We start from the raw sequence: 264,326 nt of genomic DNA on the forward strand, positions 1-264,326 counted from the left end.
AGACAAACAGAGACACACCTTGCTGAAAGCAGGAGTGCACTAAAAGAACAACTACTGACCAGGAAGAGCTTTATGTGATTGACCATCTTGGAGTGTTGAGCTCAATAACTTCTCCCAAATCTGCCCTCCCTTAACCTTTCCATAGGAAAACATCACCCAAGAGTTCAAGGGTTTATCACCCCTCTCTAACAAAGATACCACATACCCATAAGCAATCACGTTTTCACCCAGGCCACCTCTATGGGGTCTGCCACAATAGCCTCTGTGGGAGGACACATGGCTCACTACTGGTCAAGTGCCTACCAGGCACACATTCACCCTGAGTAAGGGTTCCCTCTAGCGGCCAGGAATGAAGCTAAAGTGGTCTTCAGCATTTTGCTCTTCCTGCCTCGCGTGCTTATCTACTACTTTTAAAAAGCTGACCTTGGCCAGAAACAGCCAAAGGTTCAAGAACATTTGCTCTTTTTGCCCTAAAAACATTATTTCCCCTCCTACTAAGAAACTCAGGCAAGGAAGGCTGGAATTGAATTCATGTTATTTGTACATTTGCATTGTTATAAATACATTACATACAGTTTCTACAGTGCATTAGAACAATACATGGGGGCAGCAGCAATCACAGTAACCAGGACTCCATTTCTTTCCTCAGTGCTGGGGGGAAGCCCCTTGCCAGCAAAAAAGAGTGAGTTTGCTCCATGCTGTTCAGAAGTCTCCTGCTTTATCTCTGGTTCCTTCCAGTCTATTCAGGGCAACCTGAATCCAGCCTCCAAGACATAATCATTAGGGGCTGGGAAGAGACCCTACATTCATATCACTGCTAAGGGACAGGAACTAACTCCTTCCCCAGGCTCACTTTCCTTCTGATCCTCTGCTAATCTTAAACAGGAGAAACAATGTAAGGATTTAACCGTCCCCATCTGAAAACTTCAAAGGCTCTCCCCATCCTTGGGGAGGAGTGGGGGGAAGAGCAGGTGTGGGTGGGGAGGGAACTTTACATATACATGTGTATCTATAAACATATACACACCATAAGCAAAGCTCACTTTCCTCCAAAAGGCCTTTGTACTTACAGGGAGTTTGGAGCTTGGTTCTAGTTTCCACAGAATTGGGCAAGTCAGTAATAGAGACCTCTAGTCTCTATGGGAATCACCTGCCTCTGCAGCGTAGGTCACTTATTTTCAAATGCATGTCATCCAGCCTGAGAATCAGGACAGGATCGCCGATTGGGATTGTCAGTGCTAGAGAGCTAGGTTGTCCTTGTCCTTGGGGTCATGCAGAGTGGACTTACATACTCTTCCTAACAGAGAGCAAACATCCTATGGCAGATTGGTTCTTCCTAGAACACAGAAGCCAAGGAGAAGAGAGGTGAGCTCCACCACTGCCTTGCCTCTGAGGAAGAAGAAACTGGACAGGCTGAGAGCACTCTCTTCTTTGGTTACTGGTTAAACCATCGAGATAGTTTCTTTGCCAGGCTAATTCAGCCATTCGTCACAGGGAGGGTACCGAAGCCTCATGGTTCTAGTAGTATGGTGTGCCATCCTCGGAAAAAAAAAAGTAAACTGGTGCACGGCTATCTCTACTCCACTCTGCTCCACCATCAAAGAGCCTTTGCCCGGAAGGGAATCTAGGCCTGGGCAGGGACTGCAGTTGGGGAAATAGCAGGATAGGGGAATTGGGGTAGACAGTAAAGGACTCCTTCCTTTGGGGCCTGCTTCCTTAAAAAGCATGGGGAGAACTGCTTCATAGAGGGAAAGAAATGGAAGGCAAGAATGTTACCAACACTGACTTCCCATCTTCCCACCCTGAAAAGCACGTCACATAATGAAAACAATGAAGATTTAAAATAAAATTCATATTTTGTTTCTTGTACCTCCATACCTTCTCCCTCAGGAAGGGACAACAGAAGCAGGCAGTAGGGTGGGCCAAGCACTAGCAGTCTATAAAAACAGGAGCCTAAGCATGTATGCTGCTAACAGCCAAGGCCAAGCATGAAACGTAGGTGAGGTGGGATAAATGGCGGAATATAAATCTTTCTCAAGGATTCCTCTGAGAAAAGAGCTGGGAAAGAACTTAAAAGTCTAAGAACAAATCTGGACTGAAACTGAAGCTGAGGGAAGGAAAGCCTAATTGCTAGGGCCAAGCACTTGGGAAAATGGGGATGAGACAGAAGTATGGAGAAGGTGACAGACCAGTCAAAGCAAGGTCCAGGGTTTAAGCAGACCACACAGGCAAGTTCAACTACAGCTCCCAGAAAGCACATGAGTCCATGTGGAAAGCCGTATGCTGGGAATATGCCTCCCGATTCAAAGGGCAAGTCTAACCACAGCTGCACAGCATGCCTGAGCAGGAGCTGAGTGCTAGCAGGGCCTACACGAGCTTAGACAAAGCCACTGAAGGGACTAGAGTTAAAATAGACTTTGTAAAAGTAAAAGTACAAATTTGTCAGATTTGGAAGCAGATTTTATCCCACTGGTGAGATGGAAAGGGAGCAGAGGGGACTTTCTAGTGGGGTCTGGTGGAAAAGAGAAGACCAAGTAAAAATTAAAATGAAAGGTAAAAATTTTCAGCTCAAGGTCTCAGAAGTATTATCCACTTTGACGCACTGGCATACAATCTCTCACCCCCATGGACATGGGGACAGAGCGTCTAGGCTCATGAATTCATACAAGATCATTTCTGAACTGGTATCATGTTGTGATGTTTTTCAAGGATAATGTTCAGGCCAGGATTTTGCTGCTAAGAGTTTGTGGATTTCTTTGTTTCCTGATGCAAAATAAAACAAGTGATAGGGTACTGCAATAGTAGGGTGTCTGCAATGGTACATTTCAAAACCTGCAGCTGAACAAAAAATTAAATGAGGTGCTCCTTCCCTAGCGCCTCTCCCATTCTCCTGTAGAATTCTGACCTTACCCAGAATATAAAAGGCAATACCAGGGCCTAAGACTGCCCCAGTATGTCTGGTGGTGGTTCTCCCCATATTTTGCAAAGCTCTTTGGCTCTACGAGAGGGGAAGGGCTCTCAAGTATATGACTCCACCTGCTTTGCTGGCTTATCTCAAAAGCTGCTCCCCAGGCTCCCTCCCAGTCCCCAAGTCTGAGACAGCACCCAAGTGCCTGCAGGGCTACCACCAGGAGAAGAAGGGTTTCCGGCTCTGAAAGCTCTGTGTGTAAGACTCGCTGGCACACCGCTGGTGGGACCGGGCTGTCTCCACAATCACAGGTGGCATCTGGACTAGGTGGAGGGGGCTCTTATTGTCTTTCAGGGCCTGAGTTAGATTCAAGATCTGTAACAGAAGAAAAGAAATAGGTAAGAGAAAAGCCTAGAGCTTCTCTTAGCCTTCATCAAAAGGGAAACATCCAGATCAATGGGTCCATCCACTCATAGAGAAACCAACATAAAGGGGGAAAAAAAATCTTATATTCCATTGGGTGGCAATGTTCTCCTAATAAGGAAATAGAAGGATATTTCTTTCTCTATTGGACCCTTCCTTCATGAATGCATGAAAATGTATTTTCCAAGCCCTTGCAGAGCACTAAGCATTGTGACCACACAGAGAAAAGTACCAAAGCCCATGTTCTCTCATCACACCTTTTCCCCTTCTACTGCCGCTATCTATCTAGATTCCTAGAAGTGCAGATCTAGGCCAGGTATGCTAGCAAGCATATCTCCAAGGAACAAGGCAAAGAGCTAACACACAAATCTACTATTATTTCTCTTCTCTGATTGGGATTATTAGAAGGCAAAAAAAGTTCCAGCCATTTCCGAGTGCAAATCTGGCCTCAGATAATGCCTAGCTGTGTGACCCTGAGCAAGTCACTTAACTCCCATTGCCTCTCATCTGCTTTGGAACTAATATACATTATTGATTCTAAGATAGAAAGTAAGAGTTAAAACAAACAAACAAACAAAAAAACAGCTAGGGGCCAAGATTTCCACAGAGAACATCTGTCCTCTTAAGCCAAAGGACTGAGAAGCCTCGGAGTGAGGTATCTTAAATGCTCTTCTTTGGAACATTTCTGCTTCAATCGGAGAAGTCAAAGGGCAAAGGAAAGGTCATATGTTACTTCCAACCCTGAGGTAGATACTACAGAGTTAACTTTTCTTCTGAAGCAATATGAGCTTTTACTAGGAATTAATTCACTTGCCTAATTTACTTGGTTTTTATGGTTTGGAAAAATTCTAAGAACTTTATGTAATCTTAACTAACCTCAATCACAAAGTATTGTACAGTCCTTTTAATCTCTACCTTACTCTCAAGGAAAAGTAGACACCAGTAAAACCAAGGTTTTATTTTACCTGAAACACCTACTGCTTTGAAGTCAGAAACAGATGTATGGAGAGTTATTAGAGTGGTTGGAAAATCTGTTATGCTCCAAAAGTCTGAATATATGACCATTCTCTACATAGAGGACACCAAAGAATCTTTATACCATTGCTTCTCAAAACATAAACACTTGTTTGTTAGTCACATATTTAACTATGCTCTGCTGAGTTTAAAACACTCCTTGGTATATGATAATGTCTCCTGTATTTCTTCAGTTACCTTTGCTCATTTATGATCAATATATAGAAGGTGAAGGAAGCTATAGCCATAGCTGAAAGAGAGGGGGAATAATTGGTGTGTGAGAGACATTGGGATTAAGGTGTACACATGGACAGATGGCTGGACTCTGTGGGTCACAAGTTCTTCTCCTCCTACATTATCTGGCATATTAATAGGCCAGTCATGACCTGAAAAACATTGGGAAATACTTGCTAAATTCATTTGCTCAGTGACAGTAGCTAATCATACCAAAGAGATCATAAGGTGGACCTCAGAAGGTGTCTTTGGCCTACCTGTCCCCGCATGACAGCAATTTGCTTGTGAAACTGACCCCTGTCAAAGCCAGGATCTTTCTGCAAGAGAAATAGGAAGAGATGAAGCCTACAAGTACTATATTCATCACTCCTTTCCTAATTAGAAAACTCTTACTAATGAAAACTCATAAATAGCTTTATACGTTTTGGTTACGCCAAATGAAAATCCAGGAATAGGGCACTCTTTGAAGCATAAATGGGAAAACTGAAACATAGAAGAGGAGATGACTTACTGAGGTCACTCAGTTAGTAAACACAGACGGCAGGGTCCCTGGTACTTTCACTCACAGTGAATATGCTGTTCAAGTGAAGTGTAAGCCTCCAATGTTATCCATTATAACTATTGTTTTGATTGAAAAAAGTAGCATCGAGGCCCATGCCCTCCCAATCCTCCCACTCTCTATAGTTCTGCTCCTCTTGGGTTTTAAGTCTAGGGATGGAAATAATTGAAGGATAGAATCTTAATCAATTTACTCAACTAAAAAAGTCACACTCAGCAGATGTCATCTCCAGTCTCTACACTTACACTGAAGCCAAATGGGCCAATTTGTTCCCTTTCCACTATTTAAATAAGGTTGAAATTCCCAAGGCTGACCTTGAAGAGCTCATACAGGTCCTCTTCCAGGTCCTTGATGAAGTTAGGGTCAGATATCTTTGGAAGGATCAGGTCTTTGATTTCCTGGGAAAATGGAATTTTGGCTTGGGGCAACCAAGCCCAATAAAAAGGATCTGAAAGAAGGAAAGAACAAAAGTAAAAATTCACCATTAGGAAAATTCTAGCTTACCTGTGTTCTCTGCCTACAAAAACACTACAAGAAAGTATTGCCTAAATCTCCATTATATAACACTTATAGCATAAAGGTAAAATATACAAGGTTTGCTAAACTCTAAAGTAGAGAATTCCAACTAAAAGTATGTTACTTGACCATCAAACATGGATATGAGTTTTCTAAAAAGACATGTAGGGGTCAACTTAATAATTCCGTCCCCCTCTCAGAGAATTATTGATTATGGTTGGACAGTTATCACCTTCTAAAAACTCAAGTGGGGGAAGAAAACATAGCATTTCACAAATATTCCAGAGAATCATAGGCCCTTCAGGAAATTAAAATTTTGGATTGATGAGAGATTACAATAATGAAGAGCTTGCATAACTAGTTAAGTATAGCTTCTACAATGAGAAGTTTGCTGGTTTAAAGAGAGAACATGACTCAAATTTATGATTTCTAAGAAGAGCCTGAACCATCATGATCTTAGGACTTACATGCCCTCCAGGAGTCAGGATGCTTCAGAGGGAAAGCCAGCCCATTGTCTATGGCAGCCAGTTTGATAATAGGCTCCTTCACCACTACCCAGTCTGTGTCCTGGAGGGGAAGGGAAGGCTTATTACACAGGAATGCCCATTACCAAAATCTGCCAGTCTCATCCCCTTTACACTGTAAAAGTGGTTTTCTCACCTTATTAAGTTCATCCATCCTAGACATCATTCTTTCTTTTCAATTTATTTCTCCTTATTTATTCTTTTGTAATGGTTCCAAATTCTTACAACATTTTCTCTCTGACTATGAAGGTTCTAAGGTATTTTCATTCTTGAAAAACATAAGCAATAAAAGCTACTCTTCCTCACAAGAGGGGGACTAATGATCTAAACCCAATAGAACAGACCTAGAAGACTTCAGAAATCATATAATCCAGTTCATTTGTTTTAGAGGTAGGGAAACTAAGGTCCACAAAAGGCAAGTGTGAAAGAGATTTACACTCTCTTTGTTTATTTTATGTTAAGTAATCAAGAACTTTCACACTTACTTAGTCATTAACACTAATAAGAACCTTTTACTAGAAAAGGAAATTCATACCCTAAAAGACCACAAGCATTATCCCCCTTCTCCTCCTCCTCCAGTGCTAGGCAAATTGGGATTTGATTGATTCCTGAGATGTGACAAGGAGAGCTGATGAGTGGAGAAAACTGTGTATAACAGATTAGGGATCCTCAGTCTCTCTTTTGCAACTCAGCTTTGAGGAGCTCAGAGGCTTCTGGCAGCTCATTCTTGTGGCTACTCAAGTCTTTTGTGGTCTTTTGCCTCATGGGCGTGAGCTCTGGTCAGCATTTTGTGGCTTCGGATTTCGGCTTCCTGATTCGGACTTTGGATTCTAGTGAAGATTTGGCTTTCTGTGTTGGAGACTTGGGCTAAAGAGGAACACTTACTCCGGTGAGACTCTTACCTCCTTGCCTTTTGTGGATCAGTCTTTTCAGTGTCAGTCTCTGGTTATTGAAATGCCTGGCTGAAGACATTCTCATGAGCTGCTGAAATTTGCATTCAGATTCAAATTCAAGGTCTTGGAGGCACTCAGACGCGACTTAGGGTATTTGTAGTTAGGCAATATTTTCTACCTCCTTCCTACATTTCCCTCTCTTACCATAACTATTTTGCTATAGTCTCTGACTTAAAAGTTAATTCTTATAAGCGGCGACTATAACAAGTTTTTTAATTCTTATATTTGTCAAACCTATTTTAATTATTACACAAGTAATGGTAGCATTGGATTAAGCACCCAGGTCTCTTAGTCCACCAGGGATAAAGAAAATATGATGGATGTTTCTGTAATGAAAACTGCCAAAGTGAAGGAAATGAGAATCCTGAAAATGTAGAGAAGAGAAAGAAAACCTGGTCTACTTTCCCCAGTCCCTACTGTGCAAGACTGGCTCCAGAGGCAATGCTGATTTCCAGTTTGGGGAACAGAATCACTGAGCAGAACCAGCTGCTCTTTTTTTTTTTTAGGAGATGCTCCTCCATGAGCTTGCTGATACACAGAGCTAAAGCACTCACAGAAGTGCACCTGCCTTCAGGATGGAATAGCTGATTGTCAACATGGTGCTCTAAACCATCTGGTGGGAGCAGAGGCCAGACCCTAACCCCTAAGCCTCACCTCAACAGAGGCATGTTGCCACTGGGAGAATAATAGTAGAACAATAAAGTAACAACAAAATTCTATGTTCACCCTGGGCAAACAATCTAAGGTATGTGTCACTGACTAATACTGGCAAGAATGTATACAGGCAGCCAGTATGGGAATTCAGGATGGGGAAGAAGAATGATTAGGTAAACAAGACACTAGTCATTTTCCCATCAAAGTTTTAAAGAATGCATTAGAGTAGTTACCTTATCCTGCTCTCTTCTGTCCAGTCTGACCCAGATCCCTATCCATCTAATCTCCACTTGTGTATTTAATGATCTTATTAGCAACTTACTATGGGAACAGTATATTTACAAGGTCATATATCATCCTGAGAATCCCCTTCAATGATCTTTTTCTCTACCTGTGCTTCTCACTTACCCGGTAGCTGGAATTATCCATCGGACAATCATATTTGATCAGCCAATTGTCATTGCCTCTATCTGTGGATTAGAAACACCAGAGATCAGCAGGGAAAACTGCATGCTGACAAGCTCTAGTTCAGTAGGAATGGGCAGGGGTTGAAGTCACTGCTTAGAATTCATCAGAATGACATCAATAAGCTGGAGCAAGGGAAAAGGAAACAAGACTCTTCTGTTTGACGATGGAAATAAATACTAATTATGGCCCTTCCAACCTCTGGTAGCGGATACCACATTATGATATGGTATAGAAAATCTCTGCTGAAAATGTAGTTAACTTATGAGCTCTGAAGAGGTCAGGGAGAAAGTATAATTCAGCAATAAAGCATAAGTCTATGTCATTTACCCGACAGGCTACTACCCATATTCAGAAGAGGCAGAAATTCTCTTTTGTAACCCTCTCAAGTAATGATCTATACACCCAGCTGCCCTTCTCATAAATCACAACACTAGTAGATGAGTATTCATTCAGTTACAGGGTCTCTCTGACCTTAGAAAATAACCTAAAAGGGTAATTAGGTGGCACAGTGGATACAGTGTCATGCCTACAGTCAGGAGGACCTGAATTCAAGTGCGGCCTCAGACACTTCCTAGCTGTGTGACCAATGGCAAACCATTTAGCCTTGTTTGTCCAGCCCTTACCCTTCTGTCTTTAGAATTGTTACTAGGACAAAAGGTAGTGTTTTACAAAAAAGAAAAAGAGAAAAGAACCTAAAAACGTCGCACTGGAAATTCCTCAACTCATTCTGGTGAAGAATTTGATTCAAGAAAAAGATCTTCCATTTAGACACTCAGCATCATATGAATAGGTTAATCAGATAATTGAGTTTTCAATCCGTATAAATTTCTATGTGTCTGCATAATACAGAATGCTGTGGCAGAGGACTCCCCATAGTAACTTACCAGTGTTTCGGATGATGTAATCTAGGACCACCAACCGCTCAAACTGCAATAGTAGCTGCCGATTAGTGTTCTCAGGCAGCGAATCTGCTTCAAACCGTCGTAGCCAATAGTCAGCATCCTTGTAGCCCTCAACAAAGAGTTGGAATGAACCAACCTGGGATCAGTGAAGAAAGAAGTCAGATTAGTGTTTCTCTGAATTTCAATTCCAGAATCTCCAGGTAGGTCTAATGTCCACTAACATCCTGAAAAATCTTCATGCCAGAAGTTGCCAACCTTTCCAAAGTAGTATTGTTTTCTTCACTATTTCATTTCTTTAATAATGTAGGAAAGGGGAGTTATGGGAGTGGTTAACTAAGAAAACATGCAAAGCCTACCTAGATGGCTCAGCTGAACCTGTTGGCAACAGCATACTTAAGACACCCCAAGATAAACATTCTCCCAAGTTTCAAGCTGTCCAGAGCTAAAATGTGAACAGAACAGCAGGACAAGCTACTTATGCCCCCCCCCCCCCCTGCTCCAACACCCACATGCCCACCTGAACACACCTCTGCAGAAAGTCAGCAGCTGGGCCACCGTAAAGCATCGCACCTACAGACTGTTTCTGACACACATGACAAAAGTTGCTAAATTTGCCTTCTACCTTGGGTGGCAGTCCGATGCGGTTAAATCGCTGCCCGACTTTTGGCACTTTCTCTAAGGCGAGTCGCTTCCCCCTAGACTTCACTCGGTCAATGGCACTGTAGTTGAAGGTCTCGCTGGCCAGATATACTACCTAAAGCAGAAAGACAAAAGACCCACTAAGAGGACAATCTGATCCCAGAGACTCCTTGGATAATAATAACAGCTCAAAACCATCCCATAAAATTATATATCAGAGAAGAACATCATGGTTGTAGATAAGGATGTAGCATTTATTTATAATAAAATATTGCAGGGCATTCTAACTCTTCCAATATCAAATATGGTAGCTCCTCTAAGACAAAAAAAAAAACCACAATGAATGAATTTATCCATATAAATTGTCTGAGGCCAAGTTAATGACAAAAAAAAAATCCCCCTAAGTTCCTTTAAAGTACACTGTTGGGGACAGCTGGGTAGCTCAGTGGATTGAGAGTCAGGCCTAGAGACGGGAGGTCCTGGGTTCAAATCTGGCCTCAGACACTTCCCAGCTGTGTGACCCTGGGCAAGTCACTTGACCCCCATTGCCTAGCCTTTACCACTCTTCTGCCTTGGAACCAATACACAGTATTGATTCTAAGACGGAAGGTAAAGGTTATTTAAAAAAATAAAGTACACTGTCTCTGACAAAGACCCTATTTCTCAAATATATAGAGAACTGAGCCATATTTATAAGAATACAAAGCTTTCCCCAAATGATAAATGGTCAAAGGATAAGAACTGATAGTTCTCAGATGAAGAAATTAAAACTACCTATAGTCATATGAGGAAATGCTCCAAAAACCACTACTGATTAGAGAAATGCAAATTAAAACAACCCTGAGATACCATTTTACACCTATCAGAGTGGCTAATGTGACCAAAAAGGAAAATATAAATGTTGGAGATGTGGGGAAATTGAGAAACTAATGGCCTGCTGGTGGAAATGTGAAATGATGCAACTTTCTGGAGAGTAATATGGAACCATGCCTAAAGGGCCATAAAACTATGCATACCCTTTGACCTAGCAATACCACTACTGCAACTGTATTCCAAAGAAATCAGAGATAGGAGTAAAGGACCTACTTGTACAAACATATTTTTAGCAGTTCTTTTTGTAATGGCAAAAAAAAAATGGGAAACTCAAATGTTTATCAAATGAGGAATGGCTGGACAAGCTATGGTAAATGGTTGTAATGAAAAACTATTGCACCATAAGAAATGATGAACAGGATGAGTCCAGAAAAACCTGGAACGGTTTATATGAAATGATGCAAAGTGAAGTGGGCAGAGCCAGGAGAACAGTGTATTCAGTAACAGAAACATTATAGAATGATCAACTATGAAGGACCAAACTATTATCAGCAAAACAAGGTTCCAAGATCACTCCAAAGAACTCAAGTTTTTAAAAAATCAACAAAAAACCCCACCATCCTTAGCCAAAGAAGGAACTATTGGAATCTGATTGCAGATTAAAGCATGTCATCCTTCTCTTCATTTCTTTCATTAGTTTTTTATTTTATATGTCATATGTCTTCAGTCATGACATGGAGAATATAAAAATATGTATTTCATGAAAGCACTCATATAACCTATATCAGATTATTTAGTGCCTCACAAAAGAGGGGAGAAAGAAACTGAATCGCAAAATGTAAGCAATTGTCAAAAATTGTTTCTATTTATGATTGAAAAAAATTTTAATAAAAAATTTAAAATAGATAAAAGTACATGGTAGGGGCAAGTAGGTATTACCAACACTTCCTAGTTGGATGACCCTGAGTAAGTCATGTAATCTCAACTGCCTTGCCCTTACCATTCTTCTGTCTTTGAATTGATACTAAGCCAGAAGGTAAGGATAAAAAAAAAAAGCCACACAGCCAGTCTAAGATGGTCCAATCCTTAACTTTCAATGTATGTCTGATTCTCTCCCCCATGTGGTTTTATTTTTGGTCTCTCTATAACAAACCATTCCCCTCCCTGACCCTGAGAAGCAGTGGGATATAGTACAAAGAAGACTGGAGTTTCAATTAAGTTCAAGAGCTAGCTCTGCCATGTACACCATGGACAAGTCACTTACCTCTAGTTTTGTTTCCTTACCTTGAAAATGAGGAGGTAGGCCTAAATGATCTCTAATTTCCCTTCCAGCTCTAAACCCATGGTCCTATGAAACCTAATTAGAATTCAGGCTGCTAAGTTTCAGATAAAAATATAAAGGTTGTTATTTAAGGATTCAACAGGTCACGTCCAGGCTCTACACTGACATGTTCTGATCAACAGACTCCTGTCAAAGGCTCTGGTGACTGAGGGCTCTTCCAATATCAAGGCTCTCAGCAGCTAGAGCAAAGTTGTTTGTTTTAGCTAGAACACAAATTATGAGAAATAAGATTGGAAAGGTGAGTTAAGCTTGATTAGGGAAGGACTCAAATGAATGCCTGGGTCAAGGAGCCAAAGAAGGTTTTTTAATAGAAGAGTGATATGATCAGAGTGGTTCATTAGGAAAATTATTTGAGGCAATCACGAGAAGGAAGGATTGGAAGATCAGCTAGGGGCTGCAGGAGTAGCTGTAAACATATGTGTTTTCAGGGGGGAAAAAATAGAAAAATCAATCAGAATTGCTGCAATGAACACTAAAAGATGAAAATAGGTGAGTATAATACTATGGAATAATCAAATCTAATCAAAGGTTAAGAGTTTAAGTATTTGGGAGATGATGATGTTATCAACAGAAATCAAGATCAAATTAGAAAGGGTAAGTTAGAGGTCCAAGGGGAAGTAACAAGCTCAGTTTCAAGCAGGTTGAGTTTGAAATACTAGTGGACCATCAAGTAAAGATATCCAGCAGAAAAACAGAACATATCATCTTTCCCCTAAAAACCTACTACTTTCTTTAACTTTTCCTATTTCTGTTGAAAACATTTGCATATTTTAATTGTAAAACCACAATCATCTTTGCCTCTACCCTTTTTCTTTGGCCTTACATATTTCATCATTTGACGAGTCTACTTTTACAATATTTCTCACACTCAACCTTCCATTTCAACTTCCATTGTACCAACTCTAACTCAGACCTCATTTCTTCTGAAAAGAAGTTGAGGGACAGAGATATACATTTGGGAGTCATTTCCATCAAGCTAATAACTGAAACCATAGGGAGTATATGATTACCCAGGTAATGGGGGGGCACCTGCATGGCACAGTGGATTAAGAGCCAAGCCTAGAGATGGGAGGTCCTAGATTCAAATTTAGTCACAGACACTGCCTACCTGTGTGACCCTGGGCAAGTCACTTAACCCCTATTGTCTAACACTTACCACTCTTCAGTCTTGGAACCAATACTCAGTTTAAAAAAAAAAAGATTACCCAGGTAGAGTAGAAAGAGAAAAAAGGAAATCAAAGACAGAACCAAAAGGCACACCTTCATTTATGTAGCTGTAGAAAGATGAAGACTCAGAAAAAGAAATAAAGTTCAGTCATGAAAGTAGAACCATAAGAGTGTCATGTCAGAGACACCATGGGCCAAGATAATATTTAGAGTGCAGTGGTCAACTAGTGTCCAATGCTACAGAGAGAATAAGAATTGAAAAGAAGACTATGGATTTTGGAGAAAGGAAGTCATTATTGACAATGGAAAAAGATGTTTCAGTACAGAGATAGGGATAAAAGCCAGATAGAAAGTATTCAAGAATGGGTAGCTAGTGAGAGTATGAGAGGTAGTGAGAGAAGACTACTCACTAGAATTTTGGTAAGAAGCAGGGACGGAGAGAAGATTGCAGATTAGAGGAGTTAGTTGAAGAGGTTTTGTTTTGTTTTTATAATCAAGAAGAGATCTGAGCATGTTTGTAGGTGGAGAGGAAGACTAAAGATGTTTTAAAACAATAGGATGATTATTAGAGCAAAGGATAAGAGAGTCTGAGGATAAAACCAAAGGTATAGGTAGAAATACTATCCTTAGCAAGAAGGAGGACTAATTATTCTTATGAAAAAAGACGTTAGAAAAATATAGTATTAACATTATAAGAAACACTACTAAGGAGGATATACAAGAATTTGTAAATCAAATGAAAGAATGCAAGCTCTTTGAGGGCAGACTCTTGTTTTTGTCTAAATTCCCAAGGGCTACCCTGTCTTAAACATAGCAGGGGCTTAATGGCTGTTGAAATGAATATGAAAGTATTCTGTAAACTGCAAAACATCAAACAAATGTAAGATATTTTTATAATCATTTCATTTGGTATTAGTATTAGGATGAGATCTAGAAGTGTTACTTAGACACACATTAAACATGACCATCATGAAAATGTTTTCTTTCAAGAAATCTCCATAAATATCCCACATAACCTTCCAAAAAAAATATAAGCTCCCTGAGGGCAGGACATTATATTTTTGATTCTGTATCCTTGGTATAGCACAGAACCTGGCACATTAGCATAACTTAAGTTATAAGTGCTTAAAGAATTAATAAATGAATCTTAGATGCCTGTGAAATAAAGTTTAAAGACCACTTCAGTAGACTACACCACATCCTCCCATCTGAAGGGACTCTACACTATGGTAAGCAGTTAATATTTTGTCACTCTCTGCTTTATAAGATTTTAAAGAAAAAACTTACAATAAGTGTCCTTGCCTGGCACTCCAAAGATCAAATAAGACATCTGTGTGGTAAGTCCCATAATTCATGGGAGGGTCCAGAGATAGTCATTTATTTCTCACCAACCTTAAGGCTATTGAACTTTCCTAATGACCATCCCTTCCAAGTCCAGTTCTCACATCCCCAGAGAATCTTTGACTCATCTCTTTATCAAGGATCCCAATTAATTCAGAAGGAATTTTCAGGGGATATCATATAAACTAGTGATGGCAAACCTATGGCACAGGTGTCAAAGATGGCATGCAGAGTACTCTCTCTGCCAGAGTACTCAGCCAGCCACCCTCCCTCCCTACCTACCAAGTTCATTACTAGAAAGGTGGAGGGACTCGTGTGAAGCTGCTCCCCTCCTCTTCTCCACCATGACTGATGACATTTTTTTATATCACCTGTCCCTCTACCCAGAAGGCCAAAGGGAGTGCTCAGGAGGGTAAGGTCAGCAGTTTACCAGCAGCAGAGATGGAGGGGAGAGGAGAGCTTGGACCACTCCCCTCCCCCTCTCTACACTCACTGAGGTCATTTCTCACTTCACCCACCCCTCCATCCAGTAGTCTAATGGGAGTGCTTTCTCCCTCCACTATGTGGGGTAAGGTGGGTGCTCCATTTCTAAAAGGTTCACCATCACTGATATAAACTAAATCTTGCTCTTAACCCCTTTGTCCTAAAAGTCCTCTGGACCACAGCATAACCCAGACATCTCAATTAACTAGAACACTCTGGTCTATATCTAAATTTCTGAAATGGTCATAGGAGCTATTAACAAGTTCTATTCTCTTGGAATCTCCTGGGATTTAGAATAATGAGTCACAGGAACTTCTGGGGGTCAGATAACTTAAGAAATGGATGGCCCTAATGATCATCCTGCAAAATCTCAAAAAATTGGGATTTATAACACATGAACAAACAAAGGACTTTTAGATATTCCCAGGCCTAACTTACCTTGGTACGAGGTACAATATTGAGTTCCAGCTTTTGGTCCACCAAACTGGCTCCTGCCTCTGAGAGATAACCCTGATTGAGGACAAGACAATCACGGCCAAAGCAGCAGGGACAGCACAACTTCTGTAACCACTTGGTCCACTTGGGGTTAAGGTGTCCATATGGCTCTTCATTCTTGGGTTTGAAGACACCAATGATTTTCTACATGGAAAAGAGAGGAGGAGGATGGAAGATAAGAAATAAAAATGGACAGGAAAATAAAGGAATAATCCCAATTCCATAGAAATAGCAACTTTTGAGAATTGATCCAACCATTCTGGAAGGCAATTTGGAACTATGTCCAAAGGACTTTAAAAAACTGCCTACCCTTTGCACCCTTTGATCCAGCCATACCACTGTTGGGTGTGTACCCCAAAGAGATAATAGGAAAAAATATGTGTACAAAAATATTTATAGCCACATTCTTTGTGGTGACAAAAAATTGGAAAATGAAGGGATATACTTTGATTGAGGAAAGGCTGAACAAATTGTGGTATCTGTTGGTGATGGAATACTATTGTGCTCAAAGGAATAATGAACTGGAGGAATTCCATGTGAACTGGAACGACCTACAGGAATTAATGCAGAGTGAAAGGAGCAGAACCAGGAGAACATTATACACAGAGACAGATACATTGTGGCACAATCGAATGTAATGGACTTCTCTACTAGCTGCAATGCAATGGTCCAGGACAATTCTCGGGAACTTATGAGAAAGAACACTATCCACATTCAGAGGAAGAACTGTGGGAGTAGAAACACAGAAGAAAAACAATTGCTTCATCACATGGTTTGTTGGGGATATGACTGGGGATGTACACTCTAAACGATCACTCTATTGCTAATATTAATAATATATAAATAAGTCTTGATTGATGATTCATGTAAAACCCAATGGAATTGTTTGTTGGCTACAAGAAGGTGGTGGGAGGAGGGGAAGAAAAGAACATGAATCATGTAATCATGGGAAAATATTCTAAATTAATTAATTAATTGAACTTAATTTTTTAAAAATAATTTTAAAAAGGAAATAACTTTGTCTTTAAAACAGAAGGAGCTTCGACCAACTTTATGCATATAACTAGAATTCTGAAAAGAATGTTCTTATTTTCTACATCCTGGTCACAAATCATTTTAACTATTTCTAACCCATTCATTACCTTTACCTTTAAGCTGTTCCAAATCACAAGGCAAAGTTATTTACCTCCATAAAAGGCAAGATCTAGAAAGTACGGTAGTCCAGGAGTTACTCTCTTTTGATAATCCAATACAGGTCCTTCACAGCAAAGGTAAGTAACCAAAATATTAGCAAGTCTTGAGTTCCAAATCTTATAGCAGTTATTATTAATTAAATATGGATTCAGCATATATTAAACCAAATTAACCAAGGTATCTCTTAATGAAATTAATAAAAATTCCTCTCTTAGTTTGCTAACTTCCCTTAACAGTTTGATTACTCCCTCCTAAGGGCATTCATTTCCCTGGGGGAGAAGGTACAGGACACATTTTAAAGTGACAATGCTCCAGGGCTCTTGGAAGCTAAGAAGTGCTTCTTGCTATACATCTACCACTTGGTAAGCTACTTGTTTTTCAAGCCATTATGCTTCACTCACTGTGGATGACCCTATGGGTTCTTCAACACTGTGAAGTTGTTTTTGCATTTGCTTCAATCCTTCTTCATCAAGGTCTCAGTTCAAAAGAGGAAAAAAGTAAATATGCTGACTTAGCCTTCTAACACAATGATTCACTGTCAAATCATATGATTCCTTTTCATTCCCTCACCCTCCCAACCTAGTCTAAGTCAGGAGATTTTTTCAAGTCTGTCATTTCCTGGGGAAGAGATGATAGCAGAAAACATACAGATAATGAAATAGATAACCCTTGTAACAGATAACCAGTCACACTAAAGTTGGTAAGGTATCTAACTCCATCAAAAGCTATCAGGTCACAGAATCAATTCCTGCAGAAAACAAAGTTGAACCAGAATTTGGGAAGGTAGGAGAGGCATAAAGCTTTTCTACCCTCCAAAAAATTCATCTGTCCCAAAAAATTGAAAGGAACACATAACTTTTTATCAAATTCTGCTGTCATTTAATGCCTTTCCTTATCGATCTCCAACCTACCTTTCCAAATTGACTTACCATTATTCCTTTTCATATACTCACTATTCTGGCCAAACTGGTCTGCTTGTTGTTCCCTACACATGACATTTCTCCTGTTTCCATGCCTTTGCACAATCTTTCCCCCAAGCCTGGAATATTCTCCCTCCTCATCTCTACCTCCTGGATTCCCTTGCTCCATTCAAGGTTCAACTCAAATTCAACTTATTATTGAAGACCTTTCCTGATTCTGTAGCTGTTAGCATTTCCTTTCTCCCTATCCCAAAAATTTTGTATTTACTTTATAAGTATTTTATATTTCATCAGTGAACTTACTGCTCCCCTTAAGGAGAATATAAGCTGCTTGAAGGCTGGGAATATTTCATTTTTGTCTGTGTTTTTCTAGTACCAAGCATACATAGTACCTGGTACACTGCTGGTATCTGCATTAAACTGAATTCTGAGTGTAGCTCCTCAGAATTAACTGTGTATTCTGAGAAGGTCACAAAGTTAGGTATAAGGAACAAAGACTCGTTAGTACTCCCTTGCTATACATCTGTCAAAGGAAAATTCCCTTCTTCATGTTGCCTATTTCACATCCACTCACCCTAGTACTCTAGGTTAGAAGCTGGTTGAGTTTTAACAGTAATACACTGGTGTGACTCTAAGTATCTCTGGACCCATCTTGAGCTACATTTGATATCATCAAAGGACCCCCGGTAAACTCAAAGTTTAGAACCTACCAGCTCAGGGAAGGGATGGCTTAATGACTTTTCTGCAATTTGCCTAGGATACAATAAATCATTAAGTCAGGCCTCTGTAAAATGGAGACCAAGTTATTCATACCAATTGGGACTTGAAGAAAACAGAAGCTACTAAGAGCTACTAATTTCTACTTCATGGTTTCAAAGAATTATTGTTACTAAGTTGTAACTCTCTGTCTCTCTGTCTCTGTCTCTGTCTGTCTCTCATATACACACACAATATGCACAAGTAAAAGCAAATCAAAGGATCATAGTTATTACTGGAAAGGATCTTGGAGAGCAACTTGCCCAATCCTTTCATTTTACGGAAGTCTAGAGACATTTAGTGACTTACCAAATGTCACATGGCTATTAAGCAGGAGAGGTAGGATTCAAAACCAGGTCCTTTGACTCTAAATCCAGTAGTCTCTCCACTGCACCATATCTCCTCAGATCTGTAGACCTTTAAGACTCACCAATAAGCAAATGACAAGTTGCTTTTTTATTATTTTAGTGGATGCCACATTACTCTATGAAGAATGGTATGATAGCATTCATGTGTTTATTAGACATATACACATACACATGTATGTCTACTTTGGCATTCTCTTCAAAAAGAGTACAAGAATGTTCCTAGTTTCTCTAGGTCAGTAATGGTGAACTTATGGTACAGGTGCCATCTGGCATGCAGAGCACTCTCTGTGGGCATTCAGCCACCCTCCCTCCCCACACCTCACCCTCAAGTTCATTACTAGAAAGACAGAGAGACTCAGGTGGAGCTGCTCCCCTCCTCCTCTCTACCATGCCTGATGACATTTTTTCACATCACCCACCCCTCTGCCCAGCAGCCCAATGGGAGTGCTCAAAAGGTCAGCAGCTTACCAGCAGCAGAGTTGGAGAGGAGAGCTTAGAAAACTCTTCTCCCCCTCTCTAAACTCACTGAGGACATTTCTCATTTCATTCACCTTTCCATCCAGCAGCCTAATTGGAGTGCTTTCTCCCTCCCCTGTGTGGGGTAAAGTGGGGTGGGACATACCCAGCATGTTGGGAGTAAGAGCATGGCACTCAGTCTGGGGGGTGAAGTGGGGGTGGGGCCCTGCACTCTGTCTTTAAAAGGTTTGCCATCACTACTCTAGGCCATTATGAAACCTTCCCAGGCAAGGTCTCTTGACCCTGTAGCTCAGGTACAAAGGTAACAGTCCATTTATCTACTAGGCCAAATAAATAGATCACATTTCTTCCACCTCCTCTGTCAGAGCACCAGATCATTTTCTCAGCTGACCTGGCTCATTTCCATTAGAATTATAATAATGTTAAAAAATAAACAAAATCTTTCTCCTGCTTCCTCTGCCACCCAGCAGTATTCTCAGGTTACCTCTCACAAACAACAAAAAAGAATAACAAAATCTTTAAAAAATAATTTGTTAGCTCTTAGATCTCAATTTTTTTTCCTAAATGATAAAGACATGAGGAGTAAGAGAAAAGTAGTGTGGTACAGTGACCAGAGAATTAGTATTAAAAAAAGGAAGACACATGGCTCATGTTCTCTTTCTGATACATGCTTTATGCAAGTCATTTAACTTCTCTGGGTCTCAGATTTCTCATCAGAAAAACAAGAGTTAAACTAGATGTACATGGCATCTGAAGTCCTATCCAGCTCTAAATCTATGATCCTAGGATTCTAAGTTATTTAACTTCTCAAGAGTTCCAAACAACTATGGCTTCCACATAGGGAATTCCCAAAAGAGAAGAAATCACTGGGGGGGAGGGGAGGGAAAGAGAAGAAATCACACCAAATTTTTTAAAAACTGGAATGATACTATCTTACTGCCAACTAGATTCCTGAATATCTCCCTTAGAGTATAAGCTCCTTATGAATAGGGTCAGACTATTTTATACTTTGAATTTGTACTCTGTTATTATGGAGGCAGCTAGATGGCTCAGGGGATAAAGCACTGAGTCTGGAATCAGAAAGACTCCAGTTCAAATCTGGCCTCAAATCTTTACTAGCTGAGTACTTTGAGCAATTCACTTAACCTCGTCTTGTCTCAATTTTCCTCAACTGTAAAATGGGAATAAGAGCATCTACTTGTTGTTGTGAGGATCAAATGAGGGAACATTTGTAAACCATTTAGCATTTAGCACAGTGCCTGGAATATAGTAGGGACTATATAAAAGACTGTCACCTTTACCTTTATGCCCAGCACAGGGCCAGGCACATAATATGTTGTTGATTATTTTTCAAAGCAGTAAACTATTCCTTTTGAAGAGGTCAATCACTTTGATTTGCTTGCTACTTTCAAATGTAAAAGTACAAATTTATGAATGTTACTCAGAAATGACCACCTATCTAATGTTATGCTATTAATTCTGCTACCTCAAACAGATAATGTTCTTGGTAATCACTCACTTCCATAAATTACAAATACTCAGATTGCTTGGGCAGAGCCCCTACAAATCTCTAGGTGAATAAGTGTGTCAGATAAATGACCAGAGTAACTAGGCCACCCAACACGGCAATCATATATATTTACGTCAGAGCCTAACCTAGTCATCTAAGTCTGAACAAAAATAGCTCGGAACTTTTCAAATGAGGAAAGTACCATTGTAGTACCAGAGTTTGAAATGTGCCAGCCCCAATTTTATTAATAACAGAGAAGAAATTTCTTTTTCATAAGTCATTTTGAATTAATTCTTGTGAGGGTTTTTTTTCCATCTTAGAATAGATCATGTGTATTGGTTTCAGGGCAGAAGAGTGGTATGAGCTAGGCAATAGGGGTTAAGTGATTTGCCCAGGGTCACACTGCTAGGAAGTATCTGAGGTCAGATTTTCTTGAGAGGCTTTTAAGGAAAGAGCTGAACACACTGTTTTTACCAATGATAACTCTGATATAATTTGAATCCAATGGCCTAAATTACTGTTTATTTTCCAAAAGTAAGCAAAAGTTGTGGACAGATATTCTCCTCCTACACACAGTCTGCAGGCTTAAATAAAATCTAGAACTTGCCTAATAGGACAAAAATTATAAACTCTCTGTTTGGAAGAGAGAAGAGGAAAGCACCTGACAGCCCCATGCTTTTTCCATATTTTGAAATGAAGGACTGTAAGAAAAAGTTGCATCAATTTCCAGGAGAATTGAGCAAAAAGCAGGACAACCACTTCTACTGCCAAGGCCACCCACGCAGTGGTTGGCGCCTGCAAACATGCTCCAGAGGCGACTTGGGTCCCTGGGCTTTCAGGTATCACCGTTGGCATGGATCAGCCCGAGAGTCTGAAACGGACATTCAGGGCCTCAGAATGCTCACCTGACTTCAATGAACTCCTCAGGCTCTGGACGCAAAGGAAAAGATCGGGCCGAAATCTCTGCCTGGGGATTAGTCACCGAGATGCTTCCAGTGGGCTGGAAGCTGATGGATCGCATAGCAGCATCTCTTGGCAAGTGATTCTCCCCAAATCATGAGCCTGGCCAGCCGCCTCCCTACACCTCAGCTTCCTCTTTCGTTTCCTTCCTGTCCTAATTGGGTTCTGATTTGGTTTTAAGTTCCCCAGCGGTCGGCCCACGACGAGTTTCCTTTGGTTCCCGGGCAGCGGGGTCCCTCCCCCCACCAGCCTCCCGCACCGCCCCCGGCCCCGCGCTCACCCCCTGGGGGTCCTTGACGAAGTAGCTGCCGCTGGAGCCCTGGTAGATGCGCTCGGGGTAGATGCCGCGCTCGCTCGCCAGCTCGGCCAGCCGCACTACTTCGGCGAACTCGGGGTCGTCTGGGAACTCGTTCCGCTCCCGCTGGGCCTGCGCCGCCTGCGCCGCCGCGTGGGCCTGGGCCGCCAGGGCCTGAGCTTGGGCCGCCACAGCCTGGGCCTGCGCCTGGACCGCCGCGGCCCGCGCCCCGCCCGGGCACCGCTCCAGCAGAGGCTGCCGCTCCCGGTCCCGGCCAGGGGAGCCCGGTGGCGACGGCCCCAGGCCGGACGGCGGCACCACCCGCACCACGGCTCCAGGCACCTGAGGGAAGTGAGCGCCTGGGCCCGGGCCCGACGGGAACGTGTAGTCCGGGGGGTGAGCCCGCTCGGGAGACACCAGGGGGCTCGTTTCGTCCATCCCTGAGGCGGCCGGCTCCCGGACGCGCTCGGCTCAGCGAAGCCTTGGGTCCGGACCAATCGGCGTCACTCCCCAGCCAGCCCGGCCCCGCCCCCGGAAGCCCCGCCCCCTCCGGGCCCTGTTTACATGGTGACGAGAAGGGACGGCCCCTCACGCGAACTCTGACCAATCAAAATCCGCTCCGACGCAACTACTCCCTTTCTCTCGTTCAGCATCCCGCCTCTTGAGTAAGATTGCGCATGTGCCGTGGTGTAGGGCCTTTCATCTTTCCACTCTTGCAGAAGACTCTGCTGAGTACCGGCTTAGTTTTCCCACTAGTACGCCACCTTAATCTATCAACAGATATTTGAACTGTTCACATTTTACTTTTTATTATTATTTATCACAGTGTACTGTGAGTTCCTTGAGGGCAGAGACAGTCTTTTTAATTCATAAATGTGTGTTTTAGGTATATAGACATACATGTCTATACATCTATATTTTTGTATTTTGTAATAAATGTTGATCGATTATCTATTTGGTATGGAACATTGTACCCAAAAATCATAGAAGTATTTTAGGCCAAACTGCAAACAGGAAATTCTTTTGCTCCCTTATGGTCTTTTGACTCCTGTTAAGAGCCTGAGAGGAATATTCACCTTGCTTTGTCCTTTAGATTTGAGCTGGACAGAGATATACTTTCAGGCTATTCCTTGATACCATCAGATTGTATCTCAGACATCCATCTGTCTCCTAAACTATGAGGGTCACCTCCTATATCTTGAGGCACACCTCCCCCCCACACCCCTGTTCAGGGCATACCCCTCTATAAGAGTCAAGTCTTCACTGTCTTAAAGGGTATAAAGACTCCAGAGGTGATGTTCTCTAGGAGGCAGTCTTCCTATGCTGTCCTGGCCAGATTCAACATCACCTTCTAAATTAGTAAATTTCTCTTTTTATTTTTTAGCTAACTTTTGGAGTCTTGCACTCTTGCAAGGATACCATTCCCAATCCCAGGGGGTTCACCTCAAGCCCCCCACAACATTTTGATTACATACTCTTTGGTGTTGGGATCATTTTCATCACTCTCCAATCTATCCATCCAGTTGGACAACTACTCTCTTTCTCATAGCACAGGTTTCCCTATGACACTGCAACTTAATCAATAAGCAAGCCCTCTTATGTGTCTAAGATCAACAACAAACTTCTTTCTCTTGCATTTAAAGCTCTTCACAACCTAACTCCAGCCTATTTTTTCAGACTTATTACAAACTTTTCCCCTTGGACTCTATGATCTAGCTAAATTTGTCTACCTGCTGTATCTCACACACAGAATTCCATTTCAGTTATCATGCCTTTGTAAAAGCTGTCTTCTCCCATGTCTAAAATACACTTTCTAATGGACTGTGCTTCTTAAATCCCTAGCTGCCTTCAAAACTCAAATGCTATCTCCACTCATCCACCCACCCCCAAGGCTCCCTCCAAAATTACTTTGTATTTATTTTGACTATATTTTGTATTTATTTACATGTGTACATGTTGTTCTCCTGCATAAAATATAAGCTCCTTGAGAGCAGAGACTATTTTTGAATCATCAGTATTTAACACAGTATCAGATAAATGCTGGGTTTTTGTTTTTTTATTTGAGTCAGATTCTTCATACTGTCCATAGGACTTTCTTGGCAAGGATACTGAAGTGGTTTGTCATTTTCTTCTCATAGTGGCTTAAGGAAAACAGAGGTTAAATGACTTGCCCATAGTCATACAGCTAGTAAGTGTCTGAGACCACATTTGAACCCAGTCTTCTTGATTCCAGACCTGGCAGTTTATTCACTGAGCCATGTAGCTGCCAAATGAGGCATATAATGGGCATAAAATGCTGTAAGAGCTTATAGCTTAATTATTAAATACTATATCCAACCCTTCCCCAAAGTTCCTAGCTTGTAGGCCAGCATGATCTACTCAAATAAATAGTTGTTGAATTGACTTGTTTTTTGACCCTCTACAATTCACTATAGTGATCTTATCAGTTCCCATGGATTCAATTATCATCTCTAAACAAATAATTCTCCATCCCTACCTTCTCTTGATCTTTCAGTTTCACATCTCAGACAGAGCTTTTGGAACATCTCAACTAAATGTGCTGTAGACATCTTAAATTCAATGTTTCCAAAATTGTGCATTATCTTCGCCTCCAAACCCACCCCTCTTAACTTCCCCATTACTGACAAGGATACCACCATCCTCCCAGCCACTCAGACTAAAATCTTGGTGTCTTCGTCAACTCCTCCCTCTCTTTTGCCCCTCAAATCCAATTAGTTGCCAAGTCCTATACATTCTACCTTCACATCTCTTGGATTTGTACCCTTCTCTCTTTTGCTAAGCCTAGTCCAGGCTATCATTGACTCATGTCTAGACTATTGCAAGAGCCTCCGTGCTGGTCTGCCTGCAATAAGCACTTCCATACTCCAATCCTTCTTCTACTCTGCTATTAAAGTGATCTTAAAATATAGATTGATGTCACAAGAACTATTCAATAAACTGTGGTTCCCTATTACTACTAGCATCAAATTATAAAATTCTCTCAGCCCTTCTGTCTGAAGCCACATGCAAACTCAGATTTTCTTGACTCCAGGTCCAAAAGTCCTTGTACCATTATGGGGCAGAAAGATGTCTTGCAGTTCTTTGAACTGAGATTCCTTTTCTCCCTTCATGGAATCCTATGTTGTAGTTCTCTGCTGGCCTCTGAGGATTAACGTCTTTCTAGAATCCATAGGCAGCCTCATTTTATCTGTCATGAAGGATCACACTTTCTGAAGCTGTAGCAATCTTTATTTTTTTTTTAAACTCTTAACTTCAGTCTTAGAATCAAAGTATTGGTTCTAAGCCAGAAGATTGGTAAGGGCTAAGCAATTGAGGGTGACTTCCCCAAAGTCACATAGCTAGGAAGTGGTGCAACTATCTAAATGACTGTGTTTCCACATCCATCTGCAGCCACTAGAACATCTATAATCACTACTACTGCCACCATTCATGTTTAGCTTTCCTATATTCATTATGTTGTTGTTCCTTCTTTTTTTGTTTTACATTTTTTTCCAGATTAGATGTTGATACAATTTTGAATAATTGTTTTCAGACATTTTGCAATCCATGTTCTCTCCTTCCCTCCTACTCCTCCCCTCTCCCCCAAGATGGCAAATAATATGATATAGGATGTACATGCATTATTATATAATGCACATTTCCATGTACATGTGTCATTATGCAATAAACATTTCTATGTTCATCAGGTTGTGAAAGAAGATATTGCTTACACCAGCGAAAAATTCATGGAGGAAATAAAGTGATGAATGATATGCTTCAATCTACATTTAGTTCCTTCTATAGCAGTGGATAGCCTTTTTCATTATAAATCCCTCGAGGCTGTCCTAGATCTGTGATGGCAAATCTATGACACATGTGTCAGCACTGACACACATAGCCATTTTCAATGACATGTGGCCACATGCAGCTGCATGCTGAGAAGGACGTTTTTTCTCCAAGTGACACACCATCAGAGTTATGCTCAGTTTTTTTTATGAATTTTGACACACAAAGCTCAAAAGGTTGCCCATCATTGAGATCCTTGCATTACTGATAATAGTTAATTCTTTCACAGTTAATAATCCTACTTTATTGCTATTATTATGTGCAATGTTCTCCTGGTTCTGGTCACTTCACTTTGCATCAGTTCATATAAGTCTTTCCAGGTTTTTTAGGGATTCATCTTTTTGTCATTTCTTAAGGCATAATAGCATTCCATTACAAGCATATTCCACAACTTGTTCAGCCATTTCCTAATTGATGAACATCCCTTCAGTTTCCAGTTCTTTGCTACCACAAAAAGAGCTGCTACGAACATTTTCATACAAATAGGTTCTTTTCCCCTATCTTGGATTTCTTTGGGATTCAGATCTATTAGTGGTATTGGTGGGTCAAAGGGTATATGCAGTTTTATGGTTTGAAATAGTTCTCCAGAATGGTTGTTTATAGCTTCACTAACTCAGCATATTAGTGTCTCAATTTTTCTATATCCCATCTAACATTTATGATTGTCTTTTTTATTATATTAGCTTGTCTGATAGGTGTGAAGTAGTATCTCAATTGTTTAATGTGCATTTCTCTAATTAGCATGATTTGGAGCATTTTTTCATGTGACTAAAGATAGTTTTAACTTCCTGTTCATATCCTTTGACCCCTTGTCAATTGGGGAATGCTTTGTGGTCTTATAAATCTGATTCTGTTTTCTATATATTTGAGAAATAAGGCCTTTGTCAGAGACACTTACTATAAAATGCTTTCCCCAGTTTATTGTTTTCTTTTTAATCTTGGTTGCATTGGTTTTGTTTATGTAAACCCTTTAAATTTAATGTAGTCAAAGTTATCTATTTTACATCTCATAATGTTCTCTATGCCTTTTTTGCACATAAATTCTTCCCTTATCTATAGAGCTGACATGTAAACTGTTCTATACCCCTCTAATTTGTTCATGGTTTTACCCTTTCCTCCTAAATCATATATACATTTTGACTTTATTTTTGTATATGACATGAATATTGGTCTGTGCCTAGTTTCTACCATATTGTTTTCTAGTTTTCCCAGCAGTTTTTGTGGAATAGGGAGTTCTTCAAAAGTTTAGGACTTTGGATCCAACGTTAGTTTACTATGGTCATTTACTACTTTGTATTGAATGCCAAATCTATTCCATCTATCCACCACTATTTTTTAGTCAGTACTAAATTGTTCTAATAGCTACTTTATAATATAGTTTGAGATCTGGCACAGATAAGCAACTATACTTCATATTTTTTCATTAATTCTATTGGTATTCTTGGTTATTATTGGTTCTTCCAGATGGATTTTATTATTACTTTTCTAGCTGTAAGAAATAATTTAAAAAATTATTTTATTTTATTTTATTTTTTTGGTTACAATACTCACTTTATTTCCCTCCTTCCCCATCACCCACCCTTCCTGCAGCTGATAAGCAATTTCATTGGGTATTATTTGTGTCCTTGATTAGAACCTATTTCAATGATGTTGTTTGCACTAGGATGATCATTTAGAGTCTACATCCCCAACCATATCCTTTGACCCATGTATTCAAGCAGTTGTTTTTCTTCTGTGTTTTTACTCCCAGTTTTTCCTCTGAATGTAGATCCATCCAAGTTGTTCAGGATCACTGCATTGCCACTAATGGAGAAGTCCATTACATTTGGTTGTACCACAGTGTATCAGTCTCTGTGTATAATGTTCTCCTGGTTCTGCTCCTTTTGCTCTGCATCACTTCCTGGACGTTGTTCCAGTCTATGAAAAATTTTTGATTGTTATGACAGCTCTCCTGCACTCATAAAGTCACTCACTACCTGGACATATCTATCTCATCACTCATTCACATAATAACAAAAAAGAAGAAAATATCAAAACTCATTTATAGCTACTATATTAACTAGTGTTTATACAGTGCTTTAAGGTAAGCAAATTCCTTTATAGATGTCAATTCATTTGATCCTCATAACAACCCTGTGAGGTAGATGCAATTACTTATCCCCATTTAAGAGATAAGAAAGCTGAGACAGAGAGAGCTTAAGTGACTTTCCCAGGGACACACAGCCAGTGAGTATCTGAGACAGTTGAACTCAGCTCCCTTATTCCAAGTCCTGCATTCTATCCACTAAACCACCTAGCTGCCCAATGGCCAACTTTCAAAAACAGTTTAAGTAGTCTTGCCTCCTGAAAGCTGCAAAGGAAAGAAAAAATAGATGAAGGGGTATACCCATTTGGGAGAAACACAACCAAATCTGTAGTAGGGTCTCACCCCAAGAATGGGAGACTCAAACTCTGTTCAATCCAGAAGTAAGAAAAAAATTTTATTTGAAGAAGTATAAGGTGGTATAATAGCCTAATAGTTAGTGGGATAGCCTGGGGACTAAGCCCTAGGACTACTGGATTAGTTTCTGAGCTGGTGGAATAGCAGCTCTTGGAGATGATGAGTAGCCCTTGGGGCTGATGGATTAGTAGCAGCCCCAGCTGTGAAAGAGCAACGCCATAAGTGGCATTGCAACCTGAGTTATGTATCAGGGTTTGCATATTTATTAGGGTCTGGGAGTTTTTCATCTCCCATTCCAGAGAAATCTTCTCCTCTCCAGAAAACCTTGGAAAATGGGCATGGTCAAATTCAAGTGGAGGTGTGTTTTTGAGTTTGATATGTACATCATAGGGAATAAGGAGCATGCACAGGTTTGAGGGATATTTCTGGAATTCCAGAGTCCCCCGTTCCCATGTTCCCACATTGTCCACCTTGTCATCATTTGGCATTGTGGGAGAGGTCTCTCTGCCCTTCTAGAATGGGAACATGGGGAGGGAATGCAGTGTGATTCTAACAATTAAGAACAAAGGTAAATAAAGAACAATATGAGTAATTAATAAAAACAAATTAGGCACAAAGAAGATGCCTAGTGTAGTATATTACTGAACCAGTATTGATGAATGCTTGCAATTTATGCTTCACTAATGCTGCAGTTTATGTTGAACTAGTGCTGACTGATGAAAAATGCAAGATTGCAGAGTATGAGACCCCTTCCTGTTACTACCCCTCCCTGCTCCCAGCTCCCATCCCTTTTATATGTCTACACAGTTTCTGTACCCCTGAGCCAATTAGAAAACTTTTCATCATTATAGAAACAGGCTCTTGGAAAATCCCACATGTTGCTTGAACTAAAACCAGAGAGGGAATATCTATGCATACTCCAAGGTGGTCCCCAAATGCCAATCCACCCCATTACATATAGAAGACTATTTCCTGAAAGATGTACCTGTAAAAATTTTCTGATTTTTGTCACTAGTTAATAAAAATCTAGTCTTAAAGTTTCGTTTACCGCCTTTCTGCTAAGGCCAGGGAAGCCAAGAGACAGAGATGAAGAGGGAAAATATTCTAGGCATGCCGGACAGCCAGAAAAAAGTGTCTACAGTAGGAAGATGGAGTGTCTTTTTCGAAAAACAAGGATACTAACCGAAGGAACAGGGTTAGTGACTCTTAGCACATTCAAGCCACTTGAGCAGCCAAACCTTGAGGATGGGAGGAGGGAGAGGATGCAACACAACAATCAAGTGTGACAATATAAGCAGTATTCCATACGCACGGCCCCCACCTCTTCAAAGAAAGGAGGGAAGACAACGCATTTTAAAATATGCTAGCATTATGAAAGGTGTAATGTCATATATGGAAAAACCAAGGGCAGTGATACTTTTACTATTATGATGCTGGAAAACGGTGCCAAGAGGCTGATATAAAGTTGGGATCGTAATGGCTACTGGCGTGGAAGTGCTTCTTGCTTAAGAATCTTGCACAAGCTATCCTCGTGGGGATGACCCATGGGTTACTAGTACTCGCAGAGGGTGGGAGATAGCCAGGTACAACCTGACTCGGAACTCCCGTACTCCAGTCCACTTTCTTTAACGACGCATCCCTTCGTTACACTCATCGCCCCGCACAAAGATGGCGCAGGTGACGCGAAAACAACCAATGGGAGGTGGCGTTACTACCGGTTGCCCGGGTAACAACCAATGGGCGGCGGGGACTCTGCGTTGTGCCGGTTCCCCAGGGGGTGGGGCAGGTAATGGGTTCGCGGGAGGTGGTGGAGCGGCCGGCGGCAGCGGCGACAGTGGTGGCTACAGCGGCTACAGCAGCGGCAGCTCGTTAGACAAGAGTCGAGTCCGCGGCAGCGAGGACTCGGGGTCACGGAGTCCTGGAGGGAGCCCAGGTCAGTGAGGGAAAGTTGTGGGGAGGGCCCAAAGGGTGGAATGGTGGTGGGTGTGGCCGTGGCTATGGCTAGGGAAGGTTAGCGAGCGCGAGGATGCTGAGTGTCTCCCCTGAGAGCCAGGCCTGGCCTCCGGGACATGGATAGGAGCTGTTGGACGGATTCGCCTTGCCCTAGCGAGCTGAGTGACGGTAACAAAGATAACAAATAAGATTTCCTGCAATGTTTGTTCGTATGGCGTCCCAAGGAGTGCAGAGCGCCCTCCATGCATCCTCACGGCATTCCTAGGCAGGTAAAATCTCCCCATTTTGCAGATTTGGAAGCCGGGGTTCAGAGAGGTTTAAGGGCCTCACTCAAATAACGTGCAATATTTTCTCTGGCTTCTTTGCTGCTAGCCAACCATCAGTCTTAACACACAAAAAAATTCAACAACAACTTTCTAAACCCAGGAGTTTTTTTGTGTTCTCCTTTATTCCGACCTGCCCCACAAGCTTTCTAACTGAGACCCTTGGATGTAATGAGAATGTAATTTCCATTTTGTTCTGTTGTTTTCCTACATAAACATTTAGAATAAATTTCTTGATCATGTTAAATTTATTCTCTGAGCTCTTGACACACACACAAACACCTCTGGATTAGGAGTGAGGGTATTCAGATTCAAATCCTATCCAGTTCTGTTATTTGACTACCTATATCCATTCTGGTAAACCTGTGGCAGACATGACATCTTGGCACACAGAGACCTCTCTGGGTACACAAACTGTAGCCTGCCAGAGTTAGTTACTAGAAAGGCAGAGGTATTCCCTTGGACCTGCTCCCTTATCCTTCTCTACTACTTTTCTGCCCAGCAGCCCAATGGAAGCACTTACTCCTTCTCCTAAGGGGATCACCAGGACCACTCTCCTCCCTTTCTCCCTCCCCTGTCTGGGGTAAAGGGGGGGGGGGCAGCACTCATCTCTAAAAGGTTTGTCATCACTGACCTGTATGAACTTAGATAGAATATGAAGTCCTTCAATCTCTTCAGGCCTCAGTTTCCTCTTGTGCAAAATGAGGGGACTGAGCTAGGTGACTCTTCAGGACCCTTCCAACTCTAAATCAATGCTCATATGAACTTTTCCTTTATGACAATTTCCATTCTGACAATAATGATTAGTATGTCTCTCATGAATTCACATATATCTTTTCTGTGGTCTAGTTGGAATTGGAAGGATGGTGAAGATGGAGATTTGAAATAGTCAAAAAATGGTTAGCTAGGTGGCCCAGTGGATTGAGAGCCAGATCCAGAGACAGGTTAAAATCTGGCCTCAGACACTTCCTAGCTGTATGATGCTGGGCAAGTCACTTAACCCCCATTGTCTAGCCCTTACCACTCTTCTTTCTTAGAACCAATACACAGTACTGATTCTAAGATGGAAGATAAGGGTGTAAAAAAAAGAAAGAAAGAAATAGACAGAAAGTGTATGATCCAATCTAAGTATTTGGTCCTTAGACATTCTTCTTCTGGTCATGTAATTGAAGATACAGAGTCAATATTTTTATTAAAAAGTAAAACCAAAAAACTTTTTTTTTTTACCATCAATAACAGTGGTAGAATCCTAAATATTTGGCCTCTGGCATCACAATGCCCAATATGCTGAATGAGGAGGCACCAAAAAAGCAAAGATGAGAAGAGTGTCCAAAACAGACCAAGTATACATAGAGAAGATCCCTTTAGAGGTAACAATTTGAGGTATTTATTCTCAAGGTATCTAAATGAGAAGAGGATACTAAAGGCATGTCAAAAAGTGTTCGATTCTAATATTAACACACACAGTGGGAAGACTATTAGTAGATATTGGCCTATTGACCTCTCAACCATATATTTGGTAGCAGAAGGGAACAGGTGATTTCCACATTCTTTATCGTCATACAATTAGCTCTAAGGTATAGAGGATACACAACCTCACTGTACTTATTGTTTGGTTTTGTTTTTTAATATAAAAAGGCATTTGATTCAATAAGGTAAGATACTGTCTTCAAAGCTCTTCTCTAAGACTGTGTCTCCCAGCATATATCTAAGTCATACAAGATCCCTTGGGTAATACACAAAAGATGAAATAACTAAGAAAACGTAGGTTTGATCTTCTGAGCATATCAATTTATCAAGCAGTTTATGCCAATTGCCTAAGAAATCAGGACCAAGCCCCTTCCTCAGCTTAGGGCTCAGCCCTGAATATGGGAGAGACAGACTTTTATACGTTAAAAACAATTAATCAAATAAGACCAATTAATTAAAAGGAAGCAATACAACATTAAGTAATCCAATTTCCAATCAGAGGAAAGTTTGGGAACTTTTCAGTTGGGAAGGGAAGAGAGAACACTTGTAGTTACCTGAATTCAAGAAGAATTGGCCTATTTCTCCCTAAGTATCTGTAAACAATCAAAGGAATGTAGAAATAACAATTGATTCATCAGTAGAGGGGCAATTTTCTTTTTTTAATTTTTAAATTTAATTAATTAATTTAGAATATTTTTCCATGGTTACATGATTCGTGTTCTTTCCCTCCCCTCCTTCCAACCCCCTCCCAGAGCCAATGAGCAATTCCACTGGGTTTTACATGTATCATTGTTCAAAACCTATTTCTATACTATTAATATTTGCAGTAGAGTGATCATTTAAAGTCACCATCTCTAATCATATCCCCATTGAACCATGTGATCAAGCAAGTCGTTTTTCTTCTGTGTTTCTACTCCCACAGTTATTTTTCTGGATGTGGATAGCATTTCTCATAAATCCCTCAGAATTGTCCTGGATCATTGCATTGCTGCTAGTAGAGACGTCCATTACATTCAGTTGTACTACAGTGTATCAGTCTCCTGATACAGTGTATCAGTGTACAATGTTCTCCTGGTTCTGCTCCTTTCACTCTGCATCAATTCCTGGAGGTCGTTCCAGTTCACATGGAATTCCTCCAGTTCATTATTACTTTGAGCACAATAGTATTCCATCACCATAAGATATCACAATTTGTTCAGCCATTCCCCAATCAATGGACACCCCCTTGTTTTCCAGTTTTTTTTTTGTCACCACAAAGAATGTGGCTATAAATATTTTTGTACAAGTCTTTTTCCTTATATCTCTTTGAGGTACAAACCCAGCAGTGGTATGTCTGGATCAAAGTGTAGGCAATCTTTTAAAGTCCTTTGGACATAATTCCAAATTGCCCTCCAGAATGGTTGAATCAATTCACAACTCCACCAGTAGTGTATTAGTGTCCCAATTTTGCCACATCCTCTCCAACATTTATCACTTTCCTTTGCTGCCATATTGGCCAGGCTGATAGGTATAATGTGGTACCTCAGAGTTGTTTTGATGTGCATTTCTCTAATTATGAGAGATTTAGAACATTTTTTCATGTATTTATTGATAGTTTTGATTTCTTTATCTGAAAACTACCTATTCATGTCCCCTTACAGGGGCAATTTTCAATTAAGATATGGGTTCCTTGAGATATACAATTATGAGGATCTTACTGCATTTCTTAAATCATTATAACCTAGGTCCTTGATAAATGGTCTCTAAACAACAGGTGTAGGCAGTACTGTTTCCCAACCATTTAGGGCTAAGTTCAGATTTATGATATGGGTTTCTTACAGTGTCTACAATTGAATAAACTTTTCTCACAAGACAGAATTTGGACTTTACCCATAATTGAATAAAAAGAGAACTAAGCTACCTCCAGAATTAAGCCACAAGATGTAGTTCATTCAGTTCCCATAATTAATCACTTCATGTCCTAATTCCTTCAATTTCCTTACTTGAAAGATGTAACACAGAGATAACTCTAATGAGTTATCTGCTTTTTAATAGCAAATGAGTCATAAAACAGGATGACATGCTTACCAGTAATGCCATTATCATGGATGATTATCTTATGTTCAGAATATAGCACAGGTGGGGGCAGCTGGGTGGCTCAGTGGATTGAGAGCCAGGCCCAGAGATGGGAGGTCGTGGGTTCAAATTTGACCTCAGACACTTCTTAGCTGTGTGACCCTGGGCAAGTCACTTGATCCCCATTGCCTAGCCCTTACTACTCTTCTGCCTTAGAACCAATACACAATATTGATTCTAAGACGGAAGGTAAGGATTTAAAAAAAATAAAAAGAATAGAACACAAGTGGAAGAAGGATTTTTTTGTAGATATTAAGGGCCTCTAGATGCATTTGTTTATGGAATACATTATGTTAATTACATGAAGCCCCAAAATATTGCAGAGCCTCCTAAGTGAGATCTATAATCACTCAAAAGTTTTTGTCCCAATTGTCCACAGGGGAAAAGTCTAGTGAAAGAAAAATTTCTATTATTCAGACTATAATATGCAATAGAATGAATAGTTAACAAAGTTTGTCCATCAGTACCCATCCCAACATTGCAAATAATAAGCTGGACCCATGAAGTGAATAGGAGGAGAGCAGGCAGGATTACCTTTGGAAGATTGTGCCTTGCTTTTAGTGATCCTAAGCTTCTCCCTAAAATTATTTTCCAGCTTTCTAATAGCATTTTTCTGATAATGTATGACTGAGTTGTGGAATACCAGAGTCCTCAAAGGGTCACCCAGAGAAGGTATATAGTAGGTGCAAGCTAACCCTAGTACATTACCAGTGAAGAATTACCCAGGAGAAATCTTGTAAACTAGAATATCATCAAAGAGATTTATGAATGGAAAAAAGATTAGGTGATACATAGCAAGAGCTAAGGAGAACTGATAATGATTAGTTCACAGCCTCTGTGGTGTGGCTACCCATACACTGTTAAGATCTAGAGACATCCTCCCCCTTTCCCCTTTCTCCTTCCCTCTCCCCAATTTGTTGACTTGATTCTCCTATGGAGGATTTATTTATGGGGGTAATCTGGACCAGATTTGTACAAGATAGGATAGGAAGGTATGGATGGGCTTATTTCTGTAATACTGGAGAAAGTACCCACATCAGTGGAATCAAAGATCCATCAAAGTATCCAAGTTGAATTTCAAAGCCTAGCCCTTATCCTTATATCCTGCTCTTTAGAATTCTTAAAAACTAAATATCCTTTTTCATAAAAGAGAGAGCTTTGTTGAAATTTAAGTTGTGATATTATCTAAGAATGTTATATGTTGGAAATATTATATAAAATACATAAGTAGGTAAAGTGGACACTTAATAAAACATTCTTTAAGCTTAGAAGAATCTGGCTTCATATAAAACAGCCTTCTTTATTTAGGAACAGGTTACCCTGTACCCATAAAATGATTCATTCCATTGTGAGGGTTGAATAGCATATTAATACATCTGTTCTTTGAGACAGCAAGAGTAATTTCCTTTTGGGCAAAGGTTTGGCTTATGCTTTGTAACTTTAGAGCTCATTCATTTATCCAGAGTACAAAAAAGGTAGGTGTCTGTTTAGAATCATGAATTAGCTTGCCTTTGTGGCTGGATTCCACTTATAAATAGGGAATCTAAACCTTGAATCCCTGCACCTTTTTTTTAAATGGTTGTTTTAATAACTGGTACAAATATTGATTTGAGTTCATTGTTAACTAAAGTAATCTGTCATCTTTTGTTATACACTAATTAAAACCATGACTTTGTTAGCAGAGATTACGTCTTTTTAAACTAGTAAATTTGTCTCAGTGACACCAGAGTCAGTGATAAAACTCCATTTCTGGGCTATTGGCAGTTCAACTGTCTATTAATCAGTTTGAATAATTATGGAAGCCCAAAACAGTAAATCTCTTTATTGCCCCAAACAGCAGCAATATAATGTAGACATTTGTAGCAGCTGCTAGCTCAACTAAAGTACAACCATTGGCTGAGATTCATTCATCTCAATTTTTTTTCCCATAGCACTCCTACTTGTACTCTTGGGAGTGTATGTGGGTCAAATTTTATACTAGATACAGCTGCCGGGAAGATTGGACACATTTTCCCAAGTCCAAAAAAATAAATAAATAAAACCACCACAGGGATTTGTAACTTAGACTTTAAGACCAAATAAAAGAGGGTGGCAAGGCAGAACCTCCTGAATCGAGGGTTAGTAACAAGAAAATAACCCATAGCATTTCATTGACTTTCTTAATATATTTGGGATTTATTCCCAAAAGACCAACAAACAACACAACAAAGATGTGCATGGTTTCCTAGCTAGGGAGCAGTGTAGTACCTTCTTAATTAATAAAGCTAATGTCTTATTTCCTCTCTTCCAGTATCTAACAGGTTCCTCAGAAACAGAGGTTCAGTTCCTCCAACCAACCGGTAACTCCGACTACGACTTCTGTGTAGCACTGAGGAGAGGGAAATGAATCAATGGAGGTGCTAATCTCATGCTTCCACAAGACATCCTGGAATTAACCCTTGCACTACACAGCAATGTTAGTTTCAATCCTTATGAAGGAATTGCAAATATAACCTTTCCCAGTAAAATAATACCTTCAAATTTGCATTTGAAATGACATTTTTCAGTAATAGAATATGCAGGATTGTATCTTTCCATAAATACTGATTCAGTTTGAATGAGTGGAGCAATGGTCATAGATAACACTACTTTTAATGCTTTGGCTTGGTTATATCTGGGAAGAGCCATCCTTAGCCCTTATTTATCAAAATGACTATCTGAACTGGAAAGAGTTATTCCCTAGAGTTCTGATGGAAAACCATCCCCCTCCTTCTCATTAATGTTGTATTTGCAATGGAGTCATGTTGACCAGTACCCAGATGTAGTCTGACGCTAAGTTGCTAAGATAAGGGCATTGTGAGTCTGAAACCAGACCTAAGGGCCCGGAATGCTGATGGATGAGAATTCATGCTAGGCATCAGGCTCTGCATTTGTTTGGAGAAAAATAGGTCATCAGGATAGTAGAGGCAGGTAGGGAATGGAGAAATTAGCCTGTGTTAGAGGGTACTTAGAATACCCTAATATAAAGTGACCATCGTGAACCAGCGGGAGTTCATCATGAACAAGTTAGGCCAGGCTATCTTTTTGACTGAATTATTAGAACAATGGAAACTCGCCTACATAGCATCCTCAGGTTTCAGCAAGGCCTTTGGCAGAGTGTCTCATGATATCACTGTGGTCAGGATGGAGAAGTTGGAATTGGATGGTCAGTATTAAAGAATGATGATTAATGGAACCTTGTCATACTTGAGGGGAGGTCTCTGGTAGAATCCACTTAGCCTGATTCTATTCATTTTAATCAGTTCTTTGGATGAAGGCTGGCTAAATAGATAAAATGACAAATTTCAACTAGACTAGAATGAAGAGCCAGAACTATTTAGATGAAACCTGAAAGGGTAAGTATGAAGTTCTTTTACTGAGGGAGAGATGAACCACAAAAGCTTAGGATGGGTAAGATATGGCCGAATAATTCGTATGAAAAAGGCCCAAGTGAGATTTGGGAGACCACAATTCCAAATGAGTCAGTGGTGTGATATGTTGTTACAGAAGCAGTATGGCAGTCTGGAAAGGGTATTGTATATCATATCAGAAATGCCTTGTGTTCAAATTCTACTTCTGATACAAACCATGTGAGCATGGGCAAGAACAGTCATGAGACAGAGGGATTAGACTTGTTCTCTTTGCTCTTAGAAGGTAGAACTAGGCATCATGGTGGAAGCACATTTGAACTCATTATAAGGAAAATTTTTGAATGGTGAAAGCTTTCTAACAGTGGAATGAGGGGCAGCTAGGTGTTTTTTGTTTGTCTGTTTGTTTTTTAAATAGAATTTATTTACAAGTGTTTCAGCCACTTTCTTCCTTCCCCAAATCATAGAAGGCATCCTCTAGTATCAAGAGCCAGACCTGGAGAAGGGAGGTCCTGAGTTCAAACGTGACCTCAGACACTTCCCAGCTATATGATCCTGGGAAAGTCACTTAACCTCCATTGCCTAGCCCTTACTGCTCTGCTGCCTTTGAACTGACTGTATCAATTCTAAGAAAATAAAGATTTAAGAAAAAATACAAGAGTAGAATGGGCTTCCTCCAGAGGTAATTAATATCCTAATACTGAAGGTCTTTGAGAGGAAGCTGAGTCACCACCTGTCAAGGATGTTCTAGAAAGGATTTCTGTTAAGGTTTCATTTCGATTAGGTAACACCTGAGATCCCTTCCAGCTTTTTGATTCTAATGACTTCTTGGACTTACCATTCTTTCTTTCTCATGTTTGTGCATGTGCACACATAAAAGCATCTGTATGCCAAGCACCAGCTCTGTCAGGGGTCAGAATTCCTACCTCAGTAGTTTCCTAGACAGCTTCCCTCTCTCTAGGTTCCCCTTTGTGTTTGGTGCCTAATGTAGTATTTTACACGTTGTGGGCAAAATCATTGAATTTTGTTGAATTGTCTCCTAATTTTAAGATGTCAAAAATCTCAAGAATGAGCTGTCATAGAAGACTTAGGTCATTTAGTGTTTCAATTCTCTGTGATAGTAAATCTTCTCCATCCCTATCCTGGCTTTCAAGAAGTTTTCACACTCATTCCAGCCTTCATTATTCTCTCTTTCTTTAGAACATTTTCAGTGCTTATGGTTGGACCACACAATTTCAGATTTTGTTGTATCTTACATTATTCATTATTGTTTTATTTTGCATTAGTCTTAAATCAGCTAATAAATTGTAAGCTTTTTGAGGGCAGGGCTTTTATGCTTAGTAAGCACAGAGTAGACCTTCATTTTATTGATTTGGAATCTTGAAAATCAGAATGTGGCTCAAATTTTTAAAATAAGGTGAAGAAGAAGGTATTTGGCTAGTGAGTGAGAGTAAGGGGGATAGTCATGGTTGGGGAAAAGGACATTTTTCCAGAATCCATTTGAATTCATGAGTACTTGGGTGGGCTGATAAGCTTTTTCAAACATGTTTGCAAAGCTGTTTTCTTTTTCTCTAGCTGTCCTATGACAATAGCTAGCATCTACCTGTTTCCTGTTGTTGCTAGCCTGCTCCTCTGAGGGCCGTCACCATGACCCTGACAAAAGGCTCCTTCACCTATTCCAGCGGGGAGGAATATCGTGGCGAATGGAAGGAGGGTGAGAAGGGTACTGGAGATCTCAAGATCTCTCTTTCTGGTTGAAGGGAAAATATTTTAGAATATTTTAATCAACTTTGTGGTATCAATATCCATTCTCCCTAGCATATTTCCCTTGCACTTTATCTGTATGATTAAAAGAGGAAACATGTAATGTTAGTCTCCCCTCATTAACCCAGACCTACCCTCTTCCCAGAATTTGGGTTAGTTTAACATCTTTCAATGATATTGCTTAAGTAATTTAAGAAATTAATGTTAATGTTTATCTTTGTATCTGTATGAGTAAAACAAAACTAAGTACTTATAAAGCACAAGAATTAGGGTTACCCTGGATTCAACCTTAATTGTCCTGGTAGCATACAACTAGAAGAATAGATTATGTTTTCATCCTTATTTGGCTTCATTCCTTTTGTGGCAGGCTAGGATAGATTCATGTTACTTCAATTGATACCTTCCATTATGGAAGTTTGATTATGTATGTGACCTGGAGGAGTGATGTCACCTTTACTCATCTCATTCTAAGCCTTTATCCTTCTTTCCTAACTTCCTCCTGCCCCTCTTCATGCCCTCCAAGAACTGACATGTTAACTCCTGGGTAGATCCAGGAAATGACAGTTTCTCAGTCCCTAAAATAAACTCCATTCTGCATTGTTTCAAGAGCATTATTGCTCAGCCAGCATTTTGCTTTGTTTCCTGGCCAATTCAGTGGGCAAATCTAGCACTTTTGAAGTTATAAAATCTCAGCCAGTGCTGTAAGAGTCCATCTTTTTTTGTCCTGCATATTTCTTACTGCTGAGGGGAAGTGTTTTCAGTGGGATGCCTTTTCTAGATTTTTCTTGTCACTTTCACATTTGAAAAGAAACAAAACCAGTTGGTTGTAAATTAAAGAGGAGAAGTCCCATTGCTAAGATTTTTCGGCATCAGAATGCTAAGTCTCACTAATGTCACTAACTTCTTTATTTATTTTTTAGGATAACTCTTTCCTCTTTGAGTCAGTGGTCTATAAGGGAAGGGATGATAGGTAATTGAGAAAGTACCCAGGAGCTGCCCCATTCCAACCTGACACCTGTCCTTTTCTTTACTTAGGCCGCAGGCACGGCATTGGTCAACTGATGTTTGCAGATGGTGGCACCTACCTGGGTCATTTTGAGAATGGGCTCTTTAATGGCTTCGGGGTACTGACTTTCTCAGATGGCTCAAGGTGGGTACTTGGTCTTCTTCCCTCTCAGCATTGGATTGGGGAGGCTCTACAAATGGGATAATGATAAACAGTTTGCTAATTCTGAGCCAGTCCCAGCTCCTCTGCAGAACCTGCCAGCAAACAGTATGTGCAGCTCTCATTTGTGCAGCAATATTTCAAGATATTGAAGCTTTTCTGAAATGGCCAGGAGGGAAGTGACCTTTTCACTCTTGCTCTCCATCACCCTTCATCCTGCATCTTCCTCTTCTGTTCCCTTCTTTCCCTTCCTGAGCTATGTCATAGTCACTAACTCTGATTGAGTATAGGTAGAATTTGAAGTCTTTCCCTAAATGGCTGATATTTTGGTGCCTCTCCCTGCAGATATGAGGGGGAGTTTGCCCAAGGAAAGTTCAATGGTGTTGGAGTTTTCATTCGCCATGACAACATGACCTTTGAGGGAGAATTCAAGAGCGGCAGAGTAGATGGCTTTGGTAAGTCCCCACAACTGGGGAATTGTTCTTTCATTTCCTCTAGACAGGACTGGTCTCTTCCTTTGGTTCCAAGCATGAACGTGTGAGAGGCTATCTGTTGAGTGTGACCTCTCCCTTTTTACTTATTGATGCCTAAGAGCCCCCTCTGTTCCCTCCATGCTCCTCCTCAGGATGAAGAGAGTAATCTCTTAGAGGCCTGTAAAGTATTTTTCAACTTCTCTGATTTGGATTTGAACTGAGACCTTTGAGTAGTTTCCTATAATGATACCTAATTATTTTTCCTCTTTTATCCCAACCGACAGGCTTGCTGACTTTTCCTGATGGTTCTCATGGAGTACCTCGAAATGAAGGTCTGTTTGAGAATAACAAGTTGCTAAGACGAGAAAAGTGCCCTGCAGTGATCCAGCGGGCACAGAGGGCCTCGGAGTCTGCCCGGAACCTCCCAGCTTGACAGGGTACCGTGGCTCTGCCAAGAGGAGTGATTGGCCACATCTGTTCATTCATTGCAGGTGAAGGAATGAACCAGACCCAAGATTCTTTGAGTTATGAACACCAAACAGTTGCCTTCTGACACATCCCTTTGCCTGTCAATCAAGAGTTAGATTGTGGAGTGGAACCATTTACTGGCCTTCCTACAGCTCTGACTTGTTGACCAGGGAGCAGCTGATTTCAGATTTTGCCTTGGCCTTGCCCCTTGTCTGCTGCTGCTCAAACGAGCTGCCTTTTTCCAGCCCTGAGACTCTCCATCCCTAAATCCCTGCACCATCCCCAGCCTTGCTGCCTTCTGCTCCATCCTGGGTCCGTGGTCCCCTGGACTGTACCTGGTGCCCCACCTCCATTTGGGGGGGGTGATTAAATAGCCACCCCTCAGCCGAGGCCCGTGCCTTGGACTTCCTGGGGGAGGGAAGAGGATGAACCGTTCAGGGAGCCAGAAAGAAAGAAGGCATGCAGCAGGCATTTGAAAGCCCAGGTTGGAGACTTTCTTATGTTACCTTGTTTCATTCTTGTTTGGAATTGGGGCTCCAGGTCTGTCACATGAACTGGCCAGGCTGATGTTGAACTCCTCTTTCTCAGTCGTTGGGTGCTGCACTGGGTCTAGATAGGACTCCTTCATTTGTCCTTGACTTAATGTAAAAACAAAAGGACTCTGTTTTTGTATCTCATCTTTATGTACCTTTGTTGCTGTTCCGATCTAGGTAAGAAGTGGTACCAAACTGTAATCGTAAAACTTACATGTAGAGCAGAGGACTGGGGCTTCCGGGGGCCCTACTAACAATGTGAGAAGGCCAGGATCGACCTAGGCCTCCCCGAGGTAGCAGAGGAACTAGCTAGTCCTTAGGGACCACCTGGCCAAACCACGACCAGCTCCCTGCAATTTAGACAAAGGGAGGTCGGTCATAAATGCATTGAACTAAAACCTTCTGGGTGGCCTGCATCCAGGTCATCATAACTCCCCACCAGCCTGGAGGCAATAACTTCTCATCAGCATCCCACCTCGGCCCTGGCCCCACCACTCCCCATTATTCTCACGCCGAATGTTTCCTCTGCAGCAGATTTTGGTGGAAATACTAGCTGTGTGCCTCTCTTGTCTCTGGACTGTACTGTTGAAATAAAGTGTTTATAAGGAATCCACACCTCTCCAGAGCTTCTAGGGCTTGGTTCTCTTGCAGTTTTCCTTATTCTTTGTAGCTAGGACTGGATCAGTATGATCCCCTTTGCTGTTTCCAAGGGCCCCTGAGTGAGCCTCTCAGCCTAGTTGCCTCCAGCTTACTTTGTGCTTCCCGCTGACCCTCTCACCTAGCCTTGGGAGTATTTGTGCTGTCCTCCTTCATGCCATCATTGGGGCCTCTTTTAGGTGCAGAGACAGCAGATCTCCAAAACTGGCATGGGGGCTGAGCTGGGGAAGGGCCTCGGGACCCAGGAAGGACGCGGGTAGGGATGGAGACCTGATTAGTGTGGGCTTAACCACCTCTGTGGTTTATCAGTCTTTGTACAATGTGCCTTGGGGTTGTGGGTGGGGGGCAGTAGTGAGGTTCTAAAGCAGCACCAGACACAACCCTGAAGTCTGGCCACATCTTGGTCCAGGATTCCCCTCTCCTACCGTGCATCCACCAGGGGGTGCTGAACGCTTGCCATTGACAGGCGAACAGGGTCCAGGCTCTCAGCTCCCTGAGATCACCCCCTCATCCTGCCTGCCCAGTGCAGGACGTGGGTAGAATAGATGGACACCTGCTTCTGGGGGGAGGGAAGAGGCACTAAGTGCCTGCTATGTGCTGGGCCCATGCTGAAAGCTTCGGCCCTGCCCTGGTCACATTTCTTTTGGCCTGTTCATGCTAAGTTTTCTTCCTGTGCATTTAGAAGCCTCCCTTGCCTCTGCCCCTGGCCCCAGCCTGGAGCTCAGGTTTATCCCCCCAAGTCTGAGCAGCCCCTATTTCATCCCCTCAGACATCCTCATTACGATGAGAATATGATTTGAGGCACTCCTCCCCTCCTGCTCCAGTGACTCCCTCCCTTCTGGACCCTGGGCTGGGGCAGAGGCCAAGGCACCTTTCCTAACTGGGGAGGGAAGTGGTCCTGGGGATGCCGGGCCAGTGCTGTCTGGTGGAGGAGGAAGGGCCTGGAGAAATAATGACAGCCCACGTTTATGTGGTGTTTTAAGGTTGGTGAAGCTGCTTTATATACATTATCTCTTCTGATCCTCACAACAACCCTGTGAGGTAGGTGTTTTTGTCCCCATTTCACAGATGGGAAAAACAGGTTGTGACAAGTTGAGTCATATCCCGAGGGCCTGGAGAACGGGAGTGGGTAAAGGGTAAAGGCATCCTATCTCCCCCTCGCCTCCACTGGGTGTAGGAGGTAGAGGCCTGGCTGGGGACAGCCTTGCCCTCCTCCCAGCCTTTCACAGCCAGCCATTGTTAGTAAAGTCCAGGCGAAGCATCTCCTCTTCAGCTGGGCTTAGCTCACTCAGTGGGGCACGACAAGGACCTCCGTAGTAGCCAAACCAGTCCATGGCTTTCTTCAGCCCCGGAATCCCAAAGCGCCGGGTTACCTGAGAGGAAACAGCAGAGATGCTTTCCAGTTTATCCTGGGCCCACACACAGACTCCTCAAATGGGGGGTTCCCACTTCTCCTAAGAGAAGAATAAAAACTGGGCCTCTCAGGCCACAGGGAATTCTGGGCCCCAAACTTCAGGCACTGAGCAACACTGGTCACTTGAAAGGAGGAAGACTGGGGTAAAGGGCTGTAAGGTCTGGCAAACAGGGAAGGCTAGAGAGTTTTTTCACATTTCTAAATCTAGAAGAGACAGAAATCCTTTAAGCCAACCCCTTTCCATTTCGGGGAGCAATCAAGCCCAAGGAAATCAAGCGGCTTGGCTGAGGTCTCGGGAATGAATCTGCTGGGCTCCCCTCATTCTGAGCAGATTTCTGCTCCCTACCGGCTGCTTCTCAATGTCTTATTCTAGGATGAACCAAAATCCAGCGAAGAGAAGAAGGGGGACAAGCAAGCAGAGCATCTCCCCTTCGGAAAAGTGACTGAATTCTTAGATTGGCCTGGGAGGTCCCAGTGTCGGAGTCTCCCTTCTCTGCTGGGGCCTCCAGGGAGTGGAGTGGATGCAAGAGAGGAGAGGGCCTTCTGAGCCAGAGCCAAGGTGGTAACTCATCGGCTCCATGTTTCCCCCTTTGACAATCCCCAAACCCAGCTTCCCTTTTTCCTCCTCACCGTCCCCTCCTGCTTGTCCCCACCAGCACCTACAATCCAAACCCTAGTGTTGCTCACTGCCCGAAGGAAACGGTCTCCCTAAACCTTTTGTGTTATGAGGAAGCTTCCACCAGAGGACAGCCTTCCTTCACCACCTGGGAGGCGGCACTCCCACCCCAAGTCCAAGGTTCTCAAGGCCGAGGTCTGCCCTTTTACCCCCTTTCTGGGGCAGGATGAGAGATTTAGGAGGGGCGGAGGAGGGAGGGAGGCCAAGGGTAGAAAGCCTGTCACTGGAGAACCCTTGACTGCCTCTTGCAGAGCCCTTGGGGGACTTGGGAAGAGCACAGGTTAGATGCCTGGGGAGTGAAGGCCATGGAAACTCCTAAATATAGCCATGGGGCACAAGTCCGCTGGGCTGGGAAGGAGGGGAGGACATTGTGTACATGGGGCAGGGCAAAGTGCTGAGATCAAGCTGCAGTTAGGGTAGCTGAGACCACAGCCCAGGCTTCAGGCAGGTGGCCCTGGAATGCCTGTGCCTATGTCCAGGGCTGACATAGCAGAGAAGGGAATCTCCTGGCGGGCAGGAGCCTGGGGTTGGCAGTGCCAGCCAGCACGCCCAGAATCAGGATGGCTCTTCCCTTCCGAATAATGGTCCTTGAAGACACAACGTGACTCCTCTTCCTGGTCGGCCCCCAAAAGCATGGCCCCACTTTAGGCCTGACCAAGAGCAGCTTCTGGGGTCGGTGGTGTCTATTTGCCCATCTCTACTACTCCTAGCGTGACCTTTCTTCTTCCGCCAAGAAGCAATACAAAGATCCAGGATACTTCTAAGGGATTCATAACAAAGAATGCTTTCCATCTCCAGAAAGAGAACTGTGGGAATCGGAATGCAGATGAAAACATGATTTATGGCTTCCACAGAAGGGATGTTTGGGGGATGGGAGGGGGCAGGCTATAGGAGCAGGTAGCCCAGCCTCACAGAGGAATGTCTAACACGCAGGAGCAGCATGTACCCTTATGGGGCTCAGCTGGAGGGGCTTCATCTTACAAACTCTTAGATCCTATTTATAGCCCCCAGGAAGTTCTGTGTCCTGGGAGTCCCGCACTAATCTCCACAGCTGTTACTTTCTTGAATCTGGGTTCTTGTCCTTCTTTGTGTCCCACTGAAAGGGAAACCAGGCCCAGCCATTCTGCAGATCCATAAGCAATCCAAAGGAAGGGGCGGACAGAGGGAAATCACTCAGGGGAGCTTGTGTAGAACATCTTAATGCTATTTCTTTTCTTTTTTTTTTTGACCCTTACTTTCTGTCTTAGAATCAACACTATATATTGGTTCCAAGGCAGAAGGGTGGTAAGGACTAGACAATGGGCTTGCCTAGGGTCCCCCAGCTGGGAAGTGTCTGAGGCCAGATCTGAACCTCCTTTCTCGAGGTCTGGCTCTCAATCCACTGAGGCCCCTAGTTGCTCCCTTAATGCTATTTCTAATCATATCCCAGCTCTGTATTTTGAATCTGGTCCTCCAAAAGATTACCCCAAAGCACCACAGTTTATTCAATATCTGGACTAAACATCTATATCTAAGCTTATTATAGGACTGTATAATAAAGGAGTGCATGATGGGAGAGAGGCATGACAATGGAGGTTGCTTCTCTGAGTGCCATTATTAGGAAGGGAAGAACTCCTTCCCTGCCATCCTAATTCTGGGTATTCTGGCACTGCCAACACCCAGAGATTCTCTTCTCTGCTATGTCAGCCCTGGACATAGGCACAGGCATTCCAGGGCCACCTGTCTGAAGCCTGGGCTGTGGTCTTAGCTCCCCTCAATACAATCTGATCTCAGAGTTGGGATGCCATCCTAGGGGGACTCTACCTGAAAAAATAAAAGCATCAAGTGGGAAACTATTTAGTTCCTGCCTTCTTTTACATCCAGAGGCCTGGAACAGCTATGGACAGGCAGAAAGGAGAGGGACCCCTTTACAAGGAGCTCACCGCAGTATTGGGTTCGATGAGGCGATGCTGCAAAGCCTGGGCATCTTCCCACTGCCCGGTGAGGCAGAGGCGTTCTAGCTGGCATACCTGTGCTCCCAGGACATTGGCCAAGGCACAAACACCCCCAACAGCTCCTGCCACCAGACCCAGAGACAAAACTTAAAGTACAATCACAGTCGGCACGCTCCCCTACCCTTCACCACACATACACACAGCCTAGAGAATCCCTGGATCCTGAAAGGGGACCTTTCTTTCTCCTAGGACACTTGGGATCCCAGCACTTTGGATCTGGAAGGGACCTTAGAAATCATCCTCTAATACAATCTCATTTTACAGAAGAGAAAACTGAGTCCTGAAAAGCACACAGAGATAGTGGATAACAGAGCGAAGACTAGAACTCCAATCTCCAAACTCCCAGTGATCTTGTCCCTAAGCCACGTGGCAGCCAAACAGTCTGTAGGGGCTCAAGGGACCGTGTCTTGGGACACAAGTCAGCCACGTACCCGACGCAAATATTCACCGTAAGGAGCAGAGTCATCCTGGCATGGATCATTGAGCACATGAAACGTTGGAAGTCTGTGACCACAGAATATAGATTACCAAGAAGAAAAGTTGTCCTGGATGAGGGAAACAGATTCCAAAGTGCCAAGTGCTGTTTGGAGGAGTTTTGTGGGGGGCAAGAAATTGGAGCTGTGATGCTGACTGGTCAGAAGTCCCTTTCCTTCTCTGGACCCAGTGAGGGTTGGGAGGGAGGGTTCAGATGGATCAAGGTCTTACCTGCTAGCTAAGATTCCTTTTCTATCACCCCTACCCCAGAAGTCCCAAATCTGTAGCCAGGAAGGAGCTTGGCTCCTTTATCACTTTAGTCCCTACAGGAATCTATTCTGGTTTAGAGAAGTAACCGAGGCATGGGCAGAAACAGAATCTAGACCTAGGAGAAATGGACTTAGAAGTGAAGTATCTGGGGATAAGGCCCTGAGCTACTCTTTGAGAATCAGAGTGGGCTTAGAGATCATTTAGTCCAACCTCCCTCTGCATTCCCCTTTTCTTTAGGGACTGGGAAGAGAATTGCCCAATCATGATCCAGGCCACAGAGATTTAGGGTCCCTTAAGGGTTAGTAACCAGATCATTCTTTCTGTGAGTCCTTGGAATCTAAAGCCCTGGGCCATTGTGGTTGGGGAGGGACACATCATCCTCCACTTGTGCCTCTGTCACTCACCCAGGGTCACCCTGGTATGGATAGTCTTCTCATCTCTAAGTGCCACTCTGTTATCCACTACACTCCAGTGTATAGACCATGGGATCCATCCATCCATCCATACTCTAATACTTGTGAACTTACACAAATCGGTATTAGAGGCAGGAGTATTTGAATGGAGATCTTCATTCCAAATCCAGTCAACAACTTATTTGTCTGACTATTTGGGGGGCTCTGGCCTCCAGCAAGACAACACAGAGCAAGAAACCAAAAATTCCTTTGCATTCAAGATGGAGGTCAATCCAACTGGCTCTGTATTCTACTGGCTATGTCATTCTACACTCAGAGATAGGGAGAAGAAGGTGACCTGGAGGGGAGAGACCCAGGGCTACGGTCCAATGTGAATGATTTACAAAGTGAGATTAGAGAAGCTAAATCTGTATCAAAACAGGGATCCTGGGACATTTGAACAGGCCCCAGGTGTCGCCATTACACACAAGAGATTCTTTGCCCCAGAGTGCAAGCAGCCAAACAAAATTAACTGCCAAATGTTCACAAAGGCCAACCTCCGGGCAGCATTTCTGAGGCTTCAGAATGACTAGGTTGGCTACTCCATCTCCATCCTCTCTGCTCCTTTTTCAGACCTGCCCCCCCCACCTTGATCACCTTCAATGATCTCCAGTTGCCTCTTTAATGACCCTTTCCCCCTAAAAGTAGCTAGGTGGCATAGGAAGTGCTGGAACACAGAGAGAGGAAGAACTGAGTTCAAATCTAGCCTCAGACACTAGGTTGGGTGACACCGAACAAAATCATTTTACCGGTCTGCCTCAATTTCCTCAACTGGTAAATGTTATTATGAATGTAAAATTTAAAAAATAGTTATTAATCATTTAGCACAGTGCCTGGCATACAGTCAGTGCTTAATAAATACTTGTTTCCTTCTTGCATTCTTTGTGTAGACTCCAAGTATGTTCTGAAGTATCAAAATGGAAACTTCATAGTCTGCAAGAGCTGACCCACCTATGGCATAACTGGCCAAAAGGAAGCCAGCAGATCCTGCCAACACCTGAAAATCCTGCTTCTTGGTTTTGTGAATGATCAAGCCCATTCGGGTCACCTGCAATATTAGATACAACATCAGATCAGAGGTTAGAAAAGCTCCAGACTCAGACAGGGCTAGGGCTAAGGCAAGGGCTAGGCAGACATCATCTCCTAAAGACTAAAGAAAAACACAAGAGCTTAGAAAAGGGGAGAGAGAGGGAGGGAGGGAGAGAAAGAGCGAGAGAGAGACAGAGAGAGAGAGACAGAGACAGAGTCAGAGAAACACCCAGAATGGGGACTGGGAGGAAAAGGGGCTGGAACACAGCCTCTGGGAATCATATGATCATAGATTTAGAACTGGAAGGAATTTAGGAATTTTTGAGATCATTTGATCCAGACTTCCCCTAATTTTGCAAATGAGGAAACAGATCCAGAAAAGTTCAGTGACTTGCCAAAGATCACAAAGATAGCAAATAATATGGGTCTCCTGACTCCTGAAAGGGTGACCTTTCTATAATAAAATATTGCCTTACTTCTTAGTCCAGTTCTTAGTGAAATTGCCTGTGCCAGTAGTGCATAAATGGATGTGATGCTTGAGGAATCAATTCAATTTGGCACATTTATTACATGTCAACTGAATAGAAATCACAATGCTAGATGCTAAGGTAGAAAGATTAGTTCTAGAATTTAAGGTCTATTGTCTATATACAGATAAATATATATCTATATATAGAGATAAATATGTATAAATATATCTGTATGTAGATAAATAACTACTGTATAAAAGGAGGTATAATAAGTTCAAGAAACGTTGACAAAGTATAATTTGAGATATATATATACATGGAGAGAAAGGCCATAACTATCCTTGGAGGGATGAGAGCAGTGGGGAGCAGAGATAGGATGTGAGATGTACTTTAGGTTGAGTTATTGGGTTTTTTTAACCCTTACCTTCCATCTTAGAATTACTGTTGTATATTGATGCTGAGGCAGAAGGTTGGTAAGGGCTGGGCAATGGGAGTTAAGTGACTTGCCCAGGGTCACACCACAAGGAAGCATCTGAGTTCAGATTTGAACCCAGAACCTCCCATCTCTAGGTCTGGCTCTCAATCCATTGAGCAATCCAGCTTGCCCCCATGAGATGTACTTTAAGAGGATTCAACAGTCAAAGAGAGGAGTGGTTGTCCAAGGGGCCCTGGACACTGACTGTGACTCACATCTCCTCCGCTCTCTTTAATGCCCAAGATGTTGGGGTGCTGAGATAAGGTGACCACAGCATCCACAGGCAGGTCTAGTCCTGTGTTGGCTGGGACAGTATACAGCACCACTGGGATTGGGGACAGATCAGCCACCTGAAAGGCACAAAGAAAAGGAGTAAGCAAGGACCTGCCCCAGGCCTGCGAAATCCTCCTCCCTTCTGCCTTAGTTTTCACCAGTCACCTGGATCTTAACTACAAGTAGGCATCTACTCATTCTAATCAGAAGCACCCCTAGAGCATAGAGAGTTCTTCTCTCTCCAGAAACACATTTAATAGACCATCAGTCTTAGAATTGATACTAAGCATCCATTCCAAGGCAGAAAAGCAGAAAGGACTAGGCAATGGAGATTAAGCGACTTCCCAGGGTCACCCACCTAGGAAGCTACCTGAGACCAGTTTTGGACGAAGACCTCCCATTTCCAGGTCTGGATAGCTATCCACTGAGCCACCTAGCTCTCCCCTAATACAAAGTTTATTTCCCCCCTTTTTTCTCCTTCCCAATTCAGCTTCCCCTCCATCTATTTATCATCTTTGACCATCATGCCCTGAGACTTGAAACACCTTAGTGTAGTGGTGAATCAGGGCTGCACTGGACATCCTGCCTCGATAGTAGCATGGTGTCACCACTAGGGCAGCATCTGCTCCAACCTGGGCCATGTTCACAGTCATCTGCACGGTAGCTTGAGTGGCTATAGGATAAGAAAGGCAATTTGGGGGGTAACATAAGGAAGACATGGTAGGATTATAGATTTATACCTGCTCAGCTGTTCATTTGTCCTTTGTTTCCAAGAGGACCTCTGACATTATGGGGCGATGTCTTGACTCTCCAGTGAATTGGATTTAAGTAAGGCAGAGCTGCACAAAGTCATCAGCCCCACTCTCTCTTTCAGAGTCATTAAAGTCCAGCAGCAGGACAGAAGTCAGGACAACGTGATAGCCTAGCATACAGTGGCTGACCGTGGCTTCTTTGATGTCTGACCAAGCTCTAAACACTCCACAGTGCTGGCTTTAGCCACCTTCATGGTCATTGGAACAAAACTATTTTTATCTACCTAGTCCATTGGGGGAAATCTTCACCTCCCCAAAACTCTCTGATAGTCTTGAGGACTGTTGGTTACCCTCATCCTGGTTTATTCCATCTACTGAGATGGTTTGGGGTAGCTGCTGCCCATGCAACAGCTTCTTGGAGCCATAGGGGAGAGTTGGGTGAAGATGGACCCCAAAGGTGGATGAACAACCCTGACAAAGAGCTTACTAAGCCTTCACACCAGAGGTGCTAGTCCTTCCCGAACACTCCATACACCTGACATGGTAAGCCCTTATACCTTAAAAGATCACCTAGTCAACCTCAGCATTCTACAGATGAAGAAACCGAGGCTCAGAGGCATTAAGGGACTTGCCCAAGGTTGTGCAGCTAGTGAACAGATGATGTAGGATTCAGTATTCTCTCCACTTTCCAAGCAAGACTTTGGAGCAAGGATAATTTTGAGACAAAGAACTTGGGTATTTCAGAGGTACCAAAGAAAGTAATCTAAATCTTATACCCTAAAGACTAAAGAATTTGTGTCCCATCAACCCACCCTCTGCCCCCACCCAAAGATCACCCAAACCAAAAACATGGTTTCTTACACTCGCAGCCGGAGCCAGCTATTAAGAGTTTGTCTTTAGGCATCACCTGTCGAATTCGGCTCACCACCTCCAGCCGCTCACTGCTCGTCAGATAGGGGAACTCACCATTGGAGCCCTGTACCACAAAACCTGCAACAAAGGACTCATTACTACCTGAGGGAGTCAAACATGGTGAAAGAGAAAGATCGGTGGCCTTGGAGCCAGCAGACCTGGGTTCAAGTTCTAGCCTGGACACTTACTAGTTATATGATCCCCATTTTGCCTCTCTGAGACCCATTTTCTCTTTGAAATAAGGATTCAAGGACAAAAGACCTAGAGTTGGAAGGGACCTCAGAGATTGTCTGATCCAACTTCTTCCTTTCACAGATGAGAAAACTGAGGCTCAGAGACATGAGGAGACAAGTCCAAGGTCCCATAGGGAATAAATGGTAGAATCTGCCCATGAACTCCAAACTGAGCACACTTTCCATTGTATTATGGAGACGCTTTCATTACCTGTCTCACTGAGTCATGAGAAGTGTGCTCTGTAATCCTTAATGGATGATACAACTGTTACTTATTATAAAATCTGACCAGGATTTGCAAGAGGTAAAGTTCTTGGAGTTTCTTCTCAATTTAATTCAATTCAGTTTAACAAATATTCATGAAGCACCTAATCTGTGTAAGGTAACATAGTAGGCACAGATACAAATGGAATGATTCTTGCCCTCAAGAAGCTGATACTCTGTTGTTGATCAGTTTTTCAATTGTGTTCTACTCTTCGTGCCTCCTTTTAGTGTTTTTCTTGGCAAAGATACTGGAGTGGTCAACCATTTCTTTTTCCAGCTCATTTTACAGATGGGGAAACTGAGGCAGAGTGAAGGGACTTTTCTAGGAGTTGCATGGCTAGGAAGTGTCTGAGGATGGACTTGAACTCAGAAAGAGGAGTCTTCCTGACTCCAAGCCTGGCATTCTATCTACTTTGCCATCTAGCTGCCTGGACACTCTCCTTACATTATATCCCAAGTAATCTAAATAGTCATTGTTATGAGCATGGCCATTCCCCTGAGTCTGTTGATTCTGGCCACTGAGTTGAAGAGCCGTTAGGCTGCTCAAATGGGTAGATCCAGCTCCAAATGGATTGGGTGGCAACATGGCAGATATTCACTGGCAGGGAGTGGGCCATAATCCTCTTTCAAGAACCATCAATCTCACAATGGCATGGGTTCATCTAAACATTGTAGCTAGAAGGGCACTAGGGGGAAGTGGGAGCCAACATAAGAGAAGTGTGTACGTATGCACGTGTGTGTTTATGTGAATGTTGGCAATGATAGGACACAGAAACCATCATGATGGTTTACCACACACCAAGCATGTAGAAGGGGCTAGAAATTGGGTAAGTCAGAAACCTTGGATTCGCAACCTCTCTTCCATAAATACAGAAATATAGGAAGGTGGCCAAAATGGGCCAAGCTACCCTGTGGCCAGAATTAGCCTTAGGCAAAATTGTGAAGCAGACATAAATTATCTTCATTGTTTTTCAATCTTTCCCCATTCTTCATTGTTCCTAGAAACCCAGATTTCTATGGCTTGTCCATCCTTAGACAGTCCCCTACTTGCCCAGGGTCTGTCCTCAAAATGTCCCATGATATCTCTGGGGTCATTCACTGCTTATCGATACCATATTCTTAAAATATTCTCCTGTATTAATAGAAATTTCAAATATTAGAATGACACATACATTCTTGGACAGGGACAATGAATGTGTCTACCAAGAGCTATTAAGATTTGCTGACTACAGCAATATAGCCAAAAAATGATTCACTGTGGCCAAGTTAGATTTACACCAGGGATGCAAAGATGGATAAATGTTAGGGAAACAATTAATACACCCAGTCATATTAAAAAGAAACCACATGATCATGTCAATAGATACAAAGACCTTTGACAGAGTACAATATTTATTTATACTAAAGACCCTGTGAAGCATGGGGACAGAAAGACTTATTTTTAATATGATAAAAAGCATATTGATGAAAACTAAAAGGTCACATTATTTTTAATGTGAAAATGCTAGAAAATTTTCCAGGAAATATAGTAGTAAAACAAACGTACCACCTTTCCTCACTGTTGCTAGCCATAGTTTCAGATATTAGCATAGGATAAAAGAAATCAAAGGCATATAAATATAGGCAAATTGACAAAACTATCTCTATTTGTTAACAACATGATAATTTATTTAGAAAACCCAGAGAATCATTCAAGAAGAAAATTCAGAAAAACAACTTCAATAAAGTAGCAAGAGGCAAAACAGGTTTTAAAAAATATTAGCAATTCTAGATAGCAATGACAAAATACACAAGGAAATAATAGAAAAGGAAATTTCATTCAAAATAACTACAAATAACATTAAATATCTGGAAATCAATCTGCCAAGAAATATCAAAGACACATAAACTACTTAAAGAATAAAGAATGACAAATAATTGGATGGATTTCATTGCTCATGGTTGGGACATACCAATGTAATAAAAAGTACAATATTGCCTAATTTAATTTACAAATTTGTTGCCATATTAAACTACTGCTTTATTAAACAATATCTTATAGATTTAAATGAAATGCTAACTAAAATATTTCAAGGGAAAAAAGGATAAGAATCTCCTGGAAAATAATGAAAAAAGTAAAAATAAAACAGAAATAACATTTCCAGATCTCAAAATATGTCACAAAGCTATAATCATCAATAAGTATCTTATACTGTGGGGCAGCTGGGTGACTCAGTGGATTGAGAGCCAGGCCTAGAGATGGGAGGTCCTAGGTTCAAATCTGGCCTCAGACACTTCCCAGCTGTGTGACCCTGGGCAAGTCACTTGACCCCCTTACCTAGCCCTTACCACTCTTCTGCCTTGGAGCCAATACACAGTATTGACTCCAAGATGGAAGGTAAGGGTTTAAAAAAAAAGAAAAAAAAAAGAAAGAAATAGAAAAACAGACTGATACAGAAAGAAATCAAACTCAAGTGTTTAATAATCCTAAAAACATAAACTACTTAGGAAAAGAACTTCTGAAAAGGAACTTTTGGGAAAATTGGAAAATAAATGAGCAGAAATTAGTTTTAGACCAATATCTTACACCAACAATTTCAAAATGAATATTTTATGAACTGAATTTTAGAGGTCACACCACTGAAAAAATTACAAAAGGACTAGAGTAAGTACTTTCAAAGCTATGTTTAGGATAATTCTCAACTAAAAGGATAAAGGTGGCCACAAAATATGAATTAATGTTGATGACAGGAAATTGAAAAACTTTTGCATGGACAAAATCAATGCAACCAAGACAAGAAACTGCCTACAGGGAGGATAAATCTTGCATAAAATATTCAGATTATGGTCTGATAATCCTAGATACGTAGAGAATTAGTACGAATAGATATTTAACAATGGGCATGTAGTAAAAGGGTATGAAGTTTTCAACAAAAAAAAATGCAAAGTATTAATGACTATATAAGAAACTGCTCCAAATAAGAAAAATGAAAATCAAAATAACTTTGAGATTTTACTTCATGTCCTGGAAAATGGTAAAGATGATAAAGTTGGAAATAGACAATAACGGAGATAGTTCAGAAAACAGGTACACTAATTCACTTTTGGTTATGTTGATGAAGCACTAGTTTGTTCTAACAATTCTTTTTTTTTTTAAACCCTCGCCTTCTGTCTTAGAATCAATACTGTGTATTGGTTCCAAGGCAGAAGAATGGTAAGGGCTAGGCAATGGGAGTTAAGGGATTTGCCCAGAGTCACACAGCTAGTGTCTAAAGCCAGATTTGAACCTAGGACCTCTTGTCTCTAGGCCTGGCTCTCAGTTCACCAAGCCAACCAGCTGCTTCCTGTTCTAACAATTCTAGGAAACAATTTGGAATTAAAAGTGACTAAAATGTCCATACCTTTTGACATAGTGATATTATTACTAGGTCTGTTCTCCAAGGAAGTCAAAGACAAATTTTTAAAAATATATATATTATTTTATTTTTCCCAATTACATGTAAAAATATTTTTTCATATTTTTATTTTGAGTTCCAAATCTTTTCTTCCTCCCTCCCTTTTACCCTTCTACCCTCTCTGAGGAAGAATACAATTGGATATAGATGTAACATGTGCAATCATATAAAACATTTTTCCATATTAGTAATTTTGTGGAAGAGATCTCAAATTTTAAAAAAAGGAAGAAAAAATGAAAAATAGCATTCAGAGTCCATCAGTTCTTTCTCTTCAGGCAGACGTCATTTTTTATCACAAAGTCTGAGACTACCTTGAATCACCAGATTCCTGAGAATAATTAGGTCATTCACAGTTGTTCATCAAAAATGAACAATAACAAAAAAAATGTCGCTGCTGTGTAAATGTTCTTCTGAATTCATTTTGCATCAGTTCATGTTAATCTTTCCAGATTTTCCAAAATCATCCTTCTCATCATTTCTTATGGCATAATAGTATACCATCACAAGCATATACCACAACTTGTTCAGCCAGTCCCCAGTTGATGAACATCTCTTCAATTTCCAATTGTCTGCTGCCACAAAAAGATCTACAATAAATAAATGTTATACATACAGGTCTTTTCCCTTGTTGTTTTTCTTATCTCTTTTAAATATAGACTTAGTAGTGTCATTGCTAGATCAAAGAGTCTGCACAATTTTAGAGTCCTTTGGGCATAATTCCAAATTGCTCTCCAGAATTGTTAGATCAAATTACAACTGCACTAACAGTGCATTATTGTCCCAGTTTTCCTGAATCTCTTCCAATATTTATCATTTTCCTTTTCTGTCATATTGACCAATCTGATAGGTTTGAAGTGGTACCTCAGAGTTGTTTTCATTTGCATTTTTCTAGTCAAGTTATTTAGGGCATTTTTTTCATATGACTATAGATATCTTCAATTTCTTCATCTGAAAAATGCCTGTTCAGACCTTTTGATCATTTATCAACTGGACTTATATTTTTATAAATTTGACTTAGTTCTCTATATATTGGAGAAATGAGACCTTTATCAGAGATACTTGCTATAAAAAAATTTCCCCCTAGCTTTCTGTTTTCCTTCTAATCTTGGGTGCTTTGGTTTCATTTATACAAAACTGTAAAATTTAATGTAATTAAAATAATCCATTTTACATCCTATAAAACTCTCTAACTCTTGTTTGGTTATAAATTCTTTTATCCAAAGATCTTAAGAGATTAATTATTCCGTAAGCAAATGAAGGTAGCATAGAAAATAGTTTACCTAGCAGATCTATAGATAGGGGAAGGCAAAATTAAGATTTCATCTACAACAAATATTTATAGCAGTACTTTTTATGGTAGTAGATAATTGGAAACAAAGTAGAGACTCATCCATTAAGGAATGACTAAACAAATTGTTACATGTATACAATAGAATATTACTGTACCATAAAGAACAATGTACAGATTTCAGAGAAGGACAGGCAGATTTCTATGAACTAAATGAATTAAAAAGTTAATTCTAGGGGGGCAGTTAGATGGTTCAGTGGATTGAGAGCCAGGCCTAGAGATGGGAGGTCCTAGGTTCAAATCTGGCCTCAGACACTTCCCAGCTGTGTGACCCTGGGCAAGTCACTTGACCCCTATTGCCTAGCCCTTACCACTCTTCTGCCTTGGAGCCAATATACAGTATTGACTCCAAGATGAAAGGTAAGGATTAAAAAAAAAAAGTTAATTCTAAGTGAGATCACTAAAGTATGGTATAGAGCATGGGGCCTAGGAAGACCTGAATTCAAATTTGTCCTTAGACTTAACTTTTGTTTGCTTCTGTTTCCTCATTTATAAAATGAGGGGAACAACAGCATGTACTTGGAAGGATTGTTATGAGGATCAAATGAGATAATAAATTGTAAAGCACTTAGCACAGTGCCTAGCACATACCAAGTGATATATAAATGTTAGTTATTATTATTAAATTATACAGCTCCAGGACAATATTACATAATGACAATATTTTCAATGCAAATAAATAAATAATAAACATATTGTCAATGTGTTGATTTTTCTCTCTTTTTATTTGTAACAAGAGAGTTTTCTGGATAGAAAGGGATATATTAAGAAATTTATATAAAATGACAAAATTAATACAAATAAAATTGATGTAGTATTCAAAAGTTGATATACTGCAGGAACTGATGTAGAGAGAAATAAGCAGAACTGGGAGAACATTGTATACAATAACAGCAATACTGAATGATGATTAACTGTGAAAACTTGGCAACTCTCAGCAATGCAATGATCTGGGACAATCCTGAAAGACTTTTTAAAAAAAATTAATTTTTTTAATTTGGTCAATTTCAAACATTATTCCTTGGTTAAAAAAATCATATTCTTTCCCTCCTCCCCTCCCCCTGCCCTTCCCGTAGCTGACACACAATTCCACTGGGTATTACTTGTGTCCTTGATCAGAACCTATTTCCATGTTGTTTGCACTAGGATGTTCATTTAGAGTCTACAACCCCAACCATATCCCTTCGACCCATGTAATCAAGCAGTTGTTTTTCTTCTGTGTTTCTCCTCCCACAGTTCTTCCTCTGAATATGGATAGTGTTCTTTCTCGTAGATCCCTCCCGTTTGTTCAGGATCACAGCATTGCCATTAATGGAGAAGTCCATTACATTTGATTGTACCACAGTGTATCAGTCTCCGTGTATAATGTTCTCCTGGTTCTGCTCCTCTCACTCTGCATCAATTCCTGGAAGTTGTTCCAGTTCCTGAAAGACTTTTGATGGAGAATGCTATTCACTTCCAGAGAAAAAACTGTTGAGATGTCTTTCACATCAATGTATTTAGGGTTTTATTTGAGGGTTTTGGTTATGATGGACTTTGCTCTTACAACAATGACCCATATGGAAGTGTGCTCAGCATGACAATTAAAAATTTTTTAAAAACAAAAGTTGATATTAAAAAATTAAAAAAATTAAAGATTATATTTTTCTGAAGTCTTGAAAAGGGATTTAAAATTAAAAAGGACAGGGAACAAACTGCCTTTCAATGTTCATGAAGCTAGAGATCAAAGAGCAGGAGTTCTTTACCTTTTTTGTATAATGTTGAAACTTATTCTTTCTCAGAATGATGCTTTTAAGTGCACAAAATGTTATTTGTCCTTTGTTTTTCCAAAGACCAGTGATGTCACTGGGTGATATTTCAATTTTCAAGTGAATTGGATTTAAGTGAGGCAGAGTTGAACCAAGTCATCAATTTCACTTTCTCTTCCAGTTATCCAAGTCCAGTGGCAAGACAAAAAGCAGGATGATTGGTGACGTCCTGGGATTTGGTGGATGATCTTGGCATCTTTAGTGTCTGACCAAGCTCTGTGCCTTCCACAGCACCTGCTTCAGTCACCTTCATAGTCACTGGTAGAAACTATTCTCATCCACCCATTCCACCAGGGAAAACTTTCACATGCATGGGGTAAACATCTGCCTAGCTCAAGGATGGTATTAAAGCCTGTTGGTTACCCTCTTCCTGGTTTAACCCATCTGCCAAGATGTTTTGCCAGGGTGTCACTGTTGCTCATGCTACAGTTTCTTGGAGTCACAGGTGAGAGTTGAGGGACAGGTGAGCACCAAAGGTGGATGATCATCTCTGAAAAGAGTTTGTCAAGCCTTCATGCCAGAGACACTAGTCCTCCCTGAGCATCTCACACACCTCAAAGGCATAAAAGAAAGTACATGGTAATTACATAGGAAATTAATTACGTGGAAATACAGTTATCCATTTGTACAACCCAGTGGAATTGCTTGTCAGCTCTGGGAGCAGGGAGGGAAGAGGGGAAGGAAGGAAAATGAATCCTGTAAATATGGTAAATTAAAAAAAAGAAATAGTTATATATGTATATATATATATATAACTAAATTAAAATGTATATATTCAACTCTTATCTTCTCTCTTAGAATCAATGCTGTGTATTGGTTCCAAGGCAGAAGAGTGGTAAGGGCTAGGCAAGAGGGTTAAGTGACTTGCCCAGGGTCACACAGCTAGGTAGGGTCTAAGACCAAATCTGAATCTAGGATCTCCCACCTCTAGACCTGACTCAATACACTGAGTCACCCAGCTGCCCCCATCAAAATATTTATTATTTTTTTAAATTTGGTCAATTTCAAACATTATCCCTTGGTTACAAAAATTATATTCTATTCCTCCCTCCCCTCCCCCTGCCCTTCCCATAGCCACGATTCCACTGAGTATTACATGTGTCCTTGATCAGAACCTATTTCCATGCTGTCGATGTTTGCACTGAGATGTTCATTTAGGGTCTATATCCCCAATCATATCCCCCTCGACCCATGTGATCAAGCAGTTGTTTTTCCTCTATGTTTCTCTTCCCACAGTTTTTCCTCTGAATGTGGATAGTGTTCTTTCTCATAGTTCCCTCTGAGTTGTTCAAGATCATTGCATTGCAGCTAATGGAGAAGTCCATTACATTCGATTGTGCCACAGTGTATCAGTCTCTGTGTACATTGTTCTCCTGGTTCTGTTCCTTTCTCTCTGCATCACTTCCTGGAGGTTGTTCCAGTTCCCATGGAATTGCTCCACTTTATTATTCCTTTGAGCACAATAGTATTCCACCACCAACATATACCACAATTTATTCAGCCGTTCCCCAATTGAAGGGCATCCCCTCATTTTCCAATTTTTTTTGCCACCACAAAGAGCACAGCTATGAATATTCTTGTACGTGTATTTTTCCTTATTATCTCTTTGGAGTACAAACCCAGCAGTGCTATGGCTGGATCAAAGGGCAGACAGTCTTTTAGCATCCTTTAGCGTCCTTTGTGCATAGTTCCAAATTGCCCACCAGAATGGTTGGATCAATTCACAACTCCACCAGCAATGAATTAGTGTCCCCACTTTGCCACATCCCCTCCAGCATTCATCACTTTCCATAGCTGTCATGTTAGCCAATCTGCTAGGTGTGAGATGATACCTCAGAGTTGTTTTGATTTGTATCTCTCTGATTATAAGAGATTTAGAACACTTTTTCCTGTACTTATTAATAATTTTGATATCTTTAATTGAAAATTGCCTATTCATGTCCCTTGCCCATTTTTCAATTGGAGAATGACTTGATTTTTTGCATAATTGATTTAACTCTGTAAATTTGAGTAATTAGACCTTTGTCAGAAGTTTTTGTTATGAAGATTGTTTCTCAATTTGTTACTTCCCTTCTAATTTTGGTTACATTGGTTTTGTTTGTACAAAACCTTTTTAATTTGATGCAATCAAAATTATTTATTTTACATTTTGTGACTTTTTCTAAGTCTTGCTTGGCTTTAAAATCTTTCCTTTCCCAAAGGTCTGACATGTATACTATTCTGTGTTCACCCAATTTACTTATAGTTTCCTTTTTTATGTTCAAGTCATTCATGCATTCTGAGTTTATCTTGGCATAGGGTGTGAGATGTTGATCCAAACCTAATCTCTCCCATACTATCTTCCAATTTTCCCAGCAGTTTTTATCTAACAGTGTATTTTTGTCCCCAAAGTTGGGATCTTGGGGCTTGTCATAGACTGTCTTGCTGAGGTCATTTACTTCAAGTCTATTCCAGTGATCCTCCTTTCTGTCTCTTAGCCAGTACCAAATTGTTTTGATGACCATTGCTTTATAGTATAGTTTGAGATCTGGTACTGCAAGGCCACCATCCTTTGCATTTTTAAAAACTATTTCCCTGGATATCCTTGATCTTTTGTTCTTCCAAATGAACTTTGTTATGTTTTTTTCTAATTCAGTAAAAAAGTTTTTTGGTAGTTCGATGAGTATGGCACTAAATAAGTAAATAAGTTTGGGTAGGATTGTCATTTTTATTATATTAGCTCATCCTACCCATGACCAGTTAATGTTTTCCCAATTGTTTAGATCTAGTTTTAATTGTGTGGAAAGTGTTTTGTAGTTGTGTTCATATAGTTTATCCTGTGTTTGTCTCAGCAGACAGATTCCTAAGTATTTTATATTGTCTAGGGTGATTTTAAATTTAATTTCTCTTTCTAATTCTTACTGCTGAGGTGTGTTGGAGATATATAGAAATGCTGATGACTTATGTGGGTTTATTTTGTATCCTGCAACTTTGCTAAAGTTGTTGATTATTTCCACTAGCTTTTTAGTTGATTCTCTAGAATTCTTTAAGTAGACCATCATACTATGTGAGGGATGGTCAGTGAGCATTTAGAAAAGGAAGCAGTGATTACAAAAAGGCAGCCTGGCTTCCCCAAGAAGTCATGTTGATATAGTGGACTCAGGACAATTCTGAAAGACTTGTGGCAAAGAATGTTATCTACTTCCAGAGAAAGAACTGGAGTTGGAATGCTATTTTCACTTGTATTTTTATTTTGGAGGTTTTGGCTTTATATATGTATTCCCTTACAACAATGACCAATATTAGAGGTATGTTTTAAAGAATAATATATGTATAATCCAGATAAAATTGCTTACCATCCCTGGTAAGGAGGAAGGAGAAAAGGGAGAGAGGGAGACAATTTGGCTTTCATAAGTTTGGAAAATGTATGTTGAAAATTGTTATTACATGTAATTGGGAAAATAAAATATTACAGTTAAAAAAAGAAGAGGTCATGATGGACTAACCTTGTTTCCTTTTTCTTTTTTCTAAACGATCTTATGTCAGGTGAAAGTTGTAGCTATAATTCTTCTAGATTAAAAAAATATATATTTGAATACATTTTTTGTTATTGTTCAATTGAGCTACCCAGCTGCCCCTGTAGAGGATATTCTTGCATGATGTATGAGTTGGGATTGATGAGCTCTGAGATCCATTCCAGTCCCAAGATTCTATGATTCCATTGTATCACCTTCAGGGCTAAACTATCTTATAAAGTAATTTGAGTAACAAACTAACAGAAGTAATCTTCCTCCTATAGCTTTAAGTACACAACAATAAATAATAACTAGCATCTACATAGTATTTCAAGATTTGCAAAGCTTTTTATAAACATCTGATTTTATCCTCACAACCACTCTGGGAAGTAGATGCTATTATTATCCACATTTTACAGACAAAGAAACTGAGGCAAGAAGCATTTAAGTGACTGGTCAAAGGTCACACATTGAGTTAAATGTCTGAAACTAGATTTGAATTCAGTTCTTCCCAACTCCAGGTTGATCTCCTGCCCTGCCTACCTGCCTCTAGAGTCAAACAAGGACCTCCAGGAGCTCCTGCTATTCCTTCTTCTTTTTTTTTGCCTTTAGAGGAATTCAGCCCCCACCTGCATTTGAGGACAAAGTCAGAAAATACTGCCCTCTGAAAATGGAGCTGAGTCTCAAACAAACGAGGTGAGCTGGCTACAGAAATGGGGGGAAAGTAGGGAAGAGAATATGGGACTCCAGCCCTTACTATGTGCCAGGCATAGTGCTAAGTATGTGCTTTACAAATATTTTCTCATTTAATCCTCACAACAACTTTGCAGGCATTGTAATTAGCCCCATTTTGGCAGTCGAGGAAACTGAGGTAAAATGACTTACCTGGGGTTACACAGTTAGTGACACACATCTGATGCTCGGTTCGAACAGAGGTCTTTCTGACTCCAGACCCAGCTGTTCTATGCACTGTACCACCTACCTGCCATGTCACCCCAAAAGATGAGACTAAATTAGATGGCTCCCCAGTTATAAAAAGTCTGAAGGGAACCAGATCAAAGAAAACTACAGCTTTAGAAACTGGTAAATAGCAGACAGATCAAGGAAGCAGATATGTGCTAGTCCAGGGGGAAAAAAGACCTCATAGTGATTAACTCATCAATCATACAGCTATAGGGGGCAGCTGGGTGGCTCAGTGGATTGAGAGCCAGGCCTAGAGATGGGAGGTTCTGGGTTCAAATGTGACCTCAGATAATGTGACCCAGGGTCACACAGCTAGGAAGTGGGAATTTGTTATCTTTTCTCCAAATCTGCCCTTTCCCAAACTCCTCTATTCCTGTGAAAGGCATCACTATTCTTAGAGTCTTCTAAGTTCATAACCCTGGCCACTCCTCATTACCTTTCTATATCCCCATATTGGCCATCTCAAATGGAAATAGATCATTCCTCAAACGTCAGTTGGTTCTATTCTCCTAAAATATTATTTTTTAAACCCTTACCTTCCATCTTAGAATCAGTACTGTGTATTGGTTCCAAGGCAGAAGGGCAGGAAGGACTAAACAGTTGGGGCTAAGTGACATACCCAGGGTCACACAGCTAGGAAGTATCTGAAGCCACATTTGAACCCAGGACCTCCTGTCTCCAGGCCTGGCTCTCATTCCACTGAGCTACCCAGCTGCCCCCCATTTACATCATTAACCATCAATTCAAGAAACAGCAGCAATATAGTCTCTCCATTATTGACTCTACTGGATGGAATTTCCCATATAGGACTTTTTGATGGTGTTTAACTTAGATCATCTACATCTGGCTAGATGCAGGACCAGTAATGCAGAGGATACATGAAAATGGAGTCCCAACAGAGCAATAACTAAATCAGGGTGATTTGAGCTTGTTCTTCAGGGGACACCAAGTTTAGAGGGAAGCTACGTGACACAGTGATAGAGCATTGGGCCCAGAGTCACTTACTAGCTGTGTGACCCTAGGCAAGTCATTCATCTTGTTTGCCTCAGTTTCCTCATCTATAAAATAAGCTGGAGAAGGAAATGACAAATCACTCTAGTATCTGTTCCAAGAAAATCCCACGTGGAGCCACAGAGAGTCAGACAGGTCTGAAAAACTGAACCACAAACGATGCTTACAATTCTTAACTTAGCATTTAGTCACGCAGGATAATTAGTTAAAATAGGAAGTCAAGTAAAGATAAAAATATAAAAAATAAAACAAAATAGGAAGCCATCAGATGATGGACAGGGCTTGCTGAGCATAGTTTGTGGTTCTTTTCATGGCTGTAAAAATGTCTAGTCAGACCTCTGATTTAGCACTTAGCCCAGTGCCTGACACATAGTAGGCATCTAATAAATACCAAATGACTGGGTCCGGGGGTGATGCCTACTGTCATGCCCTCTTGGTAGCCTCGGGATTAGGAAGTATAAGGACAATTCACCTGTGCAGAGAAAAGGCATTGAGGCAGATGACGACTGACAAAACAGAAACAGGGCAAGCATTTTGTACAGAGATGGAAGACTTTGGGTGAGAAAAGTCATCAAATCCAAATTTTTGGAAAAGACTGTCAATCAATTACTTGAACTTCAATCAGCATCCCTGGAACTTCCCTGTCCAAAACTCTCCTGTCTGGCCACCATTCCCCTCTATATGCTGTCTCTATTAGAATAGAAGTTCCGGGGGCAGCTAGTGGTACAGTGAATTGAGAGCATGGTTCAGAGATAGGAGGTCCTGGGTTCAAGTCTGGTGTCAGACACTTTTTAGCTGTGTGACCCTGGGTATATCACTTAACCCCAATTGCCTAACCCGTACCACCCTTCTGTCTTGGAACCAATGCATAGTATTGATTCCAAGATGGATGGTAAGGGTTTAAAAAAAGAAAAAAAGCTCGGTGAGGTCAGGAATTATCCTTCTTGCTTATATATGTATCCCCAGTACCCAGCACAGGTATTTGGCACTTTTAAGTGCTTCTAAGAAAAAGGCTTTCATTCATTCAGTGAAAAAGGATTAAAAGGCATCCAAGTGGGATGGCTGGGTTCCACTGTGATAGGATGTGACAGGATAGGAAGAGAAAAACTATCTGTTCATTTGCTCACAATCTTCTGGGAGTTTCTGCTAGCTCTGCTGCAATGTTAACACCCAGCAACTTCCCCTTCCTTGGTACCTCAAAAGCGAGGGAGGCTGCTGAAATGTCCCAGGAGCCAGTGCCCTGGAAAAGTAAAAAAAAAAAGAAAAATAGCACTATTGCTCCTGTGATCTCGACACAGAGCTTCTGGAAAAGGAACGATATATTCCCCACCCAGATTACAACTGATGGAGGAATCCCCTACAACATGAACCACATTCTCTGGCTAAATCCCAGCTTCCACAGAAGTCTTCAGACACCGTGCCACAGTATTGCAAGGTTTTATTGGCTCATTCACAGGCATTTTTCTTCAGGTAAATCCCATGCTTCTGGGGGGGGGGGGTGCAGGTCCTGGGGCATTGAGCATGTCCCTCTGTTATGCTACAGGACGCTCCTGGTACCTTCCCAGAGGAGCCAACAGACTGACTGACTAACTTTCTGTGGATTTCTTCTGTGGCCCTCTAGGAGAGGCAGTCTGTTCTGAAGGCACAGCTTTCCCCATTCTTCTTTGTTGGGTCACTATGGTTTCCTGTGCTAGATTTTTTCACTTCTGGCATCCTGTAGACATTGTAAAATGTCCAGATGTTTCCCTGAGGTTAATGGGGTCTGAGGCACATTGGTAGAAATCCTTCTGACTGGCATTAAACTTACTTCTCCTTGGACCAGAGTCAGGATGGGGGAGGTGGTGGTGGGACAGTCTATGAGTGGTGCAACTGCATTGACCTAGTCAGGAGAATAAGATGATGCCAGTCTTGTTAGCTAATTTCAAAAAGAGAAACCATGGTGGCCATGAGATGATTGGCTGTGATTGCCATGGCCATGGTAGCAACTGTTGGAGCGTGTTATGTTGTTTTCCCGGTGGGGCAGGAAATTCTCCTTGACTTTCATCTCTACTTCCTCCAGGATCTTGAATTCCTCTTTATTAATGTCCTTGGTTTCCAAATGACCAGAGTTTGGGTTGACTGGGGCCCTCTGAAGCATGGAATCTGCTAAGTACCGACCTGAGACATCAATTTCCCGCACCTTTGCTGCCATCGATGCCCAAGTTGCTTCTTCCCCTGAAGTTGATTTGGAATTCTCTTTGTAGGTCTCCTTGCACACTTTGCTTCCTGATGTCCTCTGCCGGCTGATAAAGGATTCCTTTTGGACATCAATATTTTTCCCTTCTTTAAGCTTCGAGGTGGAGGTTAAGGTGTCTACATGGAAGGTAGTATTAGTAGCACTGGCCTCCCCACTGCCATTTTGATGCAGGCTGGGTATCTTTTCTTCAGAAAGGCGGCTGAAGTGGGATTTGATCCAGGGAGCATTCTTACTCTCTGAGGTAGCCGAAGTGCTCAGTTTGTCCCATATTAATTCTTTCTCAGCATCCTTCCTTCTCTTGGCGGACTTCTTCTTCCAATGGAGCCAGAGGTAGAGGCCTCCAGCACCCAGAAGCAGGCTGGCCGCCAGCACCACCTTGAATGATGGTTGCTGGGAAATCCCTTCTAGGCTCTCCAGGACCCTGAGCCAGTCAGGCTGAGATAAGAGGGCAGTGGGAATGGGGAGCCTAGGCTCCCCTTACATGGCTCATGCTCAAAGACACCACAGCGGCTAACTGCAGGGCAGATCCCTGCTCCTCCACTCCCTGGGGGAGACCCTCCCCGCCTCAGCAATGAACCCCATTGTGAGGGAGATAGGTGGGAGGGATGGGCAGATGGCCCCAGCAGTCTTTGGGAGCAGTCTGTCAATGCGTGAGCTACCAACACTAGAAGAAACGAATTATTCTTAGAGACTAACTTTGTAAGTTGTGGCTGCCATCAGCTCCATTTACCTTGGATCTCCTGCTTTTGTTGTTGTTCAGTTGTTTTCAGTTATTTTTGACTCTTTGTGACCCCTTTGGGGGTATTCTTGGCAAAGATACTTGCCTCCCTTCTTTCTACAGTTCATTTTACAAATGAGAAAACTGAGGCAAATAGGGTTGAGTGCCCTACCTAGGGTCACACAGCTAATTGGAACTCAGATCTTCCTGACTCCGAGCCTGGCACTCTATCCACTATGCCAGCCTAGCTTCCTGACTCCTGCGACCAGCTCACTAAGCATTGTTTCCATCCTGTCCCACCCCAGCCATCCTGAGAACAAGAAGGGAGGGGGGGGGGGGAGAAAATGAGTGCATTCTGGAATGGTGTTAGGTCACAATCTGGGGAAGTACAAGTGATTGGCTCAGCACAGGGGAAGCACTGGAAAGCTCCCTAAATCATCATGATTCCAAGGGGACCCAAGCATTCCCCTTCTTGACAGAGAAGTGATGGTATCCACACAGAATGAGACATACATCTTTGCACATGGACAATGCAGAAGTTTTTTTCTTGACTAAACATATTTGTTAGGAGGTTTTTTCCTTCTTTTTTTTTTTTTCAAGTGGAGGGTGGAGAAAAGAAAAGAAAAAGTGGGGTTAGTGTTAGGGTTCCCTTTCCACTCAAAATCAGAAGAAAGAAGGCCAGAAGGAAACAAGCCAGGCAACTTTGAAAGCTACATGTTGAATGTATTATATCCTTAAAAAGAAGAGTAAAGTCTATGCCATAGAGATTTTCAATTTCACACACAATTCTTTTCTGCTGTTCCACAATGTATATGGAAATGCTCATCGTATTTGATGTTCAGAATTTACAAAATAAAATGGGAGAGAAAAGGAATCTATCTGGCTTTGGACCTGTGGAGGTGTGTGTGTGTGTGTGTGTGTGTGTGTGTGTGTGTGTGTGTGTGTAAAGGCTATCAGTTGTGTCACCTGCTATTATTTTATAAGCTTGAATATAGACAATAGTTCTTTTGATGCTGGTTATTTCCTTCCAAACACTGGGAATTCCCACCAGGTAAACAATGGCACTTTGGGTAATATCTCAGAAGGAGCTATTATCTTATTTCCCCAAATTCTTACTTTTGAAACCTTGCTTCATGGGTTACGAAGGATGACATACACTCAAGGAGAGATATTAGAAGACAGAAAATGAGGTCAGATACTTATCATATAATATGGTAACAAAAAGACAACCTGAGTGGTGGTGGCATTTTTACCTACAGTATATTAAGACCCAAAGCTGGGCAGCTAGGTGGAACAGTAGGTAGAGTTCTCCTAGAGACAGGAGGTCCTGGTTCATCCATTCCTTGCCATATGACTCTGGGCAAGTCACTTAACCCCAATTGCCTAGCCCTTATGGCTCTTCTGTCTTAGAATTGATACTAATGGGGAATGGATAAGGGATGGAAAGAGAAAATCTGAATCCTAAAGTGTCAGAAAACTGTCAAAAATTGTTGCCACACTATGCCCAAAGGGCTATAAAATTGTGCATTTTGATCCTTTGACTCATATCCCAAAAGAGATCATAAAAAAGAGGAAGGATCTGCTTGTACAAAAATGTTTATAGCAGCTCTTTGTGGTGGCAAAGAATTAGAAACTGAGGGGATGTCCATCAATTGGGGAATGGATAGACAAATTGTGGTATGTGCTGGTGATGGAATACTAGTGTGTTATAAGGAGTGATGAACAGGATGACTTCAGAAAGAGCTGCAAAGACCTACATAACTGATGCAGAGTGAAATCAGCAGAACCAGAACATCATACACAGTAACAGCAATATTGTACAATGATCAGTTATGAAAGTCTTAGCTGCTTTGAACAATGCAGTGATCTGGGACATTTCTGAAGGATTTATGACAATCCTATCCATTCCCAGAGAAAGAACTGTTGGAATAGGATGGATGTGGTCAAAGTATATACCTTTTCCCATTAGTTTATTTGGGTATTTCTTTTGGAGTTTTGGTTTTCTGTGAATATTCTCTTACAATGATGACCAATATGGAAGTATGTTTTGCATGATACTACATGTATAATCCAGATCAAATTGCTTTCCATCTTTGAGTGGGGGGAGGAAAGGGAGGGAAGGAGACAATTTGGATCTTGTAATTTTGGAAAATGCATGTTGAAAACTTTTATTATATGTAACTGGGAAAATAAATTATTTTTGAACAAAAAACATAGTTTCTACATTTAACTGAAAAGATGAATAAATATCACCACTACTACCCTACCAAAAAAGACCAAAGGGAGGTCTCTAGCATGTTTAGATATGTACTTTATGAAGAATTTACAGAAAGAAATAGATAAGGAATCAAATAGAATAAGAAAACATGGATGAGGCTGGTGGGACTATTGAAATAAAAACATTAATTTTTCTCTAATAAATATCAACAGAGCGGGGGAGGGAAAGGTAATAAGTATTTTTTATAGGGCAGCTGGTGGTTAAAATACTGGGCCTGGAATCAGGAAGACTCTTCTTCCTGGGTTCAAATCTGGCCTCAGACACTTACTAGATGTGTGACCCTGGGCAAGTCCCTTAACTCTGCTTCAGTTTCTTCATCTGTAAAATGAATTGGAGAAGGAAATGGCAAACCACTGCATTATCTTTGCCAAGAAAATGTCAAATGGGGTTGCAAAGAATGGACATGACTGAACAGCATTTTTATAGCATATACTATGTGCCAGACACTGTACTAAGTGCTTTTTTACAAATTTTTATTAGATCCTTAAAACAACCCTTGAAGTAGGTAGGTGCTATTATTATCCCCATTTCACAGATGAGGAAACTGAGGCAGTCAAGAGGTTGTGACTGTATCAACTAATAAGTGCCTGAGGCTTGAATTTGAACTCAACTTCCTGATTCCAGGTCCAGTGCTCCAGCCATTTCTCTATAATGACAGTTAGCATTTACATAGGACTTCCTAAGGTTTGAAAAGCACTTCACAAATATCTTGTTTTATCCTCATAACAACACTGGGAGGAAAGAACTATTAAATATCTCCATTGTACAGATAAGGAAACTGAGGCACTGATGAAATGACATGCCCAGGGTCACACAGCTAGTAAAGTATCTGCAATAGGTTTTGAACATCAGATGACTAGAGCAAGGTTTAAAGAAATGCAAACATTTGGGTACAAATTATGTACCTTCCTAAATTCAACTTTTTTTTTTAAACCCTGACTTTCTGTCTTAGAATCAATACTGTGTATTGGTTCCAAGGCAGAAGAGTGGTAAGGGCTAGGCAATGGGGGTTGAGTGACTTTCCCAGGGTCACACAGCTAGAAAGTATCTGAGTTCAAATTTGAACCCAGGACCTCCTATTTCCAGCCCTGGCTCTCCATCCACTGAGCTACCTAGCTGCACCCAACCTACTCTTATTGTTGTTGTTTTTTAACCCTTATCTTCTATCTTAGAATTGATCTTAAGTATTGGTTCCAAAGCAAAAGAGCAATAAAGGCAAGGCAATTGGGGTTAAGTGACTTACCCAGGGTCACACAGCTGAGAAGTATCTGAGACTAGATTTGAACCCAGGACCTCCTAAACCTCTGGAACCCTGACTCCAGGTCTGGCACTCCATCCACTGAGCCACTCAGTTGCCCCCTTATTCAGTTTCAAGGAGACTCTCCAGCTTCTGCTCACCTACAGTGTTTTGTTTTGTTTTTTACTTGCCCAAGAGTGCTAGGCTTTATGTCCAATTCCTAACTTCTAAAATCCACCAAGTGACTTTTCACATTCTGCCAGCTCTCAATGAGTCCTTGGATGGCCCAGCATCCTTGTATGCCAGCCAATACTCTGCCTTCTCTACCTGTCCTCTCTTAGAGAGAACAGCTTTCTTGAACTTTGACTTTCCAGCATCAAAATCATGGGGCTTCATTTTGTCCTGTTTCACAGAGACAAATGATCTGTTTCCATCAACAGACTCCTGGGAAACCATCTCACTCACAGCACTAACTCTTCTAGCCCTGAGAAGAGCCTGGAGTCTAAAAAGCTTGCTGGATTGGGAGTCAGAGGACCTGGATTCAAATCCCATTTTCTGACTTTACCTATATGAACTTAATAAATTACCTCATTATCTATAAAATGAGAGGGTTGGACCAGATTTGGATCTATGATACCATCCAAGTTTTGCCCCCCCAAAATTGGTATCTTTTACTCCTCAGTGCCATAGGATTCTAGATTTAGAAGCAGAAGGGACCCCACAAGCCAACTAGTGAAGTCCATTCTTCCTCTCCCCCCATTTAATGGATGAAGAAACTGAGGCTCTAAAAGGCTCTAGAATACTGTCTGAGGTCACTCCATATCCAACTATGGGCTTTTTTACTGGTTTTCTTCCTCCTCTCCTCCTCCTGGCTTCCCTGGATTCCAATCCCAGCTAAAATCTTTAAGAAACCTTTCCTGAATTGCTCATCAACTCCGGGAGGGGGACAACATGAATCATGTAACTATGGAAGACTTGTGTGTACATTTGATATTGGAAGAAAATAAAATTTAAAAAGGAAACCTTTCCTGATCCCCCTTAATGCTAGCACCCCACCTCTGGGGATCATCTCCATCTTGCATATGGCTTATTTGTAAAGAATAGTTGGCATGTTGTCATCCTTATTAGACTAGGAGCTCCTTGAGAGCAGGTCCTGTCTTTAGCTTTTCTTTACATAAGCCCCAGTGCTTAGAGCATAGCACCTGGCACATTAGTAAATGCCCAGTAAATGTTTACTGACTGACTAAGGGGAAGGGGCAGGACATGAACCCAGGACCTGAGACTAAAACCAGCTCATTTTCCACTGGAGCATATTGCAATTTGCATAATACCAATAACTATTGCCTTTAAAGGACAAGCTCTGATTTTCCTCTGAACATTGTAACACACATTTGAATCCAAAAGTTTTCAAGAAGAGATACACAGTGGTTTCCTGCCAGCTCTGAGCAGTGGGAGCCTTCGCTGAAATGCTGCTTCTGCCTGAGAAGGTATCTCAGTGTTTCTCATAAGATTCCTGATGGCTGTGGCTCCAGAGAGACAGAGACAGACAAACAGATAGAGACAGAGAAACAGAGAGGAAAAGGGAGAGAGAGGGAGGGAGGGAGGGAGGGAGATAGAGACAGAGAGACAGAGAAAGACAAACAGATAGAGACAGAGAAACACAGAGAAAGAGAGAGGAAAAGGGAGAGGGAGGGAGGGAGAGACAGAGACAGAGACAGAAAGACACACAGATAAACAGAGAGGAAAAGGGGGGAGGGAGGAAGACAGAGAGAGAGGGAGAGAGAGAGACAGAGACAGAGACAGAGACAAACAGACCCAGATAGAGAGGAAAATGGGGAGGGAGGGAAGGAGGGAGAGAGAGACAGAGAAAGACAAACAGAGACAGAGAAACAGAGAGGAAAAGGGAGAGGGAGGGAGGGAGAGAGTCAGAGACAGAGACAGTGACAGTGACAGAGACAAACAGAGACAGAAACACAGAGAAACAGAGAGGAAAAGGGAGAGGGAGGGAGGGAGAGACACAGAGAGAGAGAGACAGAGACAGACAGACACACAGATAAACAGAGGAAAAGGGGGGGAGGGAGGGAGAGACAGACAGACAGACAGAGACAGAGACAGAGACAGAGAGAGACAGAGACAGAGACAGAGAGAGACAGAGAGAGGGAGAGAGGTCAGGAATACTTGAATTCAAATGTAGTTTCAGACACTTCCCTCTGTGTGACCTGGACAAGTCACTTAATCTTTGATTCCATGATAGAAGGATCCACTGGAGAAGGAAATGGCAAATCACTCCAGTATCCTCATCAAGAAAACCTCATGGATAGCTATGGCCCATGGAGTCACAGAGTCAGACATAAATGAACACCAGGAGGCTCATAGAGACCTGCTTGGGGTAGGTGTTGCCGGGGTGCTCAATTCCAAGGGCTCTGGGAAGGATCTCTCCTGCCAACTCCCTTCTGCCCTCATCCCAGCCCCCCAACACCTACAGACGCTGCCTTCTCTTGTTCCACCCTCCTCTTAATAATCTGCTTTCAGCCTGACTGCTTTTCTAGTTCCAGGGGGGATCTTCCTAGGCTGGGAAAGGAAGCTTCTAGAAGAGAGTTCACCTGTACAAGATCAGGGGAACCATCCCTCCCATTGGATCCATGAAACCCTCCATATTTATTCATGAGCCTTCCCAGGGCTACAGCTTACCTGAGTGGAGCCTAGATGGGAAAACATGAAAACCACAGCTACAGGAGTAGTGCTCTCTCTCTCTCTCTCTCTCTCTCTCTCTCTCTCTCTCTCTCTCTCTCTCTCTCTCTCTCTCTCTCTCTCTCTCTCTCTCTCTCTCTCTCTCTCTCTCTCTCTCTCTCCTCCCTCTCTGTCTCTCTGTCTGTCTCTCCCTCCCTCCCTTCATCTCTCCCCCCCTCTCTGTCTGTGTGTCTTTCTCCCCTCCCTCTCTGTCTGTCTCTGTCTCCCTTTCTCTGTCTCTCTCTGTCTCTCTCCTCCCTCTCTGTCTCTCTTCTCTGTCTCTCCCTCTCCCTTTCCTTCTCTCTCTCTCTCTCTCTCTCTCTCTCTCTCTCTCTCTCTCTCTCTCTCTCTCTCTCTCTCTCTCTCTCTCTCTTTCTCTGTGTCTCTCTCTGTCTCTCTCTCCTCCCTCTCTGTCTCTCTGTCTCTCCTCCCTCTCTGTCTCTCTCCCTCTCCCATCTTTCTCCCCCACCCCCAGCTCTTCCCTCCCTCTCTGTCTCCCTCTCCCATCTTTCTCCCCCACCCCCAGCTCTTCCCTCCCTCTCTGTCTGTCTCTCTCCCTCTCCACCCCCCACCCCCCTTCTCCAGTCATCAGAAACCTTATGAGAAACACTGAGATACTTTCTCAGGCAGAAGTAGCATTTCAGCGAAGGCTCCCACTGCTCAGAGCTACAGGAAAGCTGGTGCATCTGCCCATTGAAGGATATATATTGAAGCCAATATATTTTTATGTAATGCTGTAGGGCAGGACATAGTTAACATGGATGAGTGCCAGACCGAGTGAATTGAGTATTGAATTTGACTTCCTTAGAATTGGGTCAAAGTTCAAGGAAAGACTCTTTAGCTGATCTAGTCAGCTTCTAAGGTTTATACCTTAATTATCTTGCTCTCGGGGTCCCTTCCAATTTATCCAATAAAGGCTGAAGTGAGGGGAAGAGGGTAGAATGGTTATTCTGTCCTGGGCATTCACTGTGTCTTGAACTGGACTGTGAGTTAATCAGTGCTCTCATCCTCGAGTCTCTTAATGTAGAAGAATGAAAGAGTAGAAGCTTCTGGAAGAAAGAGGTGCCTGTATGCCAGTGACACATTCTCTCTGTCCTATAACTCCTGGAAGCAAAGTCCACACCAAGAGCCCATGTGCCCTGGAATCAGAGCCAGCTTCATCCTCATTTTGGGCAGTGCCCTCCACTACCAAGTCACTTCCAAAAAGACCCTACAGGCTCCCAGAGATGCATGGTTTGCTTTTTTTAATGGAGCAGTTAATACTCTGCTTCCTCTAAAAGGCTGGCCAGGTTTCATGAGGTGAGCCGCCATGTTTTATTTTCTTTTCTAAACTCTTACTTTCCATCTTAGAATCAAAACTGTGTATTTTTTAAACATTATTTTATTTGGTCATTTCCAAACATTATTCATTGGAAACAAAGATCATTTTCTTTTCCTCCCCCCACCCCCACCACCTCTCCCATAGCTGACGCATGATTCCACTGGGTATCACATATGTTCTTGATTCAAACCCATTTCCCTGTTGTTGGTATTTGCATTAGAGTGTTCATTTAGAGTCTCTCCTCAGTCATATCCCCTCCACCCCTGTAGTCAAGCAGTTGCTTTTCCTCGGTGTTTTTATTCCCACAAAAAAACTGTGTATTTTTTTAAAATTAAATTTTTAAAATTTAAGTATTTTCCCCTGGTTACATGTTTCATGTTGTCTTCCTTCTCTTTTCCCTCCCCACTCCTGGAGTCAACAAGCAATTCCACTGGGTTATACATACATTTTTTTATTGTTTAAAACCCATTTCCATATTATTCATTTTTGATAATCATCTTTTAAAAACCAAAACAACACCTCCTATACCTATATAAATAAGTGATAATGCTTTTCTTCTGCATTTGCACTCCCACGGTTCTTTCAGTGTGGATAGCATTCTTTGTCATTGTCCTGAGTCATTGCATTGCTGCTAGTAGTACAGCCTATTACATATGACTGTCCCACAATGCTTTAGTTTCTGTGTACAATGTACTCCTGGTTCTGCTCATTTCGCTCTGCATCAGTTCATGGAGGTCTTTCCAGCTCATATGGAAAACAAGCAGTTCATCATTCCTTTGAGCACAACAGTATCCCACCACCATCATATACCACAATTTGTTCACTCATTCCCAAATTGAGGGACTTCACCTCATTTTCCACTTTTTTGCCCCACAAAGAGTACAGCTACAGCTATGAATATTTTTGTACAAACATTTTTCATTATTATCTCTTTGGGGTACAAACCCAGCAGTGCTATGGCTGGATCGAAGGGCAGACAGTCTTTTAGTGCCCTTTGGGCATAGTTCCAAATTGCCCTCCAGAATGGTTGGATCAATTCACAACTCCACCAACAGTCTATTACTATCCCAATTTTGCCACATCCCCTCCAACATTTATTATTTTCCTTTACTGTCATATTGGCCAATCTGCTAGGTGTGAGGTGATACCTCAGTTGCCTTGATTTGCATTTCTCTAATTAGCAGGAATTTAGGATACCTTTTCATGTGATTATTGATAGTTTTGATTTCTTTATCTGAAAACTGCCTATTCATATCCTTTGACCATTTATCAATTGGGAAATGACTTGATTTCTTGTACATTTGACTTAGTTCCTTATATTTGGGAAATTAGACCTTTGTCAGAGAATTTTGTTATAGATGTTTTTCCCAGTTTGTTGCTTCCCTTCTAATTTTGGTTGCATTGGTTTGTTTGTATAAATCCTTTTAAACTTAATATAATCAGAGTAATTCATTTTACATTTTGTAATGTTCTCTATCTCTTGCTTGGTCTTGAATTCCTTCCTTTCCCATAGATCTGACAGGTATATTATTCTATGTTCACCTAATTTACCTATTTTGAATTTATCTTGGTATAGGGTATAAGATAAACCCCCAATTTTTTCCAAACTGTTTTCCAATTTTCCCAGCAGTTTTTGTTAAATAGTGAGTTCCAAAAGCTGGGATTTTGGGGTTTACTGAACACCAGCTTGCTGAGGTCATTTATCCCTAGTCCATTCCATTGATCCATCCTTCTATCTCTAAACCATATTGTTTTGATGATCACTGCTTTATAGTACAGTTTAAGATCTGGTACTACTAGGCCCCCGCTGTGTATTGGTTCTAAGAAAGAAAAGGCAATGGGGATTAAGGTACTTGCCCAGAGTCACATAGCTAGGAAGTGTCTGAATCCAAATTTGAACCCAAGACCTCCCAACTCCAGGCCTGGCTCTCAATTCACTGATCCACTTTGATGTCCATGTCCACCACGTTTTCTATTAGGAATCCTGGGCCTGGGTCAGTTGGGACCACTTTGTAGAACTAACGGGAGACAAATTTCATACTCTGCCTATTTCCTGCCCCCTTCTGCCCTCCTGGAATGTAGCCCACAGCTGGAGTGAGGATGGCGCCTGCGGAGGCAAGCACTAACAGCTCAAGCACTGGTCCAGTGCTTCCTACATAAGCTAATGGCAATGATAAAAGTATGGCTTCTGCCAGAGATAATGCACTCTCAAGGCTGCTATTAACCAAACTTGGTGGGTTTAGGTCTAGCTTTGGGACCCCTTAGGATAGGGACTTTATTTTAAAAAAAAAACATATTTTGATAACTATTTCTATATGATTGGTTTCCTTTGTAATTCTGTGTCTTGTTTTATGCATTCTAAGAAGGGGTCCATAGGTTTCAGTGCCAAATTGGGCCCATGACATAAAAAAAGGTTAAGAACCCTTATCTTAAAAGGTAGCACAGTGGAAGAACGGAGTCAAGAGGACCTGGGTTCAAATTTGACCTCAGATACTTCCTAGCTTCATGACCCAATTTTCTAGACCTTGTTGCTCTTCTGCCTTGGAATCAACACTTTGTATCCTTTCCAGGTCAAAAGCTAAGAATTTTTTAACCAAGAACTCTTGCCTTAGATGGATTGTATCCTTTAGCAAGTAGCCAGAGCATTGTGCAAAAAGATTACATTGAAAGGATTCTTCCTACACTGATGCACTGTTTGGTGGAAACATGAACTGAGACAACCATTCTGTAGAGCAATCTGGGATCACAACCAAAGGGCCAGAAAACCATGCCTACCCTTTGACCCAGCAATACCACTACTGTGTCTGTATCCTAAAGAGATCAGAGATAAGAGGAAAAAACCTACTTATACAAAAATATTGTTAGCAGCTCTTTCTGTAGTGGCAAAGAATTGGAGATAGGGGGTGGGGGGTGTCCATCAACTGGGGACTAGCTGAACAACATATGGTATATGGTTGAAATGGATAACTATTGCACCATAAGAAATGACAAACAGGATGAATTCGGAAAAACCTGGAAAGACTCATATGAACTGATACAAAGTGAAGTGATCAGAACCAGGAAATTTTATTTTATATAAGTATTATATAAAAATAATAGAAATATATAATAAATATTGTATATAATAAACATATAATATAAATATTATATATGATAAATATACAATATATTATATAATAAATATATAATATAAATGTTCTATGTGATTAATATATGATATATAATATAAATTTTATGTATAGTTAATATATAGTATGAATATTATATATAGTAAATATATAACAAATATTATATATGAAATATTATATGATGATCAACTGTGAAGTACTAAACTATTATCAGCAAAACAAGGTTTCAGGATAACCCCAAGAGCCTCATGATACAAAAAACAACTTGCTATCTTTAATCAAAGAAGGAATGATTAGAATCTGATTACAGAACAAAGTATGCAACTTTGCTTAATTTCCTTCTTGATTTTTAAAAAATTGTATATGGGATATATGTCTTCAGTCAAGACATGGGGAAGATGAAAATATGTATTGCATGAAAGCACTCATATAATCTATATCAGATTATTTACCACCTTGGAGGGGATGAGGGGAGGGAGGGAGAGAATTCAAATCACAAAATGTCAGAAAATAAATGTCAATTTTTTAATAAAATTAAAAAGAAAAAATTCCATCTCCAGAAAGTCCAAAGCTTTGATCTTTTCAGAGGCAAAATTCCATAGAGTGCTATCCCCCTGGGGGTGTAGGGGTAAGGGGGGGTACAGAGATCTGAGCTGCGGTAAGAGTCATCTCCCGGCAGGGTGGCTGTGGGTTGTAAAAGCCAACTCAGTAAGGTGCTGCTATATTGGCTTAATAATAGTAGTAGTATGATAATAAACCACTTCTGTTGTCTGTCCAATTGCTCTGTTTTAGAAGGGGCCGTCTCTGAATATTGATCAGTAAAGATAAGAGGAAAGGAAAGCCAGTCAAAAGCAAATAAAAGAGGGGGCCCAAGTAGTCAATTGCAGGATTCCGGCATTCAGTCAGTTGCTAAGCATTTGTGCCAGCACTGGGGATGCAAAGAGGGGCAAAAGACAGAGCTCATAAACTAATAGGGAGGGAGAAGAAAAACCTGAAGCAGAGGAGATACTAACTCTGAACATTCCTACTCAGATCCAGGGAGCGATGAGACAGACTCCAGAGACAAGATGGAGAGGATCCATCTTCAAAAGGGTTCCAGAAAGGGGGCTGTTGGGGATTTCTTAGAGGTCATTCTCAGGGGAGAAGGTTCCCTATTTCTCCCTCACAGGAAAATGGCAGGTCACACCTACATCTGTGTTGAGCCTTGCTCGCGGCCTTGGCTGAGGAGAGGCTGACCACTGGTGTCCATCCCCACGAGCACCCCTGGGCCACTGAATCACACACAGAACCTCTGCTCTGGAAGGGGCACGAGGAAGCCACGAATGGGGCCTCACTTAGTGAATTGGAAGCCTTGAGAAAGCAAGTGGCCGGCTGCTGGGATCAGATCCAGGCCTGCCCAGCTCCTGCTCTGACCCTCCTGCCTCCCTCAGCCATATCCAGGATTCCCCTTACCTCGGAAGGGGATGGTGCCAAGTTTGTACAGATTCTCTTCCAGCTTGCCGTAGTCCACCTCTGCCGTGGCCGTGAAAGGGGTGGTCACTGGGGGGTAGATGCCCCCAATGTCCACTTTCCTCCCCTCCCCAGAGGCCCAGCCTGTCAGACTCCGGGCCAGGCATCTGCCCAGCCCCTTTGCCCCCAGCCTCGCAGAGGACCAGACTTGCGATGCCAGCATATCCTTAGGAAGTCTTAATTCGGCGGCTCTCTGCCCCTGACCTGGAGTCAAGCCTGAGCTCTCTCCCTCCTGTTAATAATCAATAGTTAGTTAAAAATTTGCTGCCCCCATCCCGATACCTGGGTTCATAAACAGGAGGGAGGCGTGGGCTGGGGAGTGAAAGAGTGGGGGGATGATCGTAAGATTGAACACTGGACTTAGGCTTGGAGATCCCTTAGTCCAACTCTTTACGGAGCAGGAAACTGAGGCCCAGAAGGAACAAGGCTGTGATTCGAACTGAGGCCCTGTGTCTCTGGGGGGGACCTTTTTGCACTGCCCAGCTCCCCCCACCCCACTTTCTTACAGGCCCGTCCAGAAAGCCACAGACAAGTTTCTTTTGTCCCTTACAAAGCTAGGGGATAAGCCTGCCTTCCGTGGGCCCCCGTGAGTTTGAACTCTCCCACCCACCCCATTTCCCGAGGGAAGAGCTGGCACCCCAAGTGGGAGGGGTTTGGAGGGCTCCCGGTTTTCCGGTCTCCCGCCCAGGGGAGGAGAGGCACCAGGGCTGCTCTGGGGTCGCTGATTGGCGGAGAGCCTCTTCTCTGGTCTCCTCCCTCCTGCTCCCACTGGGTTTTTTCTGCTTTTTCCCTGCCACAGGGGGCAGCTCCCCCTCCCTTTCACCCCCTGCTTTCTCGGTGATTCTTGGCCCCTAGACACGAGGTGGGAGCGCTGCCTTGGGAGAAAGCAGGTGGGGACAGGGAGGAGGGAGACTGAGGAATGGGGCAGAGGGTGCCACGGGGTAAAGAGGGGAGCAAAGGAAGGACATCAGGAGGAGGGGAGGGGTTAGAGGAATGGACTGCTCAGGGGCACTAATAGGATAAGTGCTGAGGAATGAAGGGGCACCCTCATCGCAGGAGTCTTGGGATGGAGAGATACAGCAAGATTCAGAAGGGTGGCGAGTGGGAGGAAAAAGACAGTAAAACCAAAGCTGGCCTCAGACACTTCCTAGCCATGGGATTCCTGGAAAAGTCCCTTCACTCTGCCTCAGTTTCCTCCTCTGTAAAATGAGCCAGGGAGGGAAATGGCAAATCCCTCCAGTATCTTTGCCAAGAAAACCCTAAAGGATGGGGGTTTTAACAAATGACTTTATTATAAAAATGAATAAAACAAAAATAGGTTTTGAGGGATAACATGTAAAATCCAGTGGAATGGCTTGTCAGCTCCAGGAGAGGGGATGGAAGAGGGGAGGGAGAAAATATGAATCATGGAGCCATTGGAAAAGAATTTTTTTAATTAAAAAAAAAGAAAAGAAAACCCCCAAATTGTATCATGAAGAAAAGGACACGACTGAATAGAAAAACGCAACCGGGATCATGAGCCTGTGGCTTAGGAGGGAGATGGGACTTAATACATAGTTTTAGGAAGCATCTGAAGAGAGAGGAGAATTCAGTCCCTGGAAGCTATCATGGGTATCTTTTGAGAATAGAGAGAGGATAGAAGGGGGTCTGGACCCACCTGGGAATGCCAGGAGGCAGAGGCAACAATGATGGCTACTGACCCAGCAGAGGGGGTCTTATTTTAAAGGGCTTCACATTATGCTGTGCACATAGTAGGGCCACTTCCTCTCTTCCCCCTCAGCAAAGCAGGGGGAAGAGAAGGAGCAGGGAGTTGGAAGGAGAATCAGAATAAAGCAAAGCAGCAGGACCAGAACTATTGTAAGGATGCTCAACTCTGATCAAGGCAATTCTAAGGGGCCCCTGATGAAAAAGTAAAGTCTCCCTCCGCGGAGAGAACCGAGGAACTCAGTGGACAGATGAAAGTGGCTTTTAAAAAACCATTTTCGTTTCTGTGTGTGTGTGTGTGTTCTCTTTGGCAATGTGACGGACACGGAAGGGTGTTTTGCATGACTTCATCTGTAGTTGATAGTGTGGAATTGCTCACCTTCTCAAGGGATGAGGGGATGGTCAGGAGGAAGGGAGAGACATTGGGAACTTGGAATTTAAAAAATGAATGTTAAAAACATTTTTTACATGTTGGATAATATTTAATGAAATATGTATATGTATATATAAATATATTTTCCATTGAAAATGTTTATTTAATTAATTATAAATATATTTTTTAAAGAAAGCATTCAAGAAAATTCCGAGAGAACATCTAGGAGGAAAGGGCAGTCAATAGCATCAGCTATTGCAGAGAAGGGACAGCTGGCAAATTTTTTGTTTTCTCCTTTCTCCTCTTCCCTACAGACTCTTTTTTCCACTTCCTTATTCCTTCCTTTAAAAATAAAAAATATATATATTGGTTCTAAGACAGAAGAGTCTAGAAGAAGGTCTAGGCCATGGGGGTTAAGTGACTTGCCCAGGGTCACACAGCTAGGCAGTGTCAGAGGGCAGATTTGGATACAGGACCTCCTGCCTCTAGACCTGACTCTCAGTCCGCTAAACTTCCCAGATGCCCTCCTTATTCCTTCCTTAATGCTTGAAGAAAAATAAAAATGCATCACTCCAGATATCAAAAAATCTAATTTTTTTTATTATGAATAAATTCCTTACATATTGGTTCTGGGGAGACGGTAAAGAAATACAAATGCCCACTTGACACCAACCCTGTGTATGTTTTCTCTTCTAAGCTCCTTGAGTACAGTTTACCTATGGAGAGGGCCTCGCCTGGTTTCAGACATTTGCAGGAGGTTGAACAATTCTTCCAGATAGGAAAGCCAAGCAACATTCTGGAGTCCTGACGTCCACCTTCGGTGGATGAGCCAATGAGATTCATTGTGAGGACACAGCTTGTGGGGTCTCGGCGACCCCCTCCAGACCATTCTGGCCCAGGGAGGGTTCTGGTTCTGGGTGCTCCAAGGCATGGCGGGTATCTGCTTGCCAGAGCTGTACAAGGTCTGTGGGGGTCTTCCCAGCCTGAGGAGAACCATGAGGATTTAAGTAGATGCCTGACATCCCCTCCCCCGACAAGCCATTCCTGCCTTGGGTCAGTGGCTGTGTGGCACATGGGAAAAAAATGAATGAAATGTGGATTTGAATCCTGCTTGGGCAAGCTGTGTAACCTCTCTGGACCAATGTGTTACCTAATCTGTAAAACAAGGGAGTTGGGCCCAACAGCCTCTGAGGCCCCTGTCAGCTCTAAGGCTGTCTCAGCCTAAAGTCTCTAAGGCTGTCTCAGCCTAAAGCTTTCTGTCTTCCCACACCATCTGAGGCCTAGTTGGGCTTCCTCGGGCCTGTATAGCCTCTGAGGCCCCTGTCAGCTCTAAGGCTGTCTTAGCCTAAAGCTTTCTGTCTTCCACACCATCTGAGGCCTAGTTGAGCCTCCTCGGGCCTGTATAGCCTCTGAGGCCCCTGTCAGCTCTAAGGCTGTCTTAGCCTAAAGCTTTCTGTCTTCCCACACCATCTGAGGCCTAGTTGAGCCTCCTCGGGCCTGTATAGCCTCTGAGGCCCCTGTCAGCTCTAAGGCTGTCTTAGCCTAAAGCTTTCTGTCTTCCACACCATCTGAGGCCTAGTTGGGCTTCCTCGGGCCTGTATAGCCTCTGAGGCCCCTGTCAGCTCTAAGGCTGTCTCAGCCTAAAGCTTTCTGTCTTCCCACACCATCTGAGGCCTAGTTGAGCCTCCTCGGGCCTGTATAGCCTCTGAGGCCCCTGTCAGCTCTAAGGCTGTCTCAGCCTAAAGCTTTCTGTCTTCCCACACTATCTGAGGCCTGGTTGAGCCTCCTCGGGCCTGTATAGCCTCTGAGGCCCCTGTCAGCTCTAAGGCTGTCTCAGCCTAAAGCTTTCTGTCTTCCCACACTATCTGAGGCCTGGTTGAGCCTCCTCGGGCCTGTATAGCCTCTGAGGCCCCTGTCAGCTCTAAGACTGTCTCAGCCTAAAGCTTTCTGTCTTCCACACCATCTGAGGCCTAGTTGGGCTTCCTCGGGCCTGTATAGCCTCTGAGGCCCCTGTCAGCTCTAAGGCTGTCTCAGCCTAAAGCTTTCTGTCTTCCCACACCATCTGAGGCCTAGTTGAGCCTCCTCGGGCCTGTATAGCCTCTGAGGCCCCTGTCAGCTCTAAGGCTGTCTCAGCCTAAAGCTTTCTGTCTTCCCACACTATCTGAGGCCTGGTTGAGCCTCCTCGGGCCTGTATAGCCTCTGAGGCCCCTGTCAGCTCTAAGGCTGTCTCAGCCTAAAGCTTTCTGTCTTCCCACACTATCTGAGGCCTGGTTGAGCCTCCTCGGGCCTGTATAGCCTCTGAGGCCCCTGTCAGCTCTAAGACTGTCTCAGCCTAAAGCTTTCTGTCTTCCCACACCATCTGAGGCCTAGTTGGGCCTCCTTGGCCCATATCTATGAGAGGTCTTCAAGCTCAGAGCAGACCTGCTCCTGCAGAAGCTCAAGTCAAGGTTTCACCTGCCTGTCCCAGATCTTTTCTGAGAAGTTCTCCTTCTCCCTTTCCTCCAGGTTTTGACACTTGTGTCCTTGGAGGACGGTGATGGGACCCTGCACAGAGACTATGGAAGGCTGACGGGTTCCCGGGTGGTCTGGGCATCACAGGACCCCATGGACACTCACCAAGTTCTTGGCCATCATGTCGGCCCCGTGCAGAAGCAGCATCTTAATGATCCTGTAGCGGTTAAGGCGTACGGCGTCGTGGAGGGCGCTGTCTCCCTCCTAGAGCAAGTGCTAGGATCAGGGTCCACCATGAAAGCCATTGGGGTGGGGGTGGGGGGAAATGACTCACCAGAGGGGAGTGAGGGTCAAGGGGAAAGCCCTGCGCAGCCCAACCCGAAGCCCGGTCCCAGAGGCCCGAGAATGGATGGTAAGAAGCCGGAGACCTCTGAGAACAAGACCCTTCTCCCAGATCCTGTGGCCCCAGGCCAGAGACGGAGGGGGAATTAGGGGACACGCACCCTGTCCTTGGAATTGATATCCACTCCCATGGAGAGAAAGTACTCCACAACGTCGATGTGTCCCGTACGGCAGGCCACGTGGAGGGGAGTGCTCAGGAGCTGGGGAAGAAATAATTCCTGGCTGAGGAGAACACCCGAGCTGTGCTGGGTCCTGGGCAGGCCCCGTCCTGGCTCCGGATCTGTCTCTTCAGTAACAGGGTCACACTGCTGGGCTACGAAACCCCCCACTTTTCTTCCTGGAGCCCCAGGCCCAAGGTTGGGGCTGAGGAGGGGCAAGGATGGAGGCTGACATTCTGCCACTTTCTGGGCGCTTATCTAGACAGTTCTGTTCCATGTGAATGTCTCCCAAAGGATGCTGAAGGGAGCGCTCACAATCCTCTCCTCTTCAGGAGGCTGTGCCCAGGCGTGCCCAGGCAGTGGGGGAACCAGGGCAGGGTGACAAAGGTTTGCCCCAAGGAACTGGCATCCAGGGGAAGTCAGATGGCACAAACCCAAACTGTCTAAGCCGGGTCTCGCATGACCCACCGAGATGATCTCCTGGGGCCATTCTTCCTCCCCAGCACTGGGGCCAAACTGGGGTGTCCGTACTCCACGTTTGGACGATTCATGCCCACCCTCGTGCTGTTTTTGTGCCCGTGGGAACAATCTCTAGTTATTCTCGAGAGCTCTGAGCGACAGATGCCTTTGGGGCTGGGGAGGCCTGGGGTGGCTCCCTCAAGGAACCAGGCTAACTTTCTGCGTCTGTCTTTGTTTCACTTCCCCCACTTCCTTCTGCCTTCACAGCCCCCCAATGGCTGCCCAGCCTTTACCTTGTCGCGCACATTGAGGTTGGCCCCGCGGCTCTGCAGAAGCTTCACCACTTCCAGGTGGCCTCCTCGGCAAGCCCAGTGTACCGCCGTGCAGTCTAGCTAGGTGGGCACAGACACCCCGAGAGAAAGAAGAATTGACGTGGCAGGTCCCGCGGCTCCCGATTCCTCCCCCAAAAAGCTTGACAAGGTGGGAGTTGACCACTGGCACAGGTAGGAGAACTCTTGGGGAGACAGAAGGGGGCAGGAGCGAGAAGCCTTGCCCTTGGGGATCAAGAGGGGCGCCCTGACAAGGCCTCTTCTGTCTCCTTCTCCAAGATGGCACCAGGATCAGTGTTCAGGCTTACTCACCAAGCTCCAGTCCATACCCGAGAAAGCCACAAAGGGGAGGGCATTAGGGCACCCTTGCCCAGGACACTCAGACTCTCACTCACCCGGTCCTGAAAGTCCACCGTGGCTCCAGTGTCCAACAGCTTCTGCAGGATATCCATGTGGCCTTCCAGGGAGGCCCGATGAAGGGCTGTCCGGCGAAACTGTCCACCAGAGACCCCCCATGACCCAGAGCCTGGACACCAGCCCCCAGCCCTGGGTAAACTGCTTAGATGAGCTAAAGGCCCAGCTTTATGCCAGCTGGGGGCCTTTAGGCCTCCTAGCCTTCCTCCTGTTTTAGTCAACCCCAACACTCCTTGGGGAAGTGAAATTTCATTGACACTAATGGCCTCCTGGGGTCCAGTTTCTAGAGTTTAGTGCCTTCAAGGCTACTTCCTTGCCTTCTCCCCGCCTCCCACCCTGCTACCCTGCCGGGTCCCTTCAGCTGGTGGCTTCCATGAGAGTAAAGACTAAACTGAATTGAGTCTCTGCTGTCTGGAAAGGTTGATCTTTGGCCAGACTAGAGGGCTTTCTGTATGGTGAGAAGGAACATTAACTTGTTCATGAAACTTGGAACTATGAGAAACAAGAGGATTCCCTCGTGGTTGGAAAAAGTAGATTTCAAACAATTAAAAATATTTTTTAAATAGACAAGAAGTAATCATGATCACTCTTATAAGTGTTGGGCTTAAAAAAAAATGCAACCCAGGAAGTTTTATTACTGTCTTCCTCATAATGATACTGTGAGCCAAGCTACAGTATACTACTTTTATACATTAAGAAACCAAGACAAGGGCAGTGAAGGGGCTCCATAGAGAGCCAGGTCTGCACACATGAGGTCCTGGGTTCAAATGTGGCCTCAAATTCTTCCTAGCTGTACACTCTGGGCAAGTCACTTAACCCCTATTGCCTGGTCCTTACCACTCTTCTTTAGAACCAATACACAGTATTGATTCCAAGATGGAAGGTAAGGGTTTAAAAAAAAAGGTAAGAAAGAAAGAAACAGGAGGAGGCTAGGCGTCTTGCATAAGGCTACATTACTTAGCAACAGATTCTGGAGCACATAGGGAAAGGCACTGGATTTCATTGGTGTAAGGAGCCTCCTCTACCTGTTTAAGCTCTTATATATAATCTTTTTTTTTTTAACTCTTACTTTCCATCTCAGAATCAATACTGTTTATGGATTCCAAGACAGAAGAGCAGTAAGGGCTAGGAAGTGGGAGTTAAGTGACTTGCTCAGAGTCACATAGCTAGGAAGTGTCTGAGCTCAAATTCGAACCTGAGACTTCTCATTTCTAAGCCTGGTTCTCAATCCACTGAGCTATGTAGCTACCTCCTAACTTAAAAAAAAATCTTAAGAGAGTTACCTAAAGAAATGGAGTCAACTCAAATAGGATCCTACATTGACTTAGAAAACCACCTTTTACCATTATCTATGTTATACAGTATTTTTATTTATTTTGTTAAACATTTCCCAATTACATTTTTAATCTGGCTGGGCAGCGCTCTAGTGTTGCTGGCCTCCAGCACATCAAAGGCAAAAACAAAAAGAAAAAAAAACTTCTTGGTTGCGAGGTCATTTCTCTATCAACTAGGTCATACTGCCCCTCCTTTTATCCTCATAGCAATACTAAGAGATCTCATTTATTGGATGACCTAAGGCTTTCGGGATTATTAATATCTATTATCTCCCCTATGCCTCATAATTACCCTGTGATATAGGCATGGTGAGTATGGGTGCCTCATTTTACAAGTAAGGAAGCTGAGGAAGAGGTTAAGTTACACATGAGGAAGCCTCAGAGGCCTAAATTGAGGTCTATACCACACTGCCTCTTTTTATTATACTGAATAAAAATTATTCCTTATAAAATCAGTTTATGTTCCCCAAGAGTTTCTATTTCTTTCTTTTTTAAAAGCTCTTACCTTCTGTCTTAGTAGTAATTCTAACCCTTACATCTTCTCTTAGAATCAATACTGAGTATTGGTTGTGAGACAGAAGAGCAGTAAGGGCTAGCCAGTTGGGGCTAAGCGACTAGTGCTCTAGCCATTCTGAGCTGCCCTTTCTCAAGAGTCTCAGAAAGGATTTGGAAACTGTATGGTGATGGTATAATGGGACACACTTCTAAACTTTTTTATAAAGCCTCGTCCAACTCTGGAGTTAAAATTCAATGACAATTAAATTTTCCTTAAAAGGAAAGGTTTCTCCCCCCTACATCTGTCAGAGACAGATTCTTCACCTTGAAACAATGGGGCCTGATGGTAGTCCTAAAGCTTGAAGGGGCTTGAGGTGGGTGCCATTACCTCATCACAGGTATCAGCAGAGCCCCCATCTGCCAGGAACTTCTCAATAATGTTCATTTTCCCCTCCACAGCAGCTTTCAGGAACATCTCCTCTTCTATGGATCCAGTCTGTGATAAAGACCTCAGTCACACAGGGCTCACTTCACTCATCAGCAGAAGTATATCTCTGCTGTTCTTCCCAAGCTAGGAGTGTAACCCAGGTTACAAGCCTGAAACTTCTGCCTAAGGCTCTCCTCAATGGTGGAAAGAATGGTGACTCCACCAAGGACTAGAATGGCATTCACTTTCTCTCAAAGCAGGAATGGAAAATGTCTGTCTGTCTTTAAAAACCCTTACTTGTTGTCTTAGTAACAACTCTGAAATGAAGGGGCAAGGGCTAGGAAAAAGAGGTTAAGTGATTTGCCCAAGGCCACACAAGCTAGGAATGTGTCTCTTCTCTCCAAAATTTCTTGTACCAATTCTGTCCCTCATATAAGTAAGCATCTTTAAGTTGTCCTCTTTTCCATTGAGGAGAATCTTAGGAAAAATATTCCACAATTGAAATCTGGGTTAGATCAGAGTCATTTTCCCCAGCCTTTGGTGATGGAAAGCTAGCATCATTCTCTTCTCTCAGTCCCTCCCTATGCCCGTGTTCTGTCTGAATCATGCATTTTTTCTTACACATTTCCCCATCCTCATTTTTGCCTCATTTTGAGATTTCCAGATTCTCTCTTACAATTTCCTGAGGTTCAGGTGGAGGCTCTGGGGGCAGGGTCAATGCCTCTCTCTTCTTCTGTTTCCGTTTCTTTCGAAGCTCGATGAGGTTCTGGATCCCACCCACATCAATGATCTCTCGTCGAAGATCCAGGGATGTCTTTCGTACCCTCTCTTGGCCCTGTGTTCAGAGCAGAGACTCTGTCTATTAAGTGTCAAGGGAAACTTGAGAGAAGTAAGATGGAGATGGGTTTTCTTTTTCCTACTTCTTTGGAGAAAACCTTTGGCTCCAGGTTGTTTCTCTCTTCATCCTCACAGTCCTCCCCTCTAGCTCCTGTTTTGAGTTTGGGGGAACCTAGGGTCAGTCTAGCCCTGAAGGCTTAATTCCTTCTCATCTTTTCTTACAGAACTGCAGATTCTGAGTAGCAGAAACCTTAGAGCCCATCCTGTTCAGTCTGCTCATTTTACAGATGAGAAAACTTAGACTAAGAATAAAATATGAAGTAACTTTCCCCAGGTCACAAAAGCAAGTGGCAGACTGAGAACTTGAATCTAAGTTCTTTCTGACTACATTCAATGAACTTTCCACCACACCAAAGTTCTTCAAAAGGAAATGAATTTCCATGTCTCCCCTCTTCTTCTTAGGTTTAGAAAAAAGCAAATGGATCTTGAATATGCCATAGAGTCAAAGAAGAATTGAAATAACTGATGAGAGGGGGTCCTAGTCATCCCTGGGGAACAAAAACAAGGGGTCAAGGACTGGCTATGGGCACTAGGACTGGGAAGTGGTCTCCAGACCCAGCTACCTAGCTGCAAGGTCTAAGCTCCCAGAAGACAACTTAGCTCTTTGGGCCTCCCTGGCTCTTACCTTGACCTTTTGTAGTGCCAGGTTCTGGGCCCCATGGTGCTTCTCATTCTCCAACACCAGCATGTCCATCTGCATTGACCCAGGCTTCATGTTTGAGGTACTCTGGAGTTTCTGGTAAAGGAGATCAAAACTCAGATCCAACTCTTAGAAAAGTAACTTTCTCTGGAATTTTATCTCTTCCTTAGTTCAATGATGGTCTCATAACTGCTTTCATGATTTTAACCTTTGGAGAATTTTCCACTTGGGACATAATAATAATAGCTAACGTGTATCTATTAATTTATCTGTTAATCTGAGTTCAAATCCAGTCAGTAGTGAGACCCTGGGCAAGTCACTTGACCCTGTTTACCTCAGTTTTCTCATCTGAAAAATGAGCTGGAGAAGGAAAATGGCAAACCACTCCAGCATCTTTGTCAAGAAAACCCCAAATGGGGTCATGAAGAGTCAGATATGATTGAACAACAACGATAACAACAAATAGTACTTTTCCCATTGTGCCAGGCTGGATGAATCTCATTTTAATGGCACCAAATGAAAAAAAGCAGCCTCTAATTAGTACATTCCTCAGATAAACTCAGCATTCCTGATTTCCTTTTTCCTGCTCTACAAACAGGGCCTTTTCATCTTCATAACTGCTCCAGAGTTCAAACTCTCTCTCTTTTAATCCTTCTTTCTTTGGCATCCAAATGGATCAGTGGATAGTGTACCAGACTTGGAGTAAGGAAGACCTGAGTTAGAATCCTGACTGAGACACTTCCTTAGTTGGTTGCCCCTGGCAAGTCATTTACCTCTCACTGCTTCAGCTTCATCTGTAAAACAGAGATAATGATAGCATCTACCTCAAGGGGTGGTTTTAAGGATTAAATGAGGTATCTGTAAAATGCTTTGCAAAGCTCAAAGCACTTTATAAATGCTAGCTATTATCATTATTATTTTAAATAATCCCATTTCTTTCCAAGAATAATAAAAATAACGAAAATAACATATATGCTAGGTGCTTTACAATTATTATTTCATTTGATCCTCATAAAAACCTTGAGAGTGTGGTGTTATTATTTTACAGAGAAACTTAGGCAAACAGAGGTCAAGTGACTTGCCCAGGATCACACTGCTAATAAGTGCTTGAGGTCAGATATGAATTCAGGTCTTCCTGACTCCAGGCCTGGCTTTCAAGCTGTTGCATTGCCCAGCTGCCCATAACATGAGGGAAATATCTGGCTGCCTTGTGTGCCCCCTCCTTAGCGCAATCTACATCCCTCCTTACACCACCCAGCAATGTCCCAAGGTCCGAAGAGTTCTCAGAATGAAATCTCAGGTCACAGATTAAGGAACCTAAAATCAGGGACTGGATCAAAGGTCAGGAGTAATCCGGGATATAAAACTAATTTGAGGATAAGAAGAAAAGACGTAGCGTTTCTAGGTCTGGGAGAATCACATCCTGGCATGTGCTGGAGCAATCATGGCAGTAAAGAAGCCAGAAACTAGAGGGAGACATTTCTTGGACTCTCACATTTCCTGTTTGTCCTGTCTCTCCGCAATGAACCCTTTCCTTCTTCCTCTCCTAACTCAGGGCAATGATTAATGAATTATTAGGTAACTGCTGTAGACTCAGACCAACTGTGTGGGTGGAAGAATAAGATGTTTTGTAGTTCTTAATAAAGATGTCCTACTCTGGTGGTGCCACATATAGGTGACTGGGTTCTCAAAGGCTATGGCAGAAGAGTTCAAGCATTAGTAAGCTTTATTCAAGGCATTATCAAGGCTGGAGAGGTTCATTACAGGGTTAATGACACATTGATTAGTTTTTTCCTAAGCAGAGAACTCTCTCTCTCTCTCTTTTTTTTTTAAACCCTTACCTTCTGTGTTACAGTCAATACAGTGTATTGGTTCTAAGGCAGAAGAATGAGTGAGGGTCAGAGCAATGGGGATTGAGTGACTTACCCAGGATCCCACAGCAAATGTCTGTGAGGCCAGATTTGAACCTAGGCCCTCTTGTCTCTAGACCAGTCTCTCTATTCCCTGAGCCACCCTGCTGCCCTCAAACCATAGATTCTTTTTTCCCCCTACTTTTGAAAAATTTTATTTAATTAATTAATTTAGAATATTTTTCTATGTTTACAAGATTCATGCTCTTTCCCTCCCCTCCCTCCATCCTTCTCCTGTAGCCGACGCGCAATTCCACTGTCAAACCATAGATTCTTGAGTCTGAGATGGAAGGGACCTCAGGTCATCTAATACAATTTTCATCTAAGGAACACTTGCTTCCATGCCATTCCTGTTAATCAGTTATTCAACTCTTGCTGGAAGGCCTCCAGTAAGAGAGAATCCACTGCCTGTCTAGGTAGCCCATTCTATATTTGGTGAGCTCTGATCGAACTAGGGATGTTTCCATTCTTCCATTGCAGCAGTCCTTGGTATATCTGTGCACACTGCTATCAAGGTAATGGACTGCTACAGTGGGATAAAGAGCTCAGACTCCACGACTGAGCTAAAAAATAAATAAAAACAAGGGAAGAGACAGAATGTTGGTTTCGAAAATTAGGCAGCCTATAGATACATATTTTTGCCCATTCTCAAAAAGTCTCATTTTGTGTTCCTCCTTTAACGGAGAATTATTTATGGTTTGATACTTTGTTTTCTGACATTTCCCTGAAAATGAAACAAGTTCTTGATTTGGCACTTTTAAGTGAGAAGGCCAAAATGTCCTTGAACTTGTGGGAGCCGAACAATATGTTCCTGTTTCCCACCTCCCTACTGCTCTGCTACAATTAAAGTCAGCTTTGTTCCTTACTCCTCCCGCAAAGGCTCCAGGCCACCCACAAGGTATAGAATTTTCCTCTAGACCAGGGAGAGAAGGGGTGTTTGCTCTGGACTGGGTCATTGTCTTAGGGAAATGGCTCAGATCTAGTCTAAGGTTCAGCTTGGAATTTCAGTTATTCAACACGTCGGCTTCTACACCAATAGCAGAACTTCCCAGACTTCCTGAGAATCTCCCAGATTAGAAATGACTTAATTCTTGGTTCCTCCCTAATTTTAATCTGTCAGTTGAACTAAAATCAGACTGTCCTCTAAGGCCAAATTCAAACTGGGGTGTGCATTTCCCTCATCACACCTGGCATTAGGGACTGATCATTGATGCCCTAACTCTTCCAAGCTTGGGGGTACTGGATGGCTTTGTTTTTACAATTAGCTTTTGTGATTTTCCTTGAGAATCATAAAACTCAAGCATCCTGGCCAGGCCCGGTTTTCCTCTCTTTGTAGAAAGCCTGGTCAGGGTATGGCCCTGTTCCCAAAGTCCTCTGCGCTTTGAATGAATGGAGGCCTGCCGAGTCCTTAGATTTCATGTACCAGAAGCCAGTGGCAAGACTCCAGGGAGGGGCTGACACTGATTTGCTTTCTTGCTTCTGGACAGTGGGATCCTTACACTGGTGTGTGCATGTTTAAGACACTCAGAGGGAGGCAGGAAAGTGATAAAGGCACTGAGACTAGCACATGAAGAGAGAAGAGAGATTTCAACCTCATCCTCACACCAGTGAATGAGGCAAGCCTCATTATGCGGGTCCTGGCCCAAGCTGAAGCAACTTCTAGTTGACAGTGAGCACTAGATCTAGGTCTTTACTGCCTTTTTTTTAAATCCTCTGTTTCCTCCTTCCTTTGGCCTTTTGTTTTCTCCAGTGTCCAAACCTGGGTCCCTTCCTCCGCCTGTCCCATTCTTCTATACAGCTGCTGGTGATCTCATACTCAGGATGGAAAACTGTGTTGAATCCAGCATTTCTGGGTCATCTGTAGCTTTGGCTGCTGGAAGACATCTTTAAATAGTGACCCCCTTTATCCTGCCCTCCCTCCCCCAAGTGGCCACATCAAGCCCCAATTCCAGCAGTTTTAACTTTGCTCTTTTCCCTAGCTTCCCTCATGGGTGGGCTTCTCTTTGTTATGGAATCTCTAAGGACCAGCAGGAAACCGGGTCCAGGGCATCACTTCTAGGATGGACGTCAGACTCCAGCAGATTGGAGATCAGAAGTCAGACAAGAGATTAGGGATGGTCTTATTTCCCCCCTGGGATAGAGAAAGAATTGTCAGGAACCCAAGCTGGGGAATATCTTACAGCACCCCTGTCCCCTCAGAGCCTAACCCTTCCTTCTGTCAATCTCACCAGCTCTACGTCCTTCAAGAGCCCTGGATCCAGGGAGGACCAGCCACCCCAGCCCCAAATCATTCCCTGCCCAGTCCCAGTACCTGACTCTCCTCTTCCTGGGCCAGCCGCTGCTCAATCAGTTCCGTGGCCCTCTGGACGTCTTCTGAGCTCGTGGCCCTCTGGACATCTTCTGAGCTCGCCATGGCCACAGACGAGTGAGTGTCTGCCCCCAGCCTCACAATGCTAGGCTGGCCTCGGAGGATGGGAGGGCCTTTATAGAGAGCCGGACCCCCCCCCCCCCCCCCCGAGGGATTGGGAGCCTTTGTCATGAGCTCACCGTCTGAATTCACTAACAGCCTCCCCTTACTCTGGGTCACCTTCAAACCCAGGCCATGGCTGGAGAGAACCCAACTTTGTGAACAGACGTGGGAAGTGAGGGCGGTGGTCTCGAAGAAACAAATTATTCCAGGTAGACCAGGTTATGGGGGGCAGCACCGTGAGGAGCTGGGACTGGGGTTTTGGGGCCAGCAAATTCTCCCTTACATGACTGCTCCTGGGTGCCAGCCAGGTCTGGAATTCAAGGCCAACAGGAGTCCAAGTCTGCCCTTAGCCCAGGGAGCAGGGGCTAACTCTAGGTCCACAGCACCACCTTCTGGGAGGCTCATGCCTCGGCTCAGTGCTGACCCAGAATAGGAAGCCAAGGGCTTATGGTGTGGTCAAGATCTCAGCTAAGGAGTCTCCTGGCAGACACAGCCTGTACTAGAGAAAAGGATGCTCCTTCCTCTTGAGGATGGGTGCTCCAGACAGGAGAACAGAGACTAGGCATCTGGAGTTACCCAGCAGTTATCACAAGTCAAGAACAAACCTCAGCAGCAGCGGGTCCTTGGCTTCTGAGAGCCAGAAGGACAAGGTTAGGGACCTGCTGAGCACAGGAGTGAGCCTGCCATGAACCTGGCCCAAGAAAACCCTCCTGATGTCAAGCTCCTTAGAGGGCAGAGAGGCTTAATGATGATGTTCTGCCCCAGGGCCTCAAGAGAAGCTGGACCTGGAGCCCATCCCTCTGTCAACACTCTCCGGGAAGAGGAGGGCCTCTACTGACCCTGCCCTCTAGCAGAGAAGCTATGGTGCAGTCCGAAGGCCTGGGTTCAAGTTCTGGTCTTGTCATTTACTAGCTCTGTAACCTTGGATAGTCACTTTACCCTTCTGGACTAGGCCATAGATTCTTGGTACATTAATAAAGTCCTGTCTTCTCAAGAGGGGAGAGTGAGAGAATGTGGAACTCAAAATTAAAAACAAACTTTAAATATTGTTTTTACATATCATTGGGAAAAAAAAACCTTAAAAAGTTAGTATTGTCTGACTGATATACTGGAGAATTTTTGCATTAGAATTTCAGCAGAGAACTCTGAGAGGGAGATATCAAGCAGCAGATGAGACAGAAGGAGCAAAAGGCTTTATTGATAAATATGCAAATATTTCTGTACACAAGGACCCACCGTGGGAAAGACAACCAGCTTGGAGACAGCCATGCCAGGATTCCATCTGGAAAGATGAGTTTGTCCAGAAATATTCTGGACTGGCTCAGTCTATATCTTTGCCACACACCTTCATCCTTGCCAATTGTGCTGGGGCAGGGAAAGAGGTGATGGCCTTCACCAGCTCTCACTGCTCCCTGGGACTCACTGTTGGTCCCCTTCACTATTGGGGAGCTGGCACCATGACCACAACAGAGCCGGGGGTAGAGGGGAGGCAGAAGCTGCTTCCAACCCTGAGGAAAAAGCTGGTAGAGTAAGCATAGCCTACAGCACCAGACTAGAGCTATCTGGGGCCCAGATGGCCCAGGGATTGCTGGCCCTTTAGCCAGAAGTGATTTGCCCACCCTGCCATGGGAGAGGTGCAGCAAGAAGGCCACCTTGCTAACCCAGGAGAAGTGAGCAATCCTCTGTATTTCTTGCACCAGGGTCAGCCAAAAACCCTATTCTGGGGGCTTGTATGTAGCAGCACTGCTTCTCAGAGGCCTGTATCAAGTAACCCCAGATGCACCTGGCAGTGTTCCTTCACTGCCAACAAAGCAGCAACCAAGGAAGGTATCGCCTGGAAAGGGCAAGAGGACCCAAGGACAGGCAGCAGGATGAGGGTAAGCCTGGCATCCCAGGTGGGATAACTGCCCTGGGGAAAAGGAGCCTCTTTCCTCACTGCCCCCTCTGGAAGTCAGTCCTGGGGCGGCAGGGGCTGGTTGATGATAACTTGGATAACAAAATCCTTCTGGATCTTGGTCTCCTGGAGCCGCATTCGATCTGTGAGTAGCTTCCCAGAAAAGAACCAGCGCTGCCAGGAAGGTTCGATGCCCTCCTGGGTGTGCAGCTGCCTCTTGAGCTGCCCAATTGTGTCGGAGAGGCTGGCACTGAGCCTCACGTCCTTGCCAGTGGACAGGCGCACCTTGAGAGGAAACTCCCGCCGGGTACTAGGGGCTGGTTCTGGGGGCTCCACACCATCATCCTCACTGCGCTCCAGGAGCAAGTTGACTGGTGGTGCCAAGCAGTAGACAGGAAGCTGATAGCGATTGCCCAGCTCATCGTAACACTCACTCAGAGAACCTATGGGAAGAGCAAGACATCAGAATAGCAGGCAGCACTTCCCCCTCCTCACCACTGGAGCCACTTTGACTCTACTCATGATGCCTGAGTCCCAGACTCCCAGTTACTCTGATGACACCCCCATGTTCTACATTTGGAAGACACTTTGCAGTCCTGCCCCAGGTCACCCCTCAACCCTGCTCACCATGAGGCAGAGTGATGCTGGCTCCATCCAAGATGGCTTGAGCTAGCTCGTGGTCATTGGCCTCCACTGCAAAGGCAGCAGCCTTTAGTGCATCCCAGATCTCCTTTCGGCCTTCGAAAGCTGGTGCTGTGTCCCAGAACTCATCTCGCTTGCTCCGTAACTGCCCGTCTGTCATCGGATAATCACTCTTCCACTTGGGCCTCTCCTTCTTTAGGGGCTCATTGCGTCCTATCAAAGAGAAAGGAGAGTACCCACATGTCATTTCATGTTGGTCCTCAGGAAGTTCTCATTTTCCTCAGTGCTTCAGAACTACACACTGTCCAGGCCTATCTGGTGCCCTGCACCAATGGTTTTTAATCATTTAAGTCTGTGGAATCCTTTTACAGAATTAGAATCAACTCTGAAAATGTCATATCCTTACATACTAAATTTGTATTTTCTAGCAAGTGACATACATTTATTATTATTTAAAAACCCTTACCTTCAGTCTTAGAGGTTCTAAGGCAGAAGAGTGGTAAGGACTAGGCAATGGAGATTAAGTGACTTGCCCAGGATCACACAGCTAGGAAGTGGCTGAGGCCACATTTGAACCCAGGACCTTCCATCTCTAGTTTTGGCTCTCAATCTGCTAAAGCACCTAGCTGCCCCCAATCTTCACTTTTTTTATTACCACATAACCTTTGAAACAAAGTCTAGAAAGAGCATCTTCAGTATATTAGTCAGTCTTGCAGATAAAGCTTAGTGCTTTCCCTCAATGATGCAACCCTTCTAATTGTAGAATGTTCTTTGTTGTCACCAGAACAGAAAAAATGGGTTAAATTACTACGCAGAGATGACTAGGCTACCCCTAAAGTAAATAACCCCAGACCGATAGGCTTTTTGCAATTCTTGTGGTTGATTTTTATAGTTCTTCTATCTCATCACCCCCTTACCCAATTCCCTTTCCTTCTGACTTGTTTGTTTCTAATCTGGTGAGAGTTGGGAAATGAGATAACTAGCTTTTTACAGCATCTAATGCAATAGTAAACACAGCGAGAAGCTCTCCTTGAACAAAGTTCACAGCTGTATCAGAAGACCTAAATTCAGTTTTTTAGCTTTGCCTTCATAATCATCTCCTCTCTCAATTTCTTGCTATCCTACTGGCTTCTTCCCTAATGCCTAAAAACACATCTAGGTTTCTCCTGTACTAAAAAAAACCCCTCTGCTTGACTTCATCATTCCATCAAGCTATCTCCCTCCTCTTTTGCTGCCTGGACTCCTCACTCACTTCTCAACCCTGGCAATCTGGCTTCTAACTTTATCTTCTCAAACATAATGGTCTCTTCTCACTTCTCAACCTTTTGGACCCGAGTATGACATTGCTGACTACCTTCCTACCTTCCTTCTCCTCTTAGATATCTCTCCTTAAACTTTCTTGGTCAGAGCTCCTTCCTGATTCTGTTCCCATCTTTCTGCTCATCTTGGTTATCTATTGAGACATCCATGTCCTACTCTTTATGGGTGGATCCTGAGACTGTCTTGGGCTCTCCTCTCCTCTTTCTAGGTGATCTCAGTAGCTCCCATGGATTTGATGATCATCTCAAAGCAGATGATTCCCACACCTATAGATCCAGCCCTACCTAGTTATCATTAGATATTCCAAGTGGATGTCCCACTGACATCTTAAAACTTAACTCGTCTGCAAAAGAGCTCTTTATCTTTTCCCCAAACCCTCTGTTTTTCCTAACTTCTCTAATTCTGTTGAAGGTATTGCCACACTTCCTGTTCCTCAAGTGTGTAACCTTTGAGTCACCCTCAATTCTTCCCTCTTCTTTGCCCTACTGTATCTGTCATTTGCCAAATTTTGTCAATTCCATCTCCACAGTCTCTCGTCTATCCCTTTTGTTCCATTCACACAAACACCATGACCTCCTACCTGACCTAATGCAGTGGTCTCCCCTCTCTGCGCAGCTGCCAGTTTGGTATCTGCAAAGCACAGGTCTGACTAGTCACTCCTCCACTCAGCAAGCTTTAGTGGTTCTCAGTTCCTCAGTTTGGTCCTTCAAGTCTTCATCATGTTTCAACATAGTTTTTTAAACCCTTACTTTCTGTCTTAGTAACGACTTTAAGACAGAGAGGGCAAGGATCAGGGAAATAAGGTTAAATGATTTACCCAGGATCACACAGCTAGAAGTGTCTGAAGACACAGCTGAACCCAAGACTTCCTGACTCCAGACCTTGCATGTACATGCAAGCTTGCGCTTCCCTCTCTCTTTCTCTCTCCCACCTCCCCGTTTTGCCTAGCTATACTCCCTCCCCACCCCTTTTAAAAACTGCTCCAACTTATCTTTCCAGGCTTATAACACATTATTGTCCTTACATTCTAAGACCTAGACAAACTGGCCTTGCCTCAGGACATTCCACCTCTTGTCCATCCTTTTGCCTTTGAGTGGACTGTGCCCCACTGTGATTGGGAAGTACCCATTCCCTTCTGCCTCTTAGAATTCTTAGCTTCAGCTTGAGGGCCACCTCCTACAAGAAGCCTCCTTTTTCTTCCCTCATGGAAATTGCTTGGCATTTGCTATTCCGTCTTCCCTAATAGAAATGTGACCTTCTTGAGGTAGGGATAACTTTGTATTTGTATCCCAGCACCCAGCACAGTGTCTGGCCTATGGTAGCTGTTCTGGAAGAGCTTGTTGAATTGATAACTAATGTGACCTTGGCAAGTTAACTTAATCTTTCTGAGCCAAGGTTTTCTGATATGTAAAAGGTGTTTAACATTTATACTACCTGCCTCACAGATCTGTTGTGAGGATCAAATTAGATCATATAACCAGAAAGATACCACTTAACAGTAAGCTATTATTATTTCTCGTTTGCTTCCTCATTCCTGGCTGTGTGCTGGAGAGTTGAGGTTGTGGCTGTAACCCTAAAAAGTGAGCTCTCATACAGGAGGGTGAGCAACACACGCATGTGTGTGCACATGCACACCCACTCCAGTGTCATTACTTCCATAGTCACACTATTATGTGTGCATGGGTTCCCCAAGATTGATTTTTAAACAAACATACCAGAAAACTTGTACACACAAATAAGTGTTGTCATTTAAAATAGTCACCTTGGGAAGCTGTATATGCATTCCTAGGATCTGGATCTTAAAAATAAAGAAATGAATAATAAACCTTTACCTTCTGTCTTAGAACCAAAGTAATCAGTTCTAAGGCAGAAGAGTGGTATGGGCTAGGCAATTGGGGTTAAGTGACTTGCCCAAGGTCACACAGCTAGGAAGTATTTGAGGCCCCGTTTGAATCCAGGTCCTCCTATCTCTATATCTGGCTCTCTCTCCACACATTTGCTAGCTGTTGTTCCCTTGGGATCATATATTTGAAGTTGTAAGGCCCCTTAAGAGTTTATTAAATCCCCCCCCCCTTTACAGATGGGGAAACAGAGACTAGGATAAATTAAATTACTTTCACCAGTCTGTATAGCTATTTAAGTGTCTGAGGTAGGATTTAAACTCAAAAGTTGAACTCGGGTCTTCCTGACTCCACGCCCAGCACTCTACCCCCACTGTTCGAGCTAGGTGACTCCAGTGAGACTGCCAAAAGGTCAGAGCATTTTCTAAGTCTCCTGCAGGAATGGCCTTCAAGCCAGTTTATAGGACACTCCATTACTTTGTAGCTATATATTTCTCACTTACAATGTGGGTGAGAATAAGAAATATCCTATGGTGCTTTACAGTTTGGAAAGCCTTAGTATATAAATAGTATTGGAGCATTCTCCAAGCATGAAGGCTAGGATTGGCAATGGAACAGGATGTTTCAAAATGTTTCCAAATTTTCCTTTCTTGCCCCCTCCCACGTTTAGAATGAGAATATTGGTCGGAGGAGGGGGTTCAGAATAACTCCAATAAATAGGCCCACTTTCTTCTCAACAGGAGCTAAGCTTGGGGGCCAGCAGAGGGCGCCCCTTGCACCGCTGGGCTAGCATCAGTCTCCTGGCTCATCTCAAGCAGAGCCTTCAAAGTCCAGTGTATGCAAGGTTGCCCCCAATTATGCGAAATTCAGTGCTGGTTTTTCCAAGAGCTTAGCCCAAACTTCACGAGCTGCTTGCCTAAGTACTCAGACACAAATAAAAAAGACACTTCATCCAAACACAAATGCCTAAAGCAAACCTTTTGATACTTTGTGTGTAGTTTATAATTACTAATTTACATTAAATAATTTGTGAGTAGGATGGTTGGTGAGCACCCACATACCCACACATACACAAAAGGGGCCAGACAGAACATGAGGACTGTCTAGTGGATATCTCAAACTGGACAGCTCTTACATGACTAACTCAATATGTCTAAAATGGTGCTTGTTATCCCCACCCCCCCACCTCCCCTTCATTTTCCTTTTAAAAAATAAAACTACCTTTCACCTTAGCATCAATTCTAAGAAGAGTAGCAAGGGCTAGGCAATGGAGTTTAAGTGACTTGCCCAGAGTCACATAGCTAGCAAGTGTCTAAGGCCACATTTGAACCCAGGTCCTCCTCACTCTTAGCCTAGCTCTGTCCACTATAGCTGGCTGCCCCACTTCCCTTTATTTTTTTCTTAAAAACAAAACTCTCTCTCTCTCTCTCTCTCTCTCTCTCTCTCTCTCTCTCTCTCTCTCTCTCTCTCTCTCTCTCTCTCTCTCTCTCTCTCTCTCTCTCTCTCTCCCTCCCTCCCTCCCTTCATCTCTCCCCCCCCCTCTCTGTGTGTCTTTCTTTCCTCTCTCTCTCTCTCTTGGTTCTAAGGCAGAAGAATCTCCTTTCTCTGAGTTACCCTCTTCCCTTTACTTTCATTTACTTTCAAGGGTGCAACCGCCTTCCCAGTTACTCCAGCTTATAGTATCATCCTCTTACTCCTCCACACTCTCTTACTGCCTGTGCCCAAGCTGTTAACAAATCCTGTTTACCTTCCTAAGAGTCCCCACTAGGCCCACTTCTCTTCTGACACTGCTACCACCCATAGGAGAGCCTCATCACCTCATACCCAACCATTTGCAATAGTATACAGGTTGGTCTCCTTGTTGCCAGGCTCTCTCCACTCTACCCTCTCCTCAGTTGCCAAAGAGAATCTCCTAAAGTCTAGATCTGATTGTCACCCCTCCTCTCTAAACGCCTATAGCTCCCAATCACTTCCAGGATCCAATATCAAACAGAAAGTCACTCCCGCACTCCCACACCTTTCCAGGCTACTCACACCCTAATGTCACATAAAACGATATGCTAGCCTCCTGTTCTTCTTCAGCAAACATTCCATCTCCTGCCTTCTGGCATTTTTCACTGACTATGCCCTCATCTAAAAATACTCTTTTTCTTCTTCATCTCTGCCTCTTGGCTTTCTTCAGGCCCAACTAAGATCCCATCATCTACAGAAAGTCTTAATTGATCTAATTAATGCCAGTGCCTGCCCTCTTTTGATTATTTCCCAATTATCCTGTATAGAGCTTATCTGTACATAGTTGTTTGCATATGAGAGCCTTGGGAGTAGGGACTGTCTTTTGCCATTCTAGCACACAGTAGGAGTTTAATAAATGTTTACTAACTCAGAAGCCAATCATGAGGTCACAAAGAATGTCTGAGCAGACAGATGAATGCCTGGGCTGGATGGTCCCTGCTTCCCTCCCCTCAGGGTTTCATGATCATGTAGACACATCATATAGAGGGTGCTACATAGACATAAACAGACCTCGTCAATTCCTTTTCAAACTATGCAACAGGAAACCTCAGAAATGCAGGCCAAACAATAAAAGGCTAGGAATGGACATAAGGGGAGACAGCTGAAACATGGGTGAAAAACACAGAATTAGTGGCGAATGTTTTGTGTGTGTGTGGCTGGGAGTCAAGAGTGAACTGTGTGAACTACAGAGTAGCTGTGTGGATACTGGGGACCAGAAAGATAAGCTTAGCCAGTTGACTACTGGCACAATCTAATGGGCATTGGGATTTCTCTTACTGAAGCATCACAGATGTTTGAGATTCTTTCATTAGAGCATCTTCATTCCTTTGGGCTAAGAAATTATCCCCTAAATAAGACAATTTAAAAAAACATCCACGCCTCAATCTAGTGATTCAGCTGATCGCATCCCTTTCCATGTGGTGGCTGAGAATGGGTCTGCAGAGTGAGCTTGCCAAGTGTGGGTGGTGTTGGTGGAGCCTAGGAGGGTACTGGGAGCCTGTGGTTCAGGAAAGATAATGATGGTAAGAGCAGTGGTGAGACATTCCTAATGAATGGTATCTGGTGGAGCCCTGAATGGGAACTGAAGAGAAGCAGGGGGAGGGCCTTGGAATGACTTCCCAATTTTGCCTGGGGTTGGCCCCTGAGAGATGAAGGGGAAACAGCTGGATAAACTGGAATAGTAACCACTCACCTGAACACCTATGTGGTGAGGCAGACAGAAGGAGCCATATGCCAGCCTGCCTGGTGTGGTCCAAGGGCCAGGTAGGCACAGGGAGTCACGGAATAGGATCAGGCAGAAAGGCTCTGAAGTTCAGGGGGGAAGTTTTCATTCTCATCCTTGAAAAGGCTAGAATGACTCCTAGGAAGCCAGAGACCCCACTCAACCAGCATTACTATCTATCAGGACACAGTCACAGTTCACCAACGCCAGGAAATCATTTCTATTTTTATCTGCACTGCTCCCTTGGCCCCTGAACTACACTGTTACCAAGCATCATCCCCAGGATACTCCATGCTCCTGGGATATGGTTGTGACCACACTTCCTCACTATAAAAGCAACTGAGATCACCTTTCTGTAAGGGTGTTCAGTATATGGCAAGCCTGAGCCAATTTCCAGCTAGACTATATGTATGAAGCCTCTACTCTTCTGTATTTAAGTAAATGCCAACCCAACAGAGAACCACTTATTCACCAAAATAAAGCTTCAACTTCCCCAGATGCATGGGACAATAATCTGTCCTACTGTTCACTCAGAATCCACTGTATAGGATGCTGGGAACCTTCCACAGGCAGAGATATGCAGGAATGAAGAGAATTCATTCTAATGTGCAGGAGGCCTTGTTAACACCATCCATGAAGTCTTTTCCCTAATTCCCTCAACTGCTAGTGCCCTTCCTCTCAAATGACTTTGTATTTATTTATCCTCTATCTGTAACTATGTGCTTGCTGTTTTTCCCAGTAGAAAGGAAAGTCTTTCCTAGTGAGTAAGGATTTTTTGATTCATTGTATTTGTATCCCCAGTGACTGACACATGATCCCTCCTTGGCAGGCCTGAAGATATTTAGGGTTCTCAAAGAAACAGTATTAATAGATCAGAAAAATTAGTTCTAAGTGATGCAGAATCCCTGGCAATAAATAACAGCCAGGAAAACTGCTGTCCCAATCTTTCTCAGGCCACTCTGCCTCTGGATAAACAGGAAATTTGTTGCCATCTTGTGTAAGGGAAGGATTACTCATAGGCGTGAGCTCAGAATGACAGACACACTTCTTGCCCACTCCAGTATTCTGAGAAAGAGACATTTATTTCACACTATTAGAGCTATGAGGAAGAGTGTCCTAAATTGCAAGGGGAGAGGCCACACAAAAGGGTATTTTGAGAATTCTGAGACCATCAGAACATGAGTCATGTTAGGTCAGTGGGTAGAACTGGAGTATTGATAATAATCACAGAATCTCAAGAGACCCAGAAGTCATCCACTCTAACTAGTATCTAGCCAAGAATATATTGTTTACATCATCATCTAGTGAGGGGGAACTCGGGAGTCAGTTCCTTCCATCCAGAGAGCTTATTTAGACATAAATATGATGTTGAAACCTAAGTCAGGAAGATAAAAAAAAAGCTTTTCCAATAACATCAGGAGTGAAACAAGGATACCCATTATGACCACTATTATTTAATATTGTTCTAGAAATATTACCTTAGCAATATCAAAAGAAAAAGAAAATGGAGGAGTTAAAGTAGGTAGTTATATGTCACTCTTTGCAGATGATATTATGGTATACTTAGAGAATCCTAGAGAATCAACTAAAAAACTAGTTGAAATAATTAATAATTTTAGCAAAGTTGCAGGATACAAAATAAACTCACATAAATCATCAGCATTTCTATAGATTTCCAACAAAGTCCATCAGTAAGACTTAAAAATAGAAATTCCATTTAAAATCATTCTAGCCAACATAAAATACTTAGGAATCTATTTTCCAAGACAGAGAGCTCCTTTAGAAGCTAGGAGCTGACTCCTGACAATTTCCACATAATGCTTCTAATTCTAACCTGTAGGGCCAAGCAGAACTAGCTTAATCCTTCTACATGACAACCCTTCAAATACTCCACTGAAGACACCTAGCAACATCTCTCCAAAGTGAAATGTCCACATTTCTGTCACTATATCTTCACGTGGAATAAGGATGGCTTTTCACCATCCTGTCACCCTATTCTGGATAATCTCCAGGTTAAGAAATGTCTTCTTGGGGGGGGGGCAGCTGGGTGGCTCAGTGAATTGAGAATCAGGTGTAGAGACGGGAGGTCCTAGGTTCAAATCTGGTCTCAGCCACTTCCTAGCTGTATGATCCTGGGCAAGTCACTTGACCCCCATTGCCTAGCCCCTACCACTCTTCTGCCTTGGAACCAATATACAGTATTGATTCTAAAACGGAAGGTTAAGGGTTTTAAAAAAAAAAAGTCTTTTTTAAAATGTGATGCCTAGAATTGCAAACAGTATTTCAGAGGTGGTCTTACCAGAAACCTTTGCTTTGGAAACAACTGGAACTCTTTAGTTAGTCCTGGATTACATTAGCTTTTCTGGCAGTCATACTAAACTCATTTGGCTTGCACTCTACTAAAAGCCAGAGGGGCTTTTTCAAACAAATTTACACCACTCTCCTCTAATCTATATCTGAAGCTAATTTTTTGAGGTCAATTTTCATTTTATCTTAATCTTTTGGTCCATTATTCTAGTCTGTCAAAGTTTTTTGGGATCTTGTCTTACCCACTGTGTTAGTTTTTCCTTCTAACTGTGTCATGCAAATCTGATAAACATTTATCTAAATCCCAGAGATGCTAACAGAAATGACATTGAGCCACTCAGGACCATTCTCTGGATCCAGATTTAACAAATACTAAATTTATCTAACTATATACTATTATCTAGTTTACATCTCTCTATTGTATCTATAAGGACAGAATGAGAACCTTTGTCCAATGTTCTGCTGAAAATTAGGTAAATTATATCTACTACATTCCCCCACTTCGGCAAAGAAAGACTTTAATCTGCATTAGTAGTGGGAAGACCACTTATCTAAGTATTTTGTTTAGTTGTTTTATAGTGGTGTCGATTCTTTGTGACCCTACTTAGGGGGGGCTGACTTTCCATTTCCTTCTTTAGATCATTTGATAGATGAGGAAACTGAGGCAAATAGAGTTAAATGACTTGCCTAGAGTCACACAGCTTTTAAGTGTCCAAAGCCACATCTGAACTCAGATCTTCCTGCCTCTGGGCCCAGAGTTCTAGCCATGCACTACTTGCAGGCCCATATAAATGTCTACAATAAGACATCCTTTCATTCATCTACATGGACTTATTTTTTTTTTCCTTGTTTATACAGAGGTTATCCATGGCACGTAGTACACACTACCTATGACAAATGCTCATCAAATACTGGTGGTACTAACACTGCCTGATATGAACTCTTCAGATACTTGAAAGTGTTTTGTAGTAGGGTTCCTTTATTTATCCTCATTTTTTTTGGTTTTTAAACCCATACCCTCTGTTTTAGAATTGACACAAGTATCTGTTCCAAGGCAGAAGAGTGGGCTAAGCAACTGAAATTAAGTGATTTGTCCAGGGTCACACAGCTAGGGAGTGTCTGAGACAGATTTGAACCCAGGTCCTCCTGACTCTCAATCTTCTGAGCTATCTAGCAGTTCCTTATTCCCATTATTGAAGAACTTTGGCACAGAGTAAGACACCGTGTCTTGACTTTTAAATTATAATTATAACATGACTAACATTTATAGGATGATCTAAAAATTTCAAAGCACTTTTCATACAGTCTCTTATTTGAGCATCATCACAATTCTATTAAAGCAGAGATAACTGGTATTATAATCACCTTCATTTTACAGATGAGGAAAAAGGCCCAGAAAGAAATTTGCCTATGGTTAAAGCTTAAAATCAATGGTGGCTTATGAATTGTCTTCCTGGTTCCAAGGCCAAAACTATCTATTCCATGTTGCTTCTCAGTTTTTTAAATTGCATAATTAAGTAAAATACTATATTTCTGTTAGATACTAGTGAAAATAAAGATGTAATTTTTTCCCCTCATCCACGTTTACAGACTCCCTGAATTCTAACCAGGGAGGATCTATGGACTCTAGAATTAAGAGCTTCTACTGGACAACAAGTTTTCAAATAATATTCTGAAATCTAAGGATTCCATGGGATATTTTGTGAGTGGAGGGGTACAGACTCTCAAGTGTTTTTGGAATTGTTCATTTCCCCCTGTGATTTAAATTTGAATCCAGTTCCATTTCCTAGCCATGGAGGCAGTGCTACATGTATGACCTTGGGATTGTCATGTAAATTCTCCAAGCCTCAGTTTCCTTACTCATAAAATGTGTTTAATGATACCTGTAAGCTCCTGTGTTCCAGGGTGGTCTATGAGAATCCCATTAGAAAACACCTGTAAAGTGTCTTGAAAACTTTGAAAATATTATTGGAATGTCTCATTTGTATTGGCATTGCCTTCTACACATTCTATATTCTAAATACATAGGTGTGCACACGCCCACTCAAACCCACCCACTACTTCACCCAAGTGTAATCAGGAAGCTGGCCAAAAAACTAAGAGCACAAAGGCTGCCATTTTTAAGTTGAAAATTTGTTTTTACCATAACTCATATAAGAAAAAGATAAAAAGTAAAAGGAAATGATATTACAGTCTCTATCTACAACCTTCTCATCCCTAAGCTTACTTATTATTTCTAAATCTCCTCAGCATAGTTATAGACCACTCTCACATCTTGTTTTGGTTTCATCTGTTGATTAAGACTTTATAAAATCTTTTGTGTTTAAATCTAAAGGGTCTAAGAACTAACAAAGTTACTTAGTCAACTAGGAGATGAAGAAGATTAGAGAGGATCTTACAGTCTAGGAATCAAAAGTATCCTGCAGTGTGCCTTGTAAAGATGCAGGAAGGGCGAAGCCAAGATGGTGAAGAAGCAGGCGCTCACCTGACCTCTCCCAACATTACCCTCCAAATGATATAAAATAATGCCTCAAATATGATTCTGGAGCAAGAGAACCAACAAATGGTCAGGAAACAAATTTTCTGCCCAAGATAACTTAGAAGGATGGCAGGAAAGGTCTGTCTCAGTGGTCTAGCCTGGAGGCTGGACAGCATCAGGCCTTGGAGGCAGCTGCAACACAGCAGTAGCATCAGCTCCTGCAGCACTTAGCTCACTTGATAGTAAGGGAGTCAAGACAACTGGTCAGGAAGAAATTACAGGAGATCTTTTGCTAGCACTGGGTGCCAGACACTTGAGGTTGCATTTCAAGGATAAAAAGGTACAGTAGCACTTGTGGATACAGAAGAACATGGGTCCTGGTCTCAGTTCCAAAGCAGAGAAGCCCCTCATAAAGAGGCAGAAGGGCTTTGGTCTCAGTCTCAAAGTAAAAAGGAGCACTAGCATGTATAGTGACAGGAGAGCAGAAGACCTGGGAACAGTTCCAGGGCCAAAAAGGGTACTAGCACTTGTGGTTGAAGGGGATCAAAATTCCTTCCTGAATAAAGATCAGAGTTCAGACCAGAAAAGCTGCGACCATACCTCTCTCCTTGGATAATACCACCTTGGAACCCCCCCCCCCCAAAAAAAAACCCAGGAAAAGAACAGCATGAAAAACCTGAAGCTTGGGACTATGCTCCTTTCACTCCAGGAGAACTCAACTTTGACACATAAAGTTAAAAAGTCAAGAAATGGGTTGAAAAAAACAGTAAACAAAAATAATCTGAGAAGAGATTAATAAATTTAAAGGGCAAGAAAACCATTGAATTAACAAATAAAGCTAGGAATTGGTTTTATGAAAAACATCAACAATAAAACAGATAAACCACTAGTTATTTGGTTTTATTTTTTTTAATCAATTAATCAAAAACGAACAGGGTGGATTCACCCCCAATTATAACCCAATAAATATGACAATCTAAGTGAAATAGATAAATACTTACTTGCTGTAATATTAATGCATATTAATGGGAACGTGCCATTTATCAATAAGTGTTATGGGATTGTGATTAATGTTTGTGTCTGATTCTAGGAAATGGGATCAAAAATAGGAGCACAGACTTAACCTGAATAGTGCCCAAAAGAGCACACAGGTCAAAAAGAAAGAAACCAATCCAGGTAGGACTGATGCACTTCTAAGCCAATACAAAAGGACTTGGACCTAGTGTGAAACTTGAGGTTGCAATGCTTGACATATTTTAAGACATAGGACTTCCTTGTATCCACACTCTTTGTGAAATACTCACATACAAGTACCAAAGTTTGGCTATCATCCTGGCTTCCCCATCCTTGAGAATGAAGGTAAAATCAGACCAGGGAACGACACTTCCCTATCACACACACACACACACACACACACACACACACACACACACACACACACACACACACACATCTAGTTCTTTTTCTCACTATGAAGTATGGCAACTTCCTATAGTCTTGGCTGCAAATGGGTAAGTGAAACATTACTGCTTTTTGTCCTACAGACTAGTGGGATAGAAATTACTTTAATTGGATCCTAATACAAGGACCTATTATGAATTTATTCTTGTTTACTCAAAATTTTGTATACATAGAATTTGATATTTTGAATTTTTTTCTTTCTCCCAAAAGTTTAACTTTCTCCCATTTTTTTCTTTATGTTTTTTGGTTTTTTTTCTCTTCTTTTAATAATTGATTCATACACCCCCATAACTCAACCATGAATCCTGAGCTGAACTGGGTGTTTCTCAACACCCACTTGGGGGGGGGGGGGGGAGATTTTTTTTCATAAAATCCAACATTTAAAATTTTTTTTGTTTGAGAAAGATTTTCAAGGAAGCTTGCTAACTCCTAAAATCCAGGAAATGAACTGATGAACTGTTTACAGAAAGATGCCTGAAAAACCTATACTACATCAAGAAGATCCAGAATGAACTTTGGGTGTGGTTGATTGAACTGAAGGTTAATTGAACATTTATTTTGAATGTATATTCTTATGCCAAAAGGGGACTGCCCCCTAATTGATTTTTGTCAAGGCGCCCAGCAAAACATTGGTTTTGCTGTCTCTCTTCTATTTCCCTCTTATCTCGAACTGTTGTAGTTTCCTCTTAGAAGGTAAAATTTTATATGCACCTGCAGTTAGGAGATTTTAGAGATACAAGATGATTATGTTTAGTGATCAATTGGGGAGACTAGTCTCCCAATCATCATCAGGGGGTATTGTGAATTTTAGATTTATTTCACCCTGCTTAGTCTTTAGAATTCTAGCAACCAGGAATGTACAACCCCCCTCCCTCCCCTCAAGGATTAACTGTAGGAAAGGATGGCTTATGACCAGCATGTGCTAGCAAATGACAAATCAGAAACAACTGCCTGACCCCCTGGGCTGTCCTAAGCCAAGCTTAAGCCACCATTGGTACATGTGAGACACAGGAAGTGATATAAAGAACTGACTTTATATTTCACGTCACTTCCTTGTGAGAGGGGCTTTTACAGCTCTTGGTGTCTTTTGCGGCTTTGGCAGATTTTGGTGGTAGAGTTCACTGGGAGGAATTCTGAAGCGTGGTCTAGGTGAGATGGCTTCCTTAAACGGCCATGTAGTGAGTTATAAGGTTGACTCCCTTTCCTTTGACCTTTCTGAAGGCACCAGCCTCCAAGGAGGCCCCCCATCTTGGACGAGGCCTGGTGGTTGGAAGCTGCACTAGATTTAATCTTCTGGGAAGGCCCCTTGGCTGAGGCCTCTGAACTCCCCCTGAGCAGATCTTCTACTCCCTTCCCTCTTTCTCCCTCATTCTTAATTTTCTTCCTTCTATTGTAAATAAACCACCATAAAATTCTATTCTGACTTGAGTATTTCATTGGAATTTAGAATTTAAATCCCTGGCAACCACTAATGTAATATATTCAGTCTCAATTCTAAATTTTACCCAAAACAAAGTATAAAGTGCCCAGATTAACACTCTATAAAAAGAAACCCAGGATAAATTCACAAATGAATTCTATAAAATATTTAAGGAATAATTAATTCCAATATTATATAAAGTATTTGGGAAAATAGCCAAATAAGAAATACTACCAAATTCCTTTTCCAAAACAAATATGGTACTGATACTAAGCCAGGAAGAGCAAAAACAAAGAAAACTACAGAAAAAATTTCCCTAATGAATATAAGCATAAAAATTTTAAATAAAACGGTAGAAAGGAGATTATAGCAATATAATGCAACAATTATACATTATAATCAGGTAGAATTTATACCAGGAACACAGTGCTGTTTCAATACTTGGAAAATTATCAGTATAATTGACCATATCAATAACAAAACCAAAAAAATCATATGATTATCTCAATAGATACAGAATAGCTTTTGACAAAATACAATGTTGATTCCTATTCAAAAACACTAGAATGCATAAGAATAAATGGAGTTTTCCTTAAAGTGATAAATACTATTTCTCTAAAACCACCAGCAAACAGGAACAAGCTAGAAGTCTTCCTAATAAGATCAGGGGTGAAGCAAGGATGCCCACTGTTATTATTGTTGTTGTTGTTATTGTTGTTATTATTATTTACTATTGTACTAGAAATGCTAGCAACAGCAAGAAGGGTAGAAAAAGAAATTAAAGGAATTAAAATAGGTAATAAAGAAATAAAAAATCATTCTTTGCAGATAATATGATGGTACTGTTAAAGAGATTTTCTTAATCTCTCCTTCTATCTCTTTAAGAGGCAGGAAAGAGAGCAGAAGAATTTCTAAGTAGAAGGGAATTGACAGGTATCTGTGAAGAGAGAGCTAAAGATTCTGTTACCTAGGAGCTGAGGAAGATATATATATATATAAGGAAGGAATCAGGTGACAGTTGGGCTTTTGCCTCTGGATCCCTAGAGAGCAGATTTACTACAGACAGTTAAAGAATGAAACCTTATTTAAGGAGGTTGTGGGTGGTGGCTGTTTATTTATTAGTAGAGGTAGTTAGTTAGTGAATCAAATTTAAAGTACATGGTTTAGGCCTGGTCTGTCCAGGCAGAAGAAGCTGTCCTTGAAGACAGAGTAGGGTTTTAAAGGAATTTTAGTTAGGATTAGGAATTTAGGTATAGTAATAAAGTATTAGAGTAATAATATCTTTCCTCATTTCTATTTTCTATCTGTATGTAGCATACCAGGTATGTTGGCATCTGGGAAGTATGGTTGATGTATTAGATACCTGGTCAGATCAGTTAATGATCAATATATAGACAGTTCAAAGGGCAGGAGAATTCCTGAGCCTAAGCCACAGAAGCTTAGCTCTCACCTGGTCAAACCACATTCCTTTGAAAAGCGCATGTCAGGGGAATCTCTACCTCCTCTGATCTTGTCATTGTCTATTCAACCAATGTTAAGACCTATGCTATGTTACGTATTCATTGAACACCTCCCAATCCACATCCCTCAATAAATACGGAGGAGACAGCACTATTCTCTCTCTTGATTCCTGCATCCTTGGAGTTCTTCCTCCTATCTCTCCTTATCTTTCCTAGCGACACTGTGGCCCACATGCTTTCTATTTCTGAATTCTTACTTCCACATGTTTTCTTATTTCTCATGTTTTCCTTTAATTAATCTTCAAGGGAAAAAACATTATAAGGAGCTAGCGCCGCTCCCCATAACTTTTAACTTGTCTTTGAGTCTTCATTTATCATCCATTTTCCTCTGGCTCCCTTCTCCTTCTCAAGTTATAATCCACAACAAAATTTATATAGCAATCGCTGGACGATTGTTATACTGTACTTCTCAAAATAAACTAAGTGTTTTATCAAACTGCTAGGCTCACTTTTGTTAAACTCCTACCAAATTAACCCTTAACAAGTCTGATGAGCCAGCTAGGAGTTTGATTAATCTGTTAATTTTCTGTTCCTCACTTCTTACTATCCCTACTTTTCAAAAATAGACAAAAAGGGGGAAGCTGGGTAGCTCAGTGGATTGAGAGCCAGGCCCAGAAATGGGAGGTCCTAGGTTCAAATCTGGCCTCACACACTTTCCATCTGTGTGACCCTGGGCAAGTCACTTGACCCCCATTGCCTAGCCCTTACCATTCTTCTGCCTTGGAGCCAATATTGGCTCCAAGACGGAAGGTAAGGGTTTAAAAAAAATAGACAAAAAGGTAAAAGTGTAACTATGACGCTAGATATCATAGTATATGTAGTGAAGGAGGAGGTTCCAATCTATCTCAAATAACTTCCACTACTGGGGGAACTTTACTGAGCTGTTACATCTCAAAATTTTAGATTGTCTCCAGTTATTACCATTTCTGGGATTATTCTGTCAGGATTACTTCAAGGACAACTTTATCAAGTATTTGGTCTAATTCTAAGAAAAGGAAATAGCTGAAAAATAGCTTAATGGAGACTAGGGTTGCATACCTTGAAGATTGTATCTCTCAAACAGCCAAAACTATTTCTCAACTGAATGAAACTATCTCTCACTTTACCTAACCTGTATCTCCTATTGTTTCTACTTCCTCCAACAAGGCAGCTAAAGCAAAAACCGCAAAGAAAGAAGATACAAGCCTGCTCCCTTAGAGAAGTATCAACCTTTAATCCCCCAAAAAAGCTGGTTAATATAAGACATCAAAAACCATTTACTTCTCAGGATATTGAGGAATTTAAGTGGAGCCCCTTTCTTTTGAGGAGGATCCCATAACTGTTATAAAAAAGCTGGAAAACATATGCCAACAATTTGATCCAACCTGGACTGATTTTGAGCAGTTGCTAGATGAATTATTAACAAAAAGGGAAAAGGATATGGTTATCATATTTACTAATGAGGCTTGGCGAAGGGGAGCAACAATTCACTACCCTGTGAATGACCCTAGGTGGGATTTTAATGATGTAGCTGACTGCATGAGATTGTGTCAAGCTAGGGAGGCAGTACTCAACTCAATGAGAGCATGTTCTGACAGACTGGGTACCTGGACAAAATTTGAGAAACTAAAACAATAGATTGGAGAAAATCTTTCACAGTTCCTGGACTGACTTATAGAACTGGGAGGAAGAGTATACTTAGAAAATCCTAGAGAATAAACTAATAAAAAAACTAGCTGAAATAACTTCAGCAAAGTTGCAGGATATAAAATAAATTCACATAATCAGTAGTTTTATATATTACCAGCAAAATCTAGCAGGAAGAGAAGGAGAAATTCCATTTAAAATAACTACAGACAATACAAAATACTTGGGAATCTACCTGCTAATACAAACTGAGAAACAATATGAACATAATTACAAGACACTTTTCACACAAATACAGACCTAAACAAATGGAGAAATAGTAATGGATAGGCTGGGTCAATATAATTAAAAATGACAATTCTGCCTAAATTAATTTGCTTATTCAGCAGCATACCAATCAAATTACCAAAAAAATTACTTTATAGAGCTAAAGAAGATCATTAAAAAAATTCATTTGGCAAATAAAAGGTCAAGAATATAAAGGAATCAATGAAAAAAATGTAAAGGAAGATGGTTTACCAGTATCAAATCTCAAACTGTATTACAAAGCAGGAATCATCAAAACAATCTGATATTGGCTAAGAAATAGAGTGGGCTTTTGAGACAATTCATTATCTGACAAAAATTGCTGGGAAAATTAGAAAGCAGTTTGGCAGAAACTAGGCATAGACCAAGATCTCACACTGTATGCCAAAATATGGTTGGAATGGGTACATGATTTTATACATAAAGTAAATAAAAGAATATGGAAAATTTTACCTCTCAGATCTATGTATAAGGGAAGAATTTAGGACCAAACAAGAGATGGAGCATTTTGGACTATAAAATGGATAATTTTTGATTACATGAAATTAAAAGAGTTTTATACAAAACCATATTTAACTATATTAGTCGAGATTAGAAAGACAGCAGAAAACTTGGTGGGAGGGGTAATTACAGGAAGTTTCTCCGATAAAGGCTTCATTTCTCAAATACATAAAGAAGTGAATCAAATTTTTAAGACTACATCACTACTAAGGTTTGTATCCCAAAGAGATCAAAGAAAAAAGCAAAAGGACCTATATGTTCAAATTATTTACAGCACTTCTTTTTGTGGTGACAAAGAATTGGAAATTATGGGGATGCCTATCAATTGTGGAATGGCTGAACAAGTTGTAGTATATAATTGTAATGGAATACTATTATGCTATAAGAAATGAGTAGTCGGATGGTTTCAGAAAAACCTGAGAAGTCTTCTATAACTGATGCAAAATGAAGTGAGCAGAACCAGGAGAACATTATACACAGTTAACAGCAATACTGCACATGATCAATTGTGAATGACCTTGCTATTTTGATTAATATAATGATTCAAGATAATTCTGAAGGACATAATGAGAAATTATCTGCCATTGGAAGGAATTTAAATAGCCTGAATACACATGGAAGCACATTTTTTACTTCATTTTTCTTGTTTGTTTTAACTTTTTATTGGGGGGGGGGTCTGTTTTCTCTGTCAACATGGAAATGTTATGCATGTCTTCACATGTATAATCATTTATCAGACTGCTTGTGTTCTCGGAGGGGGAGGGGAAAGAATTTGGAACTAAAATTTTTTTAAATTAAATGGCAAAAGACCACATTTCCTTTTATTCTAGAGATCTAGCATTTGGATAAGACCAGACCAACAACTGGCAATATCAGGGTCAACATACCAAGGCTGAAGGGGGTATAGGCAGATTGGCATAGCTTCAAACACCTGAGGTTCCTGTCCTACATGGTGACAAAGGGCCACAAAAATGCTTTGTCCTACACACATAATTTTTCAACAGACTAATTATTCATTTTAGTTTATAGAGAGGAGAGGAGGAAAAGGGGATAAAATAAAAACTACAAAAATATTTTAACCTATCATGAGTTGGAAAGGCCAGATGACAAATTCCATATAGTAAAGGATGCAGCATGAGATGTAGAAAAATTCCCTCTACTGATTTTGGGAGCTAGTTTCTGGGGAATTCCAGCTCAGGGCCCAAATAGTCTTCTCTGGCACACGTACAGACATTCACAGGATCACTGATTTATAGTTTCAAGGGACCCTAGAGATCATCTAGCCCAATTCACTTTAAAGAAAAATATGCCAAGAGAGGTCAAGCAAATTCTTCAAGGTCACCAATGTAAGAGTTAGGATGGCAAAGAGTCAGGATCCAAAAAAAGATCTTAACAGCCTAGAATGATGGTTCATGTCTAATAAGAGGAAATGGTAGAGATGGATATAAAACTATACTTGGATTTCAAAGACTCAACTTCACAAATACACCTTGGCAGGAAGGTGACTAGACATAATGCTCATGAAAAGAGGCTGGGGATTTTAGTGGGCTAAGAGCAACACAACACCCAAAAAGCTAATAAGATCCCACGCTTCATTAGGAAAAAGAGAGCTCCTAAAACATAGGAAATGATCGTCTCAAATTTCTCCTCAGTCAGATCACAACTACATCAGCATTCAGTTCTGGGCACCACAATTTAGAAAGAACACTGGCAAGCCCAAGGGCACCCAGAGGAGGATAACTATAGAGTAGGGAGGAGATTCTAGGCCATGACAAACAAGGATCTGCTGGATGAACAGACAATAATAATAGCTTAAGACATGGGGAGAGGAACAGAAGTGGGAGCAAGGCATAGATGACATAGGGAAGAATATTTCAGCTGGATGGAAAAAAACCATCTCTAACATTTATTGGTATTCATTATTCAGATGTGTTCAATTCTTCATGGCCCTGTGAACCATAGCACACCAATACTGTTTTGCCATGCCCTCTCCCAATGGATAATGGCAAATAGGTTAAGTGACTTGTTCAGAATCCCACAGTTAGTAAAGTATCTGATGTCATATTTGAATTCCGGTCTTCTTAACTCCAGGCCCAGTGCTCTATCTGAAACCTCGCAGCCTTCTAACTGCTGTTCTAAAAGCGATCCAAAATCAAAATTTTCCTTATAAGAGGCAGCTCACTACCTCTCTAAGTAGATGGATAAACATTTGTGGGAATATGAAAGAAAATAATTTGTCAGGTATTGATTAGTATAGATGATCTCTTAGAAGGCATCTAATTCAACATTGTCATTTTGCAGATAAATTGAGGTCAGAGAGATTTAAGTAACTGGCCCCACTTAGACCATGGAATTTGAACCTAGGTTTTCTGATTCCAAATCCAGAATTCTTTCCACACATATTTCTTGTGTAATTTGGGTCAGTGAGCAGTTCTTGCTCACAATAACTGTTACAAAGAATTATTCTGTTATGGTTCTTTAAATAGTACCTCATGGCTCTGTTTACAAGCATTTGTGCCATTCATTAGTAATGCTGAGCCATGGCTTTTACCATTATTATCATCCCAGAAGGAAGCTGAAACATGAGTGAGAACAATTTATGTGTATATGGCTTTTTAGTGTTACTAAGCACTTTCCTCACACCAATCCTGCAGGAGAGAATGTGAGAAGCAGTATTCCCATGACAACCTTGTTTTATGAAACCCTCAAGAACTTAGGAAAGAAAGAATAATGGTGCCTGATAATTTTATGGATATAGTTGTAACAACAGGAGATAGTTATATTCAACCCTAAACATGATTGGTGGGAATTACCATTTGAAGCTAAATTGTATGGGAATATAATTAGTAGAAATGGTATGGAACAAATTGGTTGGTGATGCAAGCAACCCAATGGGGTATTTTCTGTAAACTACAGATATAGTTCTGGATGATGAGAAAGATGAGAGGGTGTTTAGCTGGCTTGCCTAGAACGAGTTTCCTATCTGGCAGGTTCTATATATGGCCTAACAACATTGTCAACATCTACCTGGCATTAATTAATGGGGCTCTTCTCTCTTCTTTTAGTTATGTCCCTCTTTTCTCCTGTTATAGCAAGTTTTCTAGAATCATGAAAGGTGACATTCTTAGAAAGGCTAATGCCAAAACATAGGAATTGAAAGTGCAGGAATATAGAATTTTAGTCAGTCAAACAATTAAGTAGATGAGTACTGTAAGGGTTAAAATTAAGGGTTTGACTAAAATATATAATTCAAAGTATTATTGCTCAATATCGAAGTGACCTTTAATGGCTTTTATTTACAAAAGAGGTGGAAAGAGAGAAAGTAGAGAAATACAAAAAGGTAGAGAAGACATTAACCTACTCAGCTAGGACTTGTTTCCCTTCAACTGGAATTAAACTCTCTCCAGAAGACAGGAAGGGAAAGTCAGCTATCCATTCACTCAAGTTCCCTCCAAGAGGCAAGTCAAGACAATGACTAGAGCTGAAAGTGATTCCTGACGCTGACTTTCTTTCTTGAGCTGGTCTTCTAGAAGCTGACTTCCTTCTTGAAGTCCAACTCCTTCTTGAAGCCAACTTTTTTAACCCCCAGAAATTCAGGGTCTTTTATGGTGGCTCCTTGTCTCTACCTCCTTTCACAAGGGCCAATCACAGTTTCCAAATTGTCTAGCACTGCCCAGAGGCCAGTATCTATGGGATTCACACCTCTCATCCTCTGAAGGTGTCAACTCTTATTAAAGTCCTCTGAAGGTCAATTTCTCATCAAAAGGTTCATAGTTTCCTGATAGATTGAATTTCTAAGGTTGTGAATTCTTTAAGTGGTTGGCAGCTCCTCCACCTAGTTCAAGCTTTTGTTGATTCAATCAAAAGGTGTGTTAAACTCAAAATAGGCAAAGGGAATAAAGAATTCCCTTTCACAAATGTGAACTCAGAATAGGCAAAGAGAACAAAGAATTCCTTTTTCTTTGTTGCCTACCTTTTACTTTTACTCGTTATTAAGCCTTTGGAAATATATGAGGTTATAAGAATAATTAGAAAATGTTGGGGGCAGCTGGATGGCTCAATGGATTGAGAGTCAGGCCTAAAGACAAGAGGTCATGGGTTCAAATCGGATTCAAGACACTTCCTAGCTGTGCCTTGGAACTAATATTTTTAATTTTTGTATCTTAATTTTTGGAGAATTTTGAATTTAACTTTAAAATGTTTTGAAATTGAAACTGTCATCTGACAAAGGTGATCTAATATGTGTCTGAGCAGACATTTAAAAAATATTGCTTTAGTTCTATTAATAGGATATTCAATTAGAATTTTTATTTAGTATTGGCCAAGTTGTTATTAGCTGTTGTTCTAATTACCAATATCAAATAATTTTTAAGGGCCATCAGAACATTTCATTTAGTCAGCTGACAGCATAATTTAGTCCTATAGGTACTTATGAGCAAATATGTCCAAAGAATCATTTGCGAATTTGGTTATAGATTTCCCATTTTCTTTTCCAGCAATGAAACCTGTCTTTCAAAGGAGACTTCATCACTGAAATCTACCTTGGATTCCCAAGACTTTGAAAGACAGGGCAGACTATGGAAAGCAGGGTAGCTTTTTCTGTTGTAAAATTTTGCCAAAGTAGAGTGCTTGTCTTCAGGCTATCAATGCATCTCTGCGGATGGGGAGAGTGCCCCCAAAAGTCAAATGTCAGCCCTTGGGTGCTAACCTCCCTTCCACTGCTGGTATTCGGGAACACACAGCTCCAGCTCTCTGCTATGGAATTGCTATTACCAAAAGGGGGAAATAACAACTTTGTTTTGTGAAACTCTCAGGGCACCCAAGGATCACCCTAGATAGGATTAGCAGATCTAATAAAATCTTAAGAACCCTTTTGTTTTCTTAGTTTCTCTTACTATATCAAGGCCACTTCCAGGTATTCCAGCCTCTGGCTACATCCTCTCCCACATAACCAGTCATCTATTCTTCCTTGCTCAAACTTCCTAAAGCATATAAGATCCTGAGTGCTACAGTCCCATTATTGGTGTCTTTCCCAAGACAGTGTTCCCAAAGCAGTAGTTCTGTGTGGTAGCTTATGAGAACTGTCTCCCTTGTGCTGATTAAAGGCACGTTCTATCATAAGGACATTGGTAGTTATGAGTTTTCTCAGGATGACACCCATTTTGGAGAGGAAAAAAAAGCAAAGCTCAGGAAAATGAAGGGAGTTATGCCAAGTCCCCCAGGTCTTCTGATTTAAATTCAGGGTGTTCCTTCTGTGGTGGTCACAAAAAGATCTTTTGGTGGTCCCATAAACTGAGCAAAGGTTTGGGGATATAGGGGAGGGTGGAGTGAGAATTTGGAAACTTTGCAGAAGTGGATATCAGGATGAGGCTGCCCCTCCCCCCATCAGTCACACCAACTGGCTAGTTCCTTTTCACTTTTCCAAAGAGATAGAAGAAGGGGTCTTCCCTGGATAAAAGGAACTCATTACACAGATTATCTCAAAGTACTTTTTCTACCTTATCTCAACAATTGGTGCTCTAGATCCTGGGCAGGTCCCAAAGCTAAGATCTCTGGCTTCCAGATGCAATACAATAGATGAGAAGAGTTCTTCAAAAAGGTACTTCCTTGGAATTGATAACTGGGCTCTAGCACATAAGCCTGGCCACATCCTGCTGGGGCCTACTCAGCCACTAGCTAAAATCTGATCTCTAGTTATTTCTTTAGTCCAGCTCTTTCTGGATGGAGAAGAGGAAGAACAGCTGAAAGTGGGACCTATATCCAGGCTGAGGGTTCTGGCTTTTCTTGAATGGCTCTTAGAACTACTATAACTAGAGAGAAGGTTCAGGAGGAGGTGCCCCCAAACATCTACCCACAGTCACTCAATCTCTGGCACCTCGCTCCTCTGGCTATTTGACAAAGCCAAGATAAATACATCTTGGCTTCTCAAGCTGAAGTGTCCTCTGGGGTTTTTTGTTTGGCAAGGCTCAAGGCTTTCCACATTTCCTCTTTCTCTTATACCTTGCTCACCTCCTTGGGACAGCCATTGCCTCTCCTTTGGGCATAGTGCCAGTCACTGCCCTACCTTGTAAATAGTTTCAACCATCTTCTTTCACTCGATCTGAAGGGGTGACAAATGGCTGTTCAGGGGACAGGGCAGTGCCCACTGTGACCTCCTCCTCAAGTGTGGTGAGAAAAGCAGATAGGACTAAAACCCATGTTCTTATTGGTGTCCACATTTCTCAAATGAGTATTTCCTTCCTCAATTCCTAGAGATCTGGCTAAGGCTAATGTACTTTGTCAGTGGTGCTTAGGTATTTCATGGATACATCCCACAAGGTTCTTACTTTTATATATATACTCTGAGCCATTTGCTTAAGGCACCCAAATAGGAGAGACTAACTAAAAACTAGCATCTGCTGGATTAATTTCAGTGGGTAGAAGGTGGTAAAGAGGTAGTGTAACAGTTAAAAGAGTGTTTGGCATAAATTGTGACCGCAGAAATATGGTTTCAAGACAGCGTCTTGAGTTAAATCAAATATAAAGTGATCGCCAGGGAAAAATTCCCAAATATGAAATATACCCAAGTCAGCTGGGTTTTTATGGTGATTTTAATTAATACAAATAAGGAATTAATGAAAGAGAGAGTAAGAGGAAACAATGAGAAAAGGGCTAGGCCAGTCCAGGCCAGCCTAGGCCCAAGCCCCAAGAGAGAGATCAGTCAGTCTTTAATCCACTCACCACAAAATTTGTCCCAAGCAAGATTCTAGTGTTCAGAGAGACCTACCAGTTCAGCTCCTGAGCTCCACTTCAGCTTCCAACGCTGAATTCTTCCTGAACTCTCTTTTAAAGAGAATTTTCTCTTATGTCACCTCCCCTAAGTTCTCACATCTACCAATCACAGTAGACGTTTTCCAAAGGACAGACCATTCTTAATTCACACCTGAGTAGACTAAACTTTTGAGTAATTCACACCTGAGTAGACTAAAACCTCACATCTCTTTTGTTAAGATTTGTCCCTTACAAAATTTGCAGGTTGCCTGACCTTCATAGGTACTTAGGACCTTCCTAAAAATAGACTTAGCTTAAGGCTTTTGCTTCACTATAAGTATGAGTTAAGCACTTTTTTCATTGTTCACTAAAGAGTCTACAACTTTATCTTCCCCTAAAGTATGCTTAAGTATGGGTGGAGTAATGTTTTCACATTCCTGACTAAGTCCCTTCATTGTTTAAAATGGGGAATGGTCTTAACCAAGTGTTCTGAAGTAGGGTCTAAGAATTTTTAAGATTCACAGTATGCAGCTGAGCCTTCAGGCTTTCAGTAAAGGTCAATATTATCACCAGGTAGGCCCTGCTTTACCTGGCTAGGGGCCAATCTGATTCTCGACTTGCTCTGCTTGGTAGGTAGTCTATTTTTCTAATAACATCCAGGGCTTTTATGGTAGTCCTTTTATGGCAGGGTTGGAACTGAGTTGGAAATGATGCTTTGTACAGTACAGGATTGGGAGTTCAGATACCTAATCTCAGGGAAATAATTTTGCTTCTATGGTTTTAGTTTCTTTATAAAATAGGGGAGAGACAAACGGAAAGATGAAAAAATTATACATATATGTCTGGATACATACATATACATATATATTGAGAGAGAGAGGGAGAAATAGATTTTTTCCCTAAACTCCTAGCTTGTAATCACAGTGATTTCATCTTTCACAGGTGAAGGTGAAAAAGGAGGAAAGGAGCTTGGGGGTACATTTAGATGATAAGTGACTCCAGGGAGAGTGGCCCTGTTCAATTCTTATTCTGTCTCTTTTCTCTGTTTCTCTTCAATTGGGATGAATCTCTGGTGAAGGGAGAATCATCATATGGGTATGAAGGGCTGCATCATAAATAATATATTATATTTAAATATAATATCAACAAAAATAAATAAATAATAAATAACTTTGAGGAGTAAAAGAGGAAAATGGATGTCATCATGGAAAACAAGAGAACATTGATCGCCTTTCTTAGGAGCAGCAAGGTGTAATGCTGAGGTGTCAATTCCCAAACCAGATTAAAACGCTATTGGGAAATGTTTTAACAAAATAAACAAAATATAATACAACCTAGACATGTTCATTTATAGTTTTCTAAGTCAAGATGTGACCTGCAGGGATCCATTTTGATTTAAGTCTGGCACTACTGATATAAGGGATAGTGTGCTGAAGATTCAAGGTCTGCCTTACATATACCTGCTCTGTGACCCCATGGCAAGTTAGTTAACCCTCCCTGTGCCTCCAATCCCATACCTATAAAACGAGAAGGTTGAATTAAATGATCTCCAAGGTCCTTTTGAGCCCTAAATCCCTGACCCTATGCTATTCCTTATGTTAAGAGAAGATAAAGTCAGCTTCCAGTACATTGGACAGACCCAAAGGGTTGGACAAGTTGACCAAAATGAGGGGGTATAGATAGACTGCAGTCTGTATTAATGGAGCAAAGACCCAAATTGATGAGATCATAGAACTATAATTACAGAGATCATAGATGAGATCACATGAGCTTTCACTCATTTGAAAGTATTTCTCTTCCAAGAGTCCTGGCTTCCACTATACATCCTGGAAGGGAAAGGGCAAAGATGGCTGGCAGAATGCTGCCCCAAGACAAGGAAGTAGATAATAAGAGTATCTAGTTGTTCTTGGCAGATGAGGCAAAGTTAGTGATGCTGCTGCACAGGCCTGGCAAAGGGCAGGCATGAATCAGCCTGAGGGCCAAGAAAGGGCAGAGAACAATCTTCACACTCCAGGTCCTGGGAAAGTTCTAGAACAAATCCTGAAAGAGAAGACTACTGCTGAGCATCTAGATGAGGAGATGGTGATGAGAAAGAATCACCCTGACTTCATCAGGACCAGGCCATGCCAAATTAACCTCATGTTCTTTTTTTAATAGGGTTACTAAACTAGTAGACCAGGAGTTCATTGTAGAAATAACATTGCATGAAACATTTCACACTATTTCTGTGGAAAAGATGGTGACATCTGGACTACAATACAATAAGGAATAAGAACTGGCTGAATAACTGGATTAGTTAATAGGCCAATGTCAGATTAAGTATTGGCTCTCTGAGGTAGTGAAGTAGGATTTGTATTTGGTCTTGTGTTGGTTAGTATTTTTTTTAAATCAGTAACTATAATAACAATTCATTCTTTTTATCAATGTCTTGGATAAAAGCATAGATAACATAGCTGACAAAACTTGCTGATGGTATAAAACTCACAGCCAACACAATGAATGACAGTCAGGATTTAAGGAAACCTTGACAGACTGGAGCATAAAACCCAAACAAATGAGATAAAATAGTAAATGAAAGTATAGGATGAGGGAGTTATGTTTATGAGAAACTTGCCTAAAAAAAAAAAAAAGATATGAGGGTTTTAGTGGACTTCAAACTCCATTAAAAGTCCATGTGATGTAGCAGCCAGAAAAGCTAAGATCTTTGGCTGCATTGAGAGTGTTATAACTGAGGATAAGAAGGTACTAATCTGGCTGTACTCTACCCTGATATTCCATTCTGGGTACCATAGTTTAAGGAGGACACTAGGGTGGTACCACACTAAAGAGGATTCTCCATTAAGCTACACAGTGTCCAAAGGAGGGCTCCCAGGATGGTGTTCTACATGAAGGACTATTGGGGATGTTTATTAAGCCTGAAGGAAAGAGTCATGGGGAACATGAGAACTATCTTCAAGTATTTGAAGAGCTAGGGAGTGGAAGAGGGATATGTTCATTTCAGACTCAAGAGGGAAAGTTGTCAAAAGGAAAACTTGGGCTTTATAGAAGAAAAACTTTATAGAATCACAGAATGTGTGAGTTGGAAGGGATCTCAGTAATCACTAAATTCAACCTCTTTACAAAAGGAACTCCCACTCCCGAATGACAGACCAGGGGTCATCTAGCCTTTGAGGATCTGAGGAGGAGAACTGAACCTCTCCCCAGACAACCTACTCTACTTTTGCCAAGATAGCTTTAAGTTGTTCCTGATGTTTAGCTCTTTCAATTCCCTGGTCAATCCCACCACTCCTAGTTTGGCTCTGTGGGGTCCCTATAACAGAGAGAATCCTCCTTTAAATAACAGCCCTTTCAATAACTGAAGAAAGTATTCATGCATTCCCTAAGTCTGCTTTTCCAAGGCCAAACATGCTCAGTTCCTTCAAGGGAATCTCATGGCCTGAATTCAAGCCTCTTTACTCTCCTGCTCACAGAGGTCCTTATACTACCAAGCTCAGAAGTGAACATGCAGCACCACATAGGTCTGATGAGTACAGTGTGATGACTGCTTCCCTCTTCTTGGAGGTTATGTTTCAGCTACTTGTGTCGTTAAGATAAAATATGGTTTTTTGGTTGCCTCATTACACTGCTGAGTCATTCACCTTTCTAATTATCATAACTGTCCAAAGTGGAATAGCCTGCCCGAGGAGATTGGTCAGTCAGTCAACAAGCCTTTACTGAATGTTCCCTACAAGCTAGGCACTATGTTAAGCAATGGGATACAAGAATGGCAAAAACCATTCTCCTTCAAGGGCTCATGCATGAATGAAGGTGCACACATGTAAAGAACCTGGTAAATGCAGGCACTGAGACAGCTCTTCCCACAAAGCAGACTGCAGTTTACCCATGCTCCACTATCCTGGGCATCTCTCAAAGTCCACCATTAGTGTCTGTCTTCTGCAGTGTGAAGGATCCTGCCTCAGAGTCTCCTGGCCTTCAAGGATGTTCTGAGGCATAAGCACTGCCCATCCCCTGGCTCTTCTTTGTCCTCACTGCATTACCAGCTCCTCTTCTGCTTATATATCTTGATGAAGACTTCCCTTGCATTGCTCTTCCTATGACGTTCTTTGAAATCCATAATTACTATCATCACTTCTTTCTCATTTCACTTTGCCCTCCCATCTCCTGCTAAGTTGTATCATAATGCATTTTAAGTGAAAAAGCAGGGGCAGCTGGGTGGCTCACAGTGGACTGGACTAAGAGTCAGGTCTAGAGACAGGAGGTATAAGTTTAAATCTGGCCTCAGACACTTCCTAGTTGTGTGACCCTGGGCAAGTCATTTAACCTCCATTGCCTAGCCCTTACTGCTCTTCTGCCTTAGAACCAATACACAGTATTGATTCTAAGACAGAAGGTAAGGATTTTAAAAAATAACAAAATGAAATAAAATGAAAAAGGATGCCTGTTTGTAAGGAGAGCCTTGGTGGCATGACATGAGACAACACCACATGCTGAGTGCAAGCTTATGTGTACTAGACACACAGAGGAGACAAGAAGGCTTAACTCCAGTGGCCTCCAGTGAAGGGCACATTCCCAGATAGCTTCTCTACTCTGGGCAGGGCTCTGGACCTAACAGAAAAGACAATCTCCTAGTATTTCAGAGCTGAAAGGGCCCTCAGGGGTCATCTATTCTCTAATCCCTCAATTGTGCAGATGAGCAAGCATTCTGAGGCTCCTTAAGAGGAGGCCACATGGTTGGTTAAGCAGCAGTAATGAATGCCCTGATCTCTGAACTTCCAGCCCACAGGTGTGTTAAATTATTCAGAATGAGGATATCCTCCAGAAAAGGTCCCAAAAAGGCAATTCTTGTCTTAGGGACCAATATGATTCTGGAGTCTAAAGCAGACTGTCTGGTCCACAGTTCCCAGGCCAGCTTGGCTGCTATTGGCCGGCCATCTCCTACTCTTTGTACATATTTAATCAAACTTACTACCTTGGGAAGTGACTTGGAGGACACCTTGTGCTGTTAAGTTAGAACTCAAAACTTGGATATTGTCCCTGGACTTATGCAGGATATACTCTTTTTCGTTTTCAAGTCAGGTATAAATAAGGAACTTTGAACAGTTTGGCACTATAGGAGTGGTGTTCCGCGCCCTCCCCCCCCTCCCCCATGTGAACAGGCTAAATCAGAAATAATCCAGAGTTTGGAAAGCACTAGAATTAAGGGAGTTTGAAAAAGGTTTGCTGTGGCTAGAGATGAGAAATGGGGGTCTTGTGGGGATATGTCAAGCAAAGAGGCCAGATCACAGTCCATCTCTGGGGAGTTATTATAGCTTAGGACTGGAGCTAAGAGGAACCTTACAGTCCATCTGGCCCAACTCCTTTGTTTTCTATATGAGGTCACTGAGACTCACCATGAGGAAAGACCATTGTAGGCAAGGGGTTCAGAATAAACCAAGGTTTCCCAGTCAATAACATTGCCTGAATAGGAGGCAGACCACCCAACTCCCATATACCTATTCTAACAAAACCCTGACCATCTCGACAGAAAGTCAATAAGAAACTACATAAAGTTTACTTCTTTCACCCCAGGATTGCCCAAGAGGTCACTCAAAAGCCTGAGGTCAATAGGAAAGGGGTTAATAGGAAGGTCAGCACCAATCCAGTTCCTGTAGCCTCTTAGTGAAACAAACACCAGGGATACAGGTAGCCTGAGAGTTTCTGTGTTTCTGAAGGATAGAGAAGATTCCCCAGAGAAAGCCTCAGGGGATAGCAATACAGTGACTAGGAGAGCAAGGGGCTCTGAGTTCCAGGACATTTAAAAAGGGTCCCAGAAATCCAGTATTCAGAACCTCAGAGATCCAGGAGCCCAGCCTGGAAGCCCAACTTTTACATAAAGTCAAAAGGCAAGAAACCAAGATATAAAATAGAAAATTATCTATTGCTAAATGGTAGGGTATAGATAGTAGGTGTAACAGAAGTGGAGAAGAGACTTCTATTCTCTTCCCTTTCCTGAAAATCAGAGCCATATCTGTCTTGAAGAATCTCCAGTTTCCTCATATCTTCCTGAGAACATAGACAGCCACTCAGTCATCATAGTCACTGAAACTCTTATTTTTCTAGGGATTTCTGTACCTGGTGACCCTAACTGATCAAAGGGTACTAACTAGGCACAATCCCCCTCTCCTTATTTACCTTCAATTTCTATTTCTTATCAAACACTTTTATTCCACCCTTAGCAGCCCAGAGATCACTGTCCTCGGTAAAACAAAAAAACAGATGACAAGTAAGAATAATAAAAGTAGTTTAATTTCTCTTTACTACCTATTAGAATGGTCTCAATCGCCTTAATCAATGGCCAAACAATTATTAAGCGCGCACACACACACACACACACACACACACACACACACACTGGGCAATATACTAGATACTGGACTATAGGTATAAAAAAGAGGTATCTGTGCTCTCAAAGAGTGGACACCCTGCTTCAGGAATACAAGGTAACAAGCAAACAATGAGATGGCCCTTGAGATGAGCCCTGAAAGGAAAAAAGTGTTCTAAGAGGCAAAGTTCTGGTGGAAGAGCTTGCAAGGGCCCAGAGGAGGAAGACAGAATGTTGGGTACAAGAAAAGAAGCAGCACTGGACTGGCTACAATGTGAAGTATGTGAGGGAAAGAATGCTCCACAGGCTGGAGCAAACTGTGAAGCATTTTGTCTTAACAGAAATGTGAGCTATGATGCTTCTTGATCCAAGCAACACTGTCAGAGCTGCACTTTAGAAATATCAATTTGGCATCTATGTGGAGGATGGTGAATGCAGGTGTTACAATTGTCCCAGTAAGTGATAAGGGCCTGAACAAGGGTGGTTGTGGGAGGAGGAGAAAGCAGATGGACTTGGCAATTGACTGGATATGAAGGGTGAGTTAAAATAAAAGTCAAGCATGACTCTTAGGTTGCAAATCTAGGTGCATGGAAGAACATAGAAACACAAGTCAGGTTGAAAAGTGGATTTAAGGGGAAAGAATAAATCCTATTTTAACATGTTGAGTTTAAGTTAACTCAGGGACATTTGAATAGAGATATCTAAAAGGTAGCTGGAGATGAGAGACTAGCACTCAAGAGACACAGGTGCTCAGACAGGGAGATCTGGGAGTTATATGCATAGAAATTGTTAAAAACCATGAGAACAACAGAACTCACAAAGAGAGGGTCATAGAAAGAAACACAGGCCCAGGACAGGCCCTGGAGTACCCTCACACACAGTGAACAGGATGGATGACAAATTTGCCAAGGAGCAGGAGAAGAATCATCCTGACAAGGAGGAAGAAAAATACTTCATAGCATATTGAAAACCCAGAAAAGAGTATCTTCTCATAAGGAGGGAGCTGTCACGGTGAAGAAAGTCCAAGGGGGATGAGGACTGAGAAAAAGCCAGTGAAGAGATCAGTCAAGTGGTGGGGGCTGAAGTCAGAATTCAAAGGGCTGAGAAGTGAGTAGAATAAAACATTAAAAGAAATAATCTGAGAGGGACACAGAAATTTGGCTACCACTGTGCTAAATTAAATAACTTTTTAAACAAACTATGTAATCAGCCTAAGTTTAGGATTTCATAGCATCTTTTTTGTTGTTTGCATACTGAAATGTTTGAATTTGTTGATGGTTCAGTTCAAAATCAAAAAAGAAATCCTGCACCCAGCCCTTTTTTGCATCTCTTTTGCCCACACATCTAAGGCCCCTTTTGTGTTTTCTTGGGTATTTGGATGCCAGCACAGCTCATTCTGAGCTTTAATGAGCCAAAGGATATGCTCCCCAGCATTGAGTACCACATGGAGAGAGTCCTGGATTTGGAGTCAAATGACCTGGGTTCTAATGCCAGCTTGGCATGCTTGTGTGACCCTTAGAGTAAGTCACTGAATTTCTATGTGTTCTCATCTGTAAAATAGAGGAGAAGAGGAAAGGACTAGATATCCAGGCTCTATGACTTGGCATTTATCCCATTATCTGTACTTACTGCCATCTTCTCTGTAGAGCTTTTCCAGAATCCAAGTTAGTGGACAAGTTTGCTGAGTATGCATTATCCATCTTTTTAGAGATTCTCCCTTATCTTTCTCATTAAAACTGTTTCTCTTTGCTTTCAGAATCTCGTTCTTGAGGGATAATGTGTATTCTTTCTCAGCTGGGTTGACTTCTTCCCCAGTAGGATTTTGGATCATGGAATTCTATAAAATCAATTCACTGTGGGCCTGGCTTTTCTCTTTATCTCAACTCTAGGCTGGGGTGGCTGCTTCTCCCTAGAGTTGCCACCACTTCTACCTGCCCCACCACTTCCTTTTAGTTGGTCAGCATCAGGCCCATAGCAATTTTGCTTTTCTTTTTGAATGATGAAATGATCATTAAGGAAAGTCAGGGATTAATGCTCTGCTCTTGATTTTGGGTGATCATAACATCTGGTAATACCACACAATGGAAGGGCAACCCAATTCTTTTAGGTCCAGATAATAACATATGGAATGGAGAGCTTTTGAGAGTGCTTATTAAGTGCTTCCAAGGTCCCAAGCACTGTATAAAATGCTAGAGATATAAAGAAAAAGCAAAAACAGCCTCCAGCCTCAGGAGCTTCCTTTCTAAAAGGGAAGACAGACATAAATGAATCAGGATATCCAAGTTAAATACCAAGCAGAAGGAAGATGATCTTTATTTTGGGGGGGGGGGGGAAGATGATTTTTTTTTAACCCTTACCTTCCGTCTTGGAGTGACTACTGTGTATTGGCTCCAAGACAGAAGAGTGGTAAGGGCTAGGCAATGGGGGTCAAGTGACTTGCCCAGAGTCACATAGCTGGGAAGTGTCTGAGGCCAGATTTGAACCTAGGACCTCCTGTCTCGAGGACTGACTCTCAATCCACTGAGCTACCCAGCTGCCCCCTTTGGGGAGATAATTCTTAAAGGGGGTGATACTAGCAAGTTGGAGAGACCAGGAAAGACCTGCTGGAAAAGATGGCACTTCAGCTGAATCTCAAAAACAAGCCAAGGAGTTAACTCTGCAAGAGTTAAGAGGTTAGGTGGTGATATTCCAGGCCTGGCTTATGGTTAGTCCAAGGGTAGGGAGACAAGAGACACAGAGCACTCAGTGTGAGGAACAGCAAGCAGACCACATGGTTAGCTAGTAGAGAAAAAAGGTGAAAAAAGTGAAAAAAATATAGCCAGGCTGGGAAAAACTATAAATGACAAAAGACTTTAAATTTGATTCTGGGGGTAATGGAGAATCAGTGCTGTTTTGATGTTGTTGGGTTTTTTGGCAGTTGAGGATGGTGACATGGTCAGGCCTACACTTTATAATAGCACTTTGACAGATGTATGAAAGATGGATTGGAATGGGAGACACGAGATAGGGAAACCAATTCAAAGGCTATTGAAATACACCTGGTAAGAGGTGATCAGGAACTGAACTACAGCGATTCCATGTGAGTGGAGAGAAGGGGACATATTCAAGAGATGTTCTAGGGAAAGAAATTATAGGATCTGGCAGATGACTGAATATATGAGATGAGTAAGAGGTGTCAAGGATATAACCAAAGTGGGAAGATGGTGTCCCCAATATTAATAGAGAAGTTCAGAGTGGGTTTTAGGAGAAGAGAATGAGTTGTTTTAGAGTGAGTATGAGATTTCTGTGGCATACCCAGTTTTAAGATATCCAAAAAGGAATAGGTGATTTGAATTTTAGCTTAGGAGTGAAACTAGGGTTGGAAAAAGATCTGGGAATCATCTGTACAGAGATGATAAATGAACCCATCAGTGGGATTTGAGATCACCAAATGAGAGATCATAGAGGGGCTCAGGATAGAATGTTGGCTGAACCAGTTTGTGGGTATAATATGTTTGAAGATCCAGCTAAAGATAGAGAAGTTGTATAGGAGAACCAAGAAAGAAGAGTGAATGAAAAGAAGACTCTCTAGGAACACTGTCAAACTATAGAGATCAAGGATGATGTTTGAGAAGGGGCAGGATATTGAGCCCAAGGGTAGAGGATCTTGCCCATAAAACTCACAGTCAGTGAGCGGGCTTCCAGTTCTATAACTTATTCTTTGATCCATGTCTCATATCAGGACTAAAAATGATGGGTCATTTTGCTTTAGGGAAGCACTGACTCACATGTCTCACCTATTCTGGTCTCTCTCCCATGATTACTGCTATTTGCTAAAGTAATATCCCTGACTTGGAAAAAGACAGTAGTCTTTGACAGAACTTTAAGAGACATTTCAAACGTTGATAATCAAACGTTGCATATTTGCCTGTGCCTTCTTTGCCCAAGGTCACAGGGAAAGCATACATAACTTCAAAGTTGAATTTTAAATGAGGATAATAGCAGCCCCTACCTCTCAGGGTGGTTGTGAGGATCAAATGAGATAATAAGTAAAGCACTTAGCACAGTGGCTGGCACACAGTAGGTGCTGTATAAATGCTTCTTCCCCTTCCCATTCCTTTCTTTATTTCCTTGTTCCCACGGGCACAATCCTAAAGCTTCAAAACTGAAAGGGCACAATTGTTAAAACTGTGTGGTCTAGCCATGAAATGAGCACAAAGGTAAAGGTTGGACTGTGGCCAAGACAGGTCTAGCCCTCAAAGCTCCTGATTTTAAGCCCAGTATTCTTTCCTATTTACCATCAACCTCTCTAACCCTCATTATTTTTTCTTCTGGGGTTCTTCTTGCCTTTTCCTAAGATGATAATGGTATGACCAACCAGCAGAAGAAAGATGGGGTGGGAGACATAGAGACACATATCTCTGAACATACCCACAATAGACTCTTCTGTACAACATTCTGGAGAATCAAGAGAACCACCAAAAAAGCTTCCCAGGTTGGGCCAAAGGAAGATTATACTTTGGAATAAACTCCTTCTGATTCTGACTCAATGGAAAAAGGTGGGGTTTGACACAGTTTCCTTTATGACAAAACACCCAGCATCCCAGATGTCTGTCACAGAGACTCATGTACTATCTTTGATAGTACAACAGGGGTCCATGAACTAGATGGGCCCCCCTGCGGGGAATACGTTTCTGTTGAGAATGCCTGAAAAACAACAGTCCCTACCTGCCCTTATGGCCATGGTGGAAACAACAAAGTGATCATTGAGTCTACTTTATGTAGGCTAGTGGCCCATGTAGAAGGGTGAACTCCTGGGGTGAAAAAAACCATTTCTTTTTGAGATCAGGTTAGAGAGTGGGCAGTTCAGGAAGCCTGTAGATAAAGTGAACTACATGCCTCGGCCTCAGGATTAGCCAGACAGCTGGGAAGGCAGAAAGGGCAGTAGCAAAGGGATCCTGCCAGTTAAGAAAGGAACAGGCTTCAGCAGAGAATTCTAGAGGGGCTGGGGGTTACCCAATAACCTATCCTGTGGCAGGGAAAGAGCTGGATGAGGCAGCAAACCAATGACCTGACCCACCTTTTCCAGGACCAGTCTGACAAGGGTTTTAGATCCGTAGGGCAAAACTGTGAGTCAGGCAAGCAATGTTACATATGCTTCATGGAGAGAAGGACAACAGGTTGGTTCCCATTCTGCCAAGGGTGCTGTAGGCCCCCTCCTTGTCCCCACCCTAAACAATGCTGGAGATAAGGACAGGATTACATGGTGAAATCCAAGTAAACAACCCTAGTTGGGGTGGCTACAGCCAAGCCCCAGCTGCTATCTGCATGGAGGGACCACCTCATTCAGCTTGCATCCCTCTTTCCTCCTCATCATGGAGGGCCAGAAGGACGGCCACTACCAGTGGATGGGGAAAGAGGTAAGAGGCTAGAACACAATATGTATCTGCTTTCACCATAAGAATCTCAGGAGAGAGGGAGAGAAGAAGGGGGGGAGGGTGAAGTAAAGGTGAGGGTGAGGGTGAGAGTTGTACATACCCTGGTAGCTGTACTCAGTCTGGTCCATAAAGACAATCTCAATTTCAGCTTTGATGCTACAGGGATCAGAAAATGCTAAGCAAGTAGGAAGAGGATGCTATTCTCCAGGGCTATCATGCTGGATACTTCAGTGAAGACGCACTCAGAAAGTGGCAGTGCCCCTCAACAACAGGTCAAATAGCTTGGCTTTATTCAGACCAATATCACATCAATATCAATATCACAAAATTGATAGGCCAGTTAATTGGCTCAGTAGATCGAGAGTCAGGCCTAGAGATGGGAGATCTTGGGTTCAAATTTGTCCTCAGACACTTCTAGCTATCTGACCCTGGCCAAGTCACTTAACCCCCATTGCCTAGCTCTTATCACTTTTCTGTCTTGGAACCAAAACACAGTATTGATTCTAAGATAAAAGGGAAGGGTTTAAAAAAAATTAGTAAAACCAGTAGAAGAATTAAGTACCTCCTATGAGCTAGGCATTGGGTTAAGTGCTTATTAATTCATTTGATCCTTACAAAACACTAAAAGAAGGTACAGAGGAAAGTGCAATTATTATCCTTTTATATAGTGAGGAAACTGAGTCAGAGTTGAAGTGATTTGCCCAGGGTCAAACAGGTTCTAAGTGTCTGATACAAAATATGAACTCAGTCTTTCTGACCTCTCTGTCTGGGAACTCAGCTTTGGTAGGGCAACAGCTCATCTGGCAGTGGCTTTTCCATGATTATTTTTATCTGCCAAATGAACATTCTCCAATTTGAAGTAGTTTATCCGAGTAGTTTAAGGAGTTCATTAAACTCAAGTATGTCTGTACAAAAACTGCATACTATCTATCACTTAGTGAAAAATGGAACAGTGAGGTAAGTTAGAGTAGGTGAGTTAGAAGAATGAAGGCTCATTCATTAAACATTTATTGCCTGCTCTGAGCAGGGCACTGAGCTAGGTGCTGGAAAAATGCAAATTCAACCAAAGAAACACTATATGCAAGACACTGGGAAGACTCAGGAAATGCAGGGATGAAAAGCAGGCCCTTTTTTCAAGGGGCTCTAGAGATGGAGTATACCATGTATCCACAATCATGATAAAAGGTAGAATGTGCTGAGGGCAGAGGAAAGAGATCACTTTCAGTGGGAGGAGAGTCCCCTAAGCTGAACCTTGAAGAAAAAGATTTTCAGGAGGTGGAGAGTACATTCCAGATAAAAGGAACCGCCTACACCAAGGCATGGAGGTGGGAGAGGGCAGCTGGAGAGTGGTGAAGAGTTAGTCCAGTCTGACTAGAATGGGGCGTATATGAAGGGAGTAATATAAAACAAGACCGAAAAGGTAGTTGGAGACATATGCCCTCCACTGGTTAAGAAGTTTATATTTTAGTCTGGAGACCATCAGGAGCCACAGAATATGGCAATCCTGAAGCTGGGGCAAGGAGAGATTGGAAAGGGCAATGGGCAGAGCAAATAAAGGGGCAACCCAATCCAACAAACATTTGTTAAGCTCCTGCTCTGGCAATGGGGGAGGTAGGAATAGAAAGGCAAACTAAAAACAGTTTCTGATCTCCTCTTAAAACTAGGCCTCTTAAATGTCTCTCCCCCCTAGAAGTCTCATACCCAGGCCTGAGTGAATGACATCTTTAGTGGTAAGGAAAGACATCTTTCCCTTTGAGAACTTTATTCTTAATTTTAAAAATCTTTTGTTGAAAAGGCTGTATCAATATAATTAAGCACTCAGAATCAATATGGTGGCAGAAAGGGGAAGGGAAGAATTGAACAGAATAGGAGAACTAGCTTTTGCAGGTCATCTAGTCCAATCCTCTCATTTTGCAGATGGAAAAATTGAGGCTCAGAGAGGTCAAGTGATTTGTCCCAGACATAAGCTAATCAGTGTAGAATCCACAGGAACCCAATACTCCTAACCCTTCAATCCCAAAGACTTTCCCACTTAGGTCAATTCAACAAATGTTTAAGAACTTAATACATAATAGGTACCAGGAAGACAAAGGTTACATTCTACCCAATCAGCATTTCATGAGGCAAAACCTGAATTACCAAAAGGTCCTTCTTTCTTAAAACCTATGTACTAAATAAAAACTGCTCTTTCTTTTCCCCTCTATTCCTTGAGACTCTTTTGTTGGTCCTGGTTCATTCTACTGGTGGCCACCAAGCTTGTAACTTTTAGAGGCATGATTTGAATCAAGATTTGGATTTCCAATCCTTTCTACTAGGAAAATGCTTTAGTATGGTCTGGCTCTGGAGCCAGTGCTTCTTAATAGGATCAAAAAGAGAAAAAAGGTGAAAAAAAAAACTGGAGAAAAAGGAACTCTTTGGAGGATCTTCTTGGAAAGAAAGTTCAATTGGGAAAGAAGACACTAATTGGATTAGGAAACACAGAAAATGTAAAATGTGACCATCCCACCTCACCCCCCAAAAAAGGCAAGTAGAAGAGAAAAAGATCATACATTACACATAGGATTCAAGATGATCTAAGGCAGTGATGGCGAACCTTTTGGAACTTTTTAGGGACCCAGTGCCATGCCCTGCCACCTGACTGTCCCTCTATTCAGGGCAGGACCAGGGGGTGGGGCTGGGATATAGGCTGGTTAAGCTCCAAGGGGAGGCTCCAGAGTCCCCTTGGGGGTGGGGGGGTGGGGACGGTGCTGGCCAGTGCTCTGCCAACAGGATGGTGCAACTCCACAAGCTGCCCCCTCTCCCATGTTCAGAGGCGGGGCTAGGCTTCCAGTTGACTAAGCCAAAGCTGAGCTTCACCTAGAGAAAGGCTCAAGTGCCCCACCCACTGCATTCAGAGGCGGGGCCAAGCTAGAGACCTGCATGTACCCAGGGAGGTCTCTGAATGCCATCTCTGGCACGACTGCCTTTCGTTAGTCATCACAGATCTAAGGTGAAGAGGTGAAAAAGCTTAGGGGTGATTGAGGGCTGGTGAAGTTGGGGGAAGGAGAGTTCAGTTCAGCTAGAGCAAGAGTGCACAACAAGGGGTAACATGAGATTAAGGTTTACAAGTTTCATTAGTGCCAGTGTGCTGAATGCCAGACAAAGAAATGTGACCTTTACACTGTAGGAAATAGGAAACCTCTGTAAGGCTTTAGGCAGAGGATTGACATAAAGGATAGCTTGGAGGAGGTAGTGTGAATATGAGAAGACCAAAAAGGAGGCACTGGAATTAGGTGGGTGGTAATGAGGTACTTACTGGGGGTACCTCTTTGTGGCAGCAAGGTAAGCCTTTTTATTCCTCCCTGATTCTCTATCCCACTCTCTCCACAGAGACTCTTCTAAACCTTTCCCCACACCCCATTCCTTATTTATTGTGAGTTCCCCCTTCTCTGCATCCTAAAAGCTGCTTAAGAACCCTAAGAGTTAAACCACCAGTTAACCATCTCTGCTTTGCCCTGTCCTATGCTCTCAAATCCCTTGTCCTACTGCTGCTCTTTTCTTGCCAAATCTTAGTCCAGATAATTCCCACACTACTGAATTCAGCTAAAGGAAATCTCACGACTGTGCATACATAAATTCATTTTATCTAACCTCGGCTGGGCACTCACCATAGCAAGGAAGTGCTTTTATTCCTCTCTCTACTTGATTCCTGTCATAGTCCCCACAGAAACTTCCAAACCTTTTCTTTCTGTTTCTCCCTCTACCACTCCTCTGAGCTGAAGACCATGCCTCTTTCATTACTCTTATTCTTCCCATTCCCCTCAAGTTTCTTCCTTCTTTTCTCCCTTTCTTAGTCAAACTCACTTTTTGATTAAGTCAAACAGGCCTTCTCTCAGTTCCTCACACACAATACTCCATTTCCTATCTCTACGATTTTGCTAGTGGTTTTTGACTATCTGTCTCACATGCCTGGAATGCCCTCTAATTAAACCCGAGTCTTCTGTGTTGAAGATGTAGCTCAAGAACCATTTTCTATGGCCTAACAGAATGAGATTTCAGACTGTTACAAAGGTGTAAGCATCAAAATAGCTAAGAAACTGAGTGGTGGATCAGTGAGTTAGTTAGGTACACAATCCACAGTGGTAAATGACCACAGTCATCTAGTATTTGATAAACCCAAAGATCCAGGCTTTGGGGGCAAGAATTCACTATTTGACAAAAATTTCTGGGAAAACTGGAAAGCAGTTTTGAATAAACTAGGTATAGACCAACATCTTTTACCATATGCCAAAAATACGGTCAAAATGCTCAACTGATTTAGACATAAATGGTGATATCATCAGTAAACTAGGGGAGCTTGGAAAATTTGAGGGAAAAGTTTTGTGACCAAACAAGAAAATATCACAGGAAGTAAAATGATATTGAAATTTAAAAGGTTTTGTAAAAAAACAAAAACCAAAACAAAACCAATGCAGCATGGAAATAGGGAAAAAATTTTTCTCAGTAAGTTTCCCTCATAAAGCCCTTATTTCTCAAATATATGGGGAACTGAGTCAGATTGATAAAAATAAGAGCCATTCTCCAACTGATAAATAGTCAAAGGATATGATCAGGCAATTTTATGAAGAAATAAAAGCTATCAATAAGATAGTGGAAAAAATGCTCTAAATGACAACTGATTAGAGAAATGCAAATTAAAATAACTCTGAGATACCATACCTCATACCTATCTGATTGGCTAACATGATCAATATATGTTAGAGAGGATGTGAAAAAAATAGAGTTCACTGTTTGGAGTTGAACTGATACAACAATTTTGAGAAAAATCTGTAACTATGCCCAAAGGGCTATAAAACTATGTAGTCCCTTGATGCAGAAATACCACTGGGTCTGTATCCCAAAGAGATCAAAGGAAAAGAAAGTGACTTATTTATACAAAAATATTTATAGCAGCTCTTTTTGTGATGGTAAAGAATTGGAAATTGAGGTGTTGTTCATCAATGAGAGAATGGCTGAACCAGTGGAGGAACACAATTGTGATTATTGTGGTATAAGAAATGACTAGTAGAATGGTTTCAGAAAAAACTAGGAAATCTTCTATAAACTAATGCAAAGTGAAGTGAGTAGAACATTGTACACAGCAACAGAAATATTGTACAATGATCAACTGTGAAGGGTTGTGAATGTTATTGTAAATGTAAATGCTATTCTGATCAATACAATGATCCAAGTCAATTTCAATGGACCAGGGATGAAAAATGCATCCACCTCCAAGCAGCTAAAGTGTGATATTCCTCCAATGCATGTGTCTGACCATATCACTCCCTATTTGACAAGTCGCTTAAACTCCCATTTGTTAGCCCTTGCTTTTCTGTTTTAGAGCTGCTACCAAGAAAATAAATAAAAATAAAGAGATAAGGGTTATATTAAGAAATTATTGTTATGAAAACTCAAAAAATAAATTAAAAAAATTTTTAATGTAACAGAAGCTTATTTAGAAAATATAGGCTATGCTGTGCAACTATGAAGGAGTTAGTAAAAACTGATAAATTCAGGATGCTTTGATTCAGTGACACTGGCTTTCTGGCTGTTCCAAGTACAAGACACTCAATCTCTTAGCTTTGGGCATTTTCTCTGGCTATATAGTATGCTTGGAAAGCTCCCCTTCTCCAACCCCTAGTAACTTCTCTGGCTTCCTTTAAGTTCCAACTAAAGTCCCATCTTTTACAGAAAACCTTCCTCAACTCTTAATTCTAGTGACTTCTCTTTGACAATCATTTCCTATTTATTCTGTATACACCTTGCTTGTATACATTTGTATACAAATGAAGGCAAAGACTGTCTTTCCACATCTTGCCTTTCTCCATTATAGTTTCCATAGATCACAGGTCAGCATAAGAAATTAAATGGGAATTTGGGGGGAGGGGCTTTTGCAGAAGCTGCAGATGATACTTGAAGACTAGCAGATGACATAGAAAAAGTTCAGAAACTCAGAAATGCATCAAATATACATACAGTATTGTGTAATAACATGTTATCTTTAATACCAAAAATATATACAATTTCTTTTTAAACATTAAAGTTTGAGAAAAGAACCCCAAAATCAGCAGACACCACAAAAGCTAGAAATATAGAGATATCTTAAAAAGTTTAGGCTCATAAAGTGCATATAAGGTATTGTAAATACCCCATAAAAGAAAAAGAAAAAAAGACTTCTCTAGTACAAAGGGAAGGCTGAAAAGTCTTAGTCAAATTTTCCAGGTCTTGGAGGCACTGCACCCCTAATCCCCAAGATATGGAAGGGATATCTATAGTAATAATGGTCATAATAAGGCCAATAATACTTCACAGGGTTGTTGTAAAGATAAAATGAGATAATACATGAAAATGCAAACTGTAAAATACTGCACAAATGCTGGTTAGTCTTATATCAGCCACAGGGTCCCAACTAATCACCTTCATCACACTAGTTCTAGTCAAGTTGGTCTAGTGTTGCTAGACAGTTTACTACTTTTCTTTCCCTTTGCCTCTGCCCCTCACAAACAACACTTGAGACTACTTCTCTTAGCATGTATCTCTATCTTATCCATTCTTCAAAGTCTTCTTCAGATACCACCTCTTCCAAGAAGCCCTGGAAGTGCCGCTTTCCAGCTTCATTAATTGCTCCATTTTACTGTCTGTCCCATTCATCCAGGTCTCAGCACATACTGTCTGCAAAGCTGGAGAGGAGGGGCAGAATATGCTGTGATTCAAATGCAGCCTAACAGTAATAGCTGCACAAGAAATATTTTAAACCCTAAACTTCTGTCATAGAATCAACACTAAGTATCGGCTCTAAGGCAGAAGGGCACCAAGGATTAAGTGATTTGTCTAGGGTCACAGAGCAGGAAGAGTTTGAGGCCAGATTTTAATCCAGGAACCCCATCCCCAGGCCTGGCCCTCTACTCATGGAGTCACCTAGCTGCCCCAAGAAGTATTTTTTGGCATAGTATTGATTAAGTCTCTGGTACTGAGTGAGGGTGATTAAAAATACCTGAGTCATACTCTAAATGATCACCCTAGTGCAAACATCAACAACATGGAAATAGGTTCTGATCAAGAACACATGTAATACCCAGTGGAATTGTACGTTGGCTATGGGAAGGGGTGAGGGGAGGGGAGGGAGGGGAGAGGAGGAAATAATGTGATTCTTGTAACCAAGGAATAATGTTCTAAATTGACTAAATAAATTTTTTTTTAAAATACATGAGTCATGGGTATGATTATGTACATATCTTTGTTCATTTCAACAAGCATTTATTAAAGATCTACTGCATGCCAAATATAATGTGATGTTCAATGCTCCCTCTTTTCAACTTTTATTCTATTGGGGGCAGCTAGATGGTGTAGTAAATAAGAGTGCCAGACCTGGAGTCAGGAAGATCTGAGTTCAAAGTTGGTTGCAGACACACCACTGTCTGCCTCAGTTCCCTTAGGAACTGAGGGTGAATATACCCTCAGAGGGGAAATAGGGTGAAAACACCTACCTCTCTAGGTTATTATGAGGATCAAATGAGATAATAATTGCAGTGTTTAGCATAATACCTGATGCATTATCATCATTACTGTTGTTGCTATGATCATTCTGTCATAAAGAGATTTTTATCCTAACAGGATAATTCATGTATATAAAAATGATGATATTTCATCCATTAAGAGTATAGCTATGACTTCTCCATAAATGGTGGTGTAATGTCCCTGAACAATCTGCAGGGATCCAGGAGGAAAAAACACCATTCATAAGCAAAGGATAAACTATGGGAGTGGAAACACCGAGGAAAAGCAACTGCCTGAATACAGAGGTTGAGGGGACATGACAGAGGAGAGACTCTAAATGAACACTCTAATGCAAATACTATCAACAAAGCAATGGGTTCAAATCAAGAAAACATCTAATGCCCAGTGGACTTACGCGTCTGCTATGGGGGGTGGGGGGGTGGGGGGGAGGAAAAGAAAATGATCTATGTCTTTAACGAATAATGCTTGGAAATGATCAAATAAAATATATTAAAAAAAAAAAAGTATAGCTATGAGAGGGCAGCTGGGTGGCTCAGTGGATTGAGAGCCAGGCCTAGAGATGTGTAAAAAATAGACTCGAATACAGGACTACAATCCCCATGAGCCTTTGCTCCACTTCCCCAGAATGCCTTGTAATCTCACCTGGGCCGAGATCGAGAAGGTATTTAAGTGGATTCAAAGGCTTTTGAAGGGGTTTGGTTTTTTTTGGACTTCCGTTTTGGAGCAGGCTTGTCTCTTGCGTGATGTGAGGTTATTTTGTCTAGGCCTCTGGCCTAGGCACATGTTTCTTGTATATTCTTTAATCTTTAGCCTTTAATAAACCTCTAAAAATATAATACTCCTTGCAGAGAGAAACTAATTTCTACCTGTCTCAGTCTCCCCATCTCCCCTAAATTTTAATCTTTACAGATGGGAGGCCCCAGGTTCAAATCTAGCTTCACACACTTCCCAGCTTAATTTAACTTAACCCCCATTGCCTAACCCTTACCACTCTTCTGCCTTGGAACCAATACATAGTATTTACTCCAAGACGGAAGGTATGGGTTTAAAAAATAAATAAATAAATGAATTAAAAAAAAAAGATTATAGCTATGAACCAAGAATAGTCCTCAGAACAACTAAAAGAGAATTCAAATCTAGTGAATCTACACCTCCACAATCCCTCTGCCATTCATAACCCTTAGAGTGTCTCTTCTCACCATGATTATCACCACAACTTCCCAACTAGCTTTCCTGCTTTCACTCTTTGTTCCATTAGAGAAGAGGGGAAGTGGGAGGGCAGGGACTACATTTGTGATTTTTATCCATGTTAGAAATGTCCATTGAAAAAACTCTTCTTTCCATAGCACTGCTGGGTCTGTACCCCAAAGAGATAATGGACAAAAAGACTTGTACAAAAATATTCATAGCTGCGCTCTTTGTGGTGGCCAAAAATTGGAAAATGCGGGGATGCCCATCAATTGGGGAATGGCTGAGCAAACTGTGGTATATGTTGGTGATGGAATACTATTGTGCTAAAAGGAATAATAAAGTGGAAGAATTCCATGGAGACTGGAACAACCTCCAGGAAGTGATGCAGAGTGAGAGGAGCAGAACCAGGAAAACATTGTACACAGAGACTAATACACTGTGGTATAATCGAACGTAATGGACCCATTAGGGGTGGTGTAATGGCCCGGAACAATCTGCAGGGATCTAGGAGAAAAAACACTATGCATAAGCAAAGGATAAACTATGGGAGTGGAAACACTGAGGAAAAGCAACTGCCTGACTACAGCGGTTGAGGGGACATGACAGAGGAGAGACTCTAAACGAAACTCTAATGCAAATATTGACAACATAGAAATGGATTCGAATCAAGAACACATGTGACACCCAGTGGAATCACACGTCGGCTATGGGGGGTAGGGAGGGAGGAAAAGAAAATGATCTTTGTCTTTAATGAATAATGCTTGGAAATGATCAAATAAAATATTATTTAAAAAAAAAAACAAAAAAACTTCTTTAAGGGACATGAGCAGCTGCTTGGCAAACTAATCACAAGGAGCACTGAGAGATTACATAGGACTTCCCAGGATCACAGAGCCAATAGTACTTAAATCTGGATCTTCCTGCCTGAGCCTAGCTCTCCATTTTTTTTTTAACCCTTACTTTTCAGTTCCAAGGCAATTGGTTAAATGAATTGCCCAGGGTCACATAGCTAGGAAGTATCTGAAGTCAGATTTGAGCCCAGGACATCACATCTCCAGGCCTGGCTCTCCATCCATCGAGCTGCCTAGCTGGCCCATAATTTGTTCTTCATACCTCATAGAAGTGATTCACCAGCCCTCACTGAATTAACTTCTGATGCTAGTGGCCCTCTACCATCTCCTCTTTACCTTTCCAGCCTTATTTAACATCATATCCCAAGCACACCATACTACTCCAGCACCCACTTTTACCCCATTTTCTTATTTCTCAGTCTTTGGACAAACCAATCCTCATGCTTAAATGGACATTTCCTTTGTTTTTGGAAAGCACCCCTCCTTCAAAGGCCAATTCAAGCAAGTGCCACACCTTCCAAAAAGCCTTCTTCCAAGCCTCCTTCCCAAAGGAGTCTTTACCACTTCAAATTTCTAAACATAACTGAACTTTCCATTGCATTTACCATGCTTTCCCTCCTACCAACTACTTGAAAACATGCCTTTTACTCCTTATTTGATTATTGGGTTTCTTGAGAACAGTCTGTCTCTATCCCCCAGTCCCTAATAGGCTCTAGCACAAAGTATACAATGAATTATGTGGTAGATGCATATGGTAGGTGCTCAAAAGACTAGGTATGAAAAAAGGCCAAAGATTTCCCAATATCTAATCACTCAAGTTTGATAACCACTGAAGTAGTGGACAGAGTGTTTCTGCCTGAGGACTCGTTAGTTTGGGTTCTGATACTGCCTAACCTAGGTTTATGGACTTCAGTATCAGCACCTGTAAAATGAATCCAGGACTGTTTGTAGTTAGAGAGTAAGGGGTGGCAAGGGAGGGAAGGGGGGAAAGGGGAAATGGAAGAGAGAGAGAGAGAGTGTCAGCCTTCAAGGAGTCCTCCCAAAGAGGAGCAAGACAGTGAATAAAAGCATGAATTTAGAGACAGGAAACCTGGGTTCAAATTCTGGCTTGGCCACTGTATGACCCCAATTGCTATAAATTCTTTTAACCTCAACCTCTTTATTTGTAAAATTAGGATAACAACACTTGCATCTCACAGATTTGTTATAAGGAAAGGTTTGTGTAAGCCTTAAGGCCCACAGAATTATGAGCTGTTAATACTTCTCAGTCTTACAGCACTTTTTAAGTCAAATTAGAATTAAGATTTCTGGCCAGGCCTAGTCTGACTTCTTTAGGAAGTATCTGAGTCACAGGTCGAGTCACATCCAGCCACATCCAGCCAAAACTCTTATGTTCTTTCCCTTTAAAGTCCTTTTCCACAGAGACAAAGTAGTTCCACTAACCTGGGGTAGGACTTGTCTAACTGACAAACAGGAGAAGACTTTAGAAATTATCTAGTCTAACATTCGTTTTAAAGATTCACAAACAGAGAAGCCCGAAAAAGGAACTGGCCCAGGATAGTAAGGAACATAGTAGATAAGTAGCAAAACTTGATTATTTTTTTATTTTTATTTATTTATTTTTAAGTCCTTACCTTCCGCCTTGGAGTCAATACTGTGTATTGGCTCCAAGGCAGAAGAGTGGTAAAGGCTAGGCAATGGGGGTTAAGTGACTTGCCCAGGGTCACACAACTGGGAAGTGTCTGAGGCCAGATTTGAACCCAGGACCTCCCATCTCTAAGCCTGACTCTTAATCCACTGAGCCACCCAGTTGCCCCTGGATTATTTTTTTAAACCCATACCTTCTGTCTTAGTATCAGTTCTGGACTGGGCAATTGAGGTTAAGTGACTTGCCCAGGATCACATGTCTAGGAAATGTCTGAGGTCAAATTTGAATCCAGGTCTTCCTGACTCCAGACCTGTCTTTCAGTATAGTAATTTGCTCCCTACTAAAAGATGCTGTGTCATGCTATGAGCATTACATGGATTCTATGTCCTTCTCCCAATACCAACCTAGGGCACATTTCAAAGAGGAAGGAAGTAAAAGTCCTGAACATGCTATTTGAAAAGTACTTTCAGAACCTTCCTCATAAAACACTTTGAAAACCAGAAGGAAGAGTATGTTCCAGTAACTACTACTCTATCTCGGCTCTATCACTAACTGACGACACAAGCGAAGTTCCTTCTTCCTTGGTACATTTCACTGCATCCATTTACAAAATGGGGGACTAGCCTTTTCCCTCAGGCACAACAGAAGCTAGAGTATCCCGGGTACCTCATTTCAGAGGGGTCGCACTACCACAGAAGACCACTGCAACTTATGAAGATCAAAGGATAATAAACCTAAATCCAATGCTGATGGTACCTAGGGCTTAGGACACAAAAATATTCACTATAACTGAGGTTTACTTACACATATGCCACACAGAATGGCACAAACATCGATTCCTACCGCCTAATCAAAAAGCCCCAGGCTAATCTGCTACACTCCAGAGCCCAGGTAGCTTCGCTTCCAAAGTGCTTGTGTGATATAGAGCATTTTCTCAAAAGACAGTGAGCCATCTTTGCCAAGCTAACATACAAAAGCATACTAAAGAAAAAATGCAGGCTAACATGCCGTACATTTGGGTCTTAGAGAACAGAAGTGGGCCAGCTAGGTGGCTCTGTGGATAGACAAGCCAGGCTTGACGATCCGAGGTCTTGGGCTCAACTGATACTTAGTATGGATTCTAAAATAGAAGGTAAGGGAAGAAGGAGGAGGAACAAAGAAGCCAAAAAAATAAAGTTGATGCTCAAGCAGAGATAAAAAGTTGTCAAGCTTTGGCCACAGGTTGTGCCTGCTGACTTGGAAAGGCATCTCCTAGGACAGGCTGGAACACCTGGATTTTGATAGAGAATTCTTCCCTGACTTAAAAGTAGAATCCCAGACAGATCTAGAGAGGGATGACTCCCCACTCCTTTCCGGAAAGGATCTGATGAATTTCCCTTTCTCTCTAGGACTACATGCAGGCTGTTCTTTTTGTCTTTCCCAGGGAAGATGTGTGGCAAGGCTGCCTCATACTTTGTTTATCCAAAGTACTCAGATGAATGAAGCTGCTCAGTGCTCTAGGAACATATCTTGCTAATGGCAATAGGGCAAAGTACACTGTTTGGATCCAGACACTATGTTCCCCTTGCCTTTTCTCTAAGAGAGGAAATGTCTGTGGGGGAAAACCAAAGGCGATACTTGGTTTATAAACCATGTAGCTCTATACTTAGAGCTCCCTGAAGGTTTTCAGGAGCTAGCTTCTGGACAAAAGAGGTAAACTAACCCCTACAGACTGTTTGCAAATCTTAAAAGTATTATATAAATATTGACTGTTGTTAGAAAGTACTTTCAGAAATATAGCAGAAAGGTCTAAATTAGGTTAAACCATGAAAGAAGAGTATTAATAAACTCAGGGTTGTTGTGTCCCAATCATTGTTTGCAAAATAGTGTGCAACTTCTGCACTAAAAACCTAGAAATCTCCATTTCTTCTCTAAGGAAATAATGCATCATAAAAATCTTTATTAAATAGTCATGCTACTTATGCAATATAGACAATACAATAGAGACAATACAATAATTAATCCTTTCCAAGGAGAGATCAGTAGAAAACAATAATTTACATCAACATGTGAGGAAAAACCCAAATTATAATATTATGGATCAAAAATAAAAATGTATATTTTATAAGGAGAAACTAGAATTTTGTAGGAGCTATGTAAATAGGAAGGCATTGAGATCTGTACATGAGCTGATTAATACTGGCTAGGAGGTCAAAGGAGATTCTTCAAATTTATAAGAATAGGAGTCATTTCCTAATTGCTAAAAAATCAAAGGATATGAACCTATTCTTTCCCTCTCATCTACCCAGTTAGAAAAAACAAAAAACAAAGCCCTTTAACAAACATGCAAAGCTGTGGAAAACAAATTCCTGCACTGGCTACCTAGCCAAAAAATGTCTGGTTTTGCATCCTGAGACTTGAGTCCATCACTTCTGGATCAGGAGATCTATGCTTCATCTCCATGGATCTTCTGGAATCTTGGCTGCCATTCTTTTGATCATAGTTCTTTCTTTCAAAGTTGTTTGCTTCTACCATGTTGTTGTTAGTATTCTATTATGTTAATATACCATAATTTATTTAGCTATTTCCCTATTGATGGGAATCCTTCATTTTTAAATTCTTTTTTTTTGCCATCATCAAAAAGAGGGCGGCAAGATGGCTCAGTGAATTGAGAACCAGGCCCAGAGATGGGAGGTCCTGGGTTCAAGTCTTGCCTCAGACACTTTCTAGCTATGTGGTCCTGGAAAAGTCACTTAACCCCCATTGCCAGGCCTTACTGCTCTTCTGCCTTATAACCAATATACGTTATTGAGTCTAAGACATAAGGTAAGGATTTTTTTTAAGTGCTGCTGTAAACATTTTTGTACATTAAGTTGTTTTTCTTTCTTTGATGTCTCTGAGACATAAACCTAGAAAAGGCATTTTCTGGGTCAAAATAAGCAGTTTTACTAACTTTGGGAATATATTTCCAGATGGCTTTCCAGAATGGTTGGCCCAATTTACAAGCTCTACCAACACCAAATTAGTTGGACCTGTTTTTCAGAAGCCCCTTCAGCACTTGCCATTTCCCCCCTTTTCCCCTGCATCTATGCCAATCTTATGGGTTTGTAAACCTCAAATTTCCTTAGACTTATAAATGTTGGAAATTTCACCATTGGATATTTCATACTTGGAAAATTTCTTACTGATAGTCTATTGGAATGGGAACTCCATTGGCATGGGAGGTTCCTTCTCTTCCCTTCTTAAGATTACTTTAGGACAGAAAACCTTTTGCTGAACAATGGAAAGGACTTTGACCTATGCTTAAGCATAGAACAGGAATTTCTTTGAGTCTTGATTGATTTTAGAATTGATACAATGGAGATACTTGGAATAAATCTCCACCCTATTCAGTCCTAATAGGATTGAGTAAGGGCTACAGCCTAGATCAAAATTTAATTATTCCAATCTCTACCATACTCAAGTTAACAGGATTTAGAAAGGGCTGTAACAAAGGAGTATAGATTTAATCATTTGAAAATATGACCTTCAACAGACATGTGCAAAAGCCAGAAACCTCTGGGCGGTCCTGGGTTAAGCGAGAGCCTCCATTGACAGGGAAATTGATGAAGAGTGATTGGTAGATGTGAGGACTGAGGGGAGGCAACTTGGATGGTGTCCTTAAAGATAGGAGGGTCTGGAGACTGAGAGAGAGGGGGATTTTTTGGGTCGGTGTTGTTCCTGGGCTCTGAGGAAGCTTGCTCTGAAGGAAGCTGAAGGTGGGGGCCTCTGAGACTGTTTCTCCATTTTGGACACGTGAGTAATAGGGACTGATCTCTTTTCTTTGCCCCAGCTATCTAAGGGCTTGGGCCTTTTGGCCCAGCCTAAACAGAAGGGGTATTTAAGCCCTATTCCCTTCTCTCCCCTTTCTCTCTCTCTATATATATCTCTAATTCCTTTCTTGTTCCTATTGTAATTAAACTCCAAAAAAGGCTGACGGCTGACTTGAGTTTTTCATTTAGGAATTACATAGCTGATTCCTTGGCGACCTTAAATTAATATATATCAGTCTTTTAAAGTGATTCCCTTGTAACAGGTTGGAGGTAGAAAGTTGCTTTAATTTTTATTTCTTTAATTTTTAGCAATTTGGAGTATTTTTTCATATAGCCAGCTGTTCATAGTTTGGATTTCTTCCTTTAAAAACTCCTTGTCTTCCAAATATTAAAAATAAGAGAAATGCACATTAGAGCAGCTCTGAGGCTCTATTTCATATCTATCAGGTTGGCAAAGATGAGGAAAAAAAGGACAATGTTGGAGCGGCTTCAGAAAAAGGGGTATATTAATATGTATGTTGGTGGAATTGTGACTTTGTCTAGATATTCTGGAAAGTAATTTGGAACTGGACTCAAGAAGTTACTAAGTTATGTATACCTGTGACAAAGTAGATACCAATACTTAGTCCATACTCTTAAAGAGATGAAAAGGTCTATCTATACACACACACACACACACACACACACACACAGACACACACACACAAATATATATACACATATGTATATATGTGTCTGTGTGTGCATATATATGAATATATACACATCAGATCCTTTTGTAATGGTAAAGAACTGAAAGAAAGGGTGTGCATCAATTGAAGAATTGCTGAACAAGTTATATTTTAAGAATGTCTCTCTCATTAGATGGTAAGTTTCTTGAGGGTAGGGATTGTTTTTTATCTACTTTTGTATTCCCATGGCTTATCACAGTGCCTGGCACATAATAAGTGATTAAATAATATTTACTGATTGTTTGATTATTTATGCTGGAAGCAAGATGCAAGGCCAATATCAGAGAATCCTGAAGACTTGAATGAATAGTGAAGTGAGCAGAACCAGAAAAATAATTTGTGCAAGGACAACATTTTAAAGGTAAGCAATTTCAAAAGACTTAAGAATTCTGGTTGAACGAGGGGATGCCCATCAATTGGGGAATGGCTGAACAAACTGTGGTATATGTTGGTGATGGAATACTATTGTGCTCAAAGGAATAATAAAGTGGAGAAGTTCCATGGAGACTGGAACAACCTCCAGGAAGTGATGCAGAGCGAGAGGAGCAGAACCAGGAGAACATTGTACACAGAGACTAATACACTGTGGTATAATCGAACGTAATGGACTTCTCCATTAGTGGCGGTGTAATGTCCCTGAACAACTTTCAGGGATCCAGGAGAAAAAAAACACCATTCATAAGCAAAGGATAAACTATGGGAGTGGAAACACCGAGAAAAAGCAACTGCCTGAATACAGAGGTTGAGGGGACATGACAGAGGACAGACTTTAAATGAACACTCTAATGCAAATACTATCAACAAAGCAATGGGTTCAAATCAAGAAAACATCTAATGCCCAGTGGACTTACGCGTCGGCTATGGGGGGTGGGGGGGAGGAAAAGAAAATGATCTATGTCTTTAACGAATAATGCTTGGAAATGATCAAATAAAATATATTTAAAAAAAAAAAGAATTCTGGTTGATTCAATAAACAACTACACTTTAGAGATCCCATGATAACCCAAGTGTACTATGTACCATCTGCTGGAGAGGTGATAGACTCAAGATGCAGGATGAGATACACACTGGGGGATACAGCCACTGTGGGAATTTGTTTTATTTGGATATTCTTATTTGTTATAAGGATTCATTATTTTTTTCCAGTGGCAGGGAGAAGGCAAGGAGAGAAAATAAATGCTTTTCAACTGAAAAAAGTAAAATCAAACATAAGTTTGTTACTCTTTCTTCATTTCAAAGGTACCAATGACACTCTGTGTGAACTGCATTAAAGTGAAGCAAAGTTGCACAAGTCTTTCTCTCTTATAGAGTCTTCAAAGTCCAGTGGCAAGATAAGTCAGGATGAGTGGCATTAGGGTGACAGGGGAAGTTTTCACATGTTTGAGTAGATACCCCTGCCTCACAACACAAACTTTTTGTTTTGTTTTTTAATCAGAATGTGGCTACTCGGGGGCAGCTGGGTAGCTCAGTGAATTGAGAACCAGGCCTAGAGACGGGAGATCCTAGGTTCAAATCCGGCCTCAGCCACTTCCTAGCTGTGTGACCCTGGGCAAGTCACTTGACCCCCATTGCCTAGCCCTTACCACTCTTCTGCCTTGGAGCCAATGCACAGTATTGACTCCAAGACAGAAGGTAAGGGTTTAAAAAAAAAAAAGAATGTGGCTACTCTGCAGCTACAGCTCCTATGAGGCATGGGAGAGATCTGGGGGACAGGTGGACACCAAAGGTGAATAAAAGAGCTCTGACAAGGGCTTGGCAAGCCCTCATACCCTGAACCCAACTCTGTAAGAAGTTTCTTACAAAAGAAAGAATTTATCTCTGGCTCCATTCTGGACCTTTTGTCTACCATGCCACCACAGCTTTCTAGCCCTGGAAGTTCTTATCCCCTAAGGTCATGTTGGTGAACCTATGGCACTCATGCTAGAGGGAGGACACTCAGAGCCCTTTCTGCGGGCACCTCCCAGCAGAAAGTTTGATACTCGAAAGCCAGAGGGATGTGGGGGTGGGGCTGTTCCTCTCCCCTTCTCCACACAGTCTGTAGTTTGGGTACAGTATGGGCATTTGGTCTCCAAAACATTCTCCATCACTGCCCTAGGGCAATGTCTGATAGGCTGTCTCCAGCCCAACCTTCATTTTAAAGAAGGTGTCCAAGGGGACAGCTGGGTGTCTCAGTGGATTGAGAGCCAGGTCTAGAGATGGGAGGTCCTAGGTTCAAATCTGGCCTCAGACACTTCCCAGCTGTGTGACCCTGGGCAAGTCACTTGACCCCCATTGCCTAGCCCTTACCACTCTTCTGCCTTGGAATTGACTCCTAGATGGAAGGTAAAGGTTTAAAAAAAAAAAAAAGGGCCTCCAAGTCAGCCACTACTTCATTCCTCTGCAGACTCCACTACAAACTCTTCAGACTTTCTCCTCTTCTCCCTCCCTTTTTCAGCTATTAGAATGGAAAAATAGAAGCTCCTGGGGGGCAGAGACTTTGTGCTTGTATTTGTATCACCCCAAAGTCCATTGGGCAGCTAGATGGCACAGGGAATAGGACACCAGGCCTGGTCAGGAAATCGTGGGTTTAAATCCAGGCTTGGACACTAGCTGTATGACCCTGGGCAAAATGAATTGGAGAAGGAAATGGTAGACCACTCCACTATCTCTGCCAAGAGAATCCCCCCAAATGGGGTTATGAAGAATTGGACTATTAATTGTTTAGGGCATGATAAATAAAATTCAAAATTTGTAGTCTAACACTCAAGGACCTCTACAATCTGACTCCAATTTACCTGGGTAGTTAGTTGATAAATCTTTATTAAGTGTCTACAAAATGCTAGGCACCATGTAAGCACTGGGAATACAAAAGAAGCAAAAGTCAGAATTTGCCTTCAAGAAACTAACAATCTTTGTAACCCTATATCACTCTGTTCAGCCCACTATGCTTTTATTAATAATACTTACTATTTTACCTTTATGAAGTGATTACACACACACATCTCACACTAAGAGGTACCAGGGGCACAATGGCAAAGTGTGGTGGGATGTGAAGTCCCAGGTCCTAGTTCAAAACTTAGCTCTATCACTTCCTCTAGGTTTCCTCTAAGTCTATAATTCAATGATCCAATGACTTCCCTCTGCCTTTCTTTTCTGGGTTCTGGAATCCCAACCTGTTATCCTCCACCTCCCTCCCAAATCTTTATGTACTGAAATTCTAATTATCCTTGAATTTCCAATTCAGTATCAGAAAATATAAGAAATATCTCCAAGAAAAGGTGAATAGGTCAAACTAAGGAAATAGTGTAAACAAAGTTCAGCATGAGGTGAGGAAAGAAACACGGCTTAACCAGAGAGGTTCTGGAAGGAAGAGACTTCCAACATGGAGATAGATAGACAAAAGGATTGTTGGTTAAGAGGAAGTGAAAAAATACTTAAGAGAATGAGGAGACCTGCCTTGGGCTAAGGCTGAGCCCTGATTTAAGAGGCCCGACCAAGCTCCAACCCTCACTCTTATGAAGGTTTAGGTAAACCACACAGAGTTTTAGGAAAACAGCAGCTTGAGGGGCCAGAAAAGCAGGAGTGTCTGGAGTGTAGCTGGCCCAATGCCCTCACTTTACATGAGGGAAAGTGTCCAGACCTGGGAATGCTATCCCCTAATGATGTGGGGCTACAAAGCACAGACACCACTGATGATGGAAGAGGGAAGGAAGAATGAGCTGTGCAGGGCTGGCCTGAGCCTGCTGTAGGAGACGTCGAGAGAGAGCTGTGTGCTTCCACACTGGACAATGGGAGAATGTCAGGAAAGGATTCCGATTCCTGTTTGCTGGGGCAGGAAGCAAAGTTATTCCCAGAAAGGGCTTCTAACCAGGAACATCTTGTATGCAGATAGATCTATTTCAGGGAATCTGAGACAGCCACTGCACCTCAGGCTTTAAGGAAGGGGCTGAATCAAGAGAGAAGAATCAAGAAAGCTTTAGGTTCAAGTTCCTTCCAAAGGCTAAGGATAATCCAAGGCTTCAGGTTATCCTAAGCCATAATATTAATAATGATGATGCTGATAATAGCTATCATTTATACAAAGCTTACTAATGTGTCAGGAACTATAAACTTTTTTTTTAAACCCTCTAAACAATCTGGGAAGGTTTCTTATGTTAGAATAGACTCTGACTATCTGCTGTCCCTCTAACTCTTATATCTGATTGTTAAGAAATAAATTATTTTCTCTTTTCAAAAGCTAAGTCTTTTGTTTGTTCTTTAGATTCCACCTCTTCAAGGGCCTAGCTTTCCCACTTATCCTCTCTTCTCTAGCAACCACAGCCTTCCTCCCAAACCTCTCCTTACATCAGGTACTTTTAACCATGTATGGATTTTCCCAAACCTTAAAAAAACTCAACTACTTGCTCTTGAATGTCACTTCTGGCTACCTCTCCATCTTCCCTGAATAAATTCTTCCTCAAAATTTCTTATTTCTGAAAATTGTACCACCATTCTTCCATCCATAAAGCCTCAAGGTCATCTTTTCTCTGTCCTTGTCATAAGATACAACAAATCTGTCCCACAGTCCTTTGAATCTTCCTTTAATATGTCTTTTGGATTGAATTCTTTCCTCACAATGCTAAGCTAAGCCCTTACTCTCTATGCAGGACTGATCTTTTTACCCCTCCTCCTCTCTCACTCCTTAAATTTATCTTGAATGACCACTAGATTAATCTTTTTTTTCCCTTTTTAAATACAAATCCTTACCTTCTATCTTAGTATCAATTCTAGGACTGAAGAGTGGCAAGGGCTAGACAACTAGGGTTAAGTGACTTGTCCAGGGTCACATAGCCAAGACATGCCTGAGACAACCAGGCCAGGTTGTTTTGTCCCTGGCAGATTAATCTTTTTTTTTTTTAAACCCTTACCTTCCATCTTAGAATCACTCCTGTGCATTGGTTCTAAGGCAGAGGAGCAGTAAGAGCTAGGCAATGGGGGTTAAGTGACTTGCCCAGGGTCACAGAGTTAGCAAGTGTCTGAGGCCAGATTTGAACCTAGGACCTCCTACCTCTAGGCCTGTTTCAATTCACTGAGCCACCCAGCTACCCCACCTCCAGCAGATTAATCTTAAAACAATTTTCATATCACTCTCTTTGCCAATAACCTTCCAAAATGGCTCCCAAATTTACTAACCACCAAATCCCCATGTTCCAGGCCCTCCTTTATCTGATCTCACCCTTCTTATTCAATTTTATTACCCCTGGTCTATCACACTCACAGGACTGTAGTAAAACCAGCCTCCTCCACCACACCTCTATCCTGGCACATTAAAGGGTCCTGAAGTATAGTGGCAGGTTTAAACAATTCCATTTCCCACTGTGTGTGCTGAAGAAGGGAGCACTAAGTAAGAAACAGAGAGATCAACATTTAGCTCATTTAATAGCTTAAAAACAATGTTGGTATCAGTCTGAGCAGAATGGGTGGGTTACTTCTGGGATGCAGATACCAGAAGGTCAAATACTGAGAAAATTGTTAATGTATCTAAATTCAAAACATCTTGCTTTATATTTATTTTGTTTCTGGTTTTTATGAATAAGCCTGAACTTGGACTAGTTAAAAATTCTTTTAACTCTTCTCCTATTTCAATCCTATGGATTGATCAGAGGTGAGTAGAGACTGAAGTGATTCTTCTCCTCTGCCCAAAGAAGGGTTGGGTAGAAAGAAGTGGGCAGCATCTTTCTATTTTGGGAATCCATACATCTGACAGGAGAGTACTGGTAACCCTCATAAAAGATTAACCTAGTAAATGGACAAGACAACTGAGACCCCAGAGCTTCCTAAAGGGTTCCCAGCTACAGTCTTATCTACCTGCAAGGTTGAAGTGTTATAGTAATTGTTAACAAATGTTTTTTTTAAAAATGCACTTTAATTTTTTTTATTTTAAGTTTTAAAAATACCAAATAAAATAGGTATTTCCACAGACATGATCAAACCAAAAAAGTCTGTCCATGACACAGCAGCATGATAGGTGTACTTGTATCTTGCTTCTCTTTTATTAAGTCCAACCTGTGCCTTTCAGAGTCACCTGGCTTGTCTGTATTGCTTTGTGTGACCCTGAGCAAGTCACTTCAACTCAGCTTTAGTTTCCTCATCTTTAAATTTGGGATAATAAAAGCATACCTATCTCTTCAGAGGACTGTTGTAAAGATCAAATGAGATAACAGAGCTATATAAAGGTTACTATTATTTCATTCCCTGGCACAGTGCCTTGCACAGAATAAACACTAAATGAATGAAATCTAATTTAACTGAATCACAGTCACTTATGCCTTTGTATGCCCCTGCTCCTGCTATTTATTCCCTACCCCACATACCAGAAATGCCCTTTCTTTCTGACATCTCATAGATATCCTATCCTTCTGTCTGTCCAGAACAAGGAAAATTTCTAACACTACCCCCACCTCCAATCCGCTACCATAGCTTTCTTTACTATGCTGCCTCCACTTAAATAGAAAACCCAACTCTTGGTAAAAAGAAAACCCAACTCTTTCTCCCATCCCCAACAGTTCACCAAGACCAATTCCTCTATATGTAACCCTGATCTCCTCCCATCTCCTTTAATATATTACCCTCACTATTATCCTCCCCCCTCTAATCTTCAATACCACCACTCCCAAAAAATCTTCACTAGATCTTACCACCCCCCTTCTTGCAATTCTTATTTTTCTTCTCCCTTTCTCAACTAAGCTGTTTGAAAAAAAAATTCCATAAACTTTCAGCCAAGTTAGTAGCCTGGGGCAAGTGGCCCAACTTCCCTAATCTTCAGCACAATATGAAGTTCCTACAAGACCAGATAATGATCAAGAAATCAAATCAGAAATTATTAAATGACAACTTCTACTTCAGGATCACATAAAAAGTCAGGTTCCCTCTTGACCCCTCAGAAGACTCAGGGCCAGAACTAGGTGGTCAGCCCTCTAGTAGGCCCAAATATGCCTCAATAATACTGTTTTGTGTCTGCTTACAACTCCCCTAAGAAAGGTCTAGAAAGCCCCATGACCAGCAAGGTGACTAAACACTCAGACTAGGAGGAGATAAAGCCTGGAGGCTCTGAGGTCCCCAACTCTCTATAAGGAGGGAGCCAAGCCACTGGGGGCAGAAATCAGTGCAAGAACCCAAGTGACCCAGGACATACCAAGCAGGTCTGATTAACTCACGTAGAAGTGTGAAGGAGGTTTATAGCTGAGCCTGGCACTGGTACAAAGTCCCAATTCAGTGACTAAAGCTGGAGAGATAAGTAAAATACTAGCCAGTATTAAAATTATTGCAGAGCCAGACATTCCAACCCCTCATAAGGAAGGAATAACTGTAAGCAGAGACTTAAAGGGGGAAAACCCAAAATTACACAGACTACTATCTAAAAGAAACAAGAAAAGACTGAAGGAAAAAAATTCCAGAGGAAAAATATTAGAATAAGTAACTGGGAAAAAGGAGTAAACCTAACAAAAAAAAAACAAAAAACGGACTCCCTGAAAACTACAAGAGACCGAACAGAAATCATATGAGACAAAAAAAATCAAGACTGAAAAAAAGAAAAAGAAAAAAAACAAGATCTGACCTGGAGAACAGATCAAGGAGATGATGTAATAATCATATGACTTCCTGAAAGCCATGCTCTTTGTTAAAAAAAAAAAAAGTTTACATGTAGACAACTTATTTCAAGAAATCATAAATAAAATCTACCCAGATCATTAGAGCCAGAAGGTAAAGATAGAATCCTGAAAAGAGCCCCCACAGTCCTAATCATGTCACAGACAAAATCCAATGCTCCCATGTCAAAGAAAAAAGTATTGCAAGTATCTGGAAAGAAGCAGCTAAAGTGCCATCAGTATTTTCTAAGATCTATGGGACTTCTGCTATAAGTCAAGAGATAATGGAATATAATATTCCAAAAAGGGAACAAGTGATTGGTTTACAATCAAGTAATTGTTCCTGCAAAACTGAATATAATCCTAATCCTAAAGGAGGGGAGGGGATGGATCTTAATGAAACAGAGGACTTCCAAGTATTTCTGACAAGAAAACCAGAGCTAAGAAGGAACTTTGAAATACAAACACAAGGGTTCAGAGAAACTTAGAAAGGCAAATTTTCTTGAGTAATTGGAAGGAGTTGTTTGCTGATTTAATACTAACATATTAATAAGGAGAGAAGAAACAAGGGTATCTTTAGAACCTTAATGTCTACAAAGGGTTCTGAGAATGCTAAAAAAGAAAATGGAAGGGGTGGGGGATGAGTCTGTTAAAAGACTTTGAAGGGAGCCCTAATGTAGAAGGAAGGACAAATAAGGTGGGATTCATGAGTGAGAAGAATATACAAACATGGGAGAATGGGCATCTTCTGAACTTAATCTGAAATGGATGGTTCTATATACACACAAGCAGGAGATAAGAAGAGGACACTATAGAAGACATGTTTGAAAGGTGGGGTATTAGAAAACAATAGATTTAGACTCTAAGGGAGTGCATTAGATTGGAGAATATAGATGAATATAATGTAATAATATCATGGTATAAGAAATGATGGATTTTGTGGGGCAGCTAGGTGGCTCTGTGGAGAGAGCCAGGCCTAGAGACATGAGGTCCTGAGTTCAACTCTGGTCTCAGATGCTTCCTAATTGTGTGACCTTGGTGAAGTCACTTAATCCCAATCACCTAGCCCTTGCCACTCTTCTGTCTTAGAACTGATACTAGAGTAGAAGGTGAGGATTTTTTAAAATCCTAATTTAGTTCTTCTTCCTCTTCTTTCACTCAATTCTCCCCCCTCTGCAATCTCTTCTGTGTTTTTTCTCTTGGTTCTCCTACCTAAAGAACAATCAGTCCTCTGTGTCTTTTGCTGGAGCTTTATCCGTATCATGATCACTAATTGTGGGGTGACCTCCCCAGAACTTTGTCCTGGGCCCTGTTCTATTCTCTATACGCTTTTAATTGATGGCCCCACCAGCTCCCATGGATTTAAATCTATCCAGATGACTCCTAGGTTCTATAAATCAAGTCCCAGATTCTCTTGAAGACTAGTCCTATAGCACTGTCTTCAAGTCATTTCAAACTGTGCTGTAGACATTTCAAACTTCACACATCCAGAAGAGAATTCACTGTTGTCTTCTCCAAACCTTCTTCCCTCTTCTGAACTACCCCATTACTGTTAAGGGTATGACTGCCCTCCTAGTCTCCCAGGTTCACAACCTTGGTGTCATCCTCAACTCTTCCAGGCATTCTGTCGTATCCTGTCATTCCTATCTTGGCAGCATCTATGACCACTGCACCTCACAGCTATCCCCTTACCTGATTACTGTGAGAGTTTCCTAACTGGTCTTCCTACCCTCTCCCTCCAATCCATACTCTACCCAGCAACTCTATCAATTTTTCCAGTGTGGCTCTGACCTCACCCCCATCACCATAAACATAGTGACTCTTTCATGCCTAGCCCAGTTTGCCACGTAAAGCTCAAGACCTGAGCCCTTCCAGCCTTTCCAGTCTTCTTCACACATTACTCCTTCCCAGAAGCTCTGTGGCCCAGCCATGCTGGCCTCCTTGTTTCCCTCCATCTCCATAATTTTGCCTTGCCTGTCTCCCATTCCTGGAAGGCTCTCCCTCCTTGGCTCACTGTCTTAAAATCCCTGGTTTCCTTTATAACTCAGCTCAAGTGCTTCCTCTCCCTCCTTCTGCAGGAGGCCATTCATAGTATAATCACTTAGTACTTACCTCACATAAACTCTTCCATTTCCCATTAAGTGAGCTCCTGGAAGGCAGGGGTGGCTTCTATTCTGTTCTATTCTTCTATCTTTGTATTCTCTGATATGCAATAACCAATAAATAATTGTTGATTGATAATATTCTCTAATTACCTATAATGTAGAATTTTAATACTTTACTATGTATGTATTATTTGTTTCTTAAGTAGGTTTTACTACCCAAAGTAAAAAACAAGGTTTTGATGATCAAGTCTATCCTGTGAAAATATAAGCCCAGGTCAGAGACAGAGTGATGGGCTCTGCCTACCCCCTCAGAGACTGAGTGCCATGCCCTACCACACCCCACCTTACCCCAGACAGAAGGAGAAAGTGGTCACATTGGGCTAATGGGCAGAGGGGTGAGAGAAGTGAGGAATGTCCTCAGGCACATGGAGAGGGGGCAGGAAACAGCTCTGCCCCAAACCCTCTGGCTTTCTAGTAACCAACTCTGGCAGGCAACTGCAGGTGTGACCACAGAAAGGGCACTGTGTGCCCTTTTTGGCTATAGGTTCAGCATCATGGACCTAGGTACATCAGATTGTTCAATAAAAAACTGCCTGGTTGAAAGCATTTCTTTGATGTAATATAATTCCTCCCCTCATACTACTAGTTGGGAACCACTAAAAAATGCAAGACTCGAAGTTTATGAATCTGGGGGTGCCTAGAAAGCTCGTTTACTTCCTCTACCAAAATAGGAGGTAGGAAATGTGAACTCAGAATTCAATGAGGCTGCCCTATAACTGGGGGCTGCTAGGAAAGCACAATCTCATCCTCAAAAACAAGGACACACTCAGATTCAGTCCCTGGGAGAGTCTAACCCTCTTTCACCAGCCATCCATGACAATGTCTATTGCACCTTGCCCTAATGCTTAGGGTCAAATTTCTCAGACACAAGGAAAGGTTTTGTCACCAGAAAAAGGCAAATTCACCATTTCACTTACTGTTCTATCCTCAGAGAAAGCCTTGTGGTACAGGGAAGAATAACTTATTTGTGTTACATCCTGGTCCCACCACTTGTGAAAAGATGTATGATCTTGGACCAGTCTTCTAATTCTCAAAGCCTGTTTCCCCAAGTGTAAACTACCGGTCTCAAAGGGTTAAAGCAATCAAATGGGATAATGTATAAAAAGTGCTTTGTAACCAAAATTCACCAAGAAATGCAAGCTATCATTAGGAGGGCAGTCCTGGACTCAATCCTGTTTCAAATCAAAGATGCTGACTACAAGTGAAAGGGTTAGCATGCCCTATCTTCTGTAGTCAGACCTCCATGGTCTACCTACATAGGAACTTGCTAGGGTCTCTGTTACCTACAGGTGATGCTTTTGAACAGTAGGGCCCTAATTGGATAGATTAAACCAAAAATCAGCTTGGAGCCTTAAAGGGAAATAGAGGGAAAGAAAGAGAAGATAGAGTGGGAGAAAGCAGGGGGGGGGGCGGGGTAGGGGGTGGTGGTGGTGAAGGGGAGCTGTGGAAACAAACTCTTCAACAGTCAGAGAAATACGAAAAGTTCCAAAGCCCCACGTGGCCTCATATCTCCTTCCTCAGCACCAGAAAGTGACACCAAATAGGCATCAAAGTGAAACAGATACCAAGGGCCCTAATGGGAAAAGGGCACAAGGTAAATGGAGAGGAGCCCCACTCGGACATGAACACTCCTTCAGAGAGCAGATTCAGGGTTACCTTGGGTCTTACCCAGCTCACTCCTGGAACCCTGCCAGGATTAGTTATTACACTCCAGTGTCTGTCTGGTATGCAACAAAGTAGAAATGCATTTTGAGGGAAAATGCTGGTGTGGTGACACTGCTGGGCTGCTTCCTCCAGATCTCTCCAGTCCTAACTTCTCCCTACTACTTCTCTGTCATCCACCTAGCAGGAAATGCCCACCCAGGCATGGGGATCTAGCTGGTGCCACAAACTGGCCCATGCTCCCTGACCTAGTTCATTCCCAAGGACAGCCCATTACCACCCAAAGGTCCAAGTGGAATTGGGATCAGGGTGAGGTGACAAAATAAGTGAAGATGCTGAACACTATGAAGTTGTTCCCAAAGTAATGCAAGCTCCCTAAGGGAAAAAACTGTATGCTTCTCTTTCCTATCATGTCCCTGCACACTGAGCACAATGCCTATGGCATACTGTAAGGGCTGAATGATATTTGCTGACTAAAAATAAGGAAGCAACGTTAACCATGATGCCTTAGTGCACAGTGTAATAATTCAGCAAATAGTACAATATTTATTAAGCATAAGTGAACTAAAGACTATTCATGAATGAATAAGCATTTTTACTACAGGCTGAGACACAAAAAGAAAAATCTTGACAGTCTCTACTCTCAAGGCTCTCACACTAACGGGGAGAAATTCTATGTAAGAAATGTTACCTTCAGTGAAACTAGCAGGGCCAAAAGGGGGCTGTAGCAGGGAGAAGAACGGGTTTCATGGACACTAGCAAAGCACAAGACCAAAAGAATGGCATGGGCATGAAGTAGGTATGATGGATATGTCTTGACTAGGTGTGCCCCTTTAGGTAACCGTGGCTGTTCTCCAGACATTTTTATCCAACAATGAACAGGAGAGAGTTAAATTGTGACACCTTAGAGTAAAGGAGGACTATGATGCAACTAAAATCAAGGACCACTAATCAGAAAAGGCTTTTATGAAAGAATGCAAGGTAGAAAAACAAACAAGCAAAAGAATATGGTATACCATAAATACAACTACAGGAGAGTAAAAGTGAATGAGAATGAATGAACAAAAATCCTAATGAGGACTTTGGGGAAATGGCTAAAAAATGGTATGGATATCTGTAGAAGAAACTTTCAAGGTAGAAACCTCACCTTTCAGCCCTGTATGAGCTGCAACTAACTTGCAGAGAAGCCTGTTAGGGGGCCTGATCAAGGCCCCAAAAATGTGAGAGATGAAGGGCCAGTCTTAGACACTTCCTGGCTGGGCTCATTTCTTTTCTATCCAGAAAGTCTCTCTCAGATACATCAGGCAGGGAAATGATCTTAAGTGTAAAAGTTAAAAAGCAAGTTTAAAACATCAATCCAATGTTAATTTTTTAATATGTTTTAAATGGTTACTCTCCTAGCCAAACAGATGGCTCTCAGACAAAAATGTGCAGAAATTCAGTTTTTCAACATGAAAAATGTTTCTGCGGAAGAAATTCACAGGCACCCTGCCTGAAAGTGTCAAAAAATGTTTTCTAGAAACAAAACCTATAAAAAGTGGTGAACAAAGTATCCAAAAGTCCAAGCACTGGTGACAGCCACAATAAATGCTATATGCAGGGGCATGCAGTATAGATACAAGCTACTGAATAAGTACTTCATTCCAACAGAATCATATAGACTTAGAACAGAAAGGCATCTGAAGCACCTGTTCTACTCTAATGCAAATTCTGAGAGAGGTCAGGAGACTATGCATGCTCACATGTGCCACATGACTGCCTCATAAAACTGGTTTCTAAAAAACCTCTTAAGGGGCAGCTAGGTGGCACAGTGGATTGAGATCTAGGCCTAGAGAGAAGAGGTCCTGGGTTCAAGTTTGACCTCAGATATGTCCTAGTTTTATGACCCTGGGCAAGTGACTTAGTCCTGTGGGCCTATAACCCTAGCCCTTCAGTCTTAAAAGTAGTTACTAAGACTGAAAGTAAGGGTTTAAAATGTAACAGAAAAACACCCTTATGAACAAGGAGGGAGGAAGAGAAGAGAAGGCCCTATTTACCTGTACCCCTAAGGCTGCCCAGGTGTTCTCCTTAAAACAACCCTATCTAAATAATTGTTATTTAGCAAGTGGAGACACTGTCTCTCCTGGGACTAGAAGGTAAGGAAAGCAATACTGGAGGGGATTATAGGAGACCCTCAGGGAAACTCAAAGTGGATGATTTGGCCAGGATCCCAGATGTGGGTATAGGAGAGAGGGGGCAAGAGGGTGAGAGGATGAGAGGGAGGGAGGGAGGGAGGGGGGAGAGAGAGAGAGAGAGAGAGAGAGAGAGAGAGAGAGAGAGAGAGAGAGAGAGAGAGAGAGAGAGAGAACGAGTGTGAGTGTGTATACACTAGGTCCATCTTTATCATAGGGAGGGACATCATCCTACTAGAGCTTGCCTGGCTGTCAAAACATAAACCAAATAAAGAACTGGTGCCAATTCCCTAGCTATGGAGAGGGTAGAGCCCCAAACACATTTTTATTTCAATCACTTGGGTATTTGGGGTAAAAAAAAAAAGGCCTTAATGATGTAGATAATTGCCCCCATTCTCCATTTCTACAGAAGTAATTACAGACGGGGAAAAAGGCTCCAGCACAAGCACTTTCCTAACACGAATCTATATTTCATCAATTCCCTTGAGAAATCAGGAGCAAATCCAAAGTCCCTCCAGTGGCCACTGTCAAGTCCCTGAGTTTCTGAGGTATGGAAGCTTCTACCCAGGCACATTCACTTGAGGAGCCAGAGATGTTTGTTTACCTTCTATTTGGGTTGCTCCTAGGAACAGGATCAAGACCAGATCTACAGCAGGGCTGAGAGAGTACCTCCTTGGGAGAAAGAAGGGGCAGGGGAAATCTGAACCTCAGCTTCCCTTCCTTGTTGGATGATTTCTTCTGTTTTGATGTTGGGTTTTTGTAGGGGATGCAGTGGTGGTAATAGTGGTGGAAGTGGGTGAGGTTGCATGAGGACTGCCATGAACCAGAGCATGGGTATCTCAAGATGAAGTGAGGGACTTTGGAGTCTCCTACATTAATTAATGATCATCCCTCCTACCTATGGGAGCTGTGGCAGGGCCCTTACAATCCTTAAGGGCAGTTCACCACCTAGTTTAAATCCTGCTTTAGGCATTTAGTTTTGTGACCTTGAACAAATCACTTTACTTTTCTTAGCCCTGGTTTCTTTATCAGTAAAATGAGGATAATGACAGCACCTACCAACCTCACCAGTAGTTTCTAGAATCAAAGAGGTAGCAAAGTAAAACACTTTCCTAATCTCAAAGTGCTATGTAAATGTTAATATTCTTATCAAAGAGGGTCAGTGATAACTGGCAACACTGAGAAGCACCTCAGGTATTCTTATTATTCTTATGCAACCAAAGTTAAAGGCTTTCTAAATTTTTTCTAAGGACCTTTCCAGTATTTATATTTAAAAAAAAACAAAGGAAGAATTTTATTCTGGGGATACTCTCCCATTACCCCAAATCCTATACCCATACCTTCTTTAGGACTTCAGACTAAAGCTAGGAAATCTGGACAGCTGTTTCCACTAGAAAAGTACTTCCCTCACTAAGAAAAAGATATTCTCTTTAATATGAGGTGTAAGGAGGAGGTTCTTTGGCTCAAGACAGAGATCTGCACCCAGATTTCAGTGTCTGTATTAGCCAAGTTTCCTCTACCTAGGTTTTAGTTACTTCTTAGCCCTTGCTCTGGAGATAATTTTTATAAGTCTGGAAACAGGCCCAAAGTAAAAATGGTACTCTTGCATCTTAGCTTTCAAGTAGAACCCCAGGATGTCCAGCACACAGTAGGCAAGTGGTCTTTACCCGAAATGGTACACTGTTCCTAAGCTGCCTAGTATAGGGAATTCTCGTATGGAATCAGGATGATCAGCACAAAGCTAAGTTTCCCCTCATCATTCAATCACTCTATTCCAGTCACTGCTTAACTTCAGAAGAAGGGGAAGCAATTTGCCACACATGGCCTGGAGATATGTACATACCCAGCCAGTACCAGAGAAGTTCTAACATGTGACTGTTAGTGATAGGTAAAATTCACTCTAGTTGGTATTTTTTTTCTTCTTCCTGTTTTATGTTTTCCTATCTTGGATTGGTTATGGTTCCCTATCATATGTTCTATGTTTCCCTATCTTGGTGCCAAGTCATAATATTCCTATATCTCTCAGAGGGAAAATGGGATTTAAAAAAAAATTAACCCTTTAAAGTGGAATAAAACAGTATTAATGGCTTTTAGCATCCATTGAGGCAGTAGCAATCAACCCCACTTCACTCAAACTGTACACCAAGCACAGGAAACAAAGAGACTTTTTGAAACATGACTATGAATCCAGAAGTAAAAAAAAAAAACCTGTCTGATCCACCAAAGACTGGACACTTAAGCTTATAAATTTGACTTCTGTGCAGACTCCTTGAGCCCCATGAGCCCCATAGGCCCTCTATTAGACACAATTCTAACAAGTTTGCTTATCTAATTTCCTAGTCCAAAAAATTCAAAACATAGCTGGCCATCTGGGGCTATTCAATATAAGGGCAAATATACTCAAGCCTATTAAATAACCATGACCCTGTTTCAGTGAGAAAAGATTAAATCACACTTATTGTGGAGGAGGAGCTTAAAGAGAGAAGAATTTTAGTAAGAGTTTCATAAAAAATGATTTTAAAAAATTTTAGGTATACTCACAGAGCTAAGCATCTGTTATAGCTGGAAACACCTTTCAACCAAATCCCAAATCAATGAAACAACATTCTTTGACCTCACATTTGTACAGGGCATATAATTTTTCCAAAAGCATTTTCTTAACTATCAGCTTACTTTTGACCACATGGCATTCTTTTAAGGTCTGAAGTTGGTTGGTTATTTTCATATGCTTTATAAGAAACTATAGCCCAGAGGCAGTTAAAGGTTAAGTGTCTTTTTCTAAGGCAGATCTACAACTAGAATGGACATTTCAACTCCTGAAGCAGTGTCTCTCCCATCATTCCATTAACATATATTGCATATAAGGTGTTCCCAGTTTCTATCCTACTTCTGAGAACTAGGTAGGATACAGGTATATGTTATCCTCATTTTAAATCTTTGCAAAAGGAAAATCTCAAAAGAGTCATAGTATTAAGGAGTTGTAAAGGTCTGGGAACATCTAGTGTTGTGCCCTCCATTTTATAGAATCAAAATCCAAAGAGAAAAATGACTTGCCCAGATCCTAGTTAATAAGTGGAAGAACTAGAATTTGAATACGGGTCCTGATTTCAGAGACAGTTCTTCCACTGTGGTTCTAAATAAAAGAATGGAGACTAGCTGGCCCCTCTATCTGTATCCCTGGATTTCTCTTCATCACTCACAGCTGGTGGTTCAGTAGAGATAAGGGTCTAGCAATCACCACTGTGAATAGAGGGAAATGTAAGATACTGACAAGAGGCCTATCCACCCTCTGTGTTCTGACCAAGATTCCTATTTTAAGAACTCCCCAAACCAACGAGGTCAACAGAGATTTGTTCATTGAACTAAGGACAAACCATATGCTTTTCCTTGTAGGCTGCTGAATTACATAGTCCATGAATAAAAGTATGTACCACAAGAGGGTTAACCAATGACTACAAAAGAAGAGTTTGGAAGGATATTCCCATTCATTAATTATCAACAACCATAGTAATAGGTGCAGAATTATTTTCTTTTATAACAAATATGCTAGGGCCTCTTGATCCTCACCCACAAGTCCCAGTGAAGTAAAAAGTTTGAGAAGAATTATAAAACAGGAATCCCCAAAGTTAAAGATTATCTCCAATTCCATCAATCCTGGATGTTTAAGGTTCAGTTTTGCCACAGATAGGACCTTCCCAGTCACCTGGGTTTCTATCAAGTCAGTGCACACCATTTAACTACCTCAGAGACATGGATACAAATTTGTCTGAGGGAAGAAAAACAGAACTCTAGAGTTTAGTCAAAAGTAATTTTTGTTGCATGAAATGACATTACACAGTGGCATAAAAGGAAGGGAAGGGAAGGAATTCTTCTCATGAAGAACTCTATCTATCTCAAGGATGAGAATAGTAAAGAAAGGTCATGGGGGGAAGGAATAGCTTCTCTAAACATGGGGGAATAGCCACAATTTAAACTGTCACTGGGTGAGGCTTCAGAGATGTTATTGGAATGCCAAATATGTACCACAATTTTAGGCCTTTGCCCCCAAAAAAAGGATCTCTCTCACACATATCCCTTTTACCACATTGCAAAATGTCCCCTTTGTGACCCCCTCTCCACTATGAACCTATTTTGCCAACACTGTTCAGCCAGATAAATTATATTACACTTCTGCACAGCATGTGTCTTCCTCTAACCCTCCAACCCCTTCAGAAAAAGGAAGCTTCTTGATAGTAGGAACTATTGCATTGTTGTCTTTATATCTCCAGTGTCTAGTGAGCACACAGTAGATACTTATAAATATTTGTTGAAGTAAGAGTAGGACTACATGTGACAGATCAAGACTGCAGGATGGAAGAACTGTTTAAATTAACAACTATGTTAGTACCTATTGCATCCCGAGTCTCAGTTTTTTCTTTTTCTCTTACACAAAATAAGGGGGTCAGACTAGATAGATGGCCTCTAAGATCCTTTTCAGCTTTAAAGATAAGCTCCCCTAAAGCCAAAGCTTGTCCTCAAATAAGTTTTCTACTGGGGGAAATTTCACATACACAAAATAAAAGATAACACAAGGACCAAAACAACTGTACAGGCAATAACTGTATAAGAGGCTCAAAGAAGAAAGAGGGAACACTTCTAACTTGGGGAGGTGGAAAATCCAGAAAGCTTGTAGAGGCAGAACATGAATGAATAGAAAAGGAAATTGGTGAATATAGGAAGGATAAAGGCACAAGTAGATCCCTTTGGGCAAATGAGAAGTAGATCAGACAGGCAAAGCAGGCCTGTAGAACCTGGATACCACCGTTAAGAAAGGGGGACTTGATCCTGTTGGCAATGGTCAAGTACTGAGGGTAATAGCAATGAGACAAGGTACAGTTGTACTAAGAGAAGATCAATCTAGGAGCATGTGCAGGATGGCTTCAGAAATCCAGAGGAGTTTAAGGAGCTGAATCCCTAAAACAGGAGAATATTTGGTAGTAGCCTAGAAGTGTGCCCTTTCAATGGGGGAGGGGGGAGGAAAAACAAGTCTTTCGAAAACCTTCCTATAAAACCCTTTTCTGGTGGGAAGGTCCACCCCCTGGCACCTTCATTCCACCTTAAAATAGGTTCGGTGATACAGCTAGGTATCAAAGGAGACAGGAAACTCCCTTTATAAGACCAGCAGTAAGCTCTTTTACATAAAGGAAAAGGTGGCACTTGATGAGCCCTGCTCTCCAGACCCAGCTCCAGGCTGAACTTGGACAGGCCGGGAATCCTCTGGAGCTCAGTTTCCTCTCCGGTAAAACGAGGATCTCACGTTTTTTGATCCTGAAATTTTTGGGATGTCCCCAAGACATTCAGAGTGATGGATGTGACCCAGACCTCTGCCCAGGACGGACACGACGTCGGAGGTATTTGCTCAAAAAGAAAAAAAGGAACTTATGACCCGGGGGGGGGGTGGCACCCAGAAGTGGTCTGGAAGGACCCCCCACAACGCAGTCGCCGGTTGTCCTTAGGGACAAGCGGCTTTCGAGGCACCCGGCTGCGGCGCGGCTGCTAGCGACTTTTCCCCGCCCCCCTGCGCCCTTCGGCGGGGCCCCGGTAGCCAGATCGGGACCCTGACAGACAGCTTTTGGGAACCCGCGCCCAGGAGCCGCGGTCGGCGCCGCCCTGGGCGCCCCGGCTCTGCCGCCACTCCGGCCCCGCCGCAGCCGGCGAACATTTCCTGGCTCGGCCCCCGGCCCCCACCCCCCACCCCCGGCCTGGGTCACTTCCCAGGCGGACAGCACTGGGCTCAGCGCTTGCTCGGGTCTGCCCAGCCAGACCACCACTGCCGCCGCCTCCTCCCCGCCCCCCCCCCCCAACCCCCGGCTCCCCGTCCCCCAGGCGGCCCAGAGGCTTCTTCCTCGATTCCTTTTCCAAATGCTCCCCCGCGCCCAGCCCGAGCAGGGTCCGGAGCTATAGAGCGGGGGCGGAGCCAGGTGAGCCGGCGCCCGGGGTCCTTACCTGCTCGCTTGCGGGGGTGTCCCGGCGCAACCGGCCTCTCTCGGCGCTGTCTCCCCACGCAGTTGCCCATGGCCGCGGCTCAGCCCGGCCCCATGCACTGGCGGCTGCGGGCTGGCTGTTCCTCAGATGCCCCGAGCGGGTCCCGGGCCACTCCAGACTCAACTGCTTCTGCCGTTCGGCATCGGTTGTTGCCCCTCGCTCCCCTGGGCGCGCTCAGCCCTCGCCGCCGGTTTCGCCACAAACTTTGCGGGAGAGCGAGAGGGAGGGCGGCTCCCCCAGCGCTCAAGAGCCCGCCCCAGGTGGTCGGACCAGGGGGGCTGCGGCCAGGGCCGGCCGGCAGAGGAGGCCGGGGAGAGAGCACAAGAGGGGCGGGCACCACGGCGGACGAGACTCAGACCTAGCTCAGGGCTCCCATCAGAGTCCGGCCCCGGAGACTGTCACTCACCTGCCAAGCCCCTCCCCGGCCCTGCCCTGCCCGGCTTTGGCTCCGCCCCCGACCCAGGTGAGCATGTGACCGCCGGCACCGCCCCCCCGGCCCAGACCCAGCCCTCTCATTGGGCTTTCCCGAGGGGGCGTCCCACCCGGGGCCCCACCCAGCCAGGTACCCACTCTGCCGCCCTGTCTTCCAAAAAGCCTGTTTCGTCAGTGGTCTAGGCTAGTTGCTGTCCTGCCCACCCTACGAATCAGCTAAATCCCCGGGCGCCTGACCCTTCCCCTTCGACCCCAGGCCGCCTTCTCCCTCTCTGGGACAGTCCGGCGGGGAAGGGGGCAAGCACGTGACCCAAGCAACCCTCCTGGTTCCTCGCCACGTGATTGGTCGGAGGGCGCATGCGCGTGGCTGCCCCGGCGAAGCCGAGAGGCATCTTCTTCCTCCTTCCCCCTCCCAATTTCCGATCATGGCCGCGGCCGCGAAGGAAGCACTGGCCCCGACGGGCGCCCTGGGTGGTCTCGTCCAGGACTTTGTGGTTGGGCAGCAGGACGGCCCGGCGGCCGAGGTGGCGGCAGGTACTACCGCGCTGCGCGCTTTCCGCCGGGTAGCTCCGAGCTGCAAGCTGCGGGGAGGGAGCGGCTGCCGTCTGGCGCCGGTGGGGAGGGATGGAGGCGACTGTTGGGGTGGGCCAGGGGACGGAAGCCGGCGAGGGCCGAGCCGTTCGGAAAGGAAAAGAGGCCGCGACAGCGCAAGGCCGGGGGAGAGGAAGAGGTGGTTCGGAGCCCGGGAGACCAGGGTTGTAGCGAGGCGTAGGCGAACTCGAGCTGAGAGCCACGTGGGTTCCGGAAGGAGGCTACGGCCTTAGGGGAGGGATGGAGAGGGAGAGAGAAAAGGGTCGAGGGAAAAGAGACCAGTTCTGCGTGCCCCTGAGGGCCTCCCTGGCCAGAGAGCGGTCTACTAGCCTTGCTAGGGGCTTCCCAAGGGCCTGGCCCCCAACTGGAACCTTTTGCCTTGTCCACGAACATTTTCGTTGACACTTGGAGGCTAGGGCATGACCCATTTGGAGTAACACCTCCTGGAGAGTTCTTTAGGGTTGTTGTAAGGACCTCCAATCCTGTGCTAAGTAACATATATAGACGAGCTTCTGGAGGAGTGTGAAAGGAGTTCTTTAAAAGTTTTGAATTTGAAATTCTTACCAGACTGGAATGAGTCACCAAATGTCCTAAAAATTAAGATTGGTCAGACTTTGAATTTAAAAACATATTCAGGACTTTGCACAGTTCCTAGCACATAATAGATGCTTTAAGGAATGCTCATGATTGATTATAGAAGAGTTAGCTAAGACTGTGCCATCACTTCTTAGTTGCAATCTAGATCTTAACCTTTTACTCTTCTGAGATGGAGGCCTTAAAAGAGAATATGTTATTTACTGACCCCTTCAAATTTGTGAGCACTGAAAACTAGATGTTCTAGTATTTCGGAAACATGGAGATTAATCTGAGAAGCAGTTTGTGAAGGGAGTAGATCATAAAATTGATATAGTTAAATTTGGTGTACTAGAAATATTGCTTGAAGTCATAGTATCTAGTTTTCAGTTTTCGTTAAAGCCTTATAAATTGCCAAATCCCTTAGTTAGCCTACTCTGCTAAAATCCATCAAATTAGCCCTGTTATTATGATAAATTGTCTATAGTCCTGGGTCTGGCCACATTTACAAAGTTTTCTTCTACTGTAACATTTCTCTTCATAAACTAATCTTGATGGTCCTTGTCTTTGATTGTGCCTCTCCTATATCTTGGAGGCAGACTGTAGTTTTGGAAAGTGCTTTGCATTTGTTGGTTGGACCAAAATGATGTCACTTTTTAACTCAAGCACAAATTAAATTTAAGCACCACAGTTGCACAAAATTGTCCACCTCACTCTCCCAGGGTCATTGAAGTCCAGTGGCAAGACAAAAAAGTCAAGACTTAAAAAATCAGTTACTATGACCTTGGACTACTCATTTATGCTTTGAGTCTCAGTTCTCATATATATAAAATGGGGATTATACTTAAAGGTTCTAGGTACTAGCATACTTGGGAAACTTGAAAGTGCCATATAAATGTGAACTTTTATTATAATCTGCACATCTGCTGTTCTAGCTTTCAAATTCCCTGCACAAGTTATGAAATGGGGTCACTGTCCCTTAGTTTAATCTTTTTGGGGGAAATTAGATAAACCAATTAGAGAATACTACAAGAGTATAATAATTATGTTTAATTGTGAGGTCTAACAATAAGGTGCTTCAAAACTAAAAAGGGGGGAAATCTGTTTGGGCTTAGGAACCTATTTTTAGAATTTAGCAATTAATGTTTGTGTAGGTCTGATTTGAGTCATCTTAGTAAGGTGAATGAGATTTGAGTAGTTGGAGATAAATGAATGAAAAAGCTTTTGATAAGTATTACAATCCTAAATGTTTTAAAGGATACAAATACAAAAGTTATGACCATCCTGGCCTTCTGAGAGTGCACCTCATTGTTTAGGAGGCTACAGCCTGGGAGGGTGGGTGGGGGGCAGTATTGAGCTTTAGATTAATGAACAAAAGCATAAAGGTGGAAGAGTTAAGGAAATTAGCCGGACCCAAATCTACAATTGGTATTGGAGGGGTTAAGTAATATAAAATTAAATCTGTTAATTTGGGATTGGATTGTTAGGAGGGAGCCTTAAATGTATTTAGACTTTAGAAATTTAAATGAAAAGCTACCAGTAAGCAAATCTAATGACATTCTGCTCCTGTATGGGTGCCTGCTTTGTACTAAGTTGGGGATACCCTTTCCTTAACCCTCTATTCCATCTAAACTTGTCTACTAACCATTCCCCAAACATATGTTGGGCTTTCTTCCTTCTGTCCCTCCCTACCTTAGAAAATCTTACCCTCATTCTTCAAAACTCAGGTCATAAGTTTTTGCCTTAGCATCCCCCTAATTACCTTAGCTAGAATGGTTTTCTCCCTTCTCTAATGACTAATAACATTTATATTCTGGACTTCATGATATTTATTCATCACTTTGTTTTCATTTTATTTGGGGGCCTTGTCTCTTTCTGTCCTGTCAGAAGCTCATGCAAGGCAGTCATCAGTTGAGTTTTATAATTCTTTATTGTAAAGATTTATTGTAAATTCCTTGGCGGCCATTGTTAAATATTATATAAATCTTGTAGCCACATTTGTAACCATTACTATATTATAACCTTCTCCCAGAAGCCTTAAATTTCCCCATTACATTATACACAAGATTATCAGAATTGCCTCACAGATAGATGTTCAAAGAAAGGAAGGATTTTTCCAAGGAAGAATAAACCTCCAGGACTACCTAGTCACCCCAATTCTCAACTTTAGTGTAATTTTCAACTCCTTACTTTCATCCTACATAATCCTTTTAGCTGCCAAAATCTTGGCATTATCATCACAATATTTCTCACATAAATCCCTTTCTCTCCATTCATACAGCTTCTACACTACTTCAAACTCATCAACTCACACGTGGACCATTGCAATAGGCCTTCCTTTTTCTTTCCCTTCCTTCTGCCCTCCTCTTCTTTAAGACTATCTCCCTCTCTCCTACAGGCTGGATGGACAGTGACCACTCAGGGGCCCAATCTCATTATAATCATTAATAGAATTTTTGACCTGCCCCTTTTCTAATGTGGGTTGGTTGATTATCATCTGTCCTTTCCTATCCCTCCTCTCACCATATTGATTCCAGAATTAATGGAAGCATTCCACCACTGCAGTTCAGAACTCCTGACCTCAAGCCATGCACCAGCCTCCTTCCTGAAGCAGAGATTTCAGGTGTGGATGATCACAACTGGCTAAAATAACCTAACTGTTCTCCCAGCCTCTAGTCTCTGCTTCCCTCTGCTTCCCTCAGCTGCCCTAGTGATTATTCTCAAGCTTGTTATCCTCTTACTCGAAGGTCTCCAGAGGCTCTCTCTTACCACTGGGATCAAATGCAAATTCCTGTATTTTGTATTTCATGTTCTTGTTTCTGCCTTTCCAGTCTTGTTATGCTTGACTCACTTGCACATCCTGGTTAACTTGACTCTTGTTGCTCTTCTCATATGATGCTTTATCTCTGTCTTCTTGCTTTTGTGCCAGCTGTTCCATGTGTGGAATGCTCTCCCTCATTTCCTCCATCTCTGAGCATGTCAGGCTTCCTTCAAGGCTCAGCTTTGTTCCCACCTTCTGCAGGTCTTAACTGATTTCCTCAGGTGCTAGTTCCCTTCTCACTGAGATTAAGTTCTATCAACTCTGAAATCCTCTTGTAAGTATCTAGTTATTTATATATTGTCTATCCCCATTAGGAAGTAAGCTCTTTGAGGGTAGGAACTGTTTTGTCCTCTTAGGGAGTGAGGGGGATCCCTAGCACAGTGCCTGGCTCAAAGAACTTAAATGTTTATTTACTAATTGACTGAAGGAGAGGTGGGAATTTCATGACTGAAAGGTTTTCTCCTGGAAGATAAAAATTACAGTATTGTTGACGGAAGGAAGTTGGGAAATGGAACTTGTTTGGAGATTGGAAATAAAGAGGCTGATTTGGGACATGTTCAATTTGAGGATGATAGATGCACTTTTTTCCTGATTACTTTTGATTTGTTGCCATTTTAGTCTTCAATAAGAAAACTATTAGCATTGCATTCGTCCCATTCTTGAGATTTCTCTGAAGGAACATGCTATTACTGAAACAGAAAAAAAGATTGAATTAACCAATCTTGAAACAAATAATTTTGCCCTAAATCTCAGAGATTCCTATAGCATCCTAAGCAGGAAAGAGAGTCTGAAACCATGGGTGAGACCAAGCCAGAGCTGCTTGCTCTTCAGTGAATTCTAGAGAGGTTGCTGCACAGTTCAAACAGAAGTCTGATTGTACATTCTGTGTCTTTGCTCATATAAACATTCCTTTGACCCTCCATCTCAGTGTCCACTTATGATTGCTCTACCCTGCTACAGAAAAGTGTGGTTTATTTAGGAGATGCTAGTAGACAGGAATGGCCTATGTTTAAAGGAACAGTTCTACATATGTCATGGAACCATCTCTATACCAGCCATCATCCACTAAGCTTGGAAGGTCAGTGGACTTAGTCCTCTGCTAGTATCTTTTGTTTTAGGAGCCCAAATGTTACTTTAAACAAAAATTTTTAGGTATTTTTAGAAAAGGATATTATTCTAAAGTTTATAGGTGGGGAAAACTAAAGCCTTGAGATAGTAACAAATCCACATTCAGTGTGGATCAAGGATCAAGGCTGTCTCTAAACCCAGGATTCTTGACTTTCTTGAACTCCCAAGCTGTTTTTACCTATTTTTTTTATGAATCTGTAGAATTGGACTGAATTGTTGGATGTTTAATCATATATTGTTATTTTAAAATACTTGGTGTATATATATATATTTTTTTTTTTAACCCATACCTTCCACCTTAGAATCAATACTAGTATTGGTTCTAGATAGGAGTGGTAAGGGCTGGACAATTGGGGTTAAGTAACTTGCCCAGGGTCACACAACTAAGAAGTGTCTGAGGCCAGATTTGAACCCAGGACCTCCCATTTCTAGGCCTGGCTCTCAATCCACTGAGCTATCCAGCTGCCCTGTACTTGGTATATTTAAAAATATTTTCTAGCTTTACTCATGCCACTTTCATTCCTTTTACATGTACTGACGTTTCCCCCAACATCTTCCTTTTCTCTGCATTTAAGCAACTTTTTTCTCATTTATTGGTAATATTGCTTTAATTCTATTGAGGACTATCTTGGCTAGTCAGTCTGTCAGTTAGCAAGCATTTATTATTCACCTGGCACTGTGCTGAAACCTTGGACATAGAAATACAAAAAATAAAAAAAATAAGTCCTGCACGCATCCATCTTACATTTTGGGGATATATATATATATGTGAATCAGGCTTAGTAATGGGAGCTATACATTGAGATTCAGGAAGGCCACACACAGATAACCAGATTTCTTAATATAAATAGGCTACATTCTTTTGTGGTGCATGTTGAAAGCTGGAAAAACATTTTTGTTTTATTCACTCACTAAGTTATGGAGGCACCTGAGGCCAGTCTTCACAAAAGCAGTCCCATTAGGCAGTCTCTTGCACTTTGGTTTTTTGGAATTGGGTGAGGTTTTCCAGAAGATAGTAAAAATGATGTTATATTTATCTCATTTGATCTTAATAGTAATCCTTTGAAGTGAGTGCCATCAGTATTGCCTTTTTTTTCCCCTAAGTGGGAAACTGAGGCCAAGAGATTTTCAGGGACACCCTGGTAGTCACAAAGCTACCTTGTCAAGAGGCAGAATCAGAAGCCAGGGCCTCTTTGCTCCCAGGTCCAGAGTTCTTACCACTAAACTTCTCTCAGGATGGATCCTAATCCTGTGTCCACAGGAGAGTGACAGGGCTTAGGATGAATCAGATCAGTGATATCCTCCTCTCCCTATAGGTGTTGGGTCTGGAAGCTTTTCTATGAATGGTTAATAAGAAATTCCTCTGGGGAACTGTTAGAATCCAGTCTTGAATACATGCCTTTACAGTTTCCTGAGCTATTTCTTCTACTAGATGAGGACTAGAGCACAACTAACTCTTTCGGTTTCCTTGGAATCTACACCTCTTTTTTTTAAAATATAAAATCATTTCTCCCCACTTGTAGCTGAGGAGATGGGGATAGGCTTTGCTTCTGACTTCATTAGTTTGTCGGTCCTATAAATTATGCTAATGCTTCCTTCTGTCAGTTTACCCTTCCCCCACTTTGCATCCTGCTCATTTTTTCCCTTTGGGAAGCAGGGGCAGCAGCTGGCTCATCCATGTCTTGGCACAAGGAGGAGTGAGAGTAACTGATGGCTGAATTGGTGCCAGTCACGAGCTGTGAGTCCCAACCAGGGAATCTCTTTCTCCTCTGCCTCATTGAACCTCACCCAATTCTACAGCTAGAACAAGGCCCATTTGAGCTCAGAAACTGACTTCTAAGGCCAGACAGAGACTCTTGATTTGTTGTTATTCAATAGTGTCCTACTCTTCTGTGAGCCCATTTGGGATTATCTTGGTAAAGATCCTGATATGGTTTACCATTTCTCTTTCTAGCTCACTTTGCAGATGAGGAAACTGAGGCAAACAGGTTTAAGTGACTTGCCAGGGTCACATAGCTAATAAGTGTCTGAAACCAGATTTGAACTCATGAAGATAAATGAGTCTTCCAGCCTCTTAAGCCCAGTATTCTACCCAATGTGCCACCTATGAACTCAAATCCTGTTTATAAGGATCTAACCAAGAGAAAACCCTCCTTATCCTTTGGGGACTTTCTGTCCAGATCTCCAAATTTTTCTTTTTCCTCACCTTTCCCAGCTGAGTGAGCTCTTTGGGTTACTGCTGAATTCTAAATGAAGCTGCCTTAAGAAGTATTACAATAGTATCTCTTAAAGAGAAAGACTCCAGGCCATCAGAGGTCTCACTTTATATCAATTTACATATGTATAGTGTGGATTTTAAAAACTACTCAGACTATACTTTAGAAGATTTGATTTTAAGCTGTTCCCTTATTGTAACAATGGAGATACTTGGTCTAACAAGAATCAGGAATGTATTGGGAATTTTAAAAATTATTCCACCCTACTCAGACAGTGCCTTAGGGGAAGATAAAGTTGTAAACTCCTGATTGAACAATGAAAGTCCCTAACTCATACCTTATAGTAAAGCTAGAATCTTAAGATAGGTCTATTTTTAGATCTAATACAAAAAAGTGTTAAGTACCTGTAAAAGTTAAATTAATCACAAAAAGGTCAAGTAACTTACAAAAGGCAAGTTTAACAAAGAGGTGTGAAGTACTCAGAAGATATAATCTAACCAGAGAAAGTGTGAACTAAAGAGTGGTGAAAATGAAGAATGGGCAGTCCTTGGAAAAAGCATCTACTGTGATTGGTAGATGTGAAACCTTAGGGGAGGTGACATAAGAGAAAATTTCTTTAAAAGGAAGGGGTAAAAAGTCAATGGAAGCAATTCAGTTTGGATTGGAAGTCAGTTCGGAGTGGAGTTAGATTCAAAATTGGAGTTCAGGAGATTCAGTGGAGGACTGGAACGGTCTTGTGGTAAGTAATAAGACTGACTCGCTCCCCCTTGGGCTCAGAGAGGCCACTTTGGCCTAGGCCTTTAACTACTGCTTGGCTCAGCCTGAGCCAGAGCAGTTTAAATAAATAAAATTATCATTCATTCTCTCTCTCTCTCTCTCTCTCTCTCTCTCTCTCTCTGTCTCTCTCTGTCTCTCTCTCTGTCTCTCTCTCTCTCTCCCTCCCTCCCTCCCTCCCTCCCTCCCTCCCTCTCTCTCTCTCCCTCCCTCTCTCCCCTTCTTTCATTATTAATTAAAAATCTCCATAATCCAAGCTGACTTGGGTATTTTTCATATTTGGGAATTTCCCATGGCAACCACTTATTTAGAATTTAAGTCAAAACACTAAAAAGTATCCTTACAGTTTTGGCGTTTATAATAGGAAATGGTGAGCATATTTTAAAAGAGGAGTTATAGCTGTCTTATGTATAATGATTATAAGGTCAAGTAACCTAGTAGACCATCTCCTTCCCAATTGTCACTATATTCTTCTTTAGAACTCTAAATATGATCATCCATGTCAATTTCTTTTTCAGATTCATTACTTCCATTAACTATAGATGTACCCTAATGTTCTATCCTGGGCCTTTTTCTCTCTCTCCACTTACTTGGTAACCTTATCAGCTCCCATCTCATCTCTATGCAGATGACTCCTAGATCTATCCATCTAGCCTCTCTCCTGAAGTCCTGTACTATATCATCAACTGCTTTGCCCAAACAAAACTATTCTAAATCCCTCCCCCTTTTTTGTAATTTCCTCTCTGTCTTTTGACAGCATCATCATTCTTTTGCTCTCCCAACCTCAGTATCATCCTCATCTCTTCATCCTGGCTCATTCCACATAACCTTTTCCCCCCCCCTAAATTTCCATTTCTCCCTCTGCAGCATCTTTCAACCCTGTCTCCTTTATCTCAAATAGCTAGCTCCTCCCTTTGGTTCTGCCCTCTTTCCTGATTCCCTGCCTCAAGTCTCTCCCCATATCTGTCTTTCCTTCACACATCTGCCTCTAGGATAAAAGAAAAGCTTCTTTGGCCTTCAAAGTTCTAAGCATACTGTTGACTATTCCACAGACCTTGTTGCTATTCCTCACGTTTTTCTCCGGCTTCTGTTTCCTGACCTTTGCACTGGCCAGAGCTAATCCTTCAAATCCTGTATGTAAAGAAAGGGGAAAAAATCTACCAAAAAGAACGTATTTTGTTTGTTCATTTGTTATGATGGCAATGTTCAGTTTCTTAATTGAAAAACAAAAGATGCATTTTTTTAAGTACTTCTTAGTGTACATGATGGAGATTGAATGTACAAGTTCATATAACATCCTCTTTTTTTAATGTTCTTTGAATGCAGAAATGCCTATGTTTGCTGTTACCAAGAGCTAAATTAACAAAAATTAAAAATGTAGGTGACAAAAAAATTAACTCAGACACTCGACACCTCTGACTCCTAATGTCTTCCCTCCCTAAACTACCTTTTTTTATTTTATATTGATTCTCTGTATACCTAGATAAGTGCACACTGTCACCCATAAGCTTCTTGAAAATTGGAGTTCTTTCATTTTTTTGTTATTTGTATCCACAGTCCTATCATAGTACCTGCTACATAGTAGGTGCTTAATAAATGCTTATTAGAACCATTGAGCCCAGAGGCAGATTTTTTTACATTTCTTTTTTTTTTTCCCCCCTCTAGATGTGAAATCTGGTCGCTGTACTATATTACAAGTGGTGGAAGCCCTTGGGTAAGAGACCTTGATCTGAGAGGCTCATTTCTTTGCCAGTCTATTTTCTTAGATTTTATACTGCTTTTTCTTAAAGAAATTTGGAGATTTTTTCCCCCCTATCTATTCTAGAGTATATTAGTCCCCTTCTTATTCTCATTCAGCCCCTTCTACATACCTCTCCTTCAGAGTAATCCAGTGTATAGACTGACCTTCTGAAGTAGCTGTGTCATAAGGAGAAATTGCAGACTATGTTCTGTCAGCCTAGGACTCTTATGGAGCCAGGCCTAGAAATGAGAAGTTTTGGGTTCAAATGTGGCCTCAGATACTTCCTAGCTGTGTGACCACCCTGGGAAAGTCACTTTACTCCAATTGCCCTCACCACCCTTCTGCCTTGGAACCAATACACAGTATCAGTTCAAGGGGGTGAGGCCATGAGTTACTCTGTGGATCTTCTGTTTGCTCCTGGCAATGCCTACATTTCAGAGGACACACTAGTTGTAATAATAAGTATCTGAACAGAATCATCAATTTGAAACTTGAGGTACAGAAGGCTTACTAGGCATTACTTGGAGACTTTCCTCAGCAAAAGGCTGTCCTGAATTCTTGATGGCCATCATGTCCCATTCCTATAAAGTTTGAGGAGGGGACAAAGCAGTAGAACAAGTCCATTTATATAGCCTTTTGCTTTTAGTACCTTCCTTGTGTGACTCAGTTTCTGATCTATAAGTCAGTTGCCAGTAATTCCTCCAACCCTGTGGGTTGTTTCTGTGTCCTGGCAGAAGCTACTAGAGAAAGAGGTCACTTGGTACCTATAAGTTTCCAAGTAGGACAAGTCGGTTCATTCAGTTCCACAGAATGTACTAGATTGTACATCTCAGGTAACTCATCATGAGAAAGGCCAAGCTAGTGAATTTATTACTATTGTTGTTATTGTTGTTATTATTATTATTATTTATTATAGCATCTCAATATTACATAGAGATTTAAGATTTCCAAAATGCTTCTGAGTACATTAAGTGCCCAGACCAAGTCTGTCTAGGAAAGTACATTGTATTCAGCATCCCATTTGTTCCTACAAAGGTGCCAGATCCCTCTAGCAATCCTGTTTTGTCTTAGTGCCCAGAGCACCTCTGCTCCAAGGAAAATGTGTTCTCTTCTACCAGCTTCCCTCACCTGTGACTAAGCTGTAGTCACACATCAAAGAAAATGTAGACAACCATTTGCCGCTCATTCAAGCACTTGAACAGACTGGTGTCCTAGGGAAATGACAAGTCCTTCCTACTCCCTTCTTCTATCCAGGTCCTGCCTAGAAAATCCAGAGCCCCGGACTCGTGGTCGAGGGATCCAGCTACTGTCCCAGGTGCTACTTCAGTGTCATCCCTTGCTCCTAGAAAAGGAAGGTATTGCTCTCGTGAATGTGGGCTTCTTCCTGGATTATTCAGTCAGGGCTCTCAAGCTTTACTTCAGCTAGGTATCCTTATAGGAGCTGGGGTATCCCAGAAAGGTAGGACTGTTGACTCATAGCCTCTATTCCTCACTACATGGTACACTTGGCAGAGATATCTGAATTCAGTATCTGAACATATGGATTCCAATTATAACTGTCCTTGTGAATCTCTGTGGCCTTGATGGAGGAAAAGGCACCCTGGAGAATTGGAAAGGATGCTGGATCTGGAGTCAGAGGACTCTAGATCCCAAGTTTTGCCACCTTTGTTACCTGTGTAACCTTGGAACAAATAACCTAGCCTCTGAGCTCTAGTTTCTTTATCTGTAAAATGAGTAGGTTGGAAAATGACCTTTAATACTCTTTCCCAGGATTGTCCATTATCCTAGACCACTTCCCATATTTCAGGTCCCTCCTCTGTGAAACAGGAAGAATAGCAGTTTGTTATCTCTGGGGATTAGAAAAGATTAAGGAAGTGTCTAAGTGCTTTGAGCTCTTTAGAAAGAAAATAATCTCCATAGTTTTGTTCTCCAGGAAAGAACTCTTTGAGCTATGTCTCCAAATGGGAGAGAACTGTTAGAGAAATGAGAGAAGGGAATTAGCTCTGGCCATCACCCCAACAAAGTCACAGTAATGGGATGGAGGGGGGCCACAAGGAGAAGCATTTCTTGATGCAGAATAAAGGAGCGATGAGACTTTAATGGGAGGCGGGGACTGGCTGTGTCCCTTGGGTGGGTGCCCATTGATTCTGGCTTTGTTTTATGCAGTGGTGCACCTGACCCTTTTCTATGAGAATCAACTTAAAGACCATCACCTGGTGATCCCTCCTGTCCTGCAGGGTCTTCGAGCACTGGTGAGTGCCCTCCATGGCTGCAGAGCTAGAGAGGGATGTGGAGGTTAGAGCTAGGCTGAAAACAGCTGCAAGCACTATGGTCTGGTCTGAAGACACTGACCAAGGACAGGGCTGATTTCCCCAACTCTGCTCACATGCTGGATCAGCACAAAGCACACAGCACTCTTGCTGATGAGGCTTTGTACTGACTCTTGACCTGGGGACAAGAGTGAGGGGTGTCTGAGGTGGAAACACTTGTTCTCTTTTCCCTGTAGAGTTTGTGTGATGTACTCCCTCCAGGCCTGGCTGTTTCTGTGCTCAAAGCCATCTTCCAGGAGGTACATGTCCAGGTGAGTGCCCAGCACCCTCTTGTCTGCTTCTTGCCTCTCTCCCAGCCATGCCCAGGGACCTCTAAGGAGCCAAGATTAAGACAGATCAGATGGCCAAAAGCATACCCATATACTTTTGTGGCCTAGTCTGTGCCAGAATGTACTAGGCTAGTAGAACAACTTGATGGCCCACGGAGAGAACGCTCAGCCTGGAGTCAGGAAGACCCAAGCTCAGATCCCACCTCTAGGGCAAGTCATTGAACCTTTGTCAGTCTCAGTTTCATCATCTGTAAAATGAGGCCATGATAATAGTAGTATCCCCTTTCACGGGCTTGTTAAAATTAGATAAAATATAAAGTGCTTTGTAAACCTTAAAGCACTATGTAAATACTAGCTATTAAATTTTTAACTCTGAAATCATTGTACACAGGCATTTCATGCTTCCCTGAAAGCATGTATGCACCCAAATATTTCTCTCTAGTAGACTGACTTTTTGCCTATTTGTGCCTAAAAGGCAGGTTGAGGCCAAGTGAAGAGAGGAGCAATTGCTCCTTTCACTGAAGCTGACATGGGAGCAGTCTGGGTGATAGAATGAGGTCTATTGAAAGCTTTGGGGTTGGTCTCATCACTAATTTGCTTTCCTGTTCCCCATTGCCCACCTCTCCACCCCCAGTCTCTGACACAAATGGATCGCCACACAGTCTACAGCATCATCACCAATTTCATGCGTACTCGAGAAGAAGGTGAGCCGCAGCTGGCACATCTCACTCCTTTGCTTTGTGCCCCATTTTCCCTAATGGTACCTGCTCTTATGAGACCAAGCAAGAGGGTAAAATACTCAGAAGTAGGCAATATGAAAATCAAGGTCCAAAGAAGAAAGGCCAAGTTCTCTTGGAGGACTTCACAGATTTGTGGGAACCACTTTGCTGCAGTAAAAAGGAGGGTTTATTGGTATTGACATCTACATAACTCTAATGCACTCATATTAGATTCCTACTTCATTCATTAGCATTAGGTCTTGTACTTTGAGATAGAAACTCTGGGAGGTAAAGATAACCAAAAAGAACATATAATGGGAGAAAGCCCATACTCTAGTGTTTCATAGGAAACAATGTTGGCTTTGCTCATTTCCCTCCCTAGAGCTGAAGGGCCTGGGAGCCGATTTTACCTTTGGCTTCATCCAGGTAATGGATGGAGAGAAGGATCCTCGAAATCTTCTGGTGGCCTTCCGAATTGTCTATGACCTGATTTCCAAAGACTACAACTTAGGTAAGGCCTAAAGTTCTTGGTCAGGTGGAGACCAAAGGAAAAAGAAGATTGTAAACCAGCTTATCTTCTGCATGTGTCCCCTTAGGGCCCTTTGTTGAGGAACTGTTCGAGGTGACATCCTGTTACTTTCCTGTTGATTTTACCCCAGTGAGTATCTCTTTATAGGAAATTGTAGGAGTATTTGAGAGTGGAGGAGATTTTGATTCAATAAGTGTTTATTAAAAATTTTCTGGGTTTAAAATTGTGCTTCATTCTATGAGGATGAAAGGGAGGAGAGATGGAACAAGTTTGGAATGGTTAGGAAGTAAAAAGGCACCAAAAGGAACTTTAGTCTCCCCCAGACCCTACATACTGGAGAAAAGTGGTTTATGTTACCAACAACACAACTCTTGGCTCTCTTTTTTTTTCTTTAATTTTGTTATTTTTTAAAGGAGGAGTATGGGAAAGAAGAGATTTTGGAACTCAAAATCTTAAAAGAAAATGACTTTTAAAATTGTGTTTACATTTAATTTGGAGAAAATGAAATATTATTTAAATTTTTTAATTAAAAAAAGCTTCAATAGATCTGTATGTAATGGGAACTAATAGTCTTGAAGATCCTTAAGGGATCAGGAAAAGAAGATGTCTCTTCCATATGCTAATACCTTAGATCTCATCAAAGTAAGTCTTGGGTTTAATCAAGCAGGCTGGAGAGTTTTAGGCTTAGGATTATGTTTGAAAGAGAGGAGTAGTTGTGCAAACTCATAGGTTTTCTAACTCCTTTAGCCACCTAATGACCCTCATGGTATCCAGAGAGAAGATCTCATCCTGAGTCTTCGTGCTGTTCTGGCTTCTACTCCCCGTTTTGCTGAGGTGGGTTTTGAGGCCAAGGTAGGACCTCATGGAATCTAGCTAGGTATCCCCTGTGCTTGGCTCTGATTGTCTCTTTTAGTTAAGCTGTAAAATGTTAAGTGGAATAGCAAGATGTGAGGCCAAAAAGCATGGGAAAGAGAATGGTTCTCATATACTAAGGAAGTTAATGGTATTTCATAAGTCCCCTCAGGACCTGTCAATGATATCCCTTCTGGAATTTTCCAAATACCCAACCCTCTGTGGGAGTTTTTCTAGGGGTCCTGTTAGCCCAATGCAGTCCTAGGTGATGAAGATCTGACTATTCCTAGTGACCAGGGAACAGTGCATTGATGTAGTAGGCTAATAACATAGGACCATGTCCTTGTGGTTTGAATAGAGCCCTGGGGCATTAGAGTCCTTCTGACCCTTCTCCCATAGTTCCTGCTGCCACTGCTGATAGAGAAAGTGGACTCTGAGATGCTCAGTGCCAAGCTGGACTCCTTGCAGACACTGGTGAGGACATCCCTCTGCCACTGACATCTGCCTGCCCTTTGGAGGTTGGGAGTGAGAGTCTTAAGAGGGTGGGGGTGGACCTCAGTGGTAATATAGGAATACCCCAGAAAGTAGAAGAACATTTCAGGGTAGTTACTCTTTTTTGTACCCATTCTAAGGGGTAAAGGAGAATGCAAAACGGCTTGGGCTGCTTCTCCATTTTGTTGAGCCCTTTCGGGGTGGGCTCTTATTTACAGGGGTAGGGAGCCTAGATTTTCTTGTAAAGGGCTCAGGACTATGTGCTACATTCAGCTCACATCCATGCCATTCCCCACAGAATGCTTGCTGTGCTGTGTATGGGCAGAAGGAGCTGAAGGACTTCCTGCCAAGCCTGTGGGCTTCCATCCGTAGAGAGGTGATTTATCTAGGGAAGGGAAGGGGGAGCCTTTGTAATAAGGAGAGTCAGAAAAAGTAAGGATGGGTTTCAAATAGAAGAACTTGGACTATGACAGGTTGGAAGAAAAGCCATACTTGCCTTTTCTCTTTTGTTGCTCTGTGTCAAGGCAATAAACTAGCTCCCACAGCCTGGGGAAGGGCATCCCACTCCGGAGAGCGTCTACTTTGGCATGAACTTCCTGGTGATGGGGACAGCTCTTGAACTAATGCTTCCAGAGCTCTTGCTCCCCCTTCTGCTCTCTCCTGAGAAGTCATGGGGCCAGTATGAGCAAGTGGTTAGAAAGAAAAGCCCTGGGGCAAAGGTTTCCCAGACAGCTATGGTTCCAAGCATTTCCAATCAGACTTTGTGCTTATTGGGCCATTGGATGGAACAATGAAAATTGGTGGAGTTGGGACTGAGTTCAAATCCTGGCTTTTCCATCCATTACTTATATGATCATAGGCAAATCCCTTTACCTCTCAATTCTTGATCTACAATATGAGGAAATTGGATTATATGGGCCTTTCCATGGCCAGGATGGAGTATTTGCACATACTAAATACTAATACTGACTTGAAAGGGTTGATATGGGACAGCAAGATGGCTCTGGATAGAAAATCAGGCCTGGATACAGAAGGTCCTAGGTTCAAATATGGCCTCAGACATTTTCTAACTATATGATCCTGGGCAAGTCACTTAATTCCAGTTGCCTACCCTCACTGCTTTTCTGCTGTGGAACCTGTACTTAGTATCCATTCCAAGAAATTTTAAATACTTTAGAAAGAGAGAGGAATAGTGTTGTAAGGCTGTTATTTTGTTATAGTTTTTAACCCTTATTTAACTCACATATTTCAATAGGTTGGGTGGGATATTTCTGGTTCAGAGTCCTTTTAGCAACTGTGGGACCCCTTCCCTGACAGGTATTCCAAACATCCAGTGAACGAGTAGAAGCAGAAGGCCTGGCAGCCCTACATTCCCTGTCTGCATGTTTGTCTCGGTCGGTGTTGGAGGCTGATGCAGAGGATCTCCTTGACTCCTTCCTCAGCAGTATCCTAGAGGGTAACTGGGCCATGGGGTCAGAAGGAAGGGTAGCTAGGGTCATCACATTGAAGTTCCCCAAGGCAGGGGCACTGACCTGGGCCCAGCAGCCTTCCATACTCGGTGCTTCTGAGACTGGAAACTGTCCATTTCTCCTCCGGTGTTAAGGGCTAGAGAGTAGGGTAGTGTGTGGCTGCCCCTCTAGACTGGGCTGTTACCTCTTCAGACTGTAGGCACCACCTATGTGAACCTGACATGAAGCTGGTATGGCCCAGTGCCAAGCTGCTGCAGGCAGCTGCGGGGGCATCTGCTCGGGCCTGTGACCGCATCACCAGCACTGTGATCCCCTTGCTGCTGGAACAGTTCAATCAGCACAACCAGGTATGGGAATGGGAAGGAGACCACGGGGGCTGGGGGACCAGGGTCCCCCAGTTTCTCTTGCCTTTCCTTAAAAATAACCTTTGACTTCAGTTTCCTTTATTACTTTGTAGAGCAGCCAGAGGCGGACAATTCTAGAGATGCTTTTGGGTTTCTTAAAGCTACAGCAGAAGTGGGGAAATGAGGACAAAGGTGAGATGGATTCCCCCTTGCCCCGGTTTTATTGCTCTGGGGGCAGCCTGGCAGGGGGATGTATTTTTTCCATTGAGTTTCCTGGATTCCCAGTCACCTGCACCCCCCTCCTTTCCCCAACCTCGTAATGTTGTAATTAAAAATTGTGCCACCCCAAACCAGCATGTTGGGGGGTTCGAGGCCTTTGCTTATTTGTGGGTTTTTTTTTTTCCTGACTATCTCTAAATGCCTTTGGTTCTGCCTCCACAGATGAAATACCTCTGAGTGGGTTCAAGGCCCCGCTGTGCTCCTTGGTCTCTTTGGCCCTGGCAGACCCCAGTACACAATTACAGCTAGTTGGCATTCGTGCCCTTACCGTCTTAGGTGGCCAGCCAGGTACATTTCAGGGGAATGAGGAAGGATCATGGGGGTGGCCATCTTCTCCTGGGACTCTAGCACACAGCAGGCTTCCATCTTCGCTGTCTCTGGCTATTGTTTCTCTGAGGAATGTTTGGAGGGACCTCAGAGGAAAAGAAACTGAGTGTCCCCTCTGATTTCAGGCCTGCTGTCTCCTGAAGACCTAGAGGTGGCGGTTGGTCATCTCTATAGGCTGAGCTTCCTGGAGGAGGATTCGCAGAGCTGGTAAGAAATTGGACCGTGGCCATCCTTAGGCACGTTCCAGTGCTGACAGTATCTGGACCCCAGGAGCCTCAGAAAGCCCTCATGCTCAGAGGGTGACTTGGGCTCTCCCGTCTGCCTCTTTCCCTTTCTTATCCTTGGAGTCAAAGGCCTAAGGTTGACCCTGGCTGCAGAAACTTTCCTGGAGCTGTGAGTGATTTAGAAGCCGTCTAGTCCGGTCCCAGCAGACAGTTTATAATACTATCACATGCTGATTACCTCCTTTGGATTAGAGAGAGGTCGGTCTGGCAGATGGAGCAGACTTCAGCTTAGAGGCTATGACTGGTGCCAGGGAGAGATTGGGAGAGCACTTTGCAGGCCTCCTAGCCAGGTCCTCCCAAATGATAGTCCTCAGTTTGAAAGTGCCCACCCCTGGCCCTGGTGGACATATTGCTCCTCAGTACTAGGCCTCAGTTGATGTTCCTCCTGTGCTTCTGGCAGTTTGGCAGCAATGGAAGCATCAGGGACACTGGCTACCCTCTATCCCACAGTCTTCATTAGCCATTTGGTACCCCGGCTGGCAGAAGAGCTTCGTCCAGGTGTGTGGTCCACGGGCCCAAGCCACAAGGGGGAAGAGGGCAGGAGGTTAAGGAGGTGAATGGGGGAGCCCTTCAAGCTCATGACAGTCCAAGGTCCCGTCCCTTTCCTCCCTGCTCCCAGGATATCCATCAGGCAATTGAACCTCACCCCATGTGTCACCCTTTCCAGGGGACCTGGAGTGGGCCAGTGGGGAGGGCCCCTCCCGCCGAGCCAGACGCTTGCGCTGTCTCCAGGCCCTGTCGGCTGTCTCAACACACCCCAGCATCGTCAGGGAGACCCTGCCTGTGCTGTTGCAGCATCTCCGCCATGCGCACAGAGGTGACTGGCCACATTGTGGGGGGCACATCCAGGAGGTGCCAGCCCTGCAGGCTGCTGGGAACATTTTGGGCAGAAGGAGCCCAACTTGACTTTTCCTTTTTTCACAGGTGACAAGGCGGAGTCCAGTGAAGTGATTGCCGTGTGCCGGAGTCTCCACCTGGTGGCCGGGCAGTGCCAGCAGGAGCCTGAGAGTTGCTGGTACTTCCACCAGACGGCGGTACCCTGCCTGCTTGCACTGGCTGTGCAGGCTGCCATGCCAGGTGACCTGACTTTCCCCTCCCCTTCTCTCCTTTGGCCCCACTATGACCAGTAACATGGCCCAGCATTGCCCCCCTGTGGATAGAGCCAGTATGGCAACCCTGGGCTCTGAGTGGTGATTGCATCATCCCAGGATGTTGAGAGTCTGGAGCTAGAAAGGCCTCATGTACTCAGAGTACAAACAGCAGAGCTGGGTATTGACCCAAGTCTACTCACTCGCCCCTAGGATCAGTTAGAGTTAGCAGTTGTCTTCTAGGTGGAACTTGTCTTTGCCTTTGGGCTTCAGAAGGGATTAGTGCCATCAGTGTGCAAAGAACTGCACTGAGTTTTCCTTTCAAATTTACCAGGTGCTGTTTTTCTTTCTCTATTTTTGGGTATTTAGAGTAGAGATGTCACATACACTTCTGGCAACACTCCCAAAGAGGCCCCAAATCAAATTAAAAAGTAATTGGAAAGTACTAAACAAAACGAACACAACTACAAGGGATCATAGAGATTGTGTTGCTCTGTGGTTTGCTGTGGCCCCTTTTCTATTTGAGTTTGCCCCAGCGAATTTGGGAACCTCTATCTTGTGACTTCATTTGCCAACCTGTAAAATGAGATGAGATCAGATACTCTCATAATGACATATTCTTAATCATGGCATCAGGAAAATTGATGGCTCTAGAAAGTGTGATACTGGGCTTAATTTAGTCTTTTTCTTCTGACTCCTAAGGTTTATAGTACTAGGTGGGAGAAAATTCATAGATGTAGCTGGAGTCTTTATCCTAAAGTTATCCCTCTAGATAGTACCTTTGTCATTTGTATGCCTGAGGCCTGTGTTGTTCTTACAGAGAAAGACCTCCCCAATCTTGGGAAGCTGCTGTTAGAGGAGGACGTCTTAGCAGCTATGGTGTCTGTCATCAGCACAGCCAGCACCCACCTGAGTCCTGAGTGAGTTGGATAAGTGTAGTCACTTCCCTTAGGGCAGGGGTCCCCAAACTGTGGCCCCCTGAGGCCATTTATCCAGCCCCCCCCCCCCCCCACTGAACTTACGGAAGGGGCACCTCTTTCATTGGTGTGGTAGTCAGTGAGAGGAGCACTGTATGTGGTGGGGCCGCAAAATATGGCATCACCCATGTACAGTACTATTTCCGGCGACATAATCCTTTGTGTGGCGCCTTGTTCTGAGAACGAGGTGCCGCACAAAGGATTATGTGGCTGCACAATGGAAGACTTCAGCATGGTGAGCGGCGATCTGGGGGAGGGGATTCTGCATTGTGTACTGCTGCTGCCCGGTATAGTGGTGGCAGTGATGGGCCTGTGCAAGGTGTGACAGGCCCATCACAGCCAGCGCTGCAGTCTCTGCTATCCCAGACAGCAGTATACAGATTTGTTCATAGCTTTTTTAATAGTCCAGCCCTCAAATGGTCTGAGGGACAGTGAACTGGCCCCCTGTGTAAAACGTTTGGGGACCCCTGCTTTAGGGGATGGACTTTATCCTAATGTGGATATTATCTCTAGGAGAAAACTTGGCCTTTTAGTCTAGCCTCATGTCCAGACTTGAATGTATATAGACCAGTCAATTTGGGAAGGCATTTTTTTTAAACCCTTACCTTGCATCTTGGAATCAATACTGTGTATTGATGCCAAGGTAGAAGAGTGGTAAGGGCTAGGCAATGGGGGTTAAATGACTTGCCCAGGGTCACACAGCTGGGAAGTGTCTGAGGCCAGATTTGAACCTTGGTCTACCCATCTCTAGGCCTGGCTCTCAATCCACTGAGCTACCTAGCTGCTCCCTTGGGAATGCATTTTTTAACCGAAAAGGGGAGAAGATCTTCAGGATTTCCTGGCTAGGTTAAACTAGGTACCAGGGAGTCATATTGTTAACCTTAATTCTGTGATAATATCCAGTATTTTGTCCCCAGGCTAGCTGCTCGAAGTGTTGCCCTTATTGTACCCCTTTTTCTGGATGGCAACATATCCTTTCTCTCTGAAAACAGCTTCCACAGCAAATTTCTCCCATTCCAGGTAAGGGGCTAGTAAGGACCCCAAGGATGTGGTATGTTATGTTCTGGGCTAATCTAGATGGATAAGAGTTCATCATTGGGAATATGTGGAGTCTCAGCATGAGGACAGCGAGTTTCTCCTTCTTTTGTAGAATAGTTCCTCAGAACAGAAGCGGCTGGTTGCACTTCTCATGGCCTTTGTTTGCTCTTTGCCCAGGAATGTAAGTAAATGCAGTGTTGGCACAGGATTTAGCCCCATTTCAGGGGAAGCAGAGCCCCAAGAGACCTTGGGGTACAAATGTTGCTGTAGTTAAAGCTGGTTCAGAAGCTTTCTCTTCACTGATGTTCATGTGTAATTCCTATTCATCCTGGCTCTTGCAGCCATTTCCTTGCTAAGTATTCCTGGTCTTGTGATGTTAGTCTGGGCTCTCTGCAGGTAGAGATCCCTCAGCTGGACAGACTTATGCAGGAGTTGCTGACTCTGAGCTGCCACCATGATGTTCTCTTCTCTTGTACTGCTGCCGCCAAATGTTTTGCAGGGCTACTCAACAAACACCCAGCAGGTAATGGGGTCGGGATAGGCTCATGGGGGGAAGGAGGAAGAGTCTCCCTGAAACAGCCACAAATAGAATCATCAGTTCAGTCTTCAGCCCTTTCAAAGTCTCTCCCAATTGATACTGTGGCTCAGAGATCATTAGTCTTTTTTTTTTGGTCAGGAATCAAACTTTGGGAGGGTGGTAGAGAGCCTGTGGACCCTACTGTAGGAGACTGTTTTTAAATACAAAAAGTGAAATTCTTGAGATTACAGAGGAAGCCAAATATATTGAAATAAAGATGTAATGTTTTCCTCCCATTCAAGTGCCACTCCTCCAATCCCATCATCTATGGACCCTTGACTCCAGGTTAAGACTCCCGTTTTAGTTCCTTTAATATATAGTTTGTTCCAGGTAGGAGCTCCCTTGGGCCATAGTAGAGTCTTAGCCGTCTGGCCCCGAGCAATAGTGCTGTGTATTGACAAGACTCTTGGGGAAACAACTTTGTATAAGGTATGAGGTGAGGCTAGACAGCAAACACTTCATTGTCATCCCCTTCCTCTCCTTTGTAGGGCAGCAGCTAGATGAATTTCTACAAAAAGCTATGGAAAAAGTGGAGGCTGGTCTGAGCCCAGGCCCCCATCGTACCCAGGCCTTCACACTGCTCCTTTGGGTAAGGGATAAGAATGGGTACAGTGAGTAGAGCCTCCCAGGTGGGGCTTTCTCCAAGGCCACAGCAGTCAGAAGGGTTGGTTCAGGAATCACCAAGTTTCTCTACTTCACAGGTGACAAAGGCTTTAGTGCTCAGGTACCATCCTCTCAGCTCCTGCCTCACAGACCGGGTAAGACAAGTGTCTTCACCAGTGCCCTACATTGACCACTTTTCTTCCTGACTCTTGACTCAAAAACATTGGGTTTCTCTAGCTGATGGGCCTTCTGAACGATGCTGAATTGGGCCCCACAGCAGCCGACGGCTTCTCCCTGCTGATGGCTGACTGCCCAGATGTGCTGCACCGAGCTGGCCACGCCGAGATACGCATCATGTTCCGTCAGCGTTTCTTCACAGATAGTGTGCCTGCCCTGGTCCAGGGTTTCCACGCTGCTCACCATAGTGAGTGCTTTTTCCCCTCTTCCTGGCCAGGTGCTGTTGTACCTGAATTCTCGCCCTGCCCTGCTTTTCTTGGTCTTTACCTCTTGGAATCCATGGGGGTTTGGAGCCAGCTCTAGTCTTCTGGCCCAGGAATTCCCAAGTCTTTTTTGCTGTCTTGCAGGCGTGAAACCCAACTACCTGAAGGGTCTGTCTCATGTACTTAACAGTCTGCCGAAACCTGTGCTTTTGCCAGAGTTGCCAACAGTGAGTCCCCCTAGCCTTAATGGAATGGAGGGCAGGAAGGGGTGCTAGGGCAGGCCCTGAACACCTAGAGGCCTCTCCCTCTGACCTGTTCTATTGCCCCTTAGTTACTCTCCCTGTTGCTCGAGGCCTTATCCTGCACAGATTGTGTGGTGCAGCTCTCCACCCTCAGCTGCCTTCAGCCTCTTCTGCTGGATGCACCACAAGTCATGAGCCTTCACATCAATACCCTCGTCACCAAGTTCCTAAACCTCAGTTGTAGCCCTTCAATGGTGAGTATGTTCCCAATACTCTTCCTGGCCAAGAGCCCTCCTCTTTCTCCATCCTGAGCTGTATCTCATGTCTCTTCCAGGCTGTTCGGATTGCTGCACTACAATGTGTGCATGCCCTCACCAGGCTTCCAACTTCTGTGGTAAGAGCCTATAATACCTATTTCAAAAGGGATGACTAACAGTGGACACAGGTCACTAATGAGATGGAAAATGGAACCCATCCAGGGATCCTGAGAATACTAAGAACCTCTCAGAGCAAGGTTTCCACTCTAGTCCCCTCTCAGGGCAGTCAGGGACTTCTAAGGAACAGTAAGATTTATCCTCATCTTCCTAGGAAACCAGTTCTGCAGGCAAAAAGATAAGAGAATTCCTTCCTTATCCAGATGTGTTCCTAAGAGAATTAGAACCCATGTGACAGGCCCCTGTCCTTCCACAGCTGCTGCCCTACAAAATGCAGGTGATCCGGGCCCTGGCTAAGCCCCTGGATGACAAAAAGAGGCTGGTACGCAGAGAAGCAGTGACAGCCAGGGGAGCATGGTAAGGGTCCAGGGAAAGGGAGACTTGGGGCCCAAGTCCAGCTCCACACTAACGCTGTGCCATCTCTTACTCCACAGGTTCCTCCTGGGGAGTCCAGGCAGCTGAGACCGTGGCCTTGTGCCTAACAACACTGACAGACAATCTGATCCAGAGTCACTGACCCATCAAGCCGTCTTCCTAGTGAATGGGCCCTGCCCAGGGAGGGGAGATCATTGGCCCCCTCCCAGCTATGGGCTCCATCTGGTGCTGCATGGCTGTACAAGGAACACAGTATTCCTCGTTGCTAGTGGATATTATGCAGTGACTTGTGTGAGGCCATGTGAGTGTTTTGGCAAGAAGAGACCCTGGCTGGGTGGAGGCTACAAGATGAAGAGGGAAAAGTTTTATGAGGGTAAAGAAGATATCTGGGCACCCTACTGAGGAATGAATGTGAGTGATTGGCCCTAAGGGCTACAAAGACTTTGTATGTTGTGTGTGTCCTTGCTAGAGAATAAAGACATCTTTTGGTTATGTGGCCAGTACAGGAATCTGTCAGCCACCCCCAGTCTAGGACCTACAAAACCAATTAGTTCTCTTTTCTTAGAATGAGTGGAAGAAGAAGTACCTTGGGGGAGGGGTTAATGAATGAACTTGATGCAATCTATAGAAACTAATAGCTGAGGCACTTCCTCCTTGAGACCATGAGCTGTTCCTACCATGGAGGCTTCACAACTCTACTCTCTCCTCTACTACAGTAGTAAATGGGGAAGAACAGCATCCAGTTAGGTCTTTACAAAATGAAATACCTTTATTTCTGCAGTAAGCAGAGTGTGAAAAGTGGCAGTGACCTCAGTAAAAGCCCTGGTACCCCTTCACCCATTTCCTTCATCTTAAGAACCCAGGTGTCTTTTTGTCTTGAAGGTCTTTTTCCATTTTCTTCTCACACATTTTGGTGGGGTGTGGGGTGGTGGTACACAATACCAATTCTATAACCCAGAACTGAGTCTCTTAACAGTTTTTTAGTTTGGGCACAGGCTCTACCTCCATCTAGAATCCTGGCAACATGGATACTGGAACTTGTTAGCCTGAGTGAAAGGGACTTTAGCCCTGAAGTTTTCCATGTTACACCGCCCACTTAATGCCCAAAGGTTGATCCCCTAGCATTCTATGTGATACACAAAGCCAGGCCAAGTGATTTCTTTTGTTTTGTGGTTCCAAGAAGATCTCCCTACCCAAACCTTGTTCTAGGTTGAAAGAGGTCTCCAGCCCCTTGAGACCACAGAAGAGGTAGGACTAGCCTTGGAGGCTGTATGTACCTATAGCCCAGTTCACACAGCCAGTACAGAGTCTGGGGGTGTTATCACATAGGGAGGGGGGTCCCAGGTCATCCCGTTCCCATAGGGCAGATGACTGGAAGGCAATAGGACACGTGTCAGCCAGTGCCTGCAAGAGAAGATGACAAAATGAGTTCTTGGGAAGGGCTCTAGGTCTCCATCAATATCAGTGCTATTCCAAGTCTTGGATATAAACTCTATCCTCCCATACCAATCCCCAAATATGTTATATTGATGCAGTGTGCCAAAATAAATCCATGCCATCAGAGGAACTAGCCATCTTCATACATATCACTGAAGTCATGAATAAAAAAGAAAGGATCAGTAGTGGGGAAGTAGAAACAGAGCAACAAGGGGAGTGGGCTTTAGCCAAGAAACAGCAACTTAATTTACTTGTCCCTGAGGGGTCCTGCCTTGGATTCTGAGCCTAAAGATCTAAAGCAAGCCCTGGCACATACTGTATCAGTATAGCATAGACCTATTCAGAGACTTCCCTTCTGCCCTATTAATAAACATTCTCCAAAGTTACTATAGCCTGAGAGGCCATCACTTGCCTTCTTTATCTAAGATAGGAGAATTTTAAGTAATAGTCCTCAGCTAGTAACAGGTAACACCCCAGTGAATGGGCTCCTTTCCCCTGCCCATGCAAGTTTGTGATGTTTCATTCATTTACCTTCTTGTGTTCACACCAAGAAATACCTTCCAGTTGTCTAAGCAGCCGTAGTTATAAGGATTCCTGAATACCTGTATCAAAGGAAGATCTTGTGTGTCCAAGAGTCCACTTGTGTCCCCTTCCCATATCCCTGTAACTCACTTTTAAACTCAGAATCCTAGCCATAACCCCCACCCCACCTCCATTCTTTCTCACCCTAGACTCACTTTGCCCTTTGAGGAGAGCCGATGCCTTTCCTTCTTGTTGATGTGCCTCTCAATACTGGTCTCTCCTCGGCTAATGAGGACAGCATGCCATACAGTCAGAGCCCCTAGGGCCAGTGCCACTGAGCTAAGAGGAAATGAACAAGACACTGGCATATATATTCCTTGCAATGTTTCATAAAGAACACTTAAAACAGTAAGACCTCACTCCAATGTAAGCACAAGAAAGCCCTATAAAATCTACCCCCATTCTGCCCAGTTTTCCCAACCAGCTCTTCTCTTGGATCACAGCTAGTACTTGATTCTCAATTTAAATCTAACTTAATAATTTAAAAAGATTCAAAATGACCAATTAACTACTTCCTCCTCCAAATACAAAGAAGAAAATGGCAAGATTCATCACTATTCAAGGAAGACATACAGAGAGCTGATGAATTCTACCATGTGTGCCAAATTCTTAGGAACTTAAGGTCTGCTACATGAACCACCCAGATTCCAGAGAATGTGCTGAGAATGATAGGCTAGGTACTGACTCAGTGATTGGTGGTAGGGGTAAGTTGGATATAAATGCCATCTCAGACCCAAGCACAAAGGATTTATTACTCAAAATTCATTGCCAACAAAAGCCTTGTATCTCATACTATGGTTCTAGATCTTTGCAATTCTGAGACTTGGCTTTTAGACTGAATTCTGGCCAGCCAAGATCATCTATCCCAAGTCTGATGTTGCTTCTAAGGAACCAGGAAGCAAGGACATAAAGTGTGGAATCCACCCCTAGACCTTGTCTCTCAAGACGCTTCCAAATGGATCAGCAAGGGCTGGGGATGGAACTTTGCTTGCTTCTAGTTGTGAAAAATCTAATAAATCTCTTTTCATCTGGTTCAGAAGACTTTCTAATTAGACTGACATCAGCCTGTGTCTGAGGACAGCATAGTCTGCAACAGAACACAAATACCTTTGTTTCTGCTCTAGGGAATTTGTTTCAAAACCCAGTATCTGAGCATGACTTACCCAGACTTACTGATAGTAGTAGGTAGAGTGTGAGTATGTATATGCAGGCATTGCTAAGAGATGTGGAAAAGGTTTGGGGGCATTGGCCAAGTTTTGTTTTTCCCTTTCTGGAATGAAGAGTCTAGGAGGTGGGGCAGCTAGTGGATAGAGAACCAGGCCCAGAGACCGGAGGTCTTGAGTTCAAATTAGGCATAGACATTTCCTGGGCAAGTCACTTAACCCCAAACCCCAGGCCCTTACCACTCTTCTGCCATGGAACCAATACTGATTCTAAGACAAAGATGAAGGTTTTTTAAAGAGTCTAGGACGCAAAAGGTCAGCTTCTTCCAAGGGCTCGGGGATGATTTAGTCCTGTTTACTCATCCTTAGTAACAAAGGCTTTTCATCAAGACCTATCAGGGACAGTGGAGTGTTACCTGCACAGGAACCATAGGTAAACCAGGCTTTTGTGAGTCATCCTTTCCCGGAAGGAGAAGGCAGGTGGTGGGGTCTGGTGATATGTCTGAAACAAACAAATGACCTGAGTGTGTGTCCCATTAGTCCAATGCTGTTGCCAGCAGAGGCCCCAGCATCAACAGCTATGACACTGGTCCAGGTTTTAGGACAGAAAAAGACAGAAATAAGGCTAGAGATGAGTCGAGAAAGCAGCCAGATGGGCAGACAGAGGCCAGCAATGTCATTACATGGACAAAACACTGGCCAGAGCAGATCTAAACAAGATGTGAAAGCACAGGGGTAAGGGTTGGACTCAGCCAGTAAGTTTTAGACAACAGAGATGAGGCTCCAGGGGAAGTGTTTTCACTGCCCTCCTCCCCAGTGTGATTCCAAGAGTTGATAAGATCCATATCCTACCTAGCTGACTAGTGTGGGGAAAGCACTTTATAAACAAATTTCAAGGTATATTAGTACAGACAAGGCCTGAGGATTAAGGAAATTGGCCATAAAAACTCATGAGGGGTTGGTGCAGGGGAGTAGAATAATGAGGGGAGATTTTCTTATAAGGCTGCAGCCTTTGCCAGAGTTAAAAGACCAGATTAACCTTGTTTTCTGTCTCTGGACCCTGGAACCCCATTACACAGACCAACAAAGACTCCATGCTGCTCAGGCCAGCACCTATGTAGAGCCTTTTCAGTTTGAAGGAAGAAGTAATAGGGCTGGATAGCTGTTAGGAAAGTGATTTGAAGCCATTAAAATACTCTGCCAAAAAGTTATTTGTCTAGGCCTGGCACTGCTCCCAAGGACCACAGCCCCAGTGCCCACTGCTGCCCAGTGCAGACAGCCACCCACAGCACACCACTCTACAGCCTCCAAAGGCCCCAGAGCTTGGAAGGCCAGGGTGACCTCTCCACACCTATCACCCCAGGCCTGAGCAGCAGGAGGCAGTGAGTGGTTCGGCCCACCTGATTGGCAGCCACCTGTAGTTTGTTCCTGTTGAGCTGTTTCATTTTCTATGGAAATGGAAAATAGGACCGGTTATATTCTCTGGCCTTACAATGGGCACTTTGCCAGCCCCACTCCACAGGGTAGGTGTCTCCTGTACCACTGTCACCCTGCTCTAAAGCTCCTCCACTCAGTCCCCTCAGCCCTCCTTGCTCACCTCAAGGGCAGCATACGCTTCCCGGAACATGTCCCAGCTGCCAAAGCTGCAGTACACACAGCCCAGGGTCATGAAGAAGCAGAAGGAGAAGAAGTACCGGTGGTTGTAGTGGCCCACACAGTTGTTCAACCAAGCTGGGGGTAAGGACTTAAGGATCAGCTTAGCCAGCATCCTCCAGAGGGTGCCCAGGGCAGGGAGAGCTGACCAACCAGCCAGGGAGGGGAGAGCAGAGGATGCCACTCCCTAGCACTCTAGGCCTGCTTGTGCCATGATCACAGAACAAAAGACTAAATTCTGAAGGCCAATCTCTTAATTATGATGCTTGCTGGAACCACATGCTAAATGGTGGGACAACTCTTCAAGCCTCCGAAAACTCCACTAAGTCCATTATGACCATTGGGAATTGAGATCTTTAGGAAGTAACAAGCTGTACCTGCAATTCAACTGAATGTGGATACAGTCCAGAACTTTGATGAGAAACATTACTGAGTACTGATGGCAAGAAGGGAAGGGACTTAAGTTTTAGCAAGTCAAAGCAAGACCCTTGGCTCAGTCTTTCTCCACATACATCTCCATTTCTGCAACTGAACTTTCTACCAAGACTTGTTCAGTCTCTATTCGTTTCTGTTCTCAAGAAAATAAATTGGCTTCCAAGACTTTTTTCCTCCTACAAGATCAAATTTTATAGAGCTACCCAAAGCCTCTAAACCTGTTGTTTGTCCTAGGAAAGGACTTCGTTCTCTAGAAAGAGCTATTTAATCTTCCCTGTGTTTTCTTCTAAGACTTTTAAAATACATTGGTATTATATGGGAAAGGAGCTGGGAAGGCTCCTGTTGCTTGAGAGACAGAATCAAAATGTTCAACAGGGTGGGCAATGCCAAATTCAGGGAATCTTGGTAAAAGGATACGGCAGTGATGATCCATTTTTAACACACACCTGTAAGGAGGAACAGGCCTTCACATTACTATAGACCAAAATACTAAGAGGCAATTCCAACTATGTTCAACAAAGGTTGACATTTTTAAAGATTGTATTAGCTTGCCCATAACTGGCCACAGAAAGCCAAGGAGATAGAAGAGAAGCACTGGGGACCAACCTGTTACAGATGCTGCAGTGATGTGTCCGTGCTGGTTTGGGATAAATGCACTTCTTGCAGATAGACACAGTGGCAAGGTCAGTCTTAGCCTATATTGGAAGAGAACAGGTCAGAGGCCTCAAAAATATTTCAGATCCTGAAAAGAATCTTTTTAGAAACTGATGGCAACAAGATCTTTAAAGAATCCTGCTCCCACATCTTGCTGCCCCTTTTGCTAGGATCTGAGATTTCCTAGCTTATCAGTCTCACCCTGGTGTTCTGTGCCTTCTCTGAGTCCTACCTGGGGGGGATATCCAGGAGGTGTGGTGATGGCCTGGTAGTAGTGGAAGACAATGAGAATGAGGTTCCAGTGACTGTAGACGAAATGCCAGCAGATTCGGGGGACAGAATAGGTATGGAGGATAAGGGGCAAGACACACAGGTAGGCAATAGCCACAATGGAGCTCGTCAGCACAATCACCAGGGCCACAAAGACCTGTCAACAATAAGAAGTCAACACTTAGCTGTTCCCTGGCAAATGGAAGGGTAGCACCCCACCACTAAGGTACGAGAAAAAGACAAAAATAAAGCCTAGTTTGGAAAGGCTTCTTTTGTAGTCATCAGTTAAGACATCTATCCCCATCCGTCCACCCAGATACCTGTCATGTTAATCCCAAGATCCAGGCAACACTCACCACACCAAACCAGCGGATCACATTGTCGACAAGCCAGTACACAGGCTCAAATGCAGAGTCAATGACAGTGTCGCTGCCCCCAAAAGAGTTGTAGAGTAGAGAGCGCAGACAAACTTTTCCATAGCGCCAACGAAGTACAAGATTCCGAAGTAACGGTGGGCATCGGCGTCTGTAGCCCAGGAGGAGAAGTAAACGCAAGCATAGGCGTGCTGGCCCCAGCAACAGGGAACGGCGGCTTCGCATGGCCTCCTACAGCAAGATAAATAGCCAGTCAATCCCAAACTCCGGAATCCTACTAAACAAAATGAAGAAGACCAAGGTCTCTCTTGGGTCCCACTCAGCCGGGGCCCCAATGACTTAACTATCCAAACCACCACAGGATAATAGGCCCAAGGCTTTAAGTCTGAACAATCAAACTTAATTAGAAATACAAACACACAACACTAAAATTATAACCCTCATAAATGTGAGGTAGGCAGTGTATTATCCCTATTTTCCAGGTAGACTCAGAGATGAAGTAGTTTGAGTAGAATTACATCTAAGTTAGGATTTGAGTCCACATCTAAATCCAGCATTCTTTCCATTATACAGTGCTTACTCAACATAAGGCGGATGTAAGCCTAGAAGTTAAGTGATATGTCTTTTGCATCAAGAAGGCCAGAAGAGAATTGACTTGCCTTAAGTAAAAGTTCACCCTGAATTTCTCTGTAGAATAGGAACCAAAAGAACAGAGGAACTTTAAACAAATAGGAACAATAATAACATCAACCACAAAAAAAAGTCCACTCAAATGCATTACCACTGAAAGAAGAGAATGAGAAGAAGCCTATTCTTGACTTTCAGCAATGGCAGAGCTGTTGGGGAAGCTGCCTGTGATCGATCTCTCTCTCTCTCTCTCTCTCGTCTACCTTCTCCCATTCATCTCATGCTTCTAATGTTTTCCACCTCTGGACAGCCAGCCCTTTTAGCTAAAACTAGCCACGTAAGGATGTGAAACCCTTCTGGAATGGGTCCTATTCCTAGATCTTTGATGCCATCTATATCCCTGGAGAAAGCTATCAGTTCTCATCTTCAGGACTGTTATTACAGATCAGAGACCTCAGGCTGGCAGCATAAAATTCCCAAGCTTTGCAACTTCCAGTCTCCTCATTCAGACAGTCCCAACCATCATATGATGTTATAACAACTCAAATGGCACTTTGTGGATACAGAGATATATTATCTCATTTGATCCTTGAAACATCCTATGAGATAGGCAAAACAAGCATTATTGTCCCCGTTATACAGATGAGGAAAGTCTCAGAGAAACTTAAAGGACTTCCTCAAGAGCATACAGCTAGCAAGTAGCATAGCCTGATTTCGAGTCCAGAACTTATGATTTCAAGTACTGTATTCTTTCCACTGTTTCTTATATTCCTTGGTGCCTCTTCTAATCCCCCTATTCAGAGACTAAAATACCACCAAGATATGGGTAGCAAAATGACTCCACTTCTAATCTGGAAGCGACATATATTGGGGATGTAATGTATTTAAAGGTTGCCTGTGTCCTATTCCTCAAGCTCAGATTTGAGAACAATATAACCTGTGAAGTTGTGTCCTTTCCCAAACTAGTTCAAGTTAACCTAATGATCCCTCCCTTTCTCCTCTTTGTCCCAAGCAGAAATACTTTCTCTACAGTGAATGACTGTTCCTCACAGGCCTGCTTCCTAGCTTATCTATCACCCCAGTACTCCAAATTCTTAAATACCTTCAAATGTCTTCCTTCTCTCTGATTGTGGAATAACAAATAGCAATGAAAAGGGGAAGGATACTTAACCAGTGTTTTCAACTAAAGACCTCTGTCTTTATACCAATTTTGTGAATAAAGTTGCATCTCTATTATCACAGAGTAAATTATCTGATTTATCATGTAGGAGGCAGGATGGTTCTGCTTTGTTCTCAGCTCCTGTGGACTTATTTATTTAGTATGAAGCCTGAAACCCAAATGAAACTGGAGGAGGTCAGTATACATCTAGGCATGGTTTCAGTTCAGTAACTGGATCAGCATCCCTTCCTCCCACCCAAGAAAAGCCTTTAAACACAAATGTTCCATCTTCCATTCCTACACCTGTCCAAGGAAAATTTAAGTCAGACAATGAACTGGGAGAGAGAAATAATATTACTTCTTTGGCCAGCACCTCAAAGAAGTCGGAAGCAATGCTGTCAGTAGCATGGCTCAGGAAGGTCTCCAACCCCCTGACACCAGGGCAATCAGGAATAAAATGCCAAAGGACAGAGAATGTAGGAACTTTGAAACCCTTTCAAGACTCAGCTCAAATCCTATCCTCTACTGGAGGCTTTTCTTGGTCCCCCTACTCCTATTACTACCTTTCCTTCTCATATTTCCTTCTATCTACTCTGTTTAAATCTTACAGGCACCTTGTTATTTACATGTCTCCTGTATTAAAAACGTGAAATCCTTGAGGACAAGAACAATATTCTTGCTCTGTATCCCCATAACAGGCCAGTACCCTGTTACAGGATAAGAGCTTAATAAAGACTTACTAACTAGCTTACTGAACTGTCACTTGGTTTAAAGTAAGAGTTTTTATAACAGGCAAGCATATATTCAAGGGCAAAAACCTTGCATTTCAAAACTGAGCAAAACTGTTAAATGCTATTTTGGATTATCCCCATTACTGCTCTTTTTCATTGGTGCATATAATAACAAGTGGCCCATAATGTTTAAAATTACTTTTTTTAAAAAACCCTTACCTTGTCTCATTATCAATATTGTGTAATGGTTCCAAGGCAGAGGAATGGTAAGAGCTAGGGAATGGGGGTTAAGTAACTTGCCCAAGGTCACACAGTTAGGAAGTTCATGAGGTCACATTTGAACCCAGGACCTCCCATCTCTAAATCTTGCTCTCAGTCCATTAAGCCACCTCCCTGCCCCAAAAATCAATTTTTAAAAATACCACTGATGACCTTTCATGACCAGAATAAACGCAAATTAAATAGTACTACCTTAAAATTCTCCATTCTTCTAATATGAGGGTAACTAGAAGCCCTTCTCCATAGACTGTAAACCCAAACAAGTAATCTCTTCAATCGGTTTCTGATTTCTACCCACAGAACAGTCCTCTCTCAAGTCCTAAACTTGTCATCCTCCAGCTAATTGTCCCACTCTCTTTACATGTGCTAGATAGGTTTCCCCTTAGGAAAAAGAAAGGGGCAGGCAGGAGGTAAGTGCTGCCCACCCATCTGTTCCTTCTAGGGCTACCACCCCAAAGAGACAATCTGAAAATGCCATGCTACTTCAACATCTGACCGTGAATAAGGGTTAATTCATTGGGTAAAGAATGTCTTAAAGAGTGCTGTGCTCTCCCTTTGAATCACTGTGGAGCGTTGAAGGTGACAGCGCAACAGAAAGGGCAGCCCCTGACCAGGGGCAAAACTTTCTTGAGGGTCTGGGGTAGATAGAGGTGACGAAGGGCAAACCGAGTGGCCACGCTGGGTCAAGTCTTAACGTTTCACCAAGCACAGAGGCAAAGGGTTTATGTCGCCTCCGTCGGCAGCCAATCCATCTGCCAGGTGGGGAAGCAGGTGCATTTAAAGCGGTTTCCATAAAAATCCAGAAAAGGGGGTGAGAGAGTACGAATGAGCCTCCCCTCTCATTAAACACATCCCCCTCCCCAGGACATAGGTGCTATCCCCAAAGGATGAAGCCCCAGCGTCCAGGAGGCTTGAGGTGAGGAGGAGGAGCGCCCACTGATCCCGCTCGCGCCCCGTATTTCCACGCCCCCCACGGCTGGGGGCCCGAGAGCTAGGGGGAAAAGAATGAGGTGGGGGAAGAGGTTGGGGCCCCAGAGGCCCCCTTACCTCCTGCCTACCGGGCAACGAATCAGTCGAGCCCTGAAGCCTCCACGGCTCACTGCAGCCTCCGCCGAAGCCGACCCCGGCCCCAGACCGCCCGACCCACCATCCCCAAACCGCACCGGCAGCGGCGGCAGAACCGCTACCACCTCTGCCTCCCCTACGGCGCAAGCGTGGGAAGCCCGGCGCCCGCCCTCTTTTCCTTCTTCCAGGCACTCTGGGAGCTGAAGTTCTAGGGGGAGGCTTCAGAGAAGTCACGTGGTTCTCCAGCCAATTGGCAGTTCTGTTACTGAGGTCCTCACTCCTTGATTAGACCAATGGATTTATGATCGGCTTCCTACTATGGCTGGTGGGAAGTCTTGGTTATGGCGCCGCCGTTGAAGTACTGTGTCCCAGGTGAGTGAAGAGCCAGGGAAGGGAGGCCGGACCCTGGCGTCCTGCCCCGGAGAACCTGGGCCGTCCAGGGTGGCTCTGTGGGTTTGGGGGCCTGGAGGGAGGGATAGACACTGCGTTTGTCTCCCGCAGGCGAGCGACTGTGTAACGTGGAGGAAGCCAGCCCCGGCAGCGGCACCTACACCCGGCACGGCTACATCTTCTCCTCGCTCTCTGGCTGTCTGGTGAAGACGAGCGACAACGGCGAGGTGAGGCCTAGCCCCAGCCCTTAGATAGGTGCTGCGGAGCTGCCTGCACAGAGAACCCCTCAAGCCTGCCCATGCTTCCCCTCCCCTTAATCCTCCCCGTGGCCCGCGAGCCTCAACCCCTTTGACCTGGTGCTGAGCAGAGTTCGTGAACCCCCTCTTCATCCCCTCTGCAGCTTCCAGTGGTGTCAGTGACGAGAGAGACCGAGTCCCAGCTGCTTCCAGATGTGGGAACGATCGTAACCTGTAAGGTAGGTAATGCCAGCCACCCTCCCAGGCTCCCAAATGCCCAAAATCTGGAGTTTCATCCTTTCTCACCTACTAGGGATAGTGGTCAGGGTAGTAATCATCGGGCAGGTAAGGTAATTCTGATCTTTGTTTCGTTGTGTTACTTTTTTATGTATAAACAAGCTTTTCCTATTTTTACAAGGAATTTGTCATTCTTCAACTCAGAATTCAAAACGGGGAATTTAACTCAGAATTCCCCGTTTTGAATTCTGTGAACAGGAGGTTTTTTCTTTAAAGAAGCAAAAAACAAACCAAAAACCCTTACTATTTTGAGGTTTGGGGACGTTTCAAATCACGTTGGGGGGTTTTAAGGAAAGAATTACAAATTAATCCTGTCAATTCAGCTTCTCTATGTTGAAGGGTAGAGTAAGGATCTTCAGAAATGACCCCAGCATGAGGACATCTGGGTGGCTCAGTGGAGTGAGAGCCAAACCTAGAGACTGGGAGGTCCTGGGTTCAAATTTGGCCCCAGACACTTCCTAACTGTGTGACCCTGCACAAGTCACTTAACCCCTATTACCTAGTCCTATACACAGTTTTGATTCTAAGACAGAAGGTAAAGGTTTTTAAAAAGAAAGAGAGAGAGAGTGGGTTGTAATACTGAGCTAGTCTGAAAAATATGGTAGTAGTTCACATTTATACAGGGTGTTCCAAAAGGGGGGTATCTTATATCTAAACTTTAATAACTTAAAACTAAGACTTTTAGGACATCCTAAATAACATTTTATAGTTTACAGAATGTTTTCTATACAATCTCATTCTAATATTCACAGCAACCTAGTAGTGATAGTATAAATTTCATAGTCTTAATTTTACAAATGAAAAAACAGCATTTCAGAGAATTTTGTATCTGCCTTGTTGATTCTTTAAGGTCCATCAAGGATCCAAACTTGCTGGGTTGCTTTATACTTGTATAATGCTTTTATGCTTTTCAGTATTTCATATTATTTCATTTTATTTTATTTTCATATTTTTTTCATATTATTTTATTCACTATTCTGAGATAGGGTAGATATTACTTTCCCCAAGTTATTGAGAAAACAAACAAAATTTAAGTGACTTGCCCAAGTAACCCACCTAATTAGTAGGATAGCTGAGTAGCACCTATTTCTCTTAACTCCTAATTTAAGAATCAGCTATTTATCACCAGGATTGATAATTGCTAATATTTTGGAAACACCCTTCATCTTCTCTATGGCACAGGTCTCCAGCATTAATTCTCGATTTGCCAAAGTTCATATCTTATATGTGGGATCCACTCCACTCAAGAACTCCTTTAGAGGAACTATCAGGTAAGAAGCCTTTAAATTTCCTTTATTGTCTCCAAACGGTCTTGGATTTTGAACAAAATATTATAGATCTACATTTACCATGTCTCTGCCTTTCTTTCTCTCCGATTTTCTTTTTGTGCTATATATCAGAACAAAACAATCTTTAGTTTCACAGAGAAAGTTTGGAGTGGGACAGTAAATTTTACTGAAGAATATATTTGGCAAGCATTAGGATATGAGCCCAATCAGAAGTGATTTTAAATGTGTTGGGCACCTTTCCCCTTAAAGATTGCATGTATTGCATATATTTACCAATCCTAATAATTATTAGATCGCTCTGCAGTCATTTTCTACCATCTCTTTCCTGGAGGAGCTGAAAAGTTTCCTTATGCCTTCCCATATCTTACCTGTCCCGTAATTTCTGGGAACTGGCTGTTCTATATGGGTCTGAGGTCTTACCCCAAGGTGTAGCCCTGGGGTGTGTTTCCATCTTGTACCTCTAGGTGGCAGCTAAATAATAAATGACTTCTTACAGCTCCTGCTGCTGCTGCTCTGACTGCCCCAACCAGGGCCCTAGAAAGCAGTTTTAACTTTTTTTTTTCCTTGCAGGAAGGAAGATGTTCGTGCTACTGAAAAAGACAAGGTTATGATTTTTTACTTATTTATAGATAACTTATAAAATCTCAGAGTTCTTATCATAATGAATTTCAAAGACCATATTTGAAGAATGAGTCAGGGAAAGAGCAATAGTGATACTAAAATCATCATCTTTCCCCTAAGATGTGGATTTTTTCTCTTCCCATATTGTCCCCTAGATCCTTTTCTCCTTGTGATTTTTTTTTAATTGACAAGAGAAGGAACAATTTGCTCTATTCTAGTTTGGGCACATTTCTGTAGAATATTTACTAACATTTCTGCAAACTCCACTATGGCTTCTGACTCTGAGCCAGATGTGAGAATTTTTAGTTATGTCAGAATTCTATGCCAGTAGACTAAATACTGCAAATTTCTAAATGAATACTTTGCTCTTTTAAAAGGGATTGAGATGAACAAATATAACTTCTACCCTTTGAGAGAGAATGAGCTGGGTTCAAATTCAATGGTTTAATTCCAAAGCAAAGAAAATAAATTGACTTTCTACCTCTGTGCCCTACCTGTTGTCCTTTGGAACAAGGAAAACTTATCCAAAGATGGGTTTCATTCATTTCAGAGAATCACACACTTTTGATCTGTGCCTTTCCCTTTGCTAAAAACTCTTGTTAACAGGCAGTCAACTTCACCCCCTCCACATTTTCTTGGACTCCTTATTTGTCCTCATACCACATGGCCATATTTTGCTTTTTTATACCCCAATAGCGTCTCTTACCTCTTTTCTGCCTCTTCCTACTCACACAGCCCTCACTTAGAGGCCTTCAGTTAGTCTATTGCATTAACCTCCTAGTGAGTTTTCTTGCCTCATCTCACTTTATGTACCCACTGCTGTTCAAAAGAGTTTCCCAAAAAGCAAGTCTAACCATATTACTCCCCTATTCAGTAAACTTCATTGGCTCTTTAGTACTATTAGGATAAACTTCTCTGGCTTGTAAAACTTTTCACCGTTCTGGCTTCAATTTATCTTTCCAACCTTGTTCTTAATCTCTGCCTTTCCCAAACACTGCAGTTCAGGCAAACTGGCTTTACTGTTCCGTCAGATACAATACTCTCTCCCATCTCTTTAGTGTTGCATTGGCTGACCATGATGCCTGGAATGCCTTCCTGCCTCCCCTCAACCCCATCATTTAGTATTTTTTATTTCCTTTAGGACCTCAGCTAAAATGCTACCTATGTGAAGTCTTTCCTGATATCCACAGGTGCTAATGCCTTCCCACTAAAAATGACCTTGCATTTATTTTGTATATCTTTGTATATAATCCCCCTGGAAGAATCTAAGCTCCTTGAGGACAAGGGCTTTTTTATTTTTATCTTTGTAGCCCTAGCACTGTGGCTAACACATAGAAGGCATTTAATAAATTGTTAATTATTTCTCTCCTTGCAGGTTGAAATATATAAGAGTTTCCGCCCAGGTGACATTGTGCTGGCTAAGGTGGTATCCTTACACTACAAATCAGTAAACATTTTAAATGCCAAGTATATGCCAGTCACTGTGCTAAGTACAGACTAGAGAAAGAGGGATGAAACATTTTTATTTCAAGGTAAAATTATGTCAGTATGCGTTTTCAAAACATTCATCTTCCATCTTAGAATCAATACCATGTATTGGTTCCAAGACAAAAGAACAGTAAGGGCTAGGCAATTGGGATCGAGTGACTTGCCCAGGGTCACCCAGCTAGGAAGTGTTTGAGGCCAGATTGGAACACAGGACCTGCCATCTCTAGTCTTGACTTTCAGTCCACTAAGCCATCTAATTGCCTCCTGCTTGGTTTGTGTGTGTGTGTGGGGGGGGGGGGGGGGTGTTTGGGGGAGGGGGTGTATGTAAAAGTACATTTGCACAGATAGGAGAAATTAAAATAAAATTAATTTTAAAATATTTTTAAAATTCTTCTATCAATTGATACAATTGCCTTGCCTGGTTCTTTTAATACTAATGAATTCTTGTTGATTGAGAGAAATATTTAAAGGATTGTCATGTGAAAAAAGAATGGCCAGGCTGTCTGTTGTCTGAAGCTGAGCTGATGTTTGTTCAAGGTCTTTACCATTTTCAGTGGAGGAGGATTTTTGGCGCCTCAGCCATTCTCTAAAACAAGAGTTGCAATCTGCATGAATGTAGGGAGCAGCCTAGTAAGCATCACGCTGGAAGCACAGTAGAAAGAGCATCAGATTAGGAATAAGATGACTTGGATTGGAGCAAGTTTCATCTCTCCCATTAGCTAACTGTGACCTTGGGTAAGATCCTTTACTAGTTCTATTATTCTTTGATTCTGGGAATGATATAAGCCAGTGTCTCCTTTCCCTCCTCTAGTAATTACTTGCCCAATAAATCTCTTTAAAGAAAAAAATAATTAAAAAAACAATTTTAAGCGGTGCCTTTTATTCCCTGTATACAGGATATTTTGTAAAGGAAAGAGGAGTATAAGTCAGGAAAGCCCAAGTGAAAAGAGGAAGCATTCTCACTGGGTAGAAAAGGTTTTTTGGCTCTACATATTTTCCTTAACCAAACACCTCTCTAGATTTCCCTCGGTGATGCACAATCCAACTACCTACTGACAACTGCAGAAAATGAGCTGGGAGTAGTGGTGGCCCACAGTGAATCAGGTAATTCAATGCTGCTTCACACCAGAAGCTGTACCCTCTTTCCTTTTTTTTTTTAACCCTAACCTTCCAACTTAGAATCAATTATGTATTTGGTTCTAAGGTAGAAAAGTTGTGAGGGCTAGGCAATGGGGGTCAAGTGACTTGCCCAGGGTCACACAGCTGGGAAGAGTCTGAGGTCAGATTTGAACCTAGGACCTCCCATTTCTAGGCCTGGCTCTCAATCCACTGTGAGCCACCCAGCTGCCCATCCTTTTTCCTTTTCTTGGAGCAGTGGTTTGGGACAATATCTCTTCTCTCTTCCCCTGCCTTTTGAGTTATCTGGCAAATAGCATTGGGATAGTTTTTTGAAGTTGTGGTAAACCGTGCTACCAGAGCCAGTCACTGGAATGCACCATTGCCCTCTTACAGGAGATGAGACACTAGAGTAAGCATTATGGAAATGTTTCTGCAGTTTCATGCTCTAGCTCACTTGGAAATTTTCTCCAGCAGGTGTCCAGATGGTGCCAATCAGCTGGTGTGAGATGCAGTGCCCTAGGACTCACACTAAAGAATTCCGCAAGGTTGCCCGAGTACAGCCAGAGTTCCTGCAGACGTAGTAGCTTCACCCTTCTCCATGTTGGGGGTATCTTGTTTTCTACCATCCACATGTGATTAAAACAAGACGACCTTGGGCTTACCAGAAACCACATTGGGGAATAAATGCCTGAAACTTCCACTGCATAGGGAGGATTCTTATGAGCCTTTCACTGCAAGTCTACAAATGAACTGAATGAACTTTCTTTCCCCTTTGAGATGCCAGCAAAAAAAAAAATACCCGATATTGGAAACAGCCAAAGTGGTGGTTTCCTGAACCACCTTGTAAATGTGGTCTGTTTTCCTTCAGACAAATAAAGCATTTTTAATAAAAAGCTTAATTTTGATTCCTGAACTCCTACAGGCTTTCAATGTCAGGTTGAGGGGTTTGGATTTATTTGGTAGGAAAGAGTCATTTAAAGTTTTTGAGGCAGTGAGTATAGCTATAATGGAAAGGATTTATTAGACAGGGAAGACAGTAAAATCAGGGAGAACCATTAGAAGGCTACTGTAATAGTCCTAGTGGCCAAGTACTACTTTCCTTCTCAGATTGTGACAGTGGGAATGGACAGCACCATACAAATACAAGTTCTTTTTTTCCAGTCCTTTTCCTAGATTCCCTAAGAATGTCTACATTTGCCTTCCCTCAAAGTGGTTTCTCCTTCATTTCTACTTGTTTTGTAAGGCATAATTCTCAAGGTTAGAGCTTGCTTCAGCCACTCCATCTTAGGTCAGGTGTATTAAGATGCCATATAGAAAAGCATTGTATGTCTTTAAAGCAGAGGTTTGACATGTCACCCTTCAATCCAACCAACTCCAGGGGCTACTACCAGTTACCTGCAGACTGAGATGTAAACTCCTGTTTAGTGTTCAAAGCTCTTCATAACCTCTGTCACTTCCCAACACCCTCCAAGTATTCATCAGTATCCGGTGGCTTCTTTTCCTCTTAACAAAATACTTTGGCCTCCCAACTCCATACCCCCCACCAGGAACATTCTCCCTCGTTTCCATCTATTTGCCCTTTAAGTCCCCGCTGAAATCTCACCACCTTTAGGAAACCTTTCCCAATTCCCTTTCATTCCAGCATCACCTCCGAGTGATTTCAGATTTGTCCTGGGTATCCCTCATTTTTGCAAGATAGTGCTTGTTGGCATGGTGTCTCCCCTAATAGATGGTGAGTTCTTCAAGAGCAGGAATTGGCTTTTACCTTTCTATCTCCAGTATTTGCCCAGTGCTTTTCAACTGAACCACATAGCACAAGTGAAACACCCTGCATGTTAAGCCTTGGCAAGTTGGAAACTGTCTCACCTCAGTCAACTGCCTACTTAATACCCTATAGTGTTGGTGAACCTTCTAGAGATGGGCAGGACATGCAAAAAATATCCTATAGGGTGGTGGAGAGGGAGAATGGAGCAGCCCAACACATCTTCAACAGGGTTCTAGAAGGTATTCTACCTACATTATGGGGAAGGGCTACTTTTTTTCTGTTGCCCCAGAAGGCCTTAGAAACTATGAAGGGTGGACTTTGTGAGATTTAGTTTCAAACTAGTCAAACTTTCCAGCAAAATTCTGCCAAAATAGGATGATCTGCCTCAGAATGTCAGGTCCCAATTCAATGTAGCAAGAGCTAGATAACAAAGCACCTATCAAGATTAAAGGATTTCTGTTCAAGCAAAGGGCCTGCCTCCCAGACCCCAATCCCAAAATCCACTTTGCTTAACATTTGGATAACTCTAGGGCAAAAAGAATCAGGACTATTAAATTTGAATCTCAAAATAAGAGGGATTTTCCTTTAATCTGTTGGGCAGAAACAAGAGTCTGGCATTTGAGGACACCCGGAGCAGTTTTAACCTTCTATCTGGTCACATTTATTCTAATAAGGAGAAATTAGAGTTCCAGAGATTGTTAAAGCCATAATATGAAACCTGAAATGATGAAAAGGATTAATTCATGCTGAGTCTTGGGAAATAAGAACCACCACATAGCTCACAGAAGTATTGCACATCACTCCTTTATTATAATGAACAACAAAAAAAAGGGGGGGGGGTGGAATGGGGGGAGGGGGCAGGGTTAGTACTTATGCTAAAACTGATGAGGACCCTGGTGGCAGGTCTATGTGGCTGGAAGGCAATGGGATATGGAGACACATTTTGACAAGACTTGGGGGCATTTCACTGCCACCAAACAGAGATGGGGCTATAAAATGCACAGTGGGATGTACTCATCCACCGTTTGAAATCAAGAACTCGTCTGCACTGGTGCAGCTTGAGTTCTCTGATGATTACCATGTGGGACAGTTTAATTATAAAAAAAAAAACACACACACCAAGAACAACCAGTCTAGAAAGGTCTCTTGTGAAAGTAAATACAAGTAAACATTAGCACATAATCTCAACCTCCCAGATCCATTTTTCTTGGATTAGGGAGGAAAAATGATCGATATTTAGATTTTCATTATTTGTTAAATGACAGCTTACTGCAACAGCCCCTGAAAGGGCTGCCCTACTGGCAGGACTGGCTCACAGGCATACCTGGAACAACTGCTTCTTTCAATCCCCCACATTGGTCACTTCTTACCATGTCCCGATTCCTAACCCCCAACCAGGTCCTTAGTGTGCCAAACCACCCAGCAGGCATTTTGACTAATGTGGTTGAGGGGAGGGTCCACAGAAGAGAAAGGAATTGGTCTGAAATAGGAGGGAAATGAGAGAAGGAGCCATCAGTCCCCCACCTGCAGCTATATGTTGATCCCTAAGGTGATGGTCAGTGTATGGAGCAGGCAGGGGAGAGATGTGGTGGGAACAGTGAAAAGGGAAGGACTGGCTACTGCTGGCATGTGCTGGTAGCCTGCTTTTCACTTCTTGGCCTTGCCTTGGGCTGCCACAGCCTCCATGGCTTTGCGCACGGTCTCTTCATCCCCAAGGAACTGCATGGCCTTGATGGGTTTCAGATTCTTGTCCAACTCATACACGATAGGAATGCCAGTGGGCAGGTTCAGCTCCATTATTGCTTCTTCAGACAGACCTAAAAATGCGCCCAGACAGATTTAGAGAGGGAAAGGGATCTTAAAGGCCAACTAGTCTAACCCCTTTCATTTAGCAAAGTGGAAACTGTCTCAGTTTGGTACAGTGACTTGCTCAAAGGTCTAAGGGACCAAGTTTGAGCCACTATTCCTTGTCTCTTTCCCCTGTAGCCTCACCTGATCCCTGGGCTCTGTCCTTACTCCCTCCATCTCTTCTCCCAGTTACTGACAAATCCCATAAGTGTTACATATAGTTGCTACTTCCCTCTCCTCAACTCCCAGTCACTTCCCTGAACCTGCACTTCCTTAAGACTTCAACTAAAACAACTTATTCTAACTGAGAGAATCCAGCTCTCTTCTAGTAAGCCAGACATTTGATTTTGAAAAATTATGCAAAATAACATTCTTCTCACTAAATTTATTTTGTTTTGCAAATATTTTTTTTATTTAGAGAGGCTATTTGTATTGAAATGCAATGGGTTTATGACTTTTAAATTAACATATCAATATTGTTATTTAATTATTTATTTAATATTTAAATTAAATATAATTTAATTAATGATAGATATAATTCAAGCAAAAAAAAAGCTTTTGGGTGTCCTCCATTATTTTTATGACCAAAAAACTCTAAGAATTGCTATGCTACAATAACACAAAATCTTCAGTCTAGTATTTATTTAATACCTCCACCATTTTGGCTCCCATGAACGTCTCCATTCTTACTGAATATTACTCTGCTCCAAACAATCTGTTTCATAACCCTTTAACCATGGTCCTATTCTAAATCTCTCTCTCTCTACATTCTTTCCCTTGCTGGTCTATAGGTTCTCCTGACCTGCTGAAGCAATTTATTCCCTCTGTAACAGTCATGGCTCATGTCTGGATGCACTCCTTTGCATCCAGAAGAGATCTTGCTATTTCTTCAAAGACCAATTCAGGTGCTACAACCTACAAAAGAAAAGGTCTTTCCTGACACTTCCCTCATCCACATTATTAGTGTTTTCTTCCTCATTAAATCAGCATATTACTTTGTTTTGACTTATTAACACATAGAGGACCTAGGTAAATAAAATGTCTGCTGAAATGAATTTGAAGCCAACTCGAACCCAAATGTCTCACATACCCAAGTCATTTCTTAAAGGTATATATTGGGAATTAGTGTAATGTGAACCCCTTTTATCTGCTTAATAGGTTGTGCAGTAGCACAATTAGTCAAGAAATTTTGCTAAGCCTGAGTCCTAGACTGTAACCCTAGTTGGACCAGTCACTTAATCCCAGTTGTCTAGCCCTTACTGTTCTTCTGTCTTAGAATTGATTTTAAGACAGGAGGTAAGGGTTAAAAAAAAATAGGCCGAGTATCATAAAGAAGGAAATATAAAAGGATTAAGAGTCAAAAATAGGGTCTCAGGGACACAGCTAGATGGCTCAGTGAATTGAGAGCAGGCTTAGAGATGGGAGGTCCTAGGTTCAAATCTGACCTCAGATACTTCCTGCTGTATGACCCTGGGCAAGTCACTTAGTCCCCATTACTGTTCTTCTGCCTTGGAACCGATACTTACTATTGATTCTAAGAAGATATGAGTTAAAAAGAAAGTAGGGTCCCCAGTACACCTATGTATGAGGCGGAGGGGCGGCAGATGTGTGGCTACAGGTTTCTGGTACCAACACAAAATACCATCAATAACAGAAGTGTGACTTATACACCCCACAGATACATAATACGTACAGGAGTCAAAAACATCCCGGCTCACCATGGTCCTTTCTGGATTACATCTGGACAGAACAGCTTGCCACCACTATGATGCTGGACTAGATTCTCCCATCTAATCTTAAGTCTTAGTATTTCAAATAAAGGACCCTAGAGATCATCTAGTCCAGTCTGTGCATTCGCACAAACCACTCCCCAGGCTTAGAAATTCCTTCCTCTTCATCTCCACTCTCTCCTGGCTCCTCATTAAAATCATACCCTCCGCACCCTCAAACCACAGGTGCCCCCAAAAGTTCTGTGTTGGGAGCTCGCCTCTTCACTTGGTGATCTTAGCAGCTCCAGTGGTTTTAATTTAGACCATCTCTGTATCAGTGAGTCTCAAATCTAACTCTCCTGCCTCAAGCTTTCTACTGACCTCCAATCTCTCCTCACCAATTGCCTTTCACATATCTCAAACTGGAGATCCAGTAGACATCCTAACTTCAATGTGTCCCAAGCCGAGTCCTTTCTCTTCCCTCTACACTCTGCCCCACCTCCTACCTTCCCTATTGCCAGGGACTACCATCTGCCCGTCCCTCAGGCTCATCTTGGACACCTCGGTATCCTGCCACCTCCCCTCCACCCTATTGCCAAAGCCTATTACTTTCACCTTTACAACATCTCTCAGGTAGACTCCCTTCTTTCCTGTGACTGCCAACACACTGGTCTAAGCCCTCCTTGCTGCACACTCGGATTATTCCAATAGTCCATTGGCTCCGCCTGCCTCACGACTCTCCCCATTCCGAACCACCCTCCGGCCACCAAAATGATTCTCCCAATAATGAGGGACTGACCGTGTCGGCATGCCCGCCCAACAACCTCCATGCACTCCTCAAGACTCCGAATACAAAATCCTGTTTGGCATTCAAAGACCTTCAAAGGCCCCTTCCCCAGCTCCCTTCCAGGCTTCTTAAACCTCACCCCCACCCCCCCCCCCCGGCCACATACTCTTAAACCCAGTGGCACCGGCCCTGGCGGTTCTACTCCTTAACAAGAGACTCCATCTCAGCTCCAGGTACTTGGCTGTGCTGCGTGAGAAGGGTTCTCCCTTCCTCCCATCTACCTACTGGCTTCCCTGGTTCTCGTCAAGTCCTATCTTCTACAAGAAGCCTTTCCCAACCCTCCTCATTCTAGCGTCTTCCCCTTCTTCATTCTTTCCTATATACAGCTCATTTTGCATGTTGGCTCCTCTTTAGACTGTGATCTTCTTGTGGGTAAGGACTGTCATTTTTTTTAACCTTTACCTTTCATCTTAGAATCTCTACTTTGTCTTGGCTCCCAGGCAGAAGAGCGGTAAGGGCTAGGCAATGGGGGTTAAGTGACTTGCCTGAGGTCACACAGCTAGGATGTGTCTGAGGCCAATTTGAACCCAGGGCCTCTTGTCTCTAGGCCTGGCTCTCAATCCACTGGGTCACCCAGCTGACCCAAGAAACAGTCACTTGGCACCCATTTTTATGAGTACCAACAAGCAAACAACTCTATACATGAAGGTAAATGAAAGGCACTAGCTATGTAAAGGACTAGGAAAGGCCAGGCCTAGAGGTGGAGATGAGTTAGAAGAGTATCCCAGGAATGGAAGCCGGTCAGTACAAATGCACAGAGAGAAGACACTGAGCTCCAAAGATAGATAGAAGTAGAAAACCAGTGTGTTGAGCTGTAGAATGCAGAAAGGGAAGGAATATAAAATGTGGCTGGAGAAAAAAAAAGGGGGGGGGACTGGAGTCAGGCTATGCATGTCTTTAAAAGTCAGAAACAGAGGATTGAAATTTAATCCCAGAGGCAGCAGGAAACTACTAAGAATTTGGAGAAGATCAGACTCGGTCTTCAGGAAAATCACCTCAGCAAGTATGAAGGGGACAAATCAGAGGGAAAAGATTTTTATAAAGGGAGCTCTACTAGGCTATTACAATAGTCCAGATGAGAAGTGATGAGGGACTGGACCAAGGTGGCTACGTAGCTGTTATGTGTAAGATGTTGCAGAAATAGAAAGGCCAAGTCCTGGAAATTGGCTATTTATGTGAGACACGGAAGATCATGGAGTCAGACATAACAGTAATGCCACAACCACAGTGACTGAACAAAAACTTGTTGAACTGAACCCTCTCATTTTACAAATGAAGAAACTCCATAGGTTCTATTTTCCATAGCAAATCTAGTCCTTGCTTGGTCTAAAAATCTTTCTGTTTTTTTAAACCAACAAAGATTAGGATGTCTCTTTGAGGCTACTAACCTACATCACTCTTCCTTTAAAGGTTTCATTTAACTTAGGTCCTCATGTACAGGTCCTTGTATTTGTTGAGTTTCTCCTTGACAAAATTCTGTCTCATCCCCATCTAACTTGTACCCCGAGTTCTAGGGCCAATATTGCAAATCTACATACCCTCAAGATGTTTGACAATCCCTCGAAGGCTATTGCCATGGGCTGCGATCAGAACACGTTTTCCTTCCTTGATCTGGGGGACAATTTCCTCATTCCAGAAGGGTAGAGCCCGGGCAATGGTGTCTTTCAGGCTCTCACAGGAGGGCAACTGATCCTCAGTAAGATCTGCATAGCGCCGGTCCTAGAAACATATTAATTTTTCACCAAAAAAGTCAAAGAAAGCTATGATTCCACATGAATTTGGTCAACTCCAGAACCACTCTTTAACCCAAAGAGCAGTCACTTGGTAGCATTATGATACGGGATTTCTGAATGTCAGTTAAGTGCTTAAGAAAAGATCAAGGGGGCAACTGGGTAGCTCAGTGGATTGAGAGCCAGGCCTAGAGACAGGAGGTCCTAGGTTCAAATCTGGCCTCAGACACTTCCCAGCTGTGTGACCCTGGGCAAGTCACTTGACCCCCATTGCCTAACCCTTACCACTCTTCCGCCTTGGATCCAATACACAGTATTGAGTCCAAGACGGAAGGTAAGAGTTTAAAAAAAAAAGAAAAGATCAAGGGCTCATAGTAAAGGGAGTAAAGTAAAAGCCAGAGTCAATTTTTACCCTTTTTTTCTAGTACATAACTCTTCTCTCCACCCCACATTCTAAAATGCATACACTTACACACACCTTGTCAGTAGACAAAGGGAGTCCCTAAGGGTCCTAAAAGGGAAAATCATCAATTTCTACCTTCTAGATTTTTAGCTTGGACCTTGAAGTCAATAATTCTTTTCTAGCCCCATACAGGTACTTCTTTGGTGTGGATATTCATGAAGGCATTTGTTTTTCTATAGAATTTCCTGAAAGTACTAAATTAAATTTCAGGCTATGGGAGAAAGGTATAAAGTCTTCAGAGAATATATTTATATTACTGATATAAACTCAGCCCTTTACAGCTAAAAGAATATCACTTTAAAATGTTGCAGGTTAGGGACAGCCAGGCAGCACCGTGGACAGAGAACCAAGACTGCAGACTAAGGGTTCTCTAGCATTCAAATCTGGCCTCAGACACTTATTAGCTGTGTGACCCTGGGCAAGTCACTTTAACGCGACTGTTTTGCCCTTATCTCTTTTCTCTTAGAATGTCTAAGACAGAAGGTAAAGGTTTTTAAAAATAAATAATTTCTGCAAGGCAACTACTCATGATATGTTAAGTTTAGTGAAAATAGATGTCCAAATTATTTGAAAAGTACATCCTTTTGACAGAGAAAATACCCATAAAATACAGTAAACTGGAATATAGTCCTCTCAATTGTGGCCGATGCCTGGCCCCAAGGTAACAGAGCTGTTTGAAATTGGAAGGAATAGGAGAAGAACCAGGAATGAACTGTCAACTACTCAAAATACAATTTCCCAAAGGGATGCAAATAGTCACAGCTGAGCAAAAACAGAAAAAAGGGGGGAAAGGTCATGCCCAGTTAAAGAGTAATCCAAATTGGCCAGAACTTTGACAGTTTTGGTCACTTCTAAGTGCAAATGGGGAATAAATGTTATTTCCCCAATAACAGGAAATTTCCAAAAGAATTATTTATCATTTGTCCAGACCAATGTGAAAAAGAATGCCTGGATTTCCCAGTTCATCTCTTCTGTTGAATGTGGCTCCACTAACTTAACAGAGATCACCAAATCTAACAAATTATCTAAGCTCAGATATCCAAGCTCAGACCTCCTTTTCTAAAAGCAAAGTCCTACATTCTGGTGGCCTGACCTGTACTGAGCAGGTCCATACTGAAGCCAACTTGGATCAGTCCCTACCTTGTTGATGTTGCTGTAGAAGGGGTGGTTGGCCTCCATCGGAGGTGGTGGGATATCGTAGGATCGTCGCCAGATCTTGACCTGGGCCTCACCATGCTTAGCAGCCGTCTCTGCTTTGTTGAGGCCCGTCAGACCTCCGTAATGCCTCTCATTGAGGCGCCAGGTCCTCACAACAGGCAACCACATTTGGTCAATGGCATCTAGTACTATCCAAAGAGTACGGATTGCTCTCTTCTGGACAGAGGTGAAGCAGATATCAAATTCATAGCCAGCATCTAGAAGAGTTCCAAGTGATAAGCTGATCAGAAAGAATACCCTTAATGCCCACAAACTTTTGTCCTAGAGGTCATCTTAATCCTGAATTGCTGGTACATTTTAAAGCTTTCCCTACTCCCAACACTTACTGCAAAGGGTAGAGGGGCCATGTACACAGTAAATATTTAATCTGCTGATATCACACATTGCCACTCTTCCCGCCCATCAATATTTCAATAGTTTGTCAGCTACAGAGAAAGGGTAATGGACTTGGGAGTCTGAATCCCAGCTCTGACATTTGCTAGCCAAGTGATTATAGGCAAGACCTTTCACCTTTCTTTGTTTCTATCTGTAAAATAGTGATACTTGCTATACCTACATCCTGGGATTACTATGAAGAAAGTGCTTTTTGAACTAGAAAGGGCCAAATATATGAGTTATCTTCAATTTCATGAAGCTACTTTCCCTCCCTCCCCACCAAAACTCCCCTTCTTTCCCTCACTTTTTTCCTTCCTCCCCTTCCCAAATAAAACAAATGCTGTCACTAGATGGTTGCTAACCACCCTTTTCAGTCTTGCAGTAGCCAAAAGGAAAAAGCACAATAAAACTGTTTCCTTTGTAAAGTTGCAATAGACTTTAAGAAATATAGAACTCTCCTGAATGTTGCCTCACATTGTGGTTGGCAGTCAACATGTATGAAGTATAATTTTTTTGCCAATGACTTATCTGAGGGTAGAACCAATGAAAACTAGATATGAGGGAAATGAGTCACCAAGGAACTCTTCTCAGTAAAATGGCCACATGTAAATGTCATTTGGGGCAAGTTTTTCTTCTGTTCCATACCTTCAAGCCTTCTCTCTACCACAAAAAGGTGGATCAGCCAGTGGTTAGTTACATAATTCAGATTCATACTGGAGTGACTTGGTATTTCATAATCAAAAGCTACAAACAGAAAGCCTCTAGGTGAAGACTAGCTCCCAAGAGGCAAACAGACTTACTCATATTTCTTTCCTCAAACAAATTCTCCTTTATATAAAAACAAGAGACTAAAGGAGGAGCCTTAAAGAACAGAAAGCTAAATTGTCATTCATCCCATCCTTCTACCTGCCTCTGAAATAAGCCTTTGCGTTCTGGGGGAGCCCAGAAGTTTTCACTGGCTCCACCCTCAGTATTAAAATGCTACAATCTGTTCTATTCTGTGTAAGAGAGGCCAGCCTAATGATGAATCATAGCAGAAAGATTCTCTGCTAGAACTGAAGAAAATGGTGCCAGCCTCCTCAGGACCTCTGCTTCCAGAGCCATAGCAAACTCCCAGGCCTGTGAACGATGCCAATGCCAAGGTCACATTTAGAGCCATCCTACTTCAAAAGCAGTAGTATTTCCCACATTTGCCAGAAGTTCTAGTTCTGCTGTGAAGATGAGGAGCAAAGAGCCAAATGACTGCTCCAAATATATCTCCTCCTTCATGTGTCAATAACCTTGAATGGCACTCTTCTTAGAGGGAAGAGGGAGAACCCATGATGAAAAGACAAACATCAATAAATGCACACAAGCTCACACCTGAAATCTTGCCCAGGAATTAAACATTCAATTGTGTTTAATCAAATCTTTGAGAATAGGGACTGTTTTTTGCCTTTCTTTGTATGCCCTGGACTTATTAGTAGAGTGCTATTTACTAGGTATCCACTCAGTAAATGCTTCTTAAATTCCTTTTTTGGATGCCTGAATTATATGTTACTATTCCAAAGGCACAAAGGACAGTGTAAGCATGGAGACATCTACCTTAGCCCACTGATCTTGACAAAGGCTTATTCTTCCTAACACCCAGCTCTCCCTCTTCCAGATAATGGGAGTCAGGGGGCAACTACATCTGAGAGCAGGATCACCTCCCATGCCCTACTGCTACTTTTCTGCAAAGAGCCTATACTGAAGAGTGGTGGGCCTATGTCCTAGTCCCATTTCTACTTTAAAATGGCTGCATTATCCCATAGACACTTCTACCACCACCACCACCACCCCCTCTGGGTCTGCTTCCTTGCCAGCAAAAGACTGGACTAGATCACAGAGTCACATGGCCCTGGGCCTGAACAGAAGAACCTCCTTGGGTCAAAGATCTGGTGCCACTATCCTCCTTCTAAAGCCTCCAAGGGCCCCTCAAAGTTTGCCCACCACATGGGCATGATGGATCCCAGGATCTCTGCCTCTAAGGACCTGGAAGAAATTCCTAAAACCAGATCCTAAAGAACCCTGCTCTGGGAGTGAAAAACCAGTGCCTCCCCAATCCCAGGATCAGTCGCTTAATTTCCTTCTTTGTAAGGATAATCTGTGGGTGCATTCAGGGATCAGGTGGAGGCTTTAATTTTCCTCATCCCCAACTATAAAATGAAACAGCCCTTAACACAAAGGGAGGGGGGGTGTTGAAGAGAGGCATAAGGATGGAGAGAAAGCTCTCAGTTTCTCCATCAGTAAAATGAAATAGTTTGTAACTAATGGGAGGCCCCAGGGTAGAAGCAAAGATGAAGGCAAAGGGAGATTTGGTTCCCTTTAGTTTCTCCATCTGTAAAAATGAAAAAATATATCACATAAGTGTCAACATGGAGACTTTAGGAAGGAGAGTGGGAAGGTGATGATTCTAGTGCTGCAGTTTCCCCACCTGAAAAAGGAATAGCCCCTAATAATGCAAGGGAGGCCCTAGGATGGAGGTAGGAAGGGGATGGTGAAGAGGTAAGGATGGTGGAAAATGGAAATAATAGGGAAGAGAAGGCCCTTCATTTCCCCAATTGTAAAATGAAGTAGTCTCTTAATAGTTCAGGTTATTGGGGTGAGTGGGATATGGAGGGTGGGGGAGGGGGGCAGTAAGGGTAGGAGGAGAAAAGATAAAGGTGAAGAGAGGCCCTTCGGTTCCTTGCATTTCCTGTCGATAAAATGTACAACCCCTAACACCAGGGGAGGCTCTGGGATGGAGACCGCATGGGCAGGGAGGGAGAGTGGAGGAGGGGTAGCTTGGTGTCCAGTTTCCTCATCCACAAAAAGAATGGATCCCAATGGATAACCAAGGGGAGGTCCTGGAATGAAAGTGGGAAGGGAAAGAGTGGAGGAGGGGGAGCACCTTCCGTAAAATGAACAGCCTCCAATAACCATGAGGTGAGGGGAGGAATGGAAAGAGAGGGGAGCTTATTCTATAAAATGAATAGCCTCCCATAACTGTAGGAAGGCCTTGAGGTGAAGCCCTCTCTATAAATGAACAGCCCCCAATAGCCATGGGGAGGCCCTGGGATGGAGGCGGAATGTGTAAAATGGGGGATGGGGAAGAGTGGGGGAGGGGAGCTCCTTCTGTAAAATGAATGACCTCCCATAACTGTGAGGGGGCTCTGGAATGGAATTGTGTTAAGGGAGTGGAGGAGGGGCTTTCTAAAATGAACAGACCCCCAATAACTATAGAGGGACCCTAAACTAGGAATGGTGGAGAATAAAGGAGAGTGGGGGATTTGGAACGTGGAGAAGCTCCTGTAAAATGAACAACCCTTACTAGTCATTGCATTGGGAAGGGGAAAATGGAGAGCAGGGGAGCTCCCATAAAACGAATAGCCCCCCCATAACCGTGGGGAGGCCCTAGGACAGAGGGAAGGATGAGGGAGAGTTGGGGAGGTAAGAATAGGGGGCTCCTTCTCTAAAATGAACCTAATAACCCTAATAACCAGAGGGACTGGGGGGGGAAGTGCGGGTGGGGGAGCAGGGTGTCCTATTTTCCTCCCTTTTTAAATGAACAGTTCCCAATAACCCAGGGGAGGCCCCGGGGTGGAGATAGGGCTGGGAGAAGTAAGATCGGCTGTAGCCTTCCCGCTGCCCAGGGGGCCCCGTACCTCGCAGCGCTTGGCCGCCACGCTGGGCCTCTTGGTGCCCCGCGGGGCTCAGGTCCGCGTCGTACCAACCGCTGAAGCGGTTCTCCAGGTTCCAGGCGCTCTCTCCGTGGCGGATTAGCACGAGCTTGTAGGCGGCCATGGCGGGCGGAGGTTGGGTGCAGCGAGTACAGAAGACGGCGGGGATGGGACAGGCGAGCACTGTGATTCAGGAGGAGATCACCGGCTTCTCAATCCCGGGTCCGCCCCGCCCTGCCCCGCCTCCACGCCTGCGCAAAAAGGCTCCTTCCTCCTTGGTCCCTCCCAGACGTGCGCCCGCCTTTGCCTAAATCTTTCCTTCTCTCCATCTCAAACGGGTAATCCGCAGGTCTGCGCATGCGTCCCCACCCTCGCCAGAGGGTGCCAACCACAGTGCCTAAGGGGGCAACTCTCCAAGGGATTCAGTGCGCATGTGCGAGGAGATGGTCACGGATCGCACGTAAGCTCGCGAAGGACAAGGGGACCTTCAGTTCCCAGAATGCCAGAGGCCAGCCCCCTCGTGGACGCCTCTTTACTCTGACCCTTCCCCCTTCCGCTTCACCTCTCCACTCATCCCGCCCTGGCTGGGCCTTTTAACTGCTTTTAGATGCTTTGTATCTGTGACCTTGAGCAAGTCCTATCTCTCTGGGCCTCAGTTTCCTCATCTGTAAAAAGAGAGTGTTGGACCAAGTGACCCTTAAGGCGAGGTGGCTAGAAGGTTAGGATTGAAGTCCGGACTTTCCGGGATAGAATGGCCCCTGACATTTATTAACTGGGTGACCTTGGGCAAGGTCCTTAATCCTTATGAAGTAAAATAGGGATAATCATCTCCCTAATTACCTTTTGAATTATTGTAAGATTATTGTAAACTCAAATGAGATCATGGAGTGTTTTACCAATCTACACTAAATATCGGCTATTAGGCAAGAAATAGAATGTTGTTTCTGCTATGAGGGGGGGAAATCCTGCGTGCTACCTAATCATCTCTGAGCAACTATGTTTCAGATCCTTGCTACTTGACTGAAACTATTTGGGGGCAAGCTTCTGCCTTTCTTCCTCTGTCATATTCTTGACTAGTAAAAGTTTCCCAAGGTAGGCATTCCAAGATCTCCACAGCCTGGATTCCAACTCTTCCATTTAAACGGTATAGTTGTTCTCCAGTTATATGGAAAATTTTCTCCTAGGAAACATTAGGGTTTCTTTTGGTAGAGAACTGAGATATCTTGCTCCCAGTTAGAAAACTCATTCAGTCTATATTTTCTGGTATATTATAATCTGCATATCTTCTCTGATATCTGTTTACTATATGCTTAGATAAACAAGCTTATTCCCCAGCCACTATGTCTTTTGTATAATAGAATTTGTTTGCCTCTTTCTTGGTAAGCTTGGTGTATCCCTTTTTGTATCCCTTTCCCCTTTAAAGAATGGTAACCAGGAAAAGGGATTAAGCCTAAAAACCTTGCAACAAATTGTACAACAGTATTTAGGGAGGCAGAGAGATATAATTCTAGTCTAGTAACTTTGTCTCTTAGGGAACAGCATGACCTAGCTCAAGACTTCTGCTTTCATCTAAGGAGGAATCAAAGTATCCCTTGTAGAGGAGTAGGCAAGATTTCAGACATATCTCTCTAGTCTCCCCATGCACATTCAGACAGCTCTCTCTTCTTATCTCCCACCTCCTGACTTCTCTGGCTTTCTTCAAATCTCAGCTAAAGCCCTACCTTCCAAAAAAAGCCTCCCAAGTACTCTTTAATCTTTCTTCTAAGACTACCCTAAATTTATCTTGTAGGTTGCTTGTTTGTATATAATTGTTTACAGGTTGTCTTCTTCTTTACACAAAGAGCAAGCATTTTTTTGCCTCTTTGTACCTCTGTGCTTAATAACAGTACCTAGAACATAGCAAGCACTTAAATGCTTGTTGATTCACTATTAGATTGTGCAGTGACCATTTCTGCCCTGTTGTTTCATTCCTATGAGGAACCTTTGAGGCCTGAAAATCTCCTTAGGGGAAAACTATGTGAGACACTACAAAGTAATAGCATCTGTGTGGACAAATACAATTCAGTTAAAAACTTAGAAACATTTATTTTTAAATTTTATTTAATTAGATGATTTAGAATAATTTTCCATGGTTACAAGACTCATGTTCCTTCCCTCCCTTCCCCCTCCCCCCTCCCATATCTGACACACAATTCCACTGGGTTTAACATGTGCCATCGATCAAGACCCATTTCCTTATTATTAATATTTGCACAAGGATGATCTTTTAAAGTCTACTTTCCCAGTCATAGCCCCACCGATCCATGTGATCAAGCAGTTGTTTTTCTTTTGTGTTTCTTTTCCCACAGTTCTTCCTCTAGATGTGGATAGTGTTCTTTCTCATATGTCCCTCCGAATAGTTCTGGATCATTGCATTGCTACTAGTAGAGAAGTCCATTACATTTGATTTTACCACAGTGTATCAGTCTCTGTGTACATTGTTCTCTTGGTTTTGCTCCTCTCACTCTGCAATTCCTGGAGGTCATTCCCCATGGAATCCCTCCAGTTCATTGTTTCTTTGAACACAATAGTATTCCATCACCAACATATACCACAGTTTGTTCAGCCATTCCCCAATTGAAGGGCATCCCCTCATTTTCCAATTTTTTGCCACCACAAACTGCGCGGTTATGAATATTCTTGTACAAGTCTTTTTCCTTATTATCTCTTTAGGGTACAAACCCAAACCCAGCAGTGCTATGGCTGGATCAAAGGGCAGACAGTCTTTTAGTACCCTTTGGGCATAGTTCCAAATTGCCCTCCAGAATGGTTAGATCAGTTCACAACTCCACCAGCAATGCATTAATGTCCCAATTTCGCCACATTCCCTCCAACATTCATTACTTTCCTTTGCTGTCATGTTAGCTAATCTGCTAGGTGTGAGGTGATACCTCAGAGTTGCTTTGATTTGCATTTTAGAACATTTTTTCATGTGCTTATTAACTAAAAAAAAACTTAGAAACATTTAAAAGAAAATTCCACCCCTGTGGACTGTGACTTCTGTGACTGTGTCAGTGAAGCAAACCTATTCTCCCCCTAACACATATACACTTCACCCACAAATAAAAATATCCTAGATGAGCACCCCAACCTTTGTGCTGCAAGTAATACTTTCTGTATACTCTATATGAATTTTAGATGCATTACAATAGTGTCCCTGTCCTCCATACCTGGAATGCTTTTTTCCATTTCTGCCTCCTATCTTCCCTGACTTTTTTCAAATCCCAACTAAAATCCCATCTTCTACTGAAGTCTTTCTCCAATCACTTTTAATTCTAGTGCTTTCCCTCTGTTGATCATTTCCAATTTATTTTGTCTATATCTTATTTGCACATAGTTGTTTTTTTTACATGTTATCTTACCATTAGACTATGCAGTCTTTGAGGACAGGGATTATCTTTTGCCTTTCATTGTATCCTCAGTGCTTAGACCTCCTTCTGGTGGACTGAAGGGATACTGAAGGCTTTTGGTTTGAATTGAGATTCCTGTCCTATCTCTGACTAAAGTTCATCCAATACTTCCAATCATTTTGCTTTCTTCTTCCCTTTGATTCTTTTTTCCTCAACATTCCCATTCCTCTCCTCCAAGTAAAATCTATAATTCATAATCAGCATGTATGGTATGTTCACTTGTGGCTTAAACAGGTGTGGTATATCCATAGGTAAAATGTGGGTAGGTAAGACTGAAATTCTTAGCTGAGAGAACATAAAACTCCCTGAATGTTAGAGTACATATAAGCACGGAAGATACAGATACAAAAACAAAGTACAACTCTCTGCCCTCAGGGAACTCTCATTCAAGAAAAGATAACACACAAGGTATGATGGCCAGAGATTTATAGTCTGGAAAGTCCCCAAAAATGGTAAATTGAACAATAAGGCAACCAATTGATATGCCCTTTCCTGAAATGGATGATGGTATAGATTTCACTAGTCTCCAGCACAAGAAGTACTTGTACATTGTCTGGTACCCTTAAACAGATTATAATGGCCCAATCTTATTGGGCCTTTGGCCAGAGATCTTCAAATGGGCTATCATGGGCATGTTAGGAGCTCTGCTGAAATGTAGATATGCAAAACATTAATTAAGCACTTACTATGTGCTAAGCCCTGTGCTAAGTACTGAGATATAGAAGCAAGGAAAACCATTTCTGCCCTGGAGGAGTTTACCTGAATAAAATAACATATAAAGAAGAGCTGGAACAAAGAAAGAAGGGTCCCTACTCTGGGAACCAGGAGAAGTCTAAGAGAGTTGAGTTGAGAGGAAAGTGGAATGTGGCTAATCCCTTCCACCACCCCACACTCTCCCTCCCCTGCTCCCCAGCCCCACTTTCCAAATGCTGACCCTATAGAGAAGCTGTGGGAGGCTGAAATTTAAAATGTCTGCTAAGGGAATATGGTACAAATTTATTAGGAAGGGAACAGAAGAAATCTGTGCTGTTTGCATGTCTGGAAGAGAGATATAGGTGCCTCAAGGAAATCTGGAGAAATACCAGGGATGCTTTGTATAACAAGACTTTCAATGGAGGAGACAAAATAACTGACACTCTATAGCAATGAAGGTGAACCTTTTAGAGAATGAATGTTAGCTGCACCTCTACCCAACCCCCCAGACCCAGTGCTGTGGGTACCCCCCCCCAGTGACTGAGTGCCCTGCTCCTCCCCCAACAAAATTTCATGAGTACCCCACTCCCTTACCCTACACAGGGGAGGGAGAAAGCACTCCCATTGGGATGCTAGATAGGGAGGTGGTTGAAGTGAGGAATATCCTCAGTGAGTGTAGAGTGCAGAAGAAGTGTGTCCCAGTGCTCTTCTCCCCTCCAGCTCTGCAGCCTGAGAACTGCTCAGCTTCCATTAGGTTGCTGGGAAGAGGGGCAGATGAAGTGAAAAAATGTCATCAGGCATGGTGGAGAAGGGGAGGAGAGCAGCTCCACCCAAGTCCCTCTGCCTTTCTAATAACCAACTCTGGGTGGGGGGGGAGGCAACCTGGTGCCCACAGAGAGTGCTCTACATGCCTTCTTGCCATAAATTTGACATCACTGCTCTAGCAATTAGGAACAATTGAGAGAGAAGAAATGAGAGATTGTGGAAGAGTCTAGGCAGAAAACTGGTTCAGTGAATGTATCAAAATTAGTGGGGGAGAGGGGAAGGAGGAGAGAGGAGGAAAGGAGCCTTTAAACAGTTACTAAACTTAACTTCTCTGCCTATCATTGTCCTTGTGGACTCTGACAAAAGAAAATACTCTCCAGGTTTTGGAAATCTATAGGAATATGGAGCTAGGAAGAACTTGAGTTGATTTGACAGGTAGTATTGGTTATAGGAAGAAACTGAGGAGAACAGAGACCAAACAGGTTCCATGTATACAAGCAGAAAAAGCAAAAACAAAAACAGAAAAACCACAAAGAACAGTTAGGTCCTGCTCACAAAAATGGACAGTAAATTGAGCTGATAGCTCAGGACTTAGAGGGTTCTTTTAATAGCTTACTTGGGTAACTTTCTTAGAGGGGACATAAAGGACAACTTCTCTCTCTGGGGGGTAGGGGTCAACTGCTCTACCTATATATGAGGCTCAGCTCAGGTGCTACCTCCTACAGGAAGTCTTTCTTCATTTTTCTAATTGTTAATGCTCTTTCCCACAAATTATCTTAAATTTACTTATCTGTGCACTTATGTAACCCCCAGTGTAATGAAAACTCTTTGAGGACAGGGACTACTAGGATTATTTTTCTCTGGCTATGTGCCTTACACATAGTGGGTACTTAATAAATCCATTGGTTAAGGAAACTGAGACCCAAAGAGATAAAGTAACTTGCCCAAGGTTATATAGCTAATTAGTGGCAAAACCAGGGTTGAAACTTATAGGGAACGCCAGCAGTTCCTATATAATGAACCAGTGGGTGGTGACCTGAGAAGGGATAATGGAGGCTAGAGGAATATGGATGAATAGATTATGCAGTTAGAGGGAGAGATGCAGGAATAAAGACTCAGAGACAACAAGTTCAAACACTTGGGGAGTCACGAGCTCCGTTATTACCTCTTTAGAAGAAGATAACAAGTGGAGAAATTATAAGTATGAGAAACAAGAGAACATGTGGGGAGCCGAGAGCTCCGGGATACCTCCCATGGGCCAGATGGCCAAAAGATTAATGGGAGATATGTGGGGCAACTGTGTTGCGCGAATCAATCAGACATGAGGAGCAATATAGGCAAGACCAAGATCAAGAGATATAAGAGGCAAGAGGGAAAGCAAGGGCAAGAGAGGCAAGGCAAGAGATGTAAGAGGGAGGCTCACACATGTTCCCCAACTTTTATTGGAGATTTTAGGAATGTGAAGTGGGAGGCGATTAATGAATACATAACATGACATAGGTTTTAACACTGGTTGAATTGACAATCATGAAATCAAAGAGGAGGAGATTAATCCAACACGAGCTTTGTAAAGGAATGTGGTCCCACAAGGCTCGAGCTAGGACACTGTGGCCGGCAACATCCTGCTTAGGAATTCTCTTGTCCTTTGGACTGAAGATTTAGAAATGCAATAATCAATACTTAACATGGCCATGAGTCTGGCATATGAACACATAAAATACAATATTACTACATCAATCATACTTCCAAGATGCTAACATGTCTGGTATGCTACAGAACTCAGTCTAGCCCACTTTTCTCTACCACTACATTCATTTTCTATTTAGCTTAGTGCCAGGGGAGGTACAAAATTTAGTTATGATATACTCTCTGCCCTAAAGCAGCTTTCTCTAGTATGGGAATAAAAAATCAATACAAATAAGTATACCATATAAGATACCATAAGTGCATTAGAAAGTTTCAAAGCCAAGTAGTGTATGAAATTTGGGGTGGAAGGATGCTACTAACTTTAGAGAGTGGAGGAGGGTTCCTGAAGGAGGAGGCACTCAAATTGATCTTTAAAGTGACAACCTTGTTTTATGAAACCCCAAATTTACCTTTATCCCATGGGAACTTGTCTAAAATCTCCAATAAAAGTTGGGGAACATGTGTGAGCCTCCCTCTTACATCTCTTGCCTTGCCTCTCTTGCCCATGCTCTCCCTCTTGCCTCTTACATCTCTTGATCTTGGTCTTGCCTATATTGCCCTCATGTCTGATTGATTCGCGCAACACAGTTGCCCCACATATCTCCCATTAATCTTTTGGCCATCTGGCCCATGGGAGGTATCCCAGAGCTCTCGGCTCCCCACATGTTCTCTTGTTTCTCATACCTATAATTTCTCCACTTGTTATCTTCCAGACTGACCCTTTGTCCCAGACTGAGCAATAGACCATCAAACACCCACCGAGGACCTTGGCTAGGAGTGGTGGATATAGTCAAATCTTAGGTACCCTTTTGTCTTCTTAGTTTCTCTTTTTGTATTGAGGCTGCTAACAGGTACCTAGCCTCAGCCTACAACCTCTTTCCCTACCCCCCCCCCCCCATGTAACCAAGTCAGTTGTTTCTCTTTAGTTATATTCCAATAAAGTATAAATATAACCCCATGTTCTTTAGTGTGACAGAAATTCCCATTCATGGTGTTTTTTTCCCAGAGGTTCAGAACCTGGTTCTGGGTAGTATTGTCCCTGTATGTGTGTATGATTCTATGTGGCAACCATAAGAGCATACTCTCCCTTGTTCTGATTAAAAACATGTTCTTCTATAACTCCTTTGGTGATTTTGTGGGTTTTTTTTTTCAAGTTCAGCAGAAATTCAACAGAAGAGAGGGAGGTGCTGGGGGCAATGTGGGCAAAGGCAAGCGATAGCAGAAATGTGCAAGACAAGTTCAGATGGTGGCCTCATTGGGTTGAACTACTCCCCATACCATCTCTGGAAAGTTTGTTTCTTTCTCCTGAAACAAACAGTCCTTTTGGGAAAAGTTTCTGAGGAGAAGTTTGTTGAAACTGATGAAACTGATGAAACAACATCAGAGAGTTGAGCCTCAAAGACAAGCCCTCACTAAACATAGAGCTTTCAAGCCTGAAAGACTCCCTATAAGCCACTACTTTACTACCTTACAGAACTCTCACTTTTTTTTCTTAACTAGAAGTTTTTGGGACTTCCTCAAAAACTCCCTAATAACCTTGAACTGATAACCTAGAGCAGCAAGCAACAGCAAAGGTTTGCAAACTATGATCTATGGAATAATCTTATTACTAAAACAAATAAGAATGTCCACCTGCCCTGGGCAAAGATAATAAAGTCCACCCATTCTTGCTTTCCTCTGTTTTCTAGGCTACTACTCTCTAGAAATTGTCTTTGTTTTCCTCCCAGCAGAATATCAAGCTAATGCAGTAAGGAGCCTGATTAAGATTCAGAAACAAGCAAGCCACATTCTCTCCCTGGATCTGTACATTCTTATTTATTCAACTACCTTGTAAAACTCATTAAAAAAAAAGAGCCATGTCTGATATTAAGACATCTTTGTCTTGGTTGGCACCTGCCCAGGAAGAAAAGCATCTCTTGGCAGAGAAATAAAATTCTCCCACCAGGCCATTTACAGGAGTCATGTGAGAAGAGAGAGCAGAGGAAAAAAGAAGCAGATGATCCTAAGATCATGGGCCTTTAGCATTCCTCCAAGGAGACACTAGAAAATACTCTTCCCCTTACTTTAGTATTCTTCTGACCTTTGAACCCAGCTTTCTTTCTGCACACACTGTTTTGTGAACTGCTGGAAACTATTTTTTCTTCTTCTGTTTTTCACATGCTCAGTTCTTTACTAGGATCTGGGCATCAGCATCTAAACATTACTATTCAGTCTGTGTGTGAGGGGGAGAACAGTGTTCATAATAAATTCAAATGGCTCAATGGGGAGAAGATGGAGGAACATATATGTATTCATGACTTAAGATATAAAGGCAAAAGAAGTAAACAAAAATAAAAATTTTAAAAGATTCCCAAATAATAAATTAACATGATCCAAGTTTGGTGCAAAGGAAAGTACTCCAATCTTGGCTTTAGGAAACCTGAATCTGAATTCTACCTAAAACACTATGTGACCTTGGACAAGTCATTTCAACTCGGCCTCAGTTTTTGGGTTGTAGCACAGTGCTTGACATATAGTAGGGACTTAATAAATATTTATTGATTGTGAAAATCAAATGAGATAAAAGAATAAAAGCTATATGAAGATGAGGTATTCTTTTAAAAAAAACAAACCTTAGAGTAGCAGCGGCATAGGAGGAGGAGGGAGAGGACAAGACTGGACAGGATAGGGTCCGGCCCTCACCATGGCCATCCACAAGAAAAGCACCAAGAACCCACCTGTTCTGAGCCATGAATTCATCTTTTTTTTTTTTTTAATTCTAGACAAGTCATTTAATTCTCATTACCTAGCCTTTACCTCTCTTTGGCATTGGAACCAATATACAGGATTGATTCTAAGATGGAAGGCAAAGGTTTTTTTTTTGTATTTTAAACATTATTTATTTGGTCATTTCCAAAAGTTATTCACTAGAAACAAAGATCATTTTCTTTTCCTCCCTGCCCCCCCTCCCACCACCTTTCCCTCTCCCATAGCCAACACATGATTCCACTGGTTATCACATGTGTTCTTGACTCGAACCCATTTCCATGTTGTTGGTATTTGCATTAGAGTGTTCATTTAGAGTCTCTCCTCAGTCATATCCCCTCAACCCCTGTAGTCAAGCAGTTGCTTTTCCTCGGTGTTTTATTCCCACAGTTTGTCCTCTGCTTGTGGACAGTGTTTTTTCTCCTAATCCCTACAGATTGTTCAGGGACATTGCATTGCCACTAATGGAGAAGTCCATCACCTCCATGAATTCATCTTGCAGAATCACGCCGACATCTTCTCCTGTGTGGCTATGGTATTCCTGGTGGGGTTTATGTTTGAGATGACAACAAAAGCAGCAGTTATTTTTGTAACTCTTCAATACAATGTTACCATTCCAGCCACAGAAGAGCATGTAACCAAAACAGCCTCTTTTTATTACTATGGCATCAAAGATTTGGCTACAGTTTTCTTCTACATGCTGGTAGCAATAATTATTCAATACATTTCTCCAAAACAAAACACAGCAAGTTTAATGAGTCTGGTCAACTTAGTGCATTCTACCTTTTTTCTTGTATTTGGGGCACAAGCATTCTGGTGTCTGAGAACTTCATCTCAGATCCAGCTATACTGTGGAAGTCCTACCCCCTTACCCTGATGACATTTCAAATGAAGTTTTTCTACATATCACAGCTGGCTTACTGGTTTCATGCTTTTCCCGAGCTCTACTTCCAGAAAACCAAAAAAGAAGATATTCCACGACAGCTTGTCTACATTGGACTTTACCTCTTTCACATTGGTGGAGCTTATCTTTTGAACTTAAACCATCTGGGACTTGTTCTTTTGGTGCTGCATTACTTTGTTGAGTTTCTGTTCCATATTTCCAGACTGTTTTATTTTAGTGATGAAAAATATCAGAAAGGATTTTCTTTGTGGGCAATTCTGTTTGTTTTGGGAAGACTTCTGACTTTGATTCTCTCTGTGTTAACTGTTGGCTTTGGCCTAGCAAGAGCAGAAAATCAGAAGCTGGATTTCAGTACTGGAAATTTCAATGTGTTACCTGTGAGAATTGCTGTTCTTGCATCTATTTGCATCACTCAGGCATTTATGATGTGGAAGTTCATTAATTTCCAGCTTCGAAGGTGGAGGGACAGGGAAAATAAGGGGGGGGGGATAAATAGGGAGGGGGGTAGAAAGGGAAGTAAAATAAGGGTGGGAACAAGGGGGACTGTTCAAAAGCAAACATTGGTGTAGAAGGAAATAGTGAAAGAAGAAAACGCAGATAAAGGAGCAGAAATCAAAATGCTGGGAAATACACAGCTAGTAATCATAACTCTGAATGTGAATGGAATGAACTCACCCATAAAACACAAGCGAATAGCAGAGTGGATTAGAGTCCAAACCCCTACCATATGCTGTCTACAAGAAACACATATGAGAAAGGTAGATACACATAGGGTGAAAGTAAGAGGGTGGAGCCAAATCTATTGGGCATCAACTGACAAAAAGAAGGAAAAAGTGCAAAGGAAGGAGGACTTGCAGTCCCAGATCTCAAACTATACTATAAAGCAGTGGTTATCAAAACAATTTGGTACTGGCTAAGAGACAGAAAGGAGGATCAGTGGAATAGACTTGGTGTAAATGATCTCAGCAAGACAGTTTATGACAAACCCAAAGACCCCAGCTTTTGGGACAAAAATCCATTATTTGATAAAAACTGCTGGGAAAATTGGAAGACAGTGTGGGAGAGATTAGGTATGAATCAACACCTCACACCCTACACCAAGATAAATTCAGAATGGGTGAATGACTTGAACATAAAGAAGGAAACTATAAGTAAATTAGGTGAACACAGAATAGTAGACCTGTTAGACCTTTGGGAAGGGAAAGATTTTAAAACCAAGCAAGACTTAGAAAGAGCCACAAAATGTAAAATAAATAATTTTGACTACATCAAATTAAAAAGGTTTTGTACAAACAAAAACAATGTAACTAAAATCAGAAGGGTAGCAACAAATTGGGAAACAATCTTCATAAAAACCTCTGACAAAGGTTTAATTACTCAAATTTACAAAGAGCTAAATCAATTGTACAAAAAAATCAAGCCATTCTCCAATTAATAAATGGGCAAGGGACATGAACAGGCAGTTCTCAGCCAAAGAAATCAAAACTATTAATAAGCACATGAAAAAGTGTTCTACATCTCTTATAATCAGAGAGATGCAAATCAAAACAACTCTGAGGTATCACCTCACACCTAGCAGATTGGCTAACATAACAGCTATGGAAAGTAAAGAATGCTGGAGGGGATGTGGCAAAGTAGGGACAATAATTCATTGCTGGTGGAGTTGTGAATTAATCCAACCATTCTGGAGGGCAATTTGGAACTATGCCCAAAGGGCGATAAAAGACTGCCCTTTGATCCAGCCATAGCACTACTGGGCTTGTACCCCAAAGAGATAATAAGGAAAAAGACTTGTACAAGAATATTCATAGCTGCACTCTTTGTGGTGGCCAAAAATTGGAAAATGAGGGGATGCCCTTCAATTGGGGAATGGCTGAACAAATTGTGGTATATGTTGGTGATGGAATACTATTGTGCTAAAAGGAATAATAAAGTGGAGGAATTCCATGGAGACTGGAACAACCTCCAGGAAGTGATGCAGAGTGAAAGGAGCAGAACCAGGAAAACATTGTACGCAGAGACTGATACATTGTGGTACAATCGAAGGTAATGGACTTCTCCATTAGTGGCAATGCAGTGTCCCTGAACAATCTGCAGGGATCTAAAAAACACTATCCACAAGCAGAAGATAAACTGTGGGAGTAAAAACACCGATGAAAAGCAACTGCTTGACTACAGGGGTGGAGGGGATATGACTGAGGAGAGACTCTAAATAAACACTCTAATGCAAATACCAACAACATGGAAATGGGTTTGAATCAAGAACACATGTGATACCCAGTGGAATTGCGCGTGGGCTATGGGAGAGGTGGTGGGAGGGAGGGGAGGGAAGAAAAGAAAATGATCTTTGTTTCCAATGAATAATGTTTGGAAATGACCAAATAAAAATTAAAAAAAAGAAAAAGAAAAAGAAAAATCCTAAAAAAAAAGAAGATAAGCTAAGCAGAAACATAGAATTATGGTTTTAGAGCTTTAAAATTCCTCAAAGGTTACTTAGTTAAGAAATGAGAAAACCAAGTCCCAAAGAGGAGAAGACATTTGCTGAGGGTTTGAATCCCACTTCAGATACTAACTTCATGATCCTGGACAAGCCACTTATTCCTTTTGTACCTCAGTGTCCTCAAGTGTCAAATGAAAGACTTGGACTCAATTTTTCCATTAGCCCTACACACATGATTCTAATATATTTTGTATTCTAATACATATTTACAATTTCTCTCATTAGACTTAAGTTCCATGATTATGTCTTTGCATCTCACTCAGTAATTAACACAATGACTTGAATATAAAAGATACTTAAAATTGAAAAAAAAAAAAACCTTACCTTCTGTCTTAAGTATTCTTAAACAATGTAGTTTTTTCCCTACATTTACCTCTGTTTATATTGACATAAACCTTCCAGGACTTATTAATAGAAATTCTGCTATTTGGGTGACTTTTTGTAAAATGTAAGACATAAGTGGGGAGTTCATAATTGGGGAATGTTTCCTTTTAAATATCCTTCAGCATCTAGGCAACACTTCTCCACTAAAGGTCTCCTCTGTTGCCTTATTGTGACATTAAGGTAGTTTATGACCTTCTAAGGTTCCCTAGTAGTATGCAAGCACCAAGCTACAAAGGCTTCAAATATGTCCTTCTTAGTAAGAAATGATTTGTTTCCTGAAGCCCAGAAGGCTAATTAGAAAGAGGTTCATCACCCAAAGGTTGCTTTCCTGCTGATAAATGTTTATGGCCACAGCAATTCACCAAAACAATTAAAAAAGACAAAAAGAGGATTGGGACTTGTGTCAGTAGAATGCCCACAGGAATGAAATCCTAAAGTTTTCAAGTACTGAGGAAGGAGGATCATAGATTTTCAGCTGGAAGAGGACTTACAGGTCTGCTCCAACCCTGTCATTTTACAAGATGTGGAAACTAAGGCTCAAGGAGAAGAAATGCTATCAAAGGTTAGAAGTGGTATAATAGCAAAGGAGGTAGGCAGATCACTTAAAACTCTCAATAAATATCTGTCCTTAATATGGATCATATAACTTCCAGGAAACTTCTGTGGAAATTAATTAATAAATTGATTATTCTGCCATTAAATGATTGGCTGAAAAAGGTAACAAGGTGTAGTGGAAAGAGCATTGAACTTGGAATCAGGAAAAGTGGGTCTTAATTCAACTTCTTAAACTTATTCTCCATGAGACAACTTAAGTTTTCTCAGCCTCAGTTTCTTCGTCTGTAATATAAGGATAACAATACCTATAGTACTTAACTCACAAAGTTAAATGAGACAATGCAACGTGTCCCAAAAGTCTTAGTTTAGTTTTAAGCTTTAATAAATTTAGTAATAAATTTAACAAATGTATATGCTACAAATGCAGACACCATTTTAATTGTTTAAATTTCTTTCAAACTTATTTAGTTTTGTGAATTTTGAATAATAAGTTTCTCATTTTAATTTGAATGAAGAAGAGAGGCAGTTATTTAGTACAGTGATAAAGCACCTAGCCTAGAGTTGGGAAAGCCTGGGTTCAAAATAGGATTCAAAAACTTTTTAGTTGTATGACCAGGGGCCACTTAACTTTGATTGCCTAGCCCATGCCTCTATTCTGTCTTAGAACTGATGCAAAGGGGCAACTAGGTGGCCCAGTGGATAGAGCACAAGATCTAGAGCTAGGAGGTTCTGGTTTCAAATCTAGATTCAGACCCTTTCTTGCTGTGTGACTCTGGACAAGCCACTTGATCTCAATCACCTCTCTTTTGCCTTGGAACTGATACTTAGTAACAATTCTAAGAAGGTAAGAGTTTTTTAAAAAATAATTGATACTAAGACAGAAAGAAAGGGATAAAAAAGGGGGAGTACCTTGTCATTATGTATCGCTTGTTTCTATCTGATACTTGCTCAGACCACTATATTGGTAAAGGAGGTCCTCTTGCTTGGCCACCTCAGTAACCTGATCTCTTGGACTTTTTCTTGTGGGGTCACATCAAAACCATCATGTATGCCTGAAAACCTCATTCTTTGTATGATCTAAAGGCAAAGATTGAAAATAAAATCCTTTTAGTCACCAAGAAGAAGCTAATCAGTTTTTAAGGTTCAAAAATTGATGAGCAATATATAGCATAAGATGGTGGTTATATGGAATTTTAATAGTAAATTAGACTGGTATTGTCCTTGTAACCTTTAAATCAAAAGCTCCCTCTTCATACAAATGGCCCAGGTCTTTTTGATAACATTTCTTCTCTGTGGTTCCTCTATTTCAGTCCAAAAGAAACCTGGGAACATTAACATTTTGTACCAACCCAGGTGGCCACCATCTACCTTTATAAGCACCGAGGCTTATAAGGCATCAACCCAAAATAGGTTTTACTTATACAATAAAGAACATAGAAAAGATTTATCCTCATTTGTTCTCAAACATTTTCTACCTATGACACAGTATTAATTCCTGTCACAAGAAACCAAAGCACATTTGAATATGTCCTTGCAAATGTAAGTTTCATTCAATTCAAGGGATACCTAACTGATAGGGCATACCAATGGGATGTCTAGTTAAGAAACTCCCTCACTTTTCAGATAGGTGTCTACATCCTTCCCAGGGATCTAGATAGTACTTTTTTCTTATACTTCTACTTTTGATAGGGCCTTCAACAAGGGGAAAGAATTCAGGGACTGCTGAGTTTGAGAGGTCTGGAGTCAAAGTATCTTCCCCTTCTCTCCAGTGAGACAAAATTGCCCAGACCATGTATTTTGTAGCATAATAGAAATCCTGTGAAGGTGAAGTTAGGGTTTACTCCTCCATATCAGCCATTACTATTTTTTTTAAATTAAATTAAATTAATTAATTTAGAATATTTTTTCATGGTTACAAGATTCATGTTCTTTCCCTGCCCTCCCCTAACTCCCCTCCCATAGCTGACACACAATTCTTTTGGGTTTTACATGTGTCGTTGATCAAGATCCATTTCTATACCATTGACATTTACATTAGCATCTATATCCCCAATCACATCCCCATTAACCTTTGTTATCTAAGAGTTTTCTTCTTTTTCTACTCCCACAGTTCTTCCTCTGACTGTAGATAGTGTTCTTTCTCATAAGTCCCTCCGAATTGTCCTTGATCATTGTATTGCTGCTAGTAGAGAAGTCCATTACATTTGATTGTACCACAGTGTATCTGTCTCTGTGTACATTGTTCTCCTGGTTCTGTTCCTTTCACTCTGCATCAATTCCTGGAGGTTGTTCCAGTTCACATGGAATTCCTCCAGTTCATTATTCCTTTGAGCACAATAGTATTCCATCACCAACATATTCCACAATTTGTTCAGCCATTCCCCAATTGAAGGGCATCCCCTCATTTTCCATTTTTTTGCTACCACAAAGAGCACAGCTATGGATATTTTGGTACAAGTCTTTCCCCTTCTGATCTCTTTAGGGTACAAACCCAGCAGTGCTATGGCTGGATCAAAGGGTAGGCAGTCTTTTAGCATCCTTTGGGCATAGTTCCAAATTGCCATCCAGAATGACTGGATCAATTCCCCACTCCACCAGCAATGCATTAATGTCCCAATTCAGTCATTACTATTATTCTGCAACTGACTTGTTCTCTGACTCATTGCTCTGTTCCTTAATTTTCTCCCACTAGCCCATCCTCACTCTGCTGTATCTATCCTCAATTGTCATTCATTGCTCCACTTCCCCACCATGAATGCCTCTTTCTCCCATTGTTTTGTTGCCAATGTGGTTCTACCAACAATTTGTTCAGTTGTTTTAGTCATGTCCGACTCTTTGTGACCCCTTTTTGGAATTTTCTTGGCAAAGATACTGGAAATTTGCCATTTCCTTCTCCAAATAATTTTACAGAAGAGGAAATTGAAAACAACAGGATTAAGTGACTTGCCCAGAGTCATATATCCTGTAAGTATCAGAAGCTGGATTTGAACTTCCTGACTCCAGGCTCAGGGCTCTTTCCATTTAGCCACCTAGTTGCTCTGCTACTAAACACAGTCCTTCACTTTTTCTGAATAAAATAACCAGGACAAGAATGCCCTTGGGGTTTTTTGAAACATTCTAGTTATTTCTTAAGTCCAAACTAGATGCCTCCTCCACAGATCTTCTTGGATGTTTCTGTTCTGGTCTCACACTCCCACCCACTATAGGTAGGCCTCCCTCAGGCTACTGAAAAATACTCTTCTCTGTTTGCCCTGCTCTATTGAGTGTAGGAAGGAAGATGAGAGAGAGAAGGAAGAAGGAAGGATGAGAGAGAGGGGAAAAAAGCTGGGGACAGACAGAGCAGCTTCTTTCTATACAGATTCCTATAATACAGTCAAGCAGATAGTGGAGGTGGGAAGAAAAGCAACCCTACCATATGGCAAAAATTCATTTTCTTGCTATGTTTAGATTTTTAAAAAGAAGAAAAAAGTAGTCTCTAGAAACCACAGACCAGTGAACTTTATATTTGGAAAAGTTCTAGATAAAATTATTACACAAACTGTAGTACATGTCTGACCACGTCATATCTCTACTCAATAAACTACAATGTCTTCCTTTTTTTTCATTTAAAAACTTTATTTGTATTTTGAATTTAGCACCAAATAGTTATTTTCATATACTTCATAGAACAGAAAAAGAGGGTTTGAAATTTGCTATGAAATAGCAAATCTATGTTTTATAATCTTTGTTTTTCTTTTAAAATATAGAATAAATACAACCTGAACTTTCACAGTTGTCTTGCTAGTCGGTGATTCTGGTCTTCCTTCTGCTCTCTTCTGTGGATTTAAAACATATTCATATCCTTATAGATATTTTAAGATAATATATATTGTATAATTTAAATTTTTATACAAAATGTTATATTTACTAAAGAAATATTTTGATTTACTAAATATATTTAATCAATTAATATATAATTTTAATATTGTTCTATGATTATATAATAAAATAAAAGCACAATCTATTTATAGAATTATATTATATAAATATAATATATAAATATTACATACTTAATATATATGTAGAGATATTTATAGATTATTCTTTAAATATATACAATATGAGGGCCTCAATAACCTATCTTTCTTCCCTTTTCTCCTTTCCCTCCCCCCCTTTCCTTCCTTCCCTTCTTTTCTCCCTTCCTTCCTCCCTCCCTCCTCCTCTTTCTCTTTCTCTCTTTTCCTCTCCCTTTTCTTCCTCCTTTTCCTTTTCTTCTCTATCCTTACATCCTTCTCCCTCTCCCATGGAAGGAAAAACAAAGCTCTCCTTTCTTATTTTTTTTTAAATGCTATGTGCATTTTATTATTTGGTTTTTGGTAAATCCACAAAATCTATACATATAGCCAATATATCCCCATTTTTTACCCTTCAGCCACATGAAGGGAGCATAAAAAAAGAGGCAATGATGGGGGCAAGAAGGGGAGTGAAGGGACAGATTTTCCAATGGTGATAACAGAAGCAGCTCTTCAGTTCAGGTAAATAGAGTGATTGGCTGAGGCAGGTCGACCACCCCATTCACTTGGGGATGGGGGGAAGTGGGGGAGCACCTCTTTCCCTCCTGTTGGAGCCACTTCGGCTTTCATTTCTTGCCACTTTACTGGGGTAATTCTTGCTCATTGGTACATATGGCTCTGGAGGTGGCAAATCAGACAGCGGATGGAAGTAGAATCTGCTTTCCCTTTTCATCTTCACATGATAAATCTTGGAAGCCATTTCTCATTGAAGATGAGGGTGGTGGGGGAGGTAGAGCTCCAGAGCCAGGCCTGTCTGGAGGAAGAGGAGGCCTTGGGCCACCTCTCTGGTTTTCTAAGCCACCTCTGGAAGGCAGTTGAGGAGTAGAAGGCAGTGCTCGGGAAGTATTGCCATTTCTGTTTATAGGTGGAAGTGGTGGGAGAGGTCCTGATCTGCTTGGTGGATCTCTCACCGGAGGATGTGGGTTCTCATTGGGAGGGGGAGGAAGTGGACCTGACCTCCTGGGTGAAGGCAAGAGAGGAGCAGAAGAAGTGAGGGATCCTTCAGGATCAAAAAAAAAAAATCCACTGTTTGGCTTGTAAAGTCCTTCATACCCTGTCCCTCTCCCCCCTCCTATATTTCCAGTCTTCTTAAACATTTACCCACCCCATTGTCTCTCCTCTGCCATCTAGTAACACTAGCATTCTTGATGCTCTTCAAACAAGACACCCCATCTCGGTACTTGGGGCATTTTCGATGGCTATCCTACTTACCTAGAATACTTTCCTTTTTCATCTCTGTCTCCTGGTTTTCCTAACTTTCTTCTACTCCCAGCAAAAATTCCAGCTATTAAAGGAAGCCTTTCCCCATTCTGCTTAATTCTGTTGATCATTGCCAATTTATCCTGTAGATAATTTGTTTGTGTATTGTCTCTTCTCCTGGTCAATGAGCTCTTAGAGAACAAGATTCGTTTTTTAGCTTTTCTTTGTAGCTCCAGTGCCTGGCACATAGTAGGCACTTAATGTTTCTTGACTGACTGATGGACAGTTTGAAAAGGAAGCTGGTGATCAATAGGAGACAATGTTGGCTACTAAAAACAAGTCATTCCTAACTAGCCTCATAGGGCTGCCAAGCCCTTTCAGAAATACCTATCACTTTCCCCTTTGCCTCCCAGAAGTCTTCTCTTATCTAAACTAAATATTCCCTGGGGCCTTCAACTGTTCTTCATGCAACCTTGTTTCAAGTCCTCCAGCTGTCCTATTTGCCCTCCTCTGGAACTCCACCAGTTTTTTAAGATCTCTCTTAAAATATGACACCCCAAACTGAACAGAGCAATCAGAAGAATGCTACAGACACAAGGAATCTAATTTTAGCAAGGCATTTGATAAAAGTCTCTCATGATATCCTTAAATACAAAATGGAGAAATGTGACTTGGATACTAGTCCAAATAGATGGATTCATAACTGGCTGAAAAACAACACTGAAATAATACTGACACATGGATTTATATAAAACCTGGAAGAATGAAAATCTATTTCTCATAGAAATTTTTCTGAGTGATTCTGCTCAAGATAGAGGTGTAGTTTTGTTTGTGTGTGTATGTGTGTGTGTGTGTGTGTGTTTTAATTTGCAAGTGACGCAAAGATAATCAAGATCCAAAGTCTTTTCAAGAGATTGGAAAAAATGGTCCAAATCTAACAAACTTAACAAGGATAAATATAAAGTTATATTTGTTTTCAAGAAATCAACTGCATGGGTGTAAATAAAGAAGACCCTGCCTTAAAAGTTTATGGAGGGAAAGATATGAAAGTCTAAATTTAACTTTTCTGTTTGCAAATTAAATATAAATGGATAGTAAGTTTTCAGTATCAAAAAATTAATATAATCCTGGGCTGAATGGAAATACAGTGTTCAGGACGAAAGATACAATAGTCCTATAATACTATACTACATTGGTCAAACCACATATATAGTACTGCATTCAATTCTGGGTCCTATATTTTTAAGACTATAAACAAACTAGTTCATTCAGAGGAAGGCAGTTAGGATGGCAGGAAGACCTCAACAATGTCACATGAAGAATAGTTGAAAGAATTGGGGATGTTTAAACTATTTAAGACTTATGGGAGGGGAAGCTAGATGGTACAGTGGATAGAGTGTCAAGTCTGGAGTGAGGAGGACCTGGTTTTAGTTCTGGCCTCAGACACTTCCTAGCTGTGTGATCCTGTGCAAGTTACTTAACCACAATTGCTAGTCCATATTGCTAGTCCATACTGCTCTTCTGCCTTGGAACCAATATTTGGTATTGATTCTAAGACAGAAAGTGAAAGTTAAAAAAAAAGACTTATGAAAAGGAGATGGAAAATAAGTATATTTAAAGTATATTTAACCATATGACTATGCTCTAGAAGTAGGACTCAATTTATCCTGTGTAGCTCCAGATGACAGAACCAGAAGCAATGGGCAGAACTTAGAGAGGCAGGTTTCAACTTAATATAGAGTTCCAGACACTTCCTGGTTGTGCGACCCTAGGCAAGTCATTTAACCCCAATTGCCTAGCTTATCTGTTTTAGAATTGATACTGACAGAAGTTAAGGAGGGAAAAAAAGAAAGAAAGAAAGAAAGAAAGAAAGAAAGAAAGAAAGAAAGAAAGAAAGAAAGAAAGAAAGAAAGAAAGAAAGAAAGAAAGAAAGAAAGAAAGAAAGAAAGAAAGAAAGAAAGAAAGAAAGAAAGGGAGGAAGGGAGGGAAGGAGAGAGAGGAAACAAGGAAAGAAGGGAGAAAGGAAGGAAGGAAGGAAGGAAGGAAGGAAGGAAGGAAGGAAGGAAGGAAGGAAGGAAGGAAGGAAGGAAGAAAGAAGGAAGAAAGAAGGAAGGAACAAGGAAAGATTCTCTTTTAATTAATAAGCACATATTTTCTTTCCCTCCTTCCTCTCCTTCACTGGAAGGGGGAAAAAGGAATAAGAAAACTGTTGTGACAAAGACACAGAAAAGCAAAACAAATTTCCTACATCTTCAGTCTACCATTTCTCTTTCAGAAGGTAGAAAGTAATGCTTCCTCACTGGTCCCATAGAATTGTACTTGGCCATTACACTGATCAGAGTTCTTAATTTTTCAGAGTTGTTTCTCTTAGCAATGTTGATATCTTTGTATAAACTGTTCTCGCTTTGTTCAATTGACTCTGCATCAATTCATACAAGTGTTAGGAACATTTTTTTTAAACTCTTACCTTCTGTCTTAAAATCAATACTATGTATTCATTCCAAGACAGAAGAATGGTAGAGGCTAAGCAGTGGGGATTAAGTGACTTGCCCAGGGTCACACAGTTTAGGCAGTGTCTGAGGCAAGATTTGAAATCAAGACCTATCTCTAGGCCTGACTCTCAATCCTCTGAGCCACCTACTTTCCCCCCTAAAGAAACATTCTCTAACAGGGCAATCTAGCCTGAACTGCTTGCTGCCTGAGGTGGTAAGCTCTCCATCCCTGGAAATGCTCCACCTCTGTGAAGGATTCGTACTTTGAGTGGGAGATTAGGCTAGATGATCTCTTAGTCATTCTTTCCAATTCTCAAATTCTTTGGGGACTGATTAGATATAGATATAAAGTAGAGAATAAGACAAAAATGCCTCTGAGGTTTTGCATCCATGTGGTAGAGATAATATTAGTTTGCCATTGCTAGAAAAAAGTTGACAGAGAAGATGAATTTGGTTCTGTACATGTTAAGTTTGGGATGATGGTGGAATACCAAGGTCAAAATGTTTAATATACAATTATGAATAACAAGACTGAAGCTTAAAGGAGACATGAACTATCTTTTAAGAGAGACTCTGATCCAGAGCAGAAAGATAACACAAGAATGATCTCCCTCCCAAAGGAATATTCCCCAAGGAAAAGAGGTTCTTAACCTTTTTTTATTCATGACCCACTTTGCAATCTGAAGGAGCCTATGGATTTTCTCCCAGAATCAATCATCTTCTTAATTGCATGAAATAAAATAAATAGAATTATGTTGAAATATAAACATAACATTTTTTAAAAAAAGAGTTTGAGGACCCCAGGTGCTAGGGAAATTTAACTTAGACTCTATTAGAACCTAAATCCTAGACATTAAAAAAAAGATATTAACCTGAATTCTAAAGGGAATTGAAGGAAGAGATACATTGGCCATTAAGAATTTGGAATTCCATCAAGATCAGTAATTTTATTCTATGATAGTTCCATTATAACTATTTTGCTTTTGTCTATTTTTTGACTTTGCAATTTAAAAATACATGCTCAGTTTGTTAATTCTCTTTTTTTCTATTTTGTTAATGTATGTTTGGAGGGATAATATGTTTTTCATGAGAGTATTGCTTTCTCAGCATTTCATAAAATTCAGCATATTTTCATTATCAACTTCTTTAACATAATTATTTGTTGTTTTTATGATTTGATTTTTGATCCAATCATTATTTAAGATTTCATTATCAACTCTATATTTATGTCTATGTGTTTCTTTCTTTCTTCCTGATATAATTATTATTTTATGGCATTATATATTAAAAAGAATGTATTTACTAAAAAAATAAAGAATTTGAAATTCCATTGTCTGGGGAATACATGAAAATTAATAATAAGAATGAACTTTTTAAAGTTTAAGTCTTCGAATTGGGCTGAACTGGTTCCTCTCCCCTTTCCTTTAGCTTAAGGAAAAATTTGGGGCAAGTCACTTTTTCTTTTTCTGAGTTTTGTGTGTCAGTTTTCTTAACTATACAATGATGAAAACCAATCCTAGATTTTAATCAAAGTTGTTTGACAGACTCAAATGGAAGGTATGTAGTGGGCAGCCTGATAGCACAGTAGATAGAAAATGCTACAGGAGGTCCTAGATTCAAATGTGTCCTCAAATACTTCTAGGTGTGGCAAGTCCCAATTGCTTAGTCCTTACTGCTCTTCTGCCTTAAAACCGACACTTGGCATTGATTGTAAGACAGAAGGCAAAGGTTTTTAAAAGAAAAAGGATTTAGTAATAATGTGGAAAAAGGGAACAATATATTTTTTAGTATAAATGCTGGAGGTTAGGGTTGTCAGAAGAGATTGTAATTTGGTTTGAAAAACAAAAGGAAATTGAGCCATAGCCTCTTCTACCAAAGAAAGAGGAAGTAGAATGTGTATTAAATGATGATAACGTAAATTTGTGTGGTGTTTTATGGTCACACAATATTTTAGTACATATCTGCAAGTTGTCTCCCCTCCTTAGACTGTAAGCTTCTTGAGGACAGGGACTTTCTTTTGTCTCTTTTTGTGTCCCCTGCTTAGCACAGTGGCTGGCACATAGTAGCTGCTTTAAAAGGTTTATTGCTTTTGATTAATAATTGACTAAATTAATTTTCTGAGTCTCACAATAATCTAGTCACTGGATAGTACAAATGTCATAATTCCTCTTTTAGAGAAAAGAAGCCGTGGAAAGGTTCAGAAACTATCCCAGACTACACAGCTAATGACTGGTGGAGGCAAGACTTCAAGTTAGGCCTTCTGACACTTAAGTAATCATCCAGGAAACTCCACCACCTCAAACAGATTAGCTTTTGGAGACCAAAAGAGAATAGTTTCAAGTATCCTGAATAGACCATTTTGATGAGCAAAGTAGTCCGAGGAGCACTAATGTCCTTTGCAGATATCAGAATCAGAATCAGAAAAACTTTTGAAATGAGAAACACTGGAGCAGCAGGTCTGGGGCAGCTAGTAGTACAGTAGATAGAATTCTGGACGTGAAATCAGAAGATTCATCTTTCTGAGTTCAAATCTGGCCTCACACATTTACTAGCTGGATGACCCTGGGCAAGTTACTTAACTGTGTTTTCCTCAGTTCCTCAGTTATAAAATAAGCTGGAGAAGGAAAAGGCAAACTAATCTTTCTCTAAGAAAACCCCAAATCGGGTCACAAAGAGTCTGAAATGACTTAACAACAATAGCAGGTCTAGGGCCAATATTTTCAACATCGCTCTGAATTCCTTGTCTACAGAGTAATAACTAGGGCATGGCAATTGGGACTCAGCTTCATGGTGACAAACTTATTGGACTTAGAGCAGAGAAACTTAGCTTTATAGAAAAATGGAGCTCTAAGCAACTAGTTAGCAAGAATGATTAGTTAAAATAGGAAATTAATAAATAGTGTGTTGGAGTGAGATTTTTTTCTTTTCCTTATCTCCTGTTCCTTATTCCTTGTCCCTTCATCTGAGGCTATACTTTGTGCCACTTGCCTTGGGTACTGTTTGTGGTAATTGCCCTGGGTACAAAAATTCTTAGTGATGTTTCTGCTTATGCAGCATGGACTTATAACCCTCGATAAGGGGTGGGAAAATGGTGCCACATGACTCCTCTGAAAACACTCAGGCTATAATCCTCAGTCCTTTACACTAGTTCTTCTGATACTTCTTTGGAAATACACAGTGCCTTTCTCTTTTGCTAAGTGAGGTATCCAGTCCATCTGCGCTCTATGGGAGACAAGGAAGACCCACTCTATGGTGTTAAGGTTTAATGTAGGGGTTGAGACTGTATATAATAATTATTGGTAGCCAAGGATTTTATTTATAAAATCCTAAATGAAACACTCAAGTCAGAATGGAGTTTATTTACATTTTTTAAATTTAATTTAATGTAATTACAACAGGAAGAAGAAATTAAGAGGGGGGGGGGGAGAAGGAAAGGAGTTAGCTCAACTGCCCCAACTCAAGTTGAGCCAGAGGCAGGAACTCAAGGGTTTGGCCTGGGAGCCAAAGGGAAAGAGGAGTCAGTCTGTATCACTCACCCACGTGACCCATTGAAGGAAAGCTGTCTGAGGGGCTCTTCCAAGCTCAAGTTCCAGGATCAAACTGGTGCTCAGCCCTCTCCACAGGAAGTGATGAGAACTCCAGAGGCAGTTCTCTACCTTACTTCCTGCATCTCACAAGTGCCAATGATGGCTCAAGTTTGGCTTAGGATAGCCCAGGGGGGCAGTTAGTTGTTTCTGATTTGTCATTAGCTAGCACATCACCTTATAGTGTGGGTGTGCACATTCCTGGGTGCTAGATCAAGCAAGATGGAGAGAATTTAAAAATCACAATTCCCCCTGATGATGATTGGGGGACTAGTCTCCCCAACTGATCACTAAACATAGGTGTCCTGCACCCCAAAATTTCTAACTGCAGATGTATACAAAATTTTACCCTCTAGAAGGAAAACTACAATAGTTAGAAATAAAGGGGAAATAGAAGAGAGAGAGAGAGAGAGAGACAGCAAAACCAATGTTTTGCTGGGCACATTGACAAAAGCCAATTAGGGGGCAGTCCCCTTTGGCATAGAGTGCACATTCAAAATAAATGTTCAATCAACCTTCAGTTCAATCAACCGCACCCCAAGGTTCATTCTGGATCTTCCTGTAGTGTAAGGGTTTAGGTATCTTTCTGAAAACAGTTCATTCTCTGGATTCAGGAGTTAGCAAGCTTCTTCTCTGAAGATCTTTCTTGAACAAAATTTTTAAATCTTGGATTTTATGAAAATACAATCCCCCTTGAAGAAGGTGTTGAAAAACACCCAGTTCAACTCAGGATGCAAGGCTTAGTTATGGAGGTGTGTGAGTCAATTTTTAAAAAACAAAAATGAAAACAAAAGAAAGAAAAAAATAATGAAAGAAAAATTAAACTATTTTAATTTATATATGTATATTTAAGAAGAATTCAAAATCAGCATCAAAATATCAAAAATCTATGTATACAAAATTTTGAGTAAGCAAGAATAAATTTCTAACAGGTCCTTGTATTAGGGTCCAATTAAAGTAATTTCTAATCCCACAAGTCTGTAGGACAGAATTCAGTAATATTTCACTTACCCATTTGCAGCCAAGGCTATAAGAAGTCGCCATACTATAGGAGAGAGAAAAGGACCAGATTTTTATTTTGATAGGGAAGTATTATTCCCTGGTCTGATTTTACCTTCATTCTCAGGGATAGAGGGAGCTAGGATGATAGCCAACCTTTGGTACTTGTCTGTATTTTCACGAAGAGTGTGGATACAAGGAAGGCCTACGTCTTAACATATGTCAAGCATATAGACTTCATAAAAAACTGGTTACAATTGTATAACAACTGTAAGATTTAAAATGGTGAAGGTCTTAAACTGTAGTGAGTTAAAATGGTGGAAGATATAAATTGTGATAGATATAAGAGAGGGTGAGTAAATTTGACTGCAGAAAATATGTTTCACTACAGTGTCTTGGTTTTAAATCAAATATAAGGTGGTCACCAGGGAAATTCCCAATTATTCAAATACCCAAGTCAACTGGGTTTTATAGAGATTTTAATTAATGCAAATGTGGAATTAAAGAAAAGAGAGAAAGAGAGAAAAAATGAAATAAGTATGAAAGGCCTTAAGCCAACATGGCCTAGACCTGAGTCTTAAGAGAGAGAGATCAGTCAGTCAATCTTTTAACACTCACCACAAGGTCTGCCTGAGCAAGGATTCTAGTGACACCAGGCCAGCTCCATCTCAGCTGACTTCACCAAAGAGCCTTCCAGCCAGAGACTGTTCCAAAGGGCCTCTCTCCAGAGCCTCCAGAGGGACAGAGTCCCCTTAGAGGAGCTCCAGCGAGACCTCCTTAGAGATTTTCCTCCAAGAGCTTCCCTTCTCCAGAGCCTCTCTCAAGAGATTCTTTCCAAGTGATCCTCATCAGAGATCCTCCAAAAGGATTTCTCCAAAAGAGATCTCCTCAAGAGATTCTGTTTTTTCTTATATAGGGGTTTTTCTCCCATGTCACCTCCCCTAAGTCCCTATATCTACCAATCACTGTAGACGCTTTCCAAAGGATTGCCTATCTAAATTCCTGCTAAGTCGACCAATCTCCTCAGTAAGTCTGAATCAGAAAAAATGCTGCTGTGTCGACCAATCTCCTCAGTAAGTCTGAACAAGAGAAAACACAGCTGAGTCAACTAATCTCATCAAGAGAAAACTTGCCTGACCCTTTTAGGTACCTAGCATCCCATTGTATCAATTCTAAAAACAGGCCTGGCTCAAAGAACTCCTTGCTTTATTATAAGCATGGGTCCAAGTACTTTCATTGTTTAGCAAGGAGTTTTCTTCCCTAAAGCAGTCTTAAGTACGGTTGGAGTAGAGGTCCTCCCATTTCTGATCCTGGTGAGTTCTCACATCAAAATGGGGAATGTTTCTCAGTAGGGAATTTGTTCCAATTAAGAATTCCCCGATGGGGAAATTTTTAACATTCACAAGTCTGAGAGATTTCAAGGTTTACACAACCTTTGGAAAATTTAAGGAGCTAAATATCTCAAATTGATTTTAAGGGGTCTTTTAGACATGATTTTTATATTTTTTTCCAACACTCTGGTCATTTTGTCTGCCCCTAACAGGAGGTAAGGTCCATTTTAGTAGCTGAAGTGAAATACAATTATAATCCCCACCTCCCACATTTATAAAAATGTGAACAGATGGGACATCACAGTCTCATACCAAAGGAGCTGGGAAGTTAATCCCAGGGCATGGTACCCCTCTGAATGACTCCCCAAAGAGGAGCATCTCTCATTTATAACTCTTCAGCTCACTTTACCCAACATCAACAGTACAGAGGTTTGGGTTTTTTCTAAACTCCTCTGCCACATTTTTAAATGATATCTAGATTTCTTGATGATGTTCTAGGTCCAAATAAGTTTTACTTTGTTTAAAAATATGTTTGCCAAGGTTGAAACATTGCTACACTTGAAAAACTTGTGACAAGTATCCATTTTCTTTAAAGGTCATACAGCAGACTCATGTAAAAAATGATAGTGATTTTTGTTTGCTATTGCAATTAATTGGGCTATTGAAAATTTTAGAGATATTGATACCTACATATTTTTACTACTATTCTTTATAAAAAAAACTGTTACCTTGTGAAATTCATTTGCTCATATTCACAGTGGATCATGGTCAGGTATGAAGAAGAAATGGATCTCATTTTTGGTGAGAAACCTTGTATTCTACATTTCCTTAGCTGACAGTGTGTCAATGATTATAAGCTATATTTTTGAATTTTAAAACTCTTTTATTATTATATTTTTCTTGCATGTGCAATATGCTATTTCATTTTTTTATTTTTTCTCTCCTTTTAATATTTGAAGCGCATGTCATCAGTATTAAGATTTTCTTTAACTTTTTTGATTTTGCAGTAATATAAGTTTAAAATACATTTGCTATAATGTCAATGCATGCCCCAAAAAGCTTGAGACTATAAAAATGATGCCACTAATTGTTTAAAACGTTTTTTGGGACTTTGCTTAATGATTCTATCTGATTCCAGGACTAAAGAAGCACAGAGCCATTGCACAGTGCCAATTCGAGCACAAGGTCAAAGACCACCCAATCCCGATGGGGTTGATGAAAATTTTGAGCCATGACAAAGGATTTGAACCTGGTGTGAGATTTGAGGTTGTGATGCTTGACATACATTAAGATGTAGGCCTTCCTTGTATCCACATTCTTTGTGAAAATACTTACAGACAAATATCTCAAATTTGGCTCCTACCTGGCTCCTATAATCTAGTCCCTATTCTGTCTTTCATGGTGTGGCAACTTTCTGTAGTCCTGGCTACTGACTGGGTAAATGCTTACTTGCTTATATAATTTTAATTGGGCCCTGATTCAAGGACCTGTTATAGATTTACTTTTCCTTTACTTGTAATTTTTACACATAAGATTTTGATAGTCTATAGTTCATCCAGAAATTATCTTTTTTTATTTGGATTTTTCTGATCTTTTTTATTTTCTTTGCCAATTGATTCATATATCTCATAACTCAGCCATGCATCCCTAAGTGATCCCTGTGTTTTTCAATCACCCTCTTTGGTGGGGGCATGTAAAAATGTAAATTTTATTTTTATTTTAAATTGCAAAGTTTAAATTCCTTGAGAGAGAAATTTTAGGTTAAGAAACATGCTTCCTCTCCAAATCCAGACACTGAACTGTTTGGAGAAGACACCATGAAGATGCCTCCACACACCACAAGCTGTGTACAAGAAAGATCAAGAATGAACTTTGGGTGTGGGGTTTGATTGAACATTTATTTGTATGTATACTCTTATGCCAAAAGGGACTGCCCCCAACTGGATTTTTGCCAATGCTCCTAGCAATCATTGATTTTGTTCTCTTTTCCTTTTACCCACAAATTATTGCAATCTTTAAGTTAATTATGTTTCCATGATCCTTTTGAGGAAACTGGTTTCCCTATACGATCACAGGGGGGTATGTAAAAATGGAGATTTGAACCCCAGACTTCAATACCCAGAAGTCCTTGGTACTTCCCAGAATTCCCTATAATCTCACCTGAGTCTCCACTTGGGTGAGATCACAATTTAGTATTTAATGGACTCTCTGTCTCCCAAGGAGCCTCTTCCTCTACTTGGACATTGCAACATGTAGTAAGTAGGCTGTGAATGGACTAATCAGCCCTAGACATGTGGTTTATTATTTTGTATCCTTGGTTTCTAATAATTTTTAGTAAACCTCATAAAATATAATACTTTTATTACTAGAAACTAATTTAACTTTTACAATGGGCAAGAGGAATGGCACAGAGAGTTTTTTTGACCCCCACATGAACAGAGAAAGAAAGGAAGTTCAGTTTGAGATTATCCACTAAAACAGAAAAGAAAGTTTTATAACCCTTCATTACAGCTCTCAGTGTCTGAGGTTTAGTTCCTGATTCCACAAGTCTGTAAAAGTGGGGCTTTTGTTGTTGTTCAGTCATGTCCAACTCTTCATGACCCCATTTGGGATTTTCTTGGCAAGGTACTGAAGTGGTTTGCTATTTCCTTTTCGAGCTCATTTTACAGATGAGGAAACTGAGGCAGGGTTAAATTACTTGCCCACGGCCGCACAGCTAATAAGTGCTTGAGACCAGCTTTTAATTCCCCATTCCCAGCCTAGTGCTATATTCACCCCACCACTTAGCTGCCCCATAGCAATGGCACTGGCCCTCAGCAAACATTTCTACCTTCCCATTTCTACCATTAGTCAATTCCTCCATTTCAGTTCCCTTTTCCCACTCTAAAGACATCAAAAGTCTTAACTTCTGTCTCTGAGCTTCTCGGAACTTTCCCCTTTGGCATTATCCTTCTACAGAGCACCATCTTCTGTTCTTTTTTTTTTTAATCTCCAGTGTCATAATTCCCTTGCTTTGTATCCCATTTCTTAGGAACTCTAATATTTAATTAATTGGAATAAGTAAGGACGACCATAGAATGTTGGTGTTCATAGGATCTTTTGGAAGTTGTCTAGTCCAACCTGTAGAGAAAAAAGTCATCCCTTTTATTACCTCTATGAAAAGTAATAATCTAGTTTCTGCTCAAAGAATTCTAGGAAGGAAAGACTCAGTACCTTTCAAGGCAGCCCATTCCACTTTGGAGGGTTCTTTGTTAGGAAAGTGTTCCTTATGTCTAGCCAACATCGGACTCTGAAACTTCTTCCTATTCCTCCTATTTCTGCTCTTTATGGCCAAGCAAAAAAATCTAGTTCTGTTTCTACTTGATAACTTTTTAAATACTTGAAGACAGTTATAATGTCCCACCTAATTGTTTTCTTCTCCAAATTAAAATCTACTTCATCTTATCCTATGTCCTGATTTGCATTTCTTTTGTTATTGTGGTTACCTTCTTCTGGATCTATTTCAATCTGTCCATGTCCTCCCTAAATTGTGAGCCTTTGAATTGAACATTTCAACAATATACTTCAAGAGTGTTGTGACCAAGACAAAGTACAGTAGATCCTATTATAGATCCTATTGTTGTGGCCTAAGATAACATATGCATGGTCATTTTCTCATGGTGGATAGAAGGCTAGCCTTGGTGTCTGGAAGACCTCAGTTCAAGACTTGCCTCTGACATATCAGCAGTGGGACCAAGAGCAAGTCACTGAAACTTTCAGCAGTCCACGTGGCACTGGAAGTCTTAATAAGTTAGCAATCTTCATTGCTGGAAGAAGATTCCACATTTGGAGTTTCTTGTACTGATTTAATTAACAACACAGTATTGACAATGAATTTATAAGACCATTAAGAGCTTCAGGTTTTTTTTTTAAACCCTTACCTTCTGTCTTAGAATTGATAATAAGGCAGAAGATCAATAAGGGCTAAATAATTTAGGTTAAGTGACTTTCCCAGGGTCTGAGGAAGTGTATGCAGCCAGATTTGACTTCAGGACCTTTTGTCTCTAGGCCTGGCTCTCTATATCCTGATCCATCCAGCTGTCCACCAGTATTTTTTTGTAAGAGCTGTTGTTTATACCTGTCTCTACAGTCCTGTATTTGTACATTTGATTGTTTTGAACCCTTTCTAAAAATTTCATCATGCTTGATTTGAGCTCTTGTTCTTTTTTTAATTGAAAATTTTTTATTTAATTAATTAATTTAGAATATTTTCACATGGTTACATGAGTAATGTTCTTTCCCTTCCCTCCACTCCCCTCCCGTAGCCAATGAGCAGTTTCACTGAGTTTTACATGTGTCATTGATCAAGACCTATTCCCATATTATTAATATTTGCATTAGTGTTATAACTTACAGTCATATCCCAATCATATCCCCATTGATCCTTGTGATCAAACAGTTGTTTTTCTTCTGTGTTTCTACTCCCACAGTTCTTTATCTGGATGTGGAAAGCGTTCTTTCTCATAAGTTTCTCAGAATTGTCCTGGATCATTGCATTGCTACTCATGGAGAAGTCCATTGGTGAGGAAAAAAAAGAGTTCTGGATGGTTGATAAGGTTACACACATAAGCCCTTTCTACTGAAGAGGCACACATAGAACTCTTCTTTCATGTCCACCCAGTTTAGGAGAAGGTATCCCTCTTTCTCAATTTGTCCAGCTTAGGGCAACATATACCTAATCTTAGCCCAGAGTGGGACTGGGGAAAGAATCATATCTTCCAATGCTCTTAGGTAAACAGAGACAGAAACCAAGACAAAGACAAAGAAAGAAGGAAAGAGGGAAGAAGGAGAGAGAAAAGGAGAGAGGAAAGGGGAAAGGCAGAGGGAGAAAGAAGAGAGAGAGAACAATAAAGGGAAGAAGAGAGGGAAAAAGGTGGCCTCTGACTATATTCTAAGAGTACAACCTCTGGGAAGAAGTATATGGATAGAGGAATATCTCTTAACTAGATTTCTCCCTTTTCTCATAGTCCTGTGGCTCTCATATTCTCTCTTCCTTCTTGTTTCTCTTCGTCTCAAGCTCTGGCTATCATTAATTCACTCGGAACTCGAAACAATTATTTTAAAAACCACAACTAAATCATGAGGCACTCATTAGGCAGCAGATATAAAAGTAGTACTCCCTTTGTTGCTTATCACAGGGAACCCTCTTGTGGATGCTATGCATCATTACCAATGAAGACTGAACAAATCAAAAAATGAAAAACTTTTACTAAGCACCCACTATAGGCAAAACACTGGGCTAAGTGTTGGAGATACCAATAGAAAGACAAGACTGTACCTGTTCTCAAGAGCTTACATAGGGCACAACTAGGTGACTCAGTGGATAGAGAGTCAGACCTAAATTCAGATCTTCCTAGCTGTGTGTGTGACTCAGAGCAAGTCCCTTAATCATGATTGCCTAGTTCTTGCCACTCTTTTGTCTTAGAATCAATAGTAAGGGGGCAGCTATGGAGTAGAGAGCCAGGCCAGAGATGGGAGATCCTAGATTCAGATTTGGTCTTAGACCCTTCCTAGCTGTGTGACCCTGGGCAAGTCATTTAACCCCAATTGCCTAGCCCTTACTGCTCGTCTGTCTTGAAACCCATACTTAGTATTGATTCTAAGACAGAAGGTAAGGTTGTGGGGCTCAGTGGCAAAGGAAATGGAAATTCATCTTCTTTAATTTGATGAAACCATATCTATGATCCCTGACCATTTAAAAGAACCAAGGGCTTTGGTGGTGAGGACTTTTTTCTTGAGTCTTTAGTAATTGTGACTGCTGAGGAGGCAGGGGCTTCAGTCTCTTCAGAGGCCACTCTGAAAAGCGGTCCCTCTGAAGGGTCCCACATCTCCCCACAGGTTACTGCTTTGGATTATGGTTTGGAGGTTTGGGCTGGCCGCAGAGTTTATGAGGGAGTGGAAGTTGGCAGGCAAAAAAATAGAACCCATTCTCTACTAGAATAACTCCCCTCACTGATGGTCATGGGGACCAGGCTGGAAGCAATACCAGTGATTAGAGATGATTAAGAAATAAAATTATCCAGCTCTTAGTTGAGTAGTAAACCTTCCTTGGAAAAAAACCAGCAAATCAACTTTAGGAATTTGGAATATTATTTTAAGTTTGGAATGTCCTTTGTTGTAACTGCAAATGCAAAGTATGGCTTTGCTACAAGGCCTTAAATAATTTAGAGGAGTTAACTGCAGCTTTATCTTCTTTGAATTATATCCTGTCTGGTTTTTCTCAACAAGCTATTTCTGGTTCTAATTGATGATCTTTGATCTCTTGGAATGAATAAAAATCTCTTGGTGAACTTCATTCTTTGGGGAGAGACTGTCCAGATTAAAATAAGGCTTCAACTATCCTGATGAAAGTTTCAAAGTTTACTCTTAAAAAATTCAAAGTTGTTAACTAAATTTTAAAAAACCTTTGCTTTCCATCTTAGAGTCAATACTGTGTATTGGTTGTAAGGCAGAAAAGTGGTAAGAACTGGATAAGGGGGTTAAGTGATTTGTCCAGGGTCACACAGCTAGGAAAAATGTCTCAGGTAATATTTGAACTCAGGACCACCTGTCTTTAGGCCTGACTCTCAACCTAGCTGCCCCTGTGAATCATTCCCCCCCCCCCTTTTTTAACTCAAAGATATCTTATTTTCCTAATAATATGTAATAATAATTTTCAAAATATGATTTCCAAAATTATAAGATCTAAACCATCCCCCCATACCCACACACATTCTGAGATGGTAAGCAGTTGGATCTGGTCCATACATGTATTATCATGCAAAACACACTTCCATATTGGTCATTGCTGTAAGAGCACACTTATAAAACCAAAACCCCAAAATAAAAACGTAAATGTGCTTCATGAAAGATAGTGTGTTTTGGTCTGCATCCCTCCTGACTCCAACAGTTCTTTCTTTGAAGGTGGGTAGCATTCACTGTCATAAATCTTTCAGAATTATCATGCTGAGAATAGTCAAGTTTTCAGAGTTGATCATCGTATAATACTGCTGTTGCTATGTACAATGTTCTCCTGGTTCTGCTTATTTCAGTCTGCATCAGTTCATGTAGGTCTTTCCAGTTCTTTCTGAAATTATCCTAATTATCACTCCTTATAGCAAAAGAGTATTCCATCACCAACATATACCACAATTTGTTCAGTCATTCCCAATTGGTTGGACATTTCCTCATTTTCCAATTCTTTGCCACCACAAAAAGAGCTGCTATAAGTATTTTTGTACAATTACTTCCTTTCCCCTATTTTTATTATCTCTTTGGAGTACAGACCCAGTTGAATTTATTTTCATAATAGTTTTTAATTACATCCTTAATAGGACCACTTTAATCTCTAAGACTCTTGGGCTTGGACCATCAGGCAACATCATCTGCAATGGGGATAAACTAGAAGCCTTCCCAATAAGATCAGGAGTGAAACACGATTGCCCATTATCACTTTTTATTATTTAACATTGTACTAGAAACACTAGCAGTAACAATTAGAGAAGAAAAAGAAATTGAAGGTATTAAAATAGGCAATGAGGAGATCAAGCTATCACTCTGCGGATGATATGATGGTCTACTTAAAGAATCCTAGAGAATCAACCAAAAAGCTAATCGAAATAATCAACAACTTTAGCAAAGTTGCAGGATACAAAATAAACCCACATAAGTTATCAACATTTCTATATATCTCCAACACATATCAGCAACAAGAATTAGAAAGAGAAATTCCATTTAAAACCACCTCAGACAATATAAAATTCTTAGGACTCTATCTGCCTAGACAAACACAGGAACTATATGAACACAACTACAAAACACTCTCCACACAATTAAAACTAGATCTAAACAATTGGAAAAACATCAATTGCTCTTGGGTAGGATGAGATAACATAATAAAAATGACAATTCTACCCAAATGAATTTACTTATGTAGTGCCATATCCATTGAACTACCAAAAACCTTTTTTACTGAATTAGAAAAAACCATAACAAAGTTCATTTGGAAGAACAAAAGATCAAGGATATCCAGGGAAATCATGAAAAAAATGCAAAGGAAGGAGGCCTTGCAGTCCCAGATCTCAAACTATACTGCTGGGAGCCATCAGGCCACGACGCCTTGACAGAGTCACGCATGGTAGCTAAGGAGGCCACAGAGTGACCCTTGGCAAGATGTGATTGCCCACTCAGTCCCCTATTGCATGACCTCTCTTATCTATGGAATTGACATGATTATTATTCCCCCTAGTCTCAAAAGGAATAATGCAAGAGCAAAACAACTGTACCCTAATTCCCAAAAACATCACCAAAAGATCAGACCCTTAAATCCAATCCCTAAAAGACTATCATGGGTTAACTTTTACTTAGGTACATAATTTCCAACAAAACCACAGTTACAAGCCAAGCCCAAAACTTTCCCACTCACAGAAACCTATTCTCGTGAAGCCAGCACACAAATCAATCATAGAGGCCCATACAATAAGTACAAGTACATAAAGCTTCAATATGCCTCAATGATTAGATTTCACAAATCAGTAACTCAGAAACTCCCTGGTGAAAACTTGAAAAATGATCCATCTAAATTTGAATTGTGTTCCCAGTACCCCTCAATCTCAATGATATGATTGTTGAATTGTCTTTTAAGAACTGTTGATTAATTATTCCATTTAATTAAAAGCAACAAGTAATTTTCCTTGATTGTAAGCTCAAAACTTCTCACAGGGTAATGAGAATATTAAGCCACCTGTGACGAAATAATTTATCTTATATGCTGTCTGTAATCACAATATAATAATATAGAATCTTAATCAAGTGATTTGTTAAAAGTGAATGTATCACTTTTCCAATTATCTCTCTTTGAACATATGTGTTAGGTAATGTATCTGTGTGCCAAGAAGATGGGTATAAGAATAAACACCAGGCATGGGGATGGTGGAGCAGCTATCAGATGCAAAGCAATCCCATGGCTGTAATGATTAAGCTGTCTTCCATTTGTTATTTTGACTGATTTGTTCATCACCTATCAGGAACCCCTGGAGTTGAGAGTGAGGCTGGACCTTGCCTGTGGCTTTTCTGGCACCCGAACAGGGACCCAGCACTATACTATAAAGCAGTGATCATTAAAACAATTTGGTACTGGCTAAGAGACAGAAAGGAGGATGAGTGGAATAAGTGACCTCAGCGAGACAGTCTATGATAAGCCCAAAGATCCCAGCTTTTGGGACCCAAACTCACTATTTGATAAAAACTGCTGGGAAAATTGGAAAACTATAGGAGAGATTAGGTTTGGATCAACATCTCACACCCTACACCAAGATAAACTCAGAATGGGTGAATGACTTGAATATAAAGAAGGAAACTATAAGCAAATTAGGTAAACACAGAATAGTATACATGTCAGATCTTTGGGAAAGGAAAGACTTTAAAACCAAGCAAGAGCTAGAAAAAAACAACAAACTGTAAAATAAATAATTTTGATTACATCAAATTAAAAAGTTCTTGTACAAACAAAACCAATGCAACCAAAATTAAAAGGGAAGTAACAAATTGGGAAATAATCTTCATAGAAAAAACCTCTGACAAAGGTCTAATTACTCAAATTTATAAAGAGCCAAATCAATTGTACAAAAAAAAAACAAGCCATTCTCCAATTGATAAATGGGCAAGGGACATGAATAAGCAATTTTTAGTTTAAAAAATCAAAACTATTAAAAAGCACATGAAAAAGTGCTCTAAATCTCTTATAATCAGAGAGATGCAAATTAAAACAACTCTGAGGTATCACCTTACACCTAGCAGATTGGCTAACATGACAGCAATGGAAAGTAATGAATGCTGGAGGGGATGTGGCGAAGTTGGGACATTAATTCATTGCTGGTGGAGTTGTGAATTGATCCAGCCATTGTGCCCCAAAGAGATACTAAGAAAAAAGACTTGTACAAGAATATGCATAGTTGTGCTCTTTGTAGTGGCAAAAAATTGGAAAATGAGGGGATGCCCTTCAATTGGGGAATGGCTGAACAAATTGTGATATATGTTGGTGATGGAATACTATTGTGCTCAAAGGAATAATAAACTAGAGGAATTCCATGGGAACTAGAATGATGTCCAGGAATTGATGCAGAGCAAAAGGAACAGAACCAGGAGAACATTGTACACAGAGACTGATACACTGTGGTATAATCGAATGTAATGGACTTCTCCATTAGTGGCAATGCAGTAGTCATGAACATCCCGGAGGGATCTACATGAAAGAACACTATCAACATTCAGAGGAAAAACTGTGGGAGTGGAAACACAGAAGAAAAACAACTGCTTGATTACATGGGTCGAGGGGACATGGTGGGGGATGTAGTCTCTAAATGAACATCCTAATGCAAACACCAACCACATGGAAATAGGTTTTGATCAAGGGCACATATAATACCCAGTAAAATTTCACATCAGCTATGGGAAGGGTGGGGGGAGAGGAGGGAGAGAAATAATATGATTCTTGTAACCAAGGAATAGTGTTCTAAATTGACTCAATAAATAAATAAATAAATAAATAAAATTTTTAAAGAAAAAGACTCTTGGGCTTAGGCCTTAGACTATCTCCATCTGGGCCCACAGAAAGGTGGTAGTTGAAGAAGTGGGTGTAGCTTGACATCTCTGGCATATGTGGCCTTCTGCCTCCCCTTTCAGAGTGCCTTGTTGCTTTCCTGTTCTTTTGGCCACTGGTTTTGATAGCAGTGAGGATAGTTGGCCACTTTTCCACAGGATTTGCTCTCCTGGATGATGGTTGGGGTTGGGAAGTGGGAGACAGAGCAGGCTAGAAGCTGGGTTAGTGGTTTAAAAGTAGTTGGTAGGGGGCAGCTGGGTAGCTCAGTGGATTAAGAGTCAGTCCTAGAGATGGGAGGTCCTGGGTTCAAATCTGACCTCAGACATTTCCATTGCCTAGCCCTTACCACTCTTCTGCCTTGGAACCAATACACAGTATTGATTCCAAGATGGAAGGTAAGGGTTTTAAGAAAAAATAAATAAAAGTAGTTGGTAGCATGAAGGTGAATGCCAGGGAGAAAAAATGTGATAAGGATCTTGCTTATATCTCCAGGACCAGTTTAAATGCTTTCCCTTCCATGAAGTCTTCCTTGAATCCAGCCACTGAAAGTCATTTATTCCTTATTTGATCTGACAGCATTGTATTCCTTGTATGTAGCTATTATATTCCAGTTTATACTATATTTATATATAAATGTCTTATAACTCTATAATTATAATATTACTAAAATGGGAACCATGTCCTAGTCTCACATATAGTAATGGGAAGGACTTCCATTAGAGAAATTCCCTCCAATAGTGAAGATCCACAATTCTTTTGCAACTTATAGTTTTCTAGAGTTGTCCAGAGCACTGAAAAAGTAAATAACTAGCTCAGAGTCACACAGTCTGAATGAACCAGAGGTAGTCCTGGGACCCAAATTATGTTCATTTGAATGCTGATTTTCTAACCATATCATCTATCCTCAGCATGTAGCAATAGCTTAGTCAATGTTGAATGGATGCATGGATAAAGAAATGGATGAATTATTTCTTAGTTTCATGGTTTTCTCATCTGATCCCTCTTTTTCACACATGCATCTATTTTGGAGTTCAGTCCAAAACAACAGTTTTTACCTTGGCATCTGTGAACCCCCATATGAAGAGTGAATCAAACTTTCTTTGTCTATCAACCAAAAACTTTTAAATTAATCCATCAAAAACTTAAGCACCCCTCCTTAACTCTAAGAGAGTTTGCAAGTCACTTACTAAAGTGGGTGACTTCAGAGGTCACTGCCCTGCCCCTGCACAGTTCTAGGCAAATTTAAAGACTGTGATTGGTTCCTGTAAAGTGGAGGAAGGGATAAGAAGTGAAAAAAGTGGGAAAAGGACTATAAAAAGTCCTGAACTTCCTGTCCAAAGGACTTCAGCTTCACTTTTGGATCTTGGCCTTGGAAGAACTTCTCCTGGGGACTTTGCCTTCAGAGACTCTGTGTTGGAGAGTTGGGTGAGTAGCTGGCCTTCCTTTCCTGGTTTCTGGAGAGATTGGTTCTGGAGAGGCTTTCCTTTCTTGGAGGAGGCTGTATTGGTGGAACCCTTGCTAAAGACAACAACAGGTCCTCTGACTGAAGGTTACTGAGTTCTGCCAGGGCTGAGCAGGACATGGGAGCAACACTTAAAGTGTTAGTGTAAGGGGTAAATTTAGGGATTTTTGACTAATATATTATCCTCATGGTCCCTAGGGATTAATTCAAATCCCAATAAAAATACTCGAATCATTTTGGGAATTTTATGGTGGTTTAATTAATATAGAGGGAAGAAATTAAGAAGAAGAAGAGAGAGAAAGAGGTATAAGAATTTTCCAGCCTAGCCTAAGCTAAGGGAAGTTCAGAGTCCTCAGCCACGAGGCCTCCTCCAATATTAAAACTAGCTTGGCTTCCAGCCACGAGATCTACTCCGATATGAGGGGCCTCCTAAGAGGATAGTGCTTTTGAAGGTAAAGGAAAAAGGAATCAGTCTAAACTCACTCACCTAGCACGCTCATGCCAAGCCTGGACAAGAGCTGCAAACACACCAAAATGCCAAGATGCCCAAGATGCTGCCACCAGCCACATCTCCACCACATAAGAGAGCCAGAGCCACCTCTCCGTGAAAAAAAAGAGCCAGAGCCACCTCTCAGCAAAAAGAGCTCGGAGAGAGGCAGTGACACGAAATATATAGACCATTTTTTACATCACTTCTTGCATCTCACATGTACCAATGGTAGCTTAAGCTTGATTTAGGACAGCCCAGGGGGTCTGTCAGTTGTTTCTGATTTGTCACTTGCTAGCACATGTCTGTCATAGGCCATCCTTCTCAACACTTAATCCTTAAGTAGGGGTGTACATTCTTGATCGCTAGACTAAGCAGGGTGGAGTAAATCTAAAATTCGCATTAGGCTAAACATTTCTCTAACCTCTTCTTACATTTTCCCACTTTCACTCTTTCTAACTCTTTGTAAATAAAACTACTAAAAGTCATTTTGACTTAAGCTACAATATTTTTAAATCAGCGACCATAATATCACTTTAGATCTTTCATATTAGTATAAAAACCTAATTTTTATATTCTTACATCCAAGAGATCTTTGGATAAATTTTGGGAATTCTTGTCCTTAGACGGGAAAAAAAAATTATTTACTGACTTTTCACTAAAATTGATCATGCCCTTCCATTATGAATATAAGTAAAAAACATTCTTCTGAGAAGGGGGCCATTGGCTTCACCAGATGGCAAAGGGATTTATCCCACAAAAAGACTAAGAACTTCTGGTCTAAACAGAAATCATGGCAGGAAGCATCTGGGAGGTGGGCAGCCAGGTATAGGTGGTGTTCTCATTTCTATTTTAATTCCTCCATATCAGGCTATAAGTATCTTTACAGCAGGCATCATCTTCCTCAGGAATTCTTCATCTTTTTTGCATGTCCTGGACCCCTTTGGCAGTCTGATGAAGTCTGTGGATCCCTTCTCAGAAGGTTTTAAAATAAAATACATGAATGCTAAATTTCCATTAGAGCTTAGTGAAAATAAAGACACATGTGTGTGTCATATATATGTATACATCCAGTGCCTATCTATGTGCACATATGTGTATATACACGTGCATGTCCGTGTGTATATATTACACATATGCATATGTATGTGAGTCATTTGATAGAACAGCATTTTGTATTCCTCTTCTGTAGCTACCATATTCCAACATATATATAATATATATATATATATACATATGTGTATATCTTATAGTTCTAAGATTGTTAGATTTCTAAAGGTGGGAACCATGTCTTAGTCTCACATGTATGGTTTTTTTTTTTTAAATAAAACCCTTACCTTTAGTATACAATACACAGCCAATACTGTGTATTGGCTCCAAGGCAGAAGAGTGGTAAGGGCTAGGCAATGGGGGTCAAGTGACTTGCCCAGGGTCACACAGCTGGGAAGTGTCTGAGGCCAGATTTGAACCTAGGACCTCCTGTCTCTAGGCCTGACTCTCAATCCACTGAGCACCCAGTTGCCCCCTCACATGCATGTTTTTAAACCATCCAAGTTAATGAACCTTCCAGGTACCCTGCCCCAGGTGAAGAGCCTCCACTATAGGCTTTATAGAGCAGCTGATCGCTGAGGCCTAGGAAAAGGACTGAAAGATTGATACACTTCTTGAGGCAACTTGATAACTCCTGTGGCTACAAAATCACCATCCATAATTCAGATCCTTTTATGGCCTTGACTTCCTAAAGGCTCATAGTGCAGAAAAGGTTGCCCTCTGGTGACCAAAAGGCATCACTGCAATGTTTGGAATTGCCCAGAGAATTGTCCTGTCCTAAAAGGGTCTTTTTTTTTTTAAACCCTTACCTTCCGTCTTGGAGTCAATACTGTGTATTGGCTTCAAGGCAGAAGAGTGGTAAGGGCTAGGCAATGGGAGTCAAGTGACTTGCCCAGGGTCACACAGCTGCCAAAAGAGCCTTGGAAGTGACTTCAGCAGCCTCGCAGTCCAACCTTGGAGGTTCATCTAGTTGCCCAATGGGCAGCCAAGGATAACAATGAATTGTCTTTGTTGAGCCCCAGCCACTCTCTGGTGATATTTCTTACACCCGGAGACTTTCTAGTCTTTTAATTATCTGATGGCATCTGGTTTTTCATCCATCAGCTATCTGTTCTCTTCCAGGCGTCTTGAGATTGTGTAGCAGGACTCTAACTTACAGCTAGAGTTCACTAGTCTGAATCAACACACATGATTTAGTGCCTACTGTTTACAAGGCACTGTACTAGGTGCTAGGGGCACTGAGCCAGCCTTGGGAAAAGCAGTCTTAGTCAAGTTCTGTGATCAGAAACCAAACTGAAAGGAGTTGAGAGTTGAGGAAATAGAGCAGCAAGCATACATTACCCTTCAGAGGAGTTTGGCTGTACAAGACAGAAGCGTCATAGGATTATAGCTTTAGAGAATGGCTGGGCTAAGTGAAAAATTCTGAAGGAGGAGGGAGATTGGGTCATGTTATTAGGCAGCCAGTGGATCCAAAGCAAGGGAGATGGAATGAGAAGAGACGAGCTTCTGCTGCTACTAAGCCCCCATCTTGGCTCCAATAGACAAGCTTCTGGAAAAAACAAGAGGAAATAGGGTCGAGTGTAAGTAGAGG

The 264,326-nt window shown here is 42.0% G+C and overlaps 11 protein-coding genes across 32 annotated transcripts; 4 read left to right on the forward strand and 7 right to left on the reverse strand.

The window, feature by feature from the left end:
• Positions 1–518: 518 nt before the first annotated feature.
• On the reverse strand, positions 519–22,427 carry PI4K2A (phosphatidylinositol 4-kinase type 2 alpha). The gene is made up of 9 exons (XM_001366598.4): positions 21,901–22,427; positions 15,379–15,579; positions 9,778–9,909; positions 9,138–9,291; positions 8,194–8,255; positions 6,122–6,221; positions 5,453–5,586; positions 4,837–4,896; positions 519–3,283 (listed from the first exon to the last, which is right to left on the reverse strand). Exons 1-9 carry the CDS (start codon positions 22,351–22,353, stop codon positions 3,122–3,124), a joined length of 1,458 nt encoding a protein of 485 aa, XP_001366635.1. The 5' UTR covers positions 22,354–22,427; the 3' UTR covers positions 519–3,121.
• Positions 22,428–29,960: 7,533 nt separating this feature from the next.
• MORN4 (MORN repeat containing 4) lies at positions 29,961–42,464 on the forward strand. Of its 8 annotated transcripts, none has more exons than XM_056801476.1 (7): positions 29,966–30,134; positions 36,353–36,517; positions 39,024–39,171; positions 40,248–40,362; positions 40,723–40,832; positions 41,135–41,182; positions 41,342–42,464. In XM_056801476.1, the coding sequence occupies exons 3-7, from the start codon at positions 39,096–39,098 to the stop codon at positions 41,401–41,403; spliced, it is 411 nt and encodes a 136-aa protein (XP_056657454.1). In that variant the 5' UTR covers positions 29,966–30,134; positions 36,353–36,517; positions 39,024–39,095; the 3' UTR covers positions 41,404–42,464. The 8 variants fall into 8 exon arrangements, with proteins under 8 accessions (XP_001373879.1, XP_056657454.1, XP_016283892.1 ...); XM_007478687.3 differs by adding an exon at positions 30,980–31,095 and having other exon boundaries at positions 29,969–30,134; positions 41,135–42,464; XM_016428405.2 differs by adding an exon at positions 30,983–31,095 and having other exon boundaries at positions 29,969–30,134; positions 41,135–42,464.
• A 1,020-nt stretch (positions 42,465–43,484) lies between these two features.
• On the reverse strand, positions 43,485–80,072 carry HOGA1 (4-hydroxy-2-oxoglutarate aldolase 1). The gene is made up of 7 exons (XM_001373861.4): positions 79,355–80,072; positions 51,649–51,777; positions 50,581–50,708; positions 49,978–50,112; positions 48,740–48,836; positions 46,521–46,654; positions 43,485–43,881 (listed from the first exon to the last, which is right to left on the reverse strand). Exons 1-7 carry the CDS (start codon positions 79,572–79,574, stop codon positions 43,732–43,734), a joined length of 993 nt encoding a protein of 330 aa, XP_001373898.1. The 5' UTR covers positions 79,575–80,072; the 3' UTR covers positions 43,485–43,731.
• On the reverse strand, positions 65,676–68,343 carry C1H10orf62 (chromosome 1 C10orf62 homolog). The gene is made up of 2 exons (XM_056794364.1): positions 68,325–68,343; positions 65,676–66,966 (listed from the first exon to the last, which is right to left on the reverse strand). The coding sequence occupies exons 1-2, from the start codon at positions 68,341–68,343 to the stop codon at positions 66,176–66,178; spliced, it is 810 nt and encodes a 269-aa protein (XP_056650342.1). The 3' UTR covers positions 65,676–66,175.
• A 1,995-nt stretch (positions 80,073–82,067) lies between the features above and the next one.
• Positions 82,068–93,894, reverse strand: ANKRD2 (ankyrin repeat domain 2). Its single transcript, XM_001373885.3, has 9 exons — positions 93,716–93,894; positions 89,480–89,590; positions 88,634–88,792; positions 87,919–88,026; positions 85,683–85,781; positions 85,252–85,350; positions 84,443–84,541; positions 84,105–84,203; positions 82,068–82,471 (listed from the first exon to the last, which is right to left on the reverse strand). The coding sequence occupies exons 1-9, from the start codon at positions 93,815–93,817 to the stop codon at positions 82,328–82,330; spliced, it is 1,020 nt and encodes a 339-aa protein (XP_001373922.2). The 5' UTR covers positions 93,818–93,894; the 3' UTR covers positions 82,068–82,327.
• Positions 93,895–95,045: 1,151 nt separating this feature from the next.
• Positions 95,046–168,433, reverse strand: UBTD1 (ubiquitin domain containing 1). 5 transcript variants are annotated; one of them, XM_056801596.1, is made up of 4 exons: positions 168,293–168,429; positions 158,422–158,511; positions 96,396–96,623; positions 95,046–96,211 (listed from the first exon to the last, which is right to left on the reverse strand). In XM_056801596.1, exons 3-4 carry the CDS (start codon positions 96,568–96,570, stop codon positions 95,826–95,828), a joined length of 561 nt encoding a protein of 186 aa, XP_056657574.1. In that variant the 5' UTR covers positions 96,571–96,623; positions 158,422–158,511; positions 168,293–168,429; the 3' UTR covers positions 95,046–95,825. The 5 variants fall into 5 exon arrangements, with proteins under 5 accessions (XP_056657574.1, XP_056657564.1, XP_056657579.1 ...); XM_056801586.1 differs by lacking the exon at positions 158,422–158,511 and having other exon boundaries at positions 168,293–168,433; XM_056801601.1 differs by lacking the exons at positions 158,422–158,511; positions 168,293–168,429 and adding an exon at positions 135,504–135,687.
• Positions 168,419–192,818, forward strand: MMS19 (MMS19 homolog, cytosolic iron-sulfur assembly component). 7 transcript variants are annotated; one of them, XM_007478688.3, is made up of 31 exons: positions 168,419–168,794; positions 178,532–178,580; positions 179,862–179,962; positions 180,774–180,859; positions 181,114–181,188; positions 181,841–181,910; positions 182,308–182,436; positions 182,522–182,583; positions 183,202–183,288; positions 183,706–183,780; positions 184,097–184,174; positions 185,116–185,254; positions 185,460–185,614; positions 185,725–185,803; positions 186,053–186,178; positions 186,343–186,424; positions 186,902–186,999; positions 187,169–187,318; positions 187,426–187,578; positions 188,410–188,509; positions 189,484–189,586; positions 189,717–189,785; positions 190,001–190,127; positions 190,670–190,770; positions 190,883–190,939; positions 191,022–191,208; positions 191,369–191,451; positions 191,556–191,720; positions 191,801–191,860; positions 192,157–192,257; positions 192,335–192,818. In XM_007478688.3, exons 1-31 carry the CDS (start codon positions 168,419–168,421, stop codon positions 192,360–192,362), a joined length of 3,351 nt encoding a protein of 1,116 aa, XP_007478750.3. In that variant the 3' UTR covers positions 192,363–192,818. The 7 variants fall into 7 exon arrangements, with proteins under 7 accessions (XP_007478750.3, XP_056657488.1, XP_056657519.1 ...); XM_056801541.1 differs by having other exon boundaries at positions 168,702–168,794; positions 179,862–179,922; XM_001366647.4 differs by lacking the exon at positions 168,419–168,794 and adding an exon at positions 169,165–169,297.
• Positions 192,819–193,025: 207 nt separating this feature from the next.
• Positions 193,026–202,828, reverse strand: ZDHHC16 (zinc finger DHHC-type palmitoyltransferase 16). 4 transcript variants are annotated; one of them, XM_007478692.3, is made up of 11 exons: positions 202,698–202,828; positions 198,826–199,074; positions 198,432–198,626; positions 198,152–198,240; positions 197,963–197,991; positions 197,055–197,188; positions 196,858–196,905; positions 195,874–195,959; positions 194,450–194,573; positions 194,244–194,314; positions 193,026–193,679 (listed from the first exon to the last, which is right to left on the reverse strand). In XM_007478692.3, the coding sequence occupies exons 2-11, from the start codon at positions 199,066–199,068 to the stop codon at positions 193,565–193,567; spliced, it is 1,134 nt and encodes a 377-aa protein (XP_007478754.1). In that variant the 5' UTR covers positions 199,069–199,074; positions 202,698–202,828; the 3' UTR covers positions 193,026–193,564. The 4 variants fall into 4 exon arrangements, with proteins under 4 accessions (XP_007478754.1, XP_001373959.1, XP_056657556.1 ...); XM_001373922.4 differs by having other exon boundaries at positions 202,687–202,819; XM_056801578.1 differs by lacking the exon at positions 196,858–196,905.
• A 108-nt stretch (positions 202,829–202,936) lies between these two features.
• On the forward strand, positions 202,937–209,037 carry EXOSC1 (exosome component 1). 2 transcript variants are annotated; one of them, XM_007478691.2, is made up of 8 exons: positions 202,937–203,076; positions 203,206–203,321; positions 203,495–203,569; positions 204,810–204,898; positions 205,487–205,520; positions 206,913–206,963; positions 208,045–208,129; positions 208,616–209,037. In XM_007478691.2, exons 1-8 carry the CDS (start codon positions 203,046–203,048, stop codon positions 208,723–208,725), a joined length of 591 nt encoding a protein of 196 aa, XP_007478753.1. In that variant the 5' UTR covers positions 202,937–203,045; the 3' UTR covers positions 208,726–209,037. The 2 variants fall into 2 exon arrangements, with proteins under 2 accessions (XP_007478753.1, XP_001366739.1); XM_001366702.4 differs by having other exon boundaries at positions 208,619–209,037.
• A 1,660-nt stretch (positions 209,038–210,697) lies between these two features.
• Positions 210,698–222,305, reverse strand: PGAM1 (phosphoglycerate mutase 1). The gene is made up of 4 exons (XM_001366762.5): positions 221,765–222,305; positions 217,647–217,921; positions 215,852–216,032; positions 210,698–211,726 (listed from the first exon to the last, which is right to left on the reverse strand). Exons 1-4 carry the CDS (start codon positions 221,901–221,903, stop codon positions 211,557–211,559), a joined length of 765 nt encoding a protein of 254 aa, XP_001366799.1. The 5' UTR covers positions 221,904–222,305; the 3' UTR covers positions 210,698–211,556.
• A 9,312-nt stretch (positions 222,306–231,617) lies between these two features.
• LOC107650746 (translocating chain-associated membrane protein 1-like) lies at positions 231,618–232,482 on the forward strand (the record flags this gene model as incomplete). The annotated part of the gene is given in 2 exon segments (XM_056801615.1): positions 231,618–231,833; positions 231,836–232,482. Coding segments are annotated over 2 exon segments (831 nt in total), but the record flags the coding sequence as incomplete, so codon positions are not given.
• Between the last annotated feature and the right edge of the window lie 31,844 nt (positions 232,483–264,326).

Source organism: Monodelphis domestica, chromosome 1, assembly GCF_027887165.1.
Source record: "Monodelphis domestica isolate mMonDom1 chromosome 1, mMonDom1.pri, whole genome shotgun sequence".
Taxonomy (NCBI): Eukaryota; Metazoa; Chordata; class Mammalia; order Didelphimorphia; family Didelphidae; genus Monodelphis; species Monodelphis domestica.

Coding starts and splice junctions, on each gene's coding strand:
- HOGA1 (XM_001373861.4), bottom strand. CDS start 79,574: ATGCTGGCATCGCAAGTCTGGTCCTCTGCGAGGCTGGGGGCAAAGGGG. Junction 51,778..79,354: donor TGGCACCATCCCCTTCCGAG/GTAAGGGGAATC, acceptor CCTTTGTTGCAG/GTTTTGTGGTACAGGGCTCC. Junction 43,882..46,520: donor TCATCGAACCCAATACTGCG/GTGAGCTCCTTG, acceptor GTTTCCTCTCAG/GTAACCCGGCGCTTTGGGAT.
- ZDHHC16 (XM_007478692.3), bottom strand. CDS start 199,068: ATGCGAAGCCGCCGTTCCCTGTTGCTGGGGCCAGCACGCCTATGCTTG. Junction 198,241..198,431: donor CTCCTGGATATCCCCCCCAG/GTAGGACTCAGA, acceptor CTTCCAATATAG/GCTAAGACTGACCTTGCCAC. Junction 193,680..194,243: donor CTTGGTGTGAACACAAGAAG/GTAAATGAATGA, acceptor CTTCTCTTGCAG/GCACTGGCTGACACGTGTCC.
- MMS19 (XM_007478688.3), top strand. CDS start 168,419: ATGCCCCGAGCGGGTCCCGGGCCACTCCAGACTCAACTGCTTCTGCCG. Junction 185,804..186,052: donor GTGGGGAAATGAGGACAAAG/GTGAGATGGATT, acceptor CTGCCTCCACAG/ATGAAATACCTCTGAGTGGG. Junction 191,721..191,800: donor TCAGTTGTAGCCCTTCAATG/GTGAGTATGTTC, acceptor TGTCTCTTCCAG/GCTGTTCGGATTGCTGCACT.
- EXOSC1 (XM_007478691.2), top strand. CDS start 203,046: ATGGCGCCGCCGTTGAAGTACTGTGTCCCAG. Junction 203,077..203,205: donor GTTGAAGTACTGTGTCCCAG/GTGAGTGAAGAG, acceptor TGTCTCCCGCAG/GCGAGCGACTGTGTAACGTG. Junction 203,322..203,494: donor AGACGAGCGACAACGGCGAG/GTGAGGCCTAGC, acceptor TCCCCTCTGCAG/CTTCCAGTGGTGTCAGTGAC.
- MORN4 (XM_016428406.2), top strand. CDS start 39,096: ATGACCCTGACAAAAGGCTCCTTCACCTATTCCAGCGGGGAGGAATAT. Junction 39,172..40,247: donor ATGGAAGGAGGGTGAGAAGG/GTACTGGAGATC, acceptor TTCTTTACTTAG/GCCGCAGGCACGGCATTGGT. Junction 40,363..40,722: donor ACTTTCTCAGATGGCTCAAG/GTGGGTACTTGG, acceptor CTCTCCCTGCAG/ATATGAGGGGGAGTTTGCCC.
- PI4K2A (XM_001366598.4), bottom strand. CDS start 22,353: ATGGACGAAACGAGCCCCCTGGTGTCTCCCGAGCGGGCTCACCCCCCG. Junction 15,580..21,900: donor TCGTCAAGGACCCCCAGGGG/GTGAGCGCGGGG, acceptor TTTTCCATGTAG/AAAATCATTGGTGTCTTCAA. Junction 5,587..6,121: donor TCCTGACTCCTGGAGGGCAT/GTAAGTCCTAAG, acceptor TCCTTCTTTCAG/ATCCTTTTTATTGGGCTTGG.
- UBTD1 (XM_056801586.1), bottom strand. CDS start 168,362: ATGGGCAACTGCGTGGGGAGACAGCGCCGAGAGAGGCCGGTTGCGCCG. Junction 96,624..168,292: donor ACACCCCCGCAAGCGAGCAG/GTAAGGACCCCG, acceptor TCTCTTTGATAG/GACGCAATGAGCCCCTAAAG. Junction 96,212..96,395: donor CAGCATCACTCTGCCTCATG/GTGAGCAGGGTT, acceptor CTCTTCCCATAG/GTTCTCTGAGTGAGTGTTAC.
- ANKRD2 (XM_001373885.3), bottom strand. CDS start 93,817: ATGGCGAGCTCAGAAGATGTCCAGAGGGCCACGAGCTCAGAAGACGTC. Junction 84,204..84,442: donor ATATCAATTCCAAGGACAGG/GTGCGTGTCCCC, acceptor CACTTGCTCTAG/GAGGGAGACAGCGCCCTCCA. Junction 82,472..84,104: donor ACATGATGGCCAAGAACTTG/GTGAGTGTCCAT, acceptor GGTTCTCCTCAG/GCTGGGAAGACCCCCACAGA.
- PGAM1 (XM_001366762.5), bottom strand. CDS start 221,903: ATGGCCGCCTACAAGCTCGTGCTAATCCGCCACGGAGAGAGCGCCTGG. Junction 217,922..221,764: donor TGGCGGCCAAGCGCTGCGAG/GTACGGGGCCCC, acceptor GAACTCTTCTAG/ATGCTGGCTATGAATTTGAT. Junction 211,727..215,851: donor GATTGTCAAACATCTTGAGG/GTATGTAGATTT, acceptor GCGCATTTTTAG/GTCTGTCTGAAGAAGCAATA.